At 41.3% G+C, this 288,358-nt stretch overlaps 4 protein-coding genes across 5 annotated transcripts; 2 read left to right on the top strand and 2 right to left on the bottom strand.

The window, feature by feature from the left end:
* Positions 1-3,189: 3,189 nt before the first annotated feature.
* POMGNT2 (protein O-linked mannose N-acetylglucosaminyltransferase 2 (beta 1,4-)) lies at positions 3,190-23,221 on the bottom strand. Of its 2 annotated transcripts, XM_084306614.1 has the most exons (3): positions 23,147-23,221; positions 22,001-22,100; positions 3,190-5,484 (listed from the first exon to the last, which is right to left on the bottom strand). In XM_084306614.1, the coding sequence occupies exon 3, from the start codon at positions 5,390-5,392 to the stop codon at positions 3,656-3,658; it is 1,737 nt and encodes a 578-aa protein (XP_084162740.1). In that variant the 5' UTR covers positions 5,393-5,484; positions 22,001-22,100; positions 23,147-23,221; the 3' UTR covers positions 3,190-3,655. The 2 variants fall into 2 exon arrangements, with proteins under 2 accessions (XP_084162740.1, XP_084162741.1); XM_084306615.1 differs by lacking the exons at positions 22,001-22,100; positions 23,147-23,221 and adding an exon at positions 10,147-10,273.
* Positions 23,222-74,701: 51,480 nt separating this feature from the next.
* On the top strand, positions 74,702-115,988 carry SNRK (SNF related kinase). Its single transcript, XM_084283213.1, has 7 exons — positions 74,702-74,916; positions 87,339-87,437; positions 88,769-89,462; positions 104,251-104,392; positions 106,796-107,008; positions 108,003-108,137; positions 112,079-115,988. Exons 3-7 carry the CDS (start codon positions 88,874-88,876, stop codon positions 113,295-113,297), a joined length of 2,298 nt encoding a protein of 765 aa, XP_084139339.1. The 5' UTR covers positions 74,702-74,916; positions 87,339-87,437; positions 88,769-88,873; the 3' UTR covers positions 113,298-115,988.
* Positions 115,989-120,427: 4,439 nt separating this feature from the next.
* Positions 120,428-236,429, bottom strand: ANO10 (anoctamin 10). Its single transcript, XM_084281316.1, has 13 exons — positions 236,398-236,429; positions 232,483-232,635; positions 231,264-231,446; positions 230,042-230,176; positions 228,544-228,663; positions 225,544-226,113; positions 223,802-223,857; positions 222,571-222,645; positions 221,077-221,259; positions 216,018-216,209; positions 213,501-213,629; positions 157,110-157,226; positions 120,428-121,303 (listed from the first exon to the last, which is right to left on the bottom strand). The coding sequence occupies exons 2-13, from the start codon at positions 232,619-232,621 to the stop codon at positions 121,268-121,270; spliced, it is 1,935 nt and encodes a 644-aa protein (XP_084137442.1). The 5' UTR covers positions 232,622-232,635; positions 236,398-236,429; the 3' UTR covers positions 120,428-121,267.
* Positions 236,430-253,311: 16,882 nt separating this feature from the next.
* Positions 253,312-281,705, top strand: ABHD5 (abhydrolase domain containing 5, lysophosphatidic acid acyltransferase; the record flags this gene model as incomplete). Its single annotated transcript, XM_084283152.1, is given in 8 exon segments — positions 253,312-253,383; positions 253,385-253,422; positions 270,084-270,169; positions 270,446-270,818; positions 273,772-273,926; positions 276,568-276,679; positions 277,229-277,415; positions 279,472-281,705. Coding segments are annotated over 8 exon segments (1,113 nt in total). The 3' UTR covers positions 279,562-281,705.
* Positions 281,706-288,358: the final 6,653 nt, after the last annotated feature.

Here is a 288,358-nt window from a genome sequence, read left to right as displayed (position 1 = left end):
GCTCCCACCCCGAGGCCACCAGGAAGGCACGAAGCGCTCCCGTACCCACCCAGCCCGATGCTGCGCGGGCACCAGAAGCAAAAATATTGTAGCAATAAGCCTGCTATTTATACAGCTCGGCGGATGAGACGCAGCGATGAGGCAGAGATGCTGAAGGCACCCTTTTGTGTAATGTTAATTAAATATTGTTGTGCTTATGGGACGCCTCGCGCCCAGGCAGGCCCCGCTTCTCTCCTGAAGGTCTCAGTTGGGATCTTTGTAGGGCTCTGCCAGCCACACGCATGGACAGCCCACAGGGGCAGGGGCTGATGCTTATGACAAACCATTTCCTAAATGTCTTTGTCCTGTCTGGACCCTGTGAGGCACCCCAGGAGCAAAAACATCAGGGGGAGCCAGTGCCACCCACAGGCAGCGTGGCAGAAGCCAAAAGCTGGAGAAACCCATTGGGCCAACAAATAACTAACTAAAAGAAGTAAAGCAATTTAAAAATATAGCAATATTCTTAAGCAAAAGCTGGCCTGAAATAATTTCTGGTTGTCACGGGGGAGAAGCAGCACAGCCTCCCGGGAGGATGGGGGCTGCACCGATGGGAAAGCGTCGCTCGCAGGAGAGCAGCACTGGCCCGATAGCAGAGCCATCTGCCTCCTGCCCGGAGCTGAGCCTCTCAAAAAATGCTGCTATTCCTGGGCACTGCTTTTGAGGGCAGGTTGGGGCTCTGTGCAACTGAAAATAACTCCGTTGGTACCCAAAATCCTGTCCTGCATCCCTGTACGGCCTGCAGCTGCTGCTCCAGCACCACGCACCTGCAGGCTGGCAAATGCCCCCTTCACTTCTTCATCCTCCTCCTCCTCCTCCTGTGTTGGGAAGAGTCCTCCCGCGGCAGCTGGCTGCTCCCTGCACTCCGGCTAATTAAAATGAGATATGAAATGGCAGCCAGAGGAAATCCTCTTGGCTGATCCATCTCAGTAAGCACACCCAGGGCCGGGCGGCAGCGAGCTGCAGCCCAGCTTGCTATTAGCATCCTGCCCTGCCCCGAGAGGGTTTTGGATGTAATCCCAGCTATTTCTCTTTTTCCTGGACAGCGAGGCCTGACAGCAGCACAGAGCTTAATGCATTTGCTCTGGGAGCATCAACAGTTGATGCAGCGGTAGAAGGTGCGAGTCTCCTGAGCGGCACAGCTGCTCAAAAGGAGCTCCAAAGCTTGCCTGATGAATAAACCGGTCGGGAAATACAATAAGCCAGCCCCAGCCCTGTCCTCCTGCACATGTGTGATGCATCCCCAGCCCCTGTGCACAAAAAACCTGCATTTGTTACGGGACAGAGCTTTAAGCAATGCCAGGCCAGCATTCCTTTTGATCAGTGCAAGAAACTGTCTGATGCTAGAGTTATGAGCTCACAAACCTGCATACGTGACACCACTGCTCCATGGACAGTTTTGTTGATTAGAACCATTAGGGTAAGGGAAGAAAATAGCTCGCATGCTGTAAGCAATCTGCAAATGTGAGAAAAATTGCACTCATCTGAAACTAATTTTAAGTGAAATGGGATGCTCTACAAATTATGGGCGAAGGATTGCTAAAAAAAAGGCACCAAGAAAGATGGGGAGGAGAGAAACACACAGACCAACAGCCTGCCCATGACGAAAGGTGGCTCCAAGACCACGGGCAGCTCACACACCCGAAGAAAATCACTTCTGAAAACCGATGCAAAATGAATGTTAAACAAATTTCAGGCTGCTTATGGCTTATTGAACACTGGGTTGGCAGGGCACCAACCTTACCAGCCTTGCAGCAGCCAGCAGGGGGATGGCGAGAGGCCCTAGGGCTACATGCAACTTGAATGAAACGTGGGGATGGAGGCTGCTGAAAATCCTGATGTGAGGGGAAAATAATCATCCAGTGGGAGCCACAGGTCGTGGAAGCTTTCCTACAAGCCCACTCTCTGTCTCCTGTTTATGAAGTTTTTCTCATCTCAGTTCTGATGGCTGCGGTATGTGATGTGCAAGCAAATTGGTACTTCAGGACCCAGCTCAGGCACTTGCTTCCCTTCAGCAAGAAGCCCCTTTTGTCTCAAGAAAACAACAGCTGGAGTATTCATACACCCCTTCAAGATACCAAAGCAAAAAATATTAATGGGCAAGGCTACGATGGCAAAGCAAACAGACTTTGACAGGCTTCAGGATTTTTTTTTTCCCTTTACATCATACACAACGTTTGAAAAGAAAACAAGACATAATGAAAACGAATTCACGGAAGTAACACTAGCCTGAAGGTCCAATGTTGTACCGCGGTGTTTTACTCATTTTTCAGCCCTCCTGCTTCTCGTCTGATTTCTGTAGCAGTGTTTTTCTTTCCCCCTCACTAAAACTCTTGTTATTGTCCTGCCCTGAGATGCTCACCTACCAGTCCAGCACTCAGAAAGCAAGCCATTTATCCCACCATGCGAACATCCATCCAGACCCTGGCAGGACAGTAGGAGAAAGCGCTTTTCCTGTTGCTTTAACGTTGGTTATAAACCATGGAGCATGCCAACATCAATCAACAAAATACCTCCACACTTCTGCCCTTTTTTTTCCTCTTTCCCCCTAGTCCTACACCTCTGACCCAGAGCTTTCATTTGTCACTCAGCCCAGCTCAACTGCACCCATGTAGCAGTCCCTGCCTGACTCTTCCTCTTCTCCCAGCACCATATCCAGCAAAATCTGTGCGCAAAAAGCTGCCCTTTGGGACTTTGGGATCTCAAACTTAGCAAAACACGCACCTATGAGCAGCTATTACCAACAGATTACACTGATCAAAACCAAAGAAGGATTTCTTTTGAGAGGATTTTTATCCGGACAACCTCTCTCACCCACTGCCTCTTCCAGACCAGCCCTTTCATTTCCCAAAGAAACGTACATAGCTCACACAATGAAAACAGATATTAAATCACAATCAATTATTTTACCCACTTCAACCTCCCACCTACTGCTCCAGCTTTTCATTTTACTATTGGGGTGCAGTAAAATCAGATTTTAAGCACGGTGCTGATGCTGCCATCTCCATCTCTTCAAGGAAATCTGCCGTTCATATGCTACTCAGCCAAAATGTGAAAAATAAAAAGCTACCCACGTACACATTTTATCACAGCAACAGATAAATCTATCACAACATCATCCTGATAGACAATAAAATGCAAAAAAGGACCGGGGAGGTTTACAGCAGTTTAATGAAAGCTCTCGTACCAAACCTTTAACTCAAACTTACAGACAGAGTTATTGGAAAAAAAAAATAACTTACAGTGAAAAAGCTGATGAGAATTGCCCACCTAGCCACAGAATTAACTGCGGATTAACGCTGTGCTTAGATACTCACGACACAATAGAAACAAATTCAAATCACGACCGAGGTACACACGATTCGCTTCCATTCTGTTTTCAATTACACGTGTTCATCACGTAATCTGACCCCTGGAAGTCCTCCGAAGAACAGTTTTCTTTGAACACTCACGGGAAATAAATACCATGGAAAGAACACACACGCACACACACAGAGTGCAATCAGATGGACGCTCAGGCACTGGTACAGCCTAGTCCTCTCGAGCCCTCTACAAAGTAGGTTTTTAGACCACGGGTGGAGCGGAGAGCAGGACAGAGCTGTCCAGGTAGAGCTCCAGGTTATGTACTACACAAGAGCACATCTGCAAAAGGTCCCAGGAGATTTTTGTTGAAGATGCAGCGTATCCACACCAGGTATATGGTGAAGGGCTTAATGTTTTCTGAGAAGGTGTGATTCTGATGGGACAATATATAAGGCATGTAAGTGTTTTCCCCTTGCTCTTGTATCCACACTTCGTATTTCACTTCTCTGACCTTCAGATACTTGAGGTTCCAGGGGATCTGCCAGGACACGGAAAGCTTGGCTTCACTCGTGCCCTGGACGGAGGCTTGACACTTGGCATCCCTCACCTTGCCGGGGTAGAGGCCCCCAGCCCACTTCTGCTTCTTGGGCCCGGGCTTAGACTTCACAGCCTGCCTGATGACCTGGAGGAGGGCAGGGATGTCCACCTTGGTGTCCTGGTAGGCACGGAACAGCCACTCGGGGTTGCGGCAGCAGAGGTGCCGCGGCACCTCGGTGCTCCTCATGATGCGCTCCTGCTCAGCTTTGTCCAGGTGAGCAATCCCCCCCTGGTCCCAAGGCCTGTCGGGGTAGGTGACGGTGTCTTCCCTGGCGGTGTTCTGCCAGGCGACGTACTGCAGGTCCATGCCGGGAAGGGTCGCCAGGGTTTTGTACGGGGTGTAGTGCTCGGGGTTGATGGCGTAAGGGAAGAGCTCCACCACCGCGGCCCCTCTGGGCAGGAAGAGCGAGGTGACTAGCTGGGCCCCGTGCATGCTGACCAGCATGGAGGCGTTGCTGATCAGCCGGACGATGTCAGAGAAGGAATGCTCCTCCAGAGAGACGGTGATGGTTTTCATCTGAAACTCCTGGGCCAGTGCCAGGATTAGTTCCGCCTCGTTGAGGATCAGCCTGTTGATCGTTCGGCTGAACACCACGATGTACTCCTCGCCGGAGCTCTCCTCCAGGCTGACGTTCAGCTTCTGCATCAGGAATTTGGTGAACTGCCTGATCTCGTTGCCAGAAACCAAGATGTTGGCCTTCGGGCCCTGCGGCTGGACAAAGCCGTACTGGTACCAGGTGGTGATTTTGGACAGCCCCACGTAGGATTTGGTAAAGCAGAGGAGCCTGCCCAAGGTTTTCAGCTGCTCCCTGAGGAGCGGCTGCTTGTTACTCAGTAACTTGTAGAGGTCAAAGTGAGCGCCTTCGCTCCACCCTTCCATGAAGAAGAGCCGCGCCTCCGCACCCAGGTCACTGAACTGCTGCATGGTGTAATAGATGGGGAGGAGGTCGTCGTGGAAGACATGCATCAGGTTGTCTGGGTTGAACCTGTTGGCGATCAGCGCCACGTCGGGCACGAAGACCGGCTTCGGCATAAACTTCAGAGCGGCGGCAGGCAGCTCCACGAAGTTGAAGTACTGCGTGTTGTGGTCTTCCACCGAGGAGAGGTCGAGCAGAGCGGGCTGGAAGCGCCGGGAGCCCAGGTTGGGCAGCATGACCGAGGCGTTGCTGTGGAAGTAGATGAACTCCTCGGCCTCGGTGGAGTAGCAGAGGGACTGGAAGCGGCAGAGGCGGTCGGTGTGCATCCTGCCCGTGCACACCATCCTGGTCCCGTCCTCCAGCAGCGCCTGGAGAGCCGCCTGGTAGTCGATCTGCACCTGAGAGAGCTCCTGGGACTGGCGCGTGAGGACCAGCTCCTCCTCGACCAGGAAGGCATGCTCTCGCAGCTTGATGTACTTCCACAGCAGGGCAGCGAGGACAGACACGAGCAGGGCGTTAAACACCGCCGCTATGTTCATTCTGGAGCTGGCTCCTAGCAGGACGACAGGCGGGGAAGGCGACGGGGAGGGAGCACATCATCAGCACCCCTTGGCATGGTGAAGGCAAAGACCTGTGGGAGATAAAAGAAGACAGGAACCATTTAAGCATCAGGTTTACAGGCTTATCGTAATTCAGATTTTATGGACTACGCGAGAGGGTTTAGGCTTTTTTCTGCGTTTTTTCCCCTTTTTTTTGCAGAGCAGTCCAGCAGCCAGAGGAAAGACAACCTCTGGGCCACTCACAGAGGACTTGGGCAAGCCAGCTCCTTTTCCTGGTCCTTGTGCCCAGCCACCTTTATCCAGCTCTGCCTCTCACCTCAGCTGTAGCTAGCAGCACGTAACAGCAGCACGAGGAGCATCGCCAAGGGCAGATTTTGATCCACGATTTGACAGGTGAGCTGGTGAACATAATGCTTGGTGTTATTTTACTGGGGGCGAGGGGGGACTTGCCACTGTTCTCCTCCTGTCCAGAAACACTCCTGGCTTGTGTAAGAGCATCGATTGTATTTTCTGCTGCGAACTTCAGCTGAGGTATCGATCCACCTACAGTATTCACAGGCTCCGATTTTCATTATGCATCAAGGCTCACTGCTGGCCAGGCTGGAGATAAAACTGCAGCCACGACTCCTGGGGAGCCGCAGGAAGAGATTTCTCATCGGGACGCCCCTGATTAGTCTGTTCCTAATTGCAGTTTTTAAACTCCGAGTAGCAATTTAAACTCCCTTTGATGCAAGTCGGGAGGGAGGGGAAAAAAGCAACGCGCTCTGACATCCCGAGCAGTGGTCCTTTAGGATTTTAACCCAGAGATGCTTGCTCTTACATGCCAGGGAGAAGAGAAGGAGGAGAGGAAGGTGGATTTAGGACAAATGCAAACACTTCTCTACTGCCCAGTTCAGTGGGGTTAAAAGGGATCCCTCCAGCCTGCGGGATCCCTGTCTGAAGGGAGAGCTGGAAACACCCAGGAGACTGAATAACGCCAGAGAAGTGAGCGCTCGCTGTGAGCTGTGCAGGCTCAAGCGGTGGTCCCTGGGGAGCTGAGCAACAAATTCATTTCAATTTCGGAGCAGCTGTAACGACTCCAATGAAATAGAAATGAAGTCCACCTCCTCTGGCAAGCGGTCTGAAAAACTGCTTTGTTTAGCAACTCCCTAAAAGCAAGCAGCGAATTTAAGAGGTGCTACTTCAGCCATGGACAAGGAAGGGGAAGGGACACAGAGCAGTCATGTAGTCATCTGATTATCAGGGCAAGGTCAGCTCCCCCTAAACCATCCCCAAAAGACACTCATCTATCCCATTTTTAATGCTTATCAATCTCTCCTGCCAAGCTGTAGCAATGAAGGCACGAAGGGTTAGCACAGACTCCTTTCCAACATTCAGCCTTAATTTCCTCTGCGGCGATTTAAACCTCATCTTGTCCCGGGTGCAAGTTGCAAGAAATGGCTACAAATGCACAGCTCAGCTTTTTAATAAAAAATAAAAAAATCCCCTGCAAGGCCCTCCTCCACCTCCTCCCCGGCTGCAGCTCTCGCCATCACTTCAGCTAAGTGCAAGGAAGTGAATGAGCTTTGGCTGACCAAGTGCCGGGAATAAATATTGAAAGCCAGCAGCGCTGGAGGAATTCATCTCCGCTCCTGCTTCTCGTTGCTGATCCGCGGATCTTGGCTCACGCTGCTTCGCTGAGAGCTGCTTGTGATGCAAGGGAACGGGGGAAAATGGACAGGAACGGGCTGTCAGGGGCAGAAATGAAGAGAGCATTTCACAGGCACTCAGGGAATGGTCTTGGATCTTTGCTTGTTTCCCCACATTTTTATCATCTGCTCTTTTTACTTGATGCCTGCAGTGAACACCTCGGGGAACTAAAACCTTGGGGAGTGGCAGAACAAGCAGGAGCACGCTGTCCCACCCGCCTGCTCTCAGGAGAGGCTGCAGCAAAGGGGCAGAGGAAAAATAATCCATCTCCAGGTCCCCTGGCTCCTCGGTGTCCCCAGGGTGAAATCAGGCAGTAAGTGCTGCCAGCAGCAGCAGTCCTGGGATGGGAAACGTGCCCAGGAGGCAGCAGGTAGCTCTGCAAGAGGTGAAAGCATTCAGCCCTCCACCTAAAGCGAGCTGCTTCACAGGAAGCTGCCCTCTGGACTTATCCCAGGCACACTTATTAGTTAGGTAAGGAATTAGGAGCAAAGCTACGTTAGTTTAACATTTGTTGACTCCCAGCTCCTTCTCCTGCTCGGCTGGCTTTCCGGTGGGGAAAAAGCAAGGAGTGCCAACGTGACATTTCACACTCCCCCTGCAAAACGTCTCCCGTTCCTTCTCCTGTCCCTGCTGTAGCCGGGGACGTGGTGTATGTAATGCTCGCAGTCTTAAATACCTCCTTCATTCATGCTGAAAGCAGAAGTTGCTAGAAGGCAGCTCTCCTGATCGCGAGGAGGGGGAGTTGGGATCCAAGAACTGGCTTTTCTTCTCATCTCTGTCACAGCTTTCCTGCAGAACCACCAGCGAGTCGATCCCCGCAGCCCGAAAGGCTGTTATCATCTCATTCACTGTATTTGTTTAATGAGATACATACATCTTTCACAGCACACATCGCGTTGCAGAAAGGCTGGTACGCTGAATGATTGATATCCTGGAACATTTCCTTTGTAAAAAGCAGCCAAGTGTAGAAAGGCTGACTTTTTTTTTTTAAAGAAGAGGAAAAGAGCCGATTCTTGAAGGGAACAAATGCAGCAGTTAAAGCTACAAATAGCATTAATGAAGCCTGAGACAAAAAGAGGGTATGAAAAATAAGAATACTTTGACTCCATATCCTCGAGTGGAATTTAAGATGAACTAGAACCAGAATAAATAAAACCAAAACATAACAGCAACTGAAACCAACTGTTTCACCAAAAACTTTAGCTGTCTACGGACAGCTGTAACCAAAATTAGGTTGAACTTCAGTTCTTCTGGTACAGCAGTGTAAGGCAGGAACAGGAAGGAAAACTGTAAGCCTTCCACACAAGGAGACGGCGGCCCTGTGCCATGGTCCCTACTGCAAACGTACCTTCAGTACGAGCAGGAGAACGAGCAGGCTACTTCACGCCTACCCGTGGTGTTTATGGATGGAAGGATTTACCTTTTTTACCATTTAATTTCACATTCAGTAAGAGCTGGAATAGGAAGAGACTCAGCCTGACTTTCAGGTTGATTAGAAGCCATGAATTTAACATTTGTTGACCCCGCTGTCTTGACCTACAAGAGGACAGGTAATAAAATGGTAATTCCAACAGCACGCAGCCAATACTTGGAAGTAAACCACAGAACTGAGCTAAAAGTAGGAAACGATGAAGAATACTTCTTGGGCTTTTAAGAACCACTTTTCTACACTCTCTTCTCCAGCCAGGAGAGTACTAAATCCCTTCCAGAAGCAAAATGAACCCCAATCAAGAGAAAATTCCCCCAAGTAAGATGCGTTTCTGATGAAGATAAACACGCTTGAGGTGGGAGATGACAAAAATGAGATAATAATAATAACAGTAATAATAGAAATAATAGTAATAATAATAATAATAGTAATAATAATAATAAAGTATTTATCTCGGCCCCCAAATCTTTACTTTCATCCACAGCTAAAGATGAAACCTGAAGGTACTCAAAAAACCCACGGCCAGCCAGAGGGGGAAGCTTAGCAGACAGAGCTCATTTCAGCTGATCTCTGCACATCCGAGTATCCTACTGAAACCTCCTGGGTTATGTTGGTAACAGCTCTGGCATATGAGTAAAAAAAAAAAGATAAAGATCTCCTTCTGTTTGGTCTCTTGCTTTCAGTCTGCAAGCCAGATGTCTTTGTCAATAAGAAAAATGTGTTGGAGAGCAGTAGTTTTACCTGAATCCGGTGGTCCACCGACAGCAAAGACTGAGTGGGGGCGGCTGAGGGTAAAATTTACAAATGCTGCAGAAGTGAATTTAAAAGAACATGAGGCAAAATCCTGGAAGTACTGAACCTGATGAGCCTTAGCCACTCCAGCCATGCCTTTGGGCTTTAGATGCAACTTGTTATTCCTCTGTATCCCTTCTTTCCTCCTCCTCTGAGGGGCAGAGTACTGGTGTTATTTGGATACTGGGACCGGTGCTTAGCAGCACGCACAGCCTGAGCTCTCCCCGCGTCCCTCCAGCACGGTCCTGAGGCCACCCCTGGGTGCTACAAATTGTAAGCAGGGGCCAAAAAGACCGGGAGCACAGCCGAGCCAGGAAGAGCAGTGCAAATCTTGGTTACCACAGGCTCTACAGTATCGTATCTTTAGGGGAAAGTGAAGACAAATTAAAATAAATCCATCCCAAAGCAGCCACTGCCCAGCAAGAAACGTATTTCTGAAAACCCACAGGATTTAGCCCAGCTCAGAGCTGTTTTTCCCCGTGAGATTTTTGTTTAAAGCGACAGAGCGAGCCGCCGGCCAGACAAAGAGGGGCCACAAAGACCTGGATTACAAAAGGAACTACTGACCTCCTTCCCACGCAGCCACGGCCACCGAGGAAAGGTTTGGAGTGAAGCGTGCGAGGAGGCAGAGTGCAAGCACATGCTGGACCCCCCCAAAAAGTACACTGCAGCCAGGAGAGCCGAGAGAGCTGAATTCAGAGCCACACAGCAAGCAGAGCACAGCTACAGCAGCACCCGGCACAGAAAGACATCATTTCAGGGTGTTTTTAGCCCTGGAAGCAGTACCGCTGGCAGGTCAGTGTTAAAGCACATGCACGCATACCTGGTGTTGCCAAATAAAAGGAAAGGCTATCCGCTGCTGCCCCTCTTTCACAGGAGGAAGGACAAAAGAAGACACCTTAAAGCTACGTTTTGCACGGGAACGAGCACTCCCCACTCCTCTTCTTTCCCTGCTACCCAAAAGGAAGAAAGGAAAGAAAAAAAAAATGCATCCACCAGCTCCCGGCACGGCAACCCGGGCACCATCTGCATCCCCGGCTACCTTTCTCCCCCAGGTCTGAGCATGCTCCGTGTGTGCTGGCGGTGTCCTCTCGCTCCAGCTGGCTCACCCCAATTTGTTAGCCTCCCGGAGGTCAGCCTTGCATGCAGGATGATTTGCTGCAGTGCTCCTGCGAGTCCCCAAAGGGCGGCCGTGCTGGAACTGACAGCCCCACAGAGCAGAGCCAAGCACGTCCTGGGAGGTGGACGGACAGCACACGGGTGTGGGGACATTAATTTTAGAAACACTGCTTTTAGGTATTATTAATGTCCCTTTTGGGATATTATTAATGCTGGAGGACAAAACAATAGGAGAAAAATGCCCCTCGCTTGAGGATGCGAAAGCCATCCCGCATGCTTTCTAGCAATTCCCTTGGCACCAGGGAAGCAATTTCCTAGCTGTGATGGTCAGCAAATGGCTCAGTATTGAGCAGCGTCGTCAGTGCCCTCCTTCAGAGCTCGAGGGAAGCATCATTTTGCAATGAAGTTATCCTTTACGGTGGACACGGTAATTCCTGAACGCAAAGGCACTGAAATGACCTGGGTTTTTAAGAGAGCGTCTGCCTGCATCCACGCTGAAGGTCACGAAGGCAGAAGTGCCTGACACCAGCCTCAGCAGCACAGCTCGAACCCGTGGGGACCTGGGTTTTCCGAGTGCCAGTTAAAAGCCAGATACAGGAGAAAAATAAGCTGCAAGAAACAAAGAACCAACCCAAATGGCGTTCTGCAAAAATCGACAGAAGATTCTTCACAAAGCCAGACCTTCAGAAACGAGCCTGCCAGCACGGCGAATAAACAGAACGGCGGCATCTACTAAAGTAGGGCACCACGGAAATAAAACAGACGTTTTCTCATCTCCTGCTCGGGAGTGCCATTTTTACACCCCTGCCTTCTCCGCACAGAACGAGCAGAACGGTTCTGGCCAACTTGGAAACATTATAAACCGCTAGGATTACGAGGACAAGGTGCCAGCAACTCCAATTTTCCAGGCCTGTGCCACCTCAAGGAGGGCTCTGAACTCCAGCACGAGCTATAATAACTAATTGTTAATTACTACAGCACTCTAAGTGTGGCAGTCCCGAGCTCTTTCCAAACAGTCAGCACCCCCAGCCTGCTGCAAGTCAGCTCTGCGCCAAGGCAACCTATTCAAACCTCACCAAAGAGCTGGCTAAATATTTAACGCACCTCAAAAGTTGCAACCTCCAAAAAAAAAAACAGCACCACACAAGAAAATGAGTTAACATTTTGGAACTCCTACGAAACCATACAGAATGACCCAAACTCGTCAAGCCAGCCCAGAAGTCTGAATAGACCCCTCTGGGTGTAGGACTGACAAACAGGGGGTAAATTGGTACCTACTGAACCTTTGCCTTGCACGTGGTGTGGTGCAGGGGTGCCTGCGTCACTCCGACTTATGACATTTATTATTTATGGGCCTAGAAGCATGCTCTGGAAGAAATTGTTCTTCCTGCAGTGCTTTTCAACCAAAAGTACAGCTCAGTTTGAAAGCACAACAAAAATTAATGCCTGAGCTGGCAACAAAAGCCTTTGTACGAATAAACAGGCAAGGCAAGAAGCGTTGCATTTCTAGATACTGAGAAGATCAGGATGCCACGCTCGGAGGACAACATTTTGATTCTGCAGAAGGCAGAGCTAAAACTGACGTCGAAAGGACCAGGACTTCAGCCAGTCACTTAAAAACCCACTACAATACATTTTGACAAGGGGAAAGGTATTTTCTGAAGAGTAACTCAGCATCCAAAGCCCACTTTGCTCAACTGCTTCAAACAGGACACATTCCCAGGTTTACAGGAGATGTCAGATGCAAATTTTACACCTTCACAAACCTAACACTGATGCAAGGATGATCAAACATTTCATACGTACACACTTAGGTTATACATCTCTACATCAGCCTGAAAAAATCACAGATATTTATTCTTCTCCTTCATAGGCACGTGAATATTTTACATATATAATGCATGAACCTGTCAGGGAAAGGTACACCAGCTCGTGACTGCTTGAAATTAGACAATGCTGTTATGGTTTTGGGAAAGTGAAGGGCCTCACCGTGGTGTTTCCTGCTGCCTGTTCAATGTTTTTGCTCAGGCAGTGGTGAGACCATCTGCCCTCTCTCAGACTAGACTTCAATATTAGGCCTTTATCACCACAACATCACCTAAGAAACAGGCTTCCCAGTTTAAAGAAGTAAAGAGTGAAATTGGCAAAGAGATCAAAACCAAACAGCTCTTGAAAGGAAAAACATCTCTGAATGTGAACATCTTAGGTGGGAGGTTGGGGTATACAACAGGAGAGGAGTAACAGAGAACTAGAATTCGCCTTTTAGGCCAAGGCCTGAATTCTCAGGCACTTTGATGGATATGTAGGAGGAACACATCTAACAGCCAGGTGGAAGGATCTGAAGGACAGGGGTTAAGATCTCCGGGCATTTCAGTGCCTTGGCTGGGTTATGCACTTGTTTGTAGGCGGGCTGCCCTTGTCCCAGTGCCGATGAGCACATCTCTGCTCACCAGCAGGACGGCAGCAGGACCCTTCCCTGCAGCTGCCTTTGCCCTGAGCTTCTTCTGCCTGCTAAGTTCAGAGGCTTTGTGTGTTTCTAACAACCCTGGGGAACCAAAACCCACAAAACAAAGGTATGGTGCTTCACAGAAAGAGCTCCAGAAGGAGGTCGGAGCTTGGATCCCCGCCAGAGCGCGGGCTTCAGTCAGCCAGGCCCTGACCAACGCCTGGGGGTGCCTCACACGGCAGGAACGTAGCTCAGAGCCAAGGCAAAGGAGAATCTAAATCAAATCGGGGGAAATGGAAAGATTTACTGCCATTTTGAGTCCCCAAATGGCAAGGAGATCATTTTATGTCCAACAACCCCTTCAGGCCCACCTGCACAGCACAGCCTGCTGTTCTAACGGGAAGCTGCCAGCAGGTAACTCAACCCCATATGATTGCAGTGTCACATTAACAGCTGGCAGGAGCACAGCACCACTGGATATCCCCCCCCTTTAGCATAGCCATTTCGGCTGGTGCTCTGGGAGCATAAAACATGCCCGTCCTGGGCTGGCAGCACATCCCGGAGGCGCTGATATTCACAAGACGACTCCGAACAGCGCGCGAGATCTCATCCATCACCTCAAGCACCTTGGAGCAGAAAGAAGGAGTTATCTGACAGCACGGGCCACAGGCCTGAAAAATAGCTTCTGGCCACTCTAAAGGCTTCCCCCAAATTGTTTTTTGATGAGTACTTAAATATCCGGCTCTGATTTTCCCCATGGAAAAGGCCAATCCTTACCTCGTCTCTCATCTGCTTACAGTACCATCAGAGGGCCCAGCCGAGCAGCAGCTACTCATGGCTGTGGGCCAGGCACTTACTGCTTCAAACGCTGCTCTGAGGGCTGGCTACTGCTGCTACTGACAAGAGGGAGAGAGGAAAGCAACGTGAATCATCTTTCTCAGCTTCGATGCGAGCCGCCGCACGCAACCGGGGAAGTGTGATGAATACATCGAGCAGCTTGCAGCAAACCATTCCGGGTCCGCCAGGTGCCACACGCAGCAATTCACAGTTCAGTAGCTGGCAGGAACTTCTTCGTGCCCTCGGCAGCCAGAAAATTCATGGAAGGACTGTTGAATCTCGGCTGATTTATCAAGGGCGCAGGAGCAAGGGGAAGAAGTTCAAGCCTGATTTTTCGGTTTGTTTGTTTAAGACTTCCTGATCCGTTTACTTGAAAGGTGGTTAATTTTCGCCCCGTAAATCCCACCAGCATATCAATTTGTCATTCCCCTGCAGCCCTCCTTCCCACCCCACCCCTGTGAAGGTTACGGCAGCCACATAAATAGCTGGGATGACATTTAATACAAACAAGAGTGTGAACACTTTCTGAGATAAAGCAGAAAGCATCTGTTGGGAGGGGAACCTTCATCGATGGGACAATCCTTACCCTGCCCTGCTGCAGTAGCTCATTTCTGCTCCCTTCCCTTCCACTGGCAAGGTCTGCTGCATCTGCTGAGCCAAAGACGTGCATTTGGGAATGAGTATCCCTTAAAATAATAATTGAAGGGGCAACCTGACTGACTCAGAGAAGGGCAGCATAAGCTTAATAAACCAACTGCTGTTTAAAACAGCTGCATTTAGAAGCACCTGTTGCTGATGTACAGCTCTGGACCCCCGTGAATACATTCGTGAAGCCAAGCAGAGCAGTCTTTCAGCTCCTCTGCACTGTGTTTCAAGACATCAAGGGCACTGCAAGCAGCATCCTACATCAGGACGTGCTTCCCCACCTCTAGACTTCTGCGAGCATCGCTGCTGACGCGGCCGTTCCCTGCAGAAGCTGTCAAGCCCTTCCAAAAGCCCTGCAGCAGCACCCCCAGCACGGGGAGGGTAAATATATATATAAAGCACCCAAGTCAGAGGCTAAGCATTGACTAAAAAACAGCCATTTCAGTGACTGACTCAATTCTACACAAAATAACCAGTTTCTTTAACGTCAAGGAGACAAAATACACTAAAATAAAACCCTTCTTCTCCAGTTGATTTGAATGCATTCGATGCTTAAAGACAAGCATGCATTGAAGAGCCCTGGGCTGCAACGGGACAAAGATATGCACATAAATTAAGCAAGGACTAACAGCGCTTTTTGAATAATGATGTGACTTTGTGACCTCTGTGCTAAATATGTATAAATGTATACACACGTCCATATGTATATGGGTATAATATGCAAGTATGAATAGTAGAAAGTTCATAGAAAAGTTTACAATTCATATACAGAGTATATATTGCTCTGAAGTTCGTGTCTGCATTAAAAAATGATTAATACTCAGCTTTATAAATTTAAAGAAATTTATTTTGATAAGCTGTTAGCTTCCCAGCTTACGTTTTATATCCGTGGCACAACTGTAACCCAGTCAGAAGCCAAGAAGCAGTGAAGCTGCATATAAGCATGTGTGAAGCTGTCCCAGATAACCTTACAGGAGGAAGGGGAGAGCAACTCGAGTCTTCATTTTCTATTAACTCTCAGGTCTCTGCATGAACATGAGCAATAACTGAAGTATTAAAGAACTAAGAGCCAGAAGCAAGGAACAGGGGTATGAACAAATCATTAAAAAGTGGTTAAGTACCAAAGGCCCTAACTTAGCTATGGGCAGTAAAAATATACGCACAAGAAACCACCTCACGTCTCCTCAAAATGAATCTGGTCGTATACTTTTAGTGCTGAGTAAGTGCCTGCCTCAGCGAGACACCAGTGTCTCTGTTCGAAGGGACAGTATTTCATCTGTGCTCGGAGGCCTGACAACCTATTTACCCAGGTGCTTCTCTCCCTCTTCCTAAAAGAGGAAATTACACAGCAAATTAACTTCTGGGCACCTTTTTTTATTTTACAGCCCTCCTCGTCTCCTCTCCCTTCACTCCTCCCATCCACTGGAATGATGAAGAAAATTGTCTGAAGTGGTCTTCTGAACAGCCAGCAGCTGAAAAAGGGGCTCCTGGATCCAGCTGCCTCGAGGAGTCCAGCTGCCAAGGACTCTCCAAAGCTCTGTTTCAATTCTATATGGCAGAGTAAAATGCCAGGAGGAGAGGAGGACGCTTGCACGGGTGTTTTGAAGGGAGAAGTCAAAATATTTGATGGTGGAAAAAGGGAAATGTCAACAGGTTCAGGTGTAAAAATTGTGCAGCATGGATTGCTGTGGGTATGACAAAGCAAGCTTTGCTGTGGGAGACAGTCAAATGGCAGTGAAAGCTGCAGGCGAGATGGGAAAAGTTGGAGAAATGCTTCAGCTGTTAGTGGAAAGCTTTAAGAGCTGAAGGGACAAATTACTGAGCTCCCCATTTACACAGCATTTCTAAGGAAAACCTCAAAGTTAAGCCCAGTCAATTGTACTTAAACTGAGGTGTGTTTCTCTCACAAACATAAATACAACAAGCAAATAAAAAGAGAATATAGAAGACACGAGACTAGAATAAAGGGAAGAAAGAAAAGAAATGGGTAAGAGAGCAAAAGAAGACCCACTTGACAAAGGATGTACACCTGAAAAACATGCAACCTTCAAGGACTGCTACAGAGAAAAAATACAAGAGTGGGAGATAATCTTTTTGATCTATATTTATCAGTAAAACACCAAGGGATTTCCAGTCATGACCCGAGGACCGCAGAAAGCAAAGAAAATCGCTTAAAACACAGGAGATGGATATGAGAATTGCAGTGCCAGCTGCAATGTTGCAGGACCAGTCAGAGGTAATTCAGGGAAAATAAATGATGCTATAAAATCAGCGCATCAGAAGTCAGCTCCCATCTCTCTTCTGGAGTCTCAAGGACACAAGAGGGATGACATCTACCTCAGCACCCCAAAAATGAATAAATCAGCAATAAAAACATTTCCGTTTGTACCCGCAAATGATGTCTCCCCTCCCGGTTAGAATCAAGCTCAAACCAAGCAGGAAGGGGACAGGCAGCTTCACTCCGACAGGAGCACGCAGGCAGCATCCAGAGCAGAGAACACGCTGCTTCCTTCCTCGGGAAGGGAACACGCCGTGGAATTCAAAACAGCAAGAAACATGTTATGAAAATGAACGAGGGTGGAGAAGAGAAACCTCCAGTCTCTTCCAATGTTTCAGCCCCAGTGTGCTGAGCCAGCCTACCGCTGCCAGGGCGCTCTGCTCGTGGTTAGCAGGCATGGGTAGGGCATGAAAAGTGAGAAGGGGAAGTGCCTGGGTGCACTGCAGGGTAGCAAACACCAAACCACGAGGGGCTCATCCTCATCAGTCCACGCTATGCAGTCCAGGTCAGCGATGCCCAGGAGAAATACCTGCGCTGCTCCAGGCTGCTCCTCCGGATGGCTGCACAAAGGCTCCTTGCCTTTTCCTCCTTCAATCCGCTAAAACAAATTAGTGAGGGCTTTTTAGCCAGGGCTTTGCCCACCCCACACCGCGTGGTGCCAGGTGGATGTACGCCCAGGGGAAGCAATGCTCGTGCTGAGATTTCAGCGCGTGCTTCGCTCCCCTGAAAGTGCCGGATCAGCACCTTCAATCACACATCCTCATGGGCCAGGGATTTGCATTCTTCTGCATCTGTGAACTTCCCAGAGCATTTAATTTGTCATCCTGCCGGTGTTAAAGGAAGGCAACGCCGTGCTTGTTTGTCTTGCACCCGCTGCACTGCAGAAAACAACAAAGCAGGTTTCTCGACAGCAAGGTGAAGGACAGTGGTATCCCTTTTCGCCCTCTGATAATTTATCTGCAGAGTACCACCACCAGGCTTGAATGAGAAAAATGGAAAAAGGCTCGAAGGGAGAAGAAGAAAATGTTGGAGAAAGGGATATTTTACTCGCAGCAACAGAAAAAAAAAATATCCACTGCAGATCACATGAAAAGAACATTTATATTAAACAAGATCTCAGAAGAACTGACAAGGATAAATCCGTGTGCAGTTCCTTGTATTTCAGCCTAAATATGGAAAACACACATTACGCTGAGTTCACAGAGGGCTTGGTTTTATCAGCACTATTTATACACACGTTCCTGGTTCATTTTAGACGTGGTTTATACCGTACACAAGCTATAAAAATGAAATGCATGGCCGTGCAGTTACGTACCAAAGAAACAGGATTAAACCAACAGACCTGAGCGCTAACTGATTTTAAAAGACAACAGACCTTTATTTATTTTTTTTTTACACATTTTTCTAAATTATGTATGGGCCGTGTATCCCTCCAGACAAACGAACACTGATAAATGACGTTCTGTCTCTAGCCAGGCACTTGGAGCAATCTCCACCCTCCCACCTCCCCGTCGCATGAAATAAAGATGAAGCACGGCGGAGCGTCAATCACGCCCCAGCTCCATCCAGCACCTGCCTCTACCTGAACCAACAGAGCAGATGTGTCAAGATTTCCATCAGGATTTGCTATCAGCTGTCCAAATTTCTGCTGCGAGGGACTCGGGTGCTCCCGGAGAGCTTGCTGCCTACCACATGCCCCACACACACATTGAGCGTGACGCCAGCCTGCATCCAGCTCTTCCTGCGGGTTTCCCCTGGTGGAACTGCTCTCCTTCCAGATAACTTTTATCTTTTTGCCTGGACGAGTGATTTGGGCTGTGTCTGGGGGCTGAGGCACGTTTAACAGCGCGCTCCACGACCCGGCTGCTCCCCAGCCACGCGCCTGCAGGAGCGCTGCCCGCCGGCAGCACGAAGCCCGCTGCGTGTGCCTGAGCACACACACACCCCATTTCTGACCTTGCTTCATTACCCTTTCCCCAGCGAGCTCGCCCAGAGTTAATTTAATGTGTTTAAGGACTGACGACCAGCCTCAGCTCCCCGCAGCGCTGCCGAACATGTTGCAAGCAGAGAGTTTGGCTTTATTCCACCTACGGGGTTTCTGCCCGAGCCCACTTACCTTACCCGGCACTCAAAGTACGCAGTCGGATATCACAGCAAGACACAGGGGTTGTTCTTCCCTATATTCACACCCTAAAGTTGCTTATTGCTTTGGCACACGCCGTCTGTCTGCAAAGGTTAGTACCAATGTGCCAAAAGTCCTAGCTAGTTTTACTACAGGATGATTAGGATGTAGAACCACAAAATCAGAGAATATCCCAAGCTGGAAGGCACCCACGAGGATCATCGAGTCCAGCTCCTGGCTCCGCACAGGACCACCCGAAAATCAAACCGTATTTCTGACAGCACTGAATTGAACTCCAATTTAGGATATCAGGGCTCTGATAAAAACTGAAGCATTAAAAAAAGAGGGACTGGGGAAGTACTGAAGAGTAACAGAAGGAAAGGCAGCAATTTAAATAAGTGTGAGGGTGCCTGCAGATGGAGAGTTAAGGTCATATGAAAATTGAGAAACCCAGCAAAAAAAGATTGATGACAAAACTAGGAGTGGACTACAAATCTCCCAAGTGTAATTACAGCACCCTAGGTCCACTTAAATGCACTTGGGTTCAAGTTCATTCGTTCCCCTTCCTTCGTTTAAAAAAAGCCAACCACAGGCACCACAAATGAAACGCCACCGATCAAAAGCAACCAAGGCTGCATTTTTAGGGTTAACTCCGCCCCTCTCCTCTTCCTCTCGGGCTTCCAGCTTCCCATCTCAGGGCTGTCAGCAGTTGTCAGCACATCATACGAGCATACGATATCACTTGAGAGGCAATACATCAGAATACCTAGATGTGACAGCAGCAAATTCCGCCAGATGGTCTTGGGTCACATCCACTGATTAAAAAAAAAATAATAATAAAATAAAAAAGGAGAAAAACACACACAGAAGAAAACAACACCCTCCCCAACAGAACTTCTGAAGCAAAAAAAATAAATTTGGTGTATGTACCATTTCCCCTTTTGTCCTATCCACGCCGGCAGAAGAGATGCACAAGAGCTCCACCTCTTGTCCTCACCAGCTTCTCCTGTCACCAACACAAACCCATGTATTTCATCCTCCTTCCCTAAGGAGAAGGCATCCAAATAAAGCTGTCACCCCATGAAAAGGCAGAATGTACTAGTAACAATGGTGCCTTCCACCTGAGAAAACACTTAGTGTTTTGGGCACCAGGTCCTGCTCCAGCATCCTCACTGTCTCTACCTACCCTAAACCCAAGCTCTTCATCCTGGATCACTTCCAACCCCACCATCTCCCACTTTACCCAGCTCCTGGTTGCTCTAGCAGGAAGCTCAGACTCTTCCGATTCATGGAGCCTACAAACCCAAAAATCAGTTTCTAACAAGAAACTAGACTGATCATTCAACAAAGGAAAACATTTGGGTAACACCTTTTTAACGGGATGCCCTTTGACACCCAGAAGTTCTTGCACAAACCCTAGACTAAAGATATTTCAAAACATCAAATTTCCACGGACAGCAAACACCACCAACCTGCTCCTTTAATTGTTTTCCACAGAAATACTGTAAAGCTGTAGGCATAAGGATAATACCTATTTAATAGAACTGGTAAAATGTCACCTTCTATTTTGATTTTTTAATTATCGCATTAGCAAAACAAAAATACTGCAAATCAAAGTCCAACAATCAGCTGTTTATTTATTTATAGCCATTTCTGTAGCGCTCATCACCATGGTAACCAGGAACCTTTTTTTTCCCTTCCTTGTTCAGAAGAAAAGTTGTAATTTGGAAATGTGATCCTCTGATGGCACAGAACCGAGGCCCTATGCTATGGACACTTAGGCAGGTGCTTAAAGTACACGGCCAGACCTAAGTCAAAGGCAGGGGGGTAGAGAAACAGAGCTACAAAAAAAGGAAAAAAGGAAAGGAATGAGAAGCCAGTTAAAAAAGATGGAAAGAGTACAAGGCTCTTCTACGAAAATTCACAGGGTACCTAGTCCTACAGCGAGTCGTGACCTCCCCGGTGCTTTTTCCTGCAATAAGACGTGACTGGTTCACGGAGCACAGTTCAATTAATCAAGAGCGATCAGCAAGTTCCCAATTTATGCCGAAGACACTGGTGAATACTCTCGAGCAAGGATTTCTAAGAGGAGAGCAGCTTACAAATGAGGCTGCAGAGGGCTGCCTCTCTTTTGAGAGCGGAGAAGTCAGGAGCCTCACTTTGCTGCTCACTTCTAATTCCTCAGCAATTAGCCATTATCAAATTCCTGCAGAATTAATAGAGCTTTTCAAATGCCATCTGCTTACAAAATATCAAAGAAATGAGTAAATTAGAATGCTATTCCATGCACCATCATAAAATGAGTTACTAGATACGTCATGCAATTGCAGTTTCTCCCTGATACTCCTGGTGTGCACAAGCACACAACTACTCTTCAGACCCTCAGAAATGATTGAAATTGTCTTTATATTATTTGTCTGGTTGCTTCCCAGCACCCTATGAAAATATTAGAGATTATGCACACACACACACACACACACACACACACAGAGTAATATTTCAGATCCTTTGAAAGCCAATGAACTTCTAATGGGAATTATACAAAAATAAAAAAGATGAGATTTTTAACCTGTTGTCATTTTGTTATATAAGAGAAATTATCATCAAGATTTCCCCAAGACACAGGTATCAGAAGAACTGCCTTCAGCTCTGCATTTAGTTTGGTCTTGTCTCTTTGTAAACTGACACTGTCCAAGGCAGTAAAATAAGGAGCGTTTGGCTGCTCCCAACCAAACACATAAATCTTTACGCAAGACTGGTGGTTATTTCATAGTCTTTTAAGCCATTTTCTATATGGGGCAGAAGCCGAGTGTATGACAGGAGGAAAAGTGACAAGTCCCTCATCTGGGAAAGCACCAGCAGGCGTTGTTACCAGAGCAGACCAGCTCTTTTAAAGTGGCCCGATGAAGCTATTTTTAAGAACACCTCATAACATCACAGAGGAGAATCTGATCTCCGCAAAGGTGAGCTGTGCAGCTCAGTACCCCTGGGAGGCAGCTAATGAAACCGAAGCTCGTCAGACACAGGCTGCCTCCAGTAATTGGCTTTGAAAACCTGCAGCTTAAATTCCGCCACGCTGAGCTCAGTGCCCAGCTCGCAGCTAGCTCCAGAGCCCAGGGCTGTGTAGCAGGACCGAGTGTGAGCAGCTGCCCTCCTCCTCCTGCTGCACAGCCAGGCACGTTTGGAGGGCAGAGAAAGAAACCTGCTTTCTTCCAGCACCTTGCACCTACCAGTTCTCTGCCAGGATGGGAGAGGCAGCTGCAGGGCAGCGTTGGAGCCGGTGGTGCGCTGACACAGGAGGGAGCACGTCCTGCCACCAGCAGCAAAGGTCTAAAAGGAGAAAAAGGAGAGTGCCATGTCACACGTTCACCTAACAAAGTTAGCCAAATGCAAAGTCCCTTAAGCACACCCCCTGGTTTCCTTCAGGAGATGGCTAGCAAAACAGGGGGAGCATCACCCATTTCCACCAAAATCTTTCATAGCCCCAAAATCTTTCCTATGGACCCACCATCCCATTCTGCTCACCGCCCTGAACCACAACTCTGCTGTGATCCCGGATGACAACCCAAGCAATGAGTGTCCCACGTGGGGGAAGGCAAAATTTTGTCTGTGCAGCCCAGAACCTGTGACCGGGTTTGAGCTGCTCTCCTCTCCGGCACCTTCTTTTCACGATTCCTCCTGCCTCCCACTGCTTCCTAGAAAAAGCTGCTGCTTCGCGGCCCAGATAGGCTTTGGTTGGAGAAGACATTTAAAAAAAAAAGAGCAGGTCTTCTGCTGAGAGAAGCCGTCTGTGGCTCTGTTTATATGAATTAAATGATCACAGAATTGGAGGGGTCGGAAGGGACCTCCAGACATCATCGGGTCCAACCCCCCCGAAATGATAATTTTGCTCGTGGAGGATCTCTAATGCATGTTTTAAAACCCCTCTTGAAGACCTGTTTTAAAACACCTCTTGGATACCTTGCTCTTTTAGCGCAGGTCAGCTCTAAATCCTGCTAAAAACTTTGAGGAACAGGAATTGCACCACGGGGGCTGCGGGCACAGGGAAGCGCTTAAACCAACCGCACTTGGAAAAAAAAAAAAAAAAAGAAAAGAAAGAAAAAAAAAAAAAAAGACTTTATAGCAATGGGAACGACAATACCAATGTGTCATGGTAATGAATGAGGGGACGGAGGCGGATCCCACAGCACCCACAGGGGCCAAATTGAGAGGCACCGACGAGCTCCCAAACCCAAACCAGGTGCACCCGGGGTGTGTTCCCCTGGCTTCCCGGGACCCCTCACCCAGCAGCCCGAGGTTTCTCCCTCTCGAGGCTCCACGTCTGACCCAGCCCTGCCCGGATCCCCCCCCTTCGTGCCGTGCCGTGCCCTGCTCACCTGTTTTTTGGGGCTGCCACCGAGCCGAGCCGAGCTGAGCCGAGCCGCCCCGACCGCCCCCTCCGGCGGTGGCGGTGGCCCTGGAGATGGCGGCGCATGCCCGCGGCCCGAAGGGCGTTGTGGGGCTTGTAGTGCGCCGCCGCCTCCCACAGCAGGCCACACTGCCTGTTCCTTGTGTGTTTTGTTGTGTTTTTTTTTTTTTTTTTTTCTTCTTTTGGCAGCTTTCTGGGGTTTGTGTGGCGCTGCGGGGCTGTTGTGGGTGTTTCTTTCCACAGCAGGTGCCCCCCCTCCTCTGCATTTCTCAGCTCTTCTCTGTGCTAAAGCACAGGGCTGCCCTCTTTATTAAGCATAGCCGGCTTTAAATCCCCCAAAAACCTGATCAGTAACAGGTATCTGTACTATACCAGGGTTCCTTTCCACCGTGGAAAGTGACAGCAGGTCCCATGGCAAGTTTCAGTGAGGTCAGGACTCGCCACTGCAATTCGGAGCTTGCCACAGCTTGAGCAACCAGCTGAGACCAGCACAAAAGGCAGACTGAGCCAAGCACACATATATTTATGCATTCAGCACCTGTACAAGACCCTGCTTCTCTCAAAGCCAGTGGGACTTTTCTCTTTCTCCACACTGAGGCTTTTTATTTGTCATGGGAGCTTCCCGTTTCCATCCCCCCACACCGTCCTCTAAGTGGAAGAGAAGGGCAATGAATGGCTTGGTAGCATCTCTCACGTTAGCGAGTGTTTGTGTGCATAATTAAATCCTCCCAGAGTGGCGGGACTGCTAACCGTGCTCAGGAAATAATGTAAAACTCAGCCGTCAAAATGTTTGCCCCTGGAAAGCAGAGAGTCATTTGGGGAAAATCAAATTTAATAGCTCAGCACTCCTTCTGCCAGTCTCCTTTCCTGTCTTGCAAATTTTTGTAGCTAACGATCCGAATAACTACCTGGTGTTATAGGAGAGATACGTGAGAACGAAGGGTTTTCAGAAATGCTCATTGTTGCACTAAATATGACTTCATTAAAGTCTATACGAATTTTAGCGTTGACCTCCCATGGACTGATAAGGCAAGCATCAGGCTTTTGAGATTCATTTTCCCGAATTCGTTCAGGAACTATTACGCTAATGAAATCTACTGCAAGAGATCCCATCTACTGAGTTTCTCATTAGCTTCGTGAGTTATACTCCAGTCTTGAAGGGACTTCAGAGTGCTAGATCTACATCCTTACAACTAAGCAATGGTGCAAAGGAATAATAATCATCATAATCATTTTCATTAACATTTGCTGGAATAAAACCTAACTATTTATTTCAACAATGTTTACAGTTCTCTATTAATTTCCCCAAAGCATTGTGAGTAGGAGCCTCATCTGGAAAATAAGATTTCACAAATACCTGTTTGCATATTCACGGATATGTCATCTGCAGTGCTACTTCTCGTCCTCGTTATGAAGTATTTAATGAACCAGTCAAAAAGCCAGACGTTGCAGTAATTTGAATTAAGTGGCCAGTCACGTACTACAGACAATGAATGGCCAAGTTACAGACATAATCATTCAAAAATAAAAATAAAAAATCCAACCATAGGCTGAAACATGTTTGTGTGAAATATTCATAGGACTGTAGTGATTTACTGCCATGTCTGTTTCAGAATAATTTGCAGTAGGAAAAGAGTATAATCTGATAAACTTTTCATGCAAAATAGTTTGTTGGTTATTCCTGGAATATCAAGCTTGTAGACTGATCTGGTACGATGTTTAAGCCTGTCACCTGTAAGGGGGAGGGAATTGTTTTCCCAAACATAAGGTTTTATAGGGGATACCTAGTGAAAGCAGCATGAGTATGCTGGTAGAGGAGACAGTCACCTCCGTGCCAAGACATAGGTGCCTGGTGCCACTTTAGGCAGCTCTGGTTGCCTGAGATGTGTGTGCCAGGCTGGTAGATGTGGCATGGACCTGCAGGACACTGTCACTCATTGTAATGGCAGCCAGAGGCCTGGCTTGAGCTCAAGAGCCAGCACAGTACCACTACATGGCCGAAATCACCCCAAAAGCACTGCTCAAGGAATGAAGCAGCCTTCAGAGACACAGGCAGAGGATGGATCCACAACTAGGAGCTAGAATCATTGAGTTGCCTTTTACAGCCCAATAGACTGAGCAGTAGCTCCAACCTAAAGCAAACTTTGACATGTTCCCATTTAATTCTTCACCTTTTGTGCTCCCTTTGTATGTGTAACCTCTTCTAATGAAAAAATAATAGAAGGCCTGATCCCAGAAGCTGCCCCCATCCAGCAGAGCCACTGATGTGATTTTTTTTGTTGTTGAAAGCCGTAAGTGCCCTCTGCTTGCTTCCTGAGGTGCAGCCCATTATCTGGACAGAGCTGACCTGTGCTGGGAACGGGGCTCGGTGCCTGGATGTGGAGAACAGACATATCAGCAGCTCAAAGATTCAGATGGACGGCTGCCAGATGGTGGAGAGGAAGGGAAGGCTGCTTTTAGTTATTTTTACAGAGCCGTTGTGTGTTGAGGTTTCAGAGAGAACCCAGCCAGGCTGCATGCCATCCCTCCAGACCCCTGCTGCAAGGAGGGAGCGTTGCAGTGCTCTGGCTGAGGAGACAGCCCTGCTGCCCCGGCTGCTTGCAGTCCCCCGTGGCAGAAGGACCATGCTGCAAAGCAGCCTCAGCTACCTGCAGGAGCACGGAGAGGGATTCAGTGAGCTGTAAATTCCTCTTGGAGGAGGAAAGAATTATATTCATTCACAAGTGACCCTTTTCTCTCTGGCAAAGTTCATGCAGGTCCAACTCGCTGCTAGTTTTCACCATTTCTGTGTGTGCTGCGCAAACATTCGGTGGGCACTTGTGCTGTTAACCCTTATAAACCAGGACAGAGAGCACCATTCACACACGTTGTTGCCAAGCCACCCAGATTTTTTAAATGTCAGCTTTGCAAATTATTAGCTGGGGGGACTCACGTGAAGCCAAGGGATGCGGCAGCTTGTGTGCAGGGTAGTCACAGCTCAGCAGAGCCAGCCAGTAGGTAAAACTCAAACAATTTTGGATCAGCACCAATGATTCAAGTCTTGTAAGAGGTATTAAGCAACATCCATGGACTGTGCTGCTGCCTGATCATCCTGCCAAAGAGCACTGTTTCAGCCAAAAACGTCAACGAAAGCATTTGGGACTAAAGGATCCGCACATTTGCTCGGCATCCTCAAAATGCAGACAGAAGAGAGAGCAGAACTAAGGATTTTGAAAGCGCTACATGCCTCAAACCTCTCTTGCAAATTCATGTAATTCACTAAAGAAATGATACATATTAATGTCATTCTGCCTCAGGTATATGAATCTGTTTGGATGGGCTAGATGCTTTGTTCCCTCCAAAGAGCAAGACTCATTAAACTGTCTCTCATTTGGCAAATCCAAGCAGCGACTCCACTCTCTGGAGTCCCTGACAGGCAGTAATAGTTGTAGCGTGATGAGTGCCTACCCTCGGTATCAATTTTCACGTGCTGATACCAAGCACATGCAAGAGGGGAAAAAAAATATGAAATAAATCTGCTGTGGCTGCTGAGCGTGAGGCACTGAAGTGGCTGGTGTGCATGCTGGGGAGGGCACTGGCTGCCCCAAAACGAAGGGTCAGTTAAGGTTATCCAGTAATTTAGTTAGAGAACAAAAAGAAGAGCTACCAGGCTTGTTTTCTGCCCCGAGTGATCAGGTCCCACTGACCAGAGAAGTGAGCAGCACGTGGCATCTGCACTGCTGAAGGGAGAGAAGCTCTTCCCTAGCTCATCATGGAGTGGCGACAACTTCTGACTGTTTTTGGACTTCTCATCTTTTTTTAGAGGGGGTAGAGAACAGTTAAATAAGCAAACACTTTATTTATTTAGCTATTCATTGAGAAACTTGAGAAATAAGGGATTTATTTAATAACCCCTGTTAACAGGGTTGTATTTGGATTTTACAGAGGTGGTGCTCTTAAAGAAAGGAAAAGGCTTTTACTGACTTAATGCTGTGACACAGAGAAGGAATAGGTAGTTACCAGTGACAATGAATAAAAAAGACAGGAAAATGGAGAAATTCAGTGACAGTCAGCATCGATGAATGTGCCAAAAGCTTGTGAAAGCTCCCTTTGTATGATAAAGTGACTGTCACATGAAATATTAGCAACTATCCAGAACTGGGAAAGTGTGAAAATCTTGTTGCTGTATAAATTATCTGAGACACTCATGCCAATTATAGACTTGCTGTGAGGAAGAGAGACATTGGTAATCATGACAGCGACTGTGTTTGAGTGCCATGTGAATATTCCCAGGCAATTATTCAAATCAATCACTTCTTGTCTGGGTAGGAAGGATTCATCACTATTAGCACCTCGCGTCACGCAGCGACTGAACGGGTGATGCCTCGCTATTTCGGGTGCTCTGAAATCTGCCCGTTTGGGATGACAACACCGGGATGTGGAGCACTGAGGTGGGGACAGGCGCCCACGGGGCTGTGCACCCCACAAGGGTTGCTCTGGGGTAGGAGACATTGCTGTAAATGTGCGATGCACGTGGTTTATTCGCCAGGCTGTCACGAGCCAGGCTGACTGCTTGGATGTGGACCTTTGGTCTGGGCTGATACAGCCGGGCTGACCTCCTTGTGTACGTATCAGGAGGTATAATTTAGCCATGCACGTGGGTTGTACCGTGTCCCATCCGTTCCTGCTCCCACTTCCTGCAGGCTGCTCACACACAAAGTCTGATTCCAGTTTATACACAAAGCCTGGTTCCAGTTTATACACACAAGGGAGTCACTCAGAGCTGCCAATGTGTCCCTGCCAAACTTTAAGCACCTGATTTTGCATACTAAACGAAAAACTGCTTACATGTCACTGCTGAAAGTGCCAAGGTGAGGTATCAGCTGGCCTTCAGGACCTCTCGCTGCTGTTAGAGAAACAAAACTAGCAACACAGGCGAGCGATAACTTGCAATGGCATTTGTTCTTTAATAAATTAATGAAACAAAGCCTTCACCAAGGGGTAGTTTCCTTTATTTCTGCATGGAAGTGTTTGTACCAAAACAAAGAAGTGGTTAACTCTTCAGGCTGGTGATAGCAAATAAAGATAGGGCTCACCTCTGCTTTCACACACTCACTCTCTTGTTCCTAAGAGCTCCTTCTCTTTATTCATGAGCTCTTCAGGGACGGGATTTTTAGCAGTGCCAACTTGTGATTAGCAGAATATTTGCTTTCCTTTTTTTTTTTTTTTTTTTTTTTATGCCTGTGTTGTGGCTCCTAGGTAGCCATCTGTACCTCTCAGGAAAAATATTTATCGCTTGCTGCTAGAACATGTTTTAGGATGCCTAGTTTGAGCAGGTGGCCGTGTCACTGGGTTTGAGACTGGTTCACAGGCTGGAGCTTAAGCTGCTGACATCTGAAAATCACTGAGCTGAGCAGTCCTCTGGAGACCCTCCCTTCAGCCATCTGACCCCTGCAGGTCACCCATCTGAAGTCCTGAGTCTGTCTGGTGTTGGTTGAGCTCAGGAGATAATTTTGTGACTTCCTTTTAAGAGTGCTTCTGCTGCAGATCTGCATGCAGATTTCTGCAGCTCTAATTAGCTGGGATATCCTTCCTTCACATACAGTTCTGAGGGCATGTTACCTATTTTTAGGATTTTGTTTTAGGGGTAAGGAAAGCAGTTCTGTGTCTCACACCTCCATAGCAAAGGTCTGAGGTCCAGACACAGAAGATGACCATTCCCACTTCATGTGATGGTTGAGCAGTGACAGCAGCAGCATGGTTTATGTTGGATGTGGGCATTTTCCCTGCACGCCAGCCATAGCCTGAATTTGTCACCTTCCTTTAATGACCACGAGGCAAAATGACAACGATTTGTGTTTGTCCCTTCATCTGAGTGCCAGGCCACGAGGGGCAGGTGGAGCCAGCTGTCCTTGCCTAGCTGGTCCTGCTCCAGACCAGCCAGATGTGAGCAAGCCCACTGCCAATCCTTGCTTTTGAAGCTTGCATCGTGTTCAAGTGACCTTGCTCACAGCTCAGCAGAACCGTGCCCTCCTGAGCACCAGCCCTGGATTTTGTAGGAGTTGTAAGAGAAGAGAGAGCTGCAAGGGCTACCAGCAGCTAAAGCCCATGCCAGTTATTAAAGCTGGTTCCTCCCCTTGGAGTCTGCCTGCTCCGGGAGCCTATGTTGCTAGGAGCTCAGTTTTCAGATAACACAGTGAAATGAATGGAAACAAGTCCAACAGCAAGGCTCCGCTCCACCGGGAACGCAGGACCCCGAGGCTGTAACACAAATTCAGCACCTGTCTGTTTTCTGGAGGATTTATGCACAAGATGTACGGGATGGGGACTCTCCAGGGCAACAGCTCCCTGGGCACTCTTTTTTTTTTTTTTTGTCTTCTTGTAGCCTAAACATGTAATGTTTATCCGTGTATTTGGGGCACAGAATTGGGCTCTTTGCGTTCATCTCACAGGAAGGCAGGGCAGCTTTCAGACAGCATCCTTCTCCCCCTCTCACAACACCCAGCCTTCCCCTCCCATGCTCTGTGCTGACAGAAAAATCCTCTCCAGACGAAGCAGCTAGAGCCCCCGGGCTGCCTTCCCCCTTCTCCCTCACTTGCAGATGCCACATCCCATCTCGCTTCCATTATTAAAATGATTTCCATGGGGTCACCTTCTGCTGCACGCCTGAAATGATGTAGGAAATTAAGCTCTTCCTTTCGGGGTGTTTGGGTGAGAATTGTGCATTTTAAACCTCTCCTCTTGATTCTTTGATTTTCCACGGATAGCAACTGCGTTGGATATCCACAAAAATATCAGAGGCACGTCGCCTCACACGACGGTACGAGGAGTGAGGTGGGTAATAACAACCACACAGTGCTTCAGGCACCCCCTGGATCTCTTTCCATTTCCTTCACAGCGAACCCAAGCAACCTGCTGCGAGGAGCGTGAGGAAGGTGGCATCCAAGGCACATCTGCACATCAGGGCAGTGATTAGCCCATGCGGCAGGATGCTGGTGACATGCCTTTAATCCTTTTCCCACAGACAAAAATGCTGGGTCCTGTAAAGGGATGCTCGCACTGAAGTCAGAGCTGGCAGCTGGTGTGACATCCCAAACGTTTGGTTCCTTGCAGGTGGGTTTGGATTGTTTAAGGCAAAGTGCTGGATTTCTTTAGGAAGTGTAATTCCTGTTTTCTGTGTTTTGCAGGTGTGAACGCTGCCAGGAGTGAGTAATTCTTTGTATGATGCAGTAAGAGACTTGGGAAATGGGTTCTTCCACCAGAGCTTGATTTACATCTGTGAATTGTTTGCAGCTTCCCAGTATTCCCCAGGCTTTACCATTGCCTTTCTTCATTATCAGCCTGGAAAAAGCCACTGCCAGATGGAGGGCTAGGACAGCCAAGCGTTACAGCCACCAGCCCTGTGCCATTCAGAGCGTGTAGAAGCTGCAAGTCCTCGTGGTCCCAGACAAGAGTTACCCTTTGCAACAGCAGCGCTGGGTTTCCTCGCATATCTTTCCAAGTCGGATGTTGCTGGCCCCTCTCTTGGAAAGAGCACCAGCTGAGATACCCTGAAGGGTTTTTCCTGCTGGTGTTGCCTACATGAGGCTGGTGCCCCCAGCAGCACAGTCCTCTGCCCCTCTTCCCTCTGCGTGCCGCAGATCAGACAGGGTAACAGGAATGGAGGAGAGGAGCAGCCTTTGCTGCTTGTTGGAGGGGATGGCTGAGCTGTTCCTTGGAGAAGGAAATGCAGCAGAAATAGTCCCAGTCCTTTCATAGATACACAGCTGTGTAAAGAAGCAGGGGGCCATCTGCTCAGCCTGCCCCGCAGTGTGTCCTTTTACCCAGAGCAACCCAAGGTTACGGCCAGGGAACAAGATGTTCTGGACAACGACTCCAGGAAGATCAGAAGTATTGGATTCCTGTTTTCATTCGTGTGGCTCTAATAGAAATCTTTATTGATTAAAGCCACAGCATGAAAATTACATTTCAGCTCGAAGATGAATTGCAGTTTTAGGTTGAAATTCACCCCTCTTAATGGTCTCAGAGCTGAGGATGCAGAGAGCCCCCGTTAGTCCTATTTTCAGGGTGTTAGAGGCACACAGATCCCTCTGCTAGTTCCTCTGCATATGAATGAGCTCTATCCAGAGCACAAGCCCACAACAGAGCACTGCTAGAGTCTGTCTGAAGATTATTTTATTAGTTCCTAAGTCAAAGATCTGCAAAAGAAAACCTGCCCAGAGGAGAGACACTGAATGGATCTCTTCTTTTTTAAAAACCTGAGTGTTTCCAAAGTAAAATTGCAATCACTATCCTATGTGTAAACTTTGAGACGTGTGCCCACCCTTTAATCTGATTTGCAGTAGACTGTATTTCTCTTCTTCTGTTCCTTTTTAGATCAGAAAAGAAGGTGCACACAAAACTCATCCGAGCTCTAAACATCCCGACTGCTGACGGGAGCACTGTAGACACATTTACGCTACAGATGATTTATCCAAACAGCAGCTAGATTTAACACGTGGCTATGATGGTGCCAGTCTCTCAGCTGTGGCTCTCGTACTGGGATCATTAACTCCTGTTGGGGTTACCCATGGAAATGAGCTCAGTTTTCTGGTTGCTACTCGACGTGTCCGTGGGCAGGGTTTTTAGAGCAGCGTGAGAGATCTCAGGCAGCACTCTGAGAGCAGGCAGCCACAGGCAATAATGCCCCCTACTGATACTCGAGCAATTCAAGGGAAAAGCAGTCTCAAATAGCTGAGAAAAGCAACGAACGAGGTCAATCCAAGCACCAAAATCCATGTGAGGAGCGCTGGCACCAGGCTCAGTGCTCCATGCCATTAAATGGCCGGGTAGCGCAGAGAAATGCCCGTGTAGCCACCACTTGAATCAAACACCTCTAATAAAAAAAGAAAGCTCTGATTTTTGAGCAGCAAGGCTGCTGCTTAGCTTCCTCTTCTCCTCAGGAGCAGCACCAGCTATCCTGTTGCAGAGCCAGCCTCCCCTCGCAGCAGCACCCCTGCAGGCTGCCCCTGACACGTAGCTCAGTGCAAGCTACACCTCCATCCACGCACCCTCAGCAGGACTTAAAGCACATCCAGGAGCCACAGCCATGCAAGAAGCAACTTTCCTGAGTACCTAATATTCTCATCCCATGTGTATGTGTGCTCGAGGAGAGGGAAAGAGCCCCCCATTGCCACAAAAGCAGCGTGGTTTGCTCTTGGTGCCTGGGGCAAGGACAGCAGGTGGGAGCCTCAGGGCTAGAGACAGGACTCAGCTCTATTCCTGGCCTTAGGTAAGTTATTTGCTATTACAGACCCAGGCAGCCTCCTCCTGCCCATGGACTTGTCTGTAGACTCAAGAAACTTTACTATCATCATCCCAAAACATGTCTGTGTCTCAGTGTGCCCTTGGGAATCCATTCAGGCAGCGCAATCCAGTTTCCATTCACAGCAAACACCAGTGTGTTAAAACCCTTGGTGGTTTCTTATGCGTTTATCAGGAGAGGAGGCAACATAAGCAAATCTAAGCAGAAGTTTTGGACACGGAATGAGGCCTGCATAATGACTGCTTCCATTTCCAGCCCAATAATATAACATATTCCTCCCCACACACTGCACAGCATGCACACATTAAAACATCTTCTCAAATCCGCTTCCTTCCATACCCCTGAATACACGAAGACTTCCTGGGGTTCCTCCTTTTTGAGTTTCCCAGTCCAGGGTCAATTAAACAGTCCGGCAGAGTGGGACCAGACTCATCCTAGTGCCCAGATTTGAGCATCTGTAGCCATGGCGACTTGTGGGTGCAGCTCTCCCAGCCTTCACGCAACCTGTGATGGGCAAAGGAAGTGCTCGCACCCGGCACGCGGCTCCGTCTGGCACCAGTGTCACGTACAGGATCTCTCAGGATGCATTTTTAATTACTCTGTTCTCTTAATTACTGCTTTTGATTTCCCTGGTGAATTGCTGTTCTGCAGTTTCTGTGACTCACCATGAAGCCAAGTTAGGCATTTTCCCTGTCAGTGCCGGGGAAAATCCAGCCCAGAGCCCTGCCTTTTCTCCGGGTCAGCACTGAAAGAGCTGGGGCAGTGGGGGAAGGATGCTGGCCCCGTTTGGTTACACCCTCTGGTGCACACCATGGGCTTTTCAGGCAGAGGGAAGGATAAAGATCAGGTGTGAGATGTGCATTAGTGGCCATCTCCATCCCTTCTTCGCCCTCTCCATCTCCTCCACGGCCATCACCGGGTTGGGATGGGGACTCACCTGCCTGTGGGACATGGCGATGGAGAGAAGGTCTCAGGTATGCTCCATCATGGGGAATAAATAGCAATAAACACAATAAAATGGCACAATTTCTCTTTTCTCTCTCTTTTTTCTCCTTTTTTTTCCCCCCTTTTTATACCTGGGCAGTCATATGTCTTCTTTTCCTTAAGTCCCCCTTTGGTTAGCAGACCCCGTACGCGGCCGAGAGGTCGAGGGGTGCTCTTCATCGCCGTCATTTCATCAGATGAAATGGGGCCGGGGAAGCTGCCCTGGCTTGATGTGCACACTCGTGTGTGATGTGGGGGGTGCTGGTGGCCAAAAAGCAGTGCCACAGAAAGAGCGCACAGCACCCGGGGATTAAGGGAAGGCAATGCAAGGCCAGTACTGCTGCATTTCTGGCAGAGGGCAGCATTGAGTTTTTTATCATGCCAAAAAAATAATCTGCTCGGCCCTCGGGTGATTACGCAGTTCAGAGTGAAGATGAAGGGAAAACAAGGTTTTCGGGCATGGCAGAAGGAAGGATTTCGCTGCTGTCTGCTCCCAGGGATGCACAAGGTCGTGGGTGCAGAGCACCCCGCAGCAGGGCTGCCACAAGAGCCAGAAAAAGGGGGCACAACAGGCATTTCTTGGCTGTCAAAAGGTGTTTTCTGCAGGACATTGGCAGCCTGTTGCTGTTCTGTGCCCGGCCCGACGGGGTGAGCAGGGCTTGCAGGAGGGTGCTCGGGGAGAAGCGAGAGGCAGGGGTGCAGGGGGAGACCCGGGAACAGCCCCAGACCCCGCGGGCCAGCCAGCTGTTTGCCCCTAAACACAGGCACTGTGGATTTGGCACTGCTGGACAAGGGTTCTGTCGCATTTCAGGGTATGAAAACCTCCGGAGGCAGGTCCTGTTGGGTCCCTGGTTTGGGGGAAGCTCAGGGAGGAAAGCCACACAGAGGGAAAACAGAAAGTTTGGGAGGGACAATCTGGCTAATGCAGTGCTGGTGACAGGACAGGAGCTGTCTCCATTTCTCTCTGCCCGCCATCAGAAACAGGTCCTTCTTTCTTTTCCCTGACAGCGAGGAACCAAGTCTTCTAATACCCAAATATTACATCCTGTGATTAGAAACAGCCCTTGATTTCGGAGTGCCCAGCAAAAGCTGCATCCGGCTCCCGAGTGCTCCTGCTGTGCCACTGCTCTGGGCTCCAGCTGTGCCTTCGTTTCTGACAGAGAGGAGCCAATTACTATATAAAATTGCTAAAAAACACCGTGAACTTGAACATTGTATGTGTGTGTGTGTGTGTGTGTGTGTGTGCCACCTCCCTGTAGGCATTTTCGTTATAACTTTCAGAAAGAAGTGCTCCGTATTCCCTCTCTGCCCGGTCTCATTGTTATTCATTTATCTTCTAGCGGGCTTAATGCTGCTGTCTGCACAGGAAGAAAAAAACCACAATAACAGACAATGAAATCGTGGAAGGAGGAGGTGATTCCCTTTAAACCCGTACTGGGGGCAAACACAAAGGTTCGTTCGTCCTGAGCCTTTTTTTTTGGGGGGAGCCCTCAGCACGGTGTTGGTCAGAGCAGGTAGCAGGGATGAGAGAGCTGGTTGGGAATATCCAAGGGCCCTAAAATACATCCACGGATCTGGCCAACACTTTCCTCTGCAGGGACATGCAGGGAGGAGGAGAGAGGAGCAAACAAGCAGCCTTCAGAGGAGACGTCACCCCGTGCTGATCTCTGGCGTCTCTGACAGTCCCTGTAAGCAGTTTTATTTGTCTAAATCGCGGCAGGCTCTACCCAAATATTGATGTGCCTCTTGGGTGGCTTTCAAAATATTTAAAGGCCTTTGGTCATGCCGAGCAAAGGTTTTCAAGGGAGCACGAGGCTTGCAAGACGACACCAGCACCTATGTCACTCAGCTGCTCTGGGACAAGCTCCCCGCCGCGCGGCGCAGGCACACGCATGGATGTGATCCAGCTGTCCTTCGGGCAGGCATTGTGCAGCCCTCTGGGGCAAAGGATATTTGGACAAGGAAAGGGAAATGAGGAGATTCCTGCCTCACCCAGTCCCTCATTGCTTTAGGAAGGATGCAGGCACGTAGAAAGTTTTACCTAGGAGCCGTGACAAATTACAGTCTTTTTATGGGTCTGGTGCGGGGCTTGTGACTGCTCTGCTTCATTTGCCCCTTGATTTTCCCCTGTCTGCCAGTGCAGGTCTGGCCCTGGGGGTCAGAGGTGGCTGAAGACAGCTCAGCCACATCACCTCCTTACGTGCAGCTCTGTCTCCATGAGCCAGCCCCCCTCTGGTTGACTTCTGGCAGCTTCATTTTGAAGGGACTCACATCTCCCCAAGAAGGGGAGCAGATAGGCTGCTTTTGTCCTTCGGGCACCACACGTGGATGGAAAGATCAGAGTCAAAAATGGCTCGGCCAAGCATAAAGCCATGTCAATGGCACTAACACGTTGCTCTGTACCAGGCCCACGAGGGCTGAGCTTTGCTGAGACCAAAGCCAGGTGCTCTGTTTATCTTCTGTACAAACCCAGAACACTGCACGGTCATAAATCTTCTGCTTAGAAGGGGAAAAATCCCTCTAAAGGTGGCAAGCATGGATTACACACCACATGGTTGTAGCAGCAACCAAAGCAGGCCATGTTGTGTATGATCTACCTCCATGCTCAGGTGGGAAAAGTCTTGAAGGCTGCTCCCCAGCCCAGCCTGGCTGGGTGTTTCATCCCTCCTGGCCTCCAGGTGACCGAGCACCTGCAGGAAAGAGGATAAGGGGATTAAAGCCACCGGACTGAGCGTGCTGCTCCTTCACCCCCAGCTAACAGCACATGATGGGGCTGTGGACAGACCCATCACATGCGCCATGCACCGCCTGGGTGGACGGGCAGGGTTTGTAGGATTTGTGGGAAAGAAAGGAAAAGAGCTTCCTGGGGAAGGAAGAATTTGTAGGATTTGTGGGAAAGAAGGGAAAAGAGCTTCCCAGGGGAAACATCTGCCCTCGCGGTACCTTTTTAATTATTGAGACGCCGAAACTGGCAGAGGCTACAGAGCGGATTGACTTGGTAATCATTTAGAAGAGGCCCAGCTGCTGGCGAGGATTCCCATGTAGTCATTTTCCAACTGGGTAGAGGGAGAAATAAACTCCTCGCGTATTTATTGTTATTACGGCCTGTCAATTATGAGGATTTATTCATTCTTGCCCAGCTACCTCAAGCCGCTGCTTTATCACTTAACTATTGCTGCCATGACGCTGTTACACAGGTGCCAGCGCGATGGCAAGGCACGCTCTCTGAACCTATAAGCAATTCATCTTCCCAAGTCTCAGCAGCACCCCACAAGGTGCTGAGCACAACACCATGAAGTGCTTTCCTTGGGTTTGATTCAGCAGAGCACCAGAGCACACACACCATAACACCTTCATGCCAGTGTGAACTGCAACGAGACCCATCCTCTTAGCATTTTCCAGGGCTTTACAGACTGCCGCGTTAAACAATCCCGTCCCCCAGGCTCACGTGCTAATGAGCACGCACTTAAACCCTCTGAAATTGGATTTTCAGCACGTGTAAATCCCCTGTATGCTGAGCTGGGTCCTGCATTTGAGGCAGGTTACCGAGCTCTTTAGGAAATGAGGGGAAGCTGCTGTCTTGCTGTTCACAACGCTCATTGAAGCACAGTCGAGGATGCGGTGGGGGCTTAGCACAAGGGTATTGTTTCTCAGTCCAAGGGGAAGTGGCTTGTGACGCCCTTTTCCTCAGGATCTGTGGCTACTCCAGAGGGAGGTTCTGGGATCTGCTGGTAGAGACAGGATTTCCTCCTTATTCCTCTCCTCTCCTCTCCTCTCCTCTCCTCTCCTCTCCTCTCCTCTCCTCTCCTCGGTGTCACCCTGACACCTTTCCCCCAGGATGGGACAAATGCTCACTTGTCCTGACAGAGATACTGCCTGGCTTTTCAGAAGGGATCCAGCCTTGATTCAAACCAGAAGAAAAAACACCTTTTATATATTTATTTTAATCCTTTAAACACCGCAAATAATCACCATTAGTCGTGCAGATGGAAAACCTGGCTTTCCTTCCCCCCACTGCCCCTGCTTGATAAACGTGGACAAACACTTCCCCAGCTCCCTGGGAAGCTTTGCTTTTCCAAAGCAAACCTCAAACCAGCTCTTTCCAGCTGCTCTTGTTGTTTGTAGTCACAGAGAGTGCTTTGGGGTACAAAAAAACAACCCCTGATGCCTAAAAATAAGCCCGAACTTCTTCAAGCCAGGAGGCTATATTTCGAGATAGGCAGAAAATTATCCAAGACCGGGGCTAATCTCGCTAAAGCCATGGATGTGATCCCTGCCCTCACCCTGCTCCAGGAGGTGACCACTTCTTTCCACCAGCAGTGCCACGGGCTCGTGCTTGGTGCCCTGCATGTCCTTTGTCACCTTCTTGTTCTCCTGCACCAGAAAAATCAAATGCATTTCTACCCCCAAACCCAGCAAGGAATGGCTAAGCAAAGCAGCAGGCATTATATTTTACTGAAATAAAGAAAAAAAAAAAAAAAAAAAAGAAGACCAACACCTTTATATTTTTATAAACCTGAAGGTCTTGGCTCGGGCTCTCTGACAGCGTTCCTTCCACACGAAACAAATATAGAAGAAACGCGACAGCTGGATATATTAGCAGCCCGAACGCTGCGTTCAGTCTAACGCCGTGTGTTATTGCAGGTTTGAAATGTTATTCCTGCTGCATATACAAACCCTCGCTCTTTAAGAGATTTATTCCCTCGCTCCCCTCACACTTCCCTTCCCTTCGCACCGCCTGTCTTTGCGCTTTGTCTCCTGCAGTCCAGGGCTCGCCTGCCCCTGTGAATCATCGAGATTAATAAAACAATTTATCAGGCATAAAGTGGAAATGGTCTCCTCTCTCCTTGCACACAGCGTGTCTCGGTTTGGTGCCCAGAAACATCTGTGCTTTGCGGGTCTGCTCGCTTAATGGGGTGATGCCTACGGCTTCTGCAGTGAAAAAGCATCCTGGGGGCTCTCTTTGGGAGCTTTTAGGGTTGGATGAGCTTACCTGCCTGCACCTCCTCTGACATGGTTTATAATGGGCTTTGAGAGCTTATCGATGGGTTATGAGCTGAGGGAGCCCTGCACTTGTACAGGAGGCTCTCAGCACTAACAGGGAACCGCAGAAGCAAGTCCATCCACAAGCAGCCTCTCTGAAGCACCTCAATAAACCATCCCCCAAGTCCATCCCTGGGACCTGCACCCAGGATGCTGCCACAGCCCGGGGAAAAACCCAAACATGCACCTAGAGCTTCGGTATGAGCCTTCCTCCAACAGAAATGGATGCAAAAATTGCTTTTCTTGGGAGACAAAGGCTTCAAGGAGACCTGAAAGATCCTGAATCCCCCCTTTGGTGCCCGAGCTGCTGCTCTTCTCTCCACGCTGGCACGGTGCAGGTAGTGGTGGTGAGCACCCAGCGGGACCCCAGCCAGCACAGCCTGCCCTCTCCTTCTGCACACTGGGATGTTCAGGGAGCTTCACCTGCGTGCTTTGGTTCGAGCTCACAATTTGTTCCCGTCTGGTTTAATTTGCACCTCTAAAATTAAAACCAACTTCCTTGCTGTTATCAGGCAGCAGGTCTGAGCACACAGCTACGAGGCTGCTATTTTTGTGTACGTATGAGCTCAGCTGAGCGCAGGGTTCATTGCAGTGCTTGTGTTTCTCAGCCCAGAGCTACAGGACTGGGGAGCTGCAGCAGTGCCAGACAGCTTTCATGAAACATTTTTTAAAGCGTCATCGAGCTGCACAATGCAAGGGCATCTTAAGACCCCAAAAGGGAAACACTGGAGTTCGCATTTATTTATTTATTAATTTACGACCTACCATTAGTTACTGCTGCTCCCAATATTCACAAAAATCAAAATATCCATTGCAAAACCTCCATGTCCAAAGGCCACCCTGTAGTGTGGGACCCATGCGGCCAGTGGGGAAGTCCCCAGTCCCCCCAGTTTCTCCTTTCACCAGGCACATGCACAAGGGGGAATGCCAAAGCAGAGCATTCGACTGAAGGAGAAGAAAACAGTGGCCTGGAGCAGATCCCTAGCAAGGGTATAGGAGAAGCGCAGGTGTGCAGTGAGTCTTCCACAGGGAGATCCCATCATGATGCCCCTGTGTGCGGCAGCACTTGAAGGGTTCTTCCCTCTTGAATTTGCCAGGTTGCTTTCCGACCCCTTAGGCTGCTCCTGGCATTCGCAACATCCTGTGCCAACAACCTTAGAGGGCAACCACATGTTGAAATACCTTTCCTCCTCCTCCTCTTCCTCCTCCTCTTCCTCCTCCTTCTCCTTCTCCTTCTCCTTCTCCTTCTCCTTCTCCTTCTCCTTCTCCTTCTCCTTCTCCTTCTCCTTCTCCTTCTCCTTCTCCTTCTCCTTCTCCTTCTCCTTCTCCTTCTCCTTCTCCTTCTCCTTCTCCTTCTCCTTCTCCTTCTCCTTCTCCTTCTCCTTCTTCCTCATTTTCTTCTACCTCTTCATCTTTGTCTTCTACTTCATCTTCTTCTTCTTCTTGAGGTTATCATGGCAAGCACAGGGGGGTGCAGCTCCTCCTGCTCCTGCAGGGCTCCCCTGCTGCCCCCACACCTCCCCTCCCACCCGTCAGTCCCTGAGCACATCACTGTCTTTCACTTTCCTTTAATTACTGCTCCTACCTCCTGCCACCAAGAAGCTGCCCACTCTGCAGTGCTTGAACAAGGAAGGATATTTTACCATCACTGAGGCAGGCTGGCCAGCAATACCCCATATGTTTTGGTATCCGACTGGCTTTGAATGAGGACCAGCTGTGCAGTACACTGAGGACTGAGCACACGCAGAAGCTATCCTGTACTCCTCTGTATCAACATCGGGGCTCAACCTTCATCAACATTCTCTGCCGCATGTTGTATTCCAGTATTCCCATCCCACCTCCCGCTGTTTCATGCCCTTTCTGGCTGCTCACTCAATGGGGAGCTGAAGAAAATGGGTACAAAAGGAGGCTATGGCAAAATTTGCACTGACGTTTGCCGGCATTGTCCTTATTTTCTGGTAAGTGCAATGAGGAATGTGCCTGATATTTATCAGGGGAAAAAAATGTCACCTCCTACCCCTTCCTCCTGATTAAAAAAAAAAAAAAAAAAAAAAAGGAGACAGAGAGAAGAAAAAAAAAAAAAAAGCAGCCCAGGAGCTTCAGTGCCCTGTATTCTTGTACCAAAGGCACTCAAAGCCACCGTGAGTGAGGATAAGCACAGATGCGCGGTGTGCACCCCAAGGAGGAGATGATGGTATCTTCAGTATCTCCTTCCTCCCACTGGGTTACTTTAAAAGCATACGATGTGTTTCTCATCTCTGCACCCCACACCTGATGTTCTGGGATTTGCCTGGCCACTACACTCGTACCACTGCGGACCTTTTGCATCCCCACAGTCCCCCGTGTGAAAGCCATAGTGAAGGGCTCTGTGTTCCCCCTCTTCCTTGGTCAATTCTGCCTCCTTCCCTAAGGAAAAATGCCGTAACAGGAGCTCCTGCTCAGATGGAAAAACGTGACCTGAACATCGGTCCCTCTTTCTTTTCATGTGTCTTCTCCCCTTTCCACTTCAATTTGTGCTCAGCTGTGGAACACTTAGGGGAAAAGTCTATTGATTTGAAGGGCACAAACTACAGCCATAGCTTGGACGTATGGGTGCATTTCATGTGTGCATCAGTGCTATTGTGTGCAAGTATGCATATATGCAAATATCCGAGTAGCTCCAAGTATTGCACCTGTATATTTATTATGCATTATAATGTATGGCATTGGAAACGATGGCACGTAGGTGTAATATGTAATGCAAATGTCATATGCAAACAATTTATTTAGTGTCACAACAGCAGGAATGGAAGACAATGAACACGACCCTCGGCAAATCCATCAGGTTTACGTTTTACATTGCACACTCGCTCAATTTGCTGGTGATGGCACGAGGAAAGCAGCTGTCATCTGCACTTTGCGTGGAAGCGGACGCAAGGCGCGGAACGGCGAGCGGGCTGATGCAGTGCCTTTTATTACCCAGATTGAGGGTGGCAGACAATTTATTTGCTAAAGGCCAACAGCAAATAATCTTTTCTCTGTGAAATGAATTTAGGCAGCTTGAGGTGGGGCCAGAAAGCAATTAAGTGTATTATTAAAGCCAGGCAGGAGATTGTAATCGTACATATGTATATTATGTACATACATATAGAAAGGCAAATATGTCTGCAGCTACCTTTGGAACCAATATTCAAGTCTGAAACGAATGCAATAAGGCTGGAAATTAAGTGCTTATCTTCCTTTGCTAATGTGTAATCTTTGCCTTTAATCATCCCTACTAATTATTCTGCCACACCGAGTTTTTGCCTTTCTGCAAAGCAGGGAAGTTAATTTTGCTGCGGTTTTTGGATATTCAGACCTCTTTGGGGCAGCAGAGGTGGGCTGCCCACGGGCAGACGCCTGTCCCCGGGCTCCTCGCCTCCTGCCCCGGGGGAGGAGAGGTTCCCGAGGCTGGTGGTGGCGTTGGGATGCGGGGCTGGATGTTGTCTGTCGTCAAGGAGACAAGCATCCAGGCCGTCAGCCCCAGCCACAGGATGATAAATGTTCTCTGGAGTGCCTGCAGCTTTTGAGAAAAAGTCATCAGGAATCTTCTGCAGCACACAGAAGGGGTTTTGCCTCCCTTACTTCGGGGTCTTTTTAACGCAGGAGGAACAGAAAACAGAAGGTTTTGCGTGTGGCTGTAATGGAGACACAGGCAGAGATGTTACCTCTGCACAAAATGTTAATAAATGTATGGAGAGAACATTTTCCTCTATCATAAGAGCCAAAATGACACAACTTGGTGCAACCATGCAAGAAGAGGGAGATGGGGCCAGCTGGTCCACCAGGACCTCAGGTGGCATCAAGCACCCTGGGAAGCATTGCCCTGTGTCTTCTTGCTTGTCCTGAGCAAAGCTGATAAAAAAATGTTCTGGCTAAACACTTTATTATCAGAGATTGCCCTTTTACACAAAGTCAAATCTGTATTGATTTTGATAAAAATATGCTTTTCTTTGTGTAAGCAAACTGAGGAAAAAAAAAAAAAAAAGTGTTCTGGTCTTATTTAAACATCACAGATCCACTGTTTTATTGAAAGCCTTTCAGCTAAACCAAAATACACTTTTAAAGTGAGTTTTTAATTCCAGAGGACATTTCAATTGTTTTATTTTATTTTATTTTGGATTAGGAGTGGAATAAATAGAGGAAACTACAAGGATGGAAATCATCCTGGTAATCTCTGCATAAGCCGATACGACTGTCGCGTGTCTGCTTCAGGGCTCTATGGCAGGACCGGGCTGAGGCTCAAACCAGTGCAGTGCAATAAGATACAGCCCAAATAATGCAGCAGCTGGCACGGTGCTCAGCCAGCTAAAGGAGGTCACTGAAAACAATGCCAACCCACACCGCTTAATATAAAATGTACTTTCTCAAACTACCTAGGTGCCTTTGATGAGACGATAAATTTTGCTGAAAGAGATTAAAAAAAAAAACACACTTTGCTTGGCATTGCACGGCAATGGCTTAGAAAGCAGAATGGCACAAAATCAATGTGTCAATGTTGAACTGAATTAAGCAACTACAAGCTGCTTAATGTCTACCTCTTAAAATATATCGTGAAGAGGAATCACCTTCTCTCTGCGTATTGCTCGCAGACCACTTCAGGGATCGTTTGCTTTGTCTCCATCACGGCTAATATTTCTCCTGACTTCTCAGAGGAAAGCCTCGTATCCCCGCCGGTGATGCCTGTGGGTGGCACAGGAGCTGCTGGATGCACGGGTGACAACGAGAGGGTGTCATGGAGCAGCGATACCTGGCCAGCCACGTGTGAGCAAGAAATACTCAGTCTCCCAGAGCTGAGCATACAGCCGAGCATACAGTCTGAAGGCCAGGAGATGTCAACGAGGCAGGAGCCTTATCAGCAGTTTAACACCCTCGGATGTCCTGGCAGAGCCTCTGCACCACCCAGTGCCCAGACGCCCCTTGCCCCCTGCCCAGCTCCTTCTCCTAATGCTTGCCAACCTGCCTGCTGCTGTATTAAAGACTCACCAGAGCTGCAGAGCTCTTTAATCACCATTTTGAGGCCTTGCATGCCCTACGGAGGTGGGCCTGCAGGCGTTTCATGCTCCCGGCCTCCTGACAGGCTTCCTGCACCCAGATCATCTCCTGGGGACCAGGGGACATGGGAGCTTGCCTGGCTGGGCCCCGGTGGCCCAGGGTCTCTGGGGGACTCACTCAGAGGCACAAAACCTCCATCCTTCAGATGCTGCTAATAAATCGTTGGCTTAATGGCCTCGTGCCTGCGTGCCATGCTTTATGTCCTCTCAGGATGTTATATGCCACATAAAATGTGATAGGTCATTAAAGAGAGAAAGTAATTAGCTTGTATTTATACTGAGGGCTGCAATTAAATTATGTTCCTCTAATATCAGGCATCCCTTTTTACATATTGCTTGCTTGGCTAGTATCTTAGCAGGATCCTTTGGTTCTAGAGATATTGGAGGACCCTTTATCTAACACCGGCTCACCCAAATATCTGACTACCCTTCAGGTGGCACCATCACCGGGCAGGAGAAGATCACCAGCACACCATCAGAAAGGTTACACTGAGGGCATCTCTCCCTCTTCTGGAGGCTACATCCCCCTCACAGGCAGACCAAAGAGCCATGGGCCCAGAGACTGTGAGATGCTGATGTATGGCAGGGATACACCGCTGAGGATGCAGTGACAGAGGGGAGGCACTGCCGAAGCCTATAGGAACCTAATATCTTTGTGCCATCCGCTCCCCTGTGCAATGTGTCTGCGGCTGGCCAACAATGCAAACGTAGCGGTGGGGAATGCGGGGAGAGTGCGCAGCAGAGCTGTATTTCCTTACTGAGTAAGGCTAAAAATATCAGTGACCTTTCCGAGCTCTGTTTTTCCGTGGTTTGGAGCAGAGTTGTGAAATTTGGCAGGTGCAAGAGGCCTTTGGGGTGTGCCTTCTGCTGTTCCTGTGAAAATCTTCCCAAATTTGGGCTAGGTAGAAGCCTTTGGAAAACAAGACCATATGTTAAGACGCATGTAGGAACTTCGGTGACTTGGTGGCGATAACTGTGTCCTCGGGGAGCCCCCTTGCCCTTTCCTGTGTCAGTGCCTGGACCTGGGGTCTCCACCCCGACACTCCCAGCCCCGGGGTCCCCACAGAGTCAGGGTAGAGCCCACAGACCCACCTCTGCTCATGGGGATTGCTCTCAGGAAAAAGCTCTGTACGAGCCACGTGCATTCACCTTGGGTATGCGAGCATGGAGGCGAAATAACCCAAGTTACACGTTTTTGCCACGCACACAGCTGTGGGGAGGGAAGGTCTCGTTCCTGAGATCTGCCTGCATAACCACGATGAGGAAGAGGATGTTTTGCTTCACAGTAGCTTACTCATTTGCCTACAGTTTAATTAAGCCCCTGAGAAGTCATTGACTGACACTACTTTCTGGCTGGACAGGTAAGAGTCGCTCTCAGCTGTGCCCAAGGGATATTTGCCTCACCCAACTGGCGTGGTGAGTGGTGGCAGGCCGTGGGCTGGTGACACAGGGACGTCCTTCCTGTACGAGCCATGGACATCTCCACATCTAGAAAATAAGGGATTTTTGCTTGCTTGTAGCTCCAGCTGTCTTGTTTTGGGGGTGGGTGACCTTGAGTCAGGGGAGAGCTTCGAGGCACCCCCTTCACCCAGAAGGGACACAGCCATGAGCACTGGGAAGGACTGGGCAGGTTGTGGGTGGCAGGCAGGTGGTGATGGGGAAAAAGCTGATGGTGAATTGAATGAGAATGGGGATTACTTGGGAGAAAAAGGTGAAATTTGACTCAAAGGTAAGGAAGAGACATGGCTGGGGAGCAGGAAAATAATGTATTCAGCACTGGTCTCTCCACGCCCAAATGCAGATTGCTTCCTAATAGAAAGGCTGTTTGGTGAAGGACACTCCATCCTATTTGTGATAATGCAAAGCCCTTCTCCTCCTATTCACGGCTGGGTAACAGCCCTTGTGGCAAGCGCATCAGCTGCTCACGCAGGACAGAAATCCTGGAAAGGCTGAGTGCAAGTTTAGCCAAGCCAAATGGCACACGAGCTTTCCAGAGAGCGCTGGCAGAGACTGCCGATTTTCAGAAATATCTATTCTTTTAATATCCAGCGGACACATTCGTTAGATAGCTATTTTTAAAGGGATGAAAAGCACTGGGAAATAACGTCAGTGGCAAACGTGTCCATCCTTGTCCATCTGTGCTGTCCGCTGTGACGACACCGTGGCTGATGTTCAGCAGTGATTACCTAGGCAGGTGCTACCTCTGGGGCCAGTTCAGGACAACTGAATTTGGTTGGGGTTTTTAATCAGGTGGCACACTGCACGGTCAACCACCGTGCCCCTGACCATGTGTGGTGCCTGTCAATGCTTTTTCTACTGCCTGATGCTTTGCAACCTAAAGAGCAGGCTAACATTTTAACAGATGCAGCCTGCCTCCCTTCCCAATCCCCTTATAGGAAGGGTTCATTGGGAGGTTAATAGGATGCTGAGGAGAGGGACTGATTAAAATGAAATTAATCTAAATTAAATTAGGGGAAAGTCGCGTAACCTACTCGGTTCATAAGATTTCATAGCCGGGGCATTACAAGGAAGATGGCTGAGAAGTGAGGGATCCAGCCCTGCGAGTGGTCCCGACTGGGTATCCCCCATCTGAACTCAGCACCGGGGTTTGCTCCAGTAAGACCAGTATGAGAAGTGGCCAGCAGCATGAAGCACTGGCTCTGCCTCCCCGGGGACAGCATCCCCAGGTGTGTCTGCTGCCACAAGATCTCATGGCCATGAAGGGGACAGGGGCTGTTCCCCAACAACAGCTTCTGTAGGGCAGCCACATCCCGGCTGTGGGGCAGGACAGGACCTGAGAGGTGTTGGGAAGCAGGGGACTGAGGGAGGTGGGCTTGCTGTGAGAGCTGGGTCACAGCCTGCAAGGTCTCCCCGGCATCCTGGAGTCTTTGAGAAAGCATTTTGCACCTGTAAGGGTGTTTTAAAGTAATAACAATAACAATCAGCAGAGCTATGCTCATCCCTAATGCTATTAAAACTGTTCCATAAAACAACAAAGCTCTCCGTGGGTACCTCCAGGATGCCCATTCCCCCAGCCTTGGGATTCAGGTGGTTGTGTGCTGCCGCATGTAGCAAGGCAAGCTCTTTTCTCAGCACGTGAAGTTTGAAAAAATGCTTCAGAAACAAATGGTCACCAAATTCTCAACGTCCCAGACTGTGTAATACAGTATCCAACACCCCCAATATACACATGCCCACGTGTGCTTCATTTCAAGGTATCTGTATTTGCCTATTTGTCTGGATTTATGCTTTTTTTTTTTTTTGCTCTTACTTTACTAAGAGAGGCTCTTTAAACTCCATGGTGTGCAATATCTCCTTCTATGGAGGTATTCATCTCTTCACAAGATGAAACAATATATATGCAAATGCGCATTAATACATAAAACCTGAAGTAAGACATCCACGTCTACACTTTGATGCACTAATCTGGGCCTAGTTACATTGACACAGATGGAGTGAATTATTGGAGGAGAAAAAGCACATCTGTTAAACGTTATTGTTTAATTAAGCCATTAGCAACTGAAAGACAAGAGCCTTTAAATTGTAGCATTTTGTATTTATTTCAGGCTGTGGAACTTGTATGGCTCCCCCAGCACCTGGAGTGTGTGGCATCCTTTAGTGCCATCACCAAAAAGGAGCTATTGCCTCTACCCTGCTGATGGGGAGCTGAGCTTTTTGGCCATCAGCCTTGTCAGGAATTTGGGAAACAGAGACGTGGCCTGAGGTTAACATCTTACTGCCAACTTGCTTCACCAGTTGGTGTTGGGAAGCCTTGCAGGAGCTCCAGCTAACCTGTCACCTGCAGGTGAGGGTCTCTGCACCCAGTTAGCCTGGGCGTGGGGGTTGGAGCACACAAAATCTTCTCCTACCTGCCTGCCAGGCTCTGTGCACGTGGCCTAAGAAATTGGCAATAATCCTTTATTACAGTTGCGGGCTCTCCCTGGAAATCTTATTCTCCTGTTCAATTTTTCAGTGAATAAATTCCCTAGCTGGAGGGAAACTTCTTCCTGCGATGGGGGACAGGATGTCTTCGTGAGACATTTTACCAATGGATTTACTGCAATGGAGAGGTAAGAAGCATAACGTTGTCTTGCTGAGAATGCCCAAGGGGAGCAGCCCATCATCACCCTGAGGACCAAAGGTGAACTGCTGGACTGCTTGTTTTTGTCCTTGCCTTGTCCTCACCTTCAGAAGTGGAAAACCATGTCTTGTCTGCTCAGCGTGGGGGCATCGCTGCTGGTGCAAGGAAGAAGAGATGGTGCTTAGGTGAATGAAAATAAATAACACAAAGCTCTTCGTGCAGTGCTAAGGTGACATTCAGAGAAGCCGGGTCACCGTATGAGGCTGAGAAAAGCCCCCCTTAGAGGAAGAAAACAGCAATATCTGGCCCAGGGGATGCACCCCGCAGCCTGTGCCACCTGGTATCTGCCTCGCTGCTACCTCGTGCAGGGAATTTCAGACCCCTTTATGAGCTGTGTTTGCTGCTGAGATGGAGACTCGGGCATTTTTCTTGTTCTTATCTTGTTGCTCCTATAATAACTTTTGGATCTCTTGCTGGGGTCGACCAAATTTCACAGCGGACTACAGAGCTTAGAGATATTAAATATCCAGGAGGAGTGCAAAAATGGGCATCCGTAAAGAAAAAGGAGACCCGTTTAGTGGCTTTAGTGTGGAAGAGGTGAATAGGATTAGCTCTTATCTTTGCAGAGGAATCCAGGCTTCGTTAGTTCTGCTGCCCAAGCAATGCCCAGCCGCTGTTGTGACGGCGGATATTAGGGTCATGAGCAGTGCCATAAATAGCTAATTTAGCTTTTATGTGCCATTTACACCACTTCTGCCAACAAAGTGACACATGATAAATACAAGCAAGAAAGGCTTTCAGCTTCAAAAATAGATTTATTTTTTTCCCCACTCTATATGCTGCAGGAGGAAGGCCTGACTCTGCTCTCACTTAGGCAGGCATAAAACAAAATTAGCTACAGAGAAATGAATGGGGATGCATCTATCAAAAATGTGCAAGTGGCAGCAGAAATGGCCTCTTCTCTTTTAAACTTCTTCCTATTCAATACTGCACAAATGTATTTATTTATTTGATGCAATAACCTTTTAGGACTGATGAAATTACACTCCTGCCCCTCAAATCAGAGCTGATGTCATTCAGGAATGAACACGGATGCATCTCAATGGAAAATCAGCCTGAATGGAAAAGTGTAAAAAATATAAAGTGTCTCCACAGAGGGCCAGCATCTACTTTGATTCACTAGGAAGGGCTGAAGCGGTTGTGCTCAGCACTGGCAGGCTCCACTCGGCCATCCTCATCCTGAGCCTTTGGCCTCAGCCAGGCAGGGTGAAGCCCCCGTGGGACCTAGACAGGTTGGCAGATGGTGTGGGAATGTCCCAAGGGGTATGGCAGGGAGAGGAGGAGGAAGAGCTCCCCATAGGAAAGCAGAGAATCCCTTTTCCCCAGGAGCTGGATCCCAGGGCTCTGCTCGCTGAGGCGGCGGTGATCTGAAAGCTAACCAAAAGCGTTGCTGCTATCCCAGAGTACCGCCTTAAATAATTGAAAAATGAATAATTAAATTAAAAGAGGATTATTTCCCGCAGACAAGCAGAAAATTGCTGCCTGTGGGACAAAGGGTGATGGTAAGGCTTCATTTTCTGCAGCCAGCAGCAAGGTGATGGGAACAACACCTGCGGAGGGCAGGAAGAGCCCCCCCTGGGTTACCTTGGGCTTTTTTGGCTCCCGGTTTCTCTCCCCGTTGTGTTTTCCCAAATGTAGGGATGCTGATTGCTGGAGAAGGAAGCAAATCAGGAAACACGAGACGTGCCCTTATGCGTGAATGTCAGCCCTGGGGTGTGGGGGAATCTGTTTACATACAGGCACACGAGGGATTTGCACAGCCCAGTCCCGCTGACTGATGGTTAGCTGCTAGACATATCTGTGGGATACATTTCTATGTTTAGTCCCCTACGTTTATTTTACCAGTGAGTGTGAGGGGATGTGCACATGAGCTTTGTTCTGGCACCTTGTAAGAATGGTATTTCATGGCACTATTATTTTTCCCGAAGATGTATATATCTGTTTGAGCAGATGACACATCGTAAGAGTCTGTATTTCTCATGAACTATAATTAAAAATGAACAACTCTCTGCATAGGATAACAATACCATAATATACTTGCTCTCCTCACGGAAATTTAAACAAGTTGACATGCTGAGTGAATAATGATCTTACATTTATACCACACTTATTTTCCCTGAGCAGCTGAAAGCCCGTGGTACACGAATATCGAAACCATGTGAAATATTAGAGTGGGGTCTGAACACGTCCAGCAGGAACCGAGTTGTGCTCCTCCACCCTTCCTCCTCCCCAGTGCCTCAAGCTCTCCTTGCCCTCCCAAACCTCCCACCCAGCCGCCCCATCCCTGTGGTATCCCACTCTCATCTTTGTGCCTTTCGGATCTGGAAGGCCTCTTTTTGTTCCATGTCTGCCTTCTGACAGCCCTCCTCACCCCCTCCTTAAAGCTCCAGTTTCTCCAGCAAAGCACTCTCTTTGCTCACCACATCAGCACCGCTTATGAAAGGTCAGGGTACTTTGCCAAGAGCTGTGGCATTTTCTTTAAGCCCATCTTCTCATCTCTCTGGCCAGAGACTTCATGGTCCCCAAGGGGGTGGCCATGGTTGTGACCAGACTGTCAGAAACCAGATGTCCACAATGGTGTCATGGGATTCAGAGAGACACGTGCAGCCCTGTTAGTCCCCCTTCCTCCCTCCACTCCATACTCATCATCGCACCATTTATATCTGAAAAACATGAGCCTGGCCTTTCGGTAACAGATTTCTCATCCTGCACCCCTCCTGTGCCAAAGCAGATGGGCAGAGGAAGCTCAGAGAGTAAATAACAAGCTTGACACCACATAGCAAGGCTGTGGCAGAACAATTTCTGGGTGCTAGCCCCTGTCTCAAACCCAGCCCCAGGAACACAGCGATGAGTTTCCCTCCTGCCTGGTTGCTTGCCTGGCCAGATGAGCACATGGCATCTTTGTCCCATGGCACTGTGACAAGGCCCAAGGATCTGAGGGATGCCAGCCACCTGTGTGGGATAAAGGCACTGGTCTAGGACCAGGGGATGAGGGTATTCTGCTTGGGCTCTTTGGTGAGGTTCTCACTTTGCCTGGCTTGTCTAGAAGCACTAAAGTACAGGTTTTGCAAAGGTGTGTCAGCCCTGTAGTTTAATCAGTGAGCTCTGTCCCTTTTCATCTTCAAAGCCCTGCGGGACCGGCCTGCCGGAGCCTCCTCTCATCAGCCACTGGGCAGGGGAAGAAGCGGTGGCAGAGAGCAAAGGCTCCAGGGCTCCTCAGTGCGAGACACCGACACGAGCACCAGAGCATCTGTACGGGGTCAAGCCGATGTCCTGCCTCCCCTGCATCCTGTCTGGGCACGGGTGGGTGCCGATAAAAAGGTGTAAAGCCAACGGGGCCAGCACGGAGCATCCTCCCTGCCGGCGTGCCTTGAAAAATGAGCGATTCCTTTCTACGCCCAACACCTCTCCTGGTGATTAAAGCATTGACTCGTGCTTTTTGGCTTGTGGCGCTTGCATTGTGCAGGACTGTTCGAGTCAAAAAAAGGAAACGCTTTGATGATCTTAATCAGGACTTCCCTCCAAACACGCATTTCCGTGCCTGCTGCGGCGGGAGCCAGCAGAACACTCTGCTACCCGAGAGCCTGCATCCGAAATGCTCCTCCACAGCCAAATGTCACCAGAAATGGGGAAAAATACAGCCCTGCTCTCAAACTGTTAGCCAGAGCAAACAAAAAAGTCCTCCCACATCCCAAGAGCAAGAAGGTTTCTGGTAGGCAGCCCGGTGTCAGTGGAAGATCAATGCATTTACGCCTGGTTTCAAAGTCTTGGAAGCAGAGAGAAGCTTCTCCATCGATTTTGGGGGGTTGGATCAGGTCCTCCGAGAGCACCCATCATCAGAAGCAAGACTGGCCATACGGATCCAAGCTCAAAACTGTGTCAGGAGAGCACGCTGCAATGCTCTGAGCAGGCGCCGAACGACTCTCCGCACGCTATCGATCCTCCCTTCTAGCTTGTGAAGATGTTCTATATACGTTGCATCAGAGGTAAAATTTACCCAAGGAATTTAATAAACTGCAAAGACAGCACGCAAACTTTGCACTACTTGCAGATTAAAAAGTCATCCGCTCCCCAGTGACTTCCTCTTGCACGTACCAAAGAAGTCCAAGTGTGGATAAATTTAACGCAGCTGATTCTCATTTTTGCTTCTGGAAAATGTTGCCCTGGAAGATCTCAGAGTCAAGCTATACATCTGTCACTCCCTCCAGTCAAGTCCTTGGGAATCTATATTTATAGTCCTAGGTTTGGTACAGTTAGAGCCTGTGCCAAAGCCAACTGCAGTCAATGGAAATCTTGGGAGAAAAAAAAAAAAAAAAGCCTTGGAAATGTTTTAGAAAAGCACAGTTTTGACTAGAATATGTTAAAATATTAGAACGTGTACTCCCACCAAAAAAAAAAAATAAAATCAAAAACATTTTTCAAACATTTTAAGGAAAAAACCTAGCTGGTGATGGGCTCCCTAGAGCAGATTGTGCAATCAGCTGTGGATGTGCACTCCAGAAAATGCTCAGGGCAGGGGGATTACTTGGGCAAGATGCGTTACCTGCTGTGCACAGCACCCGGCGCTCATTGAGCTCCTCGGCCCCTGAGCCAGGTCAGAGGGAGCTGTGAATATCTGATTACCATGAACTCCAATCCCACTTTAGCTTACCTTTCTGTTAAACAAACACTGTCCTGCAGCTCTCTTATCTGCCCTTGCCAACCGCGTGGCGTGCACATTAATAAAAGCAGTGGGATTTTTCTCCCTGTTTAAGTTTGCAGGGAACAATAGCGTTTCCTGCCAGAATTTTTGGATGAGCACAACCTTCCTCTGGGACTACGCTTCAAAATATTGGCATTTTTTTGGGGTGATGGCAAAATCTTCAGTGCTGGGTTTTTCTGCTTGTGTCAGATTTCCTCTCCCCCTTGAAATCTGGCACGGAAGAGTCCAGAATGTTTGATCTGTAGGTCAGAGGTGCAGGTACCATCAAACGAACAAGCAAACAAGCAAAAAAACACACAAAAAAAAAACTTCAGGGCAATAAAAGAAGAAGGGAAAAGTATATACCACGACTTTATAATGCTGGAGTAACTGAAGTTAGTTATAAGAAGCCTTATAAGCATCTTATACCCAAGAGAAAAACAATGTATTGAAATTCCTTTAAAAGGCTAAACAGGAGGATTTTTAGTTAGTACAGGCTTCCCGAGATGTCTGCAGTAAAACTGGCTCCTCAAGGTTGAAGAAGGTCTAAGTCAATCCCGCTGAGGCTTGCACAGCTGGTGTAGGTCTCTAAGCTAAAGGGATCTGGCAAGCCTGGAGCCGGCTTTAGCATCACTTAGGAACAGAGCATGATGAAGCCAAATGTCTTCCTGTGGCCTCACGTGCACATAGTGTCATCTGCAGCAAACCCATGGCTGAAGATATATAAAAGACACTGAGATGGTGGCTCATGGGCTCACCACGCAGCATCTGTGACACCAAATGCCCCAGTCCCAGTATTTAGGTGCTTCTGTGATGGAAGAGCAAGGACAGAGGTGATACATTGCCTGTGTCCTGTCAGGATGCTGCCCACGTTTTTGGGTGTAGCTTGTCTGCTGCCAGAGATAGGTAAAATGATTTACTCTCAAGAAGCTCCTCCGCCACACAGGAAACCCAGGCACAATTTCCTCTCCTAAGGGAGTACAAATATGTGCATCCTAGACACATGCCATAGCTAGGCAAACAACAGGTTCTGTCCTGGGGAGGTGCTTTATGCCCCAAATAAAGCAGGGACACTCGGCAAGAGAGAGACCAAGATTTGGTGAGGGAGTCAGGAGCTGTCAGGGGAAGTTCTGCTGCAGCAGTCGTGACGAGCAGGAGACTGCAGGGTGGCAGAGGCTGCGGAGCACGGCCACTGCTAGCTTTGTCAGGCTGGTTCAGCATCCAGATACCTAGCTCCGTCTCACCCAAACACAGGATTTTTAGAAATTTCCCTACAAATTTTACGTAGTTTCTCTTCCTCCTCGTGATGCTGATGCTGTGTGCTTGCTCCTTTCACATGCCTGGGTCTGAAACATCTATTTAACATCTATATTTTGTGGAGTTTGATGCTAGTGAGTGGCTTTTACATGCCTCACGTAGTTGGCCTGCTGCATGCTCGGGCAGATGCCTGCCCTGAACTCCAGGAACGCCTCAGTTTCCAGGACTATACACAAAGTGCCTGTTGGTTTTATAGCACGCAAATATTTGCTTTCTGTCCTTCCCAACCTAACGAAGTTATGGGCCAGTAAAATCGAGAGTAGCCTTACACTGCACAAACCCAGAGGACCGCGTGTTACGCCACGTGCTGGCCCGGCACGCACAGCAAGTAGCACTGATATTTTTGGGAAGCCTTTCGTGAGGCCAGGGGCAGAAAAACACAGCAACAACAAGAGCTTGGCAGCGCTTTAGTCCCATCGGAGCCCTGTGTCGATACCGGGGGTGCTGCAAAGGCTCTGCCCGCCCGACTGGCAGCCTTTGATTCCCGGGTGGCAGCGGCCCCTGCCCTTTGCTGTGGCTTCGAGACACGAGGGCCTTGTAAGGGGCTGGCTGCACTTCTTAGGAATACCAGCACTCGGGGCTCCCGGAGCAGCTGCGCCCTTATCCCCAGCATCTGAAAACCACTTGTACTATTGAAGTGGCAGATTTCGGAGCTGGCGCTTCCCCATAACCACAGGTATTTTAAATATTTAGCAAAATAAGATGGCACGCCGGAGCGGTTCTTACGGGTCACGGGTGGTGCTTAGGCAGGAGACAAAAAACACCAGAGCAAGCTCCATGGGAGTTCAGCACTGGAAGCCTTTCCTCTCTGCTCTCGGGTAGGACAGGCACACTGTGCTCCCAAACCACAAAGAGTCCTCCACAAGCGTCACTCTTCTGAAAACTTTTCATCTACACAAAAACGCTGCCATATTCATAACCTACTTTGGGTTCGTAATGCAAATTGGGAAATAATTGTCCTGGGAAGTGGCTGCCTGATGAAAGCTCCACTGGTGTGAATAACCAGCACGATTACAGGGGAAGGCGGCCGCCTGGAACGAACTGGTAATGGGACACTGAGCCTTTAACTATTAGATCAAAGTGTGAATGTGTCCCACAGCCATACTGATTCACGTTATTAGATGTCCTATGGGAAACATGCTAGTGAAGGTTCATTCCAGCTCCTTAACTCATTAGAGACTTTGCAAACAAAAGCGCCGGAGCCCCTCACAGACTGAGATGCCTCTGTTGGTCCTACTAGAGTCCTGTTTGCACCTTTGGAGACCTGACCCTACATGGCCACCGCTGCAGCTGACACAGGCTGTCTCAATTTTTGGCCAAGGACAGAGACAGCATGAAGACGAGAATCCCATTTTAGCACTCTTGTCAATTATTTATTCATGAATGCTGATTTATTCATCAAGATGTCTGCCTTCAGCTGTGATTTAACAGCTTTGCTAAACATGGTGTTTCATTTAAGTAACAAGGAACTTCAGTCTGGTCCTTCATCTATCTAATAAGGACCAGCAGGGGTCCTTATTTAATAAGGACTGCAAATGGACCAATCTGGGTTCTAGCTGTAACAGACAATATTAATAGCAAAGATTAATTTCCTCCACTGCAGGAATGAGCATTAGGATGAGCATTATGAGGAAGTCGGGCTAAATGATTGTCATCTCTAAGCCTTAATATCTATTTAGGTAGTCACTTTACAGTAACAAACAACTTAATCTATACAAAAGACAGATCATGCGTGGGGAAAATGAATGCTCTATGGACCTTTGTGGACCATAAACACCTATCACCTGCTTGCCCGAGACTGTGTGGAACCACAGTCAAAAGGCCCAGCTGTCCCTCCCAGTTCTGCAGTCAGAGCGAATATAAAGTAATCCGTTTATTGGTCAGCAAAGATATATCACCGCTATCTCCAACGTAGATATAAATAAATAAATAAAAGCCCTATGACATTCACCTGGCGATGAATCACCAGGACTTTACACAGAGCGATAGCCATGTGCTGCGGTGATGACTCTGTAATGCTGGATGTGGTGCAGCAAGCCTGAGTCGGGATAAGGAATTCTTAGTCCAAGCAAATTCACTCTGTAAACTCAAAAATTCCTACTAGATGCTGCTCCTGCACAGTAGGACAGGTAACGCTGGGCTCCTGGCAGCTCGGTGAGGATATTTACTACACATGGAATAGACAGAGAGGGGTCAAGGTACCTAGAACATAGTCCAAGACCCAATAGGAAATTAAAAACAGTAAGCAAAATCATCTGATCATAAATAAGTCACCACGAGCGAGGCTGTAAATGGCTGTGGATATGGTTCTAGCCCCTGGCAGTTGTGTCCTTCTACTGATGTTCTGCCTCACAACTGCTGTGGTCCAGGAGACCTTCCTACCAATGCTGAGGTGAAAAAAAAATTACCTGCCCCAGCTCTGCCCCAGCCTCCACGCTGGAGTCCATGGTGCTCGGGTAAATGTTTGCCAAGCTCTCCTGCCAAAGGGACTCGTCTCATCAAATGGCCCAGGGGGGTTAGGAAATGCTTGGGCAACCTACTCCTCATCAGACCAGGCTGGGTAGAGGAGATGTGGGGAGCTAACAAGGAGCTACAGGTGGTGGCCTCCTAAGCTGGCCAAAAGAAGACACGCACACACAGCCTGGTTTGCCCAAAAGCAGTATCTCCATCACATGAAAGCCTGCGAATATACCCAAGGCCACATACTGGCCTGCTTTTTCCACTTTGGAGGTTGTTTATTAATGAATCCTTGTACCAGTTTGGGGGAAGGACTGCGGGATGGAACAAAGCATGTACCGACAGTGAGCGTGCACAGAGATTTGCTATGAGCTTTGCATGCCTTTTTAAGTGCCAGTGTTTTTCTTCTTAATATTTTTTTTTTTCAAAGCCTGGCATATTACCATGACAGCTTTACAGTGAGACACCAGTCCAACGTGCTGACATCGACTAAAAAGGCATAGCAACAACCCCGCCCTTTCACATACTTTACGAGTACAATGTGTTACTGTTAAGCAATATTTGAAGAAATACTAGGCAAAACAGTTCCCAGGAAGACCTGGATTCTGTCCTCGTGCAGCCGCAGAAATACACGACAGAAAAGATAAATCCTAATAACATTGCTGACGGCCCACCTAGCTTGGGAACGGCTGAGACCTGAGCGTAGGAAATGTCACGTAGAAGCCCATCCTCTGTTCCTTGCTGTGAATTAGCTCCACTTTTCGGGACTTGTTTGGTAACACTAAGCAGCATAACAGGGTGAGAGGTTTGCTCGCTTGGCACCAAAAGCAACGTCCCCTTGATGTTTTGTGGAGAAAACAGTGCTTAATCTCTGGAAAGGGACGGATAAAGGGTTCGGCTCAATCTCCGCTGACACACAGCCCTCCGCTGTGACTTCGCAGCGTCTGTGTCTTATGCAATTCGCTCAGCTTCCCCCGTGCCCCCCCTCGCCTCGTTCAGCGATGGAAATATTCTGCTGGCTTGTGCGCTGCAGCAGCTGCTCCTCTTGACATTTCTGCTGCAGGCTGGGATACAGACCCTGGGAGTGAGCGCTAATGAAAGAGCTAATATAACCCTTCCTCTCCTTTCCCAATATTTCATGTGAAATAGATATTCTAATTTAGGCAATTGTTCCTCTGAGAAGTCCTCCAAGGTTAGCGGAGATTCAAAAATAGTTCGAAACAGCAACAACCAAACCGAGAGTGCTCCAGGCTTTAATTTTCTTCCAACAACTTTTGCTGCTTATTAGAAAGAAAGCAAATGTTATTTCCACCAGGTATCCTGCAGGGAACGTCACACTATTAGTTATTTGCTCCCACTCTTTAGACGGGTGCTCACGTAAATAGAATTAGGGAGAGAAAGCTAAATTCTGGCACTGTGAGTATATAGGACATGGCACAATAAGAGAGAGCGATTTTGGCCCACGGAGTACATTTGCAGCTCAAAAAGTTTCAGGGAGAAAGTGTCCTTACAGAAATGAATACTAATGCATTTCGGTGACAGAACATGCAATCTGAGGCCTCATCTGCTGAAGGGAGAAATAGAGCCCTGCTTTCTGGGCAGGAAAATGAACACGGTGATTGCAACATGAAAAAGTGGCTTACTCGTGGCGGGCCATTTCTTTAATGGGCCTGCAAGAGCTCCTCATTAGGAGGGTTTTAATCACAACCAGTGACCTCTGAGATGCAAAGACAGCCTCCATTAGTTCCCATCACACTGAAAGCGCGCAGCCCATGCAAACATCCAGGTTTCTGCAAGCTCCACCGAGGTTCCTGGCTAACGAAACCATCAGCATCACACCGAGCAGATTTGACAAAATAAAAACAAAGCAGAGTGCCAGTCGATGAGGTCTGGGAGCAGAGACATCTATCTCGAGTTCCCCTTTGTGTGCTTCTGTCCATTACCTGAAGAAACATGGGACACCAGGCAAGGAGGAATTGCAAATGTTACGCTCTCAGCAGTGACAGACCCAGTTTGAGTTCTGGTTGTATTGCACAATAATTTCTTTAGGGAAAGGTACAATTAAGTGAAAAATGGTAATTAATTGACACACACACTCCATCTCAGCAAACAGAAAGTGTTCATTCCTGGCACTGGGCAGAGACAGCAGCCTGCTCGTCCCAGGCCATTTTTCAGCTCTATTAATCACCTGCATTTGCTCCAATGGAAAACATGCTTACTGCAACTGCTTTCGCCTCATGCCTGCATACATTTTCTCACCCCGATTCTAGCACAGCCTGCAGGAAGCCGAGCGCAGGCAAGTTGCATCATGCAGTTCGCAGAGGCGCACGACGCCACTTGGCCAGCTCCTCTAACACCATCCCGCAGCGTATTGATACTGCTTTCTGTGCATGCAGGTATTCCAGATCAGCCTCACCACCAGTAGCTAACTAAATAAGCAGAATATTGATGGGATGGAAGATTTATCCCACAGTGAGCATTCCTTCATGCATGCAACTCGCTGCTAGGTTGCCATGGGCCTGTCCCCCAGGTTGGATTGACACAGAGCTGTTTCCCACCTCTGGCTTTTTTTTGTACACTGATCCATCCATACGGTTAAAAAAAAGGCCTGGGTGTCACAAGCCCCTGAACATTAGCGAGGGGTGGTCCATTGATCACACAGCCTCTCCCCAAATCCTCTCTCTCTCAGCTTCCTCCCTGAAACCTGTATTTCCATCAAGATCCAGTATTGATTCCTCAGGCTCAGCCCATAGATTATAAATATCCCCCATCTCCCACGTTCCAGTCAACATTTTGTGAGAAATCTGAGGAAATACAGAGGCAGGGCTAGATTGTATCTGGTCCTGAAACAACTCGTTAAAACCGACCAAACAAAAAACACTCCCCAGGCCCCAAGTCCTTGTTAAATGCAGCTTCCCTTGGTGTAACACTGTTCTGCTTTAGAAGTCCCTGGGCATCCAGTGGTGGCGAGGAAGGCAGACAGGCAGTTCAAGGGCCATCTGCATCCCTTGATACCGAGCCCAGTCCAACCCCCTCATGCTCAAGCCTTCCCGTGCATCTCCTTCAGGCTTCCCCCAGGAGACCTTTTAAGCCCTCTTTTATCACCTCCTCAGCTCTGCCCAGCTGCTGGCAACTTTCCAGCGCTGCAGCTCCTGGAAACACAGGGCACTGCTTTGCATTAGGAGATAATGTGGTCAGTGGAACAAAACACAGCGTGCTGTACAACAGGAGCAACCCAGAAAGCCTTGACACTTTTGATACCAGGAGACACCGCAGCTGTAAACCCCTGTGGTGTATTTATAAGGGTTTGGATGTTGCATGGGATTTTAGGGACCAGTCTCCAAGCAGAGAAGGAGCCATTTCCTGTCCCTACTCCTGGTATAAAAACGAGTAACAGAAATCTTTCTTGGACTCTTGTCAAGGGAAAAACAATACTCTGTTCAAGCAGTTCAGTTTGAACGGGTGCAAGCTATTGTGTGTCATCTGCTTACCCAAATCCTGCCGAAGTGCTGGGGGTGGGTGAGTGCAACCAGAATCCAGCATTTGTGGGGAGGAGAGAGAAGTGGGTCTGTTTTTTCCTTAATCCACATGTAGTCTTATCCCACGGGGGAGGATGGAGATACCGGTGCGACAAGCAGCTGAAGTTTAGAGATCGATTCTGGCAGCTGCAGAGTGCACCGTGAGCATGCGAATGCTTTCACCATGAAGCCATCAACTCACCTGAACAATTTTGTTGTTGTCTTTAAGTGTTCAGTTTTCACTCTGTTGTACACTAGCCGTTACGTGATCCCGAAAATCAGAGCTTGGGCTAGCAAAGGTATCAGATAACCAACAAATACAGCCTCTCCAGCAGTTCTAGAGGTGGAAGAAACTTCAAAAATTGGAAGAGGGTAGACAAAGACATGAAACATAATGTTAATTTCCATAGCTCTGGTGTTGGGAGACTTTCCCCCCAAAGTGAAGGCATGAAGAAAGAACGGGAAAGTCACATATTCTTAAAACGGAGAAAGCTGGAGTTTTATTGGAAAAGGGAAAAAATGTTCTGTGCTTCAGACATCCTGCAAGATGACACCATTCTGTAAGCCAACTACAGACTATGAATATAATTTGTTATCACATTGGTTTGGTAACTGTGTTTGTCCATCCTCTTCCAAGTCAGCTGTAAAGAATTTCTATTTTTTTTCGGAGGCAATCAAAACATTTTTCATTATGCTTATATGCCGGCAGAATGCCCCTCAATTTTACAATGAGGTTTTCCAATAGTTTGAACAAAACTCTGAATTTGCAACTGCTGGTAGTGAATGACTGAAACATATTTCTTTATTTGTCAGTTGCAGCAAATCTGTCATTATGAAATCGGAAATTCATTGCAGAACATAGCATTGTACACTACGGGAAATGTTCCACGGCCAACAAAGGATAATTGGTTTAATCTGATTTTATTTTCTAAGCTAAGTGGCTTTTCATTTCTTCTTTTAGATTCGGCAATGAACATTGTATTCGAGAGCGTATCTCATATCTGTGCTGCTTGAAGCTGTCAAGACACAACAGCTTTTCTGTGGAGAACGAAGCCAAAGGTCAGCTCGCCTAACTTCAGGATGCGGGCCAGGTCTTGTCTCTGTTTTTCTCTCTCTCTCCCGATATCACCCTCATCCGGTGCCAGGAATAAGGATATTCATCTTCTCTAGGTAAACATCAGTTTATGAAAAGCAGAATATAATTGCAGAGAAGGAGCTATGACATGCCTTGGGATTAGTGAATGCCTCCTAATTGAGCTTTAGTGAAAGCGGCAGTTCTGGCATTATTTTTATTCACCTTGTGGAAAATTATTGGAGCATATTTCATATAATTAGGATCAAGAATGGATTTGGCATCACTTCCAGCAAATGCCCCTGAACACTAATCTGGTTTATTTGGCACCACTGCTGAGGCTTCTCTTGTGGGGAATACAATGACAACAATTAACCTGGCAGTGCAGAACAGGAATGGGAAGTGGGAAGCTGTGTTGTCTTTTATCCACATGCATAGTGAAGTGTGACCTCGTATAACAACAGAGCAGCGGTGCCTTGAGTTTATTGTCTTCTTTTTTTTCCCCTTCTTGAGGTGCCTAAGGAATCTTCTCCCTTTTTTCCCCCTGTAGCTCAAAAATCCACATTTTTCCTGCTATCCAAGAAGGCCTGAACAAACGGGCACGTGGGCCCCACTTACTGTGGCTGTGTATTTTAAGATTTCTGGGTCAGGTTCGGTGACTATTCATCCACCCATGGATTTGCTTCCTTTGATGTAGTCACCAAGCCAGACAACGGCGCAGTGAGACGTGGGGAAAATATCCCTGCCTAGCTGGTTTGCGGGGAGGATGCTTGGGAGAGGAGACTTTCACTAGAAGCAGGGCAAAGAGATTAGGTATTAACCTGGGATCCTAAACACTGCAGAGCTGGAGAGACTTAGAGAGATTTAGAGAGGTGCAGGGGGACTTGAGAGGAATCAGGAAAAGCAGAGAGATTTGGTTTAGCTGCTGGGCCAGCAGAGGGAAGGACACAGAAGAAAGAGGGTGTCAGCCAGCTGTGGGCCTTGGATGTAGGATTTCTCCACAAAGTCCCACTTCTTCTAGGGCAGAGACAGAGCCTGCAGCTGAGGAAGGTGTGAGGGAGGCTGTGAAAAAGGCAAGTGCTGCAGCATGCTCAGAGGCTGTGGACCCAGCGTGGTGGGGCCCAGGCATAAAAGTCCTTTCAAACACATCAGGGAATGCCGTCAGGTTGTCACCCTCATCCTTTCTGAAACCCCAGGGAAAATAAAAGAGACGTGCAGCCTGTCCTGAACATCAACACCCTCTCCCCGCAGCCCCCAAACTGCCTCGAGCGAGTGCTGAGGCTGAGAGCTTCTCAGCGAGTGCCCTTCCTTTGCTTTGAGCCCCAGTCTGTGTGCTGTCCTTTTCTCTGACAGCAGAAAAGGGATGTGGTAAGCAAATCCTGCGCAAGCTGTTCAAGACGGAACCAACAGCTGATCTCCTAAGATCGCTGCTTGCAGTAAAATACAGCTTAGCAAGAGGGAAGCAGCCTGCAGCTCCTGGATTGACTGGAGACGTAGCCCAAAGACCAGTTTGTTGCGGCAACTCAGCTGCAAGGTAAAGTTAAATAAGAAGTTGTATTTCTGTGTACAGATGCCATTCTATGCTATTTTTGAGCTTAGAAGCACTTACATTCATCCCCGGATCAATGCTCACCTTCTGGCACCTACGTTTCCAAAATCTGGCCTTAACCCTTGACGTCCTCTCTTATGTCAGACACTGCACAGCCCTCTAAGCAGTGGTGGCTGATACACCGATACCAACTTTCTTGAGACTCTTTTTCTTGGGGTGTCACCCTTAACCATGAATTTCCATCTCTCTTTTTCTAAAAATCTGCGTAATAGCATTTAGCATTCATTACATGCACACCTTAAATGCACACCTTACATTTTCAGCCACAAATATGTTTGCCTCCCACTAAATCTGAAGTTGAAAAATAGGGATGTTTCTCTGTCAGCACAAAGAGAAGGGAAAGATAATAAATCACTGACTTGTAAACTGAGCCTGGGAATCAATAAAATGTAAATGGCTACAAAATAGAAGGTAGAAATACATTAAATATGAATGATAAGAAAGAAGAATAAGACTGGAAAACGATAAGGCTGGGTATTTCATTACAGGAGACAGAAGTGAAAGAAAACGGTCCTGGGTTGGTAAAAGAAGTTCTTCACAAACAAAATCGTATCTGACCATGGATCCCTGTCCACTCTCCCACTAATGGAGATAGAATATATCTTAAGAGTGTCGACAACTTTTAGGAACTTTACACATCGCTGATTGCAAATGAAACTGTAATGCATTCTACACATGTTCTGGCTCTTATCTCGCCTCCGGGGGAAAGCATTAAAGCCTCAGCCTGCCATGGAAAATGTAGTATTCAGACATCTGTGACCAGCGCGTGTAGAGAAGACAAGATAAGGTGCATATCAAGCCTACATCTGTGACAGGGGGCTCGGAGTCTCTAGAGACAGATGAGTGAACACATGTGAAGACTGACTGAAAATTTTCTAATTAAACCTTTGCTTTCCTAAAAGTATTTGCTCTCTACCAAATATTTTGTTTTGAAAGAAAAGCTTACAAAGATTTAAGCCAAAAAACAATGATCTTTTATTTTTTATTTTTTTCCCCTTTCTTTTTCTTCTAAGAAATAAAAGCCTATTCTTGAGCAAAGATGCTGTGTATCCATTAAAGACTCCCTGGAGAAAGTTCAGCCTGCTGGCCTACCACAGAAAGGAAGAGGTAAGCTGTTACAGCTGCAGGATGACAAGAAATAGGGGCTGTGAGAGACCTGGATCTTTGAGGAATAATTAGTTTTGAACTGTAGCAGATAAATAAATTGGATCACGGGTAGCTTCTCGGGTGAATGGTGGCCTGCCAGTCAACATAATAAGATGGAAATCAGCCGTACCAGTCAGCAGCCCATACTGGCAGCGTAGGTGAGAGGAATAAGGTACGATTTCGAGGCTTCTGAGCAAGGCTCTTGAGTTTTACAGCTAGAAGAATGCTCAGCTTTGTACGGCCAGCAATTCATTTTACCGCTTTAGAAACTTAAGAATATAAAAAATGCAAATGCCCCTTTGATGTGCTGATTACTCAGGGGCGCACCAAGCCATGAACAGTGGCGGCAATGAAATGTCTCCTGGGCGCCTTGGAACATCGCAAGAGGAGCCGGGAGAGGTTCCCTAGGAAACCAGAGATGCACTTCGAGGCATGTGCGAGCCTGGCCAGCTGACAGACACTGAGCTGTGCCCCGAGCATCGCTGCTAGGCCGTATGTGATTGGGGTCCGGGGGGTAGCTGGTAGGACTGATTGTGGGAAGCCTGAAGGAGGTTGGGGTATCTTTGTTCCATGTTACGTAAATGTTCGGAGCTCTAGAAGGATGAAAAGACTGATTGCTGTTTTACCCGAAATGGGGGAGAGAGAGGGGTGAATAACACCTTCAATTAATCTAAATATTGATCTTAGTCCCAGATTCTGCTGGCCTAAATTCCACCTAAATCCCAGTGCCTACTGTTTCCCATTGGCTGACACCCCAAAGCTTCTGAGCAATTATTCCAGGGGTCTGAGCAGGGCACTGAGCACAGAGGCACTTGTGTCTGCCAGTGGTTGGCACTGAGCAGCCAGATTTATGTGGAGTTTAGCCCTGAGGTAACCGGGCATGAGGGCAAGACCGCGTGTCCAAGGTGCTTACAAAAGGAGATGCCTACAGACCCAACACTTCTCCTGTTTCCTCTGACATTTAGGCAAGGTAACCAGTCTAGCATCTCTTGGGAGATATAATTTACCACCACCACCCCTAAAACTTGCTCTTTTTCTGTATCTCAGCACCTCCAAGCCCCATTCTCAGCCAGTTTGCTCAGTAAAGTGCCAGGACTGTGTGTCTGACCTGGGTGCAGAATAGGAAATGACAGAATCACAGAATGAGTTTGGGTTGGAAGGGACCTTTAAGGATCACTTTTTTCCAACCCCCTGCCATGGGCAGGGACACCTCCCACCAGACCAGGTTTCCCAAAGCCCCATCCAGCCTGGCCTTGAACACCTCCAGGGATGGGGCATCCACAGCTTCTCTGGGCAGCCTGTGCCAGGGCCTCACCAACCTCTGAATGAGGAATTTCTTCCTTGTATTTAATCTAAACCTACCCTGTCTTATCTTAAAGCCATCACCCCTTGTCCTATCACTACATGCCCTTGTAAAAAGTCCTTCTTCAGCTTTCCCTTTAGATACTGGAAGGTCTCCCCGGAGCCTTCTCTTATCCAGGCTGGATAAGCCCAACTCTCTCAGCCTTTCTTCACACAAAATATAAAGATAAGAAAACCATTACTTTTGCACTCCTTGGCAACATGATTCCCAATCCTTTGCAGATCCTTTATCTCTTACCACAAGAAATTAAGACCCTTTTAGAAAGGGCAGAACAGCGGATTTTCCCATGAAAGTACAGGAGGTGTGACATGACTGAACTTTCCAGTTGCATTTCCCTGAAATTCCCTTCTTAGAACAAGCCCTTGGATCGCCCAAAGACAGCGAAGTAGTCAAAGCAATATTCAAAATACTGCCTGTGACTCAGCAGTGAGTCCTCCCCAGTGATTTCTGGATCAGACATCCCAAAGATCAAATATTTGGGGAGTGGGGTGTTTGGAGTGGAAAGGGTCTGCCAGCTATGAACTTTCCTACAAAGTTTTGCACAGATTTAAGCAGCACTGTTGTTCTTAAACTTTGTTTTCTTGTCATGAGACAGGTGTGGCTGTAACTCCAGCACGTCATAAATACGTTCAGCAGTTAGATTAGCATAATTGCCTGCCTAGTCAGCTAGCATGCAAAGTGCACAAACAAGTAACATAACAGTTTTATTACATGTACATGCTTGTGTTTCCTTGAGACATGATAAAACAAACAGACCAGTAATTTTAAAACAAGCAGTAAAAAAAAAAATAATAAATAAAACACGCAATGAGTAACTTAAAACAAATGTTGAGAAAATGGTGTCTTTAAGAAACCTTTTCCAAGTCGAGCCCCCATTACAGTTCCTGGATGTGTGAAAGAAAAGATATCATGACAGAATGTATTACTGGCCAAAATGGTGTACGTTTAGTTTTGCTTTTGTTTTGCTCCATTATGAAATAGATTTCACTGCAGTAATTTACACTTTGAAGTGTAAAACCATCAGGTGTGATTCCATCTGGAAACATTTTAAATGGGTGATTGGTTGAGAAATGTCCCCACCCTTTCTTAGTTCAAACAGCAGATAAGGAATGTGCCTCTTAAGTAGAGTATTTAGTTCTTGCCGATAAGATTGTACAGTTCCTTTTGAAGAGCTTACATATTAGTGAATTATAAATGTTTTAAATACATTTCTAATGATCCACTATAATTTCACAGATATCGCATATGATAGTAAGTTCATTAGTGAAAACAAAAAAGGTAAAACATCTTTGATGTTGCACCGGGATGCGCTCAGCTGTTAAATGAAGTAAAATAATCTGTTGGGATTTGTTCATTTTACAGACGGCACATTGTAGATGTTCCAGCGAACATCTACAGCAAGCAGTGAGCAAGATGTGACTGAAGCAGTCTGTCAAATCCTCGGTTTGATTTATAATAATGGGGTTGCGTTGACATGAGGATTAAACACAGCAAAGCATATACTCACTGTGAGTAATACAGACTCACTTACACGTTATAGCACTACTAAATAAATAGTCTCAATCATTTTCTAAAATATTTCTGAAATGAATGTGGTCGTAATGCCACGGCACAATACTGCTTTGCAGGCTGTTATCAGAGAGAAACAAAATTCAAAACTAAAAAAGAAGGGATTTTTTTTTTTCCTTGAGTTTCCAGTCTTCCAACTGGTAGAGTGAAGGGAGTTGAAATTTCTCCTGGTTTGAGTCTAAAGAAAGACTAATTGTAGTCCTCTGGAACAGAGAACAAGCAGAACAGCAGCTTCTTGATATAACTTGCTTAGTTTCAGTCCTCAAATAATCCGGCTCCTTTGATCCTCAGCTGGACTGTTTGCAAGAAAGGGCTCGGTATGACTTCAAGTAAATGTCGACATAGTTTCAGAGATGTCAGTGACACATCCATCTCAGCTATAAAATAGTTACTGTAGGAAAACAGAGAAAGCCATGCATTTATCTTGAAGACTGGCAACGCTTTCAAATGAATGTTCTAATTAGGAACCACGACATCCTATTTCTTTTTTTAATACCCTAGTTGTAAATGGGCAACAAATGTTATTTACCAGTGGTTGAGCAAGAGAATGTCATTGTTTAAACATGGAAATGGAATTTAAAGTTCTGCATTCAATTATGTTGGGGTTTGCCTTTCATTTTGAGTTAAACCTGGAGATTTTGAAAAATGTGGCTCTAATATTGTTTCTCTTTGTTAAATGGGAAGAATGTTAAAGAACATATCCAGGCTGCCAGCAACAGTATGAAGATCGTCTAAAACACAGTAAACTTCTTGGTTGTTCAAATAATGGTGCATTGTATGAGCATAGTTATTTTGCATTGTTTGAGTTTCCAACTGCTTTATTATATGACAGATCTTATAAACCAGAGGTTTCTGAAATCTCATTTCTATTTTTTACTTTCCTTCTTCTAAGATACATTTGCTGCGAAAATGGTTCTTTCCTTTCTTTATCTCTCACAGAGACCTCAATTTCTTGTGCACCTACTTAGTGTCAAAAGCAAAATCATTATAAGAAAAGTGTGTGTGTGTTTTTTTTTTTTTCTTTCCGGCCTGAATTGAGAAATTCTATGCATCTGCTAGCAACTTTGAAAATCAGAAATCTGATAAATTAAATGCACAGCATTCTTCCCAGTCCACCTAAAGAAAAGGAAGACCGAGTACGGAAAGGAAGCCTTAGGAAAAAGTAAAATAAATAAATAAATAAATAAAAATAGGACTGTCTCCTGGGTTTTAAGACACGGGCCAGATTGAAGATGAGATGTAGGTGGATACAATTTCCGTAGTGCTCGTAGGGAAGCGCAGGCCAGAGCTGGAGCTGTGAATTCTTTTGACTGTGTAGCTTAAAATCTGCTAACACTGGAAAGTGGCTGTGCCCTTCCCATTTCAGTCCACAGGGTGAATTTAACCACGCTGCTTTAACCATTTGTTTTTACTGCACTGGCAGAGGTCATTTTGACTGCATTTCCTTCAGGAGTATAAGCGATGTGTATGTATTGAGGGCAGCATTCACCAGAATACCACCAGCACCCCCTCAAAAAAAAAAAAAAAAAAGAAGCCAACAACCCACAAAAAAACAAAGGAACCAACATGCCGCCAAAACATTTGTTGACATGAATTTTTGAAATGAAACATTTCAAAACTAAGATGTTGTGCTTGTGAAAATTGCAACACTGCCCTTTTAGGTGAACATCAGTTATTCCATGGAAACACATTTTGCTGTGTAAAACATGATTACTGCTGTTCCATGACTACAATTGCCCTCAAAGGTGCAATTCTCAAGCTTTCCCTCCAAGAAATTGCTTATTTTTAAATCTGTGGCATTACACTGCTGAGATGTAGCTTTACGGGTCTTCAGCTACAGGTCTCCATGTTACATCGTGTTATTTTCTACAGGGTGCTGCATGCAATTAATTATTCCTATAAGTGTGTGGAAGGAACTAGTGCTGTTAAATTGGGGGTATGTATTCCTAAGGACACTTTAGTAGGTAATGTATATTTGATCAGACTTAAAAGTAAGTAGCAATGATAATACTGTAAAAAAAGCTTTTAGACATTTGCTTTTTTGGTCTTATGTCATCTGTTAGAGTGGCACTGTGGAATATAGGTCATATCCTAGCCATTAGCACTTATGCTTCAGTAGTAAACGTTGGGGTTGGGTAATTTGTCACATGATCACAATTCTAATTTTGATTTTAACACAAATTAGTTGTGTACCTTTTTCTTGGAGCAGCAAGCATATGGCTGCTTTTCTGCAAGTCCTACCATTCCAAACCCATACTTGATGAAGAAATTTAAAGAATCCTTTCTGCCATTTATTTTCAGAGAGCCTCTCACTGTGGATTTGTTCCCCAGAAGTCTAAGGACAATTTTTCTCAGCTCTGCCTTCCCTAGCTCTTCCAAGGTCAATGCTGCTCTCTTTATTCTCCTACACTGGCAAGGTGGATGGGAATTGTTGAGAATCCAGTTTGTGCAAAGTCTTCACCAGCCAGTGTGACACCTGCTTGAAGAAACCTGGCACTTTGTCCCACACAAAGGCCTCCTGACCTTTTTTTTCCAGAACAGAAGAAGAAAAAACACTTCTGACTACTATAAAGGTATATGTTAGCACTGAGGACATTTTTTTTTTCTTCTGGGACTGACTCACTTTTTCCCACTCCGGCTCTCCTGGAATTGTTACTGGGAATCCCTAAATAACTTGGGCCAAGCCCAAAACCATAAGTGAAATGGAATGCAAATCACCCACCTTAGAACCACTCCTAACTTTACTATGTTTAATTAGTTTATCACCTAAAACACTAATGGCATGTCTACAGACCTTGTGTTTCTACCTTCCCTTCCAGACTCATACATTTTTATCCTTTCCAGCTGAGGTATTATGAGGCCACATCAGAGCTGACTTCATTCACCATTCCCAGTCCCGATTTTCTTTGGATGTCCTGTTCCTTCCTGAGCGGAGCGGGAGCTTTTGAACTGTGTCGTCAGCTCACAGGGGCTAGACGTGGGACAAAGATATCAGAGGAAAGGCAGGAAGGGAAGGTATCAGAGGAAAGTTTCTGCACTACTTCTGTGCTCACCAGGACTCAGAGAAGCTTCATGCTGGGTCTCAGTCCAACGTTTTTGTCCCCCTTGCCCAGAGTAAGTCAGGTAGTGCCGCATCCAACTTTCCTCTCACTACAAGGGCCTCCAACCCCTGTCTCCTCCATCCTTGCCTGTGTTATTTGTGTCGCCAGCTGGCTGGCTTGCTTTGCTAAAGAGCAAGCAAGGCATGAGGGGACACAATACGTCCTTCTTTCACAATGGGCAGCAACTTGCTAATTGACCTTGGCACCAGCAGGAATTGGTGTTCTCCACCCATAGCAGGAAGCACACACCTCCTTCCTCCACAGCCCTGAAGCACCCCTGGCCTTCCTCTGGGCCTCTCCTCACCCGGTGCAGGCTGTGTTTGAGCCCCTCTCCCCTTCCTGGAGGGAGGAGAGACCTTTTGGAAAGACCCACAGCGTGATGGAGCAACCAACCGTGTGATGGTGGAAGAGAGCAGTCTTCCAGATGTGGCCTAAGCACCGAGCAAGAGATGGCAATCGCTTCCCTCCATCTTTTTACAGGCCTCCAGACTGGGTACAGCCCCTGAACCACTGCCCTCTGAGCCCTATCATCAACCAGACTTTTTTATCTATGTGGTTGTCCACTCCGTAATGTCCCAATTTGGATACTAAATTGTGGGAGGCGATGTCCAAAGCCTTGCTAAAGCCAAGGCAAATGATGTCTCCTGCTCTCCCCTCATCCACAAATCCAGCCATTTTATTATAGAAGGCAATCAGGCTGGTGAGGCGTGATTCACCCTTGGTTAAGGAACGCTGGCTGTCCCCCAACACCTTCTCCTCCCTGTGCCAACAGACGTGCCCCAGGAGGATGCAGATTTCCACGTAGAGTGGAGTGAGGCTGCCAGCCAACAGCTTCCCTTTGGGCTTTTTTTTCCAAGATGGGTACATCTTGCCTTTCTGCAGTCACTGGGGACCTCCCTCAGTCTCCATGATCTTTCAAAGGTAAGTGCAGCCCCACAGGGACATCAGGCAGCTCCCTCAGCACCCGTGGATGCAGCTCAATTGATCCTATGGATACTTATGGGTTGATTTCTCCCAGGTAATCACTGACTTGATCCTCATTGATTCCTGGCCGTTCTCCTTGAATCCTAAGCATGTAGACCTAGGAGGCCTTGTCAGTGTATCTGATGCAAAGATGGCTTTGAGCACCACAGCCTTATTTACCTGTTTCCACTGTTACCAGATCATTTGCCGCATTCAGGAGCTGGCCCACGTTTTCCTTTTTCAGTCTCTAACTGCTAAAGTTGTGGCAGAAGCTCTTCTTCTTGCCCTTGAGATCCCTTGCAAATCTCAACTCTAGCTGAGCTTTGATTTCAGAAAGGAGACTGCATGTGACTCCTTTGGACATTGGTAGCAGTTTTCTGCTTCACCTCAGAAACCTGAGTTAGCTATTCTGACGATAACAACGTACTAAACTTTCAAATGCAAGCACTGAGACTATTAAGAAATGTAATATCTGAATGTCCTCCATAACTTTCAGTATAAATCGTACTCTTCTGTATCTGTCCAAAGGCAGCTGCTTTGTTCTGCTTTGTCAGGGAAACTGTTAATAATTTAATAATGAAAAGGAGCTAATGAGGCCTATGGATTTGAGCCTCGTGCTCAGATTATCCAGTGTCTAATGAAGTGTGAATTTTGACTGAAGCTTTTTTCCACCCTGAGGGGAAAAAGCCACTCTTATCCATGCGGATTCTCCTGTGACTAATAAAGGGTGAGCTCACACTGCAGCTTTTGCTTTACAGGGCGTACAGGTAGGGTTACTCCCCAGTACCCAGCCTTGGTTTCATGACACTTAAGAAAACAGGTAATACTGGAGATATCTACCCCTTTAATTCAGATTCAACCAGTGGGTTCGGGAGTTATTAGGGAGAACAGACAGATTGACAAAGGTGGATCCAAAGTCATTACATAAGCCTCACTCACACTGAGACATCCTCAAAATTTCCACTGCTTTGCATTTCAAACTTCTCATTGGAGAGGTGCAAAATAATTTACATCAAATATTAGCCTAGTTTTTGAAACAGGGGAACTGTCATGATTCATCTTTTGAAAAACACATCCCTCTCCACATATTGTAGAGTAGACTAACAACTTCGTATGTGTTTATATACTCCATGCTTTTCCCAGGTGGCTTACACCTTTAGTACCCTACATAAAATAAGGTTCCTTCTAGTGTGAGCCAGGAAGACTTCTATAAAAACAAATATCATCCACCACTTTCTTTCTACAGCAGACTAAACTGGGATTTAGCAAAGAGGAATGTTGTCTGGTCTGATTTGGATGCATACACACCATGAGCAACCTCTCAGATACTCGAGGCTGTTGCTGTCACCTTGCCTAGATAAATACAGGCAGGCTATGACTGATGGATGAGGTGTGTTTCTACTGTGGCACAAGTAATGCGTATTAGCTATCTCATTGTGGAGACAAGGTACTGCACTTTTATTGTGAGGTAAACCAGGTGAGGCCAAACAAAAGCAGAAGTATGGTCCTGACCTCCCCTGGCAGCCTAGCTGCAGCTTGTCTGACTTCACAGCCACAAAGCTATCACATTAATGAAGTTTTCACTGCGAAAAACACTCGCAAAAACATAACAAGGTTGTGCCACTGAAGACAAAGCCCAGTATAAGTGGCTGTATATGTGACAGGAGATTTATGTTAGACTGTTGGAGGAATTATATTGGTCTCACCCCAGCAGCAAACAACCTGCCTGGAAAAAGGCGAACTAGCCCAAGCTGAATTTCAGCCTATTGCGTCTGCTAGACTCCTTCCAGTCCCTGTTATCTCCGTCTAGGTTTTGTCCTTGGCCTTATTCTTTTTAGACTCACACATACACAGCTACAAAGACTCATTCACAGAATCCCAGAATGGCCAAGATTGGAAGAGATCTCTGGAGATCATCTTGTCCAACCCCCCTGCTGAGCAGGGTCACCGAGAGCGCATTGCACAGGATGGCATCCAGGTGGGTTTTGAGTATCTCCAGAGAAAGAGACTCCATCTCACTATATAGTAGTGACCCAAAGTGCAGTAACTCACATCAGCAGTATCGCAGGTGAGAATATTCACATTTTCTGCAAACGTACCCTTTTCCACCCAGCTGTTCTCCCTCATAAGCCAGCACACAAAGGCACCGAGTGATTTAGAAGCTGAGTACATCTGAGCATGATACCCCATGTGGCAGCTCAACAGATAATGTGATTTCTAAGAAATACAAGCCCTCTAGGCCAAAATATTTTGTAAAGGGAGAGTTAGTAGCACTGAACTGAAGAATCATTATAACTTTCATATGTATGTAGTCTTTGTAAGAACGTGCCTTCTCCAAAATGCAAGTGAAACATACAGAAGAACAAGTGGAAATTATAGCTTTTTAAACTAGAAAGTGTGAGAAAGAATCTAGATGTAACTTTACAGAACAGTAAATGTTAGACTTGGTCTGGCTGTGGCAGACTCAGAAATGCAAGTGGTGCATGTTGCACACCCGTACAGACTTGAGAAACCAGTGGTGATCAGGCAGTCAGGGATGACGGGCTGGCTATTGCAATTTCTTTCATCAGATCTGTGTTGTAAATTCAGCAATCAACTGCGTGTTATTGGTGTAAAATTGGTGTAAGAGGGGAAAATCAGACCTACTGAATGGTTTAAGAGATGACAAAGTGAAAAAATCCTTGTTCTTGTTAGGAAGCATTGATGGAATCAACACAACCCAGTATATTGACCTATAACTTTCCTACTTCTATTTTTAAAGCTTAAAATATGAAATCATGAGGCCCTTTGTATTACTTATGATCACACTATTTCAGTTTAGCTTTCTAAACCATATTTGCTGGTTTAGTTTATTCACAAATGATTAGTTTCAACCCAAGAAATTCCAGGTTAATTCAATAGCTCCTGCTATGCAGTGTAACATTGGCCATTCATGAAGGGATGACACCTGAATTTTGTCAAAGCATGGGGAAAAACAGAGTGGCAATTGCCAAAGATTTTTCTTAACATTGGGCTTCAGTGTAATGATGCCCTGTATTCTGTCTCTCTCCATATACCTTGATTAGCCATTTCTACTTGAAGAAAGGGACACTTTGCAATGTACCACTTTAAAGTCTCTCCTTTCCCTGGCTATTCAAAGATTTTTTTTTTTCCTCTTGATCTTTGGAGGAAAGTCTTGCATTATTCCTGATACTGAGCAATTGCTTTGCTCATACCCTTTAGCACTGAGGAGCCTGAGCACTTCTGTAGTGCAATTGCAGAAGGTTTTCCCCTGCCCTTTGTTACATTAAATGTACAGCTATTTCCCTCTGACACATGTGCCAGGCTCCCTCCCTGGCCTGTAGTAGGATCCATATAGGATCCTACTGGACAAAATATCCAGCACATAGATAAACAAAAACATCATACGATGGGTGAGCAATTGGCTGACAGGCAGGGCTCGAAGGGTTGTGGTAAATGGGGCCACATCTGGCTGGTGGATGGTCACCGGTAGGGTCCCTCAAGGGTCCCCCATTTTAGGGCCAGTCCTCTTCAATGTTTTTATGAACAATTTGGATGTAGGACTAGAAGGTGTTTTGAGCAAATTTGCTGATGACACTAAACTTGGAGGAGTTGTGGACTCTGCTGAGGGTGGAAAGGCCTTGCAGAGAGACCTGGACAGATTGGAGAGCTGGGTGATTACTAACCTCATGAAATTTAACAAAGGCAAGTGCCAGGTCCTGCACCTGGGATGGGGCAACCCTGGCTTTACATACAGACCGGGCAGCCCCACAGAGAGGGATCTGGGGGTTGTGGTTGACAGCAAGCTGAATATGAACCAGCAGTGTGCCCTGGCAGCCAGGAGAGCCAACCATATCCTGGGGTGCATCAAGCACAGCATTGCTAGTCGGTCAAGGGAGGTGATTGTCCTGCTGTACTCTGCACTGGTGTGGCTTCCCTTCCCTTCCCTTCCCTTCCCTTCCCTTCCCTTCCCTTCCCTTCCCTTCCCTTCCCTTCCCTTCCCTTCCCTTCCCTTCCCTTCCCTTCCCTTCCCTTCCCTTCCCTTCCCTTCCCTTCCCTTCCCTTCCCCTCCCCTCCCCGCGCATGCGCACCAGCCCCGTCCTCTCGGGCTGGCGCTGCCGCCCGTTGCCCCTCCCCTCCCCGCCCCCCTCCCCTCCCCAACGGCTCCCCGCGGCCGTTGTTGTCAGTTGCGCCTCAGAGCGGCCGCCGCAGCGCCGGGCCCGGTCTGTCCGTCCTTCTGTCCGTCCCTCCGTCCTTCCTCTCGCCGCCGAGCCCTCCCCACACACGCCCTGAGGCGTCCCGGAGCCCTTCCCCAGCCTCCCGGCCGCTCCCGCCGCGGGCGGGCCCGAGGGGCGCTGCCCATGAGGGGGGCGGCGCGGGGCGCGGCGGCCCGAGGAGACGCCGCCGCCGGCGGAGGCAGTAAGTTTGGGGTGGTGGTGGGGACACGCAGCACCCTTCACCCCTTTCCCTTCGCCTCCCCCGGCCCGTAGAGGCTGGGCCCTTACACCGGGGGGGGGGGCGGCGGGGGCCGCTCCTCGAAGGTCGCTGCGGTGGAGGACAGAGGGATGGGGATGGGGGGGGGGAAGGAGGGGATGTGGGGACGGCGACACCCCCCTGTGGGGTCACCCCCACCCTGTGGTGGCACCCCCTGTGGTGGGGGCACCCGGGAAAGCAGTTTGGGTTGGGGTGTGTGTGTCCTTTCTCCTCCCCCCCCCCTCCTTCATCTCCGCCTCGTTTTTTTTGTTGCTTTAAGGGGAAATTAAAAATAAAGCCCCCCCCCACCCCGGTTAAAGGGTGGGGGATGACGGTGCATCTCGCCCCTCTGGAGCCAGGTGCTCAGCCAACAGGTTTGTGGAGGATGCAGGCTGCTGCTGCTGCTGCTGGCTTTTCCCTGACACCAGCGTCCCCTTGTTCTTTGTCAGTGCTCGTCCTGTCAATGCGTTTATTTGCGCTGAACCGCCTTCGGGTTACTGTAAGCAGGGGCTGGGGAATGTAGGTAAGTCCCGGAGAGGTCTTTGTGCTTTCTGCCAGGTGGGTTTCAGCATCCAGATGGTGCTGCACTGGTTGAATTCATGGGAGGTGACTTTTGGAGATGTTTGAGGTGGATTTAGGGGCTCGGGAATGGCTAAAGGACAGATGAGTGTGGCATGTTTGTGTTTTTTGGAAGTAGGCTGAATAAAGTGTTGGAGAGCATCCACTAGGGAAAAAGCCAGTGTTGGCCGGGGGATGGTTGGGGACATATGTGACCTATTTTCACATCGGATATTTTTATTGGTAAGTGGTGCCGGAACACCTGCGAAGGAGAAAAGCTTTACATGGGGTATGGAAATCCAAAAAAGCTTTGGGCTTTTGCTTATGCACAGGTAGTTTCCGACTGACCCTCTTGCTTTCAAGTGCTAGTTAAGAGGAGATATGCAAAGAAGTGGTTTCCTCAATGGTACCATTGCAGTTCCTGGAACAGCTGAATTGTATTGTATGACTTCGAGCCATCTAGCATGAATGAATTGCATGCAAATCTGCTTACTCCTGCCCTCTGTAGTGCAGTCACTACTTAGTCATATAGGCTGCTTTTTGGAGTTGTTTATGATGAGTATATTTAGATCTCTGGGCTCTGGGGAAGGACCAGTTTAATGAATCTCAGCAAAATAAAATCTATATGGAAGTGTTTACAAGCAAATGATTACTAGGGTAGAATTAGGCAGTTTTTGCAAGGCATGCACCATTAAGAACTGGGTTAATGAGTGTTTCTTTTTTTAAATACCTTTAAGTACATCTCAGAAAGTGGGAATTGAGATGATGATTATTTTTGTACAGTTGCTTACCCTTAGAAAGAAGGAACGTGAAACAAGCTTGCAAGCATTAACGGTCATTGCTAACTAATGCAATCAAATTTTACCTTGCCAAATGCTGAAGTATTAATTTAGATAGACTAATACTTGACTTTTTTTATTTCTGGTGGATGAAAAATCCAGCTCTGAGAAGTTACCAGTCACAGCTAAGGGGAAAAAGTCCAGTCTGGTCTTACTTTTTTCCTGAATATTCTAAATGGCCAGGAAAGGGGTGGAATGGTGGTGCAGTGCTTCAGGTGACTGGGAAGAGAAGCTAAGCTGAATGCTGGGGCAGTGTTTGGTAAACAAGGTGCCTGACTCTACATCTGTCTGACTGCCTTGAGTGAATTTGGTGCTTCGTGCCTGAGGCTTCTACCAAAGATAGGGAAAGGGGGAAGTGATATCTTAAATGAACTTAGGGATAAACTTTTTTTTATTATTATTATTCACTTGGGAAGGAGGAAGGTACAGATTGAGCCTTGCTCTGCGTGTATTTTTGGATACAGAAATTTCTGCACAGGTTACTGACGTTCCCTGAATTGTCTTGCTACGAGAACTAATATTCCCATGCAGTGTGGGTGGTGTGGCACAGTCACTGTTCCCTGTTGCACTGTAGATGCATAGTCTGCTTTCAGATTATTTTAAATAGCACGTTAAGGCTGCACGTTAATATGCTTTTGCAGATACCCGTCTACTTGCAGTAGTCAGCTTCCTTGTGCAGTGTTCTGGACAACCTGGGCTCCTCTCCGGCTCAACCTCTCTGCCTTTAATACAGTATTTGAGTAATTTTGCAGTCTATACCTTCAGTATATCACTGTTCTTTTTATCCTGCTAGGAACAGTAATGCCAAACTAGTGCCTTTGTCTTGCTTTGTTGCCTGTCCTGCTTTCAAGGGCACAGGATCCTGGTGTAGCTAGCTTGTTTTTCGCCACTCAGAATCTCTCACAAAATAAAGAATTTCTTTTCTTAGATTTCGTCAGCTTTTAAAAATCCACTGAAATGTTTGTCTGTAAAACTTCTTCGCGAACTTCTGTCCGTTTTTACTTGGTACAGTTTTCTAATTATGTCGTAAAATACATATTAAAAAAAAAACATAACAGTGAAACATGGTTCAGATCAGGGACACTGCCTCCTGGATACAGCGATGAACTGCAGCTTATGATGAATATACTAATATTAAATTGCATAAGCTGTTAACTGTAGTAACACATGAAGTCCTGCACATCTTCCTTCCCACAGTACTTTCCAGCAGTTAACTGGAATGCTGCAGCTTCTCTAATAATGTAAGGTAGCTGGTTTTTAATACACATAACAATGTTATGTAAGAGCTTTAAGAGGATTTGAAAAACTGTATTCACATACAATTCTAGGATAACTTACCCTGGCAGAGTTCTAGTACCCAAGTTGATTAAGTCACCAATGGTAAGAACTTCGTGAGGAGAAAGGGCTGTGCAGTTCTCATGGCTGCAAAATATGAAATAGTGTGGGATCGCTTTCCGAGACAACCAATCTCTCTGTTGTACAGTGATCCTCTGCAACTATGCTGGGGCGTGCATGTTGGAACTATAGGTTGGGCTAGGTGCTGTTTGTTCAAGTAGTTTGTGTCCTGGATGGAAAAGGCCAGCATAAAGTCAATTGAAGTACTTAATATTTATGTTATCAGATGTAATGCCAAACAAAGGCACCTATCTGGCATTTGAGTTCAGAGATGGTTCTTAAGAAATTTAATAGAAATCATTGCTTATACTCGATGCTAACAATACGCATATATTTGCATCTGAATACGTAACATTTGAGCTAGTGTTTGATGCTTTCTCCTCTATTTGATACAGAATCAAAATCACATTTGTGCTTCCGAGTTCAAACAACAAAGCTGATGTTAGGTGTTAAATCAGTGGTAACTTGTTCAAAAATGACTTAATGTTTTAATTACTCATTGATTACTGGTGGGATATTTAGAGCTCTTGTTCATGTTTTTTGTTCTGTTGTCTAGCATAAGAAAATTATGTGGTAAACTTAATGCAGAGACTCAAAAAGAGTGAAACAGTTCTGAGAGGTCTTGAGCACAGAGTAGGTCTTTCTCAAAGAGTCCAGATTGGTGAGATAGAAATTTGACTTGTCTGTATGTTAGGTTTTTTTTCTTTTTTTTTTCTCTTTTAAAGAAACTTCCAGCGGTAGGTTTTCTGGAAATGATGACGATAAAAAAAAATCCTGTCTAAAAGGTAGTGATACCATCATGAATCACAATAATGACTTCTGTCTGATACGCAAAGAATTTCTTAATCGGTTTCATGTTCCTAGTTAATTTTGAAAAAAAATGATGGAAAAAGAGAAGGGAGACGTGATGAGCTTTAGCATGTTGAAGCCTTTGAGAAGCTAAATGGGTACTGCTTATTAAGGCTGGAGAGCTGGCTGCTTGGGCTCGGGAGACCAGCTACCTGTCACAAGTTCCTTCTGTTGCTTGGAAGATAGTTGAAAAGCTTGTTGGTTTCTGTGATCTTCAGACTTTTGATATCACATCTTGATTGGAAAGGCTTATGAATATCCGTAACTAAGATGTTCACGTTAATTTCCAATAGCTGAGTATTTTTTCTTTCAACAGTTACTGCAAAAAGGGCTAACTTTGAGTGAAACTAATTTATTATATAACCTGATGTCACGCTTTTGGAACAAAGTTTTCAAACTGATTTTAAAGATTAAAAAAAAAGTACTAGCAGATAGGAAATTTGGAGCAAGTCCTTTTAAAGATGCTTTTCCGTGCTACTTTGCAGAAGGCAGTTTAGGGGAGATGATCGTTTGGGAAGGTCTGGTGTTCTCTTCTGCAGTAATACTTTAAGAGTGGCTTTGGATCTTAAGTGGCCTGTACTGCTGAAGCACCTGATTTGTGAACGAGGTGGTGGTGAGCATTTCTTGGACTGCTTCTCTATTTGCTTAGCCACATGCTGGACATTGAGAGCAGGCACAAGAGGAGAACAGGCACTGTGAAATGAGCTGCTTTTGCAGCTGTGGCTGGTGTGAAGACTTTAAATGCTGTAAAGCTATTGCTGAGTTCTCAAATCCATAGGGCAGATTGCATTTGTCTTGTGTATTACCTCCTCTTAGAAACGGAAAGTGCCTGGTGAACTGTAGCTATTATCAGCATGGTTATGAAAGGATCTTGGGCTTTTAAAACATCTCACAACTAGAGGCAGTTGGGACCACTGCCAGTGGTTACTAATGATGGTTTGTCTGTGGGTCCTAGTTTGATCACTCGTAGCACAGCTGTCCCCTTAATAGCTTTGGCATCTATCCTTTGGTCACAGTCATGCTCTCACTGTTATCTCGCCGTTGCTTTGCAATGCATACCTACTTCAGTGTTGTCTGCATTTCTTTTCTTGCCTCCTTTTTGTGAAAGAAAAAGAAATAGACACAATTTTTAAATTGGGTGCCTTGAAAGACTAACTTAGATCCAGTAGCTTTGTTCACTTGACTGTATGGAAAATGATTTTTACAAAGATATCAACTGTATTGTGGAGTTTCTACAGCACAGTTGTCAAGCCTTTGTTTCCCGGTGTTCTGCAAACCATTTACCATTCATTTGTAAGCCCATGTGAAAGAAGAAAGCTTAAACTTACGGTGTTTGATGTGACTGTACTTATCTTCAGGAAAATAGGAGGGTTGATGGCAATCTGTAGATCTAAAACTTTGGGAATATCTCACCTAAGAATGAGATCATTCATCAAAGAACAAATTTTTATCTTGCATCATATTCTTTTAAGCTTTTTATTTATTTTTGTGCATTGGAGCTGCCTCAAATCATAGAATCACAGAACGCTTTGGGTTGGAAGGGACCTTTAAGGATCACCTCATTCCAACCCCCTGCCATGGGCAGGGACACCTCCCACCAGCCCAGGCTGCCCAAAGCCCCATCCAGCCTGGCCTTGAACACCTCCAGGGATGGGGCATCCACAGCTTCTCTGAGCAACCCGTTCCATTGCCTCACCACCCTCTGAGTAAAGATTTTCTTCCTTACGTTTAATCTAAACTCTTTTAGTTTAAGTCCATTACCCCTTGTCCTATCACTACACTCCCTGACAACGAGTCCCTCCCCAGCTGTCCTGTAGCCCATTAGGCACTGGAAGGCTGCTCTAAGATCTCCCCAGAGCCTTCTCTTCTCCAGGCTGAACAACCCCAACTCCCTCAGCCTGTCTTCACAGGAGAGGTGCTCCAGCCCTCTGAGCATCCTCATGGCCTCCTCTGGACTCTCTACAACAGGTCCACGTCCTTCTTGTGCTGGGTGTCCTAGAGCTGAACGCAGCGCTGCAGGTGGGGTCTCAAAAGAGTGGAGGAGAGGTGGAGAATCACAGTGTCTTGCTCTCAGTTCTCAGGTCGTGCAGGTTCTTGTATTTCTGTTCCAAAATAATAAGCTAGTACGCTTTGTATATCTCCCAAATCTGTAACACTAACACACCACCCATGCATCATATCCGCCCCCAAAAAACTTCTATTTATAGGTCCAGGAGCAATTTTTTTTTATTAAGCTTATTGGCCTGCCAAACACATCTGGCTGTTCACTGAATAATGGGCCTTAGATTTGAAGCATATTTGTTAGCCTTCTGGTTTTTTATTTCTAGTGTAGAATCTAAGAAGAGAAAGAGAGGGGCTTCAGTAGCTCTGGTTCCTGCGATGCATTCTAAAATAATAAAGCACTGACTTTTTACTTCAGGCTTCATAAATGCTTACTGGCAAAACTTTAATTAACAGCTGGCAATTCTCGTACCTTTTCAGAGCAAAATTCTGGAAATTACTTAAAACTAGGGTATACCATTAAATTAATGCAGGTTAAGACTTCTTTTTATATTCGGATCATAGAGCTACTTGATAACTCCTACCTTTGCTCATCATCTTAGGTATAGCCATGCTGAATGGTAGAGGGATTTGCTGATCTGTCTTGACATTTTAGTAATAGTGCTGTGAGATGAATGCTGCAGCTGTGGGAGCTGCTGATGAGGCCTAATATGAAAACAAAATAAAGGCATGTACACCTCGGAGAAATCTGCCCTAGTGTTGTGTTGAGGAACTTGTCAGGAGCGGGAGAGCTTATGGGGTTTGTCGTCAGTGAAGGGGAGGATGTGCTTGTATGCTGTGGTGCAGCATGCGTATATTAGGGCTCAGCTGTAAAACCTAGCCTGTGCTGGATCTGCAGTGTTTGGCTGTAGGGCAGGCACAGATTGCTGCCATCTCTTTGAGTATCTTTGGTAGTTGGGAAGGCTCAAGTGGCAGGAAGGCTGGGGAGGAAGGGCTGTGTTGGGCCGTGACACCCCTGTGTGGAGACAAAGGCAGATTGCAGGTGCTCCAGTTCACACGTCCCGTAGTGTGCCTTTCAGAGTCAAGACACATCTGGTAGAACAAGGCTTAAAAAGTCTCAAATACTGTGGAGGAATTGAATTATGACCAGTTTTTGGAGCATGTGACATGCACGAAGCAGGTGTGTTCTTCCCAGTTCACTCACACAGCACTTCACTCCTGTTCAGAGCTTGTTGGCTTTCCCTTGTACGAAAGGAAAGGCGATTGGCACACTGCGCTATCCTCACACATAAGCAGTGGATCACGCTGTCACAAAGGTGGACGGCTTTCAGAGCCTCATAGATTAGGCTCTGAAGGTTTCTTACCATAGGGTGGCAGATAAATGTTGGCAGGAAATAGTGAAATAACATGAAAAATCAAACTTGCCCAGTTTGTGTACTGAGATGTTTCCTGTGACACGTGCTCAGGTTCTAACAGTTTGAGTAAGTTGCTTTCCGAGTCAAAAAATTGTTTCTGGATCTCTGTGAGCAACTTGTGCCAAAGTTTGATTGACAGCTTCTAGGTAGAATAGCAAGCTAAGACTTATTCTCAACATATAGTTATTTAATGAATAACAATGTTATACCAGTTATTTAGTTATCTGAGACAAAAGAGGCCAAAAGGAGAAACAGACGGTGAAACTTATACACATCCACCAGACAGATTAAATAATGTATACATCCATGGAACTACTCATCCTAAGCTCCTGGTACAGAAAATGAAAATATGTGCTCTTAAGAAATGATTCATTTGTTTTATTTAGCTATCTGCTTTAGGGCGCAATTTGTTTTATCACAGGCTCCTATCTGCGTTGATTGAATCTCCATTTGCCATGAAGGGGGACAGGTCTCTCGCTGGAGAGATGAGCACCAGTCAAGATTACTTCGGGTTTCATGTCTGTTAGCCTGATAATGGAGAGAAATTTTTGCTTTGATAATATTATAGCATTTTGTTGAAATGGAGCCTTGAATCTCTGTTTTCTAAAGTTAGAAGCTAATACAGACATTAAGGTAAGATGAACTAGGCTGGTCTTGCCTGTAATATATAATCTAATGGAAACTTTATGGACAGGATGAATTGCTTAAAGAAGAGCTAATGTCTCTGAAACATACTGGTGTTTTTTTTCTAAACAGATCTATTAGATCTATTCATACACTTTCAGAGATGGTTGAATCACGGTACCGTTGTTAAGTCTCTTAATAAGATGCATGTGATATTACAAAACTGCTGCTGCAAATCTCTGTTACAGAAACTGCAGTACTTTGTGAGGTGGGATATACAGAATCCACCGCTGAGCCATGTCCCGAAGCGCCACATCCATGCATCTCTTAAATACCCCTGGGGTGGGGACTCCACCACCTCCCTGGGCAGCCTGTGCCCGTGCCTGACCGCCTTTGCTGTGGAGAAATTTGTCCTGATATCCAATCTCAATCCCTGTGGTGCAATTTGAGGCCATCGCCTCGTGCCCTGTCGCTTGTGACTTGAGAAAAGAGGCACCCTTCTCACTGCAGCCTCCTTTCAGGTAGTTGTAGAGAGCAACAAGGTCCCCCCTCAGCATCCTCTTCTCCAGGCTGAACAACCCCAGTTGTTGTCCCTTCCCCAGCTTCATTGCTCTTCCCTGCACATGCGAGAGCAAGGCACTATCATTCTTATTTAAAAAACTGGACACAGTGCTCAAGGTGTGGTCTCACCAGCACAGAGTACAACAGGACATTTGCTTCCCTGGTCCTGCTGGCCACACGATTTCTGACGGAGGCCAGGATGGCATTGGCCTTCTTGGCCACCCAGGCATGCTGCTGGCTGGTGTTCAGCTGGCTGTCAGACAGCACCCTCAGGTCTGTTTCTGATGACAACTTACAAACATCTGTGGAAAGACAGATCTGTTCTGAATCTGTTAACTAGTATGTGTCTACATGGCATGAAATGAGCATCAGGGGTGTAGCTGAACGCTGGCAGAATTAGGGAAAGCTGCATTTTGAAAACATTAGCCACCTGGATTAAATGCTGCTCATGGTTAGTAAGTTCACCGACTAGAAAACCCAAATGCTAACAAAAGAACTTTAAAAAAAAAAAAAAAGAGACATTGTGAATTAAAAGAAACCTGGGCAAATATTTTCTGTGATATAATTTGCTCTCAAATATTTTTCTCTGGCTGTGGCTTGGTTTGCTGGCAAAGCATGTCTGGTTGAAGTTTGCCTTCTATTGGCTGCTGCGTTGTGCAGCTTTTTCAGTTGTGCTGGTAAAAGTGTGCAAGAGGTCACATTGTAAACTGGATCACTGAAATGATCTGTGATTAAACTAACCCTCTTTTGGAGTGTGATGGTAGCAGATGTGTTATATCTGGAAGCGTTGGGTGGTTGAATTTATAGTTAGTCCCCAGAACTTGACTGGTGTAACTAAGGAGACAACCGCAAGAAGAAGAACGAAAGGGTAAGAGAAGCTGGCTTCAGTTCTAAAGGTGGTATCGTGGGTAACTGGACCAAAAGTTGATCCATAAGTACCATCAAAATTCTGCTTTCTGACTGTAGTGAGACGCTGAAAGAAGGAAATCCATTCTCTGGCAGGTAATGGTAGTGCTAAAAGGAAAATTTACGTTTCAACAGTCAGTGCTCTGAAAAGTATTGATACAAGAACTGCAGTCTTTTTATTGGCATATTTAAATTGTATTTAAGGTTTAAATTGTATTTAAGGTTTGTATGCATATGCACTACATGGATATCCATTAGTTTGTACCCACTTCCTGTTGAAAAAGTTTTACTTTTGGTATGTTTACTTCAAACTGTCTGTGTGGCATCCCTGTGGTCAGCTGTGGGAGCGTTATCTCTGAAGATTTATTTTAAACCCACAGAATTAAGAGTTAGTTGGTCTGTTACTGAGCCTTTATGTTAAACTGCTAATGAATCTGCATTAATTTCAACTAATGGGACTGCACCATTAATAAGTGTATTTTAGCTTCCATTTCTGTAAGCTTTTCTCCTATTGATTACTGTCTGAATATTTCTCCGTGGCTTAAACTTAACTTATTTTTGCTGGGGTTTTGTTGGCAGGTTAATGTTTATTTGTATTCTGTCATTTAGAGATAAGTTGCGTGTTGCGTTTGTACAAACATTGTTGAAAATGTGCCAAGTGAACAAAGTAGTTATGTAGAAATTTCTCCTTACAGCTGAGTGTTGTAGATACTTAAATTCAGACAAGTTACCTTCTGTGACATCTGCCTGAATTTGCTCTATCCCCTTCCCTCTGCCAGTAATAAGTTGAACAGTGGAGTTTGTGGGGTTGGTAGCTTCTATTACATAGCAAATGGCTGTTTATTGTATTATGACACAGCTTTTACTTCTTTAATTTAAGGGTTCTAAAACTTTTAAATAATTAAACATAAGGTATTGAGTATAGGATTCATTATGGGTAAAAACAGCTTTGCGTGGGGATGGGTGATGTCCTAGTGGCAGTTAAAAAGATTCTCTGTAATTTTCTTTTTTGCTTTTCTTTAATCTATAAGCAGGGATTAAGGTGTGCTAGAGATGGTTCTTACATTTATTTTAGTTTTACTTGTTTGAAAATACTTGCAGTCTGTTTAGGATTGAGACTCTAGAGTCGTCCAGTGGGGTGAGGCAGAGTTTTCCAGTTGCTTCATACAGATTAGGATGTTTACATGTGTTGATGGACTATTTCATTTTAGCCTGTGTTTTGAGGATCAGGTCAGTATGATGGAATATGATAGAATTATAATAAAGCATTATGTATGAAAACATTGTGAGTACTCAGCAGCAGTGTAAACAAAAAACAAAAACCCCAAGAAATTCTAAGGAAGGAGTACTGAACAAAACACCAAATGTTTAGGGTTCTTCTCACCTTCCTCTAAAGCCTATGGAATGACCTCTGCAAAAGGAATGACAAACTTGGACTTGACAAGGTTGAACTGAAGCTAGGAAGGAAGCTAAGCCTGTGAGTTGCTTCAGGCAAGGTAAATAAGGATATGATAGTTCTGGTTTGGGGACAGACAGTTAATGAGAAGATGCACAAATTATCAGGAGACTGAAAACAAACAAGAGGAAGTGGTTCTTCTCAAAGCCCATAGTTAAGTTATTAAACAACTTGCTGCAGGATGTTCTTGATGCTAAGAAATTGCATGCTTTAATAAAGCACCTGCCTGGTTTCACTGTATGCGTGGGGGTGGAATCCATCAGGCATTATTAACATCTGTAAAGAAGCTTTCTGAATTTGATAAAGATAAGTAGGGTTTCATTATTCATTGTTACGTTTGCTCTTGTCCTCTGCTCTACCCTGTGCGTTCTCTAATGGGGAACTGTTCAATGTGTGGTCTAATGTAGCACATTTTCATCTAGCTTTGTACTTTCTGGAATAAAGCTGGGATGATATAATGCGCTTCAGTTGGTAGGGGAAATTCTGTAAGGCTAGTGATGTGGGATGTATTGGGAAGCAGATACCCCAACCATACTGGAGCTTCAGTCCTTTAAAGCCCTTGTGTGCAGAGAAACCCCTTGGTGTGTGATTTTAATACCACGAAGGGCAGTTAGTAAAGTACAAAGGTTGTTGTTTTTCTCTGAATAAGTATAGAATCAAGCTCCCTGACTCAGTAATCTCAGCCTGATACACAACTTCCCAACCAGTGGGGGCTATTCTGTGCAGTTATTCTTTTGCTGTATTGGGACAACATCTGTTTAGAGGTTCCCCTGGTATTGAGCAGGAGTTGTTCAGAGCATTAGCTTTAAAACAAAAACAAAACAACCCCTTCTCCTCTTGTTTCTTCAGTCTCCTCTCAGGTATTTCTGGAGTTTGTTTTTTTTTTTTCCTCTGGGTTACATTTGCTTCTTTTCTACCTTCCCATTGATCTAAGTCCCCCCCATATAGGTGGTCATAAAGTAGACTGAGAAGAAGCCCATGTTTGTTGGCAGCTACAGGAAGGCTAATATTTTTGAGGGGAGTTCTCTAGGCATGCTTATCAAGTGTATTATGAGGTTTAGCTCTAATCGCTCACGTATGCGGTATGTGCTGCAATATGTGGTGTGTGTTTCAAAGCAGTACTTCACCTTTCTGCATGAATAAGGATAGGTTTGCTTTGGGTTAGAGAGCGTATTATAAACTTGGTGTGTCTTAGAGACAATGTTTTGTGCATGACTTGAAAAATAGACTTTTGTTTTTGTTTTCCAGTGGGAGGCTCTAGATTTGAATGACTGTGTCCCAAGTGTCCTAGGAAACTCTTCATTTTTTTTTACTATTGCTCTTAAGTTTTGGACACTCATTCTAGTTTTATGGGTGCCTATTGCCCTTATGTACCTTGCGAAGCCAAATCCAAACCAACTTTTCAATAGAAAAAATTAATGTGTAGAAAACTCGTTTGTAACTTCAGTGCCAGCTTTTCATGCTATGGCATCTATAAGTGAAATAAAATTGTTTTTTGTAGGAGCATTGGAAGCGTGGTGCTTAATAGCTGAGTAGAAAGCTACAGTAACACAAGCCAATGAAGTTTTTTTCTTTGTAAAGCTTGATTAATATTCTCCCCTTCATCTGCCTCTCCCCCTCTCCCCCCCCCCCAAAAAAAAAAAAAAAAAAAAAAAGGAACAAAAACAAACCACCAGCAATGTTTATGTAATAGCTGCACTTGCTCTGTTCTTTGCTTCAGTTGTGAGGTTTCAGAAGTTGATTGATTTCATTCAAATTTTACAGGGGTGGAGGTGCTGAACTGAATTCCCACGGACTTTGTGGAAATAGACAGCTGGATAGAGAAGAGGTTATACCATGACTCCAGCTGAGAGAAGCAGTAAGGTGAGCTTGTTAAACATCAGAGAATCCTCACAGGACCCCCTTGTAATTGAATCCATATGAAACCAGGTTCATTAGTTTACTGCCTGTGAAATAACTTGTTTAGCAGGGAGTGTTTTTAATCTAGTGCTTACATTTTTGACTTGAGAATAGCTAATGTCAGGGGCTGTTGGCTTGCCAGCTTCCTTTTCAGAGCTTTTCTTTTTGAAGTTCCATTTTGAAACAGAGAAAATATATTCTAAAGAAAAAAAATATAAAGAGCTGTGTTTTCTGTGTTTTATTGAGTTGGCAATAAGCCATCTAATTTTCATATTTCTAGCTGCTTTGTACTCAATGTGGGATGAATGGTTAGCTTTTTGATAACTACAGATTGTTAAACTTGAATTTAAGTTAAAGATGTAAGAAAAGTTTTGGGGAAGTTCTGTGTGAAATAAAATGTCAGAGAGACATAAAACCTTCTAAAATGGGTTTGAATGTGAATGTTTTGTAAATTGGACCTTGCTTGCTTAACTGTCAGATCAAGTAGTAAGCAGGAGTTCAGCACAAACTCAGTTCCTGAGTTTTTGCTTTGTTCCTGTTCTTTTTCCTCTCATCCTGATTCATTCCCAGGAGTGCTGAACATAGGCAGCCTACATACAACCTTCTTATCACCAATTTTTATAACTCTAGTCAAAATATGAAATATATATATTTTGCACTAAAAGTGCGTTTAACCCAAATGTTTCATTTCAGCTTGTAAAGCTTTGGTCATTTGCAGTAATTACAGTGTAAATTGTTAGTGTTTAAGCTTACGTACAAGATTTCATTCTGTTACTCTTGTATGTCAGTATGAGCTTTGTTAAACAGAAAGTTGTTTAAAAGGGAAAAGGTGAAAGTCCAAAGTCATGCCCTCAGAACATTGTATTGGAGAGAATTGTTTCATGCTGCAACGCAAAAGAGTGTGCCAAAATCTAAAATAAATCAAGCATGTTCTGGTCAAAATTCCGTGCTGCCCAGCTGATTTCTAAAGTAGCCAGAAAAGTTGTAGGTTTTGGCTCTGTCTTTATAGTGCTGATTTTAAGTGTTGCTTGCAAGGTTTCTAGTTCAAGAACATGAATGCCATCCAGCTTTGGTGAAACTTTCATTATTGCACTGTTGAAACTCACTTTAAATCTGTTGGTCACCACAGTGTGGCTTATCAAACCCTTTCCAAAAACTCCTGAAGAATTTTGTAAGTAAACTATAATAATTACAGTAATTTTAATAACGTGCCAGTGTAACTTTAAAAGAATTACAGAATAACAATTTTGCTTTTTTTTCATACCTGTACATAATCTTGTCTCTGTTTTTTTCAGGTGTGCTTGACAGTGACAATGGACTATTTATTTGCATCAGATACTCTTATATGAAAAGATCACAGTTCCAAAGAGCTTAAACATTATTTCATCTTCTGAAACAGAATGGCAGGCTTCAAACGAGGATATGATGGAAAAATTGCAGGGTTGTATGACTTGGATAAAACTTTGGGCAGAGGCCATTTTGCTGTGGTCAAACTTGCTCGACATGTCTTCACAGGTGAAAAAGTAGCAGTAAAAGTAATTGACAAGACCAAGCTGGATACTCTAGCTACTGGACATCTTTTTCAAGAAGTTAGATGCATGAAACTAGTGCAGCATCCCAATATTGTCCGGCTGTATGAAGTGATTGACACCCAGACGAAGCTCTATCTTATCTTAGAGCTGGGCGATGGAGGAGATATGTTTGATTACATCATGAAACATGAAGAAGGTCTGAATGAGGATCTGGCAAAAAAGTACTTTGCTCAAATAGTTCACGCTATATCGTACTGCCACAAACTGCATGTAGTTCATAGAGACTTAAAACCAGAGAATGTGGTCTTCTTTGAAAAACAAGGACTTGTGAAATTAACTGATTTTGGCTTCAGCAACAAATTTCAGCCTGGAAAGAAGCTCACCACAAGCTGTGGATCTCTTGCATACTCTGCGCCTGAAATTTTACTTGGGGATGAGTATGACGCACCAGCAGTGGGTATGTCCTGTTTGAATTCAACTGTTAATCTAAATTTAAGTACCACCATGTACCACTCTGTTTCCTGTTTCAAGAGAATGCCATATGTGGAAGCCAGCTAATCAGCAAGAATTAATATTTTATCACTCAAATTACAGATGACTTAGTGTTGGATTAACTCTATTTAGAGGAGATACTCAAAAATTCTCAAAAAATGCTTGAAGTTCTTTTTATAGGGACTGATGCAGTTGCGTTTGTTGGAAATGACTTCTATAGCAAGGTGAATGCAATGCTTATGTTTGTACTTCGTTAGAGGGCGTATCTCCTTTTCTGAAAAGTGTCTGTTTATTTTTTAAAAATCCTCCCAGACAAAGTTTGTCGTTCAGGTGAGCCATGTAAGAATGACATTCTTACTGCTTACATATTCTGCTGTAAGGTGCTAGGAATCTATTTGCAGTAAGTATAGACAGTTAGTTTCAAACGAGTCTCCTCAAACGAGGAGACAAGAAACTAACGAGCTTTAACACACGATTCCCTCTCTGCCCTTTTCTTGTTTGAGAACTGGAAATACTGAGTGAATTCCAGTTGCTTTTCTGTTAAGCTATTTGGTAAAGTGTCAAATAACTGTATATGCTGACAAGGTGTTCTTGCACGCTGTTGAACTACCATTCTTGCCTTACACTTAAGTTTTTTTTGAGTTATTAGATTTTACCATTGTTGCTTGAATTTTTGAATGCCATTTCATGGCTTCTAATTTTGAATAGATATTTTACTATGGGATTTCTGGACCTGAAAGTACTTTCTCAAATGTGCTATAATTAGGAATGTGACATCTCTTTGTTTGTGGTTTTGCAAATCCATGCTGATGCTACAGTTGAAAAATTATTTCTACTTGAAGTCAAATGTTTTAGAAGAGTTGGTTCTGGTTTTATCAGTGGCAAAACAGAAATCCTAATTCCTGAGTTCTTCAGAAGATTCTTAAAAAGACCTAAAAACACTGAAGTGTGATTGTAACTGATTGCAATGGCCTCTGAAACTAGATGGGGAAAATACATTGCTTAGATACTCTATTCTATATAATCTATACTTCTGTGGATTATTTCTTGAAAAATGTAGCAGTCAAATTTCAGAAGATGAGCCAAAACCTGAAATTTTGATATTCCTGCCTGACTGAAAATGCTTGGAAGAAAAAGGGTGTATGGGGATTTGGGGGAGGTTGGAGGTATTGGGAAGAATAGGGTTATACATAGGTTAATGTATCCTCTCTCCTTAAAACCATGTAGCCAGTAGGTGAGAACAGTTAATCCATGGAGGATGGGGACTTGGGAGGAATAGGAATTTAGAATAGGTTTGTGTTTTTTGAAGGTCTGAACAAGACATGGGAACTTGGGATGCTACCTTTAAGTGGTCATCTTCTGATATTTTTTTCAAGTTTATAACTTTTGATGCTGCATTTCGTATTCCGTGATGATAAATTATCTGTTGTCCTAGCATAGTTTTACATATAAAAAGTTGTTGTTATTGAATAAATGGTAACTGCAATGCAGATACGACATTTGTGAGGGTTACTTTTAGAAATAAATGGTAAAGTAGTGTAATCTCTCTATTCAGCTCTGTATTTGAGGGCATTACTTGAAATACAGAAACATTAGGGTTTGTCTGAAGAGCTATCTTTTTGATACTTAGCTTTGAGAGATTTTCTCCTTATCTTGGAAAGCTAAATTGAAGAGTTTAAATCTGCCTTGAGCCTAAAAGCTTTGACCAGATGGTCCAAATTGAATTCTGTAGTTAATGAAGCACACTTTGGACCTCTTAATGATAAGTGCAAGAATGGTGACATCACACAAAATGTTTCTTAGAGGAATCTGTAAGCAGTTAGGTAAACTTCTAAATGATAGTACTAGAAGAAAATGATTTGAATCAGTTGATAGACTGGTAGATAGATCCACCTCTGTCTTACAGATGATGGATTGATATGCACAGTAGAAGAAGTTAACTGAAAACAAATTTCTTCTAGCTTATGTTTAGTAATGCTAGTTAAGCTCTAATTCCCAGAATATTTAAATACCTAGCATTGGGCAGTTTTTGTTTGTTCCTCAGTGTACAGTCCCAGTTACTAGGTACTAAAATATCCTTGTCAGCAGATTGCAGTACTTCTTACTTTCTTAGTGGCAGTTTTCACCACTTTGTAACGCGCTACGAAAGGGTTGTCAGGGCAGTATTTACAGTAAACTTTGATAGTTCATATTTTCACTCTGATTTGCCAGTAAGATAATGACCTTGAACGGTCTGAATATTCCCCTCTAACCGTGGGTGACAAGGTAAGATACACCATGTAAGGTTTCTAACTATGACTTACTTGCATATTTTTAATGCAAACATTGTGGAGAAAAACAAAAACAAATTTTAAACCCCTCTTTTTCTCGTTCAAATAGAGTTGTAGTTGGAGAATCTTACAAGAATACATGTCTGGGGAATTTATTACTAGTCCTGCAACTGAGAAATAAATTTGTGCAAACTTTTATTTTAACCTTTAAAGATAAACTGTAATGCTAAGATGAGGTCATTGCTAGAGGACTACAAGTATGTATAAATTCAGAACTAGACTCTTTTAAAAGAAGTTATATCAGTTACAAGTTATTGAGGTAGTAGTTTGCAAGGTGTGTTTATATAGCTTGAAATAGTGTCAAAGTGCTGTGAACTCATTCAGCTGTTGGGCTATTCATATTTCAAGAATAATGACTGACAATAACAAAGAGATTTCGCCAGTTAGAACGAAATCACATTATAGCTGGACCAATCTAAAACTGGCTGCTGATGAGAAAGGAGGTCATGCTTTCTCAGTGTGACCGAATGATCCTGCCTCTTTGCAAGCATCTGCACACTTGATAACCAACTCAATTTACTAAAATGCCAAAGTATTAATAATAAAAAAAATTGCTTATACTCTGCTCATCTTAGGGTATGTTTCCATTCATGATAATTATTTTAAAAAAAAAAAACACTTGCATTTACGTAAAATTGTCATTAAAAAAATGTATCAAGAAAAAATAGTATGTAGGTTTCTTGCGAGAGACTTTGTGACAAAAATGGCTTTTCTCATGTCTCTTGGATAATATTAGAATGACTAAAAAAAAAACTGTTTACACTTTGTTGCTACAGAGAGCTGAAATATTCAGGGCAAGCCTTTTATTAAGCTATACGCTTAATATTATGGAGAAGCTTGCTTTATGAAAAGTAACTGTTTCAGCTAGTTTAGAGATTAATCTCCCCTTTGTGAAGCTACTTAAAAGCTTTCACACTTGAAAAAGAGCCTAGGTAATTTAGGTCTGTCATTTCCTTTTGTGTTTAAGGCTGCAGTTAAAGTGATGCAAGAAGAGTATTAGGTAATGATCATATGTTCTCAGGGCTTTCCAAAAAGCTCGGTTAGATAATGAGAAGTTCTGTTGCTTGTAGTTTCCCATGTTGTTTTCACACTTAGTTAAAATTTGTTCTAGTTGGAGAAAAGTGAGAGGACTCGTGTTGCACCTAAAGTTAATCTGATAAATCAAATAGATGGATTGCCTTAGATCAGACTGCCGTTCTGTTCAGGGCAGTGGTGTAATCCAGCGAACCCCAGCAATGGTGAAAAGTAGCTGCAGATGAGGAAGAATAGGGCATGCTTCTGGTAATACTTTTACTTCACTTCTCTACCAGCATCAGCAAAAATCGGATCATTAAATAAGCAGAAATCGACTCTTTTCCATGTGGTTGTTTAATTAGCTTTTCAGTTTAGTTGGTTCTTTCAGAGGAGAGCGAGATCTGCTTTAACTGCCTGGACTCTCTGCGAATGGTAAGTACTGTGTAGGCTACAGTAACTCTGGAAGGCACTGAGGCTTCTGGCAGGATTTTGTTGTAGCCAGGTATTCATTTCGTAGAGGCATGGCAACGTTTGCAGAGTAAATTCAGCCTTCTGGGGATGAGAAATGTGCAAATTCAGATGGTAGGACTGGGACTGTTTATTTAGCATAGTTGAGCGTAGGCCTCTAAAATGGTGCTGCAGTACACAAATAGCAGTGAATAATTGATGATGGTGCCTACAGTGCTGCAGGCTGTCCTGTCCTCACAGCGATGCAAAGAGGATGGGGGAAGAAGTTCTTCATAAAAACACGTGGCTAACAATACTATAGTTACTGAAACTCAGTGCCAGTTGACTTTGTAGTCCAAATCTGCTTTGCTGCCTTCTTTCAAGTTTATTTTCCCGGAGTGTGTTTGGTCTTTCAGCGCTCCAGCCAGGTTTACCTGGTGCTTGAGCATTGCTAATTAATCCTGGTGACCTTATCTGGCCTTCATGGAGCTAGTCCTGGTGGTTCTGCATGCATATAGCACTTTATTCACAAACTGAATGGCTGATGTAGGCATAATGCCCAGTGGCTGTGTACAGTGACCTCTTACCCTATAAAAATGCTGAATATAAGATTTGACAGACTTGACTCAAGGGGAAAAAAAAATAGTAAGAGGTTTGTAAACCGTACGTGGTATTGAATCACTCCACATACTTGACAGCTTTTTGGAATTTTAGTATGTTCACAATTGGATCATAGCCAGGCTTTACAGAAATAAGCAGCAAAAACTCCTTTCCATTGATTGTTTTGTTTTGAAACCCCCTTTTTTAATGTTACACTGCAATGTGTTTTGGTAGTTGGATACGTTATACAGTGAGCTTGTTGAAGGTTTGATGGTGCAGAAAGCTAAAATACCGTAGTAAGTAGCTGCTTCCAGCATAGGAGGGCTTCCCCTTTGGTATTGCTTGCATCAGTGCAGAGCTGCCTCTCCTCATGTGCTGCACTCTCTGTTGCTGACCATTTGATGAGCTGATTTGGTTAGCTAATTTGGCAGAAGACTCTACGTTTTTCTGTAGGCTTAACTTCTACCAGGTTAGCAAATGGAGTGGCTTGTTCACTTGTTCTGAGTGGAAGAGCTGACGCAAAGGAAGCGATGGGAGCATCCAGAGTTCTGGGGGAAGGTGATAGGACCTGCCCCCTTTTAGTGTGAAGCAAGTTTAGGTTAGATCAGCTCAGCCTAGCTCATTTATCTTCCCGTTCCAGGCAAGAGAAACTCATTTGACTGAAAATGGGGGTCATTCATCAAGCAGTATTGCCATTGCTTTTTTTTTCTTTTTTTCAGGAAAATAACATGTTCTAACTGTTCAGGCTGAAATGCTTTTTGGAGCAAAACAGGACTTGATGCAAGCACCTTGTGTGTTGCAGTGCTGCTGTCTGTGCTCTTCTTGTGCTAGTGGCCAGGGCTGCTCTACCTTCTCCCTGCTGTGCTGTGCTCCTCATGCTGCACTGCTGAAGAAATGAGTCAAATTTGAAAAAATGAGCAGAAATGAGCTTTTTGTGCTTCTCAGAAGGGGCTAATTTAGAGAATTGGTTGTAGTGTGTGTTTAGAAAGCTTAAATCTTTAGCAAGCTCGTGTCATGTTAACAAAGAATATACTTTTGTTCCATGCCAGCATGCAGCTAGTAACCTTTATTTTTAATGAAAGGGGAGTCCAATTTTTAGGTGATACATTGATTCTAACTTTGATTCTGCTTTTTTTTCCCCCTCAATCTAATTGCTTTATTGACAAGAAAATTACTTCAGTGCCTCAAATTAGTCAGGGGGTTATGCTACAGGTAGAGGAGCCTTGTATTCAGAAGTGAAGTTACGATGTGACAGAGCTATAATAAAGGGTGCAAGTCTGTGGTTATGATAACTTCTCAGTAAATCCATATGACTTACAATTTTTCACGCTGCCTAATATTTATGAAATAAAATTTGTATTCCATTCTGGATGACTTAATGTATGTCCTTTAATGCGTTCACAAATTGCTGGATGAAGCAAAGAATAACTTCCCCAAGTGGAAGTACAGAGATGCTGTCAAGATAGACTTTGGTTACTAGCCTCAACTAAACTGCAGCTTGCGTAAGGAGATGCTTCCTAGTCATCTCCCCGTGCTCACAGGAGGACTGTTTTCACAATATTTCAAACTGCTGTTGTGGAGAAAGAATCCATTATGACAAATACGATCTCCACAAGACTGGAAGCTTCACTTCATATCTCTTGCAAACAAAGATTCAGATTACTTACGTTCAGCGTATGACTGACTAATTTGGATCTGGTGGGACCTAAATCAGTGCTGTACTACTGAGTTACAAACCAGATGCTCGAGTTTTGCTTGTTTAATCATTCATGTGCAGAGCTGTACTAAGATGTTCATTTTTGTAAATAAAGCATAAATTATGCAACATACAGCTAAAACCTTGAGGTACAGTTGATTGGAAAGTATGAAGGATATCATAGGTATCATAAGTCTTTGTGTTTTTTAATATATAAGTACTAAAGCAATGCAGTGAAATGTGTATATAAGTTGTATGTGCTATATAGACTTCAATATAGACTTAACTATTTATACTTGTGGTTTTTTACCCTGGCTAACTTTCTTCTGGAGTGGTAGTGTTAGAAAGTTCAAGCAGATTTTGGTTTTAATTTTTTTTTTACTGTAGATTCAGTAACTTCAGAGATGTGGGTAAGCAACAGAAACCAGAAGAGAGGATGCATTTCTAAATGCAGAACTGATGAATCGGTGAAACAGGCTATTTTGGAGTAAAGGCAGTGACGTGTGTGCAGTAAAACCTTTTACTGCTCGTGTGGGTTTCCTTGGTTTGTTAATGAAGAACATCAACAGTTTGTCTTCAATAGTTTCATGCAATCAGCAAAACGCAGATGATTATTTTGAGGGGAAAAAATAAGCAATAGTTGCCAAGCTGAATGAAAATAAAAATCATTTCCAAAGATAAGACCAGTTACTGATGATTATGTCTTAGTCAAATAAAATAACATATAGAACAGACTGTTTCATCAGACAGATGAGCTAATTATGAAAATAATTTGCTAAATGCAATTTGGTATTTAAGCTCTTTTTTTTGTTTGTTTGAGGGATAGGGGAAGGAAAAGATTTCTCTTGATTCTCTTGTCTGCTCTGTGCTCTAATAGCACTAATTGGATTTGTAGTGCTTTAAGACAGGGAGAGTACACAGTTCTGCCTGTAAATTTTGGAAAGGTTGGCATTGATTGCAGATGATCTCTGCCTCGGTCTTTTGCAAGGGAGAAATAAATCCCATTTTACAAAGACTAAAGAAAAAATAGCTGAATGCTGTGGTGATGCCACAGACAGTTGCATCTCTGGAAGCTGGGGAGGTCAGTATGCGAACTTATTCAGAGTCTTTTTCATGAAAAGTTAAAGAATGAGAGAATACTTCAAACACTAAAAATTGAATATCCTCAGAAAATATAATCTTCCTTCCTTACCCACACTCTTCGAATTTATATTTTGTCCCGTCTGATCATCTTCCAGATTTACCTGTGCATATAGTAATGTAGAAGTACTTGTGGTGCACAGAAATGTTGATATTGCTAACACAGGATTATTCTGTACTGTTTTCCTGCTGACTTTTAATGGATGTGTTGCAAATCTTCTAAGCTTTTTATCATAGGCTGGAAATACTTTTCTTATCCTGTTGAAGCACAAATATATCACTGATGTAACAGGCACCCTTCAACCAGTTAGCATTATGATCCCAAGCTTTACCCTTTATTATAGTGTATAATTTTTTATCACTAAGCATATAAAAATCTATCTGCAGTGTTTGTTGTGTACTTTGTCTCTGAAGCTATGTTTTGGCTTTTCAGGCAATGATCTGAAGTTGTAACAAATGTGAGTTTCCATTCTGTTTTCCATAGCCTGTGCCGTGAAAATCTTAAATTTCAGTTTGTAGCAAGCACGCTTACCACTGTTATCCTTGTGAATTATTAGTCTAGACCTATTCCTGAGCCCACTGGAAGTTCCATTCCTAAATTCCAACCCAAATAAAGTAGTTCAGGATGAGGGTTTGTGTCCACACTGAAAACAGCAGGCTTCAGAAATTGCCCAGTTGCTGTCTAACCCTGAAGATGCCTAGAGTGCAACGATGTGTGTGGTTTTTACATTAGATTCTCACATTTAGCTCTGCACAGAAAAAAAAACATGGTACTGGAAGAGCCTCGAATTATCAGCATTCAAGGCTTATCTTCAACACGTCTCCCTGGACTGGGCTTTCTCCCACAAACCTCCTCTGACGAGGTTGTAGCAGCAGTGGTGAGGACACTAATGTCACCAGGAATTGTCCCTGATGCTGGCACTTGGGCCCATTTCCAGCCTTTGTTTGTCCACAGGCTGTAGATACCTTTGCAGTGGCAAAATAAACATGTAAGCATTCGTATCCTCTCCATAAAAGCTGGTTTTTGAGTTTCTTTGTTTACTGAATGAAGTGGCTTCTCATGGAAGATAACTATGATGTTCAGCTGTCACTGGAGTGTTTATTTTAACAGCCAACTAAATCCATACTTCATATTTCTGAAGAAGCAGGCTTTCTGCAGAAAGGTCTGTTTTAGCAACTGAACAATATGTGCTGTGTAAGCTGGAAAAAATACTTGTTCCACTACAGGTCTGAAGTAAACAACTTTATTAAATGGACTCGGTTTGTGTAGCTAAATGCAAATCTGCCCATTCCAAAAGGGGCATGGAAATTTAGCTTCTGACGATCACAAATTCACAGAGCATACATAAAACGTGACAAGCATCTGACTGAAGCTGTAAGGATCCTCTGTAAACTGTAACTTTCTGAAATCCACAGTGCTGATTTTAGGATTAAATCATGAACTTCAGAAGGCAACAAATGCCCGAAATGCTGAAGCCCTGCTCGGTGGCTATGCAGATGAGCGTGGCTATCCTTCGTTGGACAAAACAGCTGCCTGCCTGCCCGGCGGTGAGGACAGGCGTCGCACAGGCAGCCGGTGACGTGGTTTGGTTTCCATGGCAGTGACTTCGTGTTATGTAAGGAAGTTGCGTGTACACAGCCCTGGTTGTCATGGTTCTGGGAATCCTGCTTCAACAGCCCCTTCCTGAGCAACATTAGTTAGCAGCTTTCAAAACAATCAGATATCCTCCAGTGCAGTTAGCTAGCTAATGCTTTTAAAGGCTAATCTCTCATTTCATTCAGGACATGGCAAGGGTAATTTCAAGCTCCCGGTGCCTGATTTTTAAAGGCTAATTCATATCTGAAGATCTTCACTGTGCTTTTGAAAGAGACCCTGATTTTGGCAACTGCAGTGCACAAGAGTCATGTGTCTTCCTTCAGCACCCTCACTTGAAGTTTTACACCTAAATATGCTAAAGGCATGCAACACCTCAGGCACAAATTCTATTTTTTGCATCCATTTTCTGGAGAGAGTAAATTAGGTGACCTCTGGGAGGATGAAGGAATGTAAGCTACAAATGTTGTTGACTTAGCCAAAGCCAAGGAGTTGTGCTTACAAAAAAAAACCCACCCTGCTCCATTATCTAGTTAAGTTACCCATTACCATTAGTAAACTTACTGCAATATCTATATTTCAGAACTATAAAATTAAAAAACTATATTTACATTGAACTGCAAGTGGATTTTATTTTACTGGTCTAACTCATGTAACAGGTCTCAAAAAAAGTGTGTTGTTCTACATGCAGATCCTTCATGTAGTTCTGTCTTCTCCTTGGGGTATTTTGACTCTGCTTGTGCAAGCCCTTGGTGAACTAGTGCCACTCTACCTAGAGATGTGTTTTCTTCTCTGCTTTTAAATGTATTTCTGCAGCTTCTAATAATGTGCAAACAATAACCTGTCTTAGCTGGGATTTTTCCTCTGAGTTGAGCCAAGTTATATAAAGTTAAGAACATTTTTCTTTAAGTGAAGGCCACCCTTGAAGTATGTTTTTGAAAGTGTGCGGAGATCTAAGGAAAAGCTTCTATACCTAAAACCTTTGAGTTATTATTCTTCTTTCCCCAGTTATTAGTGGGTCTAATAACAGATGTTCTTTCTGGAAATCTTGCTTTGATAAGATGTCGGGCTCCTAATTTGCTGCTGCCCCAGCATCTTTCTGGTCTGTATGCACAACTGTCTTGGCAAAGTTGATGCTTTTGACAAAATCGGAGCAGGAGGTCTTGACTGATGAGGTCTTGACTGATGCTTTCACTTTGTTTGATATTGTTTTTTCCCTTTGTAGCAGCGCAAGAGCACTTCTTGGGATTTAGAAATAAAAGATCAAGGTTGCCTGTTCCGCTGGTGAAAGCGGTCCCCCCAGCAGCAGGACCTGTTCTTCTTTTGCTCTACCTCCTATGTGAACAGGAATTCACAATAGCAGGGTACCAGCACAAGAATGGACAATGTAGTAACTTAATTGTTGATCGAAACACTTGATCAGTTGCATTCAAACAGCTTCCATCTTCCCTAGGTTCCTTGGGATCCAGAGAACACACTTCTCTCATAATTAACAGGAATGAATAATAGAGGAGCTCTGATTATAGCAGCACAAAGCAGTATGGTAGAGCATTCCTGTGTGACTTGGTATATCATTTGGGGAAATACTAAAATTTTGTAATCAAGCACCATAAAAAAAATAATCTCAGATTCAACTCTTACTAATGTCTCAAAGACAGCTATTCTTCAATACCTTAAATTTTGCCTCTGTCTTAGCCAAACGGTGCTATTCTGGAAACCATGAGTTTTTCAAAATGTATTATTATTATATTAAAGGGACAATAAACTCCGTATCTTTATTGGAAGAACGTGCTTTCTTTTTTCTCCAAACTTTTTTGCTGTATATTTTTCTGAAGTTGTTTGAAAAATATGCATTTATGGATTTCCAGTGGAGGAAAGTGGAAAGCACAGAGACAGAATTGATTTTTTTACATGTACAGAATGACTTAAGACTAATAAACCAGGTATAAACATTAACATTTCTTACGTATACTGTATAGTCATTTAATTGTTGGTCTGTTAAGTCTTTCAAAATGATATGTGAGTATCACCTCCTATTTTGGAAAATATGCTCTGAAGGTTTCAGCATCTTGGATTTGGATGCTGGAAATTTGCAAGCCAACATCCTTGTTTAAGATTGCGTGTAGCTGTCTGAGTAATTGTGATAGAAACACCAGTGACTGATGCAGTTCTTACAAACCAGTTCTGTTTTTCCATTGTTCTTGCAGGTTTTGTGTGGTTTTAGTCAATTTACTTTGAAAACTTGCTTAATGTTTCCCTCCCATTTTTTTAACCACTTCCTTTATATTTAGGGCCATCCTTTTTTTACACTGGTGCGAGGAGTGAAAAATGTGATTTTTATAGCTGAGTAAAATTACCCCTTGTTGGTTTAAACAGTGCGTTCAAGTTGTGCGTTCGTATTATTGACACTATTTTGGTGCTTCCTGTGCTGCCTCACCCTTCCGTTTTCTCAAACACCTGCAGATGCGCTGGTTCTGATGGGCAGAAAGAAGCTCCGTTTTCCTGTTGATGCTGAATACTGCAAGGAGGTACTTTGAGCCTGAGCCTATACCTTACAAAAAGCCTCCTGGAAATCACAGAATCTCAGGATAGCTCAAGTGGTCCGACCCCCCTGCTCAGGCAGGGTTACCTACAGCCTTTTGCCCATGACCGTGTCCAGGTGGCTTCTGGAGGGAGATCCCCCAGCCTCCCTGGGCAAGCTGTGCCAGTGCCTGGCAGTCCTTCCTCTAGGAGAGGTGCTCCAGTCCCTTCATCATACCAGGGAGCCTACAGCTGGACACAGCACTACTACTACCACCACTCAGAAAAGAGTATCAAATAAATTTCTGCAATCCTCTGTTACTCATTTCCATGTGGGATGAAAGCTGCTGCGTGCTTCCCATTGCATCTCTAACAAGGTGACAATTTGCAGCTCACCAGAAAGAGAACCTCATTAAAGATGTTGCCTTATTCTTCTGAGGGGTTGTTTGGTTGGGTTTGGCTTAGTTGCACCTGGAGTTTCAAACAAGTGATTGGCTGTAGTTACACTGGTACAGAGAACAGGTCAGGATGTCCCTTGATTTGTGAGGCTACATAAGAGGGGACAGGACAGACGTCTTGAATGCCTCCTCTTTATACACCTGCAGCCATCCAAGCACTTAGCTTGGCTATACGAGGAGAGACTTGCCATTATGTGATTCTGGAGGGCTTGCAAAGATGACTCCCAGATGACATCTGTTGTGACTCCGTACAGTCTGCACTAAAATAGGGAGGGAACACGTTAAGTCTTCCAGTGGTTTTCTTCTTGTTTTCACACACAGATTAGACTGATTTAGGCACGCTGTTCCATTGCAGTCTCGCTTCATAATTATTAGCATGCTTCAGGTCTGCTTAGACTTCCACACTGTCTGTGATGCTGTGAGCAGAGTCATCTCCGTAGCCATGAGCATAGATGCCAAGAGGCTGAAGACCTTCAGCCACAGCTGTAAAAATAGGGTGTAAATAAAAGCCATATAATTGGTTCTGCACGGTACTACTTGGCCGCATCAGAAAAATGCCTGTTATGCTCTCAGGCTAACAAAACACACTTTTTGTCAGAAAAAAGTCTAATAGTGAATTTGCCTGTAGTATGTGAGAATAAGAGGTGGTTGCCAACCTGGTACTCTTCACTGGGAGCATAAAATACTTGGATTGTGTGACCAGATCAAACAAAAGGTCTTAAGCACGTTTTTAGTTTAACAAAATGTTTCTCTGCATACACGTGATGACTTTTTAGTAACACAAAATGCATGATGCAATGAAACACAGGAGCAGTTCATTGCAGGATTGATATTTCACGATGATGAATCTATTTTTCATGCAGTGGTATGAAAAATAGTAGGATGTTTCATCTCGCCATTAGCAGGTTGGAAAGACCTATGGATATGAAGTGCAAGATACAGCAACTAATGAAAGAAATTATGCAGAGCTCTCCGTCGTGTGCTGCACAATCAGTAACTACTCTTATTTTTTTAAAGCAAACAGCAGGTTGATAGCTGACTGGATGTGACATTAGGGCAAGCTACAGCTCTTCCTTTGCATACAGAGGATGAGTTGGATTCTGCTCCTGCAAAGTTTTGTTTCTTTACGAAGTGACTGTACATACATGTTGTAGTTCTCCCCAAGTTATTTAAGCAGTAGCTGTCATCACAGATCCTTCCGAAGTGAAATCTCCCAGCGTGTGTCTCTCCAAGAAAAGCCAACCACACAGCTGGTGTGTAGTACGCTGTGTCACTGCTCTGTGTGCAAACCAGAACACTGAATGGATGCTGCCAGCTAAAAGAACACGCGCGGGGATGCTCAGTGCCTCCTCGGCGAGGCTGAAACACTTCAGGGCTTGCTGGAGTTTCCTATATATGGCAATTTCATGGAAATTTAGTTGTTTTACTGCGATTCTTGTCCTTTTCTTGGGACTCCTGTGATATTTTAAGCTGGTCTTTTTGACTATTCCATTCTTCCTTCTGTTTGAACTTTTTTATGTGCTGACTTGGAATTTGTGCTTTAATTATTTCGCTTCCCTCCCCAGTATTTTTCTCCCGGCTTAAATTTAGCCAGCGTACTTTTAGTATAGCAAACATAATTTGTCTGTAAATACGAATGCTCTGCGGACTCTCCTCAAATCCTTCCTGCAGAAAGGCAACACGAAGCGTTTTAGTTGGGGGGGGGGGGGTAGTGTTGAACAGAAAGCTGGAAGATGGGCTGGGCTGTGCCACAACATGGGTTTCTCAGAGAAAGATAAAAATCTAGGAAGGGCGTTGCTGCACAAAAGATGACTGCTTATAGAAATGCACAAACTCGCATGTTCTAGGTTTTGTTATCTGTTACGTGGTGAGAGATAATGCACCAAAACTTCTTGGCTACTGAGGATTGAGATCCTAAAGTAGTGCAACAGAAATCAAATAATTGTTTGAGTTTACCTTTAGTACAAATTAGAGCTCTGGAGGAAATTACCCGGTAGCGTTCCTGTTTCTCTCTCAGCTAAACCGTAGGAAGTATGGGTTGTAGCCAGCAAAATAAGTGTTGTATGGATGCATGTGCGTGATTTACGTTGTTAAATAAAGCTGTAGCCATCCTTCGGCTTTAAATGCACGTCAAGTGCTTTGGGCAGGCCCCAGAAAGCAAGATGCAGTTGGGTGGCCAGCAGTGCGGTTCACCCTTCAGCTGCTTGCAGTCCAGAGCTGGTGTGCTCTGCTTCCTGTGACCACTGCCAGCCACCGCCGCCCTTCCCTCAGGAGCTTTCTGCCTTTTTATTTATCTTCCTTCAGCTGTTTGGTTTCCTGTGTACAGATCTACAAAGTACTAGGCTTTAAGACTCAAAGTTGCTGCTGAAATTGCCGTAGCACGGAGTTGTATCTGAAGTTTAAGAGCATGGTAAATATAGTATAGATTTGATTTGATTTTTTTTAATGAAATTTTAGGCGACAACATCTAAGCTTCCTGTACTGAATGCAAAGAGACTTCTGAAATATTTTCTTCTAGGCAAACTTTTAATAAAGATTTGAATTAAATGTTAGTTTTTACAGCAAGTAGAAACCAACTTGCTTCGTGCCCAGCAGTGCTTCTTTTTCATATGTCATTTCAGTGGGGACCAAGGAAGTTGTTAAACGTTTTTTTATTTTACAAAAGCAGGAATTGGAAGGAAAAAAAAGAGTCTAATGGAGATCACTGTTAATTTTGTTAAAGACTTGATGGATTTCTAAAAGCAAACAGACAACGACAACAACAAAAACAGTGACCAAAACACACACTTCTAATGATTGGCCCTTAATGTGTAAGAAAATAGCTTTACATAAATGGTTTAATTAGTTACTTATCTTAGTCATATTATTTATATTCGTATCTTAATAATACTTCACAGTTTTGATGGTAGTTATGTCTGCTTTCTCAACAGTTGCTTTAAATTATGTATTTACAGATATATGGAGTTTGGGGGTCATCCTCTTTATGTTGGTGTGTGGACAACCACCATTTCAAGAAGCAAACGACAGTGAAACTTTGACTATGATAATGGACTGCAAATACACCGTGCCACCTCATGTGTCCAAAGAATGTAAAGAGTAAGTAGAGTGCTAAAGAACTTAAGCATTCATAGGAGTGGATTTTCGTTATCTTTGAGAGTCCCCATACAATTTTACCACAATAATTACTGTGCCTACTGCTTTTGCTTAGTTGTTAGTATTTCTTCACATCAACTGAGTAGCTTCTTAGGCAGCAGTATAACTTTTTTATTTCCTGCATCTGCTTTTACTAAAGGTTAATCCCATGATGCTTATTGAGAGTAGGGTTTTTTTCCACACTTTTCTGAAACTTTATTTTGATTTTATCCAGTGTTTCTTTCATGTCCCTCAGTTGTCATTCATTTTATAAATGATCAGAGAAGCTACTCACCACTGACTGGCTTTGGCCACCATTCCTGCTGGACAAATGACAAGGTGTTGCTTGGAGAATTTTGTGGCAGAGGTGACAAAGTTAATGATTCCTGTAGATTTCTGTTCAAAATACAAGTTGTCAAAAGCCGAGAATATCACAGCAAGTTTTGCACATCTCCTACTGAAATTGCAGCTCCAAGTCAACATTCTAGGCAATCACGGGAGGAAAATAATCTGTCTGCAAATACCATATGCCACTTGGGAATCATGACTCACTTTGATACGATGTTTTTCTGCAGTGTTCACTGCAGCTTTTTTTTTTGATATGGTCCAGTATTGATATGTTCTATAGGATGATGGGTTAATGAGGTCGTTAGTCCTTTTAATATATATCCCAGCTGCATCTCTGTCCAGTCAAAAGTCTATAGCAGGACCTAGTATTCTGTTAGTCGACGTGGAAGGAAATGGATGTTACAACTGATCATACTGACTATTCCTCTCCACCTGTCATCTATGTGGTCCAGGACTCTAATACATAACATGATGCCATAGCTGGTTTTCATGTCTTGTAGTGTCTGACATTTCTGGTATTATGGTAAAGCTGCTATTAGTGCTCTCGACAGCTTGAGGAGGTTTACATAAAGGGATAGGTTTAAAGTACAATACAGGAAGGGCTTTTAAAAGCTCTCATTAGTGAATTCTATCAAATCTCTTGAGATGCTGCATATGGTGCTGGGGCCAAGAAATTACTGGGGTTTTGTATCCTTTTGCTTAATATATTGGCTAACACTAATTTGCTTAAAGGCCCAAGTAGATCTGCTCCCCATATGTGGCACATCAGCAATTACTGCCAGTTACCAAAGTGCTTGATGGGTTAGGCTCTCATAGGGAAATGGCTCTCAGACTGCCTAAACTTACTGCTTTGTGTGAAAACATTCATGGTGTTCTGGGGTGCATAAGCAAGCCTATAGGAGGCACACGTGGTGGATTTGTGGTGCACTTTACTACAGGTGTTTTAGTACAGGTGTAGTTTAAAAACAAAAAGTTTTATGAAGTGCATAATTGGTTCTCTATCTGTTGCAATATTAATAAAACTGAAGGAAATGGGCTCCCCTGTCTCACCTGAACTTTCCTTCTGGTAAAGGCAGAGACCACAGACGCTATATACGTGACATTCCTTTTTTTACAGTAAGGTTTATAAGAAGTTCAGATTAACTTCCATTTTTAATTCCCATGCCAAAATAAAATAAAATTGCAATTACCTCTGTGATTTGTGTGGCCTTGCAGTTTTGAAGTTGCATGGTACAATGTAGTCAGTGGAGTAACTAAAGCCATATGTAAGAACTGCTGAACTTTCATTCTGTGTTTTGAAGCAATGAAGTTCCAGCAAAACCTTGGCATCAAAACTGTTACATCCATGTTCAGTTCATTGTTCAGCGCCAAAAATACCTTCCCAAAGCTTTTTTTTCATGATATACACTGAAACTTCACATATAGCGAGCTAGTAGTGCTAATCATGTCTTCTTTCTCTGTTTATTCTTGGAATTTATGCATTTCCCTACCCACACTTGTAAACAGTCAATATCAACCCATTAGTTTGTCACTTCATCATCCCAGAGAGTGTTTTTTTCTCTAAGTGTAGAACAGATCCCTGTCCTTTCACAGATTCTGAAGAATTGAGTGTCTGATAGCTATTTCAAAACAAAACATATCTACTTATCTTGCCATTCTATAGTCCTGTTGACAGCAGCAATAATAGAAAATTATATTTCTATTATTGTGCAGACCAGCCTGTAGGCCATCTGTCACAGTTGCCATATAAACCTATTAAAAAATAATTGGAAGAATCTAAGCATAGTAAATGAAAACTATAGTGTTTATGTTATTTATAGTTTTCAATAAATAGTTTCAGCTCAGAAATATTTGAAATGTCTTTGAGAATAAAGAAGTTCTCCTCCCATTGTTTACTGTAGACATTTCTAAGGATCTTTCTGGACTGACAGTAGAAAATTTCTTCTTAATGTTGCTCTTACAGTGGCTGCTGTTTAAACACGTGAGTGCATTTTGTTTAGCTTTATTTTTTATTCACAGTCTGATTACACGGATGTTGCAGAGAGATCCGAAGCGAAGGGCATCTTTGGAAGAGATTGAAAACCACGCATGGCTCCAAGGAGTCGACCCTTCTCCAGCAACAAAGTACAATATTCCTCTAGTGTCATACAAAAATCTGTCTGAGGAGGAACACAACAGTATAATACAGCGCATGGTTCTTGGTGATATAGCAGACAGAGATACAATCGTGGAGTAAGTTCTCGATCTTGTATGGTTTATTTTGTGCATCTGTCACTGCATTTGATTAAAGGATTTCATTAGAGCCTGGGTGTTTCAGTGTTAAAATACCAAGCCATTCAGTTAACAAAATATTACAATCTTGCTCCTCTGAAGAGGATTCTAGGATGAGAAATACTTAAGTAGACCCAGTTTGCCCTTAGGCAAAACTTGAAGAAAATCTTTTGGAGTAGTGTTTGATTCCTGTAGTAGTGTGCAATCTCGAGCAAACCTGACTGCACTGAAATCCATGCTTTGACTTGTGCTTCTGATCTGTACTAGTTAGTTAGGTCTGTTCTCATGCATATTTAGAGGTGATAAATTCTAGCATTTTTTCCCTTAGTACTCTTCTGGTATGCCTGAAACTTTGTAATTTAAAATACTGTTTCTTTTATCTGGATATTGCAAAATTGCCATTGTCACTGAGTGAGCTTGCTAGGAAGCTGCATAGTTTCTCCTAATACATTAAAACCTGCAAAACCCTAAAATATTCCATAAGTTGAAAGAGGATGTAATTGTTTTCTTTTTGTTCATGCTTAACCTGGCCTATGAACTTAATTTTATTGTAAAGTTAATGTGACAACCCTAAAACAACCTAGGTTTTTCATCCAGTTACATAAAAGTTAATACTTTGGTTGTATGTGCCAGTGTCTACTAGAAAGTCTACTATTGGTGCATAACATTAATGAAATACAATTTTATCATTTAAAGTGTTCAATAAAGGAAGATTTTTTTTGAATGATAACCTAAAAATATCCCCATTCAGCCACAGTGAAATTAATAGACTTGTTGGCTCTTTACTTTTTAGTAAGACCAAGCCACTCTTGTCAAAACATCAAAAACACACAGTTCTGTTTTCAGGTGCTGTTCCCGCTATGAGAAGTACAGTGATACGTGAGCTTGCATGTCCAGTTTCCAGCAAGCCACTGATGTATGGTTTGTTTCATGTTTCGTTTTGTACTTTCCCTAGGGCACTGGAAACTAACAAATACAATCACATCACTGCTACTTACTTCTTACTAGCTGAAAGGATCTTGCGAGAAAAACAAGAGAAAGAAATTCAGACCAGATCTGCAAGCCCTAGCAACATCAAAGCTCAGTTCAGGTAAGAATTTAGGAATCTAACTGTGTTTTTCTGTGTTGGTGAGGATGTTTTCTTGGTGGTGGTGGTGGGTTTGTTCTGTTTTGTTTTTTAAAGCTGGTTTGTTATTGAATTGCACAAGCACTACTAGTTGAAAAACTGCAACATGCTTATTCATTGCCACTTTTAAGTGTGTTCAGAGTGCTCTGTGTGCTTCCGAATTTGTTTGGAAATCAGCTACCAATATTTTAATTTTTTACCATTTTTAGGATATGACTAAAGGATTTGAATTTGAAGTCTGTATTTGAGGTAGTAAGTTTTCCCACCTGCTAGGAAGAGGCATGTTCATTGACCTTCAGTTCCTCATAAAAATAGTGTGTGCAATATTCCTGGAAAAAATCAGTTGCATAATTCCTAAATGTGGTGATGAGGAATTAGGAATAGATGAGAAATCATGCTGAACTTGATGTTAAGGTTTAGTTGTTAGCTTTGGTCTTAATGGGCTTGAACGCTCCCTAAATCGAGCTTAGAGCAAACATCCTTAGGTTGTGTTATTTTATTTTTAATGTAGTTCGATGTGCTTCTTATCTAAGGAAAATCATTGAAATAATTGCTTTAATCATCCATTTAAAGATATTGCCATAGAATTTTTAGTTTGACAAAAGGATTGCTAAAAACACTTATAGTAAAGGTTCCTGGAATTTTCAAAGCTCCAGCTTGTGGCAGACAGTAAAGCAAAAGTGGGGAGAGAGGGATTCTGCCATGTAGTTGGTGATCGGTATGTTCAACCAGTCCATTTGCTGTTCAACTCATTATCAAAGCATCACATATTTTCAGTTACAGAAGCATATGCTTAAAAACAAAACAAAAAACCTCACAAGGTGAATAGTTTATTCGCACACAGATATTGGGGTGACAGGATTTGAGCAGTTATTTTTCTTAAATACTCTGTTTTTAATTTGCTGGGTCAGTATTAGATTATGACCAGAAGTTGCTGGTGTTGAGAAGAATCCTCACTGGCCCATCTTGACAATCTTTCCAGTGAAGATGGAGGTGGTACTGAGACATTTCCATTCATTTTTAACCTCCAATCTCTTCAAAAAGCTGCTTTTTAGGCTTTGTTGAAATATTACTGGTAACTGTTATTAGCTATGGTAACAGTCACTGGCAGCTAATCTCTTAATGAGAGGATATTAAGTGCTTGTGCTGATGTTTAGAGTCGCTGCCTACCTTCAGCATTGCTGATGTGGCAGAGAAAAAGACAAGACGGCTCATCCATCCCAAAATTTCTTTGTGCAGCTTTCATGCCACACGTAAAGTCATATAATAGGAATGACAGAGGGGCCATAAATGCTGTGGTTCCCTTCTGGTGCACATCCATGTTTGACTTGGCCTAACTGATAAAAGGTACAACTACCTTTAATCTATAAAAAACGAACTCTTGTTACAAATGGGTTCTAAAACTGCAAAGTCTGCTTCTAAATTGTGTGTTGTTTTTTTTTTTTCCTGCCTCGGTGTCACTGTTTCAGTAAAACAGCCGCTCCAGTTATATCAGGAACTAGGACAAATAAGTCTGTTGAATCTGAATCTTGAGATGAATTTGTAACACTGAATGGAGTGGTTAAAGCCAGCCTCCCAAGAACGAATTCTCTTTTCCTGACAAGCCCATACACAAAAAATGAGAGACTCTTGCTGTTAATAGGCCCAGGCAGCATTCAGGCTACTCCTTGTCTTCAGGATGGTTCTAAATTCAAAGGATTTATCTAGAGTGACCTCATGGAAAAGATAACAAGGAACGCATTCCTTTTATTTTGAGAGCTTAAAGCAAAACCAACACAAGCAACTGACTTGCAACCTGGAGCTTTCCTTTGGCCTGCTCTCCCCTCAGACCTACTGGGAACAACAGTGGGGGAAAGCAGGGAGGCAAACAGGGGCTGCTGTGTGATACACATACTGTAGTGAGGAGGTTTATTGCCTGGAAACTGCAGCGCTCTTAGATACTATATTTACTCTTTATTGTGACAGCCGCAGAACTCGCTGCCTTTTTGCTGACAAACCGGCGTGTTCTTAAAGCACTGTACGTGCTCGAAACATTCAGTTCTTCATTTTTGGTCGCTTCTGCAGTTACGCTTCTCATTTACCTAAGTCCCGTTTGCTAATCACTGCCAGTTGTTTGTGTTTCAAATACCCACCACAGCACAAGTCCTCAGAAACCCAGGCTGGTGGTTTCCAGCACTCCTGGAGCCAGCTGGGGCCTGAGGAAGGATGCCAACTTCTCAAACCTAGGAGGACCCCAAGCTGAGGCTCCACTTTGTGCTGGAAAGCTCGGGACAGAGGTGCCAGCTGGGTTGTCTCCCTCAGGGCCAAGCTGCTCTCTGGGGTAAATAGGTGGGAGGGCACCAGCAGCTCCTTGCCCTAGTGGTGGATTTTTGTACCCCAAAATTTTGGTACCTTTTGCAGACGGGCATCTCACACTTCAGGATCATTTTCTATCCAGCAGTTACAGAGGGAGCCTTGGGAATGTCTTGTAGTATGCTAACCACGTGTAAAGAGAAGTCTCCTGCTACAGCTTTTCATGCGTTGTACTGGATTATTTTAGTTATGTAAAGTCATGGGATTGGCAAACTTAAAAAAAATAAAAAAATTAAAGATAACTTAAGTGGTCAGAAAAAAACTTTCATTCTCCACAAGAAATGTGGAGCTTACACTGAATGAAGAAATCTAATTATTCAGTGTAAAGGTGCTCATCTTTCGGACTAGGCTTTCAAAATACAGCTAGAGAGGAAAGACCATCAGTCTGTTCTTCATTCTGTATGATGTGAAAATTCCAGTATATTTCAGGTTTTAAAGTAAAGTATAAATCATTATATTCTGGCTTAGATAATGAAGATAAAAGACATCAGCTGCTAACTGTAAAACTGATTTACTCTCGAGTGTCACCTCTTTGTTACATTCATTACTAACACCTGAGGGAACGGCATGAAGCTGCAGAAGGGGAGCTTCAGGCTGGATATCAGGAAAAGGTTTTTCACGTGGAGGGTGGTCAGGCACTGGAACAGGCTGCCCAGGAAGTGGTCATGGCACCGAGCCTGCTGGAGTTCGAGGAGTGTTTGGACAGCGCTCAGACACGGCCTGATTTTTTGGGTGGTCCTGTGTGGAGCCAGGAGTTGGACTCCACGATGCTTGTGGGTCCCTTCCAGCTCAGGATGTTCGATGATTTTGATTCGAGGCTAATGCTCAGTACACAGCCATACGTTTTGAACTGTGTTTATTCAAGTGTCATGGTCTTGAGCAATTTAAGATCTGAATTCATGCTAATGGATTACTCCAGTTGCTGAGTTAAGGTTAAATAAATGTTTGATCGCAATTCATGTGTTTGAAATCAAAGGTGGTTTTGTAGAACAGAGCTTAGTCTGAATGAAATTCAATGAAAATAGGGGAATATTTCTTTTGACTTACATATTTCTTCTGCCTTCGCTTGTGTTAGTTCTAACCTGATCTTTATATTAAGAGTACTGGGGAAAAAATAACAAAAACCTCAGGCTGTAGTAGTGTTGCAAACTACTTTTATTCAACCTGTGCATTAATCACCTTGTATCTTCCTGTATCTATACCTGCTTCAGATCATTTTGTTGGAAAGGCAATTATTTAAAGCTCTCTATTGCTTAATTCATTTTCTGAACAGTAATTTCTTTAAAGATTTCATTTGACTGTAACCAACATAATTTCTAAACTTTGCCTCCGACGTTCTTTTCAAATAGCAGCATTTCTAAAGGAACGCACATTCTTTGAGCACGTTTCCTTCTCAGTAACTCAGTATTGCTCCTTACAAACACGTAACTCAGCAGGCCAGTCAGTGTGGCAGTGCTTGTACTCCTCTTGTATAGATCGTAGATTTTCTTACGTGTTCCTACATGCTCAGCGCGATCTGACTTTCCTTTTATCTTTTGTACTTGTTTATGCAGGCAATCCTGGCCAACGAAAATCGATGTACCCCAGGATCTGGAGGATGACCTTACGGCTTCGCCTCTCTCCCACGCGACTGTTCCTCAGTCTCCAGCTCGCACGGCCGAAAATGTCCTCAATGGTCACAGAAGCAAGGCCCTCGGTGACGCAGCAAAAAAAGAAGACATCCCCGAGTTAGCTGGACCAGCAATTTCAGTGGTGCCACCTGTGAGCCTAAAACCCACTACGAGTGGCCGGAAGTGCTTGTTCAGAGTAGAAGAAGATGAGGAGGAGGATGAAGAAGATAAGAAACCGATTTCTCTTTCTACTCAAGTTGTTCTGCGCCGCAAGCCTTCGGTTACAAACCGTCTCACTTCAAGGAAGAGCGCGCCAGTCCTCAACCAGATCTTTGAGGAGGGCGAGTCCGATGATGAGTTCGACATGGATGAGAACTTACCCCCAAAGCTCAGCAGGTTAAAAATGAACATTGCTTCGCCCAGCACAGTGCACAAGCGCTACCACAGGAGGAAAAGCCAGGGCCGGGGCTCCAGCTGCAGCAGCTCCGAAACGAGCGACGACGACTCGGAAAGCAGGAGGCGCCTAGACAAGGACAGCGGCTTCACCTACTCCTGGCACAGGCGGGATAGCAGCGAAGGGCCGCCAGGCAGCCAAGGAGATGGCGGCGGGCAAAGCAAACCAAGCAACGGGAGCGGGGGAGTAGACAAAACGAGCCCAGGGGATAACAACAAAGGCGGGGGAAGTCCCTCCGGCGGCTCCGGCGGCAGCACCAACAACACTTCGGGTTCCACTCGCAGGTGCGCTGGGTCTGGGAACTCGCTGCAGTTGTCGTCTCGAAGTGCAGGGGAACTGGTGGAAAGCCTGAAGCTAATGAGCCTTTGCCTAGGCTCACAGATTCACGGCAGCACTAAATACATTATTGATCCTCAAAACACTCTGTCCTTTTCCAGTGTAAAAGTGCAGGAGAAATCCACGTGGAAAATGTGTATAAGCTCCAGCGGGAGCGCAAACCCGGCTTCGTCGCTGGGCAGCCTCAAGTTTTTTTCTGACCACATGTCAGACACGGCAAATGAGTTGGAACGGATAAAGAACAGGAACTTGAAAAATAACGTGCTACAACTACCTCTCTGTGAAAAGACGATATCTGTGAATATTCAGCGGAACCCAAAGGAGGGCCTGCTGTGTACCTCCAGTCAAACCAGCTGCTGTCATGTCATTTGACGGCGGCCTGACTTTGATAGCTCGATCTACTTGACAGCATCATTCTTCCTGTTCAGAGCTGTGAACACCTTGTCACCGAACCCCCTTTTGTTGTCTTAAGATTTTTAAGTGGGCTTTGAGCAGTTATTTATTACACTTTAATTTTGTGTTTGCTTGATGGTATGACAATGCATGGTCCTTGCATGCTGCTAGCCAATACGTTTTTTCTTTTTCAACAAACCAGAATATTTTATTGTGTAATTTTTACATTTATAATTTTACTATGGAAGATCTGGATTAAATTAAAATGACTATCTGGATCCTAATGTAAATGGAGCACTTAGAAGTTTCATGTTCTGCACTTAACCTAGAGAGAGAAGCTTTTGTTTGCTTGTGAAATGTTAATTCTTGTTCTGACCTTCTGTGATATCTAAAATACGTGATATGTGGCATACTTCTATGTGTCTGAAACAGAACCAAAGCAATAATGTTTTGATGCTGAAAACTCTTCTGGGAGCTTTCAGATGTTCCAAGGCTTGTACAAAGCAAAGATGCACTGAAAATTAGTGATCTTGAAATATGATTTTAAACCCACACCTATTTGTCTTAACCTATAACGTGGATAAAGTTGTGGCTCAAAAATCAAACTGAAAAGATCTTGTTTTGCTAGAGGCAGTTGTGTTTGGTTGTTTGGGTTTGTTTTTTTGGTTTTTGCTTTTAAGGAAAAAAAAAAAAAGCAAGTAGATTTGTAAGGCAGCTTTTTCCCATAGAAATATGTTAATATTACAAGCAGACAATCTTCTTTTTTAATATAACAAAGGTAAATTATTAAGTCTACTTCTGAGTTTTTACATGCTGAGAATAAAGTATTTGTATGAATTACTTTTGTTATTAGTATATCACGACACTTAGTATTTTAGTTTTTTACCTTGTAAGCCTTCCTCCCTCTCTCTCCCTGCCTCCCTGAGATTTCAAAAGGCAATAAGGGATGGAAAACCTTTAAGTAATTGGATTCAAGTTTATTGCCATTTACATTTTTCATATTATTAAGTCTAACTCTTAAAATACTGCTGTTTCCCCATACATGTGCCAGTTATTTTCCCTCAGTAATCATGCTTTTTTCATAAAGTCCGTAAAAATAGCTTAGAGCAAAGTATTTATTTTACAGCTATTTGCCTTTCTGTTGGACTTCCCATTGCCATGACAAGGTCTTGATTTAGAGTATTTGTGTACAAATGGATACTTTTGACCAGATAAATTAACTTGTGGAATTTTATTATCTAGAATGAAATATATTGCAGATTCCTAGTTTTGGGAAGGGCAAGAATGTTTTATTTTTTCATGCTGTGCACTGGGTCTTCTGAGCAATGCTAGTAAAACTGGTGGTGTTATGTAGCAGCGCCCTGGCCAGACAGCGGATGGCTGAGAGAAGTTTACACTGTTGAGCATCTTGTCACATTGCAGAATGGTCACAGACGACGCATTTCACGTCCACTGTAGAGTGAGTAGAGCACCAAAGAACTGCGTTACGCTTGGTCTTAATTTCTACAGTTCATGACAGCTCTCCTTAATTAGTATAAAAAAAAAAAAAAAAAGAAAGAAAAAAGTCTAAATTGCATGGGGTATTCTTACTGGCTAGCCTAGCCAGGGATTTTACATCCTGCATCCTAAACAAGGCAAATGATAAGCATTTTACTTTTAGTTTTAGGAGCTAGTTGCAGTTTAGTCAGCGTGATATTTATAAATCAAAAACTGCAAGGATAGACGTGTGGGTGAAGCCATAGAACATATTCGCTTGAAATTTTTTGAGCAGGGATCTTATAAAGGGCCAGAAATAAGATGTGTGGTTCACGGACAGTGAGCATAACATCGAAGTAGGAGAAAAGTTTATAAAGGGCATTGGCAATAAACTTATTTGTTGCAGCTTTTTTTCCAAGTATTGTAAATACTCTTTCCTGATATTATGTACAGCCTTGGAATGGCACCTTTTAACTAACCCCAGGTGTATTTTGTTTCCAATGTTTTTATATACAAATGTATATATATGGTGCTCACTTTAGAACAGCAGTGTTGACCATTTATGCTGCATAGTTGTATTATAGCCTTATTAGCTGTGTATGGTTGGTTGAACCTTTGGGTGTACAAATGTTAGTCTGAGTGGTGTCCTTTATCCAGTTGTTGATAGGTGAATGATTGTGCATGTGGTGTACGTTGTATTATGTTGTCCTGTACAAGGAAGGGCGAGAATAACCACTACAGTAAGATAATATTGGACCAAACTATTATTTAGAGCAAGTAAACAAGTTTCTTGTACCCCTTAACGTGTCTTTAAAAGTTGCATATAGTTACAGTAGTGTATAAATTAAATATTGTGGAAAAACAATTAGTCTTGTATTTTTCTGTATGTGTGTATATATATATAAATATATAAAAATGTACCTCTAGCAACTTCATCTGTATTTAAGATGTGACAATCTTGACACAGAATTTTAAGAGTAGCAGTATAAATAAGCAGAATTAATGAACAGAAATATAAACATTTCTCACCAAGAAAGAATCCGTGTGTGCGTGTGTGTGTGTTACGAGGGTACCGAAATAGCAGCTGATCTTATCGCTTCCGGCAGTGTTTGGCTTTTCATTGTACAAAAGCTCACGGTGTGTGACAGAAATGGAAAATCCAGTTAATAAAAGTAATACCTTGATTGACGCAGAGCCTACGGTTCGCATGTCCGTGCGGTTTGTTACTCCGGGTGGGCACGGTGCAGTGCACCGGAGGCCGGACCTCCGGAGACGCGTTGGCTGGGAAGGAGGTTTTGATGCTGAGTGGTCACTTGAACATAGCTGAGCCCTGCCTCGCGTAATGATACGTTGAAATAGGGGATAGGAGAAAGGGGAGCACAGTTGCTTTGGAAAAAATACAACTTTATGTGTGGTTGCATGTTTATTTGTAAACTTTCGGTTAACCTGGTACTATTCTCTCGCATAGTTAAAAATTGTCAATTTGGGCTTAAAGGTGAGTTGAAAATTGTTAATTTGTGCTTAAAGGGTGTCTTGGTTCGCATCTGCTAAACTAGCTTTTTGCTTAAAGGTTAAGGTAGCTATTTCTTAGGCAGAACTTCTAAACATTCAGCCCTTTAAATCTTTTTGTAAACTCTACGAGCTACTGTGCACCTAGAGAGCATTCACGATAAACTTGTCCAGCTTCCCATCGTAGCAAACATCATAGCAGCTAGCTGCTGCTTTTCTGCCTCATGTCTGGCAGCTCTGCAGTTTACAATACATTGGGTTTCAACATCTCAGTTAAAATACCTTGCTGCATGTTTGTCCAAGTGAGCGGGAGCAGCCCTAGCCATGTGCACGTCCATAAAGTCATGGGAGGGCCACCTCACCCACCCTGCTGCTCTCACTTGGGAAAAATGAGGTGCTGCACTGGTCTCAGGTTTTTCCTGTTAGCCCAAACGGTTGTGTACCAGTTTGCCACATGGGCAGAGGTGGTGTGTAAACTGATTTTCCTGTAACGAAGTATGGGATTTGATGTTTCACCAGTGCAGAGAACGTGTTTTTCATCCAAACCTTGACCAGTACTGTTGTTCTCTGTAACATAACATGGTAATAGTAAAAAAGCAGCTGCTAACATCAGCACTGGAACATGTCAGGGCTAACCAGCAGGACGTGCTGGCGCTGGGCACAAAAGGTAAGCACCTTACGACAAAGCTGTTGGCACCCAAAGCACGTAACCCACACAACCAGGCTGTAAGACGTAGCGCTCTCTGAACATAAACTCCTGCTTCGTTATACTGTCAAATGTAGCAGGATGCCAGGAGTTAATTCCCCTTATTTACTGCAACTGCTTCACAGTGTACATTGTGCAGCCCAGGCCCACATTGCAGTGTTTAGGCTGCCATGTGCTGGAAAACATCTGCTCCTGAACGCTTGGGCTAAAATTGTGTCAGTGCAGAGCTGGGAGAACAACTGAAATACCTAAGCTCAAATACAGGCATGGGCTGGCGCTGTCATCGCTTGAAAACATCTGTGCCTTAACCTCTAGCTAGCAGATTAACACTTTGTTTGTTTGTTTGTTTGTTTACTTTCAAGGTACAGCGAAAAGCATTTCAAGGTGAGGGCCCTGGAGCTGGGGCAGTTCAGAGCTTGATCCTTAACTGCACCTGTAACCCAAATCCTCACCAGAGACAGTACGGCCGCATGGTGTCGAACACGTTAGCGGGGGTTAACAGCATTCAACGGGCTGTGTAATTACATGCAATTAATGTTGTGGTGCTTTATGATCAGCTCCTTGCGTGACGATGTACCCGCAGGCCTCTGTAGCTGAGACCTTACCTTGCTGGGGAGCATCCAACCGGGTCAATACAAACCGGTGGTGGTGGGATCGTATCAGCAAGGAACGGTGCAAATACAGCCTCTTGCTGCCCCTCTGTTTAATGGTTAAGTCAGTCTACGGGGATGAATCAGAGCCGAGCTGTCTGTCACTAATTGTGAATTATGACTTGCTTTCAGTACGAAGTGTTTGAGTAACAACATCTCGATGTGCCCGTACTTGGGGAAGCACAACTCTGACTCACGTGTTCCGCTGCCTGCCGCTCGAGCCAGCGGGATCCCTCGTCAGTCATCACCATGCGCTGTCCTGAGGGAGGGCCGGGTACCCTTCTTGGGAAAGAGGGTTTGGGGACATCTTAACACACAGACTATGATTATCTTTTTTAAGTCTGAAATTGTTACAGCTTATTACAAGTTAACTCACTTTGGCCTATCTGCATGTATTGGAAATACCAATTTCTAGGAGTCCAGAGGCCGGAATTAGTGACAGATTGAAGCCTGTTACACTAGAGGAGAAAAACAAACAAAAACATAGCACTCCTATTCACTTTCCCAGGTGGTAGAAGAATTGTCCTGTGGAAAAATGCACATAGATTTGGCACCTTAGAGGACTTGAAAAGCAGGGGGCTGTTGTAAGGACTTCGCTAGGGTCTCCAGACATGCCATGTCAGCCCTCCCTAGCAGTTAATTTCAGCGAGCCCTTGTGTAACATCTTCCCCTTTCTTCCCTCTCGGTACTCCCTCTTGAGAAATGTGGGGCTGGAGGAGGTGAGGAGAGACGGATCTGTTTTCCTCTCTACACACACTCAGCTTGAGAGCCCGAGGCCTGGGCGAGGCTCAGCTGAAGACCTGGGAGCTCAGAGGAAGGGCTGACAGGCCTCGCACCCTGCCTGGGATCACCCTCATCACGCCTCTGCTGACAGACGTGTTTTATATCAAGCAGCGGGGCGCAGAGAGAGACGTTCTCCGAGTCAGGAGGCCTGCAAGGAGGTCTTCAAGGCCTGCAAGTGAGGAACCTCAGCGCGCATTCCCCTTTTCCCCTGCCTTGGACATGCAGCTACCCAGACTAGGGACAGAGAAACAGATTACACAGCTTGCAAACGGCAGTCACTGGTGAATCTCTTATTTATTCTTTCCCGTATTTTCATTTGACAGCAGATTTTTGTCAGCAATTTTCATCCCTACCATTTTCTCCACTTTTTTTTTTTTTTTTTTTTTAAAAATGCATCTCCAGCACAGAGAAGGAAAATAACACGGACACAGTCAGAAGCGCAGACAGAAACATTTTTCCTTTCACATGAGAAATGAGAACATGGCATCGTGAATGGGAAAAAAGAACAAAACAAAACTGTATTGAACAGGCTGAAACACAGCACATCCCCAGTAAAAGGACAAAATGCACCGGGCAGAAAAAGAGGAGCTAAATTTCAGCTTGGTGACAAAAGATAACTTTGCATTATACAGGTAATATTACTCAAACTTAAGTGTTTGTTCTTTAAGACAGAAATGCTCTACCATGTTTGTAGAGTAGCTGTGATGCTAAAACAGGAGAACTACGCTGCACACTATGGAAGGTCATAATTCCTCCCCGCTTCCTAGCTTTAGGTGCAGGATCCACCTGAGGCACACCATTATCTCCATTTGTAGATACGGAAACTAAGCTGAAGTGAAGGGATTTCCCCAAGGCAAGGGCAACAGCTCAATGTCCCTTACATCACCAGGTACTAAACCTTACTGCAGATTTTCCTACGAGTCTGCAGGAAACGGGAAGAATGAACCGGCCACACAGACAGCCACGAGGTCAGTTTGCACAAGTCATTACTTTTTTTTTTTTTTTTTCACGTGATTACAGTTGAGACACGACTTGATTCCTTTTCCAACCCATCTTGGAAAGTTGTTCCAGATACCTGATACAGTCGCTACCAGCAAAAACGTGCCCACTTCACACTCCTAAACCAGCACAAATTAACAGAAATTATGCAGTCCTAGCAGAATCCCCTCAAAACAGCTGCCACAAACCCACCAGGATATATTCCAGCAGGAACCCATCCCACAGATTCTTCTCCTGAACATGCTCAAACACACCGACTAGGCAGCGAGAGTATAACTTTAACAAATGTGAGCTACTTGAGATTAAAGTGGGCAACAAACTGCAAAGCCAGGGAGCTTTCCCAGAGAATATGCTCATCCCCTCCTCAAAATACATCTTTTTGGGGATCTCTACAGTGCTATGGGGAGCTGTGCACCCCTCAGAGATCCCTGCTGGCTGCCCGGGGCAGAGCTTCCCTATGTGCTGCCACAGCCCTGCTACAGCTTCAGGCACAGGCTGTGAAAGAGCAGCAGCCCCAGAGCTCGCCCCGAAATAGCAGCAGCGTGGGGGCTGCATGGTAGGAGAAGCAAGTACAGGGAGACAGCAGCTGTAGCACGTTTCTGCTCCTCTTCCCAAGGGAATCGAGCCATTTCTTACTGGGTCACACTTGCAGATTTTGATAAATGCTAATTTCAAACTCCAGACAAAATACATTATTTTGGCTTAGTTGTATTGTTCTTCTGTGGGGGCCCTGTGGCAGAAATCTGAAATGTGCCAAGCAGGCAAATACCTTAATTGTAGTGACAGATTTTTCCACACACCATTCCAGCAAGTATCATATAAAGTTAAGTTACATCTACCACAGATGAAGGTCACAGCTGGAGAACATAAACTGTCAGAGGCTGGGGGGATTTTGGTCCTATTACTGCCAGAAAACAATGAAATATTAGGAAAATTACCTTTTTTTGTGGAACACAAGGGAAAAAAAGAGCTATTCGCTACATATATGAGTACTAGTGTATCAAGTTTAATTGCTCTGTTAGTTCATTTAACCAGAAGACCCATTAATACAATGCCATAGTTCAAGGCCCAAGGTAGTGACACCAAAAGCTAATGTAAATCAATAAATAAATATACAATTATCTGCCACTTCATCTTCATAAATCACTGATCAGCAATCTGTATCCTACTGAATGCTTTTTACCCAGCTTTTGAGAAGACTTTAAGTCAGGTTTACTTAGGTAACGAGCACGCAGGACTGTATAAAGCATACCTTATCATATTTATGTTCTAGTATTTCTCAGGTCCTATAAGGAATAATCGTGTATTTCATTATGTAGTGTATAAAACATTTAAATTAATTTGCTATGTGCAAAAAATAGCTAATAAGCAGTCTTTGAAAAAAGGAGAGGTTTAGCTATCATAATAAAGGAAGGAAAGGGGCAGTAAGCCCAAGGGACAGCACCAGCCTACCTTTATACTTCTGTTTTCTTTTACAAAGTTACAGTTGAAAACTCTAGTTCGCTTTTGGATGCTTATTCACCAGATCTGTTTTCAATCACTTCAAGTATGGTGAGTCTGGCAGATTTCAGCCAGACCTTGCATAAGCTGGAGTGCTTTATTTAGTGTTAGCTTCACAAACCCTTGTACGTAAGGAACAAGGAGAATAGGATAAATTACCTTTTTTTTTTTACAGCATCAAGCAGCGAATATTTACCGCGTATCACACAAGCAGGTGCCACCTACTGAATATATGGTAGAGTGCACACTGTGATCATCACAAACAAATGCTCGCGACGTGCCCACACGTCCATGTGACTGCTGCAGTCATCTTCGTTTCTTCGTGTTTACTCCTTCAGTGACTCAGCCGCAAGTTTCATTTGCTGTGAGAGAAGTAAGAAAGAAAAAAAAAAAAAAAAGCACATTAAATGGAGTGGTAGCAGGATGAATTAAACAAAACGGTGGAATTTGAAAGCAGGACAGTTCTGAAGACAACCAGATAATGAAGCTATACAAAAAAAAATAATTTGAGCTTTGGTAAATAAAAATAAAAACGTGAGTCTGTCACGCGTGACTTTGATAAACAATAGTTTTAACAAAGGCATTGCTTTTCCCATCAAAAAATTCAGCAAATGATAATGCAATTTGTGTGTTAATTAATTCTTTTCGTGATGAATAACAACTCCTCACGCTGAAATTAATGAGCCCAACAGATACAGAAAAAAACTTCTCCTCCTGGCCAGGGGGAATTGCTTTAAGAACAACAAAATGAAAAGCCAGGGGACATTACTGTTGTACTGAAACCCTTCTCTGCCAGTCTAGGCAATAACCATGCTCATGAAACTCTACAAGCTGGCACTGCCACCTCTGCTCTGCAGCCCCCCGAGTCCTGTCCTGGTTATGCCTGAGCACAGGGTAGCCGATGATCGCGTCCCCTCGCCGTATGCAGCGCTGGCTGCTACCGCAACAACGGCACCAGGCACGGGTAGACTAGCAGACCACTGATATCCTACTTCTAGGAAGAAATCTACCAAGCTGGAATTACAAAAACTTACCCTGGAATCACAGATTTTATTTTATTTTGTCAGTTATTTTTTTTATTTTGATTGTTTTAATACAGGATAGTTCCTTAAGATGACTTCAGATGAGCAAAGCGTTCATCGCAATGAAGGGCTGCGACAATCTCAGACACAAAAGGAAATTAAAAATGTTAATTATCCCTTGTTACAGCAGATATTCTTTCATCAGTGGGCTAATCTATCTACTGGCCACGCGGTGCGCACATTTGTAAGCTACATTCCTTACCGATGTAAAATGTTCACTGTGAAATCTTGAATATTGTAAAAATAATTTTTTTTTACAACAATCATAGTAGTCATTTAGCCTTAAATATTTAACTTCCTAAGGGATCTTAAAAGGTCAATGAACTACTGACACAACACTGCCTCCAATTTCCCACTGCAAGAACGTTCAGCTCTAAGTGCTGTTCGTTTTTTCTGTATTGCCCAGCTTTTTGCTGCTGAATTGCCTGAAAACATCCTGTGGTACAAGAAAGGAGCAGAGGACTGCTCTGGTGATACGCGTTGTTTCCAGCCCTGTTGTTAACTGGTTTTGTTTTCATTATCTTGGGACGTCACCAGAGAGATCTCTACGAGAAGCCAGAGTAACAGTTCCAGGTATCGAAAATATCTGCCGAGCAGAGAAACCAAAGGTGCTCTTTGAAGCTTCGTGTTAAGGAGGAGGTTTCACAACGCAGGATTTGCAGGGGCAAGAAGAGCTGAGCTGAAACCCTGCCAGAGAAGGCACTCAGACGTCACTGGTTATCAGCTAAAGGTCTTTCAATGGCTGGAAACCACCTGGTATGCTAAGAAATAGTTGCAGAGGCTTTAATTCCCCCAAGGGAAAGACTGAGGCAATAGTCAGATAAAGTCAAAGGGAGGAGACCAGACAGGGACCGACCCCAAGGACAAGGTGAGGAGCGAAGACAAGGAGAAGCACAGCACTGCTGCAATCCAGAGTCCCTAGGCTGGTGTCCAAGACCACGGCCTTCTTCTAGGAGCTTTGGCAGGCAGGAATGAAAAAACACACAAAAACGTGCAGTGATCGTATGGGTAAATGATTTTATGCAGCTTCTGTCTCCTGAGCAGCGGTGTCCTTCACCCACTGGTGCAAGGGACACACGCTTCAGAAATAAAGTTCTTTCTTTCATTCTTGTATTTGATTTTATATGAATGGCTTAGTAAACAGGCTAGCAGAAAGACAAACACCTAATAACACTATCCAAAAAATTGGAAAAGGGGGGAAAATGCAAATACAATGGATGCTTTCACTCAATTTCTACCCCAAAGCATACAGATGTCAGATTTCAACACATCACCTTCTAACTTTCGCTTGCTGCGGGTCCGTGCTCGAACCCATTCCAAAACACTGCTCTGCATGATAAAACCACCTGCAATTACTGTTCTTTACCATTTTTATCTGCATTTCCATGCCACCTATAAGAGAAGCAAAATTAGTTTGTGATACAAATATTTATATGCTTCTCCATGGCAACAGGGCAGAAAAAAACCACGGCTAAATGCAGGAATACAGATTTCTCCTCTGCGACCGGGCTCACTTCTTTGAATAAATCTCTGTGTAAAACTACAGCACCTTTAATTATTACAGTGCCTTCTATCCCTGATGTGAAAACATCAGGGAGATGCAGGACACAACCACCTCACTCAGTTCAAACCTAATTCACTTCTTTTGGAAACGATTTCTTAATTTCTGAGTGCTGTTCGACTTGCATGGGGATTGATGAGTAATGCAGAAAACTGCAACTTTTACTCTCCGCGCAGTTCAACAAATTCTGGGAAAAAAAACAAGCAGCACATGAGTATTAATGAGGACTAGGTGATAATCTGTCCAAAGATCCTGTGCAAGTGGGACTACAGCCATTTATTTCTGAAGGCTCTCCTCGTTTTAACTGAACTAATCTTATGCTGGTATTCTTTTATTACCAGGGTAATCTTCAGCTTGCACATTTTAGATCCACGTGATGAACAAACAAATTTCCCAGATTCTTCAGTGAGCAGAAAAGCTCCTAAAATAGCTTCACACGCTGCCATGGCACAAACAGCCCGGACCAAAGCAGGCCAAGTGCAATCGCTCCCATATTTCAGGAAATGAATCACAAGCAAAGCGAGAGCCCCCAAAGCTGCCGATTTCATCTCTTCTTTAATCACTGCCACGATGCCAGGACCCGTTTCACAATACCTGGCAGCACCGGGCTCCCTCAGAGCTACCACTCTGGCAACGAGGCGGGGTGGCACGGCGAGACAATGGCACTCTCTGCCAAGCTCAGGCTGAAGAATTTTTTAATTTTCTTCTCTTTCACTGTGAAAAGAAACGCTCCTTTTTCTTTTGCTGGGAAAATATTTTTCTAGGACGACATCCAGGAAAGGGAGCATGTTTTTTTCTGATAGTGGACAGGGAACTCACCAGGCACTTTTTTTTTTTTTTTTTTAATATGGTCACCTTTCTCCCAATAGCCCCAACAGGCTCTTTGACAAGCCTGTGGGACCGAGTTACAACTTCTCTGTCAAAAAAACATTCCTTTCTAAGCTGTATGTATTATTTTAAGGGTATTGCAAGAGGAATTTAAAGCTTCTACATCTATTGTTTAAACCTACTGGATATGAAATGACACCAAAAAACACCCGTCAGGTGAGCAGTATCCAAAGCCTACCCCCACCACCTGCAGCTGTGCAGCTCAGGAATGAGTTAGCTCAGGGAACAACTCCTCCTTTACCACCAGCTGAGATGGACTCACAAAAGGTTCGTGCTTTCCTCTTGCAGAGCAGGCAGCTGATGCACGAGGGCTGGCCACACAGCACCTACCAACACGACTCCCTCGGGTGCAACCGCAATAACTTCGTGCCCTGCTTTAAGCAAAACTCTTAGCAGCCTGTGCATGCACAGATGCAATAATTTGGGAGTACCTTTAAACTAATATTACTTTATTTGTGTGTGTAGGGGGCTATGGTGTAGCTTATTCTAACATTCTGCTGTTCGGAATCGCTCAAAATATTTATCTGCTGTAATCCAATAGCTTTGCTATTTCCATTTCATTAAGTTTAAATTAGGTTTAATTTTCTTTTTTTTTCCATACAGGATGCGTAACATAATTAAGCAGTACTTTTAGTAGAAACAGCAAAAGCTCTTCAATGCAGGTTCACAAATAGGCTTTACCGATTAATTAGATTTCACCACATTTCAACATTAAATTTTCTGAAAATACGTTAACAAAACAGAGCAGATACTTTCCCACAGTTGCACACCAAGCCTGTAGGTCAGGCTACTTTCTTGGTGTGTTTACAACCAGAAACACTAAATAAATTTTAATGCACAGAATCCTGGTTGTAGATCAACAACAGCGATGGTCACTCTCCCATTAGAGGGTCTACAGAAGCCTCACTGTGTGGCTTAGTGCCACGAACACTACTGCTATGTGCAAGAACCAGCTGCAAACTAACAGAAATGCACAAAGACACTTTAGACATCTCGTAAAGCCACAGCACTCGAGATGCCAAGGGCTTCAGCAGTGGCAGTGCTTGCGTTTTGTTCCAGCCACAGCCTCACTGGAAATGTTGGGCAGAAGCAATCCTCATTACGGGAACCCACCTTCATTTCCAACACCTACGTGCAGACCCTGCAGGCAGCACGCCCCGGTACGCAGCGCTTCCCACCTCGCAGGGCTGTGCTGGGCACATCCGAAGCCACAACGTGTCGTTTCACAAGCCCTATCTCACAAATACATCTGTGACCTTCTTTCCGCTTTCCACGCTAGAGGACGGTACAGATAAGCCTGCACTTCCATTATCAGTGCTCATTTCACACACATTTATATAAAATAACAGACAAAAAAAAGGTTTATCAGAAGGCTGACATTCTTCACATTCCTTATTGCTGTTTAATGTTGATTTCTTGCATTTGAGTACTGCTTGGTCATGGCAAGCCATCTCCTAACTACTCTTAATTATTCTGCAGGGTATGGAAACAAAAACCAGAAAATTCAACCAAAACTCAAGGAAAACTTAAAAAATAAAAATTAACAAAACCAGTATTTAATGACTCACCAGTATGGTGCTTTTCCATATGCATACTCAACATACACATTTGTATATATGAACAGACACAAGTAGCCCTATAGTTCAATGCAAGAAGACCTAAAGGCAGATGTATCAAATCAGCAACTCCATCTTCTGCTTTGCCTGTATTCACCATGTGGAATGGCTCACCAGCAGTTTACTGCTTAAAGAAAGCGTGGTGCTACAGGATATCTTTCTCATTTTATCAAATTATAATTTTATTTTACATCCATCACGTTTTCTTATTATTCTTTCCTAACAGTACAAAGTCATAACAAAGACAGTTTCTTGGGCCTTGAGCTGTTTCATGACAACTGCAAGATCATTATCAACATTAATATATAAGTGCCAGTCAATTATAGAAAAGGCAAATTAACACCTACTTTAAAACTCAGTTCGACTCTTCCATGTGTAGTATTTTACTCTGTGTGGAAGTATAAAATCTCATATAGTGGAAATTTGTTATTGCTGAGTATAACAGTGAAAGGATGTGGTAACTACTTACCTAGAACCATGGACCTTCCCTCAAGGTTTATGCATGTGGCATTTGACACTCTGCAGGGAACAGAGCTTAAGGACATCAGGTTTGGGTACCTTGTGTGCCTCATTTCTGAATCAGACACGTTTTTCAGTGACTTCTTAAGGTACAATTGCCATAACTGGAGATGACAACTGATGCTTGTTTAGAGTAGCAGAAAACACCTCTGCACTAGTATAGCATAGAAATTCCCGTGTATAAGTCTCAGGACTTCTGTGTTACACCATATAGCTGCAATATAACACTGAATGCTTATTCTGAGCAACTCACCCAGTACAACCCTGATGTCTTCTTGAAAGATTTCCAGAATACAATTCCCCCCTGGTTAGGTAATATTTTGAAAGATTTGTTCTTTGAGACTTCTAGGAACAATCTGACAACTTTCTTATTTAGCAGAGCCAAGACCAAGGGCCCTGCGATGCTCCAAATTAGTGAAAACAACAAAATGCATACACATTAACCAACCAAAATGCAGATTTTTGATAAGGAGGTGGAAGAATTTTAAATGGAAGATTAACAGGCAAAGAAACAAATGCTGAGCTGTGTGGCTCTCATGAGAAGGACCCTGTAAATCCTCTCTGAGGACCAAAAAGTTGCTGACCACTGCAAATACCATTCTCCTCTAAACTGCATCTGGAATACTGTGTCGGGCTTTGCCCCCATGTATGAATGATACTGATTGACTGCACGAGGTCTAGCACATGGTCTCAACTCAGCACCAACCCTGCCCTGAGGCCTCCCAAGGTCCCTTCCAGGCTGAGAGATTTTCATGCTGTTCCCACAGGATTCATGACAGAGGGGTATGTCTGCACTCCAGAGATCTTGAGTGGCAATCTGCTATGACAAATGGCAGGTAGTAGCAAAGAGCCAAAAATAATTCTCTTCTTCCCTTTTACGCATGCCTATTTCACAACAGAATACCAAGTACAAAAAGCTACTGTTAATGAAGCAAGTTTGCAAAATTAATAAGTGCAGAGTCAGGGAAAATGTGCAGATTCACATAGTATGTGCTTTGGAGTATTGTGTGATTAATAGCACTGTGAGCCATAGCAGACAAAGCAACCCCATTTGTAGTAGATTTTTCCAAGATTTTTTTCTGATCTACTTCATATTTGTCTCTGATTTAAATTGCAAAGTATTAATTAATCCTCATTACAATATTCTTATTGCATTAGTCACCCTTTGCTGAATCTTAGTTCAGTAGGTAGTACAAAAATGTAGACATAGTAGTAGAAGAAAATACTATGATACTATCTAATGCGTCCTCAAAAGTATATCTTAAGAATTCTTCCAACCCTCAGAACACCTGAATTATTTTTATCTTAATTCATACTTTTTAAAATTCACTTCTTTCACCATTTCTGATTATGCAGTTGGAAAGTGAAAGAAATATACAACGCTAACCACTATGACTAAACGCCCAAGAGCACGTGCTCTGAACGTACCCACAGCACGATAACACCCCAGCAAGTGCTCTCTTCTTCTTTAGGGTATGCAGTTACCCCTCTCACCCAGTAAGCTGCCAGTCAATAGATTTTGGAGTCAAACTATTGACCAGCTGAGAAAGCAATGATGCAAAAACATCCAAAGCGACGTGACCTTGATTGTGTCTCAGTGCAGAGGGATGGCCTGCACGGTCACTGGAGAAGCGTGCCCGTCAGTCATACATTTCATTAATGTTGTGACCTGTGTCAAACTGATTTCACCACAGCTTAAGGGCGAGGTTTGTCACGGGGCTAATAGCGTGCCAACAATGTTTGGATTACAGCAGTGAGCTATGATAAAATTGGGTTTCTCGGGACTTTTAGATAGCATTAATTACCGGTTTGCAGTTGCTAGTTACAATGGAGAAAATAGGTGAAGCGAACCATTCCCCCTGCCTGCCCATCTCACCTGCTGAGCTGGATGGATGCCCCGAGCACCGACTCACCTGCTGACAGCAGAGTTCACCGAGGCCTCCGTGCATGAAGCCCTGACCCGTGGGCATGCCTGAGACCGAAATGCTATTGCAGACAGCTCAGTTAGCTTTCTGCTAGCTGCAGCAGCAGCAGCCTGCTCAGCATAGCCTCATTTACCTCATACGTGACGTGCTTTGTGCTGGCCGTGCCTCACGGTGAACCCAGGGTCTGCAGGAAGGCCGGCGGCAGAGGTGATGGTGGCCTGCACCCTGCAGGCCCTGCTTCTGCTCCAGCGAGCAAGTTTGCAGATGGTGCTGGGACTACACCGCTTGCCGAGAGAATATAAATTTCAGACCAAAGCTACGTGAGCTCTGTGCTTCCATTCTGGGGACTGAAGACTGGAAAGGACCTGCTGGGTTATAGACACAAGCCTCCCTCTGGTGCATAAAACCTCATAGTAAGGGCTTGGCCCAGAGGACTCCACATAACATCTATTCCGGTGGTACGCAGCCAAAACCCACACAAGTTTTGCCAACAGCCTTTAACAAGTTCTGTTGTACCAGAGGCAAAAGGCACAAAGTTAAACTATTTAATGTCACAAAAGAGAACACGGGAGAAATTAAGAGCACTAACACGCCTCTGTAATCCTCGCTGCAGCAAGGAATAGGTTGTGTGAAAAGTCTCAAAGTCTCTCCCAATGAATTATGCCCCAAACTAAGGAAAAAGGCAAAGAATACTCTATAACCCCACTGCTTTCTGACCACGGGTATGGCAAACATTTCAACCCAGTCACACAAAGCCCAACAGGGAGGCACCAAAGCACTGGGGCCCTGTGCACCCTCTGGAGCGGCAGCTGGCCCAGAGAGCACAGGGGCACGCCTGTCCCTATCCCAAGCCTGCCCAGGTGGCTACCTGGGCCCACATTTATTTCCAAATGTGTAAATTTCTGTATCAGTATACAGCTCTACTCAGTTTCCAAAAAAAAGAGCAATAACAACAACAAAGTTTGCTTCTCTACACAGGGAATTACTTAAGTAATCTAGATTGGACTCCACCCCAACTTACAGCACTGGTTTGGGAAATTTCTATGACAAATTTGATATAAAAAGCAGGTAATATGGAGGACACATGGCTGTGCTCTATTGTGCTGCCATACACAAAGCAAAATGCCAGAAGTATAAAATTTCCATCTCTCCTGCAACAGGCAGCAAACTTCAGCCTGAGACCCATGTCAGATGATATTAGAGAAAACGAACAACTCAGCAGTATAAACACAAAACATTAAAATATACTTGAATTATAAACCATGTGTTTAGAAATACAGTTTTCACACCAAGTGCTGGGTAGATATGTAGCAAAAGCAATCATTTTTTTTTAAGGCGTTCTTTTTGAAGAAGGAATTTGCCTTTCAGTTTATCTGCCATAACAGCATGAAAAGTGAGTTTAAAGAAACTATTCAGTATTTAAATTATTTGGTGAAGAAGGACTGCTCTCAGTTCTGCCTAAGAGCTAGATAAGGTCTCTTCCAAGATCAGGAAGGGAACAGATCTCCCAGGTCACCCAATTTGTTTTTCCTCCTTGCCCTAGCTTCTTGTCCTGCCCGTATCATTTCCAGCAGCATTTTCATTCTTGTATTTCTCTTCAAAGACAAGCTTTCTTCTTGCAGGATCTCTGCTATTATCTATGCACAGCCCAGTAAAAAATTGTCAATGTTAAGCTGGAAACCAATTGCTAATTACAATAGCTTTATTATTACTATGAGGAAATCAGTTCTACAAATTTAGAGTGTATCAAAGGTCCCTCTGCCAGTACTTTCAGAATAGCACAACTGACACAATGAATTTTGTCACCAAAGATACTTGCGATGAGGCAAGTGCCTTGTCTGCCAATCAACCCATCCCTTGGAAACAAGGAGAAAGAGGCAACTTGTTTTCCATTAATTAAACACCGAGCTAAGCATAAGTATTGATCAGTTATAGGCACTGACTTTGGTTTAAAAAAATATATTTATGCCAATACCTATCTGTCCAGATAAGTCCATACACGTACCCAGATAAGGTCAATACTTGAATTTGTTATGGTAGGTTTATGGCTTGATCTGGCTCAGGAAATTCTTGAACTGAGCACAGGCAGAGGACCAGAAAATATTACAGGGAAATAAAAACATTTGCCCTGCGCTTCACTCTACCCTAGGCACCTGCTTATTGCCACTCTGGGGCCTGGCCTAGAGAAACCCTTCATCTCACAGCCCATATGCAGACACAAACACATGCACACAGGACACACATGGCTTGCCAACCTTTCCATTTTCATTTAAGATGCACAATTGGTTATGAACCATTACTCGCAGAGAATTGCATTAGATTGCCTGGCAAGCGTGTGTGAGAGTCAGAATAAGCTCTGAAATAGCTTGCAGACAGTTTGAAAATGAAGTAAAATATGTTGGTTTGGTAATATATAACTCTGCATTTCTTTCAAATAACCTAAGCTACAACAGCTGACATGGTCCTAAATTACAGATAGCACAATATTTATAAAATGACTTCGCTAACCTCTAGCAATTTTAAACAACCTAGCAAAAGATAGAGTTCTCATTTACTTCAGAATTTCAAGTCTTACACTTCTTAAGTTATGAGTGGGCAAACCCCTTTTCCTTTTTTTTTTTTTTTTTTTTTCTTCACCAAAGCAGTGGGAAGGAAGCCTGTTTGCTACAGGTTGGTGACCTTTCTGTTCAGAAGCGATGCAGTGCTCTGCTGGAGAAGCTTGCAGTTTTCACTACAACAACTGTGTTCCCCTGTGAGTTACCTCAGTGTGCCTATGTGCAGTACTGCAATGCCCTAGATACTCTCTCCATAGGCCCCTTTTTCAGAGCTGTTGGTATAGTTATTAGAGACCCTAACAAAATTTGTGCCTTTCTGTTAGTAATCGCTTTATCTGTAAGCAAGGATTTATGAAATTATTCTGCAATAAAGAGATATAGGAAATTAAAGATATATGATAGCTACTACTTCCAGGTTGAAGAGTTTGGGCATTTAAGCAGCTTTGTAACAGGAAGATAAACAATGATCTGCAGATATGCTGATTTATAGGGATTTAAGGGATATAGCACTATATCCCTTGCTGATTCCCTGTCCTTTTCTGCTGTCCTAATTGCACCCTCTTCCTTTGGTTTTTACTTCTTTCAACTGAGAATTGCTCACGTCTGCATCTAAATCCTGCGGCAGGTAAGGGCCAAGCTTGCAGGCAGAACTGCCTCCTCCTGTTGCTCCCACCCTGCTTTTGAGGAGCAGTGGGAAGGAGAGGAGGAACAAGTGAGCACATCCCCACTTTGCTGTGCCGAGGGGCTGGATAAAGCCACGAGATGAAACAAAGCCAAGAAATGGATGTGGTGGGCAGATACGCAGTGCTTGAGTCCAGCCTCTGCTCTAGAGCGACCTGCTTTTGCTTCAGAGGAAATCAGAGCAAATGGTGCCAGCTTCAGCATGCACCAAGGGATTAACTATTGTGATTCATCTTCAATTGCCACACTAATTTAATTCTATCTGACCTCGAGGCTTTGCTTGGAAATGTTTCTTATACATTGTAAAGTGCTTTAATGGGTATCCTGGGTTACCAGTCCCATCACATGCTTATTTCTCAATTTCGACCTGTCGCAACAACAAATATATTCTCTAGCATGCAACCACAAATATCTAGAATAATGTCTCTTCACCACATTAGTTGTAATACATTACAAGTGTGTCCTATTGCTATAGAAACGCTGCACAACATTACCACTTGTCAGAATATGTACTCTGTCTTATAAATTTTATAAGATGACCTGTATAAAATAGGTTGCTACATCTGTCAAACAAATCAGATTTTGAAAACACTCCAGTAAGTGCTGTCAAAGGACTCTAAACAAATGTTTAAGGCATCATATGATTTTTGCATCACTGAAGTGAGTTAATATTATCCACTGAGTCACTTAGTTAATTCGCTGTGAATTTATGTGATAGTGTAAGATGGGTGGTGAGCACGCATTTCCACAGATCCTTCAGGGCAAATCAAAAAAGCAAGCTGGGACAGGACAAATAATTACAAAATACTAACAAGGCGGAGAAATCCATTTTCTGCACTTTGAGCTTGATATGTCAGTGCTCGTGTGCTTATGTTTCCTTTTTGGTACAAACAGAGTGAAAATTCTGTATTCCATACAGGATCAACAGAACTGCAAAATGCATGGCAGCCAGTTGCATCCTTTCCTAAAAAAAAAAATAATAATTCACAATTGCAGTGAAAGATTTGTTCAAGAATCTATAGCATACACCTCTCACACACCACAGAGCACATCATTTTCCTTATTAATAGGAAATAACAGTAATTATTACTGGTTTAAGGGACCATATCAAAAGAAAAGAGGATATCCATTAAAAGAAAAAGGAATTCGACAGCATCTGCACACACAGATCTCATTTCCTTTTTTCCTGTCTATATGTACACATCAACACATACTACAAGGAAAAGAGGAGAAAGCATACTTGCAAAGATAGAAGCAAATAAAGAAGACTTTAACAATGCTAGGTCCACAACTATGAGCAGTTCCAGTAAAATGTTTATATGCAAAAGGGCGTTCTCAACAAAATTAATGGGATATTAAATACAATGTTCTCAGCAATATTAATTTAGACAAAAACAAAATTTAAAAAATATTACTAATAGTTTCAAAAAATACATACAACTAGGCTGAGCAAGGAGAAAAACTGCCAGAAAAAGGGAACTTATCATATATGGAAAGGGTTATTCTGCTTCTCTCCTTACTCACCAGTAATAAACAAACAAAAAAAAACAAACACTCAACACAAAACTGAGAAATGGGAAGTTATAAAATTAAGCTTATCCCAGAGGAAAACATGGCCTTTTATTTTTAGTGCTCTGACACTCAAGGAAATTTGGAAACAAACCTGCTAACAATCTTTTTTCCAGACTAAAGGAAAATTAATTTGCAAATTTTTCTGGAATAGTCCATTTTTTCTACCCATAATATCGCATGTAACTGTACAACCTGATTTTTTTTGCAACTATTTGCACATCATTTGAACTCATGCCACTGTTTTATTGACATTTACCTTTTGAATTGTTTTATTGATACTTACAATGTGAATAAAAAGGGCTAAGTCTGAATTCTTGCACAACTTTCTACAGCAACCCTTCCACAGGCAGTCCACTCAGGCTTGTGTTAGAGGAACAAGTGGTTAAGAGTCTCAAAACTCACATAATTCCTTACTCAGGCAGGCATGACTGCACAAAATGAAATTTATAAAACAAAATGCATGGGAGAAAATGAACTGTCAAATCTTTTCAATATTAGAAGCTGAGTGTAGGGGTTTGAGCTGAAGGGAGATGTACTCATTATTGATAAATTAAAAGGGAGACATCCAGTAAAAAATGACAAATAAAATTGAAGACTTAGCACACAAAGAAATTCGGCATAGGCCTGGTATATACAAAATGACCCAAAGTCTCTTTAAACAGAAGTAACTTTGGGCAGGACAGACAACCTGTGGGGCAATGCGAACAATTTTTAAGGACAGCCATGGTCGCAAACAACATTTCCCTTCTGATCTCACCTCAGGACTTTCTATTCTTATTGAAACACTACACTAGAAATCAATGCCACATTGATATAATTGCATTGCAACTACAGGCTAGTTACCTTTCAGTAGTATAAATCTCTCTGTAATTTCTGTGTATACTTAGATTTCTTTTTGCTTCCATTTCCAACACCTGTGGTAGTGTTCCCTTTTTAAGGAATAGCCTAAGATTATTGAGTAAGCAACTTCAGTCTCTGTCTGTACTGTCCTTGTCACAAGATATTAGAATATTATGTGTCACAGCCTGTCAGAAAAGAGAGATTAGATTTGGGAGAATAAGAGAAATAGAAAAAAAAATATGAGACGTTTTGGAGGTAGATGGTGATTTAAAATCTAATTTGAGTCATGTTTTTAATTTTTGGGGGAGCATAATTTGTGTTTTCAATCTTATTTACAGGGAGACAGCTACAGAGCTCAATAACAGGCTGTTGGTTTTCTATTATTGTCTTCCCAACTCAATAACAACTTTTACTCTGGTAATTTTATTGCAAATTTTGCCTTTTTTAATGTACCAGTATACCCACTGGGTCACTAACCTAATACCTCAAAACCTAGTATTTTTCTTTTCTTGCTAGGAGTAAAAATAAGCTCTTCTTTATTACTGAAAAAAACAATTCAGGTATTCTGTATGAGTTTCCTAACAGCAAACTGTAAGAGAGCAGCAGAAAAATTGCCAGATTTACGTATGATGATTGTTCCTTGTCCTTCTCTAGCTGCAAGACTGTAGGTAGAAGGCATACAAGAACAAAACCTGCATTTTCCAGTTTTTCTGTTCTTTTCTACTAGTTTGTGCTTGTACTCTTCTCAAGAATGCAGAAACCACCTTTGGCCCATAAAAGCAGCAGCAGCTCAGGCCTTCTCCTGTCCCACGTACGGACAATTAACGCTATCTATGCAGATGACAAGACTCCTCCTTTGGAAGCCTCTGAGTTAACAGAAAAGAGAAATAGGGATGCTGCCAACATCACAACTTCCCTTCATACATCCCACGCTAACTGCTCCATACTCCTCATTCTTCTTGTGCATCTTTAACTCCAGGTTAAAGGGTATTTTTTAGCAGTGGTTCTGACTGTCTGCGTAACCGAACAGGATAAAACCTCTTTGGTAAGTACCCCAGGCACTCAAGCATGTGGACTGATGCAGCCTTATCAACTTTTGATAAAAGAAATGTATCCCACTGAAACTGCCGTCTACTGAACTAGCTTCTTGACTTTGCACTGAACTTTTCTGTGACATGGGAATAAGCACAATGCTGGAAGAACAATACAAACAACACCTTAACTAAACGTTCTCTCAAGGAACCTGCAGAAGTTCCACTAAAAAGAAGTCTTTGGCTTATGTTACTGAAGGAGTGAATCTCTTCTTGATTTCTGCTCATCAGTGAAAAAAGGGGAAAGACAAGAAAATCCAACTCATAATTATGTATCTCTATGAATGCTCTTGTGTGAGATTTCTATGTGACAAACAGGAGCCTTCACAGAGGCATTAAAGGTCATCTTGTTTTGGAACCAAGTATGCAAATTCTCCTGATTGATGAGATAAGCCTAATTCTTACTAATTGATACAGAAAGTAAGCAATTGCTCCCATCAATGGTTATTCCAAAGTTTTAACTGTGTTCGCCTCAGTTTCTTACACATCTCTTGGAAACAACAGGAATGATCGCTCCCAGAGAAGAAAGTGTATGAACTAATTAATGGTTTGGTCTGATAATTTCAACATCACCAAGACAAAAACAAGTAAGGGAAACTCTGGGCGTGCCCCACTTGCAGAAGAAAGGTGTCTTCTTACCGCATGTGAGCATAAGTTACCCACAATTTCTCAACTTGGCAGATCAGCTATATTCTAGCTTTGCTCAATAGTACTTCTTCCATCAACCCAAACCCATCTATCTTTTATTTCATTAAGATTTCACCTCACTGCTAGTTATCAAATGTCAGCTAAGGGGACCAAGCCTTTTTCAAGAGACAGGCTGATTAATTTGATGGCATCTATCAGGAAAAAAAAAAAACAGGAAAGACAAGGAGCTGCAAGAAGCTCATCTATTTAGCAAATTTACCTCTCCTTTCATTTATATATAACCGGGAGTGCTCTATCTTAAACAAACAAAAACAAACAAAAAACACATCACCTTACGACAATGCTAAAAACAATTTAAAACAAAATTTCACAGACTCTGTATCCAGTTATCCAGTTCTAACAGAGGCTCAAGAATTAAAGCAATCTTAAAAAAAAAAAAAAAAGGGAGAGCCTATAACTGAGATGAAAAACAGGGCAACTAAACTAAACTCTAAATTTTAGATTCTCCGAATGCTCGTTAGGAAAGCAAATCTTTCTTTCCCAATCTGTTTCATAGGAAATATAGCCACGAACAGTGCACGTTACACCTATTAGTGGTTGAATGACCTAGCAAACTACAGAGGAGCATAATGCTTTGAAACAATTTCTCAAGTTTGCTTGCTGTCAATAGAAACAAACAGAAAAATATCACGTATTACCTGAACTTATAAAACATTCTATTCATTTCCAGTCCTGCTCTTCCATTAAATTTTAATGCATTTTACTGAAACTTTAAAATACAATAAAGCTTTACAAAGAGTCTGTATTTCTTTTGTCAGGTAGTTTCCTCCTGGCTTCTCTAAGCCATTTTATGTGAGCTGGCATCTCAAAAAGCATGCTTTGGTATGCAGAGACTAGCAGTACCATTGAACCTTCCCGACAGCCTGCCTCCCAGAAACACACAGACGTTATCTCACCAAAAGCCCTGCTCCGAGCAGGGCTCCCTTTTGCATATCAGCTACCTCTCACGACATGCCATGCTATCTGTAGTTCACGTAATTGCACAGAAGAGAGAAACAAGGCTGAGAGGTACATGCAGAAGGACACACTCTTCTGTGTAAGCATCCAGTTATTTATATAATGGTATGACACTTTCTGTTCACATAAATGAATTTGTTTTTCCACAAATTTTTTCTCTAAGTGCTGAAGACTTCAGTCTCTTACCTAACAAAGTAAACACAGAACAGCAACATAATACTGCTTCCTTAATAGAACAGTATCGAGTCTGATACTGCAAGCAATGATGCAGATATATGCCCATCCGTAGAAAACTATAGCACACCTCATGATTTTAAAAATTTCCCAGCAGACCGGTGCATTGATTTGACAAAAATAAAACATCAAACACTTCAGTTTGACACATGTTTCAGGAAGAGAAAGTTAAGGGAACTCCATTGATGTCTACTGTCTAAAGCACCTCAGAATATGTTTTAGTGCTTTATAATCTGTTTAAAAGAGAACATCCTTTCCTCTGTATGGATAATCAAAAATGGCCACTTTCAGATTGGGAAAATATGTTTACTGCTGCTTGTACAGCACAGCATACATTGAATTAACCACACACTAGGCAATAAGAATCTAAAATATTCTCTGTGCTAACTGATAAGGATGCTGTGTACTAATTAAACACTGACATGCTCTTTGACCACAGCCATCTTTCTCTGAACAAAGAGCCTCCTGCACTACCCAAATGTCTTCCTGCTTTTCTACAGAAGCATGAGACCTGAAATCCAGCAGAAATACTGCATTCATGATGCACTACAGGACAATGAGAAAAAGGACATGCAGTTATTTGTACGCTGACATTTATAGACGTTCATATTAAAAAATATCCTTCATGGACACGCAACATTTGATCCAGTTAACGTACTTCCTCTTTTGCTTCACACTGAAATAATCTCGTATTAGTGCCACTCTAACCTTCTTTTATTCATTTGTCTTTGTTTAATCACTTCACACTTCCATCACTCAATAGTTCAGCTGTTGTTTCAATGAGATGGCCTACGACAGATTTGCTGGCAGTCTGAACTACGTGTAGGTTCTGTTCAGAATGGCATCTCCCCAGTCCTGTTCCAGGAACAAATCTGATTTAAAGAGGAAATGCAACCGTAATGAACGTATTTTATAGATCCATTTTGAGTGCATTATGATGCATCATCCTACTCTTGAGTTCTAAATATTTGCCTTCCCCTCAGGTTTGTTTTTAATATTTTCTTAACATTGTGCACACAACAAATCCCACCTTCCAGGAGGACTAATACCAGCTATCGTTATGCAGTTTTGCACTGAGGATGCATATTCATAACAAGAAGCACAGCACGAATACTTTTTAGCTCATCCAGCCCCCTTAGAGCTTGTAGATGCCCTGTCCCCTCGTGCTAGACTAAAACAGGCTTTGAAGAAGGTAGATGGTAAATCTGCATTCTGACAAAACATTTCTGACACTCTAATTATTAATGTTTTTCTCCCTTTGATGCCCATCCATACAATCATTCACATTGCCACTGACTCGAAGCAGTCTCCTCCCCCACATTCACAGTTGATTAGGAGTTAGATTCAAGTCTTTCAGCAGGACTGCCACAAACAGCTTTGCTTCTGGATGTTTCTTAAGCTGAAGAGTGTGGTAACACAGCAGCAAACACTAAGGTTACTTTTCAGATGTCAGGACTGCAGAATTTTCTGAGGGTGACACTGTAATGAACACTGATGTGTGTACCTGGGTAAGTACCGACAGGTAGCTCTTTGCAAATTGTGATCACTTGCTATCCAGTCAGTCTCCTTCGTGACAGGCTTATATTGAGTATAATTATCTTGAGAAACCAAACATCAAAAAGAAAAAAAAGGTATTGAGCCCAAGAACTTCAAGCACATGTGCATCCATCTGGACAAGCAAACAACACGACACAAAGATGCACTTGCATTGACAGGATGCATTACTACAGAATAAACATTAAGTAATTCTTTAAACCTCAAGATAGAGTCTGAATTTCAGTCGTGGCCAACTGTGTCCTAAAAGACGCAGCTTTCACGGTGACAGTTTGTCTCCCCAAAGTTACCTGGCTCAGGTGTTTAAAGGGCAGGGGCCATGGCGAGACCATGAAGTAACTTTCCAGCTAGCAGCCAATTTCAGCAAAAGTTATCAATTTGCAGAAGCCTGAAGGATATTAAATACCTTTTTTGACCTCATTTTTGAAAGTTAGTTACTTGGGAGGAAGGGAAATCCAAATCAGCACCCTGTCATTGAGAGCACAATTGTAACACAACCCCTTCTGCTAGGCAGTAAGCGGCTGCCAGGTGTTTAATCAAGCTGTATGCACAGCTGTACGTAGGCTCAGGAAAGACAGAACATAAATCCTGAGGAAATTGGGCTTCATTAGCTCTGCTAAAGCAGACTGTGGTAACACGAGTACATGAAGCTGAAGTTTATTGTATAAGAAATCGGGCCAATCGCCTTCACAATATCTGCCCCCATGCACACTTGAGAAAAATCCTTTCATTCCCTTCCCTGGTTATAACCTGCGTTTATCGGAGAGCTCTGTTATTTTCACTAGTCTCTCAGCACACAGGTATTGAATTTTCAGATTTCTTTTTAGCTTTATCTGATTTATTGGACTGTGAGGCTATATGCAAAATAAGTTTTCTCCCTTTTTGTCTCTAAACAAAAGTTATTGCTCTATCGGAGAGCAAGCAAGGTAAAAAAAAAAAAAAAAGTTTAGAACATTAAAAAAATTAAAGCAAGCATATGACAGAAGGAAACTGTCAACAGCAACAACAGAAATCAGAGTAACTACAGCTCACTGCTTTGATAAACTTGAGAACACTCACAGTTTATAGAAATTTAGCTCTCCAAGGAGCCAGGAGAATAATATCTGCCATGGCAACCAAACAGAGCAGTCTTCTGGCACCTTCTGAATGAGCATTTAGGAGGAGATTAATTCAATACTCCGAATGATGAAAGGGCTCTTGAGATCCATAACTGTCTCCCACAAATTACCCTTATTGTACAACTGGATGTTTAGAACAGATTGCACATTATCTATATTGAACTAGAGCTTTCACAGCAAATTTATACGAAATAGATTAAGCCCACATGATGTGTCACACTATTTTCACCCACTCTTTTCGGTGCATTTACAAAAATGAGTATTTTATTAAATGGATCGCTGCGGTTTTGCAGGATTTATTTTTAAGCTTATTTATATTTAGAAGCTATTGTAAACCTTTTTACTATACAACTTTGAAATTTCTGAAAACATGTAAAAGCATAAAAAGCTACAAGAATTATTTACAGTATAGTATATGCATAGCAGAAAGACTGCCACAGAAGTGAGCATTGTCTTTTTTTTTTTTAATGCATTTCATGTTTCACATAGATAGTAAATTCAAGTGATGGCAAACCTCAATAAATAATTATGCATCTTCCTATTCAAACCATTTATTTTTTTCAGCAAATGCAGTACCTGATGAGCGCCAGACAGCTCACTGGAGACAAGCAGCTTTTACAGAACATTTCAGAGGAGTATATTAAACATCTAGCTGCTTCATCACAATCTAAATTACTATGGAATTTAGCCTCCCAGGATTAAAGTAGTTCAGTATTTTGTTTACTGATTTCCTTATAGTACAAACAATCACACTGTATGACTTACAAAATAGAAGAAATTTGTAATAAAAGAAGATTTGTAGTGAGAATGCACTTACAAACAATTCTAGCATAAAAGATCTATTCAGCTAGCTTTAGGAATGCAAAAGCATGCATTGTCTCTTCTGAGACCACTATAATAAGTTCTTCTCCGCAGTTGTTGTTCTGGCAACATTGAAGACATAGTACTTCACTTACTATATTAAGTGAATATCTTGCCAGTTCTTTGCAGATATGAGTAATACCCGGATTGCATCGACTGCCGCGGAAGAGATACACCTGAAAACCAGTGTTAACCAGTCTGATCTAAATTATTCAAGATTAAAGATAACAAATATAATTGATTTTGTTTTGTATCTGACCACTAGATTACTCGATGCAACAATAAGAGGCTCCTGGCTGAATACAGAAGGCCTCCTCTCCTAATCTCTAGTACATTCTTATAAAGAGATGGTATATTATTTAGTAAGTATTGCTAACTACCGTTCAGAAACGTTTAAGATATCATGCAACGAGTAAAACACTAAATTTGTAAAGTGAAAAATCTAAAGAACAGGGGAAAATAAAGTTATTATATGCAATTTTTAAAGCAGCCTTGAAATGAAAGGTGAACTCCTCAATAATTTCCAAAGGCCACACCTAATTTTCAGTGACATACAGTGGAAGTCAGACACTTAATCTGCTAGACCATTTCTGAAAATCTTAGTTGGGTTTTTGATTTCATTCTTGTATGTTATTTCTGCAAAATCCCTACCTTCAGAACTCAGAATACGTCAGGGCGTCACCACAGAAACAAAAATTGGTGAGTACAATTACAATTCTGAAGATCCAAGTTATGGAGAACTACCATTTATTTGCAAATGAGGTGAGTCTTAATTTACATTGCTTAAGTATCGACTGTACTCTAGAAGGAACTGTGTATCCTGAATAGCAAACAGCATGTAAATCAAGGAGCAACAGTCAGGCTCTAAACAGAAGGGATTTGCTTAGCCATGAAACAGCAAAAATAAAAACAAATGTAGGTAAAGCAGCCTCACTCACTATCATCTAACTTATCACAGATGGAGGTAGGAATAAAAATAAGATCAGACTGCAACTCTAAATAAGAATCCAGAGCACAAGGGGCAGAACTGTGGTTTGGCAAGTTCCCTTCGGTTTACTATTTCTCACTTGTGCCTCACTTTAAAATGACTGTATCCCATTACAAGCCTTCAGTCCCCATTTTGGTTTTGATAATTAAGACTGTCTAAGTGTTAGGTCTTTAAAAACATCACAGAAAAAAAAAAAAAAAAAAAAAAAAAAAAAAAAAAAGCAACTGTGGGTTAGATCTCCTGGGAGGACAAGGCTCTTGAATCTAATGGAGTTAGGCTCATTGCAGCTGAAGACTTTTGTGCTTCTCAACTTGTAAAAAGTAATGAAGTGAAACAGATTTGTGCATTTCTTTAGGCTCAATGGGAACGCTACACAGGTTTTAATACCTGTATTTTAGAAAACAATTGAGGCTTTCAAAATTATTACAATGATAGCTCTCGGAGATGTATATCTGCTGATTAATAAACCTCCCAAACAAACCAACCTTTTCTGCATAAAGAGAATTAAATAGGTTACAATTTCAAGTTAATATTTCCATGGAATTAGAAACTGTAATTTGAAAAATCTGTCTCAAAGGATTTGCAGAAGTACTTACATTATTTAGTAAACCACTTCTTCCCAATTCAACTGCCTCAAGATCATTATTTTCCAAATCTACCATTCACTTTACAAACAAGCTAGACAACCTCCAAAACGTGTTAAGAATTTTAATGTGCACATTCATGAAATAAAATGTCTAAATAAAGAGCAAAGAATCGTTCACAAACTTGCAACCTGTCCCAATAACATATTGCTTTGTCCCCCCATCAGCTGAATCTTTTCTGAGTCTTTATGCCTGCATTCATCCCCCCTTCTCTTATAAAACGAAGGGAAGGCGTGGGAAGGGATGGGAAAGGAAGGGAAAAACACAAATGTCATTGTTAAAATAATCTTTCCAGTTTGCCTCTTCGATTTTACAATCTTTCTCTCTGGCTTACTATTCCTTTGCGTAAAACTAACTTCTGACTTTCAGAATTTTTGTAATCAAGTCCTCCTCATCCACTTGCTCCATTATGGCATGGAGAAGCTAACTCTTCTCACCCCTTTACCAAGGAAATGCTATCTTTGCTTCTTTGCTAGCATGCTTTTCTCTCAGAAATCACTGTTCTCTCATGTCATCACACAGGTATGAATAGCTCTCCGTGAACATCTGTAAAGTACACAGGGAAAAAAAAAAATAAAAAAAATCACTTCTGATGTATAAAGGACATTGCATAAAACCCTGATCAGGCATTAGTGAGTCATCATGATCATATCTTCTGGGGCAACTGAGAGCTGTTCATTAGAACGAACGGTGATTAGATGTGTTGAAATACCTGTTATTTTTTCTCCACACCCTCCAAAGCCTAATTTTTGCTCTAATACTGTACTTTAATGTAATAAGTGTTAGATAATCCTAGCTATAGATATCACCACTTGTCTTCTGTAGTAGTCACAGTGAGAAATTAGACACGCAGCACGAACTGCAACATATTTAGAATATGGTGTTGGGTAGGGTACGTACTTTGTAGGAGTGAGTTCTTCTCGTGACCGAGCAAAGATGTATTGAGAGTTATACAGCACATCAGGAAAGTTCTGTAGCTCCAGGTACTTTGAATGAATGCAAAAATCTACATTTAGTAAGATGTTCTCCGAAGCCAACCTTGTCACTTAAGCACCTTTCTTGTCCTTAGGATGACAGCCGATTGTTGCCTTGGAAACAAAGCCTGCTCTCTACCCTGTTCATTTAAGGGGATTCAGTCAATTTGAAGACAAAATCCCAATTGCTAATTTTATACCTGCCATGGGTACAAAAGTTCTTAAGATTAGAGCTGAAGGAGTTTGCTTGTAATAGCTGTTATCTATTTTGCCAGTTTGTTCTTCTGACAAGAGTGTACCTGTATTTTTTTCCCCACTGCTCTTTGTCAAACTCCATCATTCTCGTGTGCTCCTCCGCATGAAATTCACTTGCTTACTTCCCTTCTGTGTAAGGTGTTTATGATAATAGAAGAAGCAAACCCAAAAGTGAAAATGAAAAGATCTTAGGCATAAACAAGCAAATACGTGGATACAAAAAATTCTGGTCCTAGCATTCTGTAAACTGAACCAAGATATTTCTAAATAAAACAAACAGGATAAGAAAAAAAAAAAAAAAAAAAAAAAAAACAAAAAACAAAAAACACTATGATCTATTTTAATGCATACAGTTTGTGTGTGTGTTTGTTTAGATAAAGTGCATGCAAAAAAAACGAGGAGTACTGCCTGAAGAGACATTCCAGTCAGTTATTTCAGTCAGGCCACATTGTTTAAATACAGCTTAATGAAAGACACAAGCAGACACCATAAAGCAGGACCTTTGATAGGGATGATACTCACGTTTTCTGAAGCTTAAATTCAGCCTTGTGTTAATACGCCCCATTATTCACCCTTAATTAAATTATGACAGATCTCATTTCGTCCTTTATTTGCTCAAAATGTAAAGGCTTTCATTTTCAAGCAGGATTTATATTATGGACCAAGCTCTTAGCAAACATCTCTCCGTGCAGATACTCATACTTTACCCTAAGGGAGACTCGTCTCTAGATTCTCCGTGTACAGTTAACAGAGAGGGGGGTAGGTGCCAGCATAGATGGCTTGTAATTCAGAACAGGAACCTAACTTTGAATTATCTTTCAGATGAAACCTTTTCTACTTTTCTTTTTCAAGTAGCAGGAGAGACTAGCATATCTAAAGCAAATTCTACCGGTATGCCTATATGATATTCTGTGCAGATACAGCACTGAGGATTTTTGCTTTCACTAGAGACTGTACTTCTGTTTACTTTTAATTATATTAGCCACGGTATCAAAATGCTAGTGCTATGCAAATATTTCCAAGTAGTTACAACGCTTTTACACTGTTAAAATAATTTTTCTTCTTCACAAGCAAGAGGCTCCTGAATTGTATAACGACCCGCTGACCTCAACAAATTAGGGTGTATGGCAAATATCTGCACGTGGATACAGCAGGCATTAGGATTGTCCTTAGATGGTACAGAAATGCTGTTCTTTGTCCAACAGCCAAAGCAGCTAACAACTTTCCCATACAAAAGTGCAAGAATTTTAATCCAGTAGCATGCATCTTCTCAAAGCAGTACAAGTATCAAGCTCGTTGCATTTGTGCAATGATGCTCTTATTATTTTGGAGACATGTTTGGAAAATAAGATTGGACTGCCTCACACGGTTTACAGATTCACAATGTTTCTGTAAAGTTATTTTTCTTTTCCCTTTTAATAGTGACAAAGCACAACCACATAGCATTCATCATCCATCCAGGCTTCAGAAACTGTGGTTTCCATTCAGCTGTAAAAAAAATAAAAAAATAGAAAGAAAACACAAGACACTGGCTTGGCCCTCTTACAACTGCATTCTCTACTCTCAGCCACTGAAATTAAACCAGACTCTGTAACAATATTCCAGGGCTTAATCTATCCAAATATAATAAAAAAATTTCACATGACCAGCCTAGCCTTTCTAGTCAAACTGCAGAACTTCTGTCTCAGAGCCACATGCAAGTGAAGGTTATTTTACAAGAGGCAGAACAGCCCATGCAGATAAAGCTGTGTTTCCACATAAACCTTTGCAGTACCAAGACCATAGGCTGTATATATACCCAAAGGGGGGAGCAAAACAAAAACCAACTCACAAATATTAAAGAAAGCCTGAAATTTTAAATAGTATTTGAATAAAACAGCTGCAGAATGATTCAGTATCACAATTACTATCAAAATTGTTACTGACAGGTTAAGTCAGAATTACAAAAAAAAAAAACAAAACAGTAATAAAGAGCATAAGGTTATGGACACAGCTATATGCGCATGCAGGTGTGCAAGGACATGCACACAGAGAGGAGTCAGCACATGAGAAAAATAAAGATGCACTTCAAACAAAAACGAAAAAATTCAGAGTTAACACTTCAGCAGATGATGGCAGGAATTGCTCGTTAATTTTTCTACTGGGAAGACACTGAAATTGCTTGATTTTGGTATCAATGCAAAATTAAAAATCAAATGAAGGCACGTCTTAGAAGCATGCCATTTGCAGCTACCGTTCCTGTCACTCCTCCACCTCCCTCCACTTTGAATTTCAGGTTTGAACACTCAATTTTGTTTTCAGGAGGCTTTCTTTCCACATCAGAACATTCTGCTCTCATTGAAATGAAGGCCTTGAGAAGGGAGTATTTTGAGAGCTACAACCAAAATGTGTGTATAATGAGCGTAAAGTAAATACAATTTAATCTAGCTGAGAGGCCCGAACGTTTTATTGAAATATTGAATATTGTGATGAGTGAACAGTGCAATTCAGAACAGATTCTTTTATTCCACAGTTCTTTGTTTGTTTCCTAATAAAATCAATATAAACAAACTGCCTAGTGGATGGAGCAAGGCTAGCATGGGTACTTAAATGACTTTTTTTCAGACCGTTTCTTTCCCTGGATTAATTCCATTGTCACTGCATGTAGAGCTGTGGACCACTCATAGTGGCAAATAAATGGATGTTTTCAAAACACTTGCTCTATAGGGACTTCAAAAATTCCTAACAACCGATTAGAGCTCAGGGTGAACTGCAACGAGGCAAAGAGTACATTTATTACACCAGGGTCATGAAACCCACTGTGTTACAGCCTAACAATGTCTTTTCCCATGGAGGTCATAAACATTAAGTAAAACAAAGGAATGCAAAACTGAAAATATCAATAGAGTCTACGCACACAATGAATAAAGACAAACATCCTTTCAGAATAAAGCACACTGGACAGAATAAGAAGAAAAATTGGTACAAAAATTGGCAGATTAGGGCATGAATAGGAGACCATTTTTAAACCAAACAGTCTCCATATATTACATTTAATAGTCAGGGACTCTTTTTGTCAGATAAAGGTAAGTCTGGCTGCAGATTGGACAGAACTAGAACATGGACTTAACTTGTTTGGCCCTTATTTACCCACAAACTGAGTACCAAGGACACAATATTTTCCTTTACCTGGTTCTTTAACTTATATTGCATGGATTTTGCTGTTGATACACTTGACACCCATAATGTGATATGGCTGTCCTTGAGTCCCAGCTCCCCATTTCTGTATCAATAAGGAACCAGCAAGACCTTAAACTCTGAAGTTTAAGAATTTGGGTGCATTGTAAGATGAACTTAGACTACACACCTTGAAAAACAACCCATTACTTATTACAACAGGTAAATAATTATTCTTCTTTAACTGTCCACAGAGACCCCTCTCTTAGTGACTAGCCATCAGTTATCACGTGCACTGGAGGCGTGCATGAAATGTTATATTTAGGCAGAACAGGGGCTGCAGGCTGGTTTCATGGGGCAATCTTCCTAGACACAGGAAGTCAGAACAGATTTGTGTATTTTCCTCAAGGAAAACACTCAGTTTGCACCACCCTAGCAAATCAAAAAAGGAGTCACAAACGAGTAAATGAGATCCTAACAACAGCAAGGTGACAACCCGTAAGTTTTGTGGCACTAATGCAGGAAAATGGGCTGCTTTGCTATGGCCAAATGTTCCGTCACAGAGGTAATGGAAAGCCGTGCTTGCTGCAGGACCAGCCAACAGGCTGACCCAGCAGAAAGTGCTTTTCACAGGAAGCTAGTGGTTAACATGAGACTGCCAACGGGCAGAATTGTCTGCATTTCACTTACCAAGTCAGGCTCCATAAAATTTTGTGCTTTGTTTCATGGACAAGAAGGTTGTGAACTGAATCTCACCCACCTTTGAAAGACATTTTGAGGAGAGGCCAAGAGATGAAAGAGAGCACTCCTTGCACGTCTGAATCAAACCTTTCCAATAACTTAAGGAGAAGAGAACACCTTGTAGAGCTATCATCTGTTTTACTTGTTAGAGTTACTGGATACAGTGATTTCAACCATTTAACTCGTAATATAAATTAAATCAGGCACATTGTGAAGAAGGTGCTACTGCTATCTGACCAAAGAGTGAGAGTCATGCTCTTACTGCTACCATTAAAATGTGCTTCTCCAAGTGGAAAAGGTTCATTATTAAACACCTTTTGATCTTGCTCTTAAACCATGATGAATTAAAAAGGCCTCTGCAGATTTTTCCCACCTTAGTTTTTTTTTTCCCCCTCTAGAGAAATATCTATACTTCTTTTTGCAAGAGAAGTCCAGTTAAATCTTTAGAAGATTTTACTAGCAATATCAAAAAAGCTAACAAAAGCTGAGCTGCAGTTCTCTTTTCCAAATTAAAAGCAAAGAAATGCTTAACTGGCCTGTATGTGAATAACAAGTCCCTCCGTCTGGGCCTAAAACCTCCTGACCATTTCAAACAGTATTGAAAATATATATTGAAAAATATATTTAAAAGTATATACCTCTGCAATACAAGGTATCTAAGCTGCTCTTTTAAACTGATATTCACTTTGTCAAAATAAAATTCAGTTCTTTTCTTATCTGATTTTGTTGTTCTTCCATGTCACTCTATTTCTGCTGAATATAGTCGTATGTACACCTCCTGCAAAACTGCTGCTACTAGCGTAGAAATAATTTCGATGCACATTTCTGAAGCGTGCTCTCTGTTTCTCTGCTGGCTTCAGGCGAGTGGTGGCTGGTTTTGGAAGAACAGCCAGTGACTCCGAGCACCAGGGAGCCCTTATGTAACGTGCTTATGCACCTTATGTAACTTCCATATACTGTGACAGCCAAGTGATCGCCGGGATATTTGACGAGCCGACAGCTCTTCCTTTCCAGCTCTCACTACCTGGCTTTTAAGGAGATATTCGGAAGAAAAAAAAACTACCAACAACCTCTGACCTCCCTTGATTACGTACACTAATGGCATTGCACTGACTAACAGCTGAAACAGAAGAGTTTCTGCTTTTCTGATATTTTCATCTATATCCCCTCCAAATAGAGCCAACATTAGAAAACCACAAGTTATGTTTCCTGACTGGTATCAATGCAAAAAACAAGACACTTTGCTCTTCAGAAAGTTCTACTCGTCTTTTCTAGAGTAATTGTACAGTACACAATACTTTTTTTTTTTTCCTATGTTTGCTTATAATTATTTACAGCTTACAGAAAACAGAATTTGTAAAAATATTTTTTTTCAGAAAACTAAAAATGTAAATTACTTGAAATCATACATTCTGGTTAGCAAAAGCACACTGATGTAACAAAACATCCTCCTTTTGCAGCAGTATTATTATATTTACACTGACTTATAACAAAAAGTATTAAGTAATATTGTAAGTATAATACAACTAGCATTTTCTTTAAGTGTCAGCTATAAGCAAGTAGAAGTACTATCTTAATCTTGTCATCTAAATTGGGGCCTTAATTGTGAGATTACCTCTCTTTAAACTCATCAACAAAACCACAACACAGAATTTGAATTCAGAAAGTAGCATTTAACTGTAGCATGCCCAGAAATACTGGACAGAGGATGTAAGATAATTTGGCCTAAAAAAACTAAGAGGCTTTGGGCATTAAAACAGACTCTCAAATGTTTATCTTAGTGCAACAGTTCTGCCCTCAGAGCTACCCACTGCGATTAATGCTTGCTGGAAAACATGATGCACACAATACACGAGTAAACAGATGGTAACTTTTAAATGCATCTACTCCAGGGAAAAGTGGCTGCTTATAATTAGCTGAACTTTTCAAAAATTGCCTATTGTAACTATAAAGATGCCTTTAAGAAAATAAGGGCACGCAGTAGTTACAAAGGAAAGATGTAACAATTCCTATGCAGAAAGCGTGGGCTGCAGGAATCTGGCTGTAGATTACAGAGGTGCTGCCACAACTCCATAACCAAGATGTCCCCTTGAAACCCAAGAAATCCCAAACAGAAGAAAGACTCAACCACTTAGGACTTGAGCCCATCAGTCATAAAACAAAGGCCTGACTCTTCTACATGTAACTGCCTAAAAAGCCAATATAGTTAATAATGGAACAATTATTTAAAAATTATATTTATAAACCCATTAATATTTTAGATGTAAAATAATTTTTTATACGAGTAACAGGTGAAGATACCCAAATATATTAAGCGACATAAACTTTTCTTCATCAATACAATACTTCCTTCTACTATAAAGTCACCGGAGTTTGGAAGGTGGTCTTATAAGTGCTTCAGTCCCACGTGATAAACCTGACTTTAGGTTGGTTGGTTGGTTGGTTTTTAAAAAGAAACCAAATGTTATTTGTTATGCTGTGCTACAATGGATCTGCATTCTTCAAAGACAAAACAGGCTATGAGATTCATCACCACCAACTTCTGCATATGTCATCTAAAGATAACTACCTATTTGAAAGTTCTCAGACTTCTCAGTTTTTTGGCAGATTAAACAACTCTACCACAAAAGAAAAGGAGAGACCAAAGGACGCTCAGGGCAACAGCCCCGTGGTGGAAAGAAACAGAGTAGGAAAAGTGATTCATGCAGCATGCCATAGTGGAAGATCAAAAGCTAAAAGAACCTTGCCAATTTTAATTTTCCCAAATCTAGTCATCTGTCTGGCTCCCGCACTGTTATTAGAAAGGTAACCTTGCTTCCAAGAAAGATTTCAGCCACTTCACATTATTTGGCCATTCATGCATAGGAAAAAAAGGAATTATCTAAAACCCTGAAGCACAAGTTTTAAGTATACTCATTGTTTTAAAGGAAATTTGCAAGTATCATTAATAAGTTAAAAGTAAATCAGGCAGTCATATTTTCCACAAAGCCCATGAAATAAAGTTATGGAAACTCAAATTCACAGATTCCAGAAGCCAAAAGGATCTCAATGATAATTCAGTCAAACCCCTCCTCTCATATATAAAAGCTAAAGAATTTTTCTAGGAATAGGAGACCACTAAAGAATACAAGCAAATTGCACCTGGCTTAGAAATCAAAGCTAAGAAAATTCACTGGAAAGTAGAAGAATTTTAGGAGGATGCACAACCCCTACTTGCCATGTTTTCCTGCTCCTTCCTGACATTTTTTGTGGCTTCTGGTAGATATTGCATGCCATCTTTGTTAATTGATAAACGTTTCTTTTCCACCCAATACAGCTGTTCCTGATACACTCCATTTCTAGTCTGGTCCAGCATCCATCTCTTTTCACAAATACAAAATGATACCTACTTTATGTAGGCAGGCAATTTCTAATTACAGCCACTGGGCCATGTTATACTCTTATCAAAAACATTAAACCCCAAGCAAAAGCCCAAATGCAGTATGTTATTCAGCTGTGGGACCTGAGCAGCTTAGGACAGTAATTTGACTATGAGTCAGTCACCTGCACTGCCTGCCAGGTGGGTGTCCCTGTAAGACTCCTCAAGAGCCAGAAGCTTTCAAAGCCTGAAAGCTCTGTATAAGAACTACTCTAACATTAAAAAAAAGTGCTACTAAGTCTTATGCACAGTGTATTACTTACGGACATTGTGCAATTTAAACAAAATTTATGCATATAAAACACAACGTTACTCCTCTTGTGCTATTCAGACAAGAAACTACACATCATTTCAGAAAAAAATTGCCAATACATATATAGCAAAGACTTGTTTAATTGGTGTGCCTGTAAACCACCCCAATGATGTGGCAGATACAGATCAGGGTGCCATTCTTCATGCAATAAAAAGCATGAGTATTCAAGGCACCACCCGTAGGCATTGAGACTTCCCATGTTCAAGATGAATAAAAGCCCAGTGGCTGGAGACACAACATGTATCACGCTTGAAACTTGTTCTTAGAATTGCCATGATCAGTCTGTGCAACATGTGGAGAGACTCTGTCAGGGAGCAAGTATCCTCACTAGCAACACATGGGCATCAACCCCCCTTTTATTTTTTTTGGTCTCTATTTCAGGAATTCTGTGTACTGCTTTTGATCTCCAGCTGGTCTCAGAAAGAGTTTTCCCTGTAGACAGGATGACAGAGAAGCCACCTTAAAAAAAAAAAATATAACGAAGAGTTGATTTTCTTTTTACTGGGGGTGTGAAGCAGTTTTTGCAACCAATACTCCTTTGTTTGTTTAAAAATCACCTCGAATTCTTTTGAGTATTATAAAGAGAATTTCATTATCCAATCATGGTAAGTACAATCTTTTGGAATTCTTTTCTTTTGAAGTAATTTTGACAAGATGAGATTTCATTTTGTCCCTTGCTCTATTCCTTCACCTTTTTAGCAATAGGCACAGCCATTATGCAGAAGTCTGTAAGTGCAGGCACACAAATGTCCTTTTGAAAGCTGGTTAACAGAGTTCCTGAAATCAGGTCTCACCACGCATTTCACTCTCATTTGTATAGGAAGTGAAACAGTCTCTCCCCTTGTATTCAAACCAGTTCATACGTAATTGGGGTCCCCCACAGGTTCTGAAACTCTGAAAGACGGATCTAACTGCAGCACTGTACTAGTAGGAACAACTTTAACCTAGTTTTATCCTATCCACTTACTCCAGGTCTCCTTCTTGAGATCGCTCCTTGTCAATGATCCGGGATGTCAGGCAAAAGACAAGGACTAAACTGACTGATGTTGATTCCAGCAGTAGGCTCCAGCTCAGGACGTGAGAAAGCCAAAACCAGTTACCTTTCCAGGGTGGCTTGGCTGTTACAGAAACATAACTGAATGGACTATTTCACCCTGGAAACAGTCACAGAGAACAAATGGATTGCTGGAAAAGGAAATTACACCAGCATCCCGGGAGGGGTACTGTTTGCACACTCAAAGGCAAAAGAAGCAAAGGTATCAGTTACCATCAGATTATTCTCATATTTATTTAAAAGTCTGTACTGATACAGTTGACTCTCAGTGGTCACATACTCAAATGTTTAATTAATCTATAAACCAGGCAGACACGGTGTCATCTCACTGTCAGCTGGAAAGTCACAAATGGGGACACAAAGCCTTCTCCATCAAATTAATTATAGGTTCTCTTTTTTTCTTCCCTTTTTTTTTTTTTTTGAAGGATCATCATTTATTTTGGTTTTGCCACACTTTTGCATTAAATGGAATTTCCAAAGAAAGGACCAGAATTAAGGAATTCGTGTTTAAAATACACTGGCAAAACTATGTGTGAAGACAGCTTGTTCTCCTATAGGGTGCAAGTCTCCCTATGTTTAAAAAAAATGTGCTATGAAAATATAATGAATCTTGCATTACACTTGTATTATATCCCTGCAGCTACCAACCGCATGCAAATGGCACAGTAAGGCATGTTTGGAGGCATTCTGATTATTCGTGGGGGAGAAGCTGCATTTGCAAAGCTAAATTAATAAGTTTGGGCTCTTATAATAACAAACCAGTAAACGATTATTAGCAATGGTGCTATTTTAACATCATCTGTGAGTTGTGTCTGATTATACAAACCAGTAAACTAGCCGCACATTTTTGCTGGAAAAATGAGACTTCGTTAAAATTAGCAATGTTTCTCCCAAAAATATAATTTTAAGGTTTTGGGAGGTTAAAACAAAGTGGGTGTTTTATTTCATCTCATTCTGTTTTAACTGAAATTCATCGTTTGAGCTCAAGTTTCACCAGGCTTTCTGACTGGCTGTCTTGCACATCTTTGACTAGTTGAATGAACTCTTTTCATCTCTGCTATTTTGTCTCTCCTGACTGCCTGCAGGCTTGCATTTGCTCAGCATTGCCAGCAAGCACCGAATAAGCTTCTGCTTTTAGTATCAGCAGTGTTTTGAGGGTAGTCCTGAAGCTACGCATCCTCCTTTTTGAGCCCTCTAATTCTAGTAATTATAACACTGAATGAGTTCCCATTTTGCAAGATAAATAAGCAGGATGTTAAGCACTAACAACTCATGTTCTGTGTTAAGTAGTAAAAAAAGGATCTTGATCTCCTCCTCCTCCCACTATGAAAAGACATTTCTGAGGCTCACTGCTGGTTCAAGCAGCTATGTTGGCCATCACACCCCCAGTCACATTCGGAGGCATATGACATGGAAGCGGGAAAGCTCTGCAAGAACAGCTTGCAGTGGTACAAGCAGCAGCAAAGATGCTGCCCAATGCAGAAGAGCCTTAAGTTAGAAGCATTTCTGTTCTGAGCTACAGAAGGGTGTTGTCAGAGAAGCTAAGGAGTCCCACAGGACAGTGGCCAGATGGGCCAGCAGACTCAAGCTTGGTGTATACTCAACATGATTAGTGCCAGCAGGATGGACACAGGTGAACAGATGGACACACTTCTTCAGAGGGGGTGCTGAAAGACTTCACTCAGCAGAAGGAAAAGGTATTCCTGTTAAAAGACGCTGGCCACTGAGTGCTAGAACACCTTGAGGAAGGAAGCTGGAGCACAGGGATGACAGGACTTTCACAGACTGGTTCCCTCCACACCTGCATTTCTGCTCAAGCTTCATCACAGTGTTGTTTTTTTTGTTTTGTTTTTCTTCCCTACAGTTATTCTGATAAAGTGAACTCTTTTACTAATATTTATATCTACCTTTATTGTTGCTATCAGTGCTATGTTTATTCTGATGAGATAGTGAAAGAGATGCTGTAAGGAAAAGCATCTTTATCTAATTCAGAAAATTCAGACTTCCAATGCAAAAGAACCATTTAAAATTCTTTTTCCTTTTTTTCTTTTAGATATCAATAAGCTTTTGTTTTCCGAATACTGATTCTGTCTAGGTAGTTGCACTTTGTGAAGAGAGACACCATTCCCCACTATTTAAAACTTTATTTTTCCTGAAAAACAATAATAAAACCTGTTGGAGCTCTCTCAGTATTGCATGCTCATAATATAACTGCGTGAATAATTACTTTCCATCCATTTGTTTCTCATTTGGTTTCCCTGGGTCCGGTTTCAGTGAAGGTATTCCTTCTAATGTTTGTCTTTGTCAGCAGACAGTAATATTGGGAAGATCTCACAGTACCTGAAAGCACTACTGTAACCTAGCCCACCAAATAAAAGCTACGCTGTTTAATGTGTGGTTTACTTGTGTTTCTGGAACTTGATCTTTTGTAAGGATAGATTGCTGACCCATCTCCAACCATGAGGTTGGACCCTTTTGTCTATTCATCAAGCTGCATTCAGAAACCAAACTGCTTATCCACGTAGCTTTTAATGTCACTAGAACACTGCCCTGAAAAGCTGCAGCGTCGTCACACTAGTTTTACAGCACTGGGATTCACCTACACACATGGTCATTCCTGAACCACATGAGAATTAGCTGAGCATTCCCTTGCAGCCTGCTGGCACACCTATATTTGGTCTCTTTTCCTTAAAATTGGGTTTAGACCAAACAGCACAGCATGCTTCTGCACTTGCAAGAAATAGTTGCAACAGAGACAAGCACTGCAATGAAGCAAGGGGAGAAGAGTCTTAAGCACCTCACCCCAGTTTAGAGTTAGCTACTTCCTCATGAGGGGTCATGATGCTCACCAAAGGGCCCATCACCCCAGTAGCAGATCCAGGCTTCCGTCCAGGTGACAAAAAAACAAAACAAAACAGAACTTTAGGGATTGTGAATCACAATGCTCCTGCTCTTTTTCCAATAATCTTTCACCATATTCTCCTTAACCATCTGTTAGTACGCTCCCATTATTTACTGCTCCCCACCCCCCAAAAAAAAAAAAAAAAAAAAGTCTAACAAGTCTTGCCCTAGACGATGAAAGGAAGATCTGAAACAAAGCCCACAGATGTAGCACACACATTCAGTATATCACATTGTCAAAAGAGATCAAGTTATTACAACCTATTCAACAGTCCAGTCCCTTTCAACAGTCTCGACACAAAATACATAAAGAAATATTCAAAAGAAGCATTTCAGAACTTCCTAAAAACCCTCCTTACCTAAAGTTTGAGAACTTCAAAATGGTAGACATTCATTCCAATATAAAATGTCATGTTTTTTTTGTTTTGTTTTTAATTATGGCATTTTTCACCAGTGCTTGCACTGCCTAAACGTAAGGATCCCAAACATAATCAATACATCTGTTCAAAAGTATTAAGAGATTTTCTCTCTACACGTTATATATGGAGCTTAATAATCTACTTCAGCATCTTAGAGATTTACTGTCTGATACTGTTAATACTCTTCTAATAGCTACATCCCAAGACAGTGGTATTCTAACACTTTGAAAAAGTACACATCACTTTTAACACCATGGCATGCATATCTGGATAGCATTAAAAGAGGGCTGTAATTCACACTTACATAAAAGTATGTGAGCCAGTTTCTCTCTAGCGTGTCACAACACATTTGCCCCAGACATTTGCCCCATACCTGTTCTTTTAAACAGCTTTTTCTATTTTTTTTTGTTTGTTGTAGGTCTTTCCTTGAAAGAAAGACTTACGCTTTAGATTACCTTGATGACTCTAAGTAACAAGAGGAAGAACCTGAACATGTGCTTCCAAAATAAATGGTTCAGTAGCTTTTTGCACTGCCCACAAATTACTTTAAAACGCAGGATTTTTGTACTGAAATTCAGGCAACAGAAGAAAAGCCCAAATCTTCACATTTCTATGAAATACACAACAGTTATCAATTACAGGAAATGTAAAAACGTGATGGTAGATACTCATGTTTGAAGTACCTACCAAGGCACTTAAAAATGAGTCAATGCTCTTGCAGGCTTCTGGTTCTTACTGAAATTGAGACCAACTTTTCGCTATTGGATTAACAAAACCCTGAAGAACCTGGGATCAGGCATACATTAGTTCAATGAATGCACAGATACAAGGGTAGGAGACAAAGTCCTAACTGCTGACACACATTTTCTTTATTAAAAGAGACTCTGTATATATTCCAGTTGGTATGCTATAACCAAAGGTGACTGTATTCACTTGAGCTTAAGGTTGTTGTGGATGACCTAGTTTTGCCTGTTTACAAAATGAAAACAGAGAAGGAACATCTAAAATTGAATTGTAGCCCTGCTCCTTTTAATATCATCTAAAGAGTACATGTGATCCACGACTAGCTCCTGGTAACTTCACACCAAAATACTAGAGAAAGGCAAAACAAAACTATCAGGCATTAGATTCAATTTCAATTTGGGTTTTATTTGTTATGGCTGATTACGGAAGACATTGCTGACCTCAATAGTAATGTTCTGCTACCACATGAGGCTTTGGGTGTGTGTAACTAGAAAAGGCAGCATGTTCTTTGCAGATTTGGTTTGTGCAGAACTGAGAGATCACTTTGTCACAAGAAGCTATGGTAGATGTTTAAAAAAAAAAAAATAAATTGCCAATTACACACAAGTACCACAGAATAGAGGAGGTTAACAGCTGCACCTGGAGCACACAAAGGATATGTTTTATACAATATCAAAGGAATTTCAACATCTGGGGATTTATGTATTTATTCTTTAAAGCTAAAGCAGAATATTCCTAATTTATTTTTTCCTTCAGGCCATCAAAACCTTTCACTGCTGTACAAGTCAGTTACCCTTACCTGTTGTTTGAGAGCCTCTAGAGATTCAAATTCCAACTTGGCCAGTTTAATCTGGATGTCTCTTGGTTTATCGGGAATTACAAATGCCATGACAAACTTTATTGCTAGCAGCAAGTGCTGGAAAAAAAAGTAAAAAGAAAAATATTATTCAATAGAGTTTGAAGCATGGATAGAATAGTATAATACTTTTTCCAAGTGTTAGCAATAGATATAAAAACAATGATTTATTGTGACAAGTACACAGATAACATAGTATAAGAATATTTAGGCTCAGCTACTCCATATTTTTCTATTTACTGTCATCCATAATTTGAATATACACATATATTGTTTAGTTTATTTTCATAAAAATCCCATTTTCACTATATACTCTTACTTTTCAACTTAAATTTGTGTTTGATTCCAGATAAACAGCTTTTTAAACATTTTATTCATGCATAGAACATGAATTATGGCACCCAGCACAGTCATTTATAAACATTTAAACACACCAAAACCACATATAATTACACAGAATTATACACATTTATAACAACACGTATATGCATGTGCATGCCATAATAGAAATGATAGAAACGTTTTGTAAAAATGTTGAACAAACCCAGAATTTTTGCATTTAAAGAGTTATTAAAATCTAAAAACACTCCTAAGGATCAGATTAGAATAAAACACAATAAATTAATACCATCTTCAAATTGGTATTTGAGTATTTGGCAAAGTATTTGGCAAAGTCATGAACAGAAACTTTCCAGTAAATGGAGAAATGTTCTGAAATTAAGATGCCATATTAGTCATCATTTGTCACAAAATATTGTAAGATTATTTATGAGAAAATGTGTATGAATTTCTGTTGAACCTAGTGCTTCCCAACCAGCCTTTAAATTTCACTTCAACTTGCACCATTCCCCTCATCTCACTGAATACAAGTCAATGGTTCTGTTTCTTCATGTGTTATATTTAACTATTACCTAAGCAAGAATGATTAAATCCTGTTTTATCAATGGCTGAGCTAACAGCATGATGCATTTTTGCAATCAGGAGCTTGCCCCTAGTTGAGAAATGCTGAGCAACATAAGGCAACATATAACATATATGCTTAATTTTAAGAGCGGCTTAGGCTCCGCTGACATGATGATGGTACTCAGACACACCTAAATGTAGACTGCATGTCTGAGCTAATTATCAAATTGCCCCAAATTTTCATAAAATAGAAAAGACTATTGCTTCTTTTCCAAAAAATATTTTGCTTAATTATATGATCTTGATGCACCAAAAATCCCCAAGATCCTCGAATTAGGTGAGCAAGAAGGTAGCAAAAATACTACAGATCCAGTAGCAGTGGTAGTGAAACTCTAAATTAGTCAATTCCAGTAACAAATCAGATAACAGGAACAAAGTAAGAGAACAAAAAGAGATTAATGAAGAGCCAGACATGAAATTATTTTTGAAAATCTATAACAGAAAAAAGTTAGCAGGCCCAGAAAACAGACGGATAGTGCAAGGAATACTAATTTGAAGAGCTGAGAGGAAGGCTGAAACTTAATGTGACAGTAAAACATCATCGATGAGAACCTGAATACAGATGAAGAGGTTAATGAAGCGATTAACATGTCTGCTGTGTAAAGCGATGTGCAATACCATATTATTAAAAAAAAGTCATGACAACAGTAAAATGTTCTCCTACTCATATAAAAGTTTTATTTTCCCACTCAACTTAATGGTGTCCCAACAAAAAATGCTGCAGCTAACCCTCAAAAAAAATATATATATATACATATATATTTTTTTTAATAGAAGATTTAGGAGACTAATGTGTTTTAATTGCTTTAGCAAATGAAGAGTTTTATCATCCTATCACCTGAACAAAGCCCAGTAAGCAGTACTCCAAAGGTTTTTCATTTGTTTTGTCAACAGACCTGGTATCCACACATAATGAAAACTGCTTTTGACACTGTTTGCCAGAAGTCTGTTTTCATGCTAGCACAACTGGTAGCCTTAAAAAACAAATAACACGAGGGCAGAGCCTCCCATTCAGAAAGCCTTCATGCCAGAGAGTGCTAGATGGACAGAATACAGATGGGGAACAGTCATTATTTTTGGTTGCCCTATGACTCATACAACCTCTTTAAAAGAGAATATATCTAACTTATTAACAGTTCATATTTTATTTTGGAACTGCCATTTGACTAAGGAAACGTAAGCAGTTATTCAAGAGAATTTGAGGAAAGAAGTAAGGAGATGAGTAGTTGTATTCATTTTATCATTCATATTCTGTACGGATTTCTTAATGTTGTTTTAGTATCATTTCTGTATATGAGATCCAGGAAAGGGAACCATCTGCTTTCAAAAAATAAATGTCTTAAAAGTACAGTATAAGTTGCCAGAATATACAAAAATTTCTCCTTCACAGCATAAAGTTACATTAATACTAGTATGAATATATTACAAGAAGAAACTACTTAAGCTTGTCCAAATTTGTTACACAACTAGTGCAAACGTATTTGTGCAATACTAAAACTTCTTCAGAGCTGATTTGGGCATTTGTTTAAAGCAGGTTACAAAAACAACCACTAGTTCTAACTGCAGCCATCAAAACCCAGCGTTGTTTCCAAGAACATGCCCCTCAAAACAATTTCAAGAGGAGTATTTCACTGTGAGCAAAACCCGGGATAACGTTAACACAAGCTGTAAGCTCCCTGATGCCAGCAGCAAAGTCCCCTCCAGTTTTTCAATCTGCCAAGTGGGCACAGAGAAAAACAGCAACAAGTCCCCCCCTTGGTAAACTCGGTGCTATCAAACTCTCTGTGGTCTCGTGCCGGGTGCTCGGAGAGCTGGAGGAACTTTTCTATTCTGCGCAGCTACTGACAGGAGGAGAAGCAGCAGCTGTGTTTTGGAGCAGCGTCCCCAAGCCCGTCTCTTCTAAAATGAAAAATGCAAATTAGGGTTAAATTCCTGGAATTTTGAACAGCTGATTTGATTTCTGCAGCGGTCTGACTGCAGCAACTCCTGTCAAAATCTACTCAACTGAAGAAAAAAAAAAAAAGAAGGAAAAAAAGAACAAAAGCAGTAGCTTCGGTGCTGGTTAGTCGATAAAGTGCATGCCAAGTGTCAGCTGGGAAGGATTTCAAAACCATTTTGTAAGAAAAGCCTATTTTACAACCTAATATTTACCCCAAAAAAAAACAATTAAAATCAGAAATCTGGACACAGCCCAGTCTAGAACTATGTAATATGAAGCGATGGTCTGTGGTTACTCAACTCCACATAGATAAGCAACTCTACACGAGAGCCAACATATGAGAACGGTACATCACTTTGAGCCTCTGTCCTCTACTGGTATGTGACTATTTCACATCCAAAGAAAGGCAAGGTAGCTGGTGAAGGATCTAGAAAACAAGTCTTATGAAGAGCTGCTGAGGAAGCTGGCGTTGTTTAGCCTGGAGCAGAGAAGGCTCAGGGGAGACCTCATTGTACTTTACAATTATCTTAAAGGAGGTTGTAGCCAGGTGGGGATTGGGCTCTTCTCCCAGGAGCCAAGTGATAAGACAAGAGGAAATGGCCTCAAGCTGTGCCAGGAGAGGTTGAGATTGGATGTTAGGAGAAATTTCTTCACTGCAAGGGTTGTGTGGCATTGGAACAGGCTGCCTTGGGAGGTGGTGGAGTCACCATCCCTGGAGGTCTTCAAGAAATCACGTAGAACTTCATAGCATGGTTTAGTGGTGGACTTCAGTACTGGGTTAGAGGTTGGACTAGATGATCTTCAAGGTCTTTTCCAACCTGAATGACTCTATACAAAAAGCCTTTGCAAACGTGAAGGAAAGTATCACTGCAGGACCGTGCTATTGTCAGAGCAGAATGCATGGAAATGATTAGATTTTTTGCTAGGACTCTGGTTCACAGTATGCTGACACTAAACTAAGCCAAGATCAAAGACTAGGAAGAGACCAAAGAATAAATTTACCTCTTTCTATGGCAACAGTGTTTAGCTTTGAAAGTCTTGTATCCTTCTGAGAGCAGGAAAAATGAGGAAGGGAAGTGAAAAATCATTCTGTCAAGGGAGCAATACAGGCAAAGAAAAATTTCCACGGAGCTCAGGAAGTCCTATTAAATTAAATTGTCTTTAATAGACAGCAATAAAACAAATTTATGAGAAAATATTTCTGCAATATACATAAAAAGAAAGCATGAGCAAACTTTCCTTCCCACTTTTAGTCCGAGCTAGCTTTATTAGAGTCCCACTGGTGGAATAGAATTATCACAGCTGAGGGACTTTAAGAAAGGCCTTTCTTCTGCTACTCTGATAAATCCCGCTTTAAAACCTCACATCCCATATTATTATGGAACTTTAATAAATTTTACACAGAATCTTAGTGGGGAAAAAAAACCCTCTGATAATTCCCTTCAAAATTTCATTTTACCCACAGAAACGTTCAAATTCCTGGGAGGTTTGGATGACACAAAAGGAAGTCATTATTTCATGTTTGTCCTATTTCAAGGTTTCTTTACCTCTCCCATTCAGTTTTCAGACTGTCTTCTGCTCCCATAGACATACACATGGACACATTTACAATCTAAATGCCTGTCACAATCCGCATGTTGCATCTATCCCTTTTATCTCCAAACCAGCAAACCCATCTCTCCTGCATTTCCATGACTGTAAGCTTTCTCCTCCTTGCTGCCAAAACTCAAGGGAAACACCAAGAACAAAGTGCAATCATCCTGCCTCAGACTTAATGCCTTTTGCCACTCTAGCACTAACACGGTGACATCCATCTCTGCTCTCACCCGGAATATGCTCAGCACAGGTGAAATTTTCATGCACTTACATCTGATGAGCTCCTTTAAGTCTCTACATAGCACATAAAACAATGATATTTCAGACGATGATGAAAAACAATGATTTTCAGCTTAGATCTTCACCATGTTTGGGCAGTTTTCTCCTAGGAGCATCAGAAAGCACATTCTGGAGATCAGAGTAAGCCTTTTGTCAGCCTGCTTGCTGCCACTTCAAAGCACAGAAGCAGTGCATCTTTTCAGCACAACAGTAATCTATATATATTTTTTTTAAAAAAATATGCATTTTCTCTTTTCTTAAACAGGACTAGGCATTTGTATAAAATGCATAAACTCCAAACTGAAACAAGCAACCTGCAGGGAGAGTTTGGTGGCAACATTTATGACAGACCATTAGAAAGGTAAGACCAGATCAGACATCTTCTATCATCTGTACCAGCACATTTCTGAAATTGAGTCCTGCTCAACAGAGTATTTAAGCTTATGTTTAGCTTTAAGCATATCTGTAAATACATTTATGTTCAGAAAAACACATTTAAGCACGTGCTTAAAATTGGAAGATTAATAAATAATACAGTCATTTGCTGAATCTGGGTGTTAATATTCAACAGCTGAATCACAACATGTATTTCATTTTTCTGGAGCTGGTACTATGCGACATGTACTAAATCCACCTGTCTTAAGAGATGAATGCTGGCTTGCACTGTGTCCGCACATTTACATTTCTCCAACTGCTTTAATTAGTGCAGAAATCTTTCTCTGTACTTTATTACCAATCCACTATAAAACATCACAAGTAGAAATCTACACTGAAAAAGGCACCAGGCATAATATGCAGCTTTGAGGCATATTTCAATCACGTAAAAAGTATTAAGCTACACAACACGGGAGCCAGGCTTTGTTTTGTTCCTGTTAAACACACACCAGCAGCACTGGTCTCTAGCAGCACTGATACACAACCCTTTTCCAGTCAAGTCTTGGCCTTATGCCTCCAGACTATTGATTTGGTTTCTTTCAGAAGAAGCAAATTTATTCTAAACACTACAATCGCTTTGCATAGCTCTCATTACTGAAAATAAGCCAATTCCAGACCAGCGCTCCTCAGCCAGGGACTTGAGCAGATAAGACCACATAAAAGATTTCAAAAATAATCTGTAAGGAACCTTCTCTATTCATGTTTCCAGGAAGTAACAGCAAAAGCAAAAAGTGAAACAAAGCAGGAAAAAAAAGGAAGAAAAACGAAAAAAAAATTTCAAGCGTCATCCCTTGGTGAGGGAGCTGGTGAGCAAGGGACGGTCCCTTCTGCCCTTGGGTATTTTTGGAGTTCCTGTTTTCTAAAAAGAGAGCCCAGTTGGAAAGCAAACAAAGCAACCCAGTATGCCTGCTGGAACTTGGTCCTGCTCTCTGAAAGCCTTAGGAAGAATTTAAGCCAGACACAACTTCCAACATAAATCAGTGGCAACCTGTTAAGTATATTCTACCAAGGCACATGCTAAGTGAAGCTGAAAAGTACACGCAATCTGATCAGTTGGATAGTCATGGTAGTTTTTTTCCCCTCTTATGGCACCATTATATTTTCTACCAATTCCGTCTTTTTTAAAAACAAAATTTCCTGTTTATTTATAGACTATTTCTTACCAGCTTTTCAACCACAGCTGCTCTACATCATATTTGGTCTAACTAATGAACTGAAGTGGTAGCCGGTTGTATTGGTCGGTTTAAGATTTAGATGCATAACAATCCTCCACAGTTTTCTCCAGCAGTGACATTTAAGAGGAGGCAGATCTGGCCCTTTCCTCTGCCACTGAAATCTGTAGGAATTTTCTCCCTGACTTATTTGACGCCGCAATAAAGCCACTAGTTCCTTAATTCTCAGTATTTACGTACCTGATCAGTCTTTTTAAAGATCTTTTACACTGAAAATGTTAAGCCTACTTTCAGAAGACTTTTTTTGTTTGTTTGTTTTTCCCCCCAAGACCCTGAAGCATGAAAAAAAGAAGAATAAAGGCTGGTAAAATGGGAATTTTATTTATATACGTAAGCCTTGCACATTGCCGTTTTCGGATCTATCACTAGAAATTAAACATTAAGCAGGTTCTGGAAACACCTGCTGAATTAAAATACTAAAAGATTGTAAAGAAAAGATCTTGTGATATCACCCTTATACAAAGGCTTCCAACTGACTGTGACTTAGGAAAAACACTTACAGGTACATAAGCTCAAAAACTAATAATCTTGTTTCATAAACACAGCACATTCTGTGATGCAAAGTACGATACAGCACGCTTACAAGACTATTTCCTACAAGCTCTCTATAAAAATACAAAGTACACAAATGAGCCTTTCAGAAATGTTCTAAGACATGATTTTTCTCTCATTTGTTTCATCCTAAATCAATTCCAAAGACATGAAAAAATGCTGTAGGTGTAAATTTGTCTCGGAGCTTTTAAATATTTGCTAATGGTTAATTTTACAGTAACCCAACAGTCTTTAAAGCAGCATGATAATGCACCCATCTCTGTGCTACCATTTGATAATCCTGAAATGTTTTGGCACAACCCTTATCTCAATTTATGGATAGTGTTTAATAGGAACTGGGATAAGAGTTGCCAAAAGCCAAATTAGCTAATGCTGAATGTAATGAACAGCAGAGCTTTGATCGTGCTCTGAAATAAATTCTAAGCGAAAAGTGGAAAGAAGGATGCCCATGGAATTGAAATTGACAGTATGATTAATACCAAGCCTTATGAAGTGCCTCTTAGCTGATTGCTAGCATTACATATAGGCTCCCACTCTGACAGGTATAGTTTATTGTCAAAATGCCCTAATGTTCCACACTGAGGAAGAAGAAAAAAAAAAAGTTTGCTATTTTCTATTAATCTACAAAACTTATACTTCTTTCTACCTTTATGCCATACATTTTTCTCCACCCAAAAAAAATAAAAGAAAAAAAAGAAAAAAAGAAAAAGAAAAAAAGGAGGTAAAAAGCATTACTTTTGCCAATGGTTTAATACTAGTGTAAGTCAATTCAGTGCTAAACAGAAATTGTCACCTGTTGTAGGCACCACGGTCCTTGAAAACTCTTTTGCCCTGCCTCAAGCCTCCTTTGCCTTAGTCCAAGCCAAAGTGGACGGGTATCTCCCAACTGAGTTTTGGACAAGCTCAAAGTTATCAAACTGTACACATATGAAAGTAAATCCAGTATTTAATGAACCTTACAGATGGCTTTCCCAAAAAAGCAGGCTGGCTCTGGATATTGTGAGTTAATTAACAGACTTTTCAATTGGACATTTTTCTTCAATTTATGCTAGGAAAAGTTGCTGTTGCATCTACATTGGAATTTAAATGATTTTAAACATTCAAGTTGATGCTATTGTTAATTGCCTTGAGAGTATGTAGCACAAAAAAAGAAGAGTTATCTCAGCCAGCTGTTTTTCAGAGATGTTGTGCATTCAAGTTTTTACCTTTAACTGTGAATAGTAAGTTACCTGATTAAATGAATCTCTTCTTATTTACAGACATTTCCTTATTTCTCCCACAAGTACCTGGCTTTCCATACAACTGTCTTATGATGCTTTCAAAGCTGATTCACAAGAAAATTATTCCTCCTGAAAAAAATCTGTTCACCTCACAACACCAAGATAAGAATTTTATCTGAATAAACACATTTAAAGCAAAGCAGGGTATTTAACCACACTGCAAACAAATTTTCACTGGGAGACTAATAATTTAAATGTAATTCACAGCTTTCTTCTATGTTTCCGTCCTATTTTAAGTGGCATATTTTACTCTACTTCTGTTTGAAGCTCTAGGTAAATTTAGCAGGACACAGCACATTTTTTCATCTGGACCAAAAGGTGAATCATGCAATGCTAAATAATGTACAAAATGTCATAGCCATGAGTCATGAGATAAAAATAATGGATTGTGATATATCACAAAGTAAGCTGCAGATTAATTACACTCTCTATTCCTGTGCAACTTTAATGAAATCAAATTAATTGAAATGTGTACAATAAAACTAGCTAATCTGAAACAATGGTATTCTGTAGGGAAAAATTAAATTAACAATTTTCATATTGGAAATTCATCACTTGCATTTTTCCCATAAAAAATAGAGGTTTGGGGGTTTTGTGTTTCTGGTTTGTCTTTTTTTTTTTTTTTTTCCTTTTTAGAACAATGCAGTTAAATAATCCTTTTGCTTTTCAATAAAGGTCAGAAGAGAAGCTTTCCATTCAGCTGAAGTGTTTTAATTAAACATTGCAGCAGGTGTTTGGATATGCTGCCAACTCCTGAAAAGCTTGCATAAAAACCGTAACTTAAAAAAAAAAAAAAAAAAAAAAAAAAAAAAAAAGCACAAAACAAACCTTTATGTCCTCAAGCCCTCTTTATCTGTCTGTTCCATGAATGGGTGTTCACAAAATTACACAAGATTTTAATTCTTTTGGATCACCAGTACCTGCCCTAGCTATAAAAGAGTCCTTTATCAAAGCTGCTGGAAGGCAGCCATGCAGCTCTCAAGTCAACTTCCATGGCCATAGCAGATCTGTGCAGCAGAGCACAGCCCTGAGTTTAACCTTAGCTGCTGACCAGCTTGAACTTTTGGAAACATACCTGGTTTGTTCAAGCTCACGAAGAGAGAACCTTTAGCTATGAGCCAAATCTGCTTTGAGATGAATCATTGCTGCTAAAGCAGATCCCTTTTGTAGGTCATACTCTTGCAATCAAGCTTTTCCAGTGGTCACCTATCTCACAGCTGTAGGCCTTCATACACTCCCATAAAAGCAGGCTATGAAATGCTTCCAGAACTGCTTAAATTCTTAAGGAACATGAAGCTCATATTATGGTGTAGACTCCAGAAGAAAAATGGGAGGAAATGGGGAGTGGAAGAGAGGAAAAGCTAGCTGTGTTCACCAGCAGTAAGTACTGCTATTGGGTACCGAGTCATTCCATCAGCTGAGAAGTCAAAATGTGAAACCGCACGTACGGGCTAGAAAGCAATAATCTCCTATACAGTGGGACGGATACATACAGCTGCATCCATGTAGTATTGTTATTCAAAAGCAGACAACTTCTATCGGGATAATCCAGCAATCACTCCTTGACAAATTCAGTGGGCATCTAGGACATCTCCAAAACCATCACATCTGAATCAGGAAGGGGCTCTCAAGAGGCTCTGATCTCAGTTCTGATTTCTGATGTACGAGAAGAAAACCAACAAAGTTTAATCTCATTGGTGTAACAGCTCTGACAACATGCAGTGAGCACAACTTCTCACCTCCCTACAGCTCGGGAGGCTGAAAGAAAAAGAAAACAGCAGTACTCACAGCTTCAATTAGAATTGTGAGGCCATTGGGGAGTCAACTTACAGCAAGGGCTCAGCATCACTTCGTTGCTATGAAACATCACAGCTGATTATTCCTATGTGCTAAGAACTTGAAGCTGACTCATCCTCTGGCTGAAATGAACTCAGCTGAGGAGGCCATGTTCAATTTGAAATGAATTAAGTAGGAATCCTGAGCGTGGCTCCAGAAGAAGCCTCAAGCATGTCAAATAGGCAATGCTGAGATGCCAGGCAAGATCTTGGACCAGTGCTAAAACTTGAACCAGTCCTTGAGTTACTACAACATAATGTGCAAGCAGAGATAGGTAGGAAGCTGAGACTTTTCAGAGATAAATATTAACAGAGCTGATCAGTGATGTTGCACAATCTTAGGGGCCCAGGGACTGAAGGAAGAAACCATCTGTACCTGTATGGGGTAACGTGGTACTGAAAGCAGCTGTTTGTCTCACTTTCAAAAGTCATTCAGGAAATTAGAGAAACCTGTGAAGAAGCGTAGATGTAGAGCTTAGAGACATAGTTTAATGGTGGACATGGCTATGGTTAAAGGTTGGACCGGATGATCCTAGAGGTTTTTTCCAACCTAAATGATTCTAGGATTTTATGACAGGAGTAACCTAGTCTCGGTGATTTGGCCCTGCTGTAAGCCAGGAAGATGGCACAATGGAAGCACACATCCTACAGACCTCCAGTTCTGAACCAGGCCTCGGTCTGGGCAGATGGAATGATGAAAAGCAAATATTTATTTCCTGAATATGGGGCCCACTCATGTTTACTCATTTTCCTTATAACCAGACTGAAAAGGCATCCTCTTTCTTCTTTGAGCTGAGGAAATGCCAGACGCATTTTACAGTGGCTTTCTGTCCGCTTCTAGATGCGGCAAAAACGCCGTTCATTTTTGTGCTGAGTTTGGTTAAGGTGAGTGCTTCTGGAAAAATGAGAGGAGCATACGGAGGAAGATGAAAGTGAGCAAATGTACAGGACTGAGCAAGCCTGATGCACGCGGTGAGGCTGTTGTTGGGAACAGAGAGTGCCGGGGAACTGGCTGTGATGCTCCCCACTGCTCCAGCAGCTCTGCTGGCCCCAACCTGCAACGCAGGCCAGCTTAGCAGCCCCAAGGCCTGCTGCCTCCTGAGGTGACAAGGTGACTCCTGGGGCGAGCTGCTGGTCAGCACCTCTAAAAATAGATGCTCCTGATAAAGTCGTGCAATTCCTATCTTAAAAAAAGTCTAAATGTTTAGAGAAGTGAAGATCATAGCCCTTTGATTCAAATCTTTTATCTAAACAGACTCCCTCAGTCACAGGAATCTTTGCTAGAAACAAACTAATAGCACAGCAAACAGCCAAAACATGAACAAAATTGTCTTTCTTTTCAGAGCTGTTATTTGAGAAAGAAATTCCTAAAACCTCTCACCTGAACTTTTATGTATACATATATCTCCTTGATCAATTGTTCTTTACACATTCTTTTGTGTAAAAGAAATATTTCCCATATATTCCAGAAGGTTTAAAAAAAATACAATAAAAGATCTTGTCCTGGGATGTCTGAGGGATCTGGCAGTACTTGAGGTTGTACAGCTTTTCTGTGACATAATGATTAAAGAATTATCTTCTAACTTAGTAAATTGCCACGCAAAATCCTAAAAGGTTAAACGCCTGTCAGAAAACAGGCTCATAAATCAGTTTTGCTACTTGGCACTTCTTTCCTTACATCTCATCTCATAGGTTTACTGGGAGAAGTATCAGCATGCATCAAACATAAGCAGGAAAAAAAATTCTCAGTTCAACAACATTGAAAAGTATGACCATCCAGCAAGACATACAAGTATTATAAGAAAAAAAAAAAAAAAGTATATTTTTCCTTCAACCCAGAAGAACATTACCATTCTTTGATAGTACTGAACAGGTTAGACAAGATGTCTTCACCATAAATAGCAATTTAAAATCAATTTCTATGATGTATCATTTTAGCATCACAGATACCTAGCTCTCAAGCCAGAAACAATGTTTTTATTAGTCAGCAGACACAGGGTGAAGTTACACTATTTTGCTCACTTTCAGTGGGAACAAGCATATTATCCTGTCACCTCAAACCTGAAAAGCATCCAGAGCCTCCTCAGAAATGCAGGGATGCCAAATGTAAACTACAGAGGTGTCAAACTCCGTACTGCTTCTGTTTTTAAATGTTAATGCATTTTGGTTTTTATTATTATTACCTGACTTTTTCATATATTTCACATATTGTATCACTACACACATTACACATGTATATCACCGTATTTTATCTTGAGTCAGGGTTTTAGAAGTTTGCAGGTTTTCTCCTGTTGTCTTGGAGGGAGGGGATGTTTTCAATTGATCTAAGTAACTTTGCATTTCTCCATCCTACATTTACTGATTTTTACCTGACTTCTCACACACACAAGAAGGCATTAAGTAACATGGTTTAAAACAAAAACATTTGGGGGCCAGAAGCACTCCAGATTCTTCTGAAGATATATGTCAGTCTTTACCATCATTATTCTTCAAAGATGACCACTAAGACTTTGAAACCATTTAAACTGAGATTTTTTTTGTTGTAATTTTGGTCACCTGGAGTGAATACAAACATGCTTGAAAAATCTAAAATCAGATTTCTAAAAGGGGATAATATAATTACAGTAAGGTCTCTTTATTTTTTTTTCCACTGTGACATACAACGGAGGTTAGTTTTACAATACAAACACAATACAGTGACCTTGACCAGAGGTACTTTGTTACCCGGTTATGAGGTTTGACTCCTTGATCTCATTAAGGACTTGCTTGGTTGTTAGGACTGGTAACCTTTATGAAAATGTTTTGCTTTTAGAGGGACACAAATTTCATTTGTCCATGGTTGGGTTAAAAGTTCAAATCTCTCTTTCCCTTCTTTTTATTCCCCAGCATGCCAGCAGTCTTAGCTTCACATGGCCTATTCAATTTTTTGTCCTTTTATTTATTTTTTTAAAGCTTAAATATATATAACTGACTTTTATTTTTAATATAAATTCTTCATACTTTTAGAACATTGTCAGACGTGTTATCTCTAGGTGGACTTGCTGCTGCAAGTCTTTTGTGTGCTTTTAGCAACAGGATATACTTAATAGGATCAATAACTGGGCTTCTCTCATCAATCTGGAACTTGCACAGCCAGTTCTCAACATGTTGCCTTTAAAAATGCACTGTAATACTTTTTGCTATGGGCCAACATTCCTATGGTGCTATGCCTCTAGAGCCCTCAACTCTATTCTCCATACCCGATGTTAGAGTAAGAGTATAGCCATTCACACTGGTAATTCCCAAATTTTTGGTTAATAATGCACCACTCTGTAACCCATCTGTGCATCTACTTGATGGACAAGACCACCCATTTGCATCCCACACAGGTATGTCCCAGCCCATTCCAACCTGCAGGTACTAGCAGTTTAGCATCTAGGATTACTACAAATTAACTACAAATAAAGTTGAAACTTTCTAATTCTTATCTTACCATAAGAATTTCTACAAATAGGAAGCACTGCTTTGGCTAGGCTAGGGTGATGGCTCACATTTTGTTCTCAAGTGTGGTGTGTCTCTTCTCTTTCTTGATATTTGCACAGCAAGAGCATTTAAAAAAGATATTAATTTTAAACCATACACTTTTCCGAAGACGTTTGCAACATTACGTATGTGAATCTGTTTTTTCAGAATACATACTCTTCTCTCAAATGAAGAGAAATTAATAAAAAGAAAGACAACTATCATTTCCTTCAAATCTAATACGTATTTTTTCATACAACATTTAAATACATTCTCTGAAAGTAAGACTGGTTAGACTCCGTCACTGGAAATGAAGTGATATTATTAACCCACAAAGACAAATAATCCCTTGTATATAAAAGTATTTACAACAGTGCAATACTCTACCATAAAAGCAAGGTTTTAAAATAGAGCAACAGCATTTTCAAGATTAGCTCTGTTTTTACCTGGAATGATTCCCAATACAGTTTCCAGTCCTGATGGGGTAGGCTTAGGCTCCCTTGTTCGCTCTACTTAGCTCTACTTACACGGTGCAAATGACCCTTGCTGATTGCAGATGGTCAGCAGGTGTAGTGGGTTTACGTGGCAAGGTTTTGGTAGCAGGGGGCCATAGGGGTGGCTTCTGTGAGAAGAATCTAGAAGCTGCCCCATGTTAGGTAAGGGCCCCACCGCTGACCAGAGCTGAGCCAATAAGTGATGTTGTTTGCACCTCTGTGAGAGCAGATTTAAGACAGGAAGACAAGAAGCTTTGTGAACTACTTTCGTACAGATGAAGGATGTTGAGACTATAGGACTGGAGAATGTCTTAGGAAAGATTTTCATACATGTTCTGATGTGCTCAGTCATTCTGAAATTATTCTGTTCTGATTAATGACCACTGCATTATCAGGGGATAAAATTACAAACTCCTTCATGTTTTCTACCTTCTGCCAAGGAAAAAATAAAATAACATCACACAAAGCTCTCTATTTTCACTAACTCAGACATCCTTCTCCATACAACTAAATTTGCTAAGAAAAAAGTCTACTTTAAATCTGAAGACAAAAAGTGACTAAAATAAACAGCATGTTGTTTTTTTTTTTTTTTTTTCTCCATTAAAATGCTAATTGCATCCTTTACAGTTGGAGAAGTCTCCAGATGACAGAGGGAAAAAAAATGTAAGATATCAGACACTGAATGGAGGCAGCCCAACAGCATGCACTAAAAACTCCAGAGAAGAGCTACTTGATTCTGAATACAGTGTGAGGTCGTAAGATATAGGATGGTATCCCATGGCAGGTAGTAAACCTCTCTTAGGAATGAAAGTATAGTTAAGAGCAACAAAAGGCCATACAGATTATTCAGAAACACTGTAACCTCAGTAACCTTGTGGTTCCATTTGGCTAAGTGTCACACAGTTCTGCCTTTCCACTCCTGACACTTTCTGAGTGATGCTAATTGGACACCAGTGGTTAACTGTGAAGTCTAGGTCTTTAAATGAATTCGTGTGTTGTTTGTGGAAATGTTGGTCGTGGCTTTATAAACCAAGATCCTAGCTCACCTTCTGGTACAGCGCAAACATTTGTATGTGCACCTCAAATGAGAACTCAGGAATGAAGCACTGTTTCCAAGCATCTGGGTTGAAGTTATTCCTTGTTTGTATACAGGAAAATTACTGACTTCATTCACTTCCCCAACATATACAGACCATTTGGCTTGCTGGATCTCCCTCACCACTACCCAGCTATGCAGGCTACTTTATTGCTGAAGAAATACGTGCCTTTGCTTGCTGAAAAAGGAAGTTGCATCACCCTAGTGTGAGCCCCACACCAACAAACTCTTCCAGCCTGGTTTTCCTGATTGAATAGTTCCCTCAGTTACATAGCCAAAAAAACTCACTCCTTAAACTACATCAGAGCAAACACACAAAAGCTCACCTTTGCAGGACCAATGCTCATAAAATGATAAATTATTTCTATTTTTACACAATGGAGAAAGAAATTTGGGGTTAAAGCGGTATTCTGAAACTACTGAGAATATGTTCAGATATTTTCATTGTAGTATTTTCCATCAACAAGTCAAACACGAACATTTTAAACTTCATTAAGCTTCAGTAATCTCAAATCCCAATTTCTTCATTATCTACTAGGTTGTACACCATCTCAGACTGGAAGAGCAATTAGCATTGTATCATCACTTAGCATCATAAAATAAACTATTCACATCATCCATTATAGAAGAGCTATGTTTTTCTCCCCACTCTATTGCTAAAAGAATTGAGGTTAATCGATTTCCTCAACGCTGTGCAGCAAACCAGAAGAGCAGCCTAGATTAAAACATTGAACTCTAAAGTTTCCCATTTCATGATAACTCTCACCTTTTCAGGAACCCAGATGTACAATTAGGCCAGTGTTAGTCACATTCCTTAGTTCTAGGACTCTTCTATTTCTTGAGACTGAGGTTTTTTTTTCCTTTTTTTTTTTTTTTTTAACATTTGTATATTATTAGCCATAACATTATTACTCCAGTGCCCAGATAGTTCAGCTGGAGAATCCAGCCTCTGCACGAGATGCTTAAGACAGTTATTTCAAGTGCTTCAGGTCAATAGGCCAATACCACTGCACTCTTTTAAATGAGGCCAGGAGTTCTCCTGAGGTTTTACCAATAACTTCAGAAATACTAAATTATTCCTGTCATGCTTATTGTCTTACCTAATACTGCAGATCCCACCAAAAAAAAAAAAAAAGGTGTTCCAAGAGACTCTATGCAAATAAAAATCTGAACACACATCCAGCTGTAAAATGAAATTCTTTCTACATTGCCATCTTATTGTTTGCCGAGTGCAACAATTTGAATTAATTTAGAAGTACATTAATTTCCATATCAATAATTAAAGACAGCATTCACTACACAGGAAAATAGTTTTAATTGGCTTTCATTTACATGTTTCATTATTTTCTCACACAAATAGTTTCAGAAGCATGTGTTTCAGCCAGACACACTCTTCCTCATAGCCCAGTTTCTGATATGAGCACCAAGGTCATGAACACTGGAAAATTACAGAAGGACCTGTTAGGTCCTGTTAGGAGAATGCTGGATTTGAGCTCAAACAGAAATATCTAAAAATATGAAAATGAATATAGGACAACAGAATTAATAATGACAGCTACAAGTATTGTCTATATTAAAGATCAATACCGAGTGGAAATCCCTTTTTGAGTAGTGGCAGTAAGGTACTTAAATGGACAAATGCTTTGATGAAGAAAGAAAAGAAGAAGGGTCTTAAAGTCAAAGCTAAGACTTCTTCTAGGCTTGGCCTGCTCAACTGTTTCCATAAATTTTGGAAACATTACAGATTATTTGCTTCTGTAAATGGAGCTCCTAGCTAGTTCATATGATGCCGAGAAGTTATTTATACCTTAAACAATATAAAATTTGTTGCTGGAGAGAATTTTTAAACAAGGAAAAGACAGAGATTTCATGGCCCAGGAAAGTTCAAAGGAAAGAAAAATATCTACAATTCTTCACTGAATTATCAGAGGGGAAAAAAATTGCAACTTTTATTTTAATAAATATTTGAAGATTTGAATTCTAGTTAAGTTACTTTAAAACTTCAGTATGCCTTTTTCAGTATGATGAAAATACTAAAACTAATAAAAATATATAAATTTTCAACTACAGGCACAGAGAAAAATACAAGATAAACCTTTTAAGTACTCATCTCATCTTCTCTGCCATGCACCTTCTCAGACGTGCACAGTCCCCAACACAGATTTTTAAAATCTATCTTTACCATAAGAAAATCAAATGCAATCACAGCCTTGCATGCATGGACCACTGATGACTTATACAAGTAACTCCACCTGACTTCAATGCAAGCTTTGAGGACACAGTATCCAGAACGCATTTCCCCTTAAGAAGTGCAAAGCCGCTTTAAAATCTTAAAACTTTTCTGTGATATTAAGTTTGTCTACACACGAGTAGATCTCAGAGGAGTATGAGCACATCATCAGGCAATGATAAAATCTGGAACTATAACGCTATTTACCACGCCTCACATGAATCAAACCACAGTTTTACCCAAGTGCGACAGGATTCCTATGAGACAGGAGCTCAGTGAACCATCCCGCTCTTCTAATGAGTAAATTCCTTTCTGTCTATCCTAATCTCTACAGTAAATACCAGTCCGTAAGTCTAGGCTCTCCCCACACTGAGATGTAATTCCAAAAAGATAACTGTGATTCTTTTGAAAGAATAAAAGATGGTGCAAAACAAATGGCTAATAACAACCTTCCTGTGGGATCCAGTTAGAAGGCTCCTATATTGCAAATGAAAGCTTTTTTCCAGTCTTAAGTCACAACGAGGTACACATGAAGCCTCTAACATGTAAACTATTATCAAAAATATTTTATCCACCTTAACTGCCTGATACTGAACAAACAGCACTCAAGTCTAATAAAATAAATAAGCTACTCAAGTGTATGTAAATTCAGTTTGCATCTATCCAGATTTAACACACATGGATCTTCTGGTTTACCAGAACTATAGCAATGTACAGCATTATGTTGTATTTGTTGTGTTGCTTATCAAGGTTTTTAAAAGTGTTTTAATGAAGCTGTTGTGTTGTTTGTTTTTTTTTTAAGATATATATATATTTTATTATTTTTACTTTAAAATTTACTGATGATCCCGAAATTTTCAAGATTGCTTGCTTTAACATCTTCAGAAGTTTCCTTAGTTGTTAAACTTAAGAAAATGTTGAGTATATGATGTGCGATTAAATCTATCAAATAAGAATATTGACAGTAAAAATGTAGTCAACAAGAAACAAACTGACGATGGCCAGTTTTTCCAGGCAGGAGTTACATGTAAAATTTGATAGAAGCCAACTCTCTCTGCTGGACACAGTCTAGTTAGAGCTTTCAAAATTCATACATGCACAATATGCAGAAATATATTGCTCTAGGCTTTTACTTCTTCACTAAATGTAAGTTAAGCTCTCACTTGCAAAATTTTTCAAGCATTAATTTATTACTTAAACACAACTTATTAGAATTAATTCCAAGGTAGTTGTTCAGCCCCAGCAAGTGTTTAAGGATAACAAAACCTTTGAGCTGCTTGTTTATGCGGTACATTTCCTTTAACGATACAGCTAAACACGTACGTACCATCAGCAGCGACAAATCTGAACAAAAGAAAGCATATTAGGACGGGGAAGCAACTTCTGAACCCAGCTAAAAATAACGTATTGTAACCTGGATACCACAGCACTAACACATGGACTGTCTATCCCTTCCCTCCACCCCTTTCAAACAAATGGGGGGTGGAGGGAGGAGTGCATGTTGCTCCAGTTATTTAACTGTGTATCACAGAACCAAGCATTCTGTCTACTGCTCATTTTAATCTTGAGTCATTCCTCCTGTTTAAGACTTCTTTTGGGCTAAAAGACTTCTTTCTCCCTAGATCCTGCCAATCTAGGGGGAATGCAGCAAAGATATTTTCACCCTCTTCCAGAAAAACTGAGGAGAGGATTTTTATTTTTATTTTCATTTTACTTATTTAAACAATTGCATATATTTATGGTCTGATTTATCTCACACACAAAAGCAAACACTTAAAAAATATTACAGAAGTCAGAACAGGTAACATGGCAAGAAGCCACTTCTAACTCCATGACTTTGTCCTTGATGGATGGGAAAAAAAAAAAAAAAGGCGCTGTGCTCAAGGGAAATCTAAGGTGACATCCTACTGAAAACAAATCAGTCCTTGGTCATTTAGGATAAAATGAATGAGCTCACCTGAATTTTGCAGGGACCAGAGCCTTGTCTTAAAACCTTCTCAAGAGTGGGTGACAAATCATGCTGAAGTTGACAACATACATACATGCTATATCACATCCGCATGCGCATGTTATTGCTTTGTACGTTTAACAACCATTAACTCTACCTTTCAGTTCAAGAAACTCAGGCAGTGAGCAGACATGGGGCAGACATTTTCCAAGAACACAACAAACAAGAAAGATGAGAGTCCTGGACTCCTAAGGTTGCCTACTATAGTAAATGAACATTGCTAAATGTTAATTTGCTATACTACTACCAGATTTGCCTCCTGTCCCTCTTGTGAAGTCTTCTTCCCATCTCTGGAAGCATACGAATAAATCACTACTCCTCTCAGGCTAGTTAAACTGTCAACACTCCACCCCAGCATGTGCTGAAGACTAATCTCCATTTGACAGACACTACACCATCATTAGATCAATTTTACAAAACTACAGGTTAGAAAAGCCAAACAAAAGTTAATGCCCCAGCCATGTTTCAACAGTACCTCAAGAGCCATCCCTCCAAAATCTAGAAATTACAAAGAGGAAAAAAAAATCAGAAAAAGGAAAAGCTCTGATTCTCATAAGGCTCCGGTTCTTTTGATTAGTCTGAAGCTGAATTAATGGTTCAGCTGCAATTCCCTGTAAATAATGCTATAACTAGTACAATAGAGATACTCGTGAGTCAAATAGTTTCTACAGAACATGAAAGGTGAAAAACAGATTTCATCATCTGAAGGTCCTCTTGTCAAAAATTTACTAGCGACAGATGAGGCTCTAAGCATCCAAAATAAAGATTCCCAACAACTCCGTAACCGAACAACTGATGGGAAAACCAAGAATTGTCATCGTGCCGTAACACAGGGATCTTAGTTGCTCTCAGAAACTTCTGAAATCAATGAATCTGTACCGCATTAGCTGCTTTACTTTTACTTGTATCCTTTTACAGAATTTCTGTGTTCTGTGGATCAGTGGATCAAAACAATATTTTATTTACTTATTTTGTTAGCAACACTTCCATTTCATGTTTTTATTTTTAACTTTATTTTAAAATGAAGAGAAATACTGACCAATTTGAATACAAGTCACCTGTCCAGGCCCTCCTGGCCAGCACTCAGGAGATTAGGTGATGGGAAATGCTTAATTCTCGCTTCAAACTATACCTTCTCAGCCCTCACACATCAAAATAACTGCCTTGTAGGACACATCCACTTTACAGTCCAATTTCTATGAAGTTTTGTATTTCAAGGATTTCAAAAAAGAAAAAGAAAAGAAAGAAACAAAACCAACTTATTTCCTAACTATAAAAACACCCTATGTTGATGCACATATACTCATCCGTATAATTGATGCATATGATATTCTACTTACAATTCCAAACCTTACAATGCATTTGATATTCTACTGCAATCCCAAACTACTACTGAAAGTTTAATCTTACACCTGACCCTTGAAATTAAAAACATCTATATGCAGCAGCGATATTTTTGGAGGCTGAATCAAAATCTTCACACATAATGAAATGAAACTGGAATTGATAGGTTTTCACAAAAGGGAAATCATACAACAGAATTATTGGGGCCACGGAAGTTTGACCCTCTCTTCATAAAGTAGAGGTTTCCTTTTTTTTTTTTTTTTTTTTTTAAGCCAATTCAAATTTAATATCATGATCTGCTGGAACCGTCACACTTAAAGAGAGGAGGCTGGGCTTTACTCAGGGAAGATTCAGGGAAAGGAGCTTTTATTCCAGTGGAATATTGCATTACAATCATTACCATGTGTTTACCACCAAAGTAAAATGTTCCTGATAAGAACTAGAACCGACCATTTCATTTTACTCTATTGTTTTGTAATAGAGGAGTAAATATACAAATTAGGCCTTTCTGAAACGAAATCCTTGACACACTATTAACAAAGAATAATCTTTATGTATTATTCAAGTGTCACAGATACTTTGTGACACAAATTTTGTAATATTAAAGAGGGGGAAACAAAAAACCCACAAAACACACGCATGGGATATAACCCACTGAGCATTTTTGGAATTCATTGTGCATACAGGTATCAATCACCTGAAATTATTTTAGCAGTTCACATTTCAAAACAGTTTGTCTTACTTCCCCTCACCATGAGAAGTAGTAACGCTATTGGGAAGAAGGTGCTTTCAATGTATTTGTAAGAGTGCCCCCTGTGAATCAACATCTATAATGTCTAGGAGGAAACACAGCCCATCAAGGCTGACTAGCAGCCATATAGGTCATGAAAGGAGTTGCACAGCCAAGCAGCGTGGACAGAGTTACTGTATTTAGGAAATATTACAGTGCAGCAATAAAGCAAGTGAAGTGTCTAAAATAGTAAGTGAAAATATACTGAAGTATGTAGATGTTTCTGCTCTTCAATCTTAGAGAATATATTTAAGAAGCTGAAGGTCCCAATCTTCATTCAGAAAGGCAAAAGAAGCCCAGTACAATAGGGAATGCCTGCTTGTTTTGCTTTGCTGCTCTGGTAGTTATAAATGCCACGTCTAAGGAACTGCTGCTGCTTTGTTACCATGAAGTGACAACTGAGAAAAATGCTGCTGCTGAAATATGTGTTATGAATATACAAATAGGTGAGAGCCAACTGATTCCTGCAGACAGGAGTCTAGACATTTCATTTAGCAAGTGCTACCCTCCTCCTCTTCCCTTAAGTTCAGCAACCCACCAAACCTGTAAAGTCTTACCGAATAATACCTTACACAGTGTGCTTCTGGAATTATTTTGGTAAATAATGGAGTTGCCATTATTAGAGATTAAACACACTTGGCAGCTGTAACAACAGCATTGATCTCACTGTCATAAAAAAAAGGCTAGTCCAAGGTTTCTGAGCCTACTGGGACACCGAGTAGCCACCTCCAGACAGAGCTGCTCTGCGTGCACAGAATAAATTGAGCTATTGACAGAACCATATTTGTTATCACTCTAATGAAAAATGGTGGTGAAGAATGCAAATGTACCCATAATACAAAATATAAAGAATAGCTTTCCTAAGAAGTTGACCATATTTTTAAAAATTTTTAGTAGTTTTAATACCATACAGGAGCTTCTGAACAATACTTCACTGTGCTGCATTTCTAGCCATTTGTTTATATTTGCACATATATCTGCTACAGCAAAGAGCAAAGGGTTTAAGCTATTTACCAGAGAGCAGGAAAAAAAAAAAAAAAAAAAAAAGAAAAGAAAAGAAAAGAAAAGAAAAGAAAAGAAAAAAAAAGAAAAAAAAAAACGAACTATTTTTCTTCTTCTAAACACAAGTCAAAAGGACAGGATACAGTTTACCTGCATACTACAAGCTCATTTAATTCATGTCTGAAGGACGTAGCTTCACATAGTTAAGTAATGTGTTCTTGAAGTGTGTTGACATTAAATCAAACTCATTTTTTTTCACATGGAAGAGAAATAGAGTTTCAAAATTATTGTTCATTGACACAGTGGGCATTCTGGTAGTTGAACACTGATAAAACTGAGGAGGGGGAGGTTGTTTGCTTTCTAGGGCTTGGGGTAAGCTTTCCCTACCCCACACTGCAGTATAATTGTTTCAATTGTCTCTGAGAAAATAACAGGCTCCAGATGATGGATAAATTTACGCTGACAATTACCAGCCATTTCAGTTTTTGTTGTGTTTCTATTGACTTTTTAATAATCTACTTCAATACAAGTGTAGTCTTGTTTTTTAGCAGTTTCCAAGTTAATATTAAGTACAAAATTACAAAAGGAAAAATGCCACAGATCATACAATAGCTTATTAAAAGAGGCTGAACCATCTGAACTGAAATCAAGAACTACTTGTCAATAGCACTCTACATTCGATGACTACATCAGTAAATTTTAACAGAGTCCTACAGTTCTACACTGCAGGGCACAGTTGTTATAAAGGTAAACTTGATGTGGCCAGCACAATAGGAAGGAGCTACTAATCACTGAGAATCACTCTACAATACCACTCTCAGTCTCACCATCCCCTTGTATGCAAATTCCTAAATGCCAAAGGGAAGGATGAGAAGACTGTCTCTATTGGGACGGTCTCTATTTTTAGGCCAGGTATTGTTTCTGCTACATATTCATTTTTTTTCCATGTATTTACAGTCACAACTCAGTTTCCTGAATAACTTAATTCCCAAGTCATGCATTTGTTTTATGGCACATCGTTCAACCTAGAAAAGAGCAAAAGGAATGGATATACACATAAAACTACCCAAGAAGGATTTGATACACAGACACAGAATGCAACACAGAAAGTTTATACCATTACTGTTTGTTTTATGCCTGAGTCAGAAATTCTTGTCAATGCTAATAATTAAGAATTAGTACCAATCAACCTGCACTGCCGTAACAAGCATTATATGAACTAGATATTGTTTTTTGAGGACAACATAAAACTTGGTTGATAAAAAGCATAAAATACCTATACCTTCTGAAAACATGAGTTTCCAAGTTAATGTTAAATACAAAATTATGAAAAGAAAAATGCCATAGATCATACAATAGCTTATTAAAAGAGGCTGAACCATCTGAACTGAAATCAAGAACTACTTGATTTTGCATTAAAAAATTGTTTTTACACAACTTTTTGATTAAATAGAATAAACCAGCACGATATAAATTAGATAGGCTTAAAAGTCAGACACGTGATACAGCTCAAAGAGATCATCCAAGTATGGTTGTACCTTGTCTGCAGCACTACATGAACCATGACTGCACATTACTGATGAGAATGTTCAGTTGATGATAATTTGAAAGAAAAGTTAAATAATTTCTGGGAAAAAAAAAAAAAAAGAAAAGAAAAAAAAAAAGAAAAAAAAAAAGAACCTGTAATGACTAGCAAGTGATAAATTCTGAAGAAAACTGGGCATTCGTGCAGAACTTCATCTCTTCATTTACTGCATGCAGCCAAGAAATAAAACCTCAGAGCAGCCAAGTGAAATGCTGTACCTAGAAATGGTCAAAGAGATCACGTACAAAGGGATGACTGTCCTCAGAAGCTGTAACTCAAGAAAGATTTGGCTACTGATTTGTAATCAGTTTAATATTATTCCCTGGACAGCATGAGAACCAAGGCTAATCTTGTACTTTGTAAACAGAGGAATTGGAGAAGATAAGAAGTGAAATTACTTTGCTTCTGGTACTTGTGAGACCCATACTGGCAAAGTCACATCTTTTTCAGGCTTGTGTTAGAAAGTACTTTATTTGCAAGAGTTACTCTATTTAGAAAATAATACACAGTGCAGGAAGTTTTAAACCAATAAAGCTAGCTAAGTATGTCTAAAATTGCAAGTGAAAACATAGCAGAGTGCAGGACAACAAACATCCACATACTATAATCTTTGGGGAGGGGGGGAACCCATTTAGTGTTCCTTGCTTTAGGAACAATGCTGAAAAACTGAGAAAAGCTTGCAGAAGAATCATACGAATGATTAAAGGATCAGAGAGACAAAGTAAAGAAGCATCTTTTTTAATTTAGGAGAAAATTAAAGGGTAATTTGATTAAAGTATGTAAACAAGATATCAAAGGCAAAAGAAGGCTCTTGAACTTAGAGGCAAAGAAAAAGAACTAATGACAAGAAATTGTTGGAAGTCAAACTCCAAATAGGTGATTTCCTTTTCTTAAATAGAAAGAATTATTTATGCTGGAAACAATGTACCAAGGATCACATTTTTTACAATTTCTGTACAAGTGTGCTACATGCTTATAAGCTGTAAGTTCAGCTACCATATCTTTAAAAAGCAAGGACTGAAAACATGCAATCTTGTAAGCCTACGAAGGAAACCTGGCATCATGTAAGGTGTTATTACTGATGGTCTCTTACCCTGCTCTGTTCAAAATACCATAGATAAGTAGTTCAAACTATTAAGTATTATACTGCTGTATAAACAAATACTTATAAAAAATATTTTGCAGAAGCTGACCAACATAAGGCAGAGAACTGATTTTAAACCACAAAAGAAAACTCAGAGAAGTAACACCATCTTTAGCAGACCTGGACTAATATTTTGGAAAACATCCAGTAAAACATTCATCTACATATCACATATTCACTGAATTTTTATTTAGCTGACAGTCAGATTTAAGAGGTTGTGTTACATGGCAAATTGAGTCCCAGAAGACTACAAGAAGAAGAACACTGATCATTCAATTTCCTCTCTAGTCATCTCATTTTACTTCTAATTTATATGAAATCTACTGTAACTCCATTATATCAACAAACCAAATCCTGCACACTCATTCCCAGCGTTAGCAGGTACACTCTTCAAAAAGCAGCAACATAAAATGCAAGTTGCAAAAATGCTAATTCCTTGCAAACTCTTCTCAAACAACCTTTGTCATTTACTGTAGTATAGTGAAGGAAATATCCTCCATTTTAAGAGCAGAAACTGTCCTGGCAGGGTAGCATTTTGGTGCTAACAAAAGAATTAGCCATCAGTATGAAACATATGTTTTTGTAACTTCAAAGTGAAGAATGAAAAAAAACACAGCTATTAAGACTCATAAAAATAAATAAGAACCCTTTGAAACCAGACTCTTTACATTTCAAAAGACACCTAAATCATCTAATTAACAGTGAAACAAACTGTCCTTTCTCTGACATTGGAAACAGTGAAAACAGACTGAACAGGATGACAGTAGGAAGGAGCCACTGAATGAACGAGCAGACCAAGAATTCAGATGGTCTCCTAGTAAATGGCTCCAAAACAAGTTTAATACTTCACTTATGTTTCATAATCAGTTTTTCAGTAAGATGCAGGACCTAACAATCCTGTTATCACAAATTAAGTTGATGATGCAGAATTTTGTTTGCTGTTCAGAGAATAAAAACAGCTGACCTTGTGCTGCATCAATTCAGGAAAAGTCAGTTCTTTAGATGAGTTGTATGTCCAGTCACATCAATTCTTAAGTAGGTTTTAGCATTCAGTGGCAAAATTTCAGAGATTTGTTTTGAAACCGGCAGTATTAAGCAATGGAAGTGGTGTGGTTTGTGGTTTTTTACTTGTTTGTTGGTTTGGGCTTTTTTGGCCAGTTTTGTTTCTTCTAATTTCCCCTTACAAGTAACAAGGGCACTCACAGTATCTGAAAAGATCTTCAACAAAAGGACAGGGAACCTGCAGAGAGCACTCCTGTGGAAGATAAAAACACCTCACAGAATGAACTGTGAACTCAAGCACAGATAGCCACCCCTTACTGAAGAGCTGAATACCAAGACAAAGGCAAAATAACAAAACAAAGGTGCATTTATCAAACCATTTTAAAAGATACCAATCTCTTGAAGATACCTTACAGCCCTTCTGAGATGAAATTACCTTGGAGGGATTTAGAAAATGGTCCAGGCTCAAATTCCACCTATTCATATAACATTAACATACACACACAGTATCAAGGAGTGCTCATGTGGAGTGTAAGGGGGCTAGGTAGCGTGAGAAAACACTTGACATTTCACATAGCTTAATGCAGATGATATGCTACTGTATTAGAAATATTTAGGTGTACCCCAAATGCTTTTTAACAAGCAAAGGGAACCAACATTTTCCAGTGTACTTCTGAACATTTGTTAGTAAAATAGGCAATAAAGGATATTCTCAAGGAGGAAGAAAATGCAAGTGAATAAGCACCTTTAATGTTAGTTCCCAAAATGCCTTAAAATACATGAGATAAACAAGATGTCCTTTCTTTCTTCAGTTCCCCAATTAAGGGATTAACTGGCAAGCAGGTCAAGCTAGTTGCCTAAGGGACTTGAAAAACAAAATAAGATAAATATAACCAGTTACAAGAAAAGAATGCAAACAGCTCCTTAACTTGGAATCACAGTAAACAACTTGTGAGACAAACAAAAATGTATCTCAAGATGTAATCAGAGAGGAAAAAAGACAGACTGAAAAGATTGGACCTCCCTACCAGAATTCAGGTGGTATTACATGCTGCTATAATTGGTGAAGGTATTTTATTTTTAACCTGGGAAATGTGACTCTGTTGTCATGGATGAACTGAAGATCCTGACAGTGAACAAGAATAGGAAATAAAGCATCTGTGAATTAAAATTATAATTTCTAAAAGCTGCTTCCATGAACAGATTTTTCTGAAGATAGAAACTTTTCATTGAAAACAAGACTTGGAATTTGCATAAAGACATCACTGACCTTCCTTAAAATGCCTATGGGAAACTGAAATATCTTTTCCTTTTAAAAAAGTGGGTAATGAGATTGAGTCATCCATTCTATTCTATATTATAAGGGGCATTACACAACTGTAAAAGACTTGCCACGCTTACTTTGAGAACAGGAAAGTAACTAAGAACAACCTTCATGGGAGTAAATTAACTCAGGAATAGCTTTAGCCTCTCTCTTCCATTTTTCTTGGGGTAATGGAAGGAGGATCACTCAAACATTTCAAAAGAATCTGATATATGAAGTGCCACAGGATCCCTCTAAATTCTCTCAATTTCAGGTTCATGCCAGTCTGTGCTATTCTTGTCTATGCTTCTCTCAGAACTCAAGAACAGGTTTATGGAATAAATTGGTCATAAAAATGACAGTATAAAAGGAGACACATACTTAATGATTTAACATCTGGAACTGTTCAATCCTTTGGAGATATTTTTATTGCAAATTTCCAGCAGTTAGCCCACGTAATCATTATGCACTATTTAAATAGACTAGAATTATTACTTTTCCATCTGGATTAAAAGTCAGGCTCATTTTCTTATACCACTATAAAAAATAAGATAATATCTGTTCACTTTTTTCTTACATGTATTTTCCATATGTTCATTAATTTTATCCTTAGGTTGTTTTACTACCATTTCATAAACTGTAACCACTAGTAATGTAGAAATTCAATCTAACACACACATAAATTACCTGTTACATAGCCCCAGCAGTTTACACTGGGCTATCTGGAGCAGCAGAGCATTGTAAACATGCACTGAAGTCACAAAACATAACACACTTCAGAATTTTCTCTATCATTTCCTTCCAAGAAATGGCCAACGTGCAGATGCAGATGTGGAGATGCATTTATTTCGATAAACAAGGTATTTTATTAATTGTTTTCTCTTGACTAATATAACTGCCAGCTATGCACTGGAGTATCTTTGGTTCTGGAGCAGCATGAAGGTCCCCGTCTGGACCTAGATCTTCCAGCAACCATTTCTCCTCTCTTCTAAGCCACGAACTTAGGAACGGGCTCTTAAACACTGGCATATGCATTACCAGTGCTAAAGAAAAACATGTTAACAGTCAAGCACATAGCTGGGAGTTGCTGTCTCTACCAATCTCATTTCAAATGAAATTCGGGGTCTCCTGAAGCAACCCCTACAACCAACATTTTCTATTACATTTTATTAACTACCAAAATCTAGGAAAACAATAGCAATGGCAATTAATCAAACTGCTCAGCTGTACTTTTAATGTCACACAGCACTGCAGAGTTGTACAAAAATAGAAATGCATGCATCTCAAAAGTCTCATCTCTATATATTGATTCAAATGGAAAAGAAGGAAGGCAAGCACTGCTATTCGCAATAGTTATCAATCACTGCATTACCTAAAAATAAACACCTAACTCAATAAGCCCTCTTTGCAATCAATGGAACCTGGACTGCACAGGATATGGACCTTTCTTTCTTTTGACTGTTAGGACAGACAAGTAAGTTAAGCGTCAAATACAAAGTCAGATGGTACAGATGACATGAATACTCTTCACAGTATAAAACAACATGCAGTGCTACTAAAAAAAAAACAGCTGAAACCCAAATGACAACAAACTATGGTAAAGATGTAGTGTTTTTCTCCCACTTGCTTGCAAAACTTTTTTATACATATAGAAATCATTTATGCAACTACACTAACTATGAGGCCATTCCATCAACAGTCTGTAAATCCTCATTCATAAACCTAGAGGTTACCATACCACAAATATATGATCAGAATTTAAATTCTCTTGGCTCACATCATTCTACACAAAATAATTGTTTTCTGCTGAAGGACCCTAATTTCGTATCAGGAAACCTGTACATTTGTCCATGCTCTTCATTCTGTCTTTAAAATTTATCACAAAACCTTGGCTGAGTTTTCCTATGGAAAACATCCCTAAATATATAGGTAATAACAAATAGTAACAAAAATGGATGCATGATATATATGATTTTAGTAAATATGTAAAGCTGATTTACATACCTTCCAAGGTTGTTAACTGTTATTCACCTTTAAGAATTCTATTTAACTACAATGCAAACTTTTTTTTGAGACAGAAGTATGTGAGTGACAGGTACAGTAGTGGTTCATTCTTGGAAACATAGCTGAATCCATTAAAAAAATATCCATCATGATCTTGTCATCTCCACTAGTCACTTTTTCAGCTACAACAAGATACACCTTTAAATTACTTTGTAGGTATTACCTTGTAAATTATCTCCTATGGTAAACAAGTAACATTAAAGTGGGTAAACGCACTCGATTCTATCGACTTTTAATTAAAATCAACTAAATTTCTATTAAGCTTCCAAACAGACCTCAGACGATCTCATCAGAAGTTTAAATTGTTCTCCTTCTATCTTTAGCTAGGAGAGATGATACAGTTTTAGAAACAGAAAGATAATCTTCTTAAAAAGGAGAAAGCAATCATACTTAGCTGCAAAATAACCACAGAGATCTTAATAAGGCAAAAGTTAGCTGTTATGCCAAATTACTTTGTATTTTAATACGCACTCATAGCATATTAGATAAGAATGTTAAATTAACTGACCCCATGCTAAAGATACACATTCTATAATGAATTGTTTTCTTAATTTTTCTTGAATCGATAGCATAGGCAGTTAAAGCAAAAATTAGTTCTGTCATCTGCAAAAACAAATTTCTTGTGAAGCCCAGAACAAGCATAATTCCAACACACTGAATAAAGTTTAAGCTGCATTTGCAATTACTGAAAGTCAAGTTTTACTTCTGTTTTGGTAAAATAAACTAAAAAAGTCCACATCTGCCAATCCAGCAGTTTCATAGTAGTTGCAGTGGTCTAAATAAATCTCAAAAGGTAGAGAAGTTCCAGGCTGACAGCACAGACTGTGTTCGCAAGAAACACATACACGCTTCTACAAATTAAAATAATCAAATACCTTCAGTCTTGCTCAACTTTCTGCCTGGCAATCTCTTTTTCAAAACAAAACCCCAACACTGAAAACAGAACACCGACACAAAAGGAAATTAAAGTGCTATTTTTCTATTAAAAGAGACGATGAAATGACAAATCCAGAGTTTCTCATTTCTAACGGTTACCATTTAACCATTTCACTTGTAGCTTGAAGGTGAGCAAGCAATTTTTATTACTTGGCCCATGCACTGTTCACAATATTCAGAGAGCAAATAATTCATTTTGTGGTGTGTTCCAGATATCAAACAAGAATCTCTGGCTTACATCATGTGCCTGCTTACCTGAGTAACTGATGTCGTAATTACTTCACTCAGATCTTAATCTTTAGCTTCCAAAGAAATAAGACAATACAGCTCTGAGGTAAAAACTATCCTTCAGAGGATAGAAGTTCACAGTACTCATATGTACCCATGTAGATATATAATGTGGAAAGGTCTGTACAGTAGTAGTATATTTGCAAAAGAAAAACCAAAAACTAAGGAATGTGCCATAAAGCAGTAAGTTATGCCACTTTTTATAATGCCTAGATCCTTTCAGGTATTCAGCATGGACCATGTAAGTTCCACTCCAAATGCTCTTTCTCCATCAACATTGACTAGACTCGCAGTTAGTTCTGTGGCAATATCACAGGAATTTTAGGCAAGATACAGCAATAGTCAGCACTGCTACTGCAGAGCTTTGGCAACTATCACATGCCTTGTTCTAACTTTCTACGTGCAGAACGAGTCCTAACCAGAATAACCTAATACTAAGAAACCAGCACATGAAGTGGACCTTTGCAGATTTACATAAAGTGAGCTTGTGTGTCAGGTTAGGTAAGGTCTGAAGGCTAGGATATGAGAACTGTATACAGAAATAAACACAAAAAACAAGGCAGCTTGGGGAACAGAGGAAGGAAGGAAAGCAGAGGGGTTTGAAGTCCAACTCCAGCATGAAAAAAGAAGTAAACACAAGCCCAACAAAATTCAGGAATCAAAATTAGAGGCAGTTACTACTCTGTACACAAAGTTTTGATAAAGATAGACAAGCATGAAATTAATTTTAAGGCTGTTTACAAGGAAGGCAGTTTGAAATTTTCAGTTTATATAAGAAAACACTGTAAGATTTGTGCCTATCTTAAAAGAAAATGTATTTTGGGTAGCTGTACAAGATGTGAAAGGTTTCTCTTTGGAAATTCAGCATATTTATCTGAGTAGAAGTTTTAGCAGTAACAGTCTCACCTTCCAGACCTTGTAGAAGGTCACCACTTTTCTAGTTTAGGAACATTTTACAGCACTCTCTTCAAAGCCCTATCTATACCACTTGATGCAGATCCAGTCCTCTCTCTTCACTGTGTTCCTACGAAAGCCATATCTATTTTCTTGCCTTACATTTCCCCTTACACAATATGGATATTACAGATATAGGAGGAATGATCAAGCATTCTAAAGCACAGTTTGCTGTTTCTATCACTATCGTAAGGGACCTTTCCTTTCAAAAGCAAACTAAGGTTGCCCTTATACATATACTTCTCACTGACCAACATGTTTATGTTGTTAGAAACAAGAAAAACACAGCCTCAGGAACTTAATTTAACCATGTGATGTGTGACCGAGTAATGGCTGAAGAAACTTTCCACTGCGATTATTTCTCATCTCCTTTTGCATCCATAAGATAACAAGGAGGGCCATAGTAAGCATTTGCCTACGCCAAAACAGCTTTTCTTAATAACCACTAGGTGTTTTGTTTCCCCTTCTCTAAGATCATTGTCAAACTACAAGAAAAACATATTCTAAGCTATGCATCCAACAGTATCTAGCACAATTTGATGCTTCAAAATATTTACACCAAGCAGCTTTTAAGCTTGAGATGTGGGAGGGAATTGTGTTATCACATGTAATCATGAACGAGTTTTGCTATTATTGAATATTCCCGCAGACAGGCAAGTAGGAGAGCCTACCAGAGGTCTTTCAACCACTAATATGTAACTGTTTGAATCACTATTTATGTATCCTTGTCGAGTTTTTTAGCATCCATTCCCTTATGCTCTTAAGTATACCAAAAAAAGCAGTCAATGCATACTGCTGATCACACACTGATACAGTAAAAAACACACTTTTTTAGTAATTCCCCTAAGCACTTTGTGTAGCTTTTATTACAAGCCATTCTTGAATTAATCCCTTTGACTGCATGGACAGGGTGGATAATCAGTTTGTCACTATCTGACAAGAAACAGCTGCGCTGCCACTCCAACAAAGTTTGAAAAATCAAAAAGATGCCAGAGACAAGAAAATGGCTTGAAAGCCTGTTTTTTGAAATCTCGGGAGGAACTTCATGCATTCCAAAGAGTTCAGTATTAAATGTATAGAAACGCAAACAAAATCCCCAGCTTTTTGGGAACAACCCCAACCCAACACTCCTGTATATCATCCTATGCACATCCTCCAACCACCCCAGCCAACTCAAAACTCCTTCACCTCTGCTCAGATGCATCTTGCTATGTATTATTCTCCTTTCCTCCTCATCATGTACCTTGCTTTGGTGTCCAGACTGTCTCAAACCCACTGTGCTCTCCCTACTCATGGCACTGCTTGGGGTAAGACAGCCACTCCTGCAGAGGCATGGCCATTCCCCAGGCTCCTGTCCTTCATTCCTAATTAGTTCTTTTGACTCCACACACTGAACCAGGAAAACTTTCCTCTTCTGCCTTCAGCCAAAGAAGCTTGCCCTGCCTAAAACAAAACGCTCTGAAGAAGTTTGTGTTGGACTGCAGACTACCAAGAACCGTGTGGGAGAAGCCCTCACCTCCTAAGTCACCTCCAGCTAGGCCTTCTCCCTGTGCCCTGCACACTTCACCGGGGTTTTAAAACAGAAGAATGTTAAAGCTGCTTTTCCAAGGTTATGAAAATAAATGCTATTGTGTTACTGAAGAACAGAACATATAAACATCCGACATCCTGCCTTTGGAAGAAAGAGCTGAAGAAAAGGCACGTGGATAATGATGGCTTCCCCAGCGCACGTCCTAGTAAACTGCTGCTTCGGGACTCCTCAAGCCAGAGACTGTATAGAAATACTCATCTACGTTTGTTTTTTTTGAAAAAAATTTGAAAAACATGACTGAAAAACATAATGTTATGTTCTGAAAAACATAACATTTTGAAAAACGTAACTGAAAATGTATCCATTATTCCCTGAGGCCTGATCACTGTGCAGCACTGCTAGAGGGAGAGACCAAAAAAAGCTTCTTTTCATCAAATTACTTTTTTTAAGCCCTCACATTTGGTCTATACATGGATGAAGCACATCCCCCACCATGGGACACATCCTAACAACATATTCCAAAACTATATATCTTACCTTTAAGCAACTATTGCAAAACAACTTTGACAGTCCTGATCAAAGCTAGTACTTCTGTTTCATCATTAGCTTACTTTAAAAATAGACAAACCTGCACAATAATGATTTTGTTCTCAAAGTATCTTCTAGATGTTGAGATAAAAGGGCTAATCTGTGTTTTAATATATAAATACATTAAATCTGAACTGCGGAGGAGAGAGCAGCTAAATTAACCCCATTGGGGTTCCCAGCTCTGTTGTTTTGCTTGTTTTGTTTGTCTTTGTTTGCTTGTATGTGATATAAATATTGAAATATTTGGCTCAAAACTCTCCTGAGTATACACAGGAGACTTACAGAGTCAGTTCAGTGTCAAGCAGAGGAAAAGGAGAGCAAATGACATCCCGTCTGCTTATGTAAGATTTTTCCAAAGTTTGCTTCCCACAGTTGGGATCCAAAATAGCATCTCAGCTGCATTATAAAAGCGTTCACAAAAACCTTATCATTTATCATAAAATGAGTACGTATCAGATAACGGGAAGGAATAAATTAATTCCCCTGTATCAGCTTCTAAACCTATCATCATACATTTTTCCACGTACTTTTAAACACAGGAGAAAACATGCCTGCAAAGGGAAAATGAAACAGAGCACTGGCCCTTGTCAGACCATTTATTTGTGTTTAGGCAATTTTCCCAACTGCTGAGATAACACAGTGATGTACGTGGGATCACTACCTACTTTCATAAATGATTAAAATACTTTTCTTTGCTTAAAATGTGTTATTTACTCAAAGAATAAGCAGCCTAGTTTTCATGTCTTGCCAAACATAGTGTGTCCACACAACAACAAAATAGATCTTGTTCTGTGTGCACTGTTCAAAAAGCTTTCGATGTTGAGTGAAAAACTCTGCTGAATGCTCACATGACTCATTTCAAGCTATTACAGACTCCGTCTTCTCCAATGTACAAAATCATTATTTTCTTTATTCCAGCACCATACCTATGTTGTTGCTGACAATAAATATCTACCTGTTAAAACTATTTTAGGTCAAATTTCATTGAGTTTATTTTTTGCAGTCCAAACATCCTGTCGCTAGGGAAACATCTGTGGAAAGGAATGCAAATTATTAATTATGTCTGTGGAGGTATAAAACAAAAAGTGTAAGAATTTGCCTTTGTTTTTCAAAAACTCTACAATTGGAACTAGTTTTCAGAACCACTTTAAAGTTCTCTTTTGAAATGATTTTAAAGTTTTGGGATTTTTTCCTTCATTTATTGTTTAAAAAAACCTTCTATAAAATTATCCTATAGATAAAGGTATGAAATGCAAGTACATTTGTCCACTGATCTGGACCAAAATCCCCACTTCCCAAACAATGCTAAGAAACTTTATATCCTGAATATGGCTAAAATGATGATGGAGAAAGAATTTAAAGTACTTAACACTAAACAGGCAGAAATTGTTTGAAGTTTTGAGCATCCTGGTAATTCAGCAGGGAGAAAGGGCAACTTCCAAAGCAACGTTAGAAATGTTCAGAGCTTGTCTAATCAAGAAGTAACACTAATATGGGATAAAGCATGAATTCATACAGCTAGGGTTACTTCAGTATAATTCTTTGGAGAGACTCCTATGTTGCTTTGAAGGACTGTCACAATGTTGATCTGTGCAGTGCACTGGTACAATCATTGCACCAAATCATCATGCTGGTATCATTGTAACTTCCTCAGACTAAAAGTCAGAAACAAATCAGATCAACCCAAAGAAAAATGAAACCGCTGTTTAAATTTTGAGGTAATGGCATTTGTCCAGATAAACTTTGTCTCTCTCTCATTTTAGGATTAGTTTTGGAGTTGATGTAAGTAACATTCTGATTTATTCAATACTAAAAGTTGAACAATGATATATAAAAAGCAGCATTGTAACAAACTTCAAAGTCCTTATTATAAAATTAAAAATCACTATGTATTTTATACATCCTGCTTTTCAAAGTTATTTTGGAAAAAGAACTATGAGCTAACTGTAGCTGAAAGACAAAACCAGCCATCTACTGAGCAAAGATTATGAACAATCCTGTGCAGCATATCTTTGCAAGTGAAGATAATGATGGATTCCTGGAGGAACCTGTACAACATAAAGCCAAGTCACTAACTCCTCAATACATCTTCTAGTTAACAGGGATTATAGCTCTAAGTGCATGGGGTCACTCAGTAAGAAACGAAAGTCTTCCAGGAAGAACTCAAGAGTTTTTCAAAAGAGAAACTGTTAAAGAACAAATTGCTACAACGTAATAACATATACAAAAATGTACTTCATAAAATATTTGAAATGTCCAATTCAAATGAAACCCGACTCATTTTTTCACGTGGTAAGATTTTCACAAGGAATTATCAGTGTGAAATGACAAAACGATTTCAAAAAGATGTTTACAAAAATAGAGTTACTATTTTTTAGTAGCCCCAAAAGAACATGCTGCTATTAAGAATACATTAACTTCTTTAACTTTTTTTTTCTTCATGAACCCTATTCTTGAGAAGATGTCCTATGTTTGCACAGGTAATCACCACTCCACAAAACAGTGTTACTGATGTAAACCCATTACTGCATTTAAGTCAGAAAATATTAAGTACTAGAAGACCTATGGAGTATACACCTTCGGAAAATAAAAGATACAGTTAAAAAAAAAGGCTGCCAATTTATATCTTAGTGAGACAACCCACACTTGGACTATAAAATTATCTTTCTCATTATAAACTCCATTTTCATAATTAGCTCTGTCCTATAAAGTGGCTCTGCAATCCCACTTGCTGTATTTTCTCTTTGCTAACAGGTTGTAAACATACTACCTCTCCTTTTTATTAACCTTGACTAATTAACCATCAGCTTGACAATCTATACATCTGTCTTACAGACTTTTTTACAGTTTAAACAAACTAACATTTGTGTACCACTTTGGAATAGTATAAACTATCATTATGCAACTGAGCTAACCAAAGTTTTAACGTAATTCTCACAATTTTAAATGGGAAAGAAAGAAAAGCTTATCAGTTAGGGAAAAATAGGTGGAAAAGTCATCAATATACAATTCCCTACGAACATTTTTCTGTTCACCACATACATGATCCTTTACTGTCTGTGTAGAACTTTTAACAAACAGATTTATATTAATTGCAATATCATCACAATAATGAAAGTGGAAGTACAGAAGGCTTTAGTGGTCAAATATGCATTTGACCCAATATTTGAAATAACTAACTTTGTGGTGAATGTATGGAGCTTCCATTTCAAATACATGATCTCTAAGATATACGTTGTAAAAGGGCTTGCACACAAGGCTCTAATACAAAGAAAATTTCAAAATAATCTTGTGTATTAAGGGGTCTGTAATAAATTATTTCTATACAGCAACAAACTTCAGCTTTCAGGATTTAATTTAAAAGATATATCAGCTAGCTAAACTCACTATATTGCTTCTGTTCTGCAACTCCTACAGTCATTAACATAATGTATATTACCTGGATCATGCACTGCACTGGGCCTCTTTTAATGATAACTATACATTTTCCAAGTATTTCAGAACTCTATCCTTTCTTTACTTTTTCTTACAGTAATTTCCCAAGGGTACTGGGGTATCTTTATGTTAGTTATTCCAAGATGACCTTTACAGAATTTGAAGGTCATATGCCCTTGTTCCGTTTCAAGTTAGATAAGCAAATATATATAATGTAACTCATTTTGACTGCTACAGATATAGAAATGCTCTCACAACTGATTAGTAGTGATACTGCCTCTGACAAAGGAGTGGAAACATGCAACTTGATCCAGAAAAATGAATTCTGTCTATAAACTTCTTGGTGGTGGAAGTGAGCGTGAGTACAAATCAGTACTGCTGATCTCCTTGGGCATCTATGAGAAGAAGGCAACATTGGCTAGAATAGGCTGATCAAATTCCAAGTAAGATGTTTATATTTATTCTATAATGTAAGTTATGTAAATGAGGAATTTGAATTCCCCATGCTTGGCTCTGGTAAAAAAAAAAAAAGCATTCCTCAAGTGCAGTTCCCCAATTCATAAATACAGAAATTTGACTGTGCCAATTTCAACCAATTTCAAGAATATATGTATCAATCAAATACTTCTGGATTAAAAAACAAACAAACAAACAAACAAACAAACAAAAAACTACATCCTTCTGTTAAAAATTTTCCCCTGTATCCACACAAGACTGCATACTGCAATCAATTATCACACTTCGTGATTATGAAATTCTTAAAGTGTGTTGCATTACAATTTTTCCTTGAATTACACTTTAGTTGATCCAAGGTATCTGCAGCTAATATTCTAAAATAAACCAGTTTTTACCAAACAACGTGGCAATTCACCAAGCCACAAAAACATCATGCACGGACAAGACAAATCAGTACCTCCCTTTACAATGTGTGATTCCCTCCAGCAGGAAAACCAATTAGCAGATAAAAATAGATTAGCAGAGGCCAGGATGGCTTCAAGCTAGATGAGGGTTTGAATGAGGATTGACCAAAAAAAAAAAAAAATCAAGCAAACAAAAAATAACACAGCAACAAAAACAGTGGCAGACAGACTATATACAATTAGGATAGCATACATTTAGAATTGGTTGCCAACACTCTCTGGTAGGCAACGGGAGACAATAACACTGTAATAAAAAAGCAAGAGAAAAAGAAAACTCTGTAAGCAATATACATTCCCCTCATATCTCAGATACAAGAGAAATCTGAAAAGAATGCCCAGCATTTATGGTATTCAGCATTAAAAAGATGTCTCCTGTGCAAAATAAAGGCAGTTTTCTGTTATGTGTCTTCATATACAGAGCTGGACCTAAACTGAAACCTACATTTAAATATGCACCAACACAGATTCAAAACCTGGAATCACATTAAAAGATTTCCAATAGTCAGTGGATCAATGCGTAGGCTATTAAGGGAATGTCTGGAACCTTGGATCGGGTGGTGGGTCTGGATGAAATTTTATTTTGGGAATTGGCAATAAAAAGAAAACTATCCAAATATGCTAGAAAATAACATTCAAAGTCCTGCAAAACTTCAGAATTTTGATGTTCGTTAAGAGACGTGAATCACTAACATTAAATCTGTTTGGGACTGATTTTGCATTTAAAGTAAAAATCTCAGCATTCCTATTTACAGTATTAAATGTACTCTTATTATTATTACTAATGTTTAAACTAAATGGTAAAAATTAGAAAGCTGCTACAGTATGGAGTTACTTGTTTAAATTACAGTGTGTATTTCTGGAGGGATTTAGAAAATTAATAGAACCCGTACAAATTATGGCAAATTATTAACTGATATGCAAATATGCTTTAATAATTCCAACCAGAAGAGCTTTGATCTAGCCCTTTCTTCCTCCAAGCCTCTGTACAGTTATGCACCTGATGCTCCCTAATTATGAAGAGCTCCAAGTATTGAAATGACTCATCCACATTTCATCCTGAAATTTTTAATTATTTTATTTAATTCTCTCTCTCTCTCCAAACTGCTGAGGCTGAGAACATGGCAAACTTTGTCTCTCTCCAGTTCACAGGAGCAAAGAACATTAACTCTGTATACAATAATATAGATTGCCTTGAGTCCCCAAAATACACGAGCATATGGAACTACCCAAATCCAACTTATCTGTACCCAAACTGTCATGTATATGGATGATCGTTGATATAAGGAGTATCTGTTTTTTTCAGTTTCCTCCAGCAAGATGGAACACTGGCCCTTCTGAAACTCTCTTTTTGTTTATTTCACAGCTATTTTGGAGTGGTTTGAGGACAAATGTTTATGTTCAAATATATTGCAAGTAGTTAGGGTCAAACCTGTTTTTCCCCCCCTCATCTTTTTAATTGAAATGCTCTGAAACAGTTTACATTCCTCTACCCAGTATTTATGACCGTCTCTTCCGCTCTGAAATAGAAGCAGATAAACATACTGACAGGTTATCTAGTTACAGCAGCTTTTCCTAAAACCCTGCACATCCTCTGCCGAAGTGCAACCATGTAATCTTCACTGAAGGATTGTATTTTGGTCCTGCTTTCTAGTTTTGCTGAAGTCATAGACAGTGTTTCACCTCTAAGATCATTAGTCCTTTATTTGTATTTTCTCACTGGTAAATCTGGCTCTAATGATCCTGCATTTCAATAGACGCTTTTGTTGGACATTAAAACTTCTCTTTTTGCTGAGATAAAAGAAAGAGAATATTGTACTTCGTGTTTTCTTTTTACAAGTTTCAGTCACCTAAATTAAGGTATAGGCTCACTACCCAGCCCTGCAGCCTGTCTGTATTCACACATCTGCCTTTTCCCCTCCCTCTAGAAACTACTGAACCTCTTTCAAGCCAGCTTAGTTTCCTTTCATGCTTAGGTGCTCATACCAAGTGCATGAACAGGTAACACATTAAATACATGTTGGTCTTCAAATTAATAAGCACATCCCTTTCAAGTCTCTTCAACCACGTTCACAGACATACTTGCTCCTTTCAAAGCTGCTGAAATATTCCAATACAATGAATGTGCTGCCATTCTTTTTATCCAGAAAGCTAGTGCCAAACAAAAATGTCAGGGATGGAAAATCACTATTCCTTGTGCCATATGTTTATATGAAGAGCACTTTTACTTCCGAGTAATGCAGAGCCAAACGCTTTCTATTTAGAGCAAGAAAATTAAAAATTGGTATTTGTATCGCAGCAATTTGAGAATTCTCTTTTTGAGAATACACTTACACAGATATTTCTCGCAGAGCTAAGTCTAAGAGAAGTGGCACTGCCAACAATGAAGCAGAATCTGAATGAGCTCGCTTTGCATCTATCGGCTCCAGAGACAGCTCCGCAGCTGCCACAGCAACAGGCAGAGGAGCCAGCCAAAAGACCAGACAAGAAGCCAAAGAAGAGGTCAAGGCTTGGGAGCCAGAACTTGGCATCTGGGTCTTACAGCTGTCAGAGACACTCAGTGAGAGCAGTCGCTGTTGTCCAGTTTTTGCAGACACTTGGGACAACAGGAAGAAGGAAAAAAAAAAAATCATCTGCAGCAATTAAAAGCAAGTCAGTGTTGAAAGGCGATACATGCTACCATTTGTTTTGCCACAGCAGTGCAACACCAAGACACTATGCCAAATGAGAAGGGCATCGTATGCACAGAAACACAGCTTTGCAGTAGTATGGACTGTTAGACCTCCAAGGAAGTGGCTTCCTCTGGAAAAGAAGTATCGATGAACAAAAAATAGACCATTAGTCTTTTTTGGGGGTGTTTCAAAATACAAATTTGCCTTTCAAAGGTTTTTGGTTTTGTTTGGGCGAGGAGGGTTAAAAGGGAATATTCTTGTCCTCCTTACACCAAACTTCCCTTTAAACTCCCCATTGTGTAACTACTACCAGCACCAGTAAAACTCTGGTACATAACCAACAATTTTGCTGCCAAGTTACATGCACTTTATTTTTTACACTGTATCTAAGGAGTATTCAAACACCGTGAAGCCCTACTGCCTACATTATTCCATACCTGCTAATCACAGACTAAAAACATGCAGATGTCATTCCACATCTTCAGACTCACTAAACAAAATTTGCAGGACTTCTACACAAAAGAACAGAATCAAATCAACAACTTCAGTTTTACAAAAATTGCTTCTAAGTGCATATGCATGCAAAACCCCAAAGCTAGTAGCAGTTTTCAGGAAAGCTGTCTGCACAGATCCTGCACTGACAAGCCAAGCAACTGCCAAACAATGTTTAAAAACAAAAGAGAGGCTCTTGAAAAGTGCCAAAAGAGATGCTATATGCTGCCGTTATGATTCAGGCTTTATGAACAGGAAACAGAGAATACTTGCACTGGGATCATAGGCTCTGTGAATGAGGCACATTCCATATTAAGCACATTCCCAAGGAAATATCTTCCATGTTAGTGCAAACTGTTAAAATAAATAAACGTTCATCTGTGATGAAAAGCAAAAGAAAAGCAGAAACCAAGATAATGCAACTGATGTCAAAACATACATGGTTCTGGTAAAGAGATCCTTTAAACACAGCTCAGATTCATGGCAAACCTCTTTAAAAACATATTGGATGGAATATTTTCATTTATTTTCTCCAATCGTTTCTTACTCCTAATCAGCCTCTACATCTAATTGTAGATTGAGATATAATCTCTCATTCCATTTTCCGAATTTAGAAGAACCAGCAATATCAAATTGCTAATTCATAACATTCTTAACTTCATCATCTGATACCCATTTCTTCAATGTCACACACTTCCATATGTGTTCTCTGTTTTTCTTGGATCACACGAATCACCAGAAAGCTGTCTCAAGGCAATCTTCGCGAGCATACTTTTCACTGTTATACAAATAAGACCTCTAGTGGCAGAAGAATCACGAGAGCTACTACCATACTCGGGAGTTTTTAGCCTCCTATTCCCCAAGATAAAATCTATCCATTCATGGTGACAAGCTCACCTTTCTTACACCTGAGTGCATGGCTTAGTTACTAAATCCAGGGACAGAAACAATCAAGAAAGAACAGAACTGTCAACAAAGATATAAAAATAATTTCACAGATTTCACATCATGCTACAGAATTCTCCAGATATTAAGAATTTAAGAAATATACTAATAAATAAGTAATAAACTCCACCACACTAGCATTACCAGAATCCAAAGTGAATACTTTGTGGTCTTTTCATTTGAAGCCACTGGATTTTCTTGCCCTTCCATAGGTATATTTATTCTCTAGTTTTAAACTCTAGCCAGTGACCTGAAAACAGAAACACTACCAACTGTGAGCACATCAGAAATTTCATCTGAAATTGTACATCAGCTCCAAGCACTGCCAGACCTTTGACTGTCTAATATTCTTAAATATGATGTTACCACAGATGACTAGCATGCTACCTAGTTTTGAAATAAAATAAAATAGATTTTAGATAAGAAAATATGGGTAAATCTTCCTACACACATACTTGCCTTCACCCTTTAATGCAACAATCCAGCAAATTCTAATTCCATTAACAATGGTCCAAAGGCATCATACATACAAAAAGAAAAAAAAAGCTTTTAAAATTGAAACAGTTCTTGTCTCAAAACACAAGAACCAATAATTAACTTTTTGGCCTCTGTAAACCATTTCTGTGTGATTTTTAACCTTTCACGCACACATTTTAACACAGACATAACTTGATGTAACACTGATTGTTTATCATAGATAAAACAGTGGCAGAGGACTCATAACACATCCTTTGTTGTCATTTGTTAGATAACTAGAAACCAATCTTTTACATTAACGTACACTTCTGAAATTCCTTGTAAAACCATTCACAAAGGAAACTGTAGTGCTGAAGTGTTTACAACTTAAACGTGGGTTGAGAAGCAACAATAAAAGTAAATGTAAGTAGTCTGACAAGATTGATAGTAGTCTCAATGTCACAACAGTCTAAATCAACCTGCTGAATAGGAAAGCACGCAATTGACTGGGAAAGAAAAATCCTCCAACAGTAATCATTAGCAACTGTCAAGCTGGAAGGACTGTCCTGGGGGGGCCTACAAAGATCTGTGCTGGATCAGACCCTCGTTTAATAGTTTCATCAACAATTTGTGTGACTGAAAGGGAAAACACGCTTAAAAAACGTGCAGATGACATCAAGCAAGGAGAAATCCGAGTGTTCTCAAGAGCAGGAATAGAACTCAGCAATCCTGATAAACTGAAGAAATAGTCCTACTGAAAAACCCGAGATTCAGGAAAAATAAACAGCTACACATTGAAAGATGTGTACACCAAGTCAGAAGAATCAGCACGTTACTGAAGATAACGCAAACCTTCTTGCATGCTAAAAAGAGCATCACAACATAGGATGTACTTGAACTTTTCTATAGGAAACGGAGTCTGCTGTAGGAGTACATATGACAAAATGATGCTTCATAGATGTAGATGGTGCCTAGTAAGGTACAAAGAATCTAATATGAATTTACATTTTATGCCTTGACTTTATAACAACAACAACAAAAAAAAACAAAACAAACAAACAAAAAAAACTATGCTATCATTGTGTGTTATAAATTCCATATATACAAGGCAAAATATCTAGACAATGCACTAATGGAAAATGACAGGACAGGAAGCTTCTTTTGTTTGAAGTAGTCAGTGAAGTTGTAAGTCTTCTCCCAAACTTTAACGAGCCACAAAGCAACTTTTTACACTTTTTACACATTAGCCACAATTCCTTTGTGGGACCAAAAGAAGTATCTGTCTCATTTTATGGCTTCTAAGATTATGCTCCTATCGCTTGCAGCATCTCTGCAGTTCGGATGTCTTCGGAGGGAAGCTGAGCAAAGATGTAGCTGCAATTATTAATACAACCTGACACGGCAAGGGAAGCCGCAATCCTACCCCCTTTTTCTACAGTGTTTGTATTTGAAAGGCAGTTGTAGTAAATAGCTTTGCTAGCTAAAATTTTCAGAACTATATCATACAGCTGTATGTACTCTGACACTTGAGAAGATATCTTACAACATATGGCTTTTGAAAAATTGCTGTACTTTTTTTTACTTTTTCTTTTTCTTTTTTCTTTTTTTTTTTCTCAACTTAAACTGCAAAACTACAGCTCTCAAAGTGTAATCTATGACCAGAGAGGGCGGCAGAGAAGAACAGGCTGCCATCGCTGTTACTCTCTCCACCTTCAGAAACAGGGAGAAGAGGAGATTCATAAAAAACAGAAAGACAAAATGATAAAAAGCTCTACTGCTACTCAGCAAATTCACAGCTTGCAATTTCAGCCATACTGACACAAAAACCGTGCAGTCCTCGAGAGCATGCAGTCAGTACTATTTAGGATACCAGCAATTACATTTTGTGCTACATGGAGCTTTAAAGTATCCGCTTAAATAACCCAAAGCAGAAGTCCTAAAAAGGCAGACCCACCCATCCATGCTGACATATCCAAAGTCAGTTTTTACGTGGTCATGACAGGACCCAAACTTAGGAAGCTCAATTAACAAACTTACTAATGTTACGATGCCAGTGTCACTTTTCCATCTGCTGTCTCCAGGGGGAAGAATATGGCCACATACCATTTTTACTACCTGCTGTGCTTTTTAAGTACTCTTTGCAGTCAAAATTTAAAAGTAATTTTAGTCTCCTGTAATTATGGAGGGAAACAGAAACACAAGGACTAACAGGAACACTTCACAGTATCAGTAGTGGATTCCCTATTCACACCTAAGGAGTTAACCTTCAAATCTTTTCCATACACGTTAGTATGCTTTAAATATATATAGATATAGATATAGAGATTCCCCCAAACTTGTTGAACTGGCATGAGAACCATTGGAAAGACATTACTGTAATACTCAATTTCTCCTACTTGCCCCTCTAGTTCCTATAATTACAAAGGAAGAAAAGCAGAACTGCCAAATGCAACTGGTGTTAAACTAATACTTCAATTTTTCCAACATACTGCTCTTCACGATGCATGAATTCTTTATCTGCTAAAATACTTCTGGTGTAGTCATCTTTTTTTAAAAATTAAGCTTTTTAGAAGCTAGGACGAGAAAGTACTTGAACTCACTAACTTTATTTGCTAAGATATAATTGTAAAAATTTAAACACTTTTTTAAATGAACTGCTTATTCCTATTTCACTAGATTTTGAAACAAGTTTCATGCAGAATAATTCGCAATGGTTATGAACTTCAGAACAAAATACTGGGATAAGAAACTCGAGTATTGCAAACATGATGATAATATTTCAAGTTTAATAAAAGATGCCCTCATATTTGATATTGGTTTAGCTGTAATCCCCATCACACACACACAGACATACACGCTTACTTTATATCTTACGATAAATCCTGACTAAAACTAACCTTGATCAAACTTATTACGGTTTATGAATTCTCAGTGGATTCTAACTACATCTTTTGTAGAAATTCACTGTAGAAATTTAGCAATTACCAATGCATTACCAATCTCCCATGACATCAAAAGCACTGTTCAAGGTATTGGAATAGAAAATAGCACATACCAGGCTACTTGCACGCTGCCACAGTTAATGAAAAATCCCTCTAAAATTTATGGATCACACCACTAATTTCTTCTGATCATAAGAGTGACTTTCTGGATTGACACTTCCTTCCAGTATAAGATAAAGACAGTGTAAAATGAAGTAATTAAGCCCAATTCCTTTGACATTTACTTTACACCATGACTCATGACCATCTTCAGTCTGTGATCAATAAAATGTTTTCAGAGCCCAGTAAATATATATATGTACAACAGCTTTTCAGTCCAATTAGGCATTTTGTGGCACAATTTAAGTTCCAGAATCTGTTAACTGTGTCAGGTGGTTCTCAACACTTTAAATAATAATAATAATGGATTATTTATTTATTTTAATAGCTCCAGATTTTAAAAAGCAAATGATGCTCTGGAACTTATTCTAAAGAGAGGCAGGAAGGGGAAAAGTATAGCAAATAATTTAGCTCATTTTTAACAAAAGGCTCCAGAATTCATGCAGCAAGTTCCCAATAAATGACTACTAATTGCATCTACAACACTGAGTAGGTGTATAATACAGCTAGCAAAATGAAAACAAAAGTGGATCCAGAAGTAATTAAGACTCCAAGACCAAACAGTGTCAGTAGTCATTGCAAAAAAAAAAATAATAAATAAAAGAATATTATTCTGCAATTTTAAAACTGGAAAACATGCAAGCAATACTATTACATCATGACAACTCTCTCAGAAGAGAGATGTTTATATGTAACAGACAATACAGAGGCTCTAGCACAGGTATGACTGGTTTTCTCCTGATATTTTGAGACATTTTTATTGAACTTCTGTTCTCCATTCCTTTTCTAACTACAGATGCAAACCCTGCATTTTCTACTTTTGGATTCCCTTACCTGCTCAGAGCTGCTCATTTTCACTCTCAGAGGTCTAGGGAAACAAACAACAAATTGGATTTATCCTCAAATTACAAAAATAATAATAATAATAAAAAAAAAAAAAACCACTTCCCTGGTCAAAGATTTTATGTTAAACTTTGGAAATGGGAAGAACATTGCGATTCCTCAGAAGGAAATCTAGTAAGAAAAATACCCCAAAAATGTGATTGCAAACTACATCACAGATATATGGAAATACGGTTTCTGAATCCTATAAGCTATACATATTCTCTAGCTAATGCCACTATCCACTATTCAGGCTTGCATTGACAACTATGAATACCACAGTAGCAAAATAAATAAATAAATACTTTAATTGAATAAGCTAATACATTATTTACAAAATAATTCAGTTTCCTGAAATGCTAAACTAACCTATGGAATAGTTGTGAAGGCAGGCAGCTTTGAATATTCATATTCCATCTTGTCATTAAACAATTAATAAACAATCAAGTAGAAGGTAAATAATGAATATTAATAGGTATCAAATTTGTCTTTTGTTTGGTAGTTCAACTTCCAACTGCCAGCAAGGAAGCCATATATACTGATCACGACTGAGCTGAAAAAGGAACATTTATCCATGAAAGGAAACCTCTTTGTGGGCAATATTATGCTAAGTGGGTTTTAAAGAAATCTGAAAGTCTGATTCTTAAAGGTTCTTTAAAATGTCTTGTAATCGTCTTCAATTGCTCCCTATTCATCTTCCCTTTTGAAGTTTTGTCGTTTTGGCAGCCTTATACAATCCCAGAAGGGAAAAAAAATAAAAAATATACTCCTACCCAGTCGTTTCCTGCTATTTTTCCAGGTTGACAGTTCTGAAGCATTTATTAGCGTAGTTAAGGAATATTTTCTCTTCCTGGAAGACTTCCTAAGGTATCTTTCCCCATCCAGCCTTCCATGGCTTAAAAATACAGTACTAACTACCAGCTAATGTTAGATTCATGAGGAATGGTACATGCCTAGAAGACCATAATTTCTGCTGCAATTACTGAAGGGACCCCTACATGAGCTAAAATATTGCTGTGATCCTTCTTGAAAGTTCAGGTCTTCCAGTTGAGTAGAACCTGATACCTTTTGTAGCTCCCAGTTCCTGCTACCACCTGGCTGATGGCAAGAGAAGAGGGTTCCCCTTTTTCTACCTCTGCTTCTATGAGAAGTGTCCTTGTATTTCATTTCCAGTTAGAGTGCTTCCTATGGCACTGATTTCTTAACCTCCACTGTTATATCACCCTGACAGCATCTAGAATTGGAAAAAAAGCTAGAAAAAAACAGTAGAACCAAGATCCATGGTAATTATTTATTATGCTGGGAGTACATCAACAGTAGTTCCCTAACTTAACTAGCTTTTACTATAAAATAATCAAAGGTCTTTTGAAACAGTAGATATGCCATTCTAAAAATGCTTATATGCTTTCATAAGCAGTTCTGGCCAGTTCATTTTCAATAATGAAACGGGTCCTTAAAAAGGCTGACATCACTGAAGCCTGGGAATTAATTCTGAGGAAGAATGACTACAAACTTAGCTATACTAATATACTCTTCCCTGGGCCTCTGCCAGAATTTGGCCTAGATAGTCCTATGATCTGACCTAGCTTTGCCATGTCTTTGAGCACACTACTAGCCCATTTTGATTTATTTATTAAAAAAAAAAATAAAAAAAATCTGTATTTGTAAAAGCTACCAGACTACTTAAGAACAAATAGATGTTAATATGCATTTACATTTCTGTAGGAAATGCAACCAGCATCAAACTTACCCCGACCTTTGATTTTTTTTTAATGTTTGTTTTCATTTTGACAAGCTTTTGCCACTAGATGACCAAAACCAAGTTTATACTAAATCAGAATGAGTATTAAAAAAAAAAAAAAAAAAAAAAAAAAAAAAAGACACTAGGTGGCAATAAAAAGATCTGTGATAAAGCTTCATTTTAGAACTAAACATATTCCCTGTTCACAGACAACCAGCAAAACTGACATTTTTTTGACCTCGTTGTTATGGTCGCAAGAATTTGGTTCACAGCAAGCATTTTATACAATTTTAAATAGAGAAATCTATAAATCCTCCTTCCGTCTGAAAGGAGAAGCCTCTCACTGAGGTGAGAAAAAAACACTCTGAGAAGCAATCTGTTCCCCTGTTACAAAGAAGGCTAACACATCTAAAATATCCGACATCTTTACACTCAAACTAAACCTACAATTTAAGCACAGCATATATAAAATACATAGAAATTTGAGCTCATTTTTATTCTTCAAATATTGTCAAACAAACTGAAAAACCAGTACACTTCAAGTTTTTATACTGCAGCAACTTTTAGAAACTTCCAGCAAGGTGTTACAGCAACACTACCCAGCATCTTCTGATAACTATTCACAGGGCTTCAGCTTGAAATTAAAATATCTGAAAATATTAAAAACTGTTTTTAATCGCTCACAATTGCGCATTAAGGAATAAATTGAACTGCAGTTGCTTACCTGTCTAGCATCAAATATAAAAATCAAATGACCATTCTGTACAATATTAAAAACGGAAACATCATTTTTTATATTTTTGTTTAAAGGGGGACTTTTAGATTTGATTTCTTATGTATATTAAGCTGTTCCCAACTGAGGTAGAGGTATTTGTAAATGGAAACAATATGTTAATTGAAATCACCAGTGGCTTGGATTAACCTTTTTTAACATGCAGAATTAGAAATGATGCAGAATTATTTCATGTATGTATACATCAGTGAACCAAATAATTACTCAATTTACATAAGGGAGATTTTTCCATTAATCTTTCTACATTTGTCTATTTTCATCACAATTGCAAGCATAGATGGGTCTTGGCTAAGATATCTGTGTTACTAGAATAATATACCTGACGAGTATGCTTACTAAGTATTTTCTTAAAAAAGATTTGTAAAGCTGTCAGTAACATTTGTACCTTATCATTAAACATTTCAGAAGAACCATATGCATAGCTTCCCAGATATTATTTATTCTTCAGAGCTAATCGTTTTTTCCTATAGTTAACTTCTTTATGTCAAATCAAGCTATCAGACAGAAATCTAACCCACACATCAAATATTTATCAGTAAACACTATTTACATTTGTACCTGAAAAATGACAAACTATTTGTAATACACACGAAGTAGCAGCATTCCAACCAGACACTAGAAATGAAACGCCCTCGAGGCGCATACATGCGTGCATGTAAATAAGCATTATCAGTATTAAAAGGCTACAATGCCCCAGAAAATTAGATGCAGATGGAAAGGCAAATACCTGGAGACTATTGATGAAAAATTTCAGCAGTAGGGAAGTTAAGAGTTGTCCAACAGCTCCCATAAATTATTTCAATTATTTTCTCTAATTAAAGAATTACATTAAGGACAAAGAAAGAATACACACTGCAACTGACAGAAAGATACATGGAGATGAGCACACATGAAAAACACTCTTCTCGTTTCTTTGCAAGTGGCACTGGCAACTTGGAAAACAAAGACTGAAAACCTGGAGGAAGCCTACTGGAGGGCTACCAAGATTAGAGGGCTGAAGAATGTGGCATACAAAGAAAGGCTGAAGGAGCTGGGTTTGTCTGACTCCGAAAAGACCAGGCTGGGTGGAGGGGATCTAATCACAGTCTACCAATACCTATCAGGTAGTTTCAGAGAGGACAGAGCTGCTCTCTTCACAAGGACAAGAAGCCATGAGCCACAAGATGCTTCAGAGGTTTTTTTGTCTTGCTGTAAGAAAAAAGTAAATTCTTTGCCATAAAAACAATTAAATGCTGGAAGATGTTGCCCAGAGAAGGGGTGGACTTTCCCTCACTGGAAGTGTTCAATGAGCCTTAGGTTAGCTTGGTGAGGCCCTGGATAACCTAATTGAGGGTCCTGCTTTCAACAGAAGGTTGTGCCAAATAACCCCCACGGGGCCTTTCCAGCCTACACAATTCTGTATGTGAAACTATGCAACTAATACATTTAAAGTAGTTTCTGTCACAAATGCAGAAATAATTTAGCAAAAAATTGCTCTATGCTAAGCTGTTTTATTTGCCCTTTGCACTGTTAGAACTCCATTAGTGTCAATGGACGTATACCTGAATACACTAATGTATTTTTCTACATTTTTTATTTCTTTGCCACGTGAAGTTACCAATACATACGTGTACTTTGCATATCTGATGAACTGCAATCTCTTGAACCCTAGACAAAGCTATTTGCTCCACACATGCAGAAGGCTTCTATATGGTACCACGCCTCAGTCCCACCCTGTCATAATGCTATTCATGTATGTCATTTCTGAGAAATAGGGCATCCCATACTGTTTCTTAAAAATAAAACACACACACATGCTTTATCACTAAAAGAACCATAAATCACTGAAGTTTGTCACAACATTTCAGGATTTTTTTTTTGAAGACTATAAGGGGAAAACTAGAAGCTAACAAGACACCTAAAACTGCTTTTGCTTAGGAAATGGATTCAAAAGATTTTCAGTTCCACTCTGGATGCTATGTTTGATAACTCCCAAGGTTATCTTGAAAGCAGATAACGATGCTACCTAGAACCAGATGATAAATATACCTTTTCATCTACTCTCTACAAGCCAAACTGCTTGGCTCTAATAGAGTTTTCCAGATCCTTTGGTATATTATTTCAGAAACAACTGCCAAGTTTACTGCTGGGCTGATTGAGTGTTGGGGCTGTAACATTAGGAGTGCTCAAAAGAGCTTCTACTGTACACCAGGATGAAGAAAAACAATAAAATTGAATGCTAGAGAATAGCTGAGGTATGAGGCACCCTTCAACCACTTTGATTTAGGATTAGCTATAACTCTTAAAAAGAACACAAACTTCTCTGCTTTATTAGCAAGCTCTGATTCCTGCTTTCAACCCTTTGATAAATGGACTGTCGGTTTTTCCTCACTGAGAAAAACAAACCCTAAGAACAGGTTGCTTCTCTTATTCTACTCCTTACCTCTTACAGAACTGACACACACACGAAGCTCATGAACAAATAATTCAAACTTTATGAGGACTCCATGAAATCAAATTCACATAGCCCGGCTGTTTATTAAACCATGTTTGCTACAAATATCCCATTCATGTACTTATGCTAGGGTTCTCATTTTCATCTATACGAGACCTGATGGCATTATACATTATTCCCAAAATCACATTTGTAGATTCTATTTGTAGACTGTAAGATCAGGTTTTATACTACAGCTATCAAAAGGGCCCTCTGTTATTACACAGCATTTCCAAGCTAATGCCTTTATGTGATGTAAAGCATCCAAACTGCATGTACCTCTGGCTGTAAGTTTTCCATTAGTTTACTACATTTGAGTGCTAAATACACGAGTTACTTTTGGAGTTCAGGATACATTAATATAAACCTGTAATTTATAGCTACTGCTACAAAGCACCTCTATCAATGGACCATTAAAAATATATATATTTATATATATATATACACACACACAACTAGGAGTTGTACATGGAACTGATCTCTGGAACCCAGCTTTCAGAGTAGTACTGAAAGTGAATTAATTAACATTCTTCAAATTTATGAGATTCTAAATTAAAAAGAAATAGTTATCAAGAACAAAGCTCTGCGCCAACAATTTACGAAGAAAAAAAAAGAAAAAGCACTGCAGAATTAAGGTAATATCATACGTTAACCTACATCCTGACTATTCACCAAATTTCTTTACGAATCTTTTTCCCCCCCTCAAATCAGTGCAAGAAGAGAGATGTGACTGGAAACAGTCTCACATGAGCACAGGCATTTGCTTGCTCAGAATGCTCAACCTTGCACCTGTGGTTCACAACAAAAGTGTGCATATACAGCTGAGCCTGAACTAAACCAACTATGGGACATAATCACTTCAACAGGATGTTAATAAGGGCTTGTTGTTTGCTGCTTTAAGGACATACACCTACTTCTTTGTTTGAAAACAGCACTTGCTTCACTCATTTAGTACCCGCCCATAAGTAAAAGAGGGGAGTTTCATGATTCTGCTCCTGGTTCAAAATCATGTTGCCATGGAAGCAGATGTTGGATTGATGAAAATAGGTCAACTGTTCAGAAAAAAAGATCACTGTTTTTATTATTTTTTATTTTATTATTAAATGTTATTATTTTGATGCTATTATTTATTACAAAATGCGTGATATTTTATTATATTTAATTAGCACTTACTTTGATCATGTATTGTCACAAAGAGTGTAGGCAGCAGTAGATTTAATGGTGTTAATGAAAAATTATTTTGCATAAATCTGTAAGGGCTTGGTACAGAATGCTTACAAGAATACCACATGTTCTTCATTAGATCTGTAGTGAGTGGTGTCAGACGTTGCCACATAAACACATTTCCATTTGAAAGAGTATTAGTACCATCGTTACCAAGTACTTAATAAAAAAATTAAAAATAAAAAATCTGGACATTGCTACTACTACTTATGCTTGGCTTTGGTAAGATCAGTCCTTTTTCTGTCTAGCTTTGCATCAAACAGAGGTATAATTATTCAAATGGAATCTCAATTACTTAAACCTGATTAAAATATTTAACAACAACTAAGATTGAAGTAGGCTACCCCATCAACTGAACATGTGAAAGAATATATAGTTTGCTAAGTTTCTTCTATTCCCTAACATTTTCACACCGCCTGCCAAGCCATTGTCAACATAGCATAAACACACCATAAAATTCTCACACCCACCTGCAGCAAACACCAGAAAGTAAAATAACTCATCTGTACTGTGTTTCTGTGCAGAATCTCTACTAGGTGATCTGAAATGTTCTTCTATCAACACCCTGGCACATGTGACAGATTTTTTTCCTACCTTGACACTGACGCACTTTAGATGAACCAGGTTTGTATTAGAGGTTGAGAGTGATATATTCTGTTCCTGCATTTTTTCTGAAAGTGCACAATTTAATCATTAATATAGCTTAGTAAAGGTGCATGGGAATAGTGCAAATGCATGACACTTGTGCTCCTCTCCTAGTTTAGGCATGAAGAAATACTTAAAGGAAGAACAGGCTGTGGTGCTGAAGCTCTACAATTTAATCCAGCACAAACCTGCAGCACTACTATAAAGGGCAAACCTGTCTTCCACGCACTGTTGTTTCTGCCCTTCTCCCTTTCACCAGTGAGCTGGGTCAGACAGCTTCTGCCAGATCAGTTTCTTAATCTGATTCATCGTGTACCAGATAAAAGAAAGCGCCAGTGTAAAAGATAAAATAGAAATAAATACCCAGGAAGAAGGCAAAAATAGACCCATCTCTTTAAGCTGCCAAAAATCCATGCTGCTGCTGAAACTGGCTGCAGTCCTACAACATCTACTCATCTTTCCTTCCTTCTACCTTTTGTAATCAGTGTTTTCACCTGAAATATGTACAACATAACTACTGATAAAAAAGAACTCCTTACTGTAACTGAGAATATGTATAACTGTCACCACAATGGAACTGTCTTCAACAGAAGTGGAAGCCATGCTTCTTGTAATCACTTTCATATGGCTTTTTGAAATAAAAACTATATATAAATGTGTTTCACTTTTGAGAACTCTTCTAGACTCCAGAAAGTTCATATTTTTTGTTATAAAATATCTTGCAAAATTATATGACCCATGCTATTCTGATTCTCCCAAAAAGAAACCTGTGAAGGTATTAAATATTGTTTAAAATACACTGCAGGTCTGTCCCTCAGGAGACTGCTGAAGTTTTAAATTTCACATTCAAGAGTTTTGTAATTGTTTATAAGCAGCAGTATTTCAAAAGTCATATGGCTTGTTATGCTGCAGAAACGTGCATCCTTAAAGGGTACTGTAAGACTTCTATGTTTGCTTTTATTTTTTTGTCTTCTGTTTCTCAGATAATAAACAGTTTATAACAACACAGAAACAGTAGATAGATTATAACAGAGTACTTATACAAGTATCAAGCACACTTTTGATTCAAGCTATTTTTTAACTATACCTTTTCTGACAAGAACATTATGAGGCTTATTTTTACTAACCAGAAAAATTAAGAGAAAGGTTGACTGCTCTATAACCAAACAGCTGCCTTTCCTCTCCTCTGGCTCATCCAGCATTAGTCTCTACTTGCCCCTTCATACAGTGTAGTTAATTCTAGATTCGTAGCCTTGGCCAAAGTTGCTTCTTGATATAAAACAACATTCTTGTCTTTTCTCCCCTCAGTACTAATTTACCTTTGCCCTCCACACTTTCTTCCTTTCCTTTAGTCATTTTTTAAATCCTCATTTCCATAGGATTTATAGATAATTTGTTTGCAATGCACTGTTAAAAAGGAACTCCAAGAGCTTCCAAGTTAGAATACAGGAATTGCAGCACAGTAAAGGATTACATATAAACAGAACTTAAACTGGGGGAGGAAAAATACTTGTGTTCTCCTATACCTACCAGGAAACAGAGGCCTGCCCAGATACCAGACAGCCAGCCTGACATTAAAACTTCACTCTGCTTACATTTAGTCACACAGTTTTGATATGACCTCTGGATACATTATCCAGCAATGAACTAATTATAACGTTGCATTTAAATTGCCAAATTAATTTTACATTAAAATATTTCACTGAGGTTAATGCAGACGTTCACACGTGATAGAAAAAAAACTGTCTCGTTGTCTGTAGACTCAAACTTCAGTAAACCAGTTGACAAGTGATTCACATTTAGAGTTAACTCTGCAAACTTCAAGCAAGCGCATAAGTCATTGCAGAACCTGTAACACCTGTAAGAACAACACAGCAGTACCTACCTGCTACTGCTACACCTCTATAAAGCATTTCAATTGAACAACTACACATGAACAACACAGATTTTTTGCCACAAGAAAAATAATTGAATTCCTAAAAGTTAAAACAGCATAATTTTTTGAAGTTGAAGCAATGCAATACAAGAAAACTCGAACAGAAAGAGACATATGGACAAAGTCCTACAATTTGTTATGATATAAAATGCCCAGTCATTTGCCTGAAAAGGAAAGACACTCAAGTGTTTACTCCATAAAATTAGGAAAAGATGAAGCCCAAATGTTATTATAAGCATACATATAGTCATCATACATACTTGTTTCCGATCAGCCATTATGGGAAACATTTATAAAGATGATGCAGGACATTTTTATAAATATGCTGGAGTCACAAACCAGGTAGAGAAACATCCATTTCACAAAAATAAGGTTATTTTGCTTCTTGAAACAGTACTATTAAATTCTTCTTTAAAGACATGAAGCAACAAATAAACAGGATCTTGGGAATGTACAGAAAAAGCATGGCATATCATCCACAATACATGAAAACACAGAAAATAAAAAGCAGTATTTTGAAACAATTCTTTGGTTGGGAAAATGCTAAAATCCTTTTAAAATAAGGGAAGAAAATCTTCCTGGCATCATTTCCACAGTCGTCCATGTTGTTTGCTACTAAAATGTTTGAATGTCATCTGAGGCCAGACTTACCTCTACCAATGCCACAGTCAGAATGAGGTCCATTTTTGAGTCTGGGAAAAGGGCATTCACTTGTGGAGACATTCCGATCAGTATGCAATTAGTAACTACCGATATTACACTCATGGTTTCAAAAGCCAACTGAAATAAAACACAAATATATTCATAGTTATGGCCATTATCTCTAATTTACCAGTCTCCAAACTGTGCTAGATATTCGCTCTCTCTTCATTAAATGCTCAGAAAACCCATTAATTCATTTTTTTTTCCTTTCATCTTTTGATTTCGATAATATAGAACTTTTTTTGGCAATTCAACTAGACTTTGTCAGCTGTAAAACCAGGCAACAGTAAGACCACAACAAGGCCTGCAGTACCACAAAGCCCACCTGGTAGCCCTGAATTTTTCTCTAATTTCACATCTCTATGTGTGTATGTGTATTTGCTGTGAAGAAGTTAAGCAGCATTCTCCCACAACACCATAGTACTGTAAAGACTTCAAGAAATTATTTAAAGACTGCTAACATCCCAGATGTAGGTAATGCCAAATCATCTCCTGAAAAAAAAAAGTCAGAATAATCCTCAAAAAAAGTAGTGGTCAGGAAAACAACCTAATCCTTGGTATCTTCACAACTCATAATCTGAGCACATGAAAGACAGTGAATTCATCTACAGTTACACTCCTAATACTGTATTTCTTTCAAGATAAAGGAAAAGACAACAAAACTCCTGGAGGAACTATAGTCCCAGCATTCTGTTTTTGTTTCTTCTGAAAGTTAAGTAATGAGAAAATGCAAGGATGGTTCAGAATAGCTTTCTTAAATCACAACCAGTTATACAAGCTGAAATTTGTTGAAAGAAAGATTTACATTTAAACACATGCAGTTGCATAAGGCTGAGAAGCTCTTGCCAGCAGAGCTCCCACAAAACGTCTGAAAATATTACTACAGCATGACAATTACTTTTGCAATATAATGGCTACTTATTGCAAGGCCCTCTCTGGAATGAGCAAGACTGATACTGAAATGTAGCATTGTCACAATGAATTAGCAGCAGTAACTTTCTCTTTGACAACAAGCTGCTGGTTCAGCTCACCTGACAAAATAATTCCAGTTTTTCTTTAACAGATATCTTTCAGCCAATGCTCTAACTTCCCACATAAAACAGATGACTAAAACTTAAGTCATTTTTTTTTCATTCACAAAGCAACTGCATTTCTACTATTGCTTAAAAACCTATACTACCAAAAAAAAAAAATCTCATGACTGTAGCATTAGCGTTGGAATTTCTCAGCCTATTTGCTAGACTGAAACAAGCCATTCTAGCAAAACTAAATGCTATACCTGCAGCTATGCTTGGGACTTAATGACCATAGCCTCATTTAACTGGTGGTCACACCTCTGGGTCAATGCCATCAAGATGTTGGCAGCACAGAACTGGACTGTGAAAATGCATTAAATGTTACAACACAATCAGATTACAAATTACATTTTTATGACTTAGTATTATAAGACTTTTGCTATAATTTCACTTCATTATTCTCTGTGTACATGTTTAACAAACACTGCTCAGAATAGTTGGCTTGCATGTTTTCACAGTACATTCATTCAATGTTTCCTGATTTCATCTCTCATCTTCCATTTGTTTCAACATTTACAACATCTCTAACTTAAACTATCTATTAGTTTATTGCACCCTTCATCTTTACTATGTATTATCAGAAATCTTGAACAACACTAAACCACAGATCATCCCCTAGACATTTCCTCCAGCTTACTTCACACTCATCAGGCTACTGCTGTTACAGCCAATGTCTCTGGATATGACTAAATATTCTTCCTTTTTATCAGAAATACCTCTGGTTTTGGAGGAGTTCTGCAGGGCTATTTTTAGTTAGAAATAGTTCATGGATGTACTCAACTTGGCAGGCCCCAAACTACTTGGTGCTAGCAAAATTGTATGGCTAAACAACTGAGGACAGAAAATTCTTAACCCAAGAAGTACTACTATTAATTTGTTAAAATAGAGTACAACTTTACTGTAAAGTACTACTCCTGCACATAAATCTAAGAAATTTTAAAATCAGTCAGGCCTGAGCACCAGTACCCACAAGAGCGCATAGACAAGCGTGGCTCAGGAATCCAAGTACTTACCTATCATTCCTCAATTTTCTCAAACTGCGTGGGATGAGCTACATGCTTCTGAGATTGCACCAGATGTTAATATTTTTGAAAAACATTTGCTGTAGAGCACCAGATCTGGCAGCTTTGCTTTGCTGGAATTGCAACAGGACTACAACATACACACACACACAGGGACTAATGATAGGATTTTTCTTTTCAAAGGCAACTGAAAATAACGTGTGGTTGAAAACCCTACAAAATGCAACACAGTTCAATAGTATCCTAAGGCACTGAAGATGACAAAATATTTATTAAACTTCAGAAGTGGCTGATGATCAAACACAGCTTAAATAAATTTGGTGAACTTCATTTAAAATACATGATTAAAAAGGAAACAGAAAGATTACCTGCCAAACACCAATATTCGCTGTGGGTTCTGCAAATGGGCGCTTGTAAACTCTGCACATTTTTAAGGCATCAGAATATATCTCTGTGATGTTGTTTAACACTGCAAAGACAGCTGCCAGTGGATAAACACATGAGAAGAGACTCACATAGCCAAACTGTAAAAACAACTCCAAATAATCATCAAAAGTACCCTGAAAAACAGAGCAAAAACAACAACTTTTACCCACAAAAAAAAATAAAAATATGAAAGCAGAATTAGCAATACAACTGTAAAAATGCTTCCTCGTGCTAAATAGGTAGTTTGGGTATATCTGGCAGTACAAAACAAATGAACGAACAAAAATCCTCTAGTTAATTTGAAAATACTTAATTACCCAAAATTCTTGATAAGGGAACGCCAAGGATTTTTCTCTTGCCTCATGCAGTTTCTGCAATGGTAACACTACTTACCCTTATGTGAAGCATGTGAATTAACTGTATAAACAGTTTCACCCTATTTACAGTCCTGACTATCTCAGTGAAACAGATACTGAAGCAACAGCGCTGGATAGGAAAACAGCATCATGCATTTAAACTGGCAGAACATTTTTGGTAAGAGCACTGTGACGAGAAATGTCCTAGTATTTCAGCCTGCTCGTGAAAGACCTAACCAGAAACACAGGTTATTAAATAAGCAACTCTTTACTAGTATTGTTTATCTATTTTAAAATGAGTAGGTCTGAAATAATTGCCTATTTAAAGGCTGAAATGACAGGATGTAGTACTGACATCTGAAAGGAACAATTATTGCAAACAAGAAGCCCTATTGTGGCAAATTTGCAATGCATCTATCACCTGATTTTTGAATCAAGAATGTGGGTACTTAAATGCTAAGTAGTCACATGTAGGTTATTATACATATTTACATACTAGTTTTGTTGTATCAATAATGGCTTTCTGTGATTGCATCAATAATTTATAAAAATGAATAACAAAACCAACTGATCTCTAAAAAGGATTCTGTTCAGTTTGTTCATTGAACGAAGGATAGAGAAATATCATTAACTACCTAAATTGGCATACGGCTATTTTCCTCTCCCTTGAAATATTCAAAATAAGGGCTTGACAGTAACAGATTATTACAAGAAATATAAAATTAGTTTTGTCTCCACGCAAACACACGATTCTCTAATCTTTTTGCTGATGATAATTAAACTGAATGCCACCTCTAGCACCTAGAGATCTTCTTCCAGCAAACAGAGATGCATTAGCAGCCTGCAAGCTCAGAAATCAACATGAGCCAGTCATTAGCTACATTCCTCACTCAAGCTCATTTTCAAACCACACAGTATGGCTGGGTCCAGTGGTCTGATGTGCAGGCTAGACCTTGAGGAGCTACATAACTTAAAATTATTGAGATTTTTTCACAAATTTCGTGGATGAACTCTGAATTTTAGTGAGGTCTTTGTGAGGGACACTTGGGCAGCATCACTCACCAGAGTGGCGGTCATGCATTTATTTGTCCCTGCTATCAGTTTCCCAGTTAAGTGTTGCAGGCAGGGTGCAGACCAATGATTCCCTTTACAATCCTCTTCCTGGTAACTGCATGATATCCCCTCTGCTTCCTCATGCTCCCTTCTCATTTCCTTGCCCAGTACCCATTGACTATCAACACAACAGAGCATGAAAAAAAAAAAAAAAGAGTATTTTCCTCCTATTTAATTTATGACACTTTATGCAGGAAAAGAGAAGTCTGATCCAATGTCAAAGACAAATTTCAAACTGTGCTATTATCAACCTTCTGTTCTCTCCTTCTCCCAGCCACAGGAGCAGCACAAAATATGCTAGGTAACAGAATCAACAAAGAAATTCAGGATAAAAATGAACTAGAGGAGAGAAGCAGGAAAAAAAAAAAGACTGCAGAATGAAGCTTTTACATTTTAAACCGGGTTAAGGTCTCGAGAGATTTGAGGGGGAGGAAACAAACATAAAAATTAAAATTAAACATTAAAGAGTAAGTGAAAGAAGGAAAAGAAAAGAGCCTGAAATACAGCATTCTGTCAACACTCCTAAGCCCCTCTGTTACTAAACATAGTCAAATGCTTCCCCCTTGTGACAGACATAATTTTAGAAGTACTGTTGCCTGCTGACAGCTCAACACGTGCAAACAAACCAGTGGTCTAGTGCTTGTTTATTCACCAGTATAGCACAACTGAAATATTCATATTGAAAATAAAATTTAAAGTTTTGAGTACACGGTGCATTGAGCTGAAACTGAGGCTACAAGTAGACACTCCCAAGGCAAAGTGATAATTCTGCAATTGACCTATTGTGTCCCCTTGGAAAATTATTCCAAGCATAACAAGTGCAGATGCAGCTCTGCACAGGAAGCACTGGACAATGTGACTCAAAACCACCACATCAGCTTTGTATTTGCCAGCTCAGAACAAGGAGTTGGTTCTGGGACAGGAGATAGAGCTTATTTGTTCAAGCATATCAATGCCTGATGCCATTCATGGCCTTTGGACCTGTGCTGGCATATTATCTGCAGGCACAGTGCTGGACTGTACTGATCTACCTGTTCAAATCACTACCTTAGGGATTTCTGCTGTGTTCTCCATTGTAAGACAGACAAGCTCTCCATCTCCAAATCCATCCCCCCATATAAATTCAGAAATGCCAACACTCCCAAAGGACTGTTTGTATAGTTCTTCAACTGCAAAGATTTCTTTTTCCACTTCCCATTTCACTGCACTCCCACATTTGAAAACAGATTTCAAACTCTGCTGTTCTCTACTGTTTACATAAAAGTTACACGATCTACTTATAATTCTTGCTCTGTAAAAATATAAGCCACACAGCATTAAGGCTCTCGTGACTATGCTTGCAGCAGCTGATCAAGCAAGTTGTGAGCCAATCTGTGAGGCCTTAACATACACACTAATGTTTATTTTGTCAACTCCTTTAGAACACCAAGTAATGAACCACACCAAGTCTGTGAAATACAATAAAACAAATTTAAATCAAAAAGTGTAGTGGGGATCATAATATTCCAAGAAAACTTACCAGTGCTAATAAGGCTATACAAATATATCTTAAAATTTTGCAGATGGTAACGAGGAGGAAACAGAACTTAAAACTGCTAAGTCTTAAAACCACTAAGGGAAACCAGTGACAATCTGAGGCTGCCTTGTTTGCCATGAGCTGAATTGGACGGAGGCTATCATGAACCAAACTAGGAGGACAGACTACAAATGCCAAAGCTGTATTTTCAATAAGCAAGAACTTCCAGCAGTAGTACTGGACTACAGGGTTGGTCTTTTCTACCTGCTTCCATTTCTGGCCCCAGAAATTTAATTTAATTGGCAGTTTTAACTAGCCTAAGTGCAAAGCCAAACGAAAACGGAAACAGAACCACCCTCTCTTGCCATCCTTTCCCCATGTCACACTGCTCCTCCTTGTGCCTTGGAGATTAGGGGCCTGTTACATACGTACCTCTTTCAGCAATAATACTTGTTTAAGTAGCTCCCGATACAGCTGTTCACTCCCACCCCTTTGTGCTGATGTAACTGGGACCATGTAGGTGCATAAACAACAGCACCAGCAAAACTGATGAGGCTGGAAATAACTTGCTGGGCCAACCAGCCAGAAATATTTAGGTTGCATTGCCTGATGTCCACATCAGCTACAGCACAGAAAACTTTTAACTTTTTCATAGTTGTTTTCTGTTGTCTTTGTGAACATTAAGGTGACTGCAAAGTCCAGCACAAGAGATGGCCAGAAATATAGCTGGGATCAAGAATAGGAGAGAAATACAGAAGACTGGGGCTGCTCCAGGACTGCAGCCTCTATTGTGCCACTAGAAACATTTCTAGGACAAAGCCAGAAAGCATGAACAGGCTCCGAAGAACAAGAAATCTCTACACGATGTTAAACAGAAGCAGAGGCAGCTAACAGAATGACAATCAAAACTATTAGGACAAAAAAATAACTCCAAAAAATAACAAATGTTAGAAAAAGTATATGATGACTACTTCAAGCACGATGAAAGATATCAGGTATGCCTCCGCAATGGACATGCTGTAACTTAGGGAATGGTTACACATCTGTCCTCCCACCATCCTCAATTATAATACAATTTTAAACAGTCCCCATTCCTTTACATTATGACCTTCACACTCGTATGTTCTCACCCCCACAGTAGAAACAGCTGGCTTATTTTGGCAGTTACTTTTCAGCTGGATCAGTTCCCTGACCTGATTCGCTACACCTCTGCAAGAATAGCTTAGCACAAGCAACAGACAGCATAAGCAAAGGAGTGAAAGCTAAATGAAGGGAATGTCTAAACTAGAACTGCCACACAAAAATGCATATAAAAAAATATACCCCTAGTCTCCAACAGAAGGATAAGATGGCTATGTGATCTTTACATTGAGAATGGTGGGTAGTGCCACTGATAGGAATATGGATCTCTATTTTAATAGACTGTCCCAGCTAGTGTACACCTCTTAGTAAACTAGTGTATACTGCTTAGTAAAGCAGAATATACTTCCTTTTGTGCAAGTGTGTAAATGCTCATGTGTTATAGGAAGGAAACTCTCTCTTCCCTAACTTGCTGTGCCTGGTAAACAACACAAGTTGCATTTGGAGGAGATCAAGTCAGTAAGTATCACAAAGAGATCAAGTCAGTAAGTATCAAGAGTCACAAGGTCCCACTCATAAGAAGACACCAAGCTTTCACTTGCAAGAGAGAATGTGGGCACTAGGGAGTCTCCAAAAGTACCTTACCCTAAGGAACTGACAGAACATGATCTAATGTTTCAAAAGCAAAAATTGCTATCAGACTTTATAATGAGAATCAAGCAATTCCTTACTCTGTTCTCTCTTTGTTTCTAAAGAGCACATTATGACTATCACCCAGGGCCCAAACTGTTCTTACCTTGTATTCAAACCTCTTAAATTAAAACAGTTATTTCTGCTCTAACGTGCCATGCTGCAGCTAACAATTAACCTGAGGCTGCTTTTCAGCAGCCTATAATCTAAAAAATTACATATTCTAACAACATTCATTCAACGTACCAAATAGGTGCCCATTTCTTTTTCTGAGTTGACTTGTTCAACTAATGACAGGTCTGTATCCATCTTCAGAGAATGCATGCGTTCCTTCATCTTCTTCATGTGTCTCTTTTGGAGCCAGTAAGGAAGCAGGGATTCTGCAAACTGATTAAGTATCTGCGAAGTTATCAGCAAAGTGGCCAAGCTCTTAAGTAAAAAAAAATAATAAAAAAAATAAATAAAAAAAATAAATTAATTAATAGATCTGTAATAAACCTATGATAATTTCCAATTTTTTGTGTTCCAGTAACACTGCAAGTTGTTATACTATGACAGAAACAGGCTAGCATAACAAAACTAACAATAGCAAATGAAAAGTATAGCTGCTCTAGGTCCCATTCTTGGTCACGTACTGAAAATAACTGAATAGGACTTAGATGAGTAAATATTTTGTGGATCTTGGTTTAAGTATCTTGGAAACAGTATAGAAAGTCCAACGAAGGGTAAAGATCCACACTTAACACACACCATTTATTAATAACAGAGCTAAGCAATGAACTTTAAAGGAAGACAAATTAAGTTTCTTCGGTCAAAGGAATAAACATTCTAGAGCTTTACAAAATAAGTGGGGAAAATAGGATTATTAGCAATTCCAAAAGGCTCAGAAACCTCCAGTATGAAAGGAAAAACAAAGAGAAAACAGGCTTAGACAGCACAATCCATGAAACAGTTCTTTTCTTTTAAAAGACTGCCAGTTCTATTAGAAGTAAAAAAAAAAAAAGAAAAAGAGTTTTTAAGGTTTCTTGGAAGGAAAGGATGATCTGTGGAACATACAAAACAAAAGCTTAAAACAACTTCTACTTTTTAAGGCAAAAAGCAAGAAGAAAATACTTTTAATTTTAAGAAATACCATGAATGTCACGTCAGCTAAGGACATAACAGGTATTTTGCTAGAGATCTCTTTACAAGAAACAGAGATCTAGAGTTTAAGTTCTTATTTTATTCATATTTTTAGAATAAAAATATTTTCCTTCTACCTACTTTTCATGTATTTTAATGTATTTTAATTCAGGAGATGATTTAAACTAACAACCATAAATTATTTTTGCTTTTATTTATTCTCAATTCCTCATTGCAGTCAAACTTAATCATTCTCTTATCCTCAGGAATCTCTCAGTAGGAACACTACAAAGAGCAACACTTTTTTAACATGAAGGAAAAGAAGGGGAAATGAAAATTCTTCAGCATCATCTGCTTGAGGAAGCAATCAATTTATTTTAAAAATAGTTACTCATTGATAAGGAGGGAAAGAATTGTTCTACGTTACTCTGTTATGATTCTGCAATCATGCAAGAGCAGATGAAATATGGAAGCCGTATTTGTAAGAAAATAAAAATTTGACAATGACCATACATACACATATATATTTAGAAAAACAACTTAAAAACTAAGTCCTATTTTAATCTATCTTTTATTTTCCTAGATGCATCAGTGTTCTTATATGTTTATGGAACTCACCTGTCTCAAAAGTTTCATATCAAACAGCACAAAAGCGATGTAGAAGAGAGATGCAAAACAATTTAAGAAGTTAAACTGCAAATAAAAGTATTTGTTATTATTACACAAGCAGAAATTCATGTCCTGAGAAAAAAAACACAAAATATCATCTAAAAGTTACTTTGACTAAATAGCTTCCCTGTAGATAAAAGCTGTCTATGAAAATAAATTTCTTTACCATTTTTAAAATTTAGGTCAGAAACAATAATTTTCAGTATTGATCCTATTCAGATTTTCATTAGATAAGCTTCATGCTTTCCTAAAGCATGGTATGCAAAGATAAATACATTCAAATTGCAAAATGTGAATATTAGAAATACCTGTCATCTTCTACCTAACTATTGTAATGTGGCACTTTCTCACAGGTAATGCTATGGAAGGGACACATTGATCTTACTTTAGGCTGATGACCTTTCCCAAAAAATACTTTAACAAAATACGTGTCAGATGACATCTCTCAAAATATGTAATCTGTTCCTCAATATATGTTAATGAAGCTTTATGCTTAACCACTTCAAGAAGTTTTATGACCAAGAAAAATATTCCCTACTTCTAAAATGAGAAATAAGTCACAGTATTGTACCTGAAAAATCCTAATCAAGTGCTGAAGAAGAATAAAACTTCTCTCCAGATTTACAATACAGTTCCTTAGAGTCAATATTGCATTTGGTTATGTACATAATCTGCTCCTATGCAGTTTATAGTATATACAGACACACACACAAAAGCAATTTGTTCAGAGACAAAAAGTAAATATATCAGTATATACTGTAAGCTGTATGTAAGCAGAATGACAGACGTGTATACCAGTCTCCTCTGACTGGTTGGCTGAATGTTAGTACAGATGGAAGTTAATGCATGAACTTTTTAAAATGCCATTTACCATAGAATTTTGGAAAAAAAAAATAGTTCCCAGTTGAAGCCAGAACAATATGAATTACAACAAACTTATGTATCTGGTATCTTAATAAACAAACAATCAATATAAATAAAAACCCAACTCTCCACTGTAAAACAGGACATCTAGGACAGTCTAGAGGTTACTGTAACCACAACAGAAATCCTCTGATTTACTCAGATATTTATGCAAATATCTGAACAAAACCGTAAATCAGGCTGGGAATGCTAGGAAAGTGCTAATAAAAAAAAAACCAGTTCTCTTTTTAAATAACTCCTTATAATACCTACTTACCACTAGAACCTTCAGGATTAAGTGATTCTGATATGAAGACTCCAGCCTGTGATTTTCTAAAAACATTAGCAAAATTATTCATTAGTAAACAGCAGAAGCACATACCATATACTAGACACTGTTATACAAATGTAAACAGGTATTTTTTCCTCCATGTAGAAATTATATAAGTAATTATATAAGAGGAATAGTTTCTCCAAAGTTTTATGGGAAAACAATTTATATTGTACCAGTTCCTCATTTAAATTATCAAGCCAAGCTGATGCAGAGTGTTGACTTACATATTTTTGGCTACAACTCTAATGTTTTTCCTACTGCAAAGGTTTTACCTTTCGCAATATCTTTCTTTCTCTGTAGAGCTGTTTTGTAACAGAAAAAAAAAAATCAATTTTTCTTAACATTTAATAAAATGTAACTAGTTCGTGACTTTTCTTTGGCTGAAATAAAATTCAAAACTAATTGGAGTACATTATGAAAAATAGCACTGCATCTGATTTAAAACCTGTAAAAGCTCACAGAAATACCTCTATCCATCTCCAGGGACTTTAGATTAGACCCTAAGCTCTAAATCAAGTCTAAAGTACAAAAATTTCAACAGATGCATTACTAATTCTAAAGTGAAGATTTTTCAGTTCATTCACGATAATCTGACAAAAGCTGATGTTAGCGGAAGGGTGGTTAAGTGGGAAGGAAAGGGAAGTGAATGGGAGATTTTCCATTTCTTTTTGCTATTTTGTCAGATAATATTTACAGTCCTGGATAAGCAGTAAATAAATGAGGAGGCAACACATTAGCAGGAGCTGTCTCAACATAGCTAAATTGAGAGACTGTCACCGATGGACCTTGTTAAGGACAGAACAGCAGGAATGAAATTGGGCCTGACAAATGGAAGATGCACTCAAGGGACTGAACGGGATTTTTACTTTAGCTTTCACTTAATTATTAGTTCTCATGATAAATGGGTGTAAAAGGTGTGCTTAAAAACACCCTGAACACCTCAGACTCCACGTCAGAGGTTCTACAAACATTTCTTCAGTAGCAGCTGTGACACAATGCACAGACCCTGCAACTTCTTTGGTCACCAGCTCCCATGCCTGGATTGTTACCTATGCCTCAGCTGCTTAAATGAGATCTCAGCTGAAAATATGCCAGGTGAAAGTGGAGGTAGGGCGGCCCCAGGAGTTCTTCTTGTTAGAGTGTCCAGAGGAAAATATTTTGATAGAGACATGAAATCTCAGCATCTATTTTTATATAAACGTATATAAATTTATTTTAGTACATATGTATATTATATGCAAACATTCTCTTCAGATAATTTAGTTGGTGTTTTTAGATTTTGTTCTATTATCTTAACGCCCTTGTCCTCTGCACAACATCAGGTTGTGGATTAAAGATTTCAGGACAGTTTCTCCTGCCATCTGCCTCTGAGCTCCTGTCCTGACAATCTCATCTCTTCCCTTTTGCCAACACTATGGCTAATATAGCCAAAGAAATAGCTAAATCAGAGAGGGGGTCTTCTGCACTGAAGTCAGAGAGAAGCTGAAGAGAAAGGCAGGGTCATTCCTTTTGATGGCAAGCAAATTAAACCAAACACGAAACTGCAGTCTCATAACACTAAATAAATTTAAGAATTTAAAATGGCCAGCTCTTTAACAGTTGCAAGTAAGTTGCAACTGTAAAGTCCTAAACATTTGGAATTCTCACTTCCAATGCAAAAGGAAGAATATAAACAACTTTCTTACCCCATGATGTTAAGAATTCAGCAGCATACCGATAGATACGGTTCATAATTTCAATCACGACAGCATATATGATACTGGGCACATACAGCATCAGGTTGCTAAAGTGGGACTTATTCTCCTCATGATAATCCAGAGCCCACTGTTCCAAGTCAAAGTAAATCATCATCACGTACAGTGAGAAGTAGAGACAAAGGCACACAAATGGTACGGACACGAGATAAATCCGTAACTGTCTCTTAATACTTGAGTACACTGGTTCCTCTCGCCCAGTGACAGGATTGATACCCAGAACACCGTGGAAACCTGGCCTTGGCTCTTCAAACTGTCGTTTCATCAACAGGGTCCCCCAACGGTACGTCATCACGGCACAAATCCGTTTCCAAACTTCCAGGATCACAGTGGACCAGAGCAGATTGAACGTGGCAAACATCACGTATTTGTCATAGTCCTCCCACGCAAACACGTAGTAAGGGATCCCAATGACAGCCATGGGAATCAACGCAAACGTGAAGTACTCTAAGAAGCCGAAGTAGAGTGCAATGGTCTCACCAAAGTAGCAGCGTATCTCATCTGCAGAGAAAAATGAATCAATTAAGACACTTAACATACATGTCAGTATAATATCAAACCTGACTTTACATGAATTTCTTGGCCCGAGTTTCAGTTTTCTAAATAACACAATTAACATTATGGCTGTTTTGTTCCTCCTCCTCCCACATCCCAAAGACTTTGAGCATTATTTGTCTTATATAAACACAGACATATCTAAATAAACACACGTAGCTACATAGACAGTAGGGAAGTCGAATATCTCAATACCTACAATATCAACACTGGTTATCCAGGGGAAAAGAAACACTAATATTCTTAAAACCAGAATCTATGAATGAATGGTTAGGATGGCACAGAAGTCACTTGGTATAAAAAAAGTATGTGACGCCTGACTTTTGAAGCTTCTTAGTGGTATACACAGGCCTGAGAACCAAATTTGTTTCAGTCTGCTCAGCATCAAAAGAACTAGTTGTGCTTTGCCAGACCTCAAGGAACTAAAGGAATAGATAGAAAGGCATATTGAAATCTTAAACACATCAGAAGGTACAACCAGGCTGAGATATTCCTTTCAGCAGACAACTGATAAATGAAATGCACAATTGTTGTTCTCACTGAGGTTGTCTGCTCAAGTGTTCTAAAGACTTGGAAAGTGTGGTAGTAATGGATATATTTCATGACAGACACATTACCTCCAAGGAAAACACTGAACTTACTGCTAACAAAAAAATGGAGGAGTATTATCAATCATAATTTAGAAATGGCATTACATAATAACATATAGAAATGCCTAGCAAACCAAGTTTAGAATGCTGAAATCTGTTTTATCTCTGCCTCCTCGGAAGACCAGATCCTTTATGCTTGTATGCTGCTGCTGTGTACTCACCAGCATAATAAAAGAACCATGACATCATGGCCTCTGAATTGACACTGTACGTGCACTCTCCATAAAAGACTAGTACATCAAAAGCTTGCTTGCAATGCCAGAATATTCTTACAGCATACAGTTTACAGAAAACTGCAGCAGAAATTTATAGCTTACCATCAGATAAGCTTCTGAAAGCCAGAGGGAAAGGCAAACAAACAGAATCCAAATCACCGCTCCAAAGTTGCTCTCAATCAAAAAATTATTATCAAATGAGCTCAAGTGCAGACCATTAGCATCATTTCAGACTCAAAATGCACAACATGAAAGGGATGCCTAAACTAGTGTATATATATAACCATATCCCATATAGTTCATGGGATTTACTTGTAAATGTTGTGTGTATTTAATGTCAGTCAAGAAGAACCTGTCCTGTATAAACAAGAGACAAGCACAGAAGAAAACCCTCTAACACCATAGCCCAGAGGCAGGCGTTATCGAGACAGACCCTTAACTTTCTATAGTTTAGGAAAGAATCTCAAGGAACTGCCAGACCAAGAGATTAATAAATATTTTCATTTTAAACTTATTCAGTGTATAAAATACGCTCAAGTGAATCTGGCAAGCAACAGCATACAGTCTTCATACTGACAATGAATTTAAATCAAGCAATTGTAAACACACTTTTGACATGCCTACAAATCAAAATAGCTTCAGGGATCTCATGCATTGAGGAGCCTTCCTGCCAAGAGTCAGTTTGAGAGAACAGTTTTGGGTTGGTCCCTTGCTGCTTTGAGATGGGTAGGGAGATTTAGTCGTATGCAGACTGTTGCTAAGATGGAAGCTTAGTGACACTGAACCTGCAGGCACTAAGCCACCAATTTCACAAGTCATGAACTGCTTCAGGGAGCTACTCAGGGAACACTGAAAGAGGAAAAAAACCTGCCCAACCAGTAAAAATGGGCCAATTTCAAACTCAGTGCTATGAGAGATGATCACAGTGCCTTTGAACTGCCTGCTCTCTCTCCTCCTCTCTAGCTTGAAAACTATGACCAAAGGCCTATATGGCACAGACCTCCTGCAGCCACAAGAAATAAAACCATTAAGAATCAAGACACAGCAGCCTGCATATCCTCTTGGGCTCCAGCTTCACTCCAGAAAAGTTGCAATGCTAGTTGTTATAGCAAAAGGTTATCCTACAGCTATCTTTGAATCAAGGAGGATTTGATGAAGAGACATCAACTGTGCATGTCAACAAGTCCGAAAATGTACATGGCTCTTTACCCAGAACCTAAGTGCCTTGTTAGTTCCAACATCAGTCAACAAAGCAACTTGGGCAGAAAGGCAATAGAGGAGGTGAACTGTAGCAAGTAAATGGGAAAGTTACAAGGTATAAACAACTGACTTCTTGGTACAGTGCTTACGTTTCACACACAATTATCACTTCTACAGAGTCTAAATGCTGGAATAGAAGTGGGTAAGGACCTTTGGTATTCTCACACAAGCTGAGGAGAAAATTTCTCCAAAAGAAACCCTGCGCTTGGGTTTCTTTTGGAGAACACCCACTTGAGTGGGTGTTCACATACCTAGAGGTTGATAGCCAATTTTGACTTGTCCATACCACGTGTGCCGGAGCTTTTTCAACTCTTCTCTGTCATGCAGCGGGAAAATCTGAACTAGAATACCATTGGTCAACAATCTTCTCACTAGAAGGAAAAAGAAGTTCTAGTACTCTTTCCAAAGACAACAAAGTTAATATGAACAAATGGGTTACGTTATGTGCTTATCAAGCCTAGAGTTCCTTTGAAATAAATCTAATATTTGAGCTAAGTAAAATACACCTCCATGTTAGCTGACAATAATCTATAATAGAGAGAATGCATTCCAACTATTCCTACAAAGACTGTGCTGTCCACTGGAAGAGAAAGAGTTTGCAGTTATTACCAATTGCTGCTTGAGCAACAAGAAGCATTACAGGTCAGAACTGAAATACGATGTGTAGCTTTGTGCAGAAAAGGTCTAGGTGCTGCATTTCAGCAACAAAAAGCATAACAAGTCAAATAAAAATACGAAAATAAGAGAATGTCTAAGAAGCCACTTTAATTTTATGGGAAAGATACAAAAAAAAACATTTTTGAGTGATCGATTTATACTAATTAATAAATCACAACACATCTCCCTTGCAAACAAACCACTTATTTAACAATTTTGTATTTAATTTCTGTTATGGAAAGCAATCTACCTGTGTTGGTAAACCATTAGCAAACTGCTCAGGAAATTACAAATGAGCAAACAATTGAGATATATACTGAAAGGAACATCAATTTTCTTTTGTATGGGTGCACTGGAAGTTACGCATTAGTTTTTCCCTTTTCTCATAGACATCCACTTGATATAAGCAGAAAAACACATCAGCTATATACAAAATTACCAGTGTAAATTCATCTGGCATATATGTTTAGTTACGTTTCTTGAAACACTGATAACTTACTTATTCATTAATGGGAACATGCTTAGTTTGATGACATCTTGTGGCCTTCCCTTACAACTTCTGTTAAAAATAGTTTGGTGGTGGTTTTTGTTTATTTTTTAAAGGCAAATATTTTGGGTACTAATTATAAAAATTATGGATGACATCAATATACGTTAAAATTTATCCAACTGAAAAGAACATAAGGCCGGAGTCTCAGTCTCAGGTTGTAATGACCCTCTGGAATTCATCTGGTCCAACCTCCTGCTCAAAGCAGGTTCAGCTTAAATTGGGCTGCTCAGGAGCTTGTCCAGTTAAGATCTAAACATATCCCAGAACAGACTTTCCACAACCTCTCTAGAATTCTCCAATATTTGATTACCCTCATTATAAAGAGCATTTCCCTAATATCTATTTGGAATTTCTCTTGTTACACTGCACATTCATTGCTCCTTGTTCCACCACTGTGGAACTCTGAAAAAACAAAGCTGATTAATATTAGTGTGATTTAATGCCTTACAGATTTCTTTTAATTGCAGGAAAAGTAAGTTTTTTCTGCTATGAATAGAGCCCTAAGTCAAGACATTGAGTTACAGACAAACCGCCTTACTTACCAATTGATTTTCCTGGATACAGCTTTGCCTGGGGATATCCAGGGATCATTTTTTCATCCTTAGCTCTCAAATTTTCAAGTTCATGTTTAATGATATACTGACATTCTGACATTGTAAGGAAATTCTGATTGTCATCTAAACAAAAAGGATGGTGGTAAGAAATCGTGCGACACAGTAAGACAACCATGGCAACAAGTAGTTATCAAAAGTGATCAGAACCAGAAAAAAAATCCATGTGTATTACACGACAATTACAGCCAAATAACATATTTTAGCAAAACCTCTGCTTTTTAAAATAAATATCTTAGGAATAAATTTTCTCTAAGTGGTACACACTGGCCACTGCATTTTTGATGACCCAAGTGAACTAAGAAAACAAGTTACTTCTCAAGGCTTTATAATTTCAGTGAAGCAAAGCCACAAAAATAATACTGCAGAAATTATTCAACACTGCCACCTTCTTGATTGTAGTGTTGAATAAACAGGCAACAAAGAAACAATTCAACTTCCAAAAAAACCTATCTGTTCAGACAGATCCAAGTACCTTTTATACTGAAGATGTGCTGAAACAGACACAACGTATTAGCAAGACTAACCCAGAATTCCAGTGCTTAACTGGAGAACAAAATGAGTTCTGCCACTACCGCGCTGGGGAAGGGTTAAACACCTTGCAGGTAGCACATCTGGAGGGAAATGTTTCTGTGCTGGTGCATCCTCAAATTAAAAGAGGAAAAGTAACTATTTTTTTCACTAATCATGCCCCAATTCCATTGAATGACTCTATAGTGTTATTCAATTGTGTTTCATATATAAATATACTAAAACAAAATATTTCTATTTTCTCCAGCTAGGTATAATACAATAAACATCAAAACTAGCTCACAAGTATTAATAAGAGATTACGTAATGTTAACATATACAATTGATTGTTAATTCTGCATTCAAGTTAATTATTTTTTCTTATTTTCAGCAGAAATGTTTCATACTAAATCAGAAACTGTTTGGAATACACAAAAGCATAAAGTAAGAAATAAACAAACAGAAGCCACGTGAAAGGACAATAAAATAATAATTTCACTAATGCTCTGAATTTCTTTCTTCCAATTTCTGTTTACTACCACCATTCCAAGGAATAGAAAGACCATTAAAGATTTAACAGTGTAATTGATTATAATCTTTAGCCACAGCTTTGTAATGATACTAGATGCCTTAAAACACTTACCTGCAAAATCTTTGAAAGTTTTCCTACTGCTGTATGTAAAAGCTCTCATCGAGTTATCATTACATTCCTTCACCAATCCCACATTTTCAGCTCCCAGCAAGAGCCTTAAGTGGGAAGCTCCAACCAGATAAATATTTTTATCTCCATTTTCTGTGACCAATGGTTTAATCAGAAGTTGTGCGCCTTTAAAGTAAAAAATAAGTGTGAGAAAAATAAGTGTGACATAATTTTTAGACAAAGAGTATATCTAAAAACCCAGTGTCGTAGCATACATCATAATGGACCTAGTCATCAGGAGCACTGAAGCTTTATCTTTTCAAAGGCATGAAGAATTAAAGCTTTTTCAGCACCCAAATGGTGCTCCGAATCTTGCAGGTCACCCTCTGCTTTAGCACTGTTTCTGTGGAGTGCTCACAGACAAGGAATTGGAAGAATGAGGACAGTTTGGATCTATACCTGTACAGCTTATGTCACATAAGCAATCAGTGCTTCTGCAAACAGTCCCACTCATTTCAAGGAGACTTTTGAAATAGACACATCCTTGACTTACCTAACAGAGGCCTGAAAGCAAGTTTGTAGCCACAGAAAGTTTACCGACCATCAGATATAAACTAGAACAGTCATAAAAAATGCCTTTATAAAAGAAAAAAAATCTAGAGGTATTACAAACAAATTAACCTAACTTTAATTCCTGGAAGCATATTGGAACAAGTAATGAAATATTCTAAGAAATATTCTAATGAAATATTCTAAGAATCTACAACCTAGCAAAAAGATAATTAAAAGCCAACATAAATTTATCAAGACTAAATTGCTTCCTGCTAATTCAATTTCATTCTACAATATGGTGCCAAGGCTGGTGGACAGGATAGTAGATGGGATGCATCTTCATTTTGGTGAGGTTCACAGCTTTCTCATAATCAACATGAGAAACACACTGTAGAAGATGAATATAAAAACTGATTAAAAAAAATACAAGAGGTTACCAGTGTTTCACAACCAAAATGGAAGGCTTCTAAACTTCAACAGGCATGTGACCTTAAATCAATATTCTATTCTTAAATCCAATTAAGCAACTTCAGAAATGCAAAAGGGAGTAGGACAGGCTAAATAGTAATTACTTATATCACAAGTTACCTGAAAACTAATTTTCTGCTTGTCTTAATATTAGGACAGCCGATCCATTGCAAAGTGTTCTACAAGACCATGTCGTACTCACCTCCATTTGCCTTTTTGTCCACTATTCTTTTAGTGAACCATTCTATGGTTTCCTCTTTGGTGCCTTTTGCAAGCTCAATTACTACCAGAGGCCTGAAGTTTGTCTCAAGAGTATCCATGGAAGACCAGCTTTCCTTCATCTTTTAAGAACTTGCTGAGTACAAAAACAAAACAAGAATGCCATTATTAAAAAAATACTGTTTGGTGTCAGCCTAAAGAATGCAAAACTTTACCATAGTGAGATACAGGTGTCTGTGCTTAGCAGAGTGGCAGATGCTCATTTCTGTGGACCTACTAAAAATAGTACTACAGGGCATTTGAGTAACTCTCAGATTGTTGCTTGGGGAGATACTGCCAGTTTTTTGTGGCATGTATGTCTCACTCTCCAAGCAGGAAAACTTTTTGCTGTGTATAGCAAAGTATGGGTGCTGGGAAAGAAAAGAAATAAACAAAAGCAAAGTAATAAAGAAGAACTATCATTAAAAACAACAGCTTGCAACAACAGCCAAACAGCTACCTAGTGTAAGCTTCTCCTGCTATGAATGGAAATACATTATACATTTACAGAGGTACCTGCTCAGTTAAGCTTGTGAAACTTTAACCAAGTATTCCAAGGAAACTTACACCTTCAGTGGATGAGGACACCTACCATTCAGATAGATAGATTACGCCCAGAGCAATTAAATGACTTGCTGAAAGCTGTAGGACAAGTGGTTCTGTGACAAAGTCCAGCTGTAAAGTGCTGGGCACCAGCACAGCTTTATATGTGAATAATGTAAATCATCTAACTGAGCAATTATGTTGACTGTGCAATTTTTACAGAAACAATTCTACAATTATAGTTATATGATACTTCATAAAGCAACGGAGAAGTGTAAAAAGACTAATCTGGTAATTAACGTACTCCACTTAGGGAGAAATAACCCACAAACCAACAAGAACAAAACCATAATACCACAAACTGAATTTACTAAATTTAAAACAGAGTGAGAAGTTTTGCTTTTTTTTTTTTTTTCTGCTATTAATTTCACTGAAGAAAGGATTTACCTATTCTGATCAAGCAGTTTTCTCTCTCCTGTTGCAAGAGTGAAATCAAGTAATTTCCAAGTCTGTTCCCCAAAGTACAGAGCTTGGCTTTCACAACCCAGCTTTATTTGTGTGATCCATAGAGAAATCATGATCCTCGGTATTTCATTAAGTATTTCACATAATTTACTACGGATTATTGAATCACAGAATGGGTTGGGTTGGAAGGGACCTTAAAGATCACCCAGTTCCAACCCCCCGTCATGGGCAGGGACACCTCCCACCAGCCCAGGCTGCCCAAAGCCCCATCCAGCCTGGCCTTGAGCACCTCCAGGGATGGGGCATCCACAGCTTCTCTGAGCAACCTGTGCCAGGGCCTCACCACCTCTGAGTGAAGAATTTCCTCCTAACCTCTAATCTAAATCTCCCCACTTTTAGTTTAAAACCATTCCCCCTTCTCTTTTCATTATCTGATTGAGCAAATAGTCGCTCTCCATCCTATAAGTCCCTTTTAAGTACTGAAAAGCCACCATGAGGTCAGCCTGAAGCCTTCTCTTCTTTAGGTTTAACATCCCCATCTCCCTCAGCCTTTCTTCATAGGAGGTGCTCCAGCTCCTTAATCATCCTCATGGCCCTCCTCTGGACCCTCTCTAACAGCCACACAGCCCTCTGGTGCCAGGGACCCCAGACCTAGATGCAGCACTCCAGGTGAGGCCCTCACAAGGGCAGGGCAGAGGGGGACAATCACCTCCCTCACCACCCCTCTGTTGATGCAGCCCAGGATGCAGTTGGCCTTCTGGGCTGCAAGCACTCACTGCGGGCTCAAGTAAAGCCTTTTGTCCACCGGAGCCCCCAAATCCTTCTCTACAGGGCTGCTCTCATCGAGTTCTCCCAGTCTGTGCTCATGTCTGGGATTGCCCCAACGCAGGTGCAGCACCTTGCACTTGGCCTTGCTGAACCCCATTAGGTTCACATGGACCCACTTCTCCAGCTTGCCCAGGTCCCTTTGGATGCCATCCCTTCCTTCTGGTGTATCAACTGTACCACTCATCTTATTGACATCTGCAGACTTGCTGAGGGTGCACTCAAACCCACTGTCTATGATGCTGATAAAGACAGTAAACAGCACCGGTCCCAGAAGAATCCCCTGAGGGACACCACTCATCACCAGCCTCCACTTAGACATAGAGCCATTGACCAGCCCTCTCTGAGTGCAAGCTTCAAGCCAACTCCTTACCCACTGAATGGGCCACCCTTCAAATCCATCTCTCTCCAATTTGGAGATCAGGATGTCATGTGGGACTGTGGCAAAGGCCTTACAGAAGTCCAGGTAGATAACATTGGTCATCTTCCCCTGTCAACTGTTGCTGTCACTCACTCCATCATAGATGTGAGTCACCAGATTGGCCAGGCATGATTTTTCCTTGGTAAAACCACGCTGGCTTTCTTGGATCACCTCTGTCTTGCATGTGCCTTGACACTGCTTCCAGAAGGATCTTTTCCATGATCTTCCCAGGCACAGAGGTGAGGCTCACCAGTCTGTAGTTCCCTGGGACCTCCTTTCTACCCTCTTTAAAAATGGGAGTGATATTTTTTCCCTTTTTTCCAGTCACTAGGGACTTTGCCTGACTGCCAGGACTTTTCAAATGTGACAGAGAGAGGCTTGGCAACTACATCAGCCAGTTCCCTCAGGACCCTGGGATGCATGGCATCAGGCCCCATAGACCTGTACTTGTCTAGTTTCAGCAGGTGGTCTTGAACCTGCTCTTTACTTACAGTGTGTGGGACTTTGCTCCCCACCCTCCATCTACAGGTTCAGGGAAATGAAGGGCTTGGGAAGCCTGACTGGCAGTGAAAACTGAGGCAAAGAAGTGGTTGAGTCCCTCAGCCTTCCCCACATCTGTGGTTACCAGCTCGCCCTTCTGATCCATCAGAGGGGGAACACTCTCCTTGGCTTTTCTTTTCTGAGCAATATACCATATATAGTGATACTATAATGTAATGTAGTGATACTGTAAGCTTTTGCATACCATAGTAATCCTGTCTATTCATCTCTGACTGACAAAAAAAGCTTTCATGGCCAGTTTTAACAGGGCTTCCACTTAGTTTCACCTTCTAGCTCATATATACAGAATCCTGCAGCATTCAGATTTTGAGCTCTGAACCCATGCATGCAGGTATTTAAAGGAAATACACTAGAATTTTAAAAACATTTCAGATGCACATTTGCACAAGCGGGATGAGTCAGAGAAAGGACAACGTTATTGGCAATAATGCACTGCAACCGCGATGGCAGTGATTCACTGCGTTTTGACAACCGTTCCGCCTTGCAGTATCACTTCCCATAATCAATTTTATCCCAAATGTTTGCTACATTGTGCACATCGCGGCTTCTGAAGGGGCTTTTTAAGGTCTGTGTGTTAAAAATGAAAAGCATTAGATAACTGCAAAGCATTGCTGGCATCAGCGTGCTTGGTGCGGCGGGCAGCTACGGGACGCCGCTCGTTATTTTTAGCTTTCCTACTACCAACGCCCGAAAGGCGGCCGAAGCCCTCTTCCACCACTGCATTTAGGGTTTCAGCAGCGGGACGCAGCCAGCTGGATCCGGGAGAGCCGTGACCCCTTCCCTTCCCTTCCCTTCCCTTCCCTTCCCTTCCCTTCCCTTCCCTTCCCTTCCCTTCCCTTCCCTTCCCTTCCCTTCCCTTCCCTTCCCTTCCCTTCCCTTCCCTTCCCTTCCCTTCCCTTCCCTTCCCTTCCCTTCCCTTCCCTTCTCCTCCCTCCCCGTGCCCCCCGGTGCCGCGCTGTGGGCGGGCAGGGGGCGGCTCCTCCCCCTCGCCCTCCCTCTCCCCGGTCCCCGCCGGGCGGCGGCGGCCGCCCCCTCCCCACTCACCGCCGGCTGCCGGCGCCACATCCGCGGGGCGGGGCAGGGCGGGGCGGGGCGGGGCCGGGCCGAGCGCCCTCCCCCGAGCCGTGGCCACGCCCCCTGGTCCCGCCCACCGCTGCCTCAGCGGTGGCTCAGGGAGCAGGCGCGGGAGGGCTGAGGCGGCGCCACCAAACCGTGTCCCCAAGCACCACGTCCAACCTCTCCCTCAGCACCCCCAGGGACGGTGACTCCACCACCTGCCTGGGCAACCCGTCCCATCCCCTGACCACTCTTCCTGAGAAGAAATTTCCCCTCATTTCCAACCCAAACCTCCCCTGGCACAACTTCAGGCCGTTCCCTCTAACCCCATCACTAGTTATCTGTGCAAAGAGGCTGACTCCCACATCATTACATTTTGATTCCAAGATTTTTGTAGGGAGAATGTAGATCCTTTCCAACACAGCCATTTGTAGCAGAGGAGAACAAAATGCACAACAGGGACAGTTGAATAGGTCGGCAGACAGCAGCTCACTGTCCTGCAGGGCTTGCCAAAATAATATATATAAAATAAATACAGCTCTCTGAATATTTTTTATGGTCATTTTGGATAGTACTTTTGATGTTTCTTGCAAATTAGATATACCTTCAGGTTTGTGCAGCATGTACAGATCTGGAATGACTATAGAAATGGTCTCCCAGAGTCCAGAAAGCACTGCCCTCAAGTTGCTTGCCTTTGTGGCTTATGCCATGTGGGCACACTCCATTGCCTAACAGCAGCTGCCACTAAGCTACTAAGGGTACGTTCATAATGGCTTATTGCGTAAAATTAGACCAGAACAAAGCAGCCTGCGAGGCGACTTCATGTGGACTTGTCCACAAGAATGGCACTGCAAGAAAAAGACACTGGTTTTAGAGTTTCTTTAGAGCCAGCGTATAGACCTAACACAGAACGTAACAGCTGCCAGAGGAGCTTCTTCTAGCATCTGGCTATTATTGAACACACACTTTTCAGCAAATTTGGAAATACATTCACATTTAAATTTTGTAATGGTTTTCATTTTACCATGAAAAGTATGGGTCATACTCTGTAGCCAGAATAAAATGTCTCTGGTACTGAGGCTTTCTATTATTTATAGCCCTTGAAGCAAGGCACCTCAGAAAATGGAGATAATGTGAATACTTGAAATCCAGGCATTACACACCGCATGGAGCAGTAACAGACACAATTAGTATCAGCTAATTTGGGCAGGATGATAAAGCACATGGTTTAAAAGTCAGATCTTTTAAACCATGTCTCAGTCTAGTCCAGCTCTCAATGGCCTAACCATATAGTTTATTCACCACTCAGTTTCTCTGACCATGAAAACTCACTTCCTGCAAAAATAATGTAGCAATAACAGGGACATAGATTTAACAAAAGGGATTCTTTAAAAAACACTTTATTCTTGAGTTTTCCATGTTGGAAATCTCTGGTCCCACTGCATCCTGTCAGTATCCACCAATGTCTTTGTGGGCTTTGATTTCTGTCTTCAAGGATCTCTGGCCTTCTTGGCTTGACATCTGCTCTCTGACACCTTCTTCACTTTTGAGCTTTCAGTAAGGACTTTCTAATACCCAATTACTTTGGCCCTGTTCTCAGAGTCGTTCAAAATCAATGTATTTTCTGATAGCAAAGTCATTGTTCTACTTGATCGGGTCATTTAATGTCAGTATTCCTTGACAGTCTGTCATATTTCTCAAATGCCATCTATCCACTAGGTGTCACATTCTTGCTATGCAATGAATTCTTGCTAGCACACTATCAGTTTCTTTCTAAAAGGTTCACGTTCTGCTAACCATGCATAAAGGTTAGCACATAATCCGATGGTCGCCAAAGTAAAATAGGATTCATAAATAGATGGTGGGTGTGCCTGTATGTGCATAGTAATCTGTATACACGTACACTGCTGACGCAGTGGAAACAGACTGACCATGATGGCAAAAGCAAATTACCTTGTGCCAACTAAATTGTGTTGTAGTAACTAGGCTGTTTCCATTAGGATTAGTTAATTTAAAGATGGATCAGGTTTGCCCACCCTAAATTGCCAACTGCACTATAATTATAGTTAAATACAAATCCCAAGCTTGCGTCCATCAGTTGCTGTAGTCCAATATTGTGATTGTTAGCTGATTATAGCATTTTCATGGTCTGCCTCTGTCAGGCACAAAGCAGACTATAGCCACAGTGTAATGGATAAGCTGTAGTAAAGTAGAAAAAAAAATTTAAAAATTAACAAAAAAAAAAAAAAGAGGAAAAAAGAGTGAGAGAGACAAAAGAAAATCCATCAAAATTTCAAGAGAGGAGCTTATTTTTATTCTGTGGTTGTCTCTCTTCACCTTGGACTAATAATTAACACAGTACTTAACTAAATTAAGAAGCCATTCACAGTGAAGTAAAATTCTCTTTTATACCTGGTTGAAAGTGTGATCATATTTTGGGTATAGTTCAGTAGCTATCTGTACCCAACATTAATATTTCTTTCTATCTGTGCCTTCATTGCCAGCTCCAAGGCTCTGCCCCATACTTCCACCAATTCAGGCACCCATCAGATCTTTCTCTGAGCCCATTCAATTTAGCAGCTCCACAGGAGCTACCTCTTTGGCTGGTTTTATTTTCTTCCATTTTAGTGATTTAAATAGGCTCAAAGAAAGGCTGGGTAAGACCGAAAGCTGGCACAAGGTAAGCACCTTTCTGTAAAGCAAACCTTGTAATTCAAATACCTATAGACATACGTATGGTATGGCAACCATACTTCATACAGCCACATAACTGAGATGAATATTGGCTCTTAGCTGAAGTCACACATAGGAATAATCATCCTCTGAAGATTTAACTTTACTTCGGGTTAGAGGCATACTGGAACAAGTAAGGATCAATTAACAGTAAAATATTCTTCCTATTCACAAGCTAATGACATATAGATTAGAGCATAAAATGGATTATTGGACTTTTAAAGTTTAGGGTTAATATGGTAATTACTTTTTTTTTTTTTTTTTTTTTTTTTTTTGTAATTGAGTTTCAATTGATATATTTGTTACAGTAAGATTTGGTGCCATTTTACGCATCCTCAGTTGTTTTTCTGGTCAGATTATACAGGAATATATGGGATTTTTTCCAGTAATATAATATTACTAAAATGATATGTTTATACCTTTCTGCAAATGGAGAAGAAATTATTTTTCAAGCCATATCTGGCACATTTTTTACATCTTGCCAGGAGTCTCCACATAAACATGTTGAGGCAGCCCAAGCATTGTTGGGGTCAAAGTGTGGAAGCTTTGTTTTATAAACACTGAGCAATGAAGCTGATCAATTATAATCTGCAAGGTACAAGAAAGATACGTCTCTTCCATTTCCCACTGGTTCTAGCTGACTAGAAATACCTAGTTTTATTCCAGGTTTCTAATCCCAAACTAGGTCATGAAAGAGCAGAAAGTTTGTCCTGCCAAACAGTTTGTCCTGTCAAGCCAAATGGAAATAGCATAAAAAGAAGAAAATCAGCCTGCCTAAGCTTAAAAGAGGTGAGAGAAACCACTCTCAAATTATTACCCAGGCAGAGCAGGTAAAAAAAAAAAAAATCTGCATTATATATTAATCATATTTTATACATGAATTCAAGGAAAGTGAATTAAAAGTCATCAAGATTCAAAGTTCAGTCCTCCTGGACAGAATGTGCGTGATTTATTTGTTAGTCCATGGCTGGGAACAATTCTGAAGAGTCAGTTGATGACTCTTGATGACTATGAGTTATCAGATGGCAGAACTTAATGTGCTTTAAGAAAACTGGACTTGTTGGTAGCCCTGCTGTGACCGTGCCCCAGAGAAGTCTTTGACTTCACCACCTGATGCAGCCTTTCACTAGAAGCAAGAAGTTTGGAAGAAGGAAGTTCAGGAAGTCTGTGTTAGTGAAAGTCTTCCCAGCCACTACTTTCAAAGTAACGCTTGCCAAAGATAACGAGGTGATAAATTCCCTTACAGCCCTACTCTGCAGGCTCTGAATCATGAATGGTCCTGGGAGGGCTGAAGTAGTTCATGATTCCAGTTGTCCTTCATCCCTTGTGCCTGAATTCAGCTGCTGGTCAGCTGCTGAACCACCACAGTGTAAGGCTTTAAGCAAACCAAAATGAGACAGCTGTAATATCATCAGCTGTTCCAAACTACACCAGATGTGCTCCAAACTATGCCAGATGTGCACGTGGGGTTTTTTTATTGCGCTTCATGAAATATTTCTTGTGTTCTTGCAGACAACTTCAAGAAAGTACCTAGATAAAATGCATATGCTGCATCTTCACTGTATAAGGTCTGTTTTACTCTAGCTTTTAAGGAACTTGAAGTGTAAGTTGGGAAATGATGTTTTATGGAATTCTTGATTATGAAAAGAGGATCTGTGTAAGTTTTTATAGCTGATCCTTCAAGCCATCATAAATTGATTTCTCCAGGGAGATGCATTGGCTTATCCAGTGAGACAAGGACTGTAGCACTGGCGTACTGCTAGCAAAACTATTGCAGATTTGACAGCTGTCCAACAGCTTAAATCTAAAGACTCTGAACTCTGTTTTCCTTTCATACAGCATACACGGTTTCATTGTATGATACATTTGCGAGTCTGTATATAATTTCTCTTCTTACTTACTGTCCACTAGTATCAGTTGTACATCTGTTCATTTGACTGTTCTCACCATTGCTTGGAAAATAACAAAACTTGTTAAACCCGTTAAACTGCAGATAGCTCATTTCCATTAATTCCAATTTCTAATGACCTAAACTTATCATTATTACTGTTGTGTCCAGTTTACATGCTACATCTACATGCTCAGAAACACAGCTTCCCCTTCATTTTCAGAAGGGGATGCATATTGGCATTTACTCCTGATGCTCTGAAACAGAAATAAAAATCACAAGCCTGGAATAAATCACTCTTTTCAACTAAAAAGGTGGACTTAGTCACTGGACTTTGCAAAATTACAGAACTCCCCTTAGAAGCCATCAACACCAAGAACAAAATACTGAACTCATGAAAAAAAAGTGGCATTTGACATAATCAGTGAAAGACTGCAAAGCAATCACTAATGTAATTCTAGCTGTTCAAGAAAAAGTGGATGAGTCAAAAGAGAAAATCTTTTGCCTGTGATCTCTTCTGCAGGGCTGGCAAGCAAAGTACTGACAGAACAAGGAGGTGTGCATATGCTATTGTTAAAGGAGTGCACTTGCTGATCTACTTTTGGTATCTAGCTCGTTTCTTCTGGAATACAAAGTCTGGCACAGTTTTTCACCATCTGAGTCCCATGGGTCCCAGTGGTGTCATCAAACATACCGAGCATGGGGTAATAAAGATATATGGTATATTCTGTCGGTTTAGGAGAGCACTAGGTACTCATTAAAAATGAAATAAATGTTTAATCTGACCTGACTGCTACAGTCATGCATTCAGAAATACCAAAGATGTAATATTTGTAAATTTAAAGATTTTTTTTCCCATAAATTCTACCTTATTAGAGACTAGCCTATTATCTTTATTAGCATCAAGTGGTCTACTTAAAATTTAGTACTGTAAGTCTGTACAGAAAAAAACTTTGATTTTTATCATCAAGGTCATTTAATTTGTCTTTTATTTCTGTAGTGCATAATTCTATAATCTGATTTGAAGCACACTCAGATCCATCAAACCTAATTTTAAAAAGTCTTTATTTTAGTGAAAATCATCTCCAATCGGCAATTAGAAATTCAATGTGATAGAAAACAGGAATCCTATTTTTGTTCTCCTCATTTAGTTCCTTCTGAAGCAGATGTCTAGTGTTTGTCAAGATCGAACTGCAGACTAATATAGTACTCGCCCCATTTTAAGCTGCAGAAGGGACTGCTCCTTCTCGCTAGTACTACAGTGAAATAAGCTAAGGCAAAACATTAAATTAAAAAAAAGGATCCTCCATTCTTAAAATCAAATGTCAAGTCAAGTGAAAGTCAAGAAAAGATTAACAATTAATATTGCCCTTAAAAATCTTTTTCCTGGTGGATCTGGAGACGTACTGAGAACAGAGCTTGGAATAAAAAGTTCCATTTGAGGTTTCTTTCGGTTTTTAGGAGAAATAAAACTGTGTTTTGGTGTTATGTTATATAAACAAGAGTCTGTTTTCGGTTCAGATCAGTGAGAGTGACAGGTGTCTGGGTACAGACCATCTTTCTTGGTCCAGCCTGGGAACGAGTGGGTGTGTTTAAAGCTGTGTGAGTCACAGCAATCCCACTAGGACTGCCTGTAAGGCCCAAGAACCCATGGGAAAATAATCCCCTATATGTTAATGGGGTGGATGGAAGCTTCTTTCTGCTGCGCAGGGCTGTGAATTGGAGGCACACACCTTGGCCGTACCAGGCCCTGTGACAAGAACCCTCTGCCTCATGGCTCAGCTAAGGTAGGCATGCTCCCTGGGCTGGGATGCACAGTGGGGTGGACCAGCAGCACTGTCAGCAAGATGTACACCTCTTGGCTGTCAGAGGGAGCCACAACTTCTTCCCAGCCCCATGGGACTGCAGACTGAGTCAAGCCACGCTACCACACTACTGGCACCACTTCCCCATGCTAACAGCAGAGAACCAGGAAATGAATGCTAATGTTGAGGCACAGAATGATTAAATCCTCTATTACTTCCTTTATTAAATCCACACCTGTGACAATAACGATGATTCTTTCCTACTTAACTGTGACAGAGCTTGCCTGCTCTTCCAGACACGCTGGAAAGCCTGGGAGATAGTGGGTGACTGTCAGCATGAATTTGTGTTGTCACCCCGAAGCTGGCAACTTCCTAACCCCAGTGAGAGTACCAGGGGCTGGTCTGGGTCCCAGCTGAGCCAGCTCTTCTGAACTGAAATCCCTCTTCTAGACTACAGTGAGATTTCTTCACATGTCCACAAGTAGTCGCTACACCCAGAAACCACCAAGAATTTAGCGGGTTTCAGAGCTTTATCAGTTCAGGGTAGTTTGAAATTTATGCTACCCTAGATTTGAAATGCTCCCATTTAAAACATTCTGGGCTCTGAAACATTTCTGAAAAGAATTAAAAAAATGGTAAATGGCAGAATTAGGATAAGTAATGGTGAAATTAAGATGATGTAATCAAAGTACCTCACTCTGAAGGTAACGATCCACTCAGCACCACTGATACAGTGTTGACTGGGTATCAGCATCACCTAGCCAGAGAAAACATAAGCTGTGAGTATACTTAAATCTTCCATGTCTCTTGCTTAAACAACTGTTAAATAAGAAGCAATATTGAGTTATCCCATACACTGTTTTTGTTTTTCCATATTCATTAGCAACATAATCAAAAACACATCCCTTTTCACCTGACATCTTTAAAGACGACTTTAAGATTCAAAGGTGTATGGCATTTTGCCTTTGACAGACATCTGTGCCCCATTTAGTTAAACTGTCCTTCAAGAGGCCTCAGCATACTCCTGGGGTTTTGTTGTATCATCAAGGTAATGTTGTATGATATTTATTAAGAAAACCAATGTCATGAGTTTGCAAAAATAAAATAAAATAATAACAACAACATTGGTTACATAAAATGTAGAGTTCTTATGGTATTATTTGTATAATGTTCTCTTAGAGATTTTTGGATTGATGGAGATTTTTCAGATTATTCTAGATATTAATATATTTCTGGACATTTGTTATCTAGGTCTGTAGTTGCTGTGTTCTGTTGTTTGTTTTTATACTTGTCTGTCATGGGGTAGTTACATTAATCGTTGATTTATTCACTATGTATGATTATTCAACTCTGAGGGATGCAGTGGAAAATAAAGCTAGCTCACTTTTTTATTTTTATAAATAAAATTTACACGTATTTGCTCTTTTAAATGTGCACATCTGATACAGGATAATTCCAACAGCATCTTAACATCTTTATAAGACGGAAACATCAACAAGGAGGAAAATGGTAAAGAAATTATAGTTCCTTAAAAGATAAGAAGAAATAATACATTAGCACTTAGTTTACCTTTCTTCAAGTTTTTCCATACTAGATATCAAAATCAAGTGAAAATTAACCAGATTAGTGTAACCAGACAGCACTCTGAAAATACGCAACGTGATCTGCTCTCATGTACGTGCTCTTGAATAACTCATCCACACCTGATTTTTTAATGTGATTTATTTGCATTACTTCCCCTGAGTTCAGCCCATGTAACTAGGACATAAGCATTTATATTTATGGGGCTGCATGTAAGTGCTCTGACACATCTAGGTGAGGAACAGCTTCTTCCACGCTTCCGCTCCTGACAGTGTGACCTGAAGGACAGTCAAGGAAAGCCCCCTCCCAGCTGACGCTTCAGCTGGCACTCACAGGCATCATCTGCATCACGGACTGCCACCTGACACACCCTGAAACATCAAAGCCATCTGGCAGAGGGCTGCCAGATACAATGCAAGACTGGTGATGGATCTGCAGATTACTGAAGCAACAACTGGAAGCCAGGAGCTATCACACAGCAACTAAAATGGTACTAGGCAGCTATGTTTAGATGGCTCATTTGGCTTTGTGCTTCTCTTGTTAGGTTGGCACTTTATCCTGTTTCTTGGGAGAGCAATGCTCTGAATCAGCCTCAAAAACCAATAGTTCTTTGCACAAGAAGCTACCCATCAAGAACATGATCGTATACACGTTTCTCATTTTGATTGTTAACACACACATGCATTAGTTTTCTTTCACACAGCCTTCAGTAACTTCTTCATACAAGTAACTTGTGATACTGCTGTTGATAAATGGAGTGCCTGAAGGATTATTTGAGCTGGGGATTGCATCTGGTCATTATCTTTGATGGTCACCAACAGATAACTTCCATTGCCCCACCTACTCCCTCTTTTATAATACAGGCTCCTCGGTCCCCAGCAGCATCAAGTTGCGCTATTTCCATCACATGGAAAATATTTCCTTCTGACTGTTTTCCAACTGTTACGTGATTCGCAGGATTCCTCTGATTCCTATATTGTGAGAATATGTGAGTGCTTGTTTCTTATTTACTTTTCCATGTCATCCATTACTTTAAGGATCTCTCTTATGTTGCTTTCTGTTTTCCCTCTTCCAGGACAAGAGCTCTAACCTATTTAACTTCTCCATATACAGCAGCTATTATTTACCTCTGTCATCCTTCCTCAATTTTTTCTTGCTCTACTCTACATTTTTCATATAAGCCAAACTGCATGCAGGAGTAAGAATACACCATCTCAAATTAAAAGGCTTTAGTTTATTTTTGTTAACTACTTTTATTAGCCCAGGACTAAAACAAGAAGGTGAATCATACACAATGCTCCAGGAATTATCTTGCAGCTACACTAAAATACAGAAAGAAAATTGAATATCAATTTTTTTATCTATAAATATTAGTATTCCCATAAGTTACATAGTGATTGGCCGTTCCTTGGTGTAATGGTGTACGTTTTGTAACTGATGTTAACTGGTATTAATTTTGTAACTGATTGTAAAGAAAAGCAAGACCAGCAAGCTGTTCTGTGTTATGCATAATATACATAAATATATATGTATATAAATATATAGAATATATATATATGCGCTATGTTACACAGAATATACTATATATGAAGTCGCAGACAATGCCAGTTCAGATCTGCAGAGATCAAAGTTCTGCTGAAACAAAAGTTTCAGACAAACCAAATACTTTTAAAAACCTGAAAAAAAATCAATAACAATCCATTTGTATCATCCAAATTACCAGAAAGCAAGATGAAACCAAGTACTTGACATAGAAGAGGGAAGAGGCAAGTATATCCAAGAAATAGCATTAAGACTCAAAAGAAATAGGTCATGTGAAGAGAAGCACTTAAATTTAGTAATCAAATGTATATTCAGCAGCAAAGATAAAGAAAGATTAGTGAAATAACTTCACCATCAAGAAAAATTAAAGAAATTATAAGATTCCCAATCAGAACATTTTCTTAAGTTGAAAGACGTCTGAGGCAAATGCACTTTCCTTGGTTGCAACAGTGAAACTGATAAAAAATTCCATTGCAATACACAGAGTTAAATTGGATGAAGCATAAAATAACTCAGAGCAGATTATGGCCCAGTCTTTTACTTTTGACCAGCTCCTGAAGTCCTGGGGAAAATACCAGTGGGAAAAACAGAGAACTTTTCCTCAGAAGCGATAACATGTTTTCGGCCACAGGAGAAAGACACAAACACAGCATTCATGCTGCCATGTACTGCAACACTTCGAACACTAAGATTACATAAATATGTATTTAATATTTTATATCACTTCATTCCATAGATTTGCCATCTCTGGGAATAGCCATTGACTTTGATCTGCGGGCACTGCTGAAGATAATGGACGGAAAAGATCTTCCTAATCATGCTAAACTTGTCTTTCTTTATCAATAACTTTCACAGTTAAAAACACTGGCTGAAATCCAGACAAGTTTGACAAGGCTGGGGTAGTAACTGAGATATGTGGCATAAAGGTTAGCGCTGTGGTTTGAATGTGAATGCAAAGGTTGAGTATTGTTTGGAAGGGCAGTATGTGTCTGTGTGTCATGAGCACCCAGCAAGCAAACAGAAGAAAGAAAGGAAAAAAAAAAAAAAAAAAAAAGAGGCAGAAAAAGAAAAGCCACAGGGAGAAGCAAGATCTGTATGACACCGAGAGAAAGTCAAAATAACAAACTGTAAGCACACAATCTTCCTCGTGTTGTTTGGTATTTCCTCTTTTCGGGGAAATAGGACTTGATGTACATTCCTTGTAAATAAAAACAGCGCACCACAGACATAACTGGGTTGCCTGTCACTGGGTTTCCTAATTTAAATAATACTTGCAAGGATGAATTTGGCCAGCAACAGAGACTACCATGTAGGAAAAAATGTATTTTTAAACTGAGTTCAAGCATTTACTAATCTTACAAAAGTGATCTTTATATTAAAAAAGCCAATCTCCAAGGAGATAAGTATTTTCCATTACACTGCTACTTGCTACTATTTTCTACCAGCTGGAATCAGTACAAATAGAAATACTTCTTTTTGCCAAAGACTTATTATTAAAAAAAAAAAAAAGGGACAAAAAAAGAAAGAACAATTTCCCTCAGAAGAAGAAACAACTATTAAAAAGTTGTAACCAAACATGTTTACTGACTTTAAATACTGCTTTCAATATTTTCTTGACACACATAAAGCAAAAAAATTTACTAGTTAACGTAATTGTTTTTTACTCACATAGAATACATAAATAACGGGGACTTAACAGGGCTGGAAAACTGTTATTTTTATGAATCTGGTTGAAAACATTAGGAATTTTTTATTTTATTTCAAGCGCAGAGAAGTATTCAAAATCATATTTTTTTTTTACCAAAATTCCTGCAGTATGGAATTATTTCTGAAGAGTAATGACTGGAAATTCTCAGGCTTGGAGCTTACCAGATATGACGTACAACACCCACGAGACACTTCCTCTCTTTACCTATGGTAGACGTTTGAAGATTGTTGACCAATCACGTATTACAACATGAGCTGTAAGGTTAAAAAAGAAACGTCGCTTTGTGTAAAAAGAAAACTCCAAAAACATTGCACAAGCTTTTATTTACAACCAACAGGGTTACGATGAGATCAGGATTACACCAGAGAGGTTGTGTCACGTTTCGTAGTTAACAACTTCACTAGGAACGGGATTATGATGTGGATTTTAGGGGGCTGAAACCCTCCAACTATTATCAGCTGGGGTGGCATGGATGCCAGGACACGTGGTGGGATGGTGAGTGTGCTGGTGGACAGGACTCCTGCCCACCTCAGCTGGTCTTGATGACGTTAGCATAGGGACTGAAACATAGGGCTGACAGGTCCTCAGAAAGCCGTGTTCTCAGCCTCCCTGCCTCCAGGCAGCTCCCCTACCCCTATGACATCTCTGTTTATGGAGGACATGATGTGTAAGTAGCCTGTTCTTACAGACCCTGACCATACCCTGGCAATCTTTTTTCCATCACCTATACCCTTAAAGAACATTTGTCCTAATGTTTAACCTAAAATGCCCTGGTTACAATTTCTGCCTATGGTGGGCAGTGAAAACAGGTTATTCCCACGTAGTCATAAATTCTTGCATATTTGTAGACTGTTCTCATTCCTCCTACTCAGTTTTTTCTTCCGTAATTAACCAGTCCAGAACCATTCAGTATTTCCAGTAGGCCCCCTGACATTCTGGTTGTTCCCATCTAGACGCTCTTCAGGTGGTCCACATCCTTCTTGACACACAACACCCCAAACTAGCTTTACAACTGCTTAGCAAAGCAGAATTACTTGCCAAGTCTTGCAAACTCTAATCCTTATAATAGATCCCAGCAGAACGCTTATCTTTTTTTTTTTGTAATAACACACCATTGTTGACTCACACCCAGTCTGTGACCACTCAAAGCCAGAGTTACTATTGTACAAAACTGCTACCTAACCAGTTTTCCCTACCAGCTGATTATTCCTGCTTAGGTCTGCAGCTGTTTCAGTTGAATAGCTTCCCATTTTTTTGTATTTCTAATTGAAGATCATTTTATATTCTGTCCCTGTCCTCCTGCATACTTACTCCTTCCCTGCCTGATACACTTATGAATTCAATAAGCATTTTCCCTTTTATAAGCATCCTTCAGGTCAGTAATGACTAGCACCAGATGTGGGATCTGTGCAATCCCACTTAATATACCCATTGCCAATTTGATAGAGCACCATCCTGTTACTCTGGTTTTCCAGATAGCTCTGTATGCACCTTGCTGTAGATCAATGTAAATCACACTTGATTAATTTGTTGAAGGGAATCAAATGAAAATTTACCTGAAAATCAAGACGCATTGCATCTGTAGCTTGTCTCTTTCCACAGGATAGGTCATCTGGTTATAAAGTCAGTCAGATGTTTGAGACATAATTTCTTGCTGACAGTTACCAATCTCTATGCTGTTTTTCATGGATGCACATTTATTTCTTTCACTGTTTTTCTAAGAATTGAAATTAATTTTATTAATCTACCATTTCATACCTCCTCTTTTCTCTCTTCCCTCCCCTCCACTGTGCTTGTCACTTTACAGCCTTCCTCTGTGCTACCCAACAATCACACTTTCTCAAAGATACTGATTAATGACACTGATATTCTGTGAGCAACACCTTTAAATACCCTAGGATGGAGTAAAAGAGGAACTTCAGGTCAACCTGAAAATACCTGACTTAAGTACTCTACCCTTTTCTTAGCTGCAGCTAAAATCTTATCTTCTGTTGTTATTGCATCAGTTTCCTGATTTTACTGATCTATTTAGTGAGGCTTAGAAGGCACTGCCCTTCTGACACCTTTAGTTTTCTCACTTGGTAGTTAGAGAACCATTTCTACCTCATACAGTTAGCATGTTTCTAGAGTGATTTTTTTAATTATTATTATTTTGCTTGCTAGTTGCGTGCCATTTTATACTTGTGTTTTTTGAATTTTGTTTCTACATACTTCAGTTATACTCTAATTCTCAGCCTTAATATCCTAACCTACTTTTTTTTTCCATCCCTATACATTTATTTCTTGAGTAATTTAGCCAAACTGGTTCGTTAACTATACTTACTGACTTTCCTTCACAATGAAAACCTGTGTTTGTCCTTAATAACATTCCTTTAAATAACTTGCTGCTCCTGTGAATTCACTCTTCCTTTTCTTTTTACCTGTTATACAAGCTTTTCTGAGGACTCCTAACTTCCAGTTCTCCAAGTTCATTCAAGTCTGCCTTTCTGAATGGCATGGATTTTATTTTAATCCTACTCTTCATACTCTTCAGATCGCTGGATCTGCTGTTTCATGGACAGCCTCAACTAATGTCCACCCTGACTTTTTCAGTTAGTTGCTTCTTACTGGTTTTAATCAAAACTAGCCTCTTGCTAGGTGCAGACTTTTCCAGCAGCCCTGGAGGGCTCCAGTTTGTGTGTTCATGCAGGTATCCACTTTCAAAGGTGAAGAATATAAAATAAGGTTGTGGCGTTGTCTAGATTACACACCCTGTCTCATGCAGCTGAAAATGTCTCAACATGTGCTCTCAGAGCTAGCACACAGACCCAAGTAGACACAGTCTACTAATGGCAGCACCCTTCCACCCACCAGAAAACATGAAACCTTGTCTCTTTCCCAGCCATTCCTGTATCCAGGAGGGAATTTTCAGGTTAACCATGTGTGAGTGACACATGCTGGCATAGCTAAGTGTGAGAAGGGGGGAGTTCTGGCTAGCAGCACAGCATGTCATGGCCCCAGCTGTCGCTGATACTGAATATAACAATAAGGACAAATCTCATCATCACCCCTCTTTGCAGTATGCTTGCTTCTTGAAGCACTTAAACTTCTCTTGACCTCCCCACAGCTGACTCCTGCGCACAGTTACACAACTTCCTACCACAACTGCTGTGGGCACAGTTACAAACTGGTGCTACAGGGGCTCTGTATGCAAACATAGCTCCTTTTCAACCTGGGCTACCTTCAATGCAAAGCTCAAACTTCCAGCTGGAAGTCCTGCCTGAACTACTACATGGACAACATGTAGGGTAGACACTCAGAGAAGAAGGACCTGTGGGTGCAAGAAACAAAGGGCCTGCAGAGGCTTTATGGAAGCAAATTATGTATTTGCTGAACCACCACAAGGATGCAACTGATGGGAACTCCTTCAGTTGTGAGCTGGGCTGCCATAGTAGTTGTTGCTACCAAATCAGAATAGGTACAGTGTATGATGTTCCTTTTATCAAGCTGCTGTTTTTATCACTTTCATATAGAAAACAAGCATAAGCAATATTTTTTTCCTTTGTGTGTACATGCTTGGCCTGGTCAGCCTTCTTTATGGTTTTTGATCAGATAGGTTTTAGTGAGCTATTTGTGATGCTCTTTGGAAAAGTCAGATACTAAGTGGGTCATTGTAAAAATCGTGGGTGATAAACACTTGCACTCTTTTCATGTTTCATTGTCACAGTCAGCTCTAGCTGACAAGCAGCTACTTCTATTAGATCAAAAGTAGGACTGGAAGTGTAGTATATATAATACAGAATTTTTTTGTGTTTGAGGTGTATTGACATAGAAAATAGTACAACCTCAAGTCTGAAATAGCTAAGAACAATGACAGTTACTGTGAACTGACCTCTAATATAGATGGTCTCAAAGTTATTGTTCGAAATCCAGAGTAAGCAAGATGGCTTTGACACTCTGGCTTCTATAATGTCACCTGGAGTCTTTCTCTAGCATGGAGATTGATACTTTTATCTCAGTCCAGGACCATGAGGCTTTGTGAGGTCAGATGGATTGCTTTTCTTCTCACAGCTAAGAGAACTTGTTTTTTTTGCTCTGATGTTAGCAGGAGAAGACTTTTGCCCTGAAAAGTGTATAACAAAGGAATCTCACCTGTGTTATATGATGGGATCTGAAAATAAAATTCTGGCTTATAATAGCAACATTGGGTAGTATAGTTCTTCTTAAAGAGAAGGCCAACAAACTAATTCAATAAAAAGGACCAAATATAAGTCCTATTAAAAATGAACATTGGGGCTTATTACTGAAGTGAGAGACTAAACAGTGGCAAGGGCCATCCCTTCAGAATCCGAGGGATATTTTCAGTGTCCAGAAAATTCTCTGAAATACCAAAACAGAAAATCTCACCTGAACTCTTTGCTTCTCATCATGATCTAGCTATCCTTCATTCTTCTACACCACCACATCAGCCACCTGACATGTGACTGACCCTCTTCCATTGGCTTTAGTGCAGTCATTTCTTCATGCACAGAAATACAGCTGATTTATCCACGTATTCAAGTCAACTCAAAAGAAACTGAGCTATTTCTGTCAAGAAAGGAAATAAGAGAAAGAGACTGATGAGTGGAAGTGCATTATTTGTGTATTTACATTCTTAAATACGTGTTACCAATGACTGCTTGTGTAAACACAACTGAACTGAAATCACAAAAATAGCCATGTCTGACACCTGCGTGTTCCACGAGTAGGGCTTAAATCTTACTCACGAGGTTTTAAACATATTATTTCACTGGAGTTAAGAAGAAGTAACAGCATTCAGGGCTATTATTTCAGGCTCTTCACAAATTCCATGGAGCATCACTGCAAATGCTGGTGGTAATCATATAGTTCTGCATTCACAGATATTTGTATTTTCGGTAAGTAGGATATTTCAGAGAATAAGTGGAAAAACAAAACAAAACAAAACCCACCTCTCTAGAGAAAAATGTTAGATTGCCACAGCATTGTGACACAGCCAAACAAACTTTAGCTGAGATTGTGTAACCTTGACGATCGCTGGTGTTAAAATTGCAGAACGGCTTTTGTGTTACCAAATTAACGTGACAGCTTCGCTCACGGGATTTCAGAAACCTGAAGGAACAGCGATCGCCCTGTCTGTTTTTTCTGAAGTGCCTGAGGTCCGCAGCAAAATTTGGGAAGAACGCGAGGCTTAAAAACGCCTCAACAGTGCTTCCACTCGCTGCATCTCTATTTCAATCGGGGTTCGCTGATTGTTTAATGTGAATGTAGTTCACACACTGCTGAATAATTAAGCAACCCATGGCATGGGTTTGGATGCTGCTGAGGAGCGCATCCTTTTTTTAATCCGTACCAACAACCACAAACTACCCCCCTGAGAACCCAGGGCTGTGCAAAGCGGGGCGGCTGGCTCCTATCTTTGTGTGAGGGGCTGAAATTGGGGACACGGTGCTTGGGGACACGGTGCTTGGGGACATGGTGCTTGGGGACACGGTGCTTGGGGACACGATTTAGGAGTGTGACAGCGGCTGACGGACGCCCCTCACGGAGCCCGCCCGCCATGGCGGCGGGGGCGGCGCTGTGGTGGGGGTGGCGGCGGCGGCGGTGACGCAGCGCGGAGGAGGAGGAGGAGGAGGGAGGGGCCCGTGATGGCCGGGGCCGCCGCCGTCGCGCTGTCCCTTTCCGCGCTGCCCTCCGCCGCCGCCAGCAGCCGGCTGCCGCCCCGCCGCCATGGACGAGGAGGAGACCGCCAGTGACGGGTGAGCGCGGCGGGAGCGGCCCCGCCGCCATTGCGGGACCGAGGACAGCGGCGCCTGCACGGGGAGGGAGGGAGGGAGGGAGGGAGGGGGGGACAGCGCGGTTTGTGGGCGGCCCTGCCCGGCTCTGCGAGCCGCCCGGCCCCATCCCCGCCACCGGCGGCCGCGGTGAGTGCCCGCTGCCCGCTGCCGGTAGCAGGGTCCCGCCGTGCCCCAGCGCCGGCCGCCCGTAGGCAGCACCCGCCCCGCGACTCTCCCCCCCGCGGTGCGCCCGGTTTGGTCGCGCCCGGCGCGGCGGGGACGCGCCTGCGGCCGCCGCCCTGCCCCGCAGCGGGGGCGCGCACCCGCGGAGTACCTCAGGGGGCTGCCGGCCCCGCGGCGCCTCGGCTGCCCTGTCCCAGCACACATCCCCTGCCTCCCCGAGCCCACCACAAAATGCCCTGGCTCCCAGTCTGTGTTCAAACACGACACCCAAGCTGCTCGCTCTGAGTTTGTGCTGTCACAGCTTGCGGTTCTAGCCCCGAAAGTGCCCGATCAGACTGTATCTGGCTTTGCTCCAGTCATGCGTGTGCTGTATCCCCCGCTATCCGATGTTTAAATGTGCTCTAAATGCGCTGTTTACATCATTTTTTTTCTTCTCCATCCTTTAAATATCGAGTGTTGTATTATATTACTCATACTGCCAATTGCCTGTCCACCCCAAACTCACTTCTTGCCTTTTCCTTCTCCCTTCTTTCATAATTACGTTTTTTTTTTTTTGAGGAATTCCACTTAAAATTCTTTAAAAACTTACATGAAAATTACACTGCTTTCATAACTTTATATCCAGGATGCTATTTGCATGTTGTCATACGATACATCTGTTCTCTTATCTTCCAAAACTATCTGTGTGCTCAGTTTTCTTCTCTGTGCAGACCTTTTTTGATTTTTTTTTTTTGTGGGTTTATATTTCATCTTAGATGACTTGCTGCTGCCAACTCAATCTGGATGGACCAGAACTGGACTATCCATCTTTTCCAGGTTCCCCGTTGCACCTTTACAACTGTATACGCACGCTGTTCTCTCTCCAAGTATAAACATCACAGGCTTTTCTTTCAGTGTGCAATCCAGTCTAACCTGTAACTGCTCTTTCCTCCTTTCCTCAAACTTAGAATGGCTTTTTTTTTAATCATACAGTTGTTTTTTTATTACACCTTCTGCAGCACTGTACATTTGTAACCACAGTTCCCTTCTTGGTTCCGTGTTCTTTCTCATCCATTTGCATCCATAAAGTACATCTCATTTGCAAAGCCTCTTCTCGATGATTTACAGATTTTCTAAGTAGGAGTCTTAAAAATAGCTCTGCCTCAACCTGTTTTGTTTATGTGTTCATTCAGCGCATTAGCCTGAACTGTATTAGCTGCCTGATTTGATCACACAGGGTACTGAGCGCTGCTTAGGTGGTGCCAAATGCCCTCAACTTCAGTAGCCCGCCAGGGCTGTGGGGTTGTTAACGTTAGATGATCAGGACGTAGGGTAAGGAGTCATAGGCTAAATTTTTCAAAGAGGATTACGAGAAATTTCTTGTCATGGCTTACTCCGCTGGATAGCTTCTAAAGGGACTTGATTTTCAGGAAGTTGTCCGTGTCACCCTTCTGAACAATCAGGCCATTTAATGTGAAGCCTTTCAGAGTAAGCCCCCAGTTCATTAAAGACTTCTAAGTCTTCTTAGACTTCTAAGAACAAAATCTCATGCTTTTCCTTGAATTCAGAAAGTGCATTAGCTGTGATGAAATGTTAGTACTCCAGGTTGTTAGCACTTTTTTTGGGGGGGGGCTGTTTCTAACGATCAGCATTTCTTCAACTTTTCAAGCAGAGAGCAAAACCCAGTACCTGGAAGAAATTTATGAGTCAAATGTGTTAAGTACTTTTGGATTTAAAACTTTGTAGCAGTGAGAGGAAGGCTTATTCTATGGCGTTAGAGCCCTAAATTAAATTGCTAGCGATAGGTGTATACAAAGAATAAATACGAAGTTTATTTTATCTGCTTAGAGAAAATAGTGTGACTCACCTTGTTATGCAACGTATGCAAACAACTGGATTGTTGAAATCTAGTAACTACCTAAGTAGGGTGAAAACAGAAAAGCAGTGACACGTTCCTTTGTAGGAAATTTCGACTGAAAGATACTCACGGCCTTGTCCTAACCTAGAATGAGAAGGTGAACTAAACAAATATTTTGGTCTCTATCAAGGAAGTGATCGCTTGTTTAAACACATCACCTGCTAACGATGCCCAAACTTCTTCGCAGCCCTGAACCTTCTCTGTATAAGCTGTAGAAGTAGACTTCTGCCTGTGAGGCAAACAGCCTACCACAACCTTTTTGCTGATGTTTGGTTCACTTACACTCACTCTGAATTCAACAGGACTGTTTATGGCTTGTAATATATCTAGTAATAGCAGCTACTAAATATATGTATGTATCTGGAAAAAAAAATCTCAAAAATTCCCCCTTTGCCCCCTGTGAAAAGTGGAATAACTTCCTTTAAAACAAAAATTTTAGGGCAACTGCACTTGTGAGCTTACATCAGTTTGCTTGCTTCTGACCTCTAGCCTCACAAAATAACAGCTTGGAGAAATATGTAAGAACATACGCTGTAAGTTCCACTGCAACACCAGTAACCACAATTATTTTTGCAATACCATTCAAGCTTGTTTGCGTTTTGATCCTTTCGGTATGTGATTTAAAATGCTACAGAATTATTTTTATAGCTTTGAAGTGAGGTGTTTGAAATAAAAGAGGAATAATTCATCGAGCTTAATAGAGCTCTGACTCTTAGTAAGACAGTTCACAGTGATGCCACACCAATATATTAAAGAGTAATATGAAAGCATAAAGCATAACATTACTCTCAATTCAGTCTTGCTTTATTTTTCTGCTGGTTACATCATTTAGGTTCTAAAGCAAGCTAAATAGAGGTAGACTGATGAAAGCCGGGTGGTTCTTACCTTTCTTGGTGAAAGAAGACTATTTCTAACAGCCTGTCCTGTGGCATACACGGCTAACAGCAGGTTTGGGACCTACAGCTTCCATCTTTGAAGAGACACTGAAAACATAAGTGCACTGTGAGAAGTGTGTGCAGGAAGAGGTTAAGGGATGTTTCCTTCCTCTTCTGGTTTTGTCTTCTTCACTGTTGTGTCAGTCATGACTTCAGTGCTTGGTGCCTTTTGCACTGCGTTTGTGTGCTCATCTGAAAGGGCATGTAGTGTATGAGCAGTTTATCAGGCATTTATAGGATTGTTTTAGTTTTCCTGTCCTTGTATGAGTTTGGGAAGGAAAGGTCTGCAGTGGTCAGGAAGATCTCTTCTCCCCCAACACAGACTTGAGAAAGGGAAGGATGGCAAAATACAGTAAGGGCTATCTTCTCCTTCCAGCAACAGCAGCAAAATGATCTTGGCAGTGTGTGCACTGTCCTTGTACAGGGAAGAAACTCACCTAAAAGTCAGTACAGTAATGCTCTGCTTTTCAAGTCTAGCACCTGCAAGCGTTATGGAAAAAGGTTTAAAAATACATATATATTTGCAGTGAGAATATAGAAGTAGACGATTTGTTCATCTCTTTTACTTGGTATTGACTACTCTTTGGAGCCCCTTGTTTATCAGAGATTCTTTGGCTCGTGTTTAGGACAGACATTTAGGGAATAATTTCTTATTTTTCAATTTTCTTTATGTTTTTTCACATCGGTCCTCAGTAGTTACTTGTAATGGACTTCCCGTGGTGATGTGGCTTTTCAGGTAGGTCCATTTATAACTTAACCCACTGCCTTTCAAGCGCCCTCAGCTTAGTGGGAAAGCAGATGATGGGGCTGCTGGGGAACCGCGGCCTTGGTCAGGACCTTTTCACCAAGGTACAGCCAGGTCGCTGAATTGTCTTTCACAGTTTAACAATTAAAAAATAGTAAGTTTAGGGCATCCTATTTATAATTCAGGAAATACATTTGTGACTTTTCAGACCAGTTTTTATTTCTTTACGATTCTTAAGGGAGATCGCCTCAGGAATCATCATGGAGAGGTTTGAATGGCACAGGTTAGACACTGCTGTGCTAAAGGTTTTCTCCCCCACTCTTTCTGCAACTTGTTCTTGTATTAGACAACATGAGGAAAGGTACCACCAGCTGACTCCAGAGAGCTGCAGAAGGTCTTTTCCCCTCTTTCCAAGCAGCAGGGAAAAAATCCTTTCAGTGGCTCCCCTCCAGTTGCATGTGGGAACACTGGTGAAGCAGCATTCAAGTGCTTTGTTTCCACTGTCACCACCAGGCCCAAACACAATCCCAGAGTGTGTTACGCATGCTTCATGCTTCATTTATATAATACGTGGATGTCCCATTACTAAAGAACATGCACTTCTAATGGCTCACCTGGAGCTTTCCATTGCCTCTGGTAGAAGATCCCGTTCTCCTTCCCTGATTATCTGGCTGAGTCATCTGTTATGACAGAAATCCCCTATAAAATGTCTTACTAGGTCGATTAGTCACCTGGCTCAAGTCCTTACATCTGAGGATGAAAATGAGAAGTGCCAGGATTAGCAATCCTTTTGCCAGGGTTGCATGGTTTGGGGCATCCTCTTAAGTTTTTATAGAGTCTGTTAGAAGTGCTGCCCCTGGGCTCTGTATTTTATTTGGGCCAATTGGGCTGTGCCTCGTAGGCCCAGTTAGAGCTTAGCCCTCTGAAAATAATCTTGTCTGTGCCAGGAGAATCTGCACAACCTGCAGTTTTTCTGCACATTATTGAGAGAATCTGAACCACTTTCCCCACTCATAAATTATGAAAGCATCTTCATTTTCCCCCCTCATATTTAGTGGTTTACTAAAATTGTTTGTTGAGGAAATTTCAATCAGCTTATTTCATAACTTGAGTGTTTTCTTGCAACTCTGATCTTCCAGGATAGGTTTTTGTCCATAATTTGTCTTGAGAGCCAGAGAGAAGAGGGCATGAGAGGAAAGGTGAGTGAGTTGACGTTGGCGCTGAAACTGAAAGATCCAGATGAGAAGCTGAACAGCAAGGGAGAGGTCAGTGGAGAAGAGAGATTTGTGAGTCCGTGAAGCTGTGTAACGAAATGAGGTCACTCTGGAATAAGGTTAAGAGGGTAAAAGAGGGGGATTTTAAGGGTAAAGCCTTGAATGACACTGAGAAAATACGGTGAGGAATCCCGGAGTAGGAAGGAGCTCTGAATGACTTGTAATAGAAAACCAAGGATCATACGAGGTGACAAAAAGGAGAGGAAAATAAACCCCCCAACATCTTTTCTGTAATAAAAGATGCACAAGTGCCTGTTGCCACTGAGGAAGTCCACCCATGTACTGGAGTGAGGAAGAGAAAGATACAGCAATGAGGAGGAAAAAAAACAGGGGGTAGGTTGGTGCTAGCAGGCTATTCTAGAAACTTTTTTCTTCATTGCATTTAGTACGTTATACTGATCCTAAAGGCATATTAATTATTCTGCACTTGTCCGAAAGGGGATATTTGATGCAATGGCTTTTTGCAGCCTTCCAAATCCTAAAGGAAACCTACAAGAAAGCAGGAGAGGGATTCTTTATCAGGGAGTGTAGTGACAGGACAAGGAATAAAGTTCTTAAACTAAAAAAGGCTGGATTTAGATTAGATATTAGGAAGAAATTATTTACCCTGAGGGCGAGGCACAGGAACAGGTTGCCCGGAGAAGCTGTGGATGCCCCATCCCTGGAGGTGTTCAAGGCCAGGTTGGATAGGGCTTTGAGCAACCTGGTCTGGTGGGAGGTGTCCCTGCCCATGGCAGGGGGTTGGAATTAGATGGTTATTAGGGTCCTTTCCTATCCAAACCATTCTATGATGATGATTCTTACCTCTTTCTGAGGTTACTTATGTGTCTTTCTGACACATTAAACATTTGATGTGTAGTCACATAAACAAAAGCATCTTCTAGTTTGAGGATGAAGAGAGGGGTTGTGCCCAAGAGTTTTACAAGGAGTAGAAATGAGGCTAGGTAGCCCAGAGTTCAGATACCAATTCTTGAAGTTTGACAGAGTCAGTCACTGTAGGTGACTATGATAAGGAACACATCGTAGTAGCTGTTCGAATGGCAAGCAGCAAAGCAGTGCATCTTCAGTGTGTATTTACACTCATGTAGAGGCAGGTTGGATGATAGGAGTGTGGTTTGCGTGTAGTGTGCTTGGAGCTAAGGGAATAATGATGTGCTTTAGGTAGTCTTTTTTGGGTGTTTCTTTTATGGCTCTTTACAGAAAAATAAACAAACCCATCTCCTATCTAAATTATGCATGATACAGTATGGGATATAAACAAAAAATAGGGTAGAGCGTGGATGGGCAGTGGTGTATATTTGTAACAGGCGGTTGTTATTTGCAGATTCTGTTATTGTTCTGTGTGATGGAAGTTGGGTGGGTCTGAAATGTGGGCCTCTGGCATGCTGGGTGTTAGAAGGCTGACAGGTAGGGTTTAAACAGTACATAAAGGGTGAGGTTATGCAGTATCTGAAGGGCAACATGAGTACATCAGTAAGTGGATGGATGAAACGAAAGTAATAGAAAGTTACGTATATCTGAAGGACACCAGGGGAGAGTTTTCATTTTCTTTAGTTCATTTATATGTTTCTTCCTAAATTCTCAATGCAGCATGTCGTGCAATGTCTATGAAAGCACTTAACAACTGTGGCAATGCCGAGTTCCATCAGATGCGAATTTGCTGTGGAGGAGGCAAAGGGGTGTAGAGACTGTCTGGTAGGTAAGCTGTGTTACATGTATGGTCCCTGTCACAGCTTTACCATGACTGCAGCTCCCCCCTTTCCTCTCCACCACATCTGCATCTTTGTCTCTGCATCCTGAATTCTTTCCTACCTGGTCTGTAGCTGCCGACAGGATTTTCCTCTAGGTTGAGTTTGATTTTGGCTTTTAAATTAAAATATAAAATACCGACTCCTTAGAAAATGAGGCAGGAAATAACTGAGGGCTTGATTACTTGGTTACTGTTAGTGGTATGGATAAACAAATGGAAAGGCAGTACTGGGAGACAGAGAGGAAACTGGGGAAGAGGGAGGCACAGTGATGTAAGGTATACAGCAAGGCTGTGGCTGAATTTCAGCATGGTAGAGAGCAAACTGTGGATATACCCTACTGCCTGAATACTCAGGTTGCTCAAATGAGTTCAAACACCGTGGTAAACTTCAGAAGCAATAAAATAGCCATCAAATGCTCATTGTTTATGGATTTACCTTATCTACATTCTCAGGTTAATTCCGGTACGCAGTAGTCCTGTGTAGCACTGTTGATATAAATAGAAATGGTAATAAAATTTCCTTGTGAATTTTTACAGCGATCTTGATGTTGAATGTTCTGAATACAGAGTTCAAGATGCAGTAAGTACATGAGGAATGCATTGTTTTTACCTCTGGCCCAGTGTAGCAATATTCTGCAATAACCAGATACCATGGGCTTCTTGTTGAAATGGACCTGAGGTACATTACACTTCCTAGAAATATTATGCAGAGGTTTTCAAAACATTCTATTTTAATGTTAGTGAAGTATCCAGGAGTTTCACAACATCTAATTGCATGGAATGTCTTGGCTTGACATTCATCTAAACAGAACTTCATAGGCAGGCTTATGTCATCTGGGAAAAAAAAAAAAAAAAAGCTTTCCTTTTTAACCCACTCACAGCACTTTCATATGGTCTTTTTGTCATCTCTGCAAAATGGTAAGTAGACATTTGTTACAGGAGTTGGTGTCTTGTTCCCCTATCATGTTCCTAATTCTTTCTCCTGAGTCTTGCCATCATAGTATGCTCGTCAAGGTCTCTCCCTGATGATTGCAACATTTTTTGATTTTTTCATGTGATGATTGTAAAGTGGACCGTGAAATATTTTTCTTCTTCTGATGTTTGCAGTTGCCAGAAGTTAATTTTTGTCCTTGGAACATCCCATTCAAATTGCTGTGATGGCCACTACATCTAGCTCCTACTGTATGTGCAGAAGCTCTGCCCTGGTTAGGCAGCCCTTGCAATAACAGTTACTGTGCATAGATTGTGTGTGACTGATGATACATTTATGATGGTGTGATTGAATGATTCTGACTGCATGCATCATCCACAGAAAATTAAAGTCCTGAAGAACATACTGCACTTAGGGGACAGGAAGGAAAGGCTGCAAGAGGGAGTCCTAAAATTGGTTAAGCACTCATGAAACCCTATCCTCAGCCCTGTTCCGGAGATATCCCTGCCCAGTTCCAAATCGATCGAGGTCATGATTATATCTTACTGTCAGTGGCACCTCTGACTTTAAAGCTTGCCAGCCTCCAGCGTGCCCCACTAGTCTTTTTTTCCACATTATTAGCCCATAGATCTACTGGTTAACTGCCTCGCTTCTCTGTCAGCTGGGTCTCTATAATTAGTTGGCTTAAAATACAGTTTCTTTTAAAGACGAATCTTTCCACAAACCTGACAGAGAGAGAAGCCACAAAAATAGTTGAACAAAATGGAAGGAACACTAAGTTTTTATATCTGATCTAGTAGTGGTGATTGCCTGAGATTCAGGCATCAGGTCGCCCATTTCACCTCCTACTGACACCAGCAGGAATGAAAATGCAAGAGCAGGGTGCTTCTCAGAGATGGACTACAATGTGGACTCCTCTATGCATTTCGTCTTTCTTTTAGAAAAAAAAAAAAACAATTTAGAAAAAAAGCCAATTTTGGAAATTGGCTTTTGTTACTTAACAGGCTAACAATGAAGATTAACTGCAGTTAACTTTATCTGGTAAAGGTTTAAGTCTAATATATATTATTTGCTTCACCCTGTTCTCAGTTTCATGCAGAGCATGTTGCTTTCACATGATAAATGTATTGTCCTAGTTTCCTAAAATTTGTAAAATTTAATTAGGAAACTGGAGTTTTCTTTCATGCTAATCAGTGATACTTTCTCTTGTTGTCAATTCAATATCCTTTTCTTTATACCTTTATTTTAAAACCAATATCTCCCAGTTACATTCTTACATATCCTTTGAACAGAAGGAAGATTTATCTTGGTCTTTAATAATGTTTTTTATTTACTTCTCCATATTTAACCTCTCTCCATCCTAGCTGTCATCCATAGCAAGATTTAAGCTCTGCCTATACTGGTACCAAGGTTGCATGTATAATTTTCTTGGATTTTGAATGGTTACAGCTGTTGAAATGCTAAAGGAGGTTGGCTTGTCTGAAGCTATATTGGAGCACTGGAACATGTTCACAAAATTAAATCTGCAGTGATTAAGTGACATCCTAATTTTAGTGGTAGTGCCTGATGCATTTTACATTTCATATCACTATTAGTCATTTAGTACTGTGTTACAAACAGAAAAATGTTATCAAGTATGATCCAGAGATGTGCAGTTCCAATACATAATTAAAAACTTTCTTGAATTGGAAATAGTTGCTGGTTCTGTATCTCCTCAAGTTCACTTTTCAGTTTACTGTGGTTTTAAAAACATGTTTCTCTGTTCTTTCACATACTAGCTTGAAATAGGTTATTACGTTTTTCTCCAAAGTATTTTTGTTCACTGATTTGTTACACAACTTATATCAAAGGCACATTCTCCAAGGTGTAAGTAGAAAACGAGATAGAACTTGAACATAGTGAATGGCTTTAAACCATCTTAAACAATGCCTTTAAGCTAAGAGAGGGTAGGTTTAGATATTAGGAAGAAACTCTTATTATATATAATAATTAATGAAATGAGAAAGTAAGAGTGTGTTATAATTTAACTCTTAGACACAAATTAGCCAGATGTAAACCTGCTTCTCTCTGGTATTTTGACACATGAAGTCATATTTGATTTTGTTATCCTTGACAGTTTCTTTTGCTTTGTATTGCTTCAGGTTGTTGCCCATAAGCTTGAAATTTAATTGCCCAAAATGGAATTGGCTCTAAAAACTTGTTGTTGAAGAGGCAAGAAGCCACATGCTATTCACCTCTTGATTCTGTATCAGCTACAACTGATGCTGATGAAAATGCAGAAAACATTTAATTAAACAGACTTACTTCTGCTGTTTCCCTGGGAAAAAAAAAATAGGACTGAGTCTCGGTGTTTTCACTTAAGCACCTATGAAATCCACATTACGGCGTGTTTTTAGAGCATTATAGTAAAACACTGTTTTACTTTTACAATTGACATTTTGCCCTAAATTTGATATATTGAACTTTTGCCCCATTGTGAATATGAGGAGCTCCTTTTCACTCCTGTTTCGCCTGTTCTTGGTATTTTTGTAGAAATTGATAGGGCTGGCTGGGTTGCTTTACCTTGCAGTTTTAAATGATATTGAAACCTGCCATAACAGTAGCTGTCCCGTTCTTTTAATTATCGATGTATTTTGACTGTCACTTATGCATTAATGATCATATACAAGTATTTAGGGTTTCTTCTCATAAAACACTGAGCACTATAACCCCAATTCAGCAGGACACTTAAATATATGACTAGTATTATTGAAGGACAATGCTTAAGTATTTTCACGTGAAGAAATTACTTAAAACCTTGTGAAGAGTTATGATGTTTACCATATTTTGATTTAAAAAAAATCAGTTCTAAATTCCTTTGCTAGCACAGTATTTCAGAAATACTTTATACAGAAAAAATGAGAGAATCTGAGCTGTTTTTCCATTAGCTTACACATGTTTTTCTGTTATAGTGCAAACTTCTCCTTAGTTTGGGACTGGCTCAAATCAGCTAATGTTCATAATATCTTGCTGGCTGGATGGCCTGAAAATCAGAATGCCATTCCTCTTAGTGTTATGCAGAAACAGTATAACAAAGTCCGTGCATTTAGTTGATGTTAGTCTCTTCCTTACAAATAGCTAGAATTAATTCTGAGAGTCAAGAGAGGAGCGGGTTAGGGTTTTTGAAAGATCAGCTTGATTCTAATAAGCTTTAAGGGTAAAGCTTGAAATGATTTACCAGTGAGTTCACTCAGTGTTTTAGCTTTTTAAGCAGAAATTCAATTAAAAATATTAAATATGTTCATTTGTTGAGAGCAGGACAAAAGCAGATATGCAGCTGTGTTGCTCGGGTATTTACATTCCCTCAGTCCTTTGTGAGTTATTGTGTAATTGCTGTAGATGCTGAGGTCTGATTTTCCTACTGGTGGAATTTTTAAGTCCAGATAATATTTGTGATGAGAAACTATTTTCCACGCTTCTGTCACTGATACATTTCGGTGTCTCCTTTTTGATTAGTACTGGGAGTTCTAATTTCCTTACTAATTTCAAAATTTGTAGTCAAAAGTAAAGTTTATCGTAAACACTGTAGAAAGATCTCTGCATATATTCTCTCAGAAGGTCAGTAATTTTTGACAAGTCACCACATAGCAAATGACATTGCATTCCTTTACTCTGATATAGTGGAGTTCTGTCACTTACAGATTTTGTGTTTTCCTTTTTTTTGACACCCAAGCTTTCCATAGATTATGGCAGCTAGCTCTACAACAGTATTATACATGGGAAAAAAACCTCTGATTTTAAGCTTAATACACCTTCAAAGTCAAACATTCATACAACTCTAACAGGAGTAATTACATTGTGAACTTGAAGAGCATGTGAAGACTGTCTGTATATTTATATCTCCTATATAGAGTTACAACCAACTTCTGTTGAACATTCAGTTGAACATCTTGGTATGGTAGAGCTTCATTTTTGAAACCAGCCTTACAGGCCAGAAATCAGGTAGACTGTCAGCTGTCTGAGTGCATGCCTCAACATAACAAGAAGTGTTTACTGTCCTTCAGTATTACCGAAGCTTGCATGAGCTTTTTTTGGAGCATGCCAAATTTGTAAGTGGCCACAAATCCATCAGTGGTCTTGCACATAATCGACTCTCACCGAGCTAAATAGGTTTAATCTAGCTGTCAGAATGATAGTTATCTGAGTTAACCTATTTGCCACATTCTTCATCTGATTTGACCTAGTTCGTGGAGGTGGATGGGTGGGTCGCATTCGCTGTGCCTCTGCCTCTACTTGATGCTCAGTTCTTTTGAAAGTTACCCTCGGGCAATTTAAGTTGAGCTGTGACAGCAAATACTTGTTTCAAATTAATGTTTGAGCAGCTAAGAAAAAGAAGTATTACCCTTTACACAATATTCAATAATTCTTTACCCCTTAGATTTCTGCAGACAGTAATCATTACTTATTTTTAATATCTGTTTCCTTTCCTATGCTTGTACATGCAGAGTATGTATTATAAATGAAAAATTGCCTCCTTAGCTCTGACATCCAGTACCCTCTAAATCCTAATACTTTCACTTTGAGCATGCTTACATATGAGATTCACTCAGTCAAGCACACTGCAGTTGACAGGTAAGTCAAAAATTTGTCTACAGTATATGTCTTCATTGAGTGGAATAAGATTTTTACAATCTTCTCAAGTTAGATTTACCTTGTTTGGGTGAATAGGCTTTTTCATCTCTTTTCAAAAAGTGCAATATGAACATTGTCATATAATATATTGAGTTGGAGCTGGGAAAATGTAGTAACATTCCCCATCATGGCTTGTAAGGCTTAGTAGAAGGAACAGCAGAAGTACAGTTATCACCTCTCAATTGTGTTTTTTTTTAATTATTTTTTATTATTGTTTTTATGTAGCTGGGAACTCTTGAAGTCTTAAGCCCTTTCAGACTATCAAGAATGATCAGTTCATGAGCAAGGAAGCAGAAATACAACCAAGACTTGTATAGAACAATTTCAAATAAACACCCCTCAGCTTTAAGATTTTCCTACATGAAGGAGGAGCTAAGAGCTGTAAAATTAAGTCTCATTTTCTGACTTTGGGTGTTGGAGGTTGTGCCTCTCCATGCCAACAAAATTCACCAGGTGTGCTACTTGTAGGTTAGGAGCTTCCATCTAACTTCTCCCATGAGGGTGGTATATTTGGGAGCCTGCCATGACTTGCTGTGTTTGGGAAGGCCTTCCCTGAGACCATCATGTCCCATAACATCCGTGTGTATCTCCAGAGGAAGGCCTTCACTGACTTTTCTGGTGACCGGAGTGGCACAATAAGGGCTGCCTACTTCAGATCTTTAACTCGGCGTCCGCTTGGTAAAAAATAGTCTGGCAAAATACATGGAAATCAGTCAACTTATAGCATAGACAATTAGCATCACACCATGTGAGGCAAAGCAGGACTGCTATACATCCACAAGTTGCCTAACAGTGAAAAATTAGATTAGTTTGAGAGATCTCTTTCCCCTTATGTAACTTCACAACAATCTACTGTTCTGAGTGGTTCACAGACACCCAGGCCTGCCACTAAAAGTAGGAACGTTGTGCTTGATTGAGCAGGGTTTCTCGTTAATTAAACTTCATGCTATGGTTTCCTGTTGTTTGCTTTTGATTGCATAGCAAATAAGGATGTGATTGGGGCTGTCTGTTATTAAAATAAGCCAACAGCAGACTGTCATGGGGGAATTGGGTGAGATGGCTGCAACACAGCGCCGTGCTCCCCAGTGAGGTACAATCTGAAATGTATTTAGTAAGCAGGATAGATACGGCAAGTGGATAGTGACTGAAATTATAATTTTTCTGTTCTACAACACGAACACACATCACACACAAAGCTCCAGCCCTCCCAGTCTGGTTTAGACCAGCACCACATGGACCCGGAGAAGCAGGACTACCAGTTGGGGCCTGGCCCCTGTGCAGAGTGGTTGTGGCTCCAGCTTCTACAAGGCATCAAAGATCTGTGTGTATTTCCCCCAGGGGCTGCTATTTTCAGTATTTGTTACCATACTTGTCAGCATAAACTACCGATGGTCTCGCTAATTTAGCCTCATGCCGGTCACCTTGGCTAAGGCCATGTAACACTTGTCTCTGGGACTTCCCCGTCCCTTCTGGCCTCCTGCCTCAAACACGTACAAGAAGTCTGGAGGTCAGTTACGTCTTACAGACTCGTGTGTGTTGATTGAGCCCCTAGCAGGGCATAAACCCCACTCCTGACCCCCAATTTTTCCTGGCTCCAGTACTCCAGGCTTGTTCAGGTGGCTGTGAAAGCTCAACTGCCCCCAAACAGATGTGAGGAAACAACGTGAAACTCCAGCTGAAATCCTTAGTTTTCTTTCATGTCTTGTCTACATTGCTGGTGAACAAATGGTCTTGAAAGAGCCATTGCTTCTTTTTTGATGCTACATAGCTATTTTAACTTAATATCACAGTAATAAAAATGATAGGTCATGTAAGCAATTGACATTCGCGTGTGCTTTTAGAGGACACGTTTAGCATAGATGTACAGAATAAAGGATACCTCTGGAAGGCTACAGGCTGCCTATAGCAGGGATGTGATTAAATAAATTAAGTAGTTCATTGTTCTCTGCGTGTGGAAAACATCAGGCAATTTGTTGAAAGGAGGGGGAAAACAAAGGATTAAGTCCAGAATATAAATGATTAAATATTTTCCTAAATTCTTAATTGCTTTTTTGACAGAAAGTCATCTTCATTTGCTCTTTTAGTTCAGCAAGTACAGAATGACTGAAACACATACACGATTTTTATTCTAAGCATTTCAGCTTGCTGACTTTATTTGTCAAGGTTCACATGTGTGTGATGTCTCTTCTGAAATGAACCTTTCTGTATTTACAAACAGTACTGAAAATTAGCAAAAGTGAACACTTAGGCTAAAATTTCCTGATTCTGATACAGTTCTGTAAATATTTTTCTTGGGTATTCAGGTGTCTCCCTAGTACTGGGAAATGAAATTCTGAGGTTGTGAGCTGTAGATTTCATTTTTATTTCATTGTGGTTATATCTCTGCACTGTCTTCATGTTGACATGTTACAGACATACAATTCCTTTGCTAAATCAGTGGTTTCCCTAAGAACAAATATTTCATACAGTTTTAGCTTGAGGAAAACAGAGACTGGATTTTGTGCTTCTGACTTAAGAATTATGAATACAAATGGGTATTTCAGCACCTAACTAGCAGAAAGTTTGGCTTAAAAGGGTGGTGGCATAACTATTGTTTAGTAATCCACCAGAGTAATTCATAACATCAGACACGCTGATATTGTTAAACCCAGATTCAACAGTTATTTGCTGGTGATGTTGCTTTTGGCAGGTGCCCACTTTAACCTCAAAGATACCTTTTCTAACCCTTTAGGATATCTATTTTAATGTGGAAGCCAATCAGTTGAATACCGTTCCTGGAGGATGCTGAGTTTCTTCAGGTCTCGGATTGCAGGAGGCATCTGGGCAAGCGTACAGCATTCAGCTGCCCAGCTCTCAGTCCACACACCATCAGCGTGCTTCCCACGTTCGGGGGTTTAGGAAGGTTATTTACAGACCAGCCAGACATCCGTGTGTTTCTCAGGAAAGTAAATAACGTTGAGTAACAGTGGCCATGGGTGATTGGATGATGAATCCTTTCTTGACCAAGTAGGTTATGTTTGATTTCTTTTTTTTCTGATGTTCCCTAAATGCAGCACAGCTTGTGATTGCATTGTGCCTTCCCAAACACCCTGCTGTGTTGTATCATAAACGTAAATAGCTGTGCAGCTGGGATAGCTCAGCCCCTGAGAAGGGTGGGGAGAATGTCCTTTGGATAAAGAACTTGGAAGGAAAAATCATAAATTTGTTATTGATGGGTTGTGCAAGCTCCGAAAAATTGGACGCTAGTAATCTTTTAAGATCAATTTTTGTCCGACTGATGCTTGCAGCATTCAATCCTGAAAATACTGTAATGAATTGGAAAGGAATTCAGGGTAGGAAAAAAAAGCTTTAAAGAAAGAAAATTGATCGTGAGTTTGGTGTCTTCATGCTCTTCTTCACGAGGAGTGGTTTGAGGTCCTACAGTAACAACCTTTGCACTGCAAGTAAGTCTGAGCTGCTTCAAAAACAGGCAAGGGAGGGAGAAGGGTATTCCTTGTTGAAAAAGGGGGAGAAGTAGCACCTAGGAAGAGCTGCACCTAATTGCTGTGTCCTTTGATGTCCCTGAGGCTGTGCTGCTAGCTGAGTCATTCCCCTGCTCTCATGGTCAAGAGGGTACTATAAAGATAGCAAGTGACAGCTGAAAAGTAGCTTCTGCTAGGGGGGCTTGAGGTTGCTGTTTGATTTTCTGCTGTGACTTTGTTTCTAAGTCTGTAATGAAGTCCCTGGTGCTTTGCTTTGCTAGAATAAACCTGCTTATTTTCCACTTTTTGAATGTATTTGGTGTGTGCATCTTAGTTCGGGTTAGGCTGGCAGGCACGAGGCTTGTTGCTTTTCTGGAAGCAGAGGGTTCATGCAGGGTGGTGTATGTGCAGGCAGGCTTCCAGGGGAACCTGAGAGGGGCCTGGACACCCCCACGATTGTGTTTTATTTCCTGCCAAGCTTCTCGGGTCGCGGTGAGGGCTCATGTCTCCGGGTTCCCAGAAGAAGCCTGCTCTGACGGAGATACATCGGTACACCCTGATAAGGGACAGGCAGCAGAGGGACAGCGTGCTGTTTGAACAACACCCCTGAGCCTTACACCACCTCATAAAAGACAGGGGAAGGTGGATTTCTTCCTACTGCTCACTCCTGTCCTGCAGGACGTGTGGTATACATGGGGTCTTTTAAGATCAGCAGAAGGAACTCCTTCAAAACATCAAATGCTGCAGAATGGGATCGTCTTGCTCAGGAACTTTATATTCTGTATTGCTGTTGCAGGTTAGGATGGCTGTTCAGCTGGCTTCCTGCTTGGTGTCCCACATCGCTGCTACACCTTAAAGAGGCTGAGGACAAAATGCTAAAATGTAAGTCTGTTTTTAAAAAGATTTATAGATTTAACAAATTTTTCTATCAATTTCCATAATCAGGAATTTTTTTTTAATACAGCTTCTACATTGTGATGAAATAACCAGTTTTAGAACTGTTTTCATTGTTCCCTTATTTATGATATTTGCCTGTAGGCTCAGCTTTGAAAGGGAAGTCCTATTCCAAACAGTAGTTTCCATAAAATGTCCTTTATATTTTATCAGTCTAACAATATCATTTTTTCCCACTCTTTTTTTTTTTTTTTTTTTTTTCAGGCATTACAAGCACATACAATAAGCGGTATGTGTATATAGCCAATGGAAATAAAATATGGACGCTGACATTCTCTCCAGACCTCACACGTAAAACTCCACTTGTCCTCCTCCATGGATTTGGAGGAGGTGTCGGAATGTGGGCTCTCAATTTTGAAGAGCTCTGTGAAAACAGGACCGTTCATGCCTTCGACCTCTTGGGATTTGGACGTAGCAGTAGACCCCACTTCGACGCTGATGCTCGGGAAGCAGAAAATCAGTTTGTGGAATCCATAGAACAATGGAGAAAAGAGATGGGGTTAGAAAAAATGATTTTACTTGGACACAACCTAGGTGGATTCCTGGCTGCTGCTTACTCACTAAAGTACCCATCGAGGTATGTAAAAATAAAGGAATGAAGAAACTCCTTATCTTTTTTTGACTAGTGATGTTAGCACAGGTTTTATTTTATCAGTCTCTTTATAGATGATCTTTAAGGAAATGACTGTGTTGATTTAAAAGAACTTGATAATGAATTTTAAGCCTCAGATATTAATTGTGTGGTTTGTTTTCAGATGAGTAGAAATAAGTAGGTATGGTAAACGCATTTTGTTCCATGTACTTTTCTTTACTTTGTTTTTGTTCAGTACCCCTTGCCATGTTACAAGGCTAAATAGCAAGGATCATATTTATTCGTGAATGTTTGAGACATCTCTGTTCAAACCTGTTATTTTAAGACATAAATAGGCCTTTTTCTGTCAACTGTCCCATTGTTACGGCTAACAGGCAAACTTCTGAATTTAATTTCCCTAAATAGTTTATGCCTATATGTTAGCAGTCAGCCTCGTGCAAGCATGATGATGTAAAAAGAGTTTTAGTGGCTGTTTGATTTAAATTATCTCCGTGCCACTTCATATTTGTTCTTTGAAAAACAATCCAGCTGTAGCAGTGCTGTAACCACATCTCATCAACATTTTCTGCCCCACATCGTGGTTGACAGCCAATCCATTTTTTACTCTAAATTAATAATTTGTCTCTTCTTCAATGTAGCCTAGTTATATAGGCCCTGTTGAGTGAGGATCCTACCAGCTGAGGTTGAATGACCTTACTTTTGTCTAAATAGTCATAGTGGACCCTTGTTAAAAGATGTAAGTCCAGATTTCCACATCGTATGGGAGATTCTATACTATACAGAACAAATAGCTTACTTTATATTAGCATCAATTGATACCATATGCATACCTTGCTCTCTCACTTGGAGATTATGGAATAAACCCATACATCTGTTTTTTCCTAAAACGCTTAGTCTCTTTCTCTGTCAACTGGTTGACAGCTGGCACATGCTGCTAGAAGTGAGGTATGAAAGCAGGCTTGTGTCTAAATCCCGAATTTGAATGAATACAGTCCTCTGCCTTAGGGATGTAAAGCTCTTACCCATTTGGGTGTAAAGCAACTTGTAGCTGACTGCAGGGTGTTGCTTCTAGGGATCACTTACAAGTTTCTTACCCTTTCTTCTGAAATATCTATAAGTGGTTCTGTGTTTCTACTTTCTGCAGTCTTACATTGAAAGTGACTCTTCTGTTTTCATGCTTCACTCTGCTTAAGTTGAGGTCAGTTAATTTGGGGGCATTTTAGTTTGTGCTCTCACATTACCAATGTTTCTCTGAAATGAAACTAACACCATCAAGTTATCACACTGACTGATAGGATCTTAGGACAGTGCTGAATCGAGTGATAAAAATAGTACAGCTTCCAAACAGATTATCTAACAATTCATTAGAGGCTTAAGGGATTCTGGATCCATATTGTTATGAAAGTAGATCTGTTTCTCCAGGCTTACATGATCCATTAATTTACTGTGTTGTACCAAATTTGTACGTGGGACATCTGAGATTGTAAATTCAAAAAGATTCCCATTTAGAGTATTCCTGCATGGTCGTGGCGTTATGATTTTCAAATACTGCAGCTTCTGGACTATCCCTTTTGGAATGATTTTCATGGCCAGCCTCCTTTTATCCCAGCTTATGCTTTAGACTTGATTACCAAAAGGAAGAATGCAAAAAAGGAAGGAAAATATTAAGAAACATTACAAGACAAAAAAGCTTGCTCTGTTTTTATTTATGTGTATGCTGTGTTTAATGGCACTCTTTATGCACAGAATATTTAGTTGTCCCGAACAGCCCCTCATGGCTTACACTCCTTAGCCTCTAATCTCCCCTGCTGGGTTTGTATAGTTAAATTCTGCCCCATCCTCTGTTACCATTCTTGTTTGCTGCTGTGTGCAAATACGCTCATGGCTGAGCTGACAGCCAAGAAACATCTTTGTGAGCTTAATCCTTTTCAGCCCCTTATTTCAAGCACAGATTTTGGGTTTCCCAAACGATTATGGTCCAGAAATAGCCTGCAGAATCACTTCTAAAATCGTTTTAGCCACTAAGAACTCTGCTGTATTAAATACCTAATCTCCTGGCTTTGAAAGAGAAGGAAGACATGAAGAAGAAGGTAAAGTGTTGAAGCTTGCAAGCAAAATCACCTTAAATATGCAAAACTTTATTTGAGTCACTTTTCCGGGTATCAGCAGTATCTAGCACAGTCCTGTCAGAGTGGGTGTTATTATGGGATTAAACAAATGGATGATTCCAATCCATCAAGATGAAATAAGTTTTTTGCTTGAGGGGGACATGCAGCATGAAGTGATTGATTTGTTACATGTGCTGGAGACTCCTACTGTACCCTCTGTACTGAGATTCGTTTGAGTGATAATTTTATAAGTTGTCTCTCAGGCATTGCTTTTATCAACCGAAATCAACAAATTTAGAAAACATCTGCTAATTTTGATATGCTCTGCTCAGATCAAGTTTTACTTTGATAAGTTTGTTTTTCTGATAAATTGCATCCCTTCCTAGAATGGAGATCTGAGATGGCTTGGAAAAGAGCGACAGATTTTTGAATGTTTGCTTAAATGAAACAAGTGCAATTCCCTTTTTTTTTTTTTCTCTCAAATTAAACTGCTCCTTCATAAACCAAGGATGTGGATTTGGTCATTTTTTTAAAATAGAAAAAGGGCTCACTGTTTTCTCAGATGTGTATGACAGTAGGTATCTATTGAATGCTGAATTTCTCTTTGTGACGTGAGCTTCCAAGCTTCTGGTATTCCTACATATGATTAGTTGAAATTCATCTTTTATAATTAGCATTCAAATGCAAAATCATCAAGGGACCAGAAATGTAATAAGGCCGCTATGACAGAAGTGACTAAAACAGATTGCGTCATCCTCAGATAGCAATTTTATGGCTCGGTCAAAGGAAAGTTACTGTACTCTCAACCTCTGAACCTTTTCTGCCAACAGGGTCAAACACCTTATCTTAGTGGAGCCATGGGGTTTTCCAGAGAGGCCTGACAATGCTGAACACGAAAGACCAATTCCGATCTGGATCAAAGCACTAGGAGCTATACTGAGTCCATTTAACCCATTAGCTGGGCTGAGGATAGCAGGACCCTTTGGTGAGTTTTAGCTACTCCTAAAAACTGTTTGCCTTAAATGTGAGCAAGGAGCAGGTACCACATTAACACACGCTTTGTTGCAAGCCCACATCACCCCCAGAGAATATAGTTTGAGGAGAAGGCGGGAGGGCTTGAGGAAAGATGAACTCTTGAGGACAAGACGCCGAGATCTTTCTGTGTGAAATACTAGTGTGACAGTTCATAGCACGTATTGTAGGCTACAGCTACGATGAGACAGATTATGTGGACATCTGCTGGTGAAGCCTGACAAAGAGATGTTGCTGTGAAAAGGTTGTCTGGTTGCCTCCAGTCACAGTCCGTTTAGTTTCCCTTCCAATTGCAGTTTGATTGACAAACAAGATTTCCAATTTTGCTTAACATTAGAACGGAGTCTCTCGTAAGTACATTTGTCTTTTGCTAGAGCTTAAAGAAACTGAAACTCTGTTCTTTCCATCGGCCATTTTCCTGTTACTGGAGCAATTTTGTGAGCCTCAGCAGTGTCCTGCATTTCAGCAGCAGTCTGTCATTCATATTTCTATATCTCTTCAAAAGCACTGCTGAGATAGAGATAAATTCTATATACCCTAACACTGGGACTAGGTAGAGATGACCACAATACTGCAGTTTTAGTTGATAACGGGGAGTGGGGAGAAGTTCATGGTCAAATCTTAAATTCATCATACGTATTCCTTCTAGAAGACAAGAGGTAATCTGTTTATTACTGTTTGTATTATTGGAGTATCTGTTGGGGAGGCTTGAAAAAATATATCCTTCAGACCCCTTAGAAGTTATTTATAACTTTCTGTTTACCTCTCCATCATTTTTAGTGTTCAGTCTGAAAGGAACTAGTGGCATTTCTAGGCTTTGTATAAACCACATCTGTTTCTTAACTCTCTTCCTATAGAATGTGTATTTTAACATGCTAATATATTCGATTGTTTTCAGAAGGATGACAAAATGAGCTTTTCAGACAAGCAGTGTTTTGTACAAACAGATTTTCTTTTTAAGTAAAATGCTTTCTAATCTGGTTGACAAAACAACTTGAAGCATATTGAGTGATAAGCACTGATTTAATGCATTTTATCCAATAACAAATGTATGCATAAATCAATCCAGCTGGAAGAGTTCAAAGCTGAAGTTGTGTCTCCCATAGCAAGTAAATGCAGTCAGAAATGTGCTGTGGAAACAGACCTCGTCTTGTCCAGGTATCCCCAAACTAGGCTTGCCTGTAGGTTGAAGTTGAGGGCACTGCTTTTCAAAATTTTTCATCAGTTTCTCACTCCAGATGTTCAAAACGTTTCTCATCATCAACTTACTGTGCAATTCTTGACAGGTGAGGCGTAGTTCTTAGAGAAGGGTAAGTTTAAGCAGCGCAGGCATCAAACCCAACCTGATGAAGGCACTGAACCAAACCCAGGTTTCCTTCTACATACACTTGTGCTTGAACTGCTGGGCAGGCATAACTGTGTGATCCTCAACAGAAGGCCTCTTGCTCTTGTTCAAAGGTATAAGTTCAACATTTAAATGTGGACAGGGTTCTTTGGGGTACCACGGTGGTGTCACATGGATATCTAATCAAACCTGCAGGCAGATACCTAAACCTGGGAGAGAAGCAGAATTGAGATCTTTTTGCTTGAGTGGGTTCCAGTTAGTTGATTTTCAGAAAAAGACAGAAGTTTGGCAACTGAAATCTGTATAGAGAAAATATAGGTGGCAGAGCACATTGCAGAAAGTTTGCAAAATCTTCATCATTTTGGGACTTAAATCTCTGTTTCATAAGCAAATTGTTTTCTCTTTCACTGTATTCGTGTTCTAAATTGACTTAAAGCATACAGAAGGGCATGTTGCAATAGTCTAATCTCAAGGTTACAAAAGCATAGCTCACTGTTACGAGGTCTGCAGAAATAGTGCCAGGCCTTTGGTCAGCAACAGGTGACAGAAGTGACATCATCGTGATTGCACCGATTAACAACAGTATTTGCAGTTTATAAACTCGAGTAGTAAATGGTGATGTAGATGTCTTCAGAGGTGAATAATATTCTCAGACTAAGATTGCCCGTTCATGAGGCTTTTGTCCCAAAGATCCACCTGGTGAATTAGAAGAGGGTGAAATTAGAATTCCCAGATTAATTAACTTAAGAAGGAGACTGTTGTATAAGTAGGAGGAGTACAAACTTACATGTAAAGAAAAAAACAGCCCCGCTTTTTCATCAGTGCCTTCTGATTCTAAAAGGTTGGATGCTTTTGGCACACCCAGTGCTGCCAGAGCAAGAAGGAAAGTGTTGCTATCGTGCAAGGCTAAATTTTTGGCAAAATATCTGCTTAGTCCTTTCACTGCTTTCCTTTGCTTGTTTCTTTTGTTTTTGCAGTGCCCCTTTGCAAACATTTCCCATATTCAGTAAGGATTAAATTGCCCCTCTTCTGGTACAACGTAAAGTCTTTCAGAATTACTATGTTTAGCTCCTGTTTGCTATTGTGTTTTCCTAAGACTTGTAAGTGGTGTAACAAAGCATTGGTTCAGAAGTCATCAAAGTTAGCCACGAGTTTCATGGGAGCATGTTTGGAGGGTTTTAATGAAAAGTGTTAGGCAGTCTGATGAAGTTGTCTCTTCTAACATTTCTCTAATTTTCTGTTTTGACAGGACTAAGCCTTGTTCAGCGCTTAAGACCAGATTTCAAGCGAAAATATGCATCGATGTTTGATGATAACACAGTGACTGAATATATCTATCACTGCAATGTACAGTCACCCAGGTGAGTGTGAGTTTCCTAGTGTGTGTTTTGAAGTCAGCCTTTTGTTTACTGATGGCCTGCTGCTCCCTCCAATGGTCATGGCCACAGTCTGCATGTGTTTTTTTGTTTTGTTTTATTATTATAATATTTACTGTATTAATTGAACAAAAAATAGCATTGCACTTTTTATGGATTTCAGAAAGTAGATGTAGAAGCTATCCTAATTTGTTATTTCTTTTAAATTACCCGTGTCTTAATTCTGAGAGGTGGGGCACTTATTTTTAATCCTAAAGTTGTTATAGTGGTTTCAATTGTAAAGATTTTCTTTTAAAAAATAATAAATTTGGTATCTTATTCTTTTTTTTTTTTTAAAAAAAAAAAAAAGGCTGTTGAAAACTACTTGAAAATCTATGTTTCTTAACAGTTAAAAATCCCATTCTCATGCACTCTTTTGTCTATATTACCAAAAGGCACAGATACTCCCAATTCCTAGGTAGGTATGGGGAAAGAAGAGAAAAGGCAAATACATTGGAAATTTAATTACTCTTACCCTTTTTGAATGGCTTGAAGTGGTGAAACAGCTTTCAAGAACATGACTATTCCTTATGGATGGGCAAAAAGGCCGATGCTGCAACGGATTCCACAAATGGATCAAGACATTCCTATCACGGTGGTCTACGGAGCACGTTCATGTATAGATGGCAATTCTGGCAGCACTATCCAGTCTCTGAGACCAAATTCATATGTGAAGACAATTGTAAGTTCAATTTCTAAGCAGCTGTTTAGTTCGTTGTGTGGATTTGTTTAAATCATATCAGCGTGTTTTTTCTACCAGCGGTGAAAATGAGGGCCCTTTGATTTAAAGACCAGGGTAATAACTTCTGATTTCTTTAATGGAGAGACAGAAAACAAGTGTTAGCGTGTCAAAGAAAACCCAGAAAAAATAATATTTCCCAGAGGAAGAAAGAAACTTACTGTAGCACTGGAAACTGAATCATATCTTTGAACAAGGTCACTTCTCTGCTTTACAGGTTGTTTTTTTTCTGTAGTGTACTAATACACATAATTTTTGTGGTCAGTGGTAAGCACCTGAAGTTTTGTCTTTTATTTTATTTTATTTTATTTTATTTTATTTTATTTTATTTTATTTTATTTTATTTTATTTTATTTTATATCTTATATCTATTTTGTATTTGTTTTAAAGTAAACTCGAGCATTGTCAGATGTGATAACTGAATATTACAATGCTATGAGGTGATAAAATGTTCCTGTGTGTCAGCTGCCTTCTTACTGATGTCTCGTCCTAACCGGGCAGAAATGTATATGTGATGCTGATGGTATATTTCGACAAGTCATTGAAATAAGATTTTATAATCTTGATATAGCTGATATCAGAGCAGGAACTTGGAGAAAACATTGTTACTAAACTGTTTACACGTGTTAAAGAGCACAGATACATGTCATAAATGCAGATATCCAGATCTGAAAGTATCACACTGCTGCTTAAACCAGGAGTTATATTACAACAAAAAATCACTATTAAGAAGCACATAATAGCCTACACCCCCTGATAACGAGTCCCTCTCCAGCTTTCCTGCAGGCCCCCTTCAGGCACTGGAAGGCCGCTATAAGGTCTCCCCGGAGCCTTCCCTTCTCCAGGCTGAACAACCCCAACACCCTCAGCCTGTCTTCATAGGAGAGGAGCTCCAGCCCTCTGAGCATCCTCGTGGCCTCTGGACTTGCTCCAGCAGGCCAACAGGTCCATGTCCTTCGTGTGCTGGGGGCCCCAGACCTGAAGGTCTCGAATTTCCTACAAGTGAAGGAAATTTAGCTATAATTAAGGCAGCATGCTTCAATTTAAAGACTTAAGAGGGAGTGTTTAAATGGGGGGAGAGGAAAAATAGATTTAAATACAAATTTAACCTTGGATTGACTATAAGATTAAAATACTCATGTAGCTAGTGCTTAAGTACCTAGTACACTCATCAAGTGCTGTGCAGGATGGCTATGGCTTGCTTCATACCAGTTCTGTCAGAGAATGATGAATTATAGAAATGCAGTAACCACCACGTGAGTGGTTACTTAAGCCCCTAATGTTTTATACATAGTTGCAGTGGAATGATATAGGCCAGAATTATTTTTTTCTTTTTTTTTTTTTTCCCCATATGTTGCATCATTTGGATTTGACTTTTCCCTGCTTAACACAGTAATAGTTAATTGGGAGGACTGAAATCTGCTTCCAAAAGGCTAGGAAATCCTTAGCAATTTAAGTCTCTGAGTTGTTAATCATTTATCCTAGTACCTTCTTTAGTCTGTTCCATATAATTTTCATAATAAGGGAATAGAAATGATTATATGTCATGCAAACACTTAAAGAACTAAAGAACTACTTTGCAGAATTGTTTGAGCAGAGAATGAAAGGGATGAACGTTAATCAGAGGTTTGACATGTTCTTCTAAGTTTGTTTTGCAGTTTGTTTTACCTGAATCTTTTTTCAGAAAGGTGCGCAATTGAAAAAGTAGTGGTTTTGTCCTTCCTTCTTGTTTAGCACAGTTCATTAAACAGGTGAAACAGACTTTCAGTTTGCCTTATATTTACAGTCTTTTTTAGGATGTAGGATACCACCTCCTGGCAGAAATTTTGCTAGCTTCATTAACACACACCGGGTGCAATAGATCAGTCTCAGTTTAGAAACTTTTCCTTTCAAGTAATAGTGGTTTTGTTTTTGTGGTGATATTCTCCACCTATCCCAGTATTTATTAATTTATTATTTGCTTGTCCTTTTGACCTGTTTGTTCACCTTTGTCCTCTAGGCTATCCTTGGCGCAGGCCATTACGTGTACGCTGATCAGCCTGAAGACTTCAATCAGAGAGTGAAAGATATCTGTGATTCCGTGGACTGACTGTCTTCTGTTCTTCAGAAACTCATACCGTAGATAACATTTAATAGCAATACTTTCTAGGAAATCATTAAAGAACGCGGAGCTAATGGAACAGGCTCTGTTTGCACACTGCTTCTTCTAAGAAGCCATTTGCACACTTAAACCACTTAGTGCCTTTTTGGGGAATGGGGAATTTTGAAGCAAACTTTGTACAGCTTTGAGGTTTGTTTTTAGATCGTTGGCCTGCCGTACATGAAATTACTTACAACGTTTTAAACTGGAATTTTCTTCAAAAATGAAATTGAATTTTGTTCGTGTGTTGAACTCTATAAAGATGCTGAATTCTCCATTAACACAGGGATCTATACCAGTATAGACATAACACATAAAATGTGATTTTGTTTCTTCATAAACATTCATATTTTCTAGTTGATGTTTCATAGCGAGAATATGAAATTGCTTATATATTTTATTTATGGAATTCAGAACTCCATATACAATATTTTAACAGGGTTGTGTTTTTTTTTTTTTTAATTGAAGTGATAACAGCTTATGAAGCTGATTCTGGGAGAGAGACAGGGCCAAAATAATGAGCAGTCTTTATCACTGAAAAATGTGTTACTTTGTAAGGAATCAGGGCTCGATATTGGGAAATCTTTCTTCTGCTGGGTTTTACTTCTGTTTATCTCAAGGCATCTTTTTCCATGTGTGCAACTTTTACAGAAGCTGCAGTTTGTAAGAGTCAGTGATGACACCAATGCTCATGCTTCCATAAATATTTTGATATGTAGATTTCAGTGATTTAAAGTACAGAAAATAGCTTGTTAGTTATTCTGTCGATTTTTAACTCTTTATGATCATTGCAAGATTTGTTACTTGCCTAAATCTAACAGTTGTAGAGAAGTTGGCAAGAAGATTTTGATTAGGGCTAGGGAATGCTCATCTGGATAGTGAGCATAATTCCCTTTTCCTTTAGCTAGAACTTCTAGTCTGCTTTCTAGTAAATTTGGGGTGGGGTGTGGGGTGGGTGCAGAGGGATATTTTCTAATTGGCAACTCAGCAGGTTAGTGTATTGTAGTTAGCATGCAACCTCCTTATAGGAAGGATTATTACTGGAACAAACAATACCACTGTAACAAATTATAGTTGTATGTTTTGGAGATTTCTTTATATAGTTATATATTTTGTGTATTTTGAAATTGGAGATAATCCAGCCTCCGCATCTCTTTGAAAATGTAGTTTGATATTAATTCTTTACCAGCTTAGTAAATTAAATTAAGCAAAATACTTTGTCACTTTAAAGCCAAATTATGTGGTGGTTTGTTTTTTAACCAAGAGTTTACATGGAACTATTGATCTGCTTGTGAATGTTAAATTGACTACTGAAGAATTCCTGATACTTTTGTACACAGCGAATTGAATTAACGATAGCACCGTCTTCAGGCTTGAGTGGAATTCTGTGCAGTTTTGCTCATGTTAATTGTAGCACACATTGATGATAAAGAACGCAAAGATTCCTAAAATCTTCAGGAAATACTCAGGTTATGTTCCCAGCTGAACATAATCTCTCTTTCTGAAGGAGATGTATATCTATATGGTGCTATGTAAACATCAAAGTCTTTGTACTGCCTCGACTGCTAGCACTCGATGTCTAACAAGCTAAAGATTTTAATTAAAATAAATTATTGAATTAAATTTCTTTTTCACTTTAGAAGATGCCAGATTTTTAAACAAAATTCTATGTTATTTGCTAAATTCTTGAGTTCAAATGGAAAATCAGAATAACAATTTATTTAATGTATGCTATAAATTATCAGTCATGCCACCATTTAGGTGGATTCCTTTGGTATTTTTCTCACCCTTTTCGATGTCTAATTTGTATTTATCAACTTGAACAGTTGTTCTAATTGTATGTAAAGGCCTGATGGAAAAATACGTTTTGCATGTCTTCCAAATAATAAAAGGTGAAGTGAGATATTGGCATTTTCAGATAGCACTTACTGATGGGAATTCTAGATTCCGCATCAAGAGATGGAAGTAGGGATAAAAATTGCACATTGAATGTGAATATTCTTTTGAATATCCCTTGCTTTTTCAGCTCATTGTACTAGTAGGACTTGTTGCTTAAGTTTTGCACAATAAAAAAAATAAAAACACCTCTAAAATGTTGTGTTTGGTTAATGTTAAGGTAGGATGTTGCTTTTGTAAAAATGTGTAATTAAGCTCTGGAATTGACGGGTAATGAATGCATTAAGCTGAACCATCCAAAATACATTTAAAATATAGTAAAGCTTTCTCTTCTAATGTCTCGATGTTCTTAGGGTTTCTTATATTTAAGTGAAGAGGTAAGTACTGGTGTACCAGTGGCTGCACGTTCAAAACACTGATCATATACATAAAGAAAAAGTTTGCTGGTTATCTTCCAGGCAGTATTAGACACCCCTGTGACAGTCAAGGTGGAATTTCTGAATATCCTACTGTATGCAGCATAACCTAATAAAGTTACTGCAACAAGCATCGTAAAAGGTGCTGAACAGAGAATGATGCATGTGATGAAAAGACCTGGAAGCTAGAGCATTGAATTACTGCCTGGTAATAAGCTTGGCTTCTCCAGACACTCTGATTGAGTGCAATGACCAGTTTCTTAAATGTTCTGCGGAGAATACCGTCAGCTGGTGGTGCTATTTTTATTAGAGTGCTGTCAAATAAGACAAGAATCACTGGCGTAAGCACGCCCAAAGATCTGTCCTGTTCTAGCATCACAATGAAGACAGCTTTGTGTCAGAGGCCAGGGCATAACAAAAAGAATCCAAAATATTAATAAAAATCCGAGATTAACTAAGTTTCCAGGACATGCTCTTCCTAACGTTGTTGCGATAAAAATTTATTAAAGTAACTTAGTGATATTTTGTTTGCATGGCTGAGTTCATCTCGTTACTTATTGAACCCTGCCAGATTAGATTTTAGTTCTAAAAAAGCTGATTTTCAGAGAAGTAATTTATTGATAAGGCTCAATAGTAAAACATTCACAACCAGCACAAGAAAGTCCCTGTTTGCACCTGATTGTAAAGTGCCACTGGAGAACGTGGATTTGTAGGCAGTGAGCTTGGAAATGGGTCCAAACAGGAGAAACGTTGGCATCATCTGGTTTCACCTGGACTAAAACTGTGCTGGCATTTCTTTCCAAACCTTATCTTTGTAAGGCTTCTGTTTTAAGAAATATAAATAACCCCCCCTGGAATCAGTATATGGGCAGGCATATTCAGGAGTGCCTCTCTTCTGAACATTCATTTCAACAGGAGCCGCCAGAAGCATAGGGCTAATGGGCAACTCCTTGACGCATTTTCCCCATAAATGTCAGCAGAATGAAACGGGTAAGGGTTTCTTTGTTCATCACGTCACTTTTCTAGCCCTTTGCTTTTAACAAGACTGCATCGACCAAACTGGTATGAGGTATGGAGTGTGTTCAGGGTATTTCTCCCTGTCATCTCTGCATAACTCTGAGTTTGGTACGCCATTCACGCCTGGGACTTCCCCTTCACCAGTGTCAGGTTTATTCAAAAATTAACTGGAAAAAGAGGAGGTAGCTGTAGAAAATATGAAAAGCCCTAATTAACCTTTCAATAGAGCAGTAAAGAAGTAACTACATGGATTTTGCTATTCCAAATGCCAGCTGATAGCCTTAGTGTGCACTGTTTTCTGCTCTAGATGTTGGATGAGGATTTACATGGGTAGTTTCTTGGGGCTCATCAAAGCATCTGTCATTTTATTGGGTTCTTTTACATGGTCCAGTTCAGCCTCAGCCCAATTCTGCTATTTCTGAGCACGGCAGGTAAGTTTCAAGGCTTCATCTAGGAAATTTTGTAGGTAACACAAGTGGGACTTGTCCAGGGGTGAGCAAAGGTGACTGGAGAGAGGTGGTGGTGGGGTGGGTGAGCTTGGAAGAGGACACGGATGTGTGCAGTAGTGCTTTGTGATATGGGAGAAGAAAACTAGTGGGGACCTCAGGCTTTTGGGAAGGCAACAAATGTGAGGGGCATGGCCAGGGAAGGTGCCCAGGGCACAGACGGCGCTGGAAAGAGCTGACAAGGTGGAGGGGAGGCTGGCTGGCATCCCTGCGGGCAGGTGGGTGAGAGATGGTGAGCTAGAGCAGGAGAGAGCCTGTGGCTGCTGTGGGAGCCCCTGCGAGGAGGTGGCAAAGCCCTGGGCTGCCAACATCTGCAATCCAGTTAAGTGCTGCAGTACCTCCTCAGATAATTAATTCCTCCTTGCCGCCCTACAACAATGAATCTTTGTCTTCACCAGAGCTTTCTCTCTGGCCACCAGGACTAGCATTTACTACTTCTGTCTCCAAGCTCCTTTCTCTCCACTTTTATGTGCACCTGCCAAGACTGCCACACAATAATGAGCATTAATGAGATAAGAAGGCCTGCAGCACCAGCTAAAATTCAGAAATATTTCAGTAAAATATTCGTTCAATAGAAATAGAAGATCTAGAAACATTTGCTACGTAGTTTAAGAACATGGCACTGTACAGAAAATTATACTTTTGATATCTACATAATCTGTGGTAGTAATTAGCAGAGAGGTGGAAGTGGTGGCAGTGAAGGCTAGGCCCATGGTGCGCATATATTTCATGTTTTGCATTAGCAGATCTATTCCTGTGCTTCTGAATTCCCCTCATTCATGTGTAAATCACCGGAGCTGTATGTGGAGCAAGGTGGGACCATCACTTCCCAGCTTCGTGATGTTTTAATACCTGCCTGATATCCAGCTGCCTTTCTGCTTTGCCTTCGTTTAAAGGCAAAATTTGCGTTCGCTCAAAGCTGAAATCTAAAAGCAAGGCTGAAGAGCTCAGTGGATGCAAATCCCACACGCAGAGAGCCCCCTCTGACAAGGAGATTACTGCCTGCAGCTACCTGGGGTTCATCTCCCCCCAGTTGGTGCCTGCCAGGAGGGAGATGGGACTCAGGGAGCTGGGCACCGAGCTGCTGTGTTTGACCACACTAGGGCCACTTGTGTATAGAAGGGCTACACTTTGTATAGGGAAAAAAAAAATAATAATAATTCAGGTGTGACATGCAGGCAGAATCACCATAACGTTGCATAAACTTATGTTTTTTTTATTAAAAAAAAAAAAATCTGACAGATTTCAGCAGTAATTAGGGGACAGCCACTCTTAACCACACGGCAGCGTTTGCCTGTTGCGGGCTGACTACAGTTTTATTTTTTCTAAGGGGATTTAAACCCAGTATGGAGTTAGATGCTAAAAGGTTAGTGAGGAGCTGCGTTTATTTCTCTCCCTGGCAATATCCGGAAAGAGATGAACATGCAGCCAGGTGAATGAATCTGAACTCGGATCGAGTCACATCTTTAATTAATAGGCAGATGATTACAAAACCATTTCCAGTGGCTCCAGGAGCACAAGCCAGCTCCTAACTGGGGCCGTGTGTCCCCTCACCCCTGAGACCCCAGTCCCCTGAAGTCAGCCCTATAGGTGTGGATGCCTATAGGATTGGCAGGGGAGAAGATGAAGGTGGAAGAGGAATTTTGGGGATTTTATGCCCCCTTTCATATGGGAAAGGGAGGGCTGTGGAGCAGGAGGGTACAGCGTGGTGCCATCAGCTTGGAGCTCCGTAGTCCTGTGCCATTGCTTTATTTACCCTGATGCCTTTTCACAAGGCAGAGATGAAGCCCACGCAAAAAGACTAGATGGAGGGGGGGAGGAAGTGCAAATGAACCTCCTGTGTTATTACAGACCGGCCCCAGAAGGAGAATAAATAGTGATAAGAGGAAAAATAGCTGCGACGGAATTATTAAATAAGGGGCAACTTCGAAAGTGGCTCCAGTCTGGCTTCCAATTTTGTTCCTGTAATTTGATTGCGGGTTTCAATGGGGCTGCTTAGACACCAGCCGCTCGATCTGGCAGCAGGTGAGCAGCACGGAGGCACGCACCCTGCGTGCCATCGTGTGCGCAGGGCACGGCTGCACCCACGCTTTCGGGGCTAACAGGGCGCCGTGTCCTGCCAAGAGGAGGGATTTCATCCCTCCTGCTTGGGAATGTGTCACAGGCAGGTGTCGAGACCCCAAAGATGGGGAGAAGTGGGGCGCAGGGTGTAGCACGAAGGCGGACGAAGGCAGCAAGAGTGATGTGAGTTACTCCCAACTTGCTCCAGAGCGCGGTGGCACCTCAACCCTCCATTGCGGCGTGCCGCCACTGCATGTCACTGTTAGGACAGAGCCACAGAGGAGGGATTCGGGGAGGCTGGTGCAGCTCTGGTGGGGACAGACCCCGCTGCCCCCGAGGGAAGGGCCACGCCTGCGGCAAGGTGATCCCCAACACAGGAGGGGAGGGCAAAAAAAAAAAGTGCTCCCCAAAGTGGTTGTGCCCAAAGTGACAGAAACAAAGAGTCTGAGTTATATGCTTAATTAAGAGTATTCATTTATTTTATTTTATTTTTTTATTTTTTAGCTGGGGTCAAGGGAGCCCCACTGGCATGACAGGGTACCCATGGTGCAGGCAGGGGTGGCCTCCCCTGTCCCCTTGCCCAGCTCAGGCTGGGTGGCTGTCCCCTGCATCCCTCCTCTGGCTAGAGGGTGGGAGCACGGCAGCAGACAGCACGAGGGAGGAAGCGTCTGCCAAAAAAACAGCGTGTTACAGAAGCAGGGCATGATTCGTGGTTCAAGGGGAAAGCTGAAAACGCGCCGTGTCCTGAGTGTTAATCGTCGGGGACTCTGCTGTAAATAAATGAGAGACTCTCGCTCGCTGTCTCCTCACTCCCACATGCTGCCAGACATCTGACTCCCTCCAGAACAGGGATTTTTGCCGAGGAGGAAGCACTGCAGTGCCCAGGGAGATCACAGTGGTGGTATTTAAAAAGAATTTGCTGTGCCAGTCCCACGGGAGATGCCCAGGGCACCCCATCCATCCTGCGCGCCAAATCGCACCCTCTCTGCTGCATCAGGTCTCGTCAGGAGGGGGATGCCTTGGGGGTGCCCATCCCACCTGAGGATTAGGGACAGCCAGTGGAGATCCCAAGAGCAGGGGAGGGCAGTTTTGTGGGGTGTAGCTGGCCGGGAAGCTCCTACAAATGTTTCCCCGGTGCCCATCCCCATGGTTAGGCCGTGCCGATGGCAGCTCGGCAGGTCCGCCCGGTGCTCACGCAGGGGCAGCCTGTCTCAACAGGATATTAAAAAGCAGAGATTATGAAAGCAGGGCTCGGCACGAGGCAAGGCAGTGCCGGCATTTATCTTCTCCCTGCCGCTCACACTCAGCAAACATCTGCAGTGCCAGCACATGTCCCCCTCCTCCTGCTGCCATCGGTCCCTCCTGGTGGCTCCGCGATCACAGTGGGGATCAGGGGCAGCTCGGAGGGACAGGCAAAGACCAGGCTCACCGTGCCCTGGGGCTGTGGGGTTGCTCTCTGTTGTGGCTGCCAGACCCGATAATTGCTTGTTCCTGTTTTCCCCCAAGCCCACAGTCACTTTTTCTCCTTCCTCCTCCCTCCTGGTTTTGCAGTCTCTGGATGGAGGGATATTTTTAGGGCTCTCAATTACTTTTCAGATCTATTCTAAATTTATCTCCCAATAATCCGAAGTCTTCGAATCGCGGCAGTGGGATTCACGTCTGCAGAAGCAGCAGCTGAAAGCATGGCACGGTGGCTCAGGCCTCGCCTCCCCACTGCAATCCCTCCTGCTCCTCACCCACCACCTCTCTGCGATGCATCCCCCAGACAGGGAAAGGGGCTCATCCCCAACCCAGACAAACCACCACGGGTACAAGACGGGGAGACGGGCTGATGGGTGGGTTTGCAAATGCAATGCATTTCGCCCCGAAGCTTGTTGTACCTGCAAAGCTTCCAGGGGGAAATAATTTATATGTATTTCTGAGAGTTAACCGAGAAATGCGGTGTTCTTGAAGATGCTCACGCTGCAAACCCCAGGCAAAATAGGAAGGGGACCCAGGATCCCTGCTGCACAACTCCTGTAGGGTGCTCATATGCAGAGCCAGAAAATATCAAAACTTCCCAATACACCTCCAGAGCCTGCAGCCCTTTGATCTGCTTCCATCTCCTCCCTGCAGTGCATGAAGAACAAACCTTTTCTCCCCACTGTTTCACACCTCCCCCAGCCAACCGGCCCAAACCCCTCAATAACTGCCCTTTTGGGGAACCAGATGCCAAAAATTTTGTCCTGTGACCGCAGACCAAGGAAACTTGAGTCTGTCGGCATGAGGCTGTGCCCCATCACCCCGAGCCATGGGGCTGCCAGGGCAGGATCCTATTAATTTTGTTTCCTCCCCTGCCCTTCCTACCTGCCGGAGCCCAGGTGAATCAAAGGGGCGATGCTCTGGGTGGGGGAACGGAAGGAGAAAAGGTGGGAAGGGGTTAATGCTCTTTCCGTCTTAAAGCACTGAGGCTGCCTGCCAGTTTTAGGAAAAGCTGCAAGTCATGCTGCCAGGACTGAGGAGGAGGAGGAGGCTTCAAGTCTCTGGGATGCTCTAAGGAAAGTGCCGCAGTGCAAACCCAGCCCTGCTGGCGCGGCAGGCGGGGAGGTGGCAGGGGAGATACGAGCGCAGGGGGATCTGCAAAAACACTGCTGTCCCCTCCCTGTTTCCCTTCTCACCCTCGTGTGCCCCCCACCCTTCACCTTCACGTGTCCCCATCCTTCACTGCCCTGGGTGCCACCCACTCAAGAAACAAAAAATTTGGGGCCCTGGGGTCTGATCGTGCTTTGAACCCGGTGTGGTGAGAGGATCTCCCTGGGGCACAGCTCCATCCTTAATTCCCTGCTCCTGGGTGCTGTGAGGCAGAGCCGT

This window comes from Netta rufina (genome assembly GCF_964035555.1).
Source record: "Netta rufina genome assembly, chromosome: 2".
NCBI lineage: Eukaryota > Metazoa > Chordata > Aves > Anseriformes > Anatidae > Netta > Netta rufina.
Note: the sequence above shows the minus strand (reverse complement) of the source record. Positions and strands in the feature narration are given on the sequence as shown.

Excerpts from the sequence above, each read along its gene's own strand:
- POMGNT2 (XM_084306614.1), bottom strand. The coding sequence starts at position 5,392 with ATGAACATAGCGGCGGTGTTTAACGCCCTGCTCGTGTCTGTCCTCGCT.
- SNRK (XM_084283213.1), top strand. The coding sequence starts at position 88,874 with ATGGCAGGCTTCAAACGAGGATATGATGGAAAAATTGCAGGGTTGTAT. Across the intron at positions 89,463-104,250 it reads GTATGACGCACCAGCAGTGG|ATATATGGAGTTTGGGGGTC; the intron begins GTATGTCCTGTT and ends ATGTATTTACAG. Across the intron at positions 104,393-106,795 it reads GTGTCCAAAGAATGTAAAGA|TCTGATTACACGGATGTTGC; the intron begins GTAAGTAGAGTG and ends TTTTATTCACAG.
- ANO10 (XM_084281316.1), bottom strand. The coding sequence starts at position 232,621 with ATGAAGGAAAGCTGGTCTTCCATGGATACTCTTGAGACAAACTTCAGG. Across the intron at positions 231,447-232,482 it reads GGACAAAAAGGCAAATGGAG|GCGCACAACTTCTGATTAAA; the intron begins GTGAGTACGACA and ends TTTACTTTAAAG. Across the intron at positions 216,210-221,076 it reads AAGAAATGGGCACCTATTTG|GGTACTTTTGATGATTATTT; the intron begins GTACGTTGAATG and ends TCTGTTTTTCAG.